The sequence below is a fragment of the Homalodisca vitripennis genome, chromosome 8 (assembly GCF_021130785.1).
Source record: "Homalodisca vitripennis isolate AUS2020 chromosome 8, UT_GWSS_2.1, whole genome shotgun sequence".
In the NCBI taxonomy this organism is placed as follows: Eukaryota; Metazoa; Arthropoda; class Insecta; order Hemiptera; family Cicadellidae; genus Homalodisca; species Homalodisca vitripennis.
The window spans coordinates 76,356,349-76,644,706 of record NC_060214.1 but is presented as its reverse complement, the minus strand read 5'-3'; positions in this window follow the sequence as shown (position 1 = coordinate 76,644,706).

The window sequence follows — 288,358 nt, the reverse complement described above, 5'->3', positions numbered from 1 at the left end:
TTAATAATGATATTATGTCTTATTTCAACCACAGAATCCTTTTTAACTTTTGATATCGTAGCTATCTACAGTCATATTGTCCATGGTAATGAATAGTATGGAACCATGATAATAGATGTATTCAATATTAATAATCAGATACTTCTTATATCATATACACATGCAAAGGTTCAATTAATATTAAAAAACTTCCTTGAAGGATTACAGTAGGAAACGTAGCCTCTTCCACATTTATATATCTTACACATATACGCAATGGTATATACGAGTATGTAATTAAAAGGACGAAGTGTATTATTTATTTCTTAATGAAACAAAACACCTGATTGACTGATTCATAGTAGAACTCTATTTCTGGTTGAACACAGTGAAAATAAACTTTTCTCTTTGGGAAACGAAGGACTTCACGTCCCACAAAACATGATGTTTACGGAGCTTGATTGTTCGTTCCAGTTCCACCAATATTTAAAATTAGATCTCTGTTCTACGAACCTCTGAACGTTTGCCGACACAAAATTATTGTTTCACATTACAAAAAGAGCGTTATTTATTACAAATATTTTACATAATTATGGCATTATATTAAAAATAATGAACATTAACACAATTAGTTTTATTGTCGTTTTAATTTTACATATAAAATAAAATTAACAAAAATTTGTATATTTATAAAAAACTAAATATTTAAAATATTAAATGTCCTCAAAACGGTTTCGTTTATAGTTATGTAGTATATTTTGGGATATTATATTATATAAAAATGAAATAAATAAAAAATATATAAAAATAAATAAATATATTAAGTAATATATATATATATATATATATATATATATATATAAAGTAATATATATATATATATATATATAAAGTAATATATATATATATATATATATATAATATATATTTATATATAATAATAAATAAATAAATGAACTATATACATATATTTTAATTTTTTTATTTATTAAAAAAAACTTTGCCATAAACATTTATTGGTGTAACTAGCAGAGCTTTTTCGAAGCTAATTACTCATAGGGTTGTAAAAATATTATTTCTCTCTGTTTCTCCGTCTGTCCGTCTGCCTGTATATCTGCGTGTCTATCCACAAGAAAACAATGCATGGTAAACAAACTGACGTACAGACTTGAAATTACGCGTGAAGCTTCATTTCTATATGAGGAAGACAGTCTTAAATGATGTTGGATATCACTCCACAGGTTTTTTTTTGTGTTTTAGTAAATATTTGTACGTGGGTGTTACGGGTGAGCAGATTAAATAAATGTCTAAACTTACAAAATACACCTACATCTGAAATATTAACAGAATTAGCATGAATATCCCAAAATATATTACATAATCATAAAAGAAACTGTTTTGTGGACATTTAATATTTAAAATTGATTTCAATATTTTATAAAATTTTAATATATACTTCAGGCAATTCAGGACGAAATAGCCTTGATGCAGACTTTAAATATTGCACGAAACCTAATTTCTACGAAAATTAATTCTACGTTGCGTGATTTTTTGACTTCATTTTGAACGACTTTCTACCTGTCTATAAGACGGCAAAATGAGACTTGAGAATTAAATGAGCTATGCATACTCAGCGTAAACTGTTACGACAAGTGTTGTGGCTTATTTATATATTAGGAGATTTAAGTTCATAATTTATTGTTACACAGTAAAACATTCAGTACCATATATTAAGTAAGCGGTTACTGAGATAATTGTGACAATAGGAAATAAATGTAAAGTTTTTGAAAAAATTGGATAAGTGTCCCAATCTCTTTTTTCCAGCACTATAATAACAGTTGGTTAAGTTCTAATGTTCAGTATACTAATATTCCAAACATATTTTATCTTTTTACTTTAAAGTATAGATTGTGTTGAGTTCGGCCACTGTTTTTCGACCTATTGTGTGTAAAAAGCTATTTATAATAAAAGCTTACATTACGGCAAAGATTTCATTTCGAGGAAATGACAATATTTAAGTATATTTGTGTCTCGTTAGGGTTTTTCATCTTTACTTTCAATAATACTGTATTCAAATTTTAGGACAATAGGGTGGGAAACCCTAAATATTAGTTAAGTCATAGTATACTGATTTCAGGAGGGAGAAAATATCTAGGCGTACAAGACCAGAAGAAAGAGATTTTGGTTTATCGTTGCTAGACTAAATATGGTAGGCTATTTTCCATGCAGCGTTCTGCTTAACTATTTAAAAAAATATTTGTAATAATGTCCATAATATTTTAAAACATAAACATAACTAGATATGCCATCAATCATATCATTAATATTTTTACTGAATAAAGCCAAACACATTTGTAACAAACATTTGTTATTACATTAATATCAAAGCAAAAAACTTTCAAATAAATACTGCTCTTTGTAATTGAGATGTTACTTTAAAGTGTGTTTTTTAATTGTAACTATAAAATAAAACGTAAATATGTAATACATTTAAATTACAAAAACATTACAGTGAGAGGACTGAATGAAAATAAAAATTTCTACGTTGGGTCTATATAATAGTACTATGTTAATCGTATTTATTTTTCATGTCAAAAATCTGAATGTAAAACAGGAGAGAGTAATGATAAAATAATATATAGAAATAAATGGGAAGATTTACCCGTGACGTATACAAAACATAACTTAAACGTTTTAGTAGTGTTAAATTAAATACCATATTTATAGTAACATGTATATAACTGTTATTTCAGGAACGATAAAAATTCAACTGTGTTGTTAAAATTTTAATTTAAATAATTAGTTACAACAGTTTTAACAAAACATTCATAGGATTTTAAATACATTTACAGATACATTTTTACAAAAAAGTTAAAAAAATGTAGTAAAAACGTTAAATTTACTTAAAGGGGAATTAATAACATTGAAAATTAAAAACCAAGTATACTACTGAAAGCATTTTTAGTTTTTAAATGCATGGTAATTAATTACATTTTTAAACTAAAAAAGTTAAATAAGGGTAACAGTACTCTGTGTATTGACTAAAATTTATGAAAATATAACAATATATTACGATTTTGGATATCTGCTATCAGTATGTTAAACAAAATTAGAACACTACGTTTCAAGGGTTTTATATTTACCATTTTCTTCAGGGGATTTTAAACATAATTACGTTACTAAGTACTAAAAAATAATATATGTGCACGGTACTAGCACTAAGAAACTCGACATAAATTGTAATTCAGATTTTTAAAGGCTTTTTATCTCTGTAGGTTTGGTTTTTGTGTATGAGTTTTTTTTACCCTAAGAAATATGATACTTAAAACCTCGAAACGTATTTAATATGGATTATTTCCAAATCAATTCTAATCATCCACATTAAGTAATACCACATTTTTTGTTGTTTAAGATAAAGCTACAGAAACAATAAGCTGTGATTATTACCTCCAAATAAATTGTAAAAATCCTCAGCACCTTAATATGATTTTTAATAGATAAGGTAGATTATCCTAGTTGATTTGTTAGCTCTATTACGTACTACTGAGGTATAGTAGTGTATATGCTCAAACTGCAAGCCTATACGACACTAACAAACGTAATTAATCTGAAATCCCTGCTAATTGACAGGAATACGCTACTAAACCAACATAAACAACGTATCTGAGTTATGTCTAAAGATTTATGGTTATACGGCAAAGCAATATTGTATTTTATGCTATATACATACCACAACGCTGGGCTTCTCACATGTATTGAGACTCTGCTAATAAACCAAATTTAGTTTAAAACGTATTGTATTTAGTTGTCTTATTGTATTAATTAGGGTAATAACTGACTATATTGGTTTTTAATATATTATACTTCTGTTGTATTAATTAACGAATTAACAACTGTGAAAAAATGTAATATTTATAGATATATTAAATAGTTTTAAATTTGTATCTCAAGGATATTCATGTCATTACGAAACTAACCGGTATTATGTAGGCATGGCCTTGAAGGGTCCAATATTCATATACTTTAAGGGGTCACTCTTAGCTACAAACCCGAAAATATTAAAATGTATCTGAAGTTCTAGCCTCAGATAGTTCATAATTGTTTCTAGCTATTACCGAATTCTGATTATTATTGTGAGTTATCAATTTATTATTCAATAATAAAGCGATATAATTGTAGTGTTTTATTATGTTTAAATATTTTTATGTTTGGGGTTCACACAATTTCTATTACTATGGTTTAAATAAAAGTTGAGCATAATTTTCTTTTGGATATCGTAATAAATAGTCATATTTTAATTTTCAAAATACTAATTATTAATACATTTTGTACTTATTCCAGAATGTTGTACTTACATGAACACTACCTGATAATTTATTCTAAATGGCTATATCAGAAATATTATAGACTTTTACTATAGATGGAAGTAGGGACGAAATGAAATCATTAAATTTTTTAGATATTCTGAATTAGTTATTTAAATTGAGAAATGGCATATTGCAGTGGCCGAAGGGCCAAACCCCAAGCGCATGAATGAACATGCACGAATAATACTCAACGAAACATTCATTCTTTAACTACGATTGAAAGTGAAATATTAAGAGCAAAATTAAATCATGAGCATTCCAAAAGCAATCACAACGCAATCTGCCAGGTTAGCAGTGCAATACTTTGTAAGAAAAAAACATAATTGGGGGGGGGGCATTGTGTCCGTTTCTAATGAAAGGGTACAAAATACTAATTAGGGCTATATCAATGTATCTGATCCCTACACTGAATCCAGAATATACGAACACATAGTTTGGAAACTAAAAGTGTCCAATAATACACTTTTCAGAATTACACATATTAACGTTTTTCAATTAGGATTACTTGTAAAGGTTTTAAGAATTAATTTTGTTATTTTAAAATTAATACTATATTTTATCCCATTTCATTAGACATCGTCAGTATCTTAATATGAATATTTAACCAAAATAATGCGGAATATTGATTTAAGTATAACCACTTAAAGTTGTGTCAATTGAAATTTTAGAACTGCTGCCAATGTTCGGTTGATACTATATTGTCTATCTAAGTTAATAATGGTTTTTTTTAAACGAAAATCACATATTTTCCTGTTGTAAACTTATTATTATATGTATTGTAGCCATTGAGAAAATAATCGGTTGAGAATAATTAATTACACAGAAATTATGAGGATGTATATAAATATTTAATAAACATTGAATCACTGAAAGTCATTGCTCCACAGGGATACGAACCAGGAACTCTCACATGCCGGGTAAGTGCGCTACCCACTATACCACAGAGCCTATATTGGATACAATTTAGTTAGTTGTTTTTGGCCATTTATGTTAAATGTGTGTTTAAATAACCAAAATGATTTATAATTGGAACACCAACTACCTGTCTAACAACTTTTATTTTCGATCATTACATTTTTATAAGTGGCAATAGCCTAATTTATTTTCAATCTACACAACAACATAGAGCCCGTTACTTTTCAATTTCATGTATAAGCTAATGGTTTTTACTGATCGTTCCATTTACTTTTTTTATAAGTAAATATAGAACGACATCCTTTTTCTGGTAAATCTTGCGTAAAACCTCGTTTTGGAACCACTAATTTCACGTTAGCGAGCAAAATTTCAACATAATTACGAGTATAACCAACTTTGTATATCTCATAAAAGAAAATGTAAACTGTGTTACTAAACCCTAATTTTTCACTTTCATTGTAATATCTGTGAAATATTTATTTTGACCAAACATCGTATCCTCACTCAGAGGAGTAACAAGCTAGAGAAATGACATTATCCTTAGCTTAGAAAAACCTGTATGGAATTACGCTACAAATGTGCAAAATAACAATGAGTTAGAAAATGATCTAAGGATATAATAAAATCTCTGTACGTTTAAATAAAAAATTATGAATTAAAACAAAAAATACGGAATCTACACACCAACCGCTTCTTCAAACAAGACATCCTAGAGGTCTTAAATAAGATAATTTAATGCTTTATACATCTATAATATATATTTTAAATTTACCTCCATGTAAATTCATGCACTAAGCTAAATCGCAATTACAAATTTGTGACTGAGGGACGAGGTGTATTATTTACTTTCACAAAAACCAACCGTGTGATCGACAGATTCACTCGACTCGATTTCCGGTTGAATGCGGAGGAATAACTTTTTCTCTTTGGTAAACAAAGGACATCACGTCTCCCACCGTACCGTTTGTTGGGATTGTTTTTTCCACACAAATTGAAAACTTTAATAATAAAAAACCTTCAAACTTTTGATTGTTCCTAACATAAGTGTTTCGTTTTAAAAATACAATTGTAAATTATGACTTAAATTTATGAAGCAACATTTTCTCTTAATTATATATTAACGTTGAAATATTTGGTTTTATCTGATTTATATTTTCTTGTGAGAATATATTTAAATAATAATTTAAATAAGATACATTAAGCAGTTACTGCGGTTATTTGGGGAGATACAATAAAGAAAAATATGTTATTAAAAATAATGGACTTGCTCTGATGGCCTCCACTAGTATAACGTGGGACTTCTAGGTCCACGTGATCGAGATACTTGCCTTAAATCACTGTTTTTAACAATTAGCCCATTTTAGCCTATTAGCAATCTGGCTAGTATATTTCTTATTACTTACGTAGTTATTTATTAATTATACATGTAATAAAATTATGGAATACTGCACGAAAGATTTTCAATTAGGTGTTAGAACAAAAAGTGCATTTCTATTCCTAAGTTAATATTTTCATACATTATTATGACAAGTGTATCACTATTCTTTTTATTTTACAATATCATTACACCCTAATTAAACCTATATTGCTATGGAAGTATTTTTAATTTTAAAAGTTTGTATTATTTTAATGGATATTAATAATAGGAAATGTTTTTACAGAATGTAAAAATAACACATTTGGAACAAGGTGACAATGCACACTTCTATAAAAAGGAATATTATTTAAAGTGTTTTTAAATTATTAATATAAATTTTCCAATTGATTATTTTATCGTGATGAATTCATACATATTCGTAACAGGATATCTACATTTCCCTGAAACTCCATGGTAAATAACACTGTCACTACAAACTATATTCAAGATTATTATAAAGAGCAATGCACTTCTTTAAATTAGAAATTATGTATTATACATAATATGTATGTATACAATACTTTTAATGTTGTAGAATGTTAAAAATAAAATGACTAAAAGATTTTAAGTTTATTAGTGAAATAATTTTCATAATACAGATTTTAATTTCATAAAATATAAGTGTGGGAAAGTTTGAAAGCATGTTAATTACCTAGGAATATTTCTTATTAGTAAACTCTCGTTGAAAAAACATTAAATATATACTTAATTATTGAAATCGTCAAATTATAATGTTTTATTATATAAAGAATAAAAATAACGCACACACACACACACACACACACACACTTCACTTGAAAAATGGCTAATAAACATTGAGGAAACTTATAAATTAACACATATAATGGAAAAATATATTTCTGAATTATGTAGGTGTGGAAGAGATTTACATGGAGTATAGGTAATTGTTAGGTTTCATAGTTTGCAATAAAAGAAATAAATAAACCACGAAACTAGCTGTATTTGATAAAAAGTGTCTATAATAATGTTGATGTTAACTATGCTTTTGTTTCTTAATGATATGTTAATAGCTAAGATTTAAGATTGTTCACAGTGGTTTGTAAATAAATAAAGTGATAATACCAGAGAGTCCCAACATCAATTCTCAATGTCATGTAACTAGTGCCTGATAATATTTTATTTTGTTTGACTGCCGGCCAACAAAACTGTGTAGGATGGACGAGTATTTGCGCACTACATTATATGGTGAATGAAGTGTATTGTTTTAGTAGGAATGAAGATATTTCCATTACATTTCGTCTTCTATTAAATAATGTCATGTATCTCCACTGAATTGAATCTTGAGTACTGATCTAAGGCAATACGCATATAAAACTGTTCACTTTCTCTCGAAGGTTTCCTGTTGTCAGCAGCCACCTCACTAATAATCCAGAGACACTTTTCAAGGTTAATAGTTTGAAATTTACCAGCTTTATTGCTTGTATCAAGTTTATAAATTAAAGCTTCATACTTTGTGTATACATTCTTTCCAGATTGCCTAAACACCAACTTAGAAAAATAAAGTTTCTATTACAGGTCAGATTAATTGGTTTGCTCCAAAACCTTGAGGAACTGACCAATTAAAACCCCTGTTAATCTAGTCTTAGGTATCGACGGGCTTGGTGATGTACTACAAGAGATGTTTTTTGTAATAATTTTGTAAAAGTAATAAAGCTATTGTAAACAGGTAAGAATTATATAATACTACAATTAAAGTACTGATAGCCTAGTTTATTACTTGAAAACCCCCTTTTTTATCATGGAAGTGGAAGAATATTACTGGTATATTGACATTGTGTATGAATAAGGTATAAAATCGTGTCACGATTTTCAAGAAGGGAAATTGTTACTGTGACAATATAATCCCGAAAAAGCACTGATTACGGTCTCGACAGTCCAGTCACGTCCTGAACAGATACAACCGATCGGTCTCCTGAGTATATTGTCTCGGTCCATGAATTCTTACTATCAGAGTGTAATTTACTTAAAAGGTACTTAACTCTCAATTGCTTGAATGTAGCTACCAACAGTTTAGTTTCTCACGTTTAAATTATTGTAGCTTTTTCAAAGGACTGTCTTGATTAGACCATTTTTAATACGTAAGATTAAATTAATTATAATATAGAATATTAAGAGGTAAAGTATTATAAATATTTGCGTTTATTACGCAAAATCAACATTATCTGACTATCAACATATGTCACTTATTCAATTTTCCACCCAACCATTTTTTTAGTCTTTGTGTTATTTAAATTTTTAGGTTTTTTTGTTAACATTTCGTTTTGTACACTTATTTTATATTATAAAGTCAGTTCTAATATTAAATGTAATGCTTAATTTTAAAATTTTCTACAATGGGTTCCTAATGAAAAAGATTTATATATATATTTTTTGTTTTACAGCCATGGGTTGTCAAAATCCACGTACCTAGATTATCTTGATCTCACGGTTAGCTCTTTTTCTATCTTACATCAACTGTTTGTGGGATAGATGATGGTATGATTGATACAGTATATAGAGATAACAATGTGTTTTTTCTGTTTCTCTCACCATGTAGTAATTTACATATATTTAAAAACGCAGATATCCTTAAAATAGATCGTTGGGACTTATAACTTATTGGTTGGGTAAATTGAGATAAAATACATAAATGTGTGTGGAATAAAACTGATTTGGTTAAATAAATTTATCTGGAAAAGTAACAATTTTACGTCTTAACCAATTACTAGTTTAATACTATCTTACACACCAAAACCACTTGATAGGATAAATTAAAAACCTAATATTGCGATACTAGTCTTCTTGTTGTCATTTCATTTTTTTCTTCCTTTCAGGCGATTCTCCCATATGTTTGTATAATATTAAATAGCAGGAAAGGAAAAAGTTATATAGTGTGCATTTATTAACATTTATGATGTATTAGAAATGGAACATAACATTTTAAATTATTATTTTATTAATAAATAACGCAATTTCCTACTCTAATTTAAATGTTTTAAGTCTAATTTCTTTTTCTCATGTGATATTTTACTTGTATATTAGGTTTTATATTCTTTTCTTGTTTCGTGACTATGCAGAACTCCATAATTTCAACACATTGGTAGAGCTTCACGATCGAAGAGGAGTACTTTCATGAATATACTCGGAAATCCTCAGAACATGTTGAAATCAAAACTAAATATAATATCAGTACACATTATAATATATATAGATAGATACAGACTTCGGACCAAGCACTGATATGAAAATCTTTGTCGTTAAGTAAGTTTTAGTACACATCACAAATTGGTTCCATAAGTTTCTAAACAACTCTGCTTATCTTGTTCAAATATACAGCTGGAATCCGTGGAAATTAAAAATCATGAAGAATGTATTGTATTAAAAAACTACGCCCTCACCGTATTAACACTTAATTAAATATTTTTCCACTTATATAACGTTTAACATATATTGGTATCTCTGAGACATATCCATAAATATAATCTTTTAATTCTACTGAACGGGACTTTAAATGTTACACTAGGCTGTAGTGTATAATATCCATTGAGAAACATTTTACGAGTATTAAATTTTTTGTTCTTTGTAGTCAGTTTCTGAAATCGTCATAGTTTTGTATAAAATTCATTTCAGTCCTTAATTTATTAAAACTCGATAAATATACTTTGAACCAGGCATTGCATTCAAAACATCATAAATAAACAATGATATAATTCTAATGCTACATATTGCCAAATTTGGTTATATAGCTTACTCTCCAAAAGCCACATAATGCATTTAAGTTGAAACTTAATATTTTTGATTCTAAGATACAATAATAGAATTTTATATGTACATATTTATATATTTATAAAACCGTTTCCAAAGTATTATTTATTCAACGCTATAATTGTATCTTATAAACAAACAAAAAATATGGCTACAAAAGGAAAGTGTTATTGTGGCAATACAGTACAGCAAAATCACTGATATAGCCTCAACATTCTTGACACGTTCTGATTAGATACCCTCAGACTCTACTGCTGAGTCTATCGTATCAGTCTGTAACGTAGTAGAAGATGTGAAACACCCTCCCCCACAACACACTGGTCATCGTCTGTTCTTCACTTTTAATTTTCTATAGATCCATACGTATTCATAATGTTACAAAAATATGCTCCAATATAACAGTTAAGTTTAATTTTTTACTCCTTTCTTTAAAAAAATATTTTGGAAACTTATGCATATCATGAGTTAAACATGAAAATGTAATTGAATAGGGGGGAATCAACTCTAGCACGATCTACTACGTCATATTATTCACCAACATCCTTATTTTCTCCAATTACGATACAGATGATAACCGTGGTGTGAATATCGTAATGAAATTTAAAATTCATAATTATACAGTTAAGTTGAGCTAATTTACATTATTTAGGATTTTTTACATTATACCTCTTTTGTGGTAACCGAACTAGGAATACATGTTAAAAAATTACTATTTTTAAGAAAAATAAATCTCTGAATAGTAATCAGACAACCTAGGTGGTCTTAAAGATTATACTTACATTGCATTCTACATATCTTATTAATTTATTAAAATTCATCTATGTTATTTACATTTTTTACTATAGATTAGGATTCACACTTCTCGGAATCATTACTATCATAATTATCTGAATCCTAATTATAATATAGTAAAGAGAAAGCACAAAATGAATATAATATTTTTGTATATAAATAATGGTGTTGTATTATGCAAGTTTTAATAGTAAAAAAATAAATTGTTTCTGAAAAAGCAAATTGCACACTTGTGTACTACCCGTTGGAGCTCAAGTTTAAAAGAATAATCTATTCTTAGCTCCTTTCCTCCTTTCTTGATTATTACTTTGTCTATTTCCTTGCTTACTATTTAATAAATATTTATGAACTTTGTAATTGAAAAACCCACACTCTCTTTCCTGGTTTCAAATGATTTCCTTAGCATGCTGCTTAAACCATTAAATTATTTCTTGAAAAGACACTGTAGTAATGCTGTTTTATTATATCCTCTTCTAAATAGAAAAATGTTTTTGTGGTAAAATTATCAATAAGTAAACCAAAATATTATATAAACATAATATATTTCCGCTATCATTGTAGTTCGTCTAATACCACAAATCGTTATAATTTTGTGGCAATAGATTTATGCCATTCAATCTAATTGTGGATTTAGTTTGATATTTTAAATTAATGTCACTATTACAGTTCAAGTCTAGTGACCTTCATTTTATTAAATTTAATTGCTTGTACAGTAAATATTGCTTCGCACGTATTAGTCTCTTGTGCATTCAGTGTCTACGGTGAATGATTTCTTGAAAGCACATTTAATGGTTATAAAATTATATCAATGATATAACGCATATCGCGTATATATCAGCAATAATGGATATCTTTTATAATAGTACTTACTGTCCGAAGTTAGTTATTGGAAGTTTAGTGATTATATAACTCAAAGGTATTTTGTGTATAATATAACAAACAACAATGCGGTAAATGCACAATCCTAAGAGAAAACTCATGCCATATACTTACGAGGACAGATTAAATAAAGACTAAGTTAGTGGTAGTTTAATTTGGCTCCATGACTCATCCAATATTTGTGTTCTTGACGCTGCTTGGCTTTCTTGTTCAGGTTGTTACTCCGTAAATTATAACAATAAGACTAACAAGATTTGTAATATTGACTCTTGCTGCGTTGCTCTACAGGTTATCTAGATACAAAGAAATTGAAAATGATACTTATACATTATTTATACTTATAATTTAAATAGTTTTAACTACATTTTTGTCTCAGAGGCTACAAGATTTAGAGAGCAATTCTTACTTTATTGAATCTGACAGACACTGAATCACTTGACTCACGAAAGTCTCTACAGTAAAATTATAATAACAACCCACTCACCTTTGACCTTACAGCCTCTAGCAGATCCCCGTTCTTAGGAGCCTCGATTCTCAAGCACCTCCTATATATATGAATTATTTTTTTAAATTTTGTTATTGGACATAGAATATTTGAAAGGATAACCTAATTTCATTTCATATATTAGCCATCGTTATATGTTACAAAAGGTATAACACAACGTTTTGAAAATTGAAACCCACCTCTACATCAGGTAGGTGATGTACATACATAAAAAATAAAGAGCAGAAAGATGAAAAGAAGGGAAAGAATAGGGTTTCAAACATCCAAAAGCTGCTTGGAGTCCAATTCAGGTGATGACACTGCACATTAATGTAAGACACCAACACAAGTCACGAGTACGAGAATCACAATCACACATCTCACCATCATAGGCAAAAGTGTCATACTAACAAGAATATCGATGTCGGCTCTTTCATAGGCTCCCCGTCATATCATCTGAAACGGTATGACAGTAAGTTGGAGGTTAAGAAGTAGAAGGAGTAAAGGCAAGCCGCTTCCGGCACTATGTCTTCGTCCTACAACTTATTGTCATGGTGTGAGTACGAATTTTCTTAGTTTAGGTTTGTTTCATTGCTATATTGTTTATTTTTCCCTATTAGTTTTTTTTATATTGGTACCCAAAGCGGGTTAACCTCAATCTAAGTTTGACTTAGCAGTTGGTCTGTTCATTTTATGTATAAAGACCCAATATCTTTGCGTTTAAAATTATCCCACTTGCGTTACATTATGTTGACTTCATCACATTTAATTTTTAGACTAGCAATGTTCCGATAAAATAAGCAGACCAATCGTAGAATTATTGGTATAATCGTTTCATTTTCCAAGTTCCATGTTTTAAGTAATAACAACACAGGTCTTACACAAATATTAGTAAAGAGTTTATTTAGTACTATATCCTAATTTTTACTTAAATTGTTAATTACTGTTAAAGTCATCGAGTTCTTATTGGTATTTATGTTATGCTAAATGATTTGTAATTTCTTATAAATAAAGAGTAGAATTACTTTTTTTACCTTGAGACTTATTTTTGACTATATGTAAGTTTAATTTGAAAAAGAAGTTTAAGATGAATGAGATGTTTACAGCAATTAAAGTATTTGCTTAGATTATATCTATTGATTATTAGGGTAAATACTTATAATTGGGATGTTATTACTTAATAGTTTTATATTAAAAATAAAAATTAATAAGCAGGGGAATAATTCACTCTCCTGCAGTGGAAATCATTTTGTGGTTTCCATATAGTTTTAAACATTTTAATAATTGAAATATAAATTTAAAAATACAGTACTTCTGTAGTTGTTAGGAATTAATATTTGTTATGTTTTTATTTGATTTTTCTTTTGATGTTTCTGGATTTTTAACATAAAATTTATAAACAATATTGTAAAATATAAATTGTATTGTAAACTTGGTACACTTAATACGTGATAGGTGTGATTTAAAACACTGAAAGAAATTATTTCATAAAATATCTTAATTGAGTTTTATTCCCTTAAAATTAACGAAACCTATACATTCACTATTGACTTTTATACCTTAAAATTAAATAATTATTTTAACTGAATCTCTTTACTTTGTGAATTTAACTCAGCCAAGCTAGTGCCACTGAATCTGAACTATTCCTTTGAGTAAATAAATTAAAATTCTTTAACACATAATTTATATTAGCAAAAAGTATTACTTACTTTATTTTGGCTTTCAAGTCTATAACTGTAATTTAATAAATAATGAAATTTAACTTCATTATTTTATATCTTACACATAATCTATACTAAATTTCTTAAGGCTTTTTTAATAATACACTGATAATTTTACATGTGTAATCATTTTGTAAAATAATATTAATAATACTAGTGTATTTACAAAATTTATAATAAGTTAAAAATTCCTAATGATGTTTATAAAATGTATAGTACTGCAGAATAATATAGTTTCATGATTTGGAAATGAATAAAAAAAGAATAATACATTTAACTGCAAACATTTATTAACAGTTAAAAGTTACGTAAATGCTACTAAAATAAATTTTACATTTGGAGATAAGCACCAATGGCTTCCTGTAATGACATCCCGACGACATAGAGATCGAGTGATAAGGTTTTATTACACAACAATTTCAATGCTTCGTCTGATTCAGTAATGGTAATAAAAAAAACTACTTTCTTACAGTAATTTTAAAATGAAATTTTAAATATCAATAGCGAAATACGCTAATGGTTTCTTGTTAATGGGTTTTTAGAGATGCGTTTCTCATTCAATTAGGCAACAATTAGGAGCACTATATTTTTTATCATTAATTATGTTACCTTATTTTCTAAATCTATTTTTTCTATTTTGTAAATACTTATTGAGTATTATGAAACAATTAAAGTTTAATATGATTAATAAACAAATGTTTGTACAATACAAAAATTAAATGAAAGTTTTGACAACAAACTAACATTATGTGTACAACACATAATTAAGAAGTGGAAATAATGCGATCATATGGTATCAACTGCTTTCAAAAATAAACCTTCTTATATACCCATAAAAATAAAAGATAATAGTAATTTGGACAATTTCCAATTTTTTATGTTACAAGGCGATACAAATATCTATTTTTACCAAAACAGATTTTGTTTTTTAGTTTTCCATCGTCAATAACAAATTTTAAAACTTGACCAACTGTACACATTCATATCATAGTGCCCAATGAAAGAGGGCATTTTATTTTAAACCTAAGAATCTGTGTGTTTCTATGCTGTAAATTGTGGCAGTAGATTCTTATATTACGTATATTTTGTAAATTAAACGAAAAAAATATTTACATATACTCTATGAACCATGTACAAAGAAGTCTTGTAACGATTAACTGTATAGTATAGGACTGTGTCCTTATAAACGACTCATGGATTTAATTTAGCTAGGACGAAGTTTACTTGGCTACGGGTTTAGCGGGAGTTCTCTCCCGTGAATTGGAGTTATAAAAAATTTCCAGTTGTTATCCATGATGTCTGTATAAGAAGTAAATTTCGAATGAGTTAGTTAGGATGGTTTATATTTAAAGTACTTATCATCGATTTATTAAGCGTCGGTTTCGTACCTATCATGTAGGCCTAAATGTACATCTAAATCCAAAATGGATCAGGTTATTTTAATATGTTTTGTTTTGTTTTTGCTTTTTTTGTGGACGAAAAACACTTAGGTCATCATCGCCCGCAATATGTTTTTTCAATAAAACGTAACTTAAGAGTGATGTAACGCTACTTAAAAGAAATATGTCCGAAAAATGAAAGGTTTTTATTCAGTTAAAGAGGAGTAACTCAATTATTTTAATGGTATACAATTTTAAACTAATTTTAAATAAATTAAAAACTAGTTATTTGGAAATGTGAATCTAGTTGTAACCAAATTGTAATCTAGTTATAATCTCATTTTTTGGAGGAAACGTTCGAAATTCGAAGAAAATTTTACATGTGATTAGTTTAGAAAAACCAACATTGGACAGTGTGAAGCCCCTCTTAAAAACCTCTGTAAAACCAACTTCGACTTTTCCCTAAAGAGGTACTAGGTGTTCATGTAAAGAAATATATTTGTAGATATGATATAAATTACGCTTTTGTTGTGATATAATTTATGGTTTCTATTTTCATAGTAAGTATTATTAAAATTTGTGATTAAATTTTAGTGGTATGTTTTGAAAACTTGTTTGGTTATCTTTTTAATCTTGCATAAAACCTATATTCTTGCTTAATTTTGTAATATTTATCAAACTATATCCAGTGTATATATTCTTGCTATATAAAAATTAAATAAAAAAAAGATAAATATTTTATGGATATGAATAGTTTGTAGAGGCTGGACAGTTAGTTAAATAACCAAACAGATAAAGTGGTTATCTGGTTATGCTTATTAAGGTAATATAACTTTTAAGAGATGAATCTTAAAGTTCAGTTTAAAGAATAAAGGGAAGAAAACCAAAATATTGTAATGCAACAACTAACATAAGGGATGATAATAAACAAGTATGAATCGACTGACATAACCTGTGAGTAAATTAGGGTGCTTTAACATAATATTTTCAACTTATTAAATTCAAAGGGATTCCAGGAAAACAGGTTCAGAGACACAAATTTCTTTCCAATAACAATGCCAGTGTTCTGTTTGATCACAAGCTAAGAATATAAAAGAACAACGTTTTTTGCTTTACCCGAGGCCATATATGCAATGAAATATAAAAGAATCTTTTTATTTTTTTTCGACCATGATATATTTACACTCAATTATCCTCAGAAAATGTCAAAGGATGAGCATGCATTTTTCATAGAAATAATTTTTTTTTCTATTTATAAAACTAAGTTTATAAAAGAAATTTCTACGTAAATTATACAGGGTTGGGCAGAAGTGTGGAATCCGCTGTATATCTCCGAGGAACGGCATTCTCTACAAATACCAAATTCAGCACACTATAACAATTATAAAATGTGTTTTTAATTTACCTTTAGGACTTTATCCCTTTTTCACCGCAAGACACATCTAGTATTCACAAAACTAGAGGTCCACAAAACTCCTCCGATACGTCGCAAAAAGTGCATTAATATAGAAATTCCATAAAAGTTATTTCGAAGATGTAAGAAGTAAAAAGGAAATTCAATAACATATGCAATTAATTTCAATATTAAATATCATACATGTATTAACATTCCGCAATAAATGACTACATAATATTTCTTATTTACTATTGACTAGGGCCTGGACAGATTACATCTCTGTGCATCTTTCTCTCTATCAATCAGTATTGTAAGGAGATCATTATGACGGGATCCTTATAAATAAGGAAAATAAAGCTTGATTATGGTAAATGTTACTTCATAGCTGACCACTAGTGAAAAATGTACATGATGTTAATAGGTCAACATATCAGGGAACAAATAAATAAGTAAAAACCCAGACGAACATATAACATTTTATCATGTTGTCAGCAATTCCACAAAATGCCTAAAATAATCTCAGTAAAGCCAGTAACATGACATGCCTTGTATAGATTGAATGATTTATAAACCTGCTAATTATTTAATAATAAACCCACACCTAAACCAACCATATAGATTTATTTAGTAAGCTCGTCAATACTTTATAATAAAGTCACCCATGGAGCCCTTACATTCATGACCAGTATGGAAGTATCAGTATTGAGCGTAGAGACGACTCGATGTCTAAAGAGCTTAAGATAACTTAAGTATTGCCCTCAAGCTCTATTTACCTCGTAAAGCGTAATTTCATGGCTACACTATATTTAAGATGTAAAACTCCCATTCCTTTTATCAATGAATGCTAAGTAAAAACATATCTCCGATTGTCTATTTGTTTTAGCCATTTTGAGGCCAAAGCTATTGTCAATATTGGATGGATATTCGACTTTCTTGACTTTCATCTCTTAATTTAAATTGCTATAATCTAACAATTATGACTCAGCGTCTTAACGAAGAATATGTATATCCCAAACTTGGATATACATAATTTTACAAAAGTTACGTAAGAGAATATTCTATATCAAGAACTGTATAAAAATATTTGCAAAATATACAACACTGGAATCTAGACAAAAAGAATTACTCTGTTTAGAAACTAATTAATTTACTAATAGTAACAAAGCTTTCTACAAAAGAAAGTTTATTAAAGAAGATATATACGCACCTCGACAAAGAAAAGCTTGAAATTGACATAAATATATAAAAAGTACAAAATACTGTAATTATGAAAGCTGTCAACTTTGACAACAACACATCAAATATTACCGTAATAAATCGGAAAGGAATAAGCCGCTGTCATCAAGATAAATCCTGTTTGCATTAGCCCAGGATTACTGAATCAATGTGCACGTATCGGCCACAACATGAGTCAGCACGGACGTTTACAACCTGCTATGGATTATGTCTGAGGCTTTGATTGCTGTACGGCTAGGAGGTTTAACCGCGTCCTAGTCAGCGCGTTATCACGTGGCTTGGAGATGGAACTGAGCGCTCAAAAACTTGGAGAAAGATGGGTTTTTTTCTTCGCTTAATTTAATATAGGAAGTCTAATTTTGAAATGTTGGAACTTCATAAAGGAATGTAATTTTTAATTACCAAGTAGGTTAAATTTTAAACGGGGTTTATGTATTTTATTAGGACAAATGTTGCACACGGTTATTAAAGATTGTTTAAATGTATGTTGCTCTTGTCACTTACAAATCTGTAGGGCTAGTGATTATTATAATTATTAGACTATTAAAGATAGCAAAATGATTTATACTTTTTTTATACTTGGATTAGGTTTCTACTTTTATATAACTATTGTAGTCCACTATTTTATTAGTAATCATAATTTCTTCTCCGATAAAAGAGTTATATAAATAAATAAATAATAAAAATGTCATTTTTGGTAGAGCGTTCAACAAATTACAAACTCTGCTTTTCATGACAACTCCTGTCAAAGTATACAAATTCCATTACACATAGATCACACTATAGAATATTGTTGGAACCTAGGACAGCAATATATATTATATTATTTGAATTAAAATATTATTTTCAAAATAGAAATATTATTAAGGGTTTCTTAAGAAATATAAACACTAATTTATTTAGGTATTGAGAGAAGATTGCTTTTGCAATGACTTGGATTAAGAATAACTACCAGTTATAAGCGACAATGAATAACTGAATAACAGTTTTATACATATAATGTAGCAATAGTGGGACAGGTTGAATTAATTCGAATGCCGACTTCAGGTCCTGCTCAACTTCTTCTAATTACAGTGTCTGACATATAAAACCGTCACAGACCCGAATCCTGGAATCTGGAGCCATATTCTTCTTACTAAATCCAAATAATGTCGTCGACGAGAAGACCAAAACGTACACAATAGTTACCTATAAGTATGTGAATTTGCTGTATCATTGCTCCGTTTAGTGATACAATAAAATCAGTAACACTACGTTCGAGATCTGTAATCTGCAGACACTATTTTTCAGATCTCGAAAAGTTGTGTTACTTGTTTTTGTATATCTGAACGATGGAAAATGTCCGGAAAAATCATGTTTCCTTCACAATCTTGACGTCGTAAAACAAACTTCAAACAAAGAATCATTGTCTCATAATGTAAAGTAGGGCTGCACCAGGCATTCGGTTTGAATAAACCTTTCCTAAGATAGCTAATTTATGTGTAGAAAACTCAGGTGGTCTTCTGCGCTTAGAGATCGTATCAAAACAACCTCAGTGCACTCTATTGTGCATCTGCCACTTCATAATAAATTACTTCGGTACTTTATAAATAGTAAAACCTTGGAATTTAAATAGATAAAATAGTATGTAACACAAATTTACTATCCTTAGACTGATGGAAAAAACTTTATTATTCCAGTGTGTGGAAACTTTGTTGTTTGACGTACTTTTCACCGGCCTCAGTCCCAACAGACAACTGTTTTCTTATTTTCTTTTCGAACCTGACTTTCACTTTAATTCCTTATCTAATGCACTATTTAGTTTTCTTCTGACAAGATTTAAAAAAAGGGATTCAAAATAAATGTATTATATCTGTTCTATAAAATTTGTTGTTAATTTAATCTAGGAAGACACTTTGTCTTTTAGTTGATTATAATTATAACCTTTATTTAATTAAATTATAATTTACCTTACATTCACCTCTAAAATAACTATATAAAAACGGATTTTAATAAAACATTTGTAGATAGAAACGTCAAAGCTGTTAATTTACATTTTAAATGAAATAAAATGTAACAGTCTCAAAAGATAAGAATATAATTACAACAAAATATAGAACAACATTAGATGAAGTGTCTACAAAATGTTTAACAAGGTTTTATTCTAGAATTTTTATTTCTTATATGACTTATAATAACATAATTTAATTTTCAGAACATAATCAGAATTATATTGAAATAATTATTTCGAAAATTTAATATTGAACCGAATATAAACTATAAATTAATGATTCATTGATTATTTTATTGTATGAAATGTAAAAAATAATAAAAACACGAAATATAAAACTATTTCATGTTATAGAACTGATTGATTTCTATTATTAAAAACTTATGAACTTTAGATAACTGAAAGTCATCTTCAGCTGTCAGAATATGGAAAGCAAACATTCTTTGAAAGATTTTCACACTCGCATGCACTTACATATTGCTATGCGCTCACGAGGTTAAGAAACAGATAAGTCGATATTGCGAGTTCAGCAGGAAATCATCTTGAAAATTTTATATCGTCATATTCATGGAAAAAGCTTTTATTTTTTCATAGAGTTTTTAGTAGACCATTCGGCCAATTATTAATCATCTACAGCTTCTTAATAAGATGGAATTCTATGACATAAGAGGATGTCCCCTACAGTAGTTCCAACCTTACATTTAAAATCGTTTACATAGTTTTCAGGTTACCAACTCTTTTGTCATGACAAATTAAGATTTTGTTGAGGTTCTATTTAAGGTCTCTTTTCATTACGTTACATGTGAAGGACTTCTGTATATGTGTCCCTGAGGATTACGTTACTCAATATGTTGATGTCTCTACAATACACGATTAGAAACAATTGCATTAAAATTTCAATAAAAGTCTACAATTACAATAGTTCTTGGTTCCTTTGTATCTTAGTATTCCTCAATGTTGATAAAACTTCATATTTTTACTTTCCATCTCTAAAAGTGTCTAAACTCGTTGTTACTCTGGGCGAGGTTGACATCACCGAGGTTAACTCACTCTAGTTCTTGGAATTGTGTTCATTCGGATGATAGTTTTTCTTGGTGTCAGCAAGTTGGAGCCCTTTGCTCTAACCTAAACTCCGTACTACGGAAAACACCAGTGAAGTTTTTCCTGTCTCCTGGATTGTTGTGCACTAAAGATGTTATACCATGGATACATTTACCTTTTAATTTCATATGGCTTAGTTTCATGGGAAACAGCTTCATATTCTATGCTACAAAATGTTTTCGAATTGCAAAAAGAGATATTCGTCTGGGGTTCGGGATAGAGAGCCGAGCGCTGTGGGAAGGTGTTTCTCTGAGAAACGTATATCAACCCAACCCTCCATCTTTCTACACTGTGTATCATTTGACACTTTTAAACACATTCAAGATTTTCGTACACATAACATCACAGGAATGTCTAGGACAAAGTTTATAATATTTGGCCAAATTATTAAAACCCAGCTATTTTCTATTATCCTAAATGAATATTAAATAAATCTTTATAAAAACCCGTTTTCTGATAGAAAACATATTCACAGTCACAGTACTGCCATTTTAATCTCTCACTTATTTTTCAATTAATCAGTTACATTTAATATTATACTTATATTATGCATACTTTTTATAGGTGACGTTATCTTTAATTTACCTGATGCATACCGTTACTGACTATTATTAATGCATGTAGAGGTATCCTATAATATTCCCTGAGATGCAATCCTTGAGATGCAATGAGAGTATAAATGATACGTGCATACACTTTGAATACTGATGTGTGGTATTCAGCTAGTAAATCGTTATCATTCCTGAAGCAATTAATTCAAGACTGTCAGTTGATGTGTGGTTTTCTTTACTCATAACTCATTCATTCCAACATAGGAACCGACATTACATAATATCTATAAGGCGTTGTTTCTAGGTAAACAATTCACTTCTGGGCTTAATGAAAGAGCAATTGAGATAACTTGGTAAACATTTACAGCTCTCAACCTTAATCTAGTTAAGTCCTTATATAACTTTATGTAACGATTAACATTTAAATATTTCTTTAGTTTTAGTATATAACTAACTGATTAGATATTGTAATACGTACTAATCGTATAGAATATCTTAGAAATCTTTTCCTACTACAAATTTACTTTTATGGATTTATTAGTTGCATTCAAAAAATTTATAGCTTTTATTAAGAATAATAAAGAATATTTAAAATAGTAATTGCTTCCACATCTTAGACACTTCATAAGAGTACTAAGCGGACGGATACTAAGAATATAGACTAAATTGAAAACATTATGATTAATTTTCTAAAGTACTTGTAAGGTTTACCTAATATGAATATTTTATACGTTGAAAAGGTTTTTAATTAAAAATAAGAAGAGAAAAGCTTTTATAGAAATGTTTAAATTATGTTTCAATACCAGAAATAATAATGATATAAATTTACGATAGTATATTTAGTTATCAATTATAATAAAACTTGATGCGAAGATACCAGTCAAAAATTCTAATTACAACAGTGATGAAAAATATATTTTACACTAGCAATATACAAAATTTGCAAAGTTATTGGTTATATTATCTCCAGGAAATATTAACTTTTTACATGAATACTAAATATATACTGTATGTAAAACTAAATCAATGTTATGATACTAAACTGGAGAAAATTATGAAATAATTCTAGATGTCTAAGTAAGAAAATATCAGATTGTAATATCTCGCGCTGACACCTAATTCATTAGCAATTCTAAAGCTGTAAGAAACGAAACTTGGAGACGGAAGTTTCAAAAAGGAAACATCATTAATATTCTAACAGCTGTGACCAACACTGGAACTGTAACAGGCCTTCTGAAAGTGACGTACTTTTCTCTTACTATGTCACTCATCTAAGGTGAAAAAATAACTTATCATATAGAAAGCTATTTCTCCAATCTCTCCATTAATGATAAGATTGGCTGAAAATACATTCATTAATACTTCTTAGTTAGTCAAATTTTAAGCATAAGAAGCAGAGAAAGTTATTTATTTTTATTAAATACTAAATATTCTCCTTACAAAACTTAATTGATAATGAGTTTTCAGCTATCTACAAGTACGTTTATATTATTTAATCTAAAATAAGGACATTTTAAATCGTTTAATAGTTTGTTTTTCTACAAAATATTGTTTTTAATTGATAAATACAGGATATGTTAGTAAGATGAACATAATTACGCAATTACGTTATATTCTGAAAAATATACGTGTTGTAAAAATATAATGGTATTATTGTATGTGTCATCATTGAATTGAATAAGTCGTTCTAAGGCTGGAATATATTATCTTTAAGACTTAAAAATATAAAACAAAATATTTTGTAATCAAAACACGGAACATAAATTGATTATTTTCGAACACTTGATTTTGATCTTATGCTTTTTTTATTTGTATAAACGTTTAGTGTTATTGGGGGGACTATAGGTTTGCAGGAGATGTTATGGATATCACCTTAATGAATATCTGAATAAATGTTATATTATATAGGGTGTTTAAAAAGTATGGGTACGGCTTAATTTTTTAAAAACCATAGGAGATAACATCCATAAACTTTGCACAGTGTCATATGGCTATGTAAACTATTTTTTCTTGGTGTTACCATGACATACCAACCATGGGGGGACGGCCCACAGAGGAAAACATGGAAATCTTAAATTGAAGCATGGGTCGAGTGTCGTAAATTTATAACACAATAAATAAAACACAATAAATACCGATGTTTTTTAGTTTTATTTATTGTGTTATAAATTTTAGACATAATTTTCTAATTAAAAAAAGTCAGTGAAAACACATTGGTTAGTAGAGTGAAACGCCGCCAACCGCATCAGAATACAAGGATCCAGTCAGAAATGGCAGCGCATAATGTACTTCACAATGTGTACCTAAAACAACCCGCCATTTCTGATTGGATAAACCTTTTGAGATGCGGTTTGCGGAATTCAACTCTACTAAGTGAGCTCTTTCAAATGAGGTATCACTCGACCCATGCTTCAATTTAAGATTTCCATGTTTTCCTCTGTGGGCCGTCACCCCATGGTTGGCATGTCATGGTAATAGCACGGAAAAATAATTTACATAGCCATATAACACTGTGCAAAGTTTATAGATGTTATCTCCTATGGTTTTTAAAATATTAAGCCGTACCCATACTTTTCAAACACCCTGTATAGCAAGTAATACACATAGAGGCAAATAGTCTATACAGATATACATTTATACAAACGCCTATATTTTCAGAGCAATACTTCAGTTCCTAATCGGTTGGATAAAATTAAATTCTATATTATTTTTCTATATATTAGGATCTTCCGTTGCTACAACTATCTGTACTCACTAAATACGAAAATTGTTTTGAAAAGTCAAACATTAAAAAAGATTTTCCGAAACTTTTGTTAACCTTTGATGTTATGTGCGTTTGTTTAAGTAAGGTAGCGAAAGTACACAAATAACGATTGCCAACTTAGTGAATTAATAAATATTCCACAGTATTCGCATTGCTACGTAAAAGTTAGTGATGCCACCCGCAAACCTACAAACAAAATCAATCTTTAAAAATAAATGTTTACCAACGCTGAATTTTAAAAGTAAAGATCAGTGATTTTGTACATATATATTTGTTTTCATTCTTATATTTCTCGGGACAGTCGAAAAAAAAAATAATATTTGATTTATACGTGATGTTGGCATATCGTCTAAAACTTTCCTTCATAAATTTTACATAACTTTATTTATAATTCTTACTGGAAATAAGCGTTACGATTGGGGCTTGAAATATAAATATACTCATAATGGATAATGCTTTGTTTGTAGTGAGCATAATTTTATACCATATATACTAAACATTGAATTGTTAAGGATCTGTACGTAAATACATAACTTCTATTTTTGACAGTGTAATATAGTCAAAGTATTGATTTATATAGGTTCTATTACACAAAAAATTAAACAAAAATATTATATCAGTAATTCGGTTTAATTTTGTAGTGAAATTCCATTCTATCAATGTATTTAAAACAAATGGAATCCTTACAAGGCCTAAGAAACTATATAAAACGTTTGTAACGTTGAAAATTATTATAAAAGCGTCAGAAGCTCAAAGAAATGTAAAGGAAGTGTGAGAAATTAAATCAAAGTAAAATAAATAGAACATTATGTTTGTGGAAAGCCATTTACTAACACGCAAAGAATAAAATATATAACTGAAGGGATTGCCCTGTGGAATACAAATACAATGTTTATGTAGACTTTCTTGTTGAAACGCTATTCATGTCGAAAAGTTAAGCCTCTTACATGGAACATTTACACTATTTGTCACCACATCTCTTTCAAGCACGCTTTGTTTATTTGTTCCGTCTCAAATAGAAATCACCTGAATAGTGTTTCAAAAAGCTTCTACATGTAGCAAAATAAATCTTATACTTATTTCATTTAATATTTTAAATATTACCTATATATTTTATGAAAAATGATCATACTTCAATTAAAAATTATTAAATACAAATATAAAGGTTATGTCGTAATGGAAGCAAGATTTGATGATTTTCCTTGTAAATCTACAGTTGGACAATAAACGGATAGCAATATAAACAAAATTTATTTCATGACTAATTTCATAGGGCTCCTTTATGATTACATTATATAAATTATTAAGGAAAGTAACGAAATTAGATGTTTACTATACATCCAAACTCTTTCAGCATAGTTAAAGTATTGATAAAACAATTAAAATTTACGCAATATAATATCAAGGAATGGTGTAAAAGTTATATTTTGTATTAAGGGGAGTTTTAGGTCGAAGGGTAAAAAATAACAAACAAATTTTTTTAGCTAAATTTGTTCTCTGTACCTTTTTGTACATTTTAATACCAAACATGGTCTATAAAAGTTGTTCTAAGTATTTTTTATTTAATTTTTATAAATAGTCTGCATAGCCAATTTGCGACCAGTTCAGCTTTCACCAACTTCTATTAAAGATAATTATTTCTGTATTTGTTTGCACTTTGCATAGTACTCAAAGTGAAGAGTAAAGGTTTGAAGAAAAGTCAATGTTGGCAACACTTACTGCATATTATTTGTTGTCTATTGCTGTTTTTCTTGTCTGCGTAGACTAACCTAGTATTGTTTACTGTTGTTTTCTGGTTTGTCAGTGAGAAAGGTAAACAAAGTGTTGTTGTTTCTGTTTATTATTTATAATAGTGAAATATTTTAGAGTTTAGTTGTAAAATTGTAAATATGCCGAGAGTGCAAACAAAAAAAACGTAAGTTTCACGGTAACAGGTTTACAAATGCTAATCCAACGCCGGAAGCAGAGACTGAGGTTAGTCCTAGGCCTTCAGTCATCAGTTCTGCTGAAAAGTAAATTAGGCAAATTGGATACTTATGATAGCTTTGATGCTTTAGATAGAAACTTAATTTAATTTCATACAACATTTTGTGTTCAGTGTTTTCTAACTTTGTAGCTTGTAAGGAGATGTGGATCTGACGTTTTTAATAAAAGACGATATATAGAAAAGCGTAATGGGCTGGCAAGTAATTTAGTTCTAAAGAGTACAAATGATGACTGCACATTTAGTCATGAATTTTACTCTTCTAATTTTATTGATAAAAATAATAATTTTGATATCAATCTAAGAATGTTTTATGGTTTGCGGTGCATTGTAAAGGGGCCAGAAGCTGGAAAACTTTTGTGTGGAATGTTGAACTTGCCTTCGCCTTGCACGTATGTAAGTAAATATACGAATACTCTCAGAAACTCTCTAGCTACTGTTTACTGATAGTTTGTATGAAAAATGCCACATTAGAAGCAATAAATGAGAATATAGATGATAAAGATGAAAAAAAAAAAAATAGTACAGACATTCCAATTGCTTTTGATGGAACGTGTCAAAAGAGAGGATTCGTATCTAAAAATGCGTGTTGTACTGTTACGAGTGTTGATACCGGAAAAGTGTTGGATGTGGAAGTGTTGACAAAGTACTGCAGTGGATGTGAAAAAACAAAAGGCAACGAAGGTAAAATAAAAAGTCATGAAACCTAATTGTTTAAAAAAATTATGAGGGGACAAGTGGCGGCATGGAGTGCGTGGGCTGCTGTTGCAGTTTGTCGACGATCGATAACTACGCGTGGGCGTACGGTATGTAAAATTTTTAGGTGACGGCGACTCTAAGGCTCATCTGGCTGTAGTGAAAGATAATCCTTATGGTGATGACACCCCTGTTGAGAAGCTTGAATGAATGTATAGGGCATATTTCCAAGAGAATGGGCACAAGGCTGCGAAAATTAAAAGCAAGGCTTGGCGGTAAACCTCTGTCAGATGGTAAATCTATAAAAGGAGTAGGTAGACTTATAGATAAAGTTATTGATAAATTTCAGTCATATATATGGCAATGCAATTAGAGGCTAATGTAAAATAGTTAGGATAAAATGAAACGTTCTGTATGGTCCATATATTTCCATTACATCTCTACGGATGAACACACCGAGCCATCAGCTATGTCCACCTGCACCGGAAACTTGGTGCAAGTGCAATAAAGCTGTTTATGAAAAAAAAGACTTCAAGCATAAAAATACAGTTCCTGTTGCAGTAATAGAAGTTTATAAAACCTATTTTTCAATCATTGGCTGATCCTAGTCTCCTTAAAAAATGCCTACATGGAAAAACCCAAAACTTTAACGAGGTTTTCAACAATATAGTCTGGAGTAGAATACCTAAGAATGTATTTGTTGGAAGAAAAACTTTAGAAATAGGGGTATTTTGATGCAATCTTGACATTCAATGATGGAAACTTAGGTAGATTAAATGTTTTGAAAAGAACTTGGGATTGTTAACTACGGTATAAACACTGTTGTGGCGCTGAAAAAAGCTGATGAGGTTCGACTTCAAAAGGCTCAACGGGCAGCACAGGATGCAACCAAAGAATCCAGAATTGCTAAAAGAAGAAAGAAACTTGAAGAAGAAGAAGGAGCATCCTCTTAATACTGCTCAGGTGGATTTTAAGGTAAAATATTCACAATAATAAGTCGTTACATTTATGTCGTTTTCCGAAAGTTGCATTTTTTAGTTTTAGGAACCATTATCTCAGGTACTAGTAGAGTTATTGCCTTGAAATATTTACTGGCTGTTGTATTTATGTAATGTACAAGATAAACTACAATGAATAAAATTCTTCAATTAGAAAAAAAAATATAATATTAAATATTTTTGATAAAAAAAAAAATTGCAATTAAAAAAAAATTATAAATTTCAAGTTATATTACCTATGAAGCTAATTGTAGTTTATTTTACTTGTTATGATGCAACAATCAAGCATAAAAAATTTCACGCTGTTAGTTGCTATGGTTACCCAGAAATGTGTTCCTAAAATTCTTACTTTTAACATGGGCGGGAATGGGGCCTTCAACTCCCCTTAACTTATTTTATTCGTACTGATAAAATACCAGTTTCAGAGAGAACATATTTTTACTCTCTAATTTTAGGGTCCCTGAACACAGCTAGTGATTAATAACTCTAAATTAGATCAGGAGAAACATCATCTTTCCATACTCAAAATGTGTTTCTTTATATCTTTATATATTTTCGTTAATTATAAATAATCAAATGTACAATAGTTTTATTGATCACATAACCGTTTTGGCTAATTACAGCAATGTCACTGAGGAACTATTCCCAGAACTTATAGGTCTCTCTAAACCATGAAACACAAGTTATTGCGCAAGAAAGTTTTTAGACTACATGTAGTCTTTACATATTTCTCTCCGCTAATAATAAATATTCCACCCATATTTATGTCCCAAACTGCTGTATGTATTTAACTTCCAGAAGAAATAAAAATGTATGCTAGTTTAATACTGTGTGAGTTTTCATATGTGAGAGGATTGGATCGGTTTGTTGAAGGAACACGATGGTCAAACCCTAGCTCTACGGATCTGTACGAATCTTTATTTTACTCTTATTATATCTTTTAGTAATAATAATAAACATTTTGCTATCATTTCATGTGGCTACATACACATTGTATAAGAAACAGATTAAATAAAATGTATATTTAAGAATTTTAACACACATATAATTATAATATAAATTAATCTGCATATCACATTAAACTTATCATTTATATTAAAACTACACATTATTTCATATACGATTGTGTTAAAGATACTCTAGTATTGTTTCTGCACGAGAAAATCACCTATTTTCAGTTGGACTACTTGAATTTAAACTCGTTAAAAATACATGTATAATGATGAGATGTATTTTTGTAATTTTAATATAATAGGTTTGCTTTGAATTTAAAATGCCATCTTAAATCAACTATCAAACTCAACCAATGTAAACATGTGGAGAAGGATTTGAGTACTACTCGTAGCTCTGAGTACATGTACCTGTCTGAGCAAACATACTGTCAAACAGGACCTGACACTTGCCTCCGCACTAATTGACAAAATTAGATTATCAAACCCTCACAGACCTTCTCACACCTAGTGACGTTTTGCCGCTCTTGGGCTCGCAGGACCTCTGACGTGTCAACTCAATTCTCAATGGATTATCGTAACGTTATTATACTGTTATAATATTTATTTATACTTTTAGGGAATACTCACATTCAATTACAACAATCTTTAGATTGAAGTATATTTTAAATGGATTAAAGTACTGACAATAAAACTTACTTAATTAAAATACAATCTAAGTAGTACAACCAAAATATTTATACTTGGATTGAACAAAACTAAATTTAACTTTAAGAAATATAAATGTTATATTTATTTATTAATAATAAAATATGTATATAATAGTTTAAAATCTCGTTTAACTACGTTATTATATATTTATTTGAATGAGCAAAATCAATAATATCTCGTTTAAATACGTTATTATATATTTATTTGAATGAGCAATATCAATAATATCTCGTTTAACTACGTTATTATATATTTATTTGAATGAACAATATCAATAATTTTTCTAAAAGCGAAACTCAATCAATACCAAATCTATCCTGATAACATGCTGTAATAATTCAATAGTTAATACTTCAATAAATTAACGTTACCAGTTGAATGATCCTTATACGATTGTTTTGAAAGAATTTGTTTATTAAAGGGCCCTTATTAAATCGGAAACAATACAGTGTGTGGTTGAGGAAAGCTTATTCAATCCCCTAGCTATTCATAAATTCAGCTTTATTCATTGTTAATTGTGTAAATCCCGACTCACCAGCATGCACTCTTTGTTAAAAAGAATTGTTAAGCATATCGTTTGTTATTACATGAAACTGTTTAAATGTTATTTTGGCACAACAATTTTTTATATAAATTCGAATATATTATATCTATGACTTTATAGGTATGAAACAATAAATTACATTTTGGATAATCACGTCATATTGAAAATAATATTTTTGTGATATGTTTTATGCATTACATAAACGTCATTGTTCCTTTTAGAGAAAGACCTCCTAATTCATATTATTAAATTGCACAACGAATATCAAATTCTCTAATTTATAAATTTCTTTAGTGCATTCAAAGATCCATTGTAACTAATGTAATTTGCTGTACAATAACATGGTTTATGATAAGCCTTTCAACCATAAATTTCAGAAAATAAATTTGGCATATATTTCTATCGGCCTACACCGGCCTTGGAAACCATTGCTATAGGTCATGCAGTATCCAGCATACCTTTTTCGAAATTCGTTAAAGGGCCAAATCGTTATCTCTTACATCACTCAAATGACAGTAGTATTCTGTTGATCTTTAAACATGATCATAAGCTAATTTAAGGATACGATTTAGGGGTATAAAATGACAGCTGTAATAATAGCTAAACAAAAGTTCTTAATTTGTCTTTTAGGTATGTTTGACTGTGAGTAGTAAAATGTCAATTCTATAATAGTAGTCAACAGTATAATCTACCTAACCATAGTAAATTCCACTCAGAAATATTATTGCAAATATTCCTTTTTTTCTCTACTTATATTTCATAATAAACATTAGTTTTAGTATATCAGACACACTCATTATAAATTCCTAATTTTTCTGAAAAATTTGTAAAAATGTAAATGAAGGACCGATAGAGGAAATAAAGTTTTAAAAGGACCCAACATGAAAATAAAAACACTATTCTGTATAATTTATATAAGAAGTTATTTCCATCCAAAGAAATATACTAAAATTTAACTTGTCGTACTTTATGATATCCGTTACGGAATATGGAATGTCTAACAGGACATGGAAGACAGTGTGATCAAATATAACGGGGAACAAATGAGTCATTACAAGACAAAAGGCTGAGAAGAGGACAAGAGACACCTATATTCTCTATATATTACATAATAAACATTAGTTTTAGTATATCAGACACACTCATTATAAATTCCTTATTTTTCTGAAAAATTTGTAAAAATGTAAATGAAGGACCGATAGAGGAAATAAAGTTTTAAAAGGACCCAACATGAAAATAAAAACACTATTCTGTATAATTTATATAAGAAGTTATTTCCATCCAAAGAAATACACTAAAATTTAACTTGTCGTACTTTATGATATCCGTTACGGAATATGGAATGTCTAACAGGACATGGAAGACAGTGTGATCAAATGTAACGGGAAACAAATGAGTCATTACAAGACAAAAGGCGGAGAAGTGGACAAGACACACCTATTGTGGGAAGTGTTCTTCCCTTACTACTGAGTCAGCATCCAAACTCATGCATTTGAAGTGATTTAAGTTATAAGTTGATATATTTCGTGTTGAGTGTTAGACAGGTGGATTTTAATTCTGGAAATTATACAATTATGTCGAAAGAATCCACATACTTGTTACAAATGTTAATTTAAATACAGATGTAATCAAAACACAATTAAAACCATACTAAACCATACCTGTAGTGGATTTGCTTGGAATAAGAAAATAACATTGCTTATTATGAACAAATATATTATAGATACTTTATACGAGTATATAGAACCATTAATACTTCATTCACATGATTTTTACAATGTTATATTTTATAGTTCACTTTTCACTTTTACTATGTTTTATAGTTTACCAACACCATAAACTTAACGTAACGAAGATGCTCACGATTTATTGCCATGGTCTGGTACCATTTTTTAGAATTAAATGTAATTGAACAAATGTTCACAATACTTTTTCCTCACCTATAATCGTGGGATATGATAAAATTTCGGAGGATTAGTATTTGGAATTGGTTCGTCAGTCTGAAAACCGTTCCCTTTCCACAGTGTTTTATTGTCCTATTATCCTGTAGTGATGAATGATCTTCTCTGATTTCTAGATTACTGCGATAAGAAATAGTAAACGTAATAGTTATTTCAGTCAAAGATTAGTTGGGCTCTGCGATTATTAGATAATACTTGATAATAGTTTTAATTATAACTCTTGTAGGTCCATTCATCTGTTGTAAACAAAGTGCGCTTTCAGTAACCCGTTTTTACTTCAATATTTATTGGCCTATTGGTTAATTATTGCCTATGGCTATTGCTTAAGTTTTCATGAAAACTTTGTTAAAAATTTGAATAAATGTCTTACTTCTAATCTTGAAATAACATTAGGTAAGGAAATAGTGTTCTTTCTTTGTTGTTTAGAAATGCTGTACTACATTTGCTGTACTACTGTTTAGAAATGTGGACAATTTAGTTTTCATGTGAAAAAGTAAAATATATTAAAAAATGGTACGAGCAAAATATAAACACGAATCTATAAGAAACGCAGCTTTAAAATCAGAACTAATAGCATAATTCAACATATAATAAATAATAAATTGCCTTTTAAGAAATCGGTTGTTTTAAGTTATTCTTACTTAATTAGAAAAAGTTATTATTAATGTTCAGAATGCTTGCTGAAGCCTGGTAATTGGCATTAATAAAGAAATCTTGTTTTATTATATTAAAATCAACTCCGTAAATTTGATAATTCAGCAAACTATTATTGAGTAATATAGTAATATAGTACGCTATATATAATATTCAAAATGTTGTCTATTTTCTCTATATATTATATGAAATTAAAAAAACAATGTTCGAGATATAATCCTAAAGGGGATAAAATTAACTAAACACAAAATTTATCTATTAAAAGCTCATTATATATTACAATAGTTTCGTAATATATTTGATGTATTTAAATTTAGGATATGAAACAAATGTTAGATTTCACATACCATTATACTATAGTAATATATATTTTACCAAAGTGACATTATCATTATTTTTCTAAAATCCATATTATCTTCAAAATATACACCATAATAAACAACGAACTTAATTATAAACTGATTGACTCCTTACTGCTTAATTAAGGGTAGTTCGTCATTGCTATTGAATCGCGTGACCGTTTCTGGGGTTTAGAGTGGGGCCTAACCTAATTGAGTTATTTATTGTTTCGTGCGTAGTAACAGATAACAATAATCATTGCATTTAATACGGAATAATATCTTGTATATGAATAAAGAAGTTCCAGTTCACATAAAAAATAACTTAGTAATTTGCAATAACGCTATTAGAACGGAACATGCCAAAATGCAAATTTATCAAGAACAGTAGTATCAAAATGTACATTGTTTAGCGTATTTATTTCATAAGTAAATTTTCAAAAGTATACATTTTAATTATATTAATTATAAATATGAATTGTTATTCGTTAATTTCGGCTCACATTGGATTATACCTGTATTTATATAGATTTAGTAATAGCGTCCGTCACATAATTAAACAACAGTTAGATTTAGTTCATCCTAATCTCTCCGTGTTCTTTTTATCAGATCAAAATATCGACATGTTGTACATATTATTAGACACACTCATTTGAGAAAATATCGTACGCATAGGTTCCCTTACTAATATTTGTCTTTAAATTTAGAACGCTAAAGAAGAAGGTCATGTTTTTGCTGGAGAAACTTGAAGCAATTAGAGAAACGTAAAGGAGTAAAACAAGTGCTGCGTTTACATACGGTCTTAAGACAAAAGTGTCATAAAAGCAAATGAAAAGTTAATTTATAGCAGTGGTGTTTAGCAATGCAGTACTTGACTTAACATGTTGCGTAAACTTTATCTTCAAAGGTTTCAGTTGCACAAAGTTAGATGAGAGCACAATACCGCAGGTAGTGTCTTATGCAGTAAATCACCAAATTACTATTTTATTGAAATAATCACACAACATCCATACGCTCACATAAACGCAGACAAATGTATTAAAAACCCTTGCATTCTAAAACTTTTTGAAAGTCCCATTTTATAATAAAATCACAAAGAAAATTTATTATAATGATATAGTTACAATACTTTCTTACACATTTAAACAAATTATAATACTAGCAAAACGTAATATTGCAGTTACAGTAAACAAATGAGTGCATTTAAACGGACAGCGAGTACGAAGCATAGTCGACTATGAAGTAAATGGGAATATTAACTATCAACACGTATGACGTAAACATTGTGATATTCTTTTCTAATTAGAATATTCATATATTATATACACATGACGTCTTGTGGCACATTATTAAACGTAAATATGGAGATATAGGTTCGCGATAGTATGTTATTAGCATAGAATATTTAGCCAACACATGTACATTGTTTCTGCTATAATAGAGCTGTAGAAGTTGTATATATATATACTACATACCATAATAAAATTTGCTACTTATACTCAATAAAACTATGAATATAATAAAATAACCAAAAGAAAATAAGAAATATCATCTTAGAAGTATATTTTTTATTCTATCTGCAAAATTAAAAGTTTATTACTATTTACAGTAAAAGTAAGTAGAGGTACCTAATTATCAAATTTTTAATTAAATTATCTACGTATTAATTTAAATGTTTAATTTTGATATTAATCGTCTAATACAATTTATAATATAATCAGTGAATTAACTCATTTGAAATTTAAATTCAACCCTTTCAGCAGCATTAGTTTGTTAAGGAAAGGGAATGTGGCAAAAACAGCTGACCTATGCAAACAGCGGGTAAACAACTTACCAGGTTTCGTGTCGCATTGCAAAGTGACCATTATTGGAACTTGGAATACCATTGCAACAGTAATGAAATTCAGCTTTCATTTCCCGCATGCAACCATTCATTCCAGGAACTGTTGTTACTTAAATGAGCTAAAAATTTGTTCCAATTTTTTATTGATATTTTAGAACGAATCAAGAATTACTGAGCAATTTTTATTAAAAATACATATTTAAGATGGCTAGAGAGAAACTGGGATATTTTCTTAGATGTTTAAATTGATATAGTATGCAGGTCATAAATTAATAATTATATTTGTTTTCAAGCTAAAAGCTATTAATAACACGTACTTCGATAACAACTAAATTTTGTATTGTTATTGTTGAAAAGTACATAATAATTAATAAATATTAAAATTGTTATTGTTATTAACGAATCTACTATATATTTTAACAAATATAGTAGAAATTTGTAATTATAAAAGGATATAAAATAAAATAAGAAAATAGCCAACGTAGGATAATTTTTAAACACATATTAGATTAACATTTTAGCTTCCTTTATTTATAATCAAATAAAAAACAATAATCATACTTATATATACTTAAGGGAAGTATGAAGCCGTGTCCGGAAATACAAGTGATAACTGTATGTGACTAGGAAATTATAGTGTAAAAATATAAGCAATAAATAAAATACTTAATTTATATTTTGTAAAAACGTTTAAAATACACATGCGTTCAGAAAAAACTTGCAGTGATATTTCAATGATTACTATAATATAATTAATTAAATGTAAATATGACATATTTCATTATCAATAGTGAAACCTTACGTAATGTGCTACTAAATCAGGAAGGAATATACCTCTGTCATCAGCACTAAATCGTGCATCCAACAAGGCTGAATCAATGTGCACATATCGGCCACAACATGAGTGACCAGGATCGCTTACAGCCATATATGGATTATGTCTCGGAGGTTTAATCACGTCAGTGAACGCGGTATATGTATATTGAGAATGATACTAAGCCGTATTAACCTGCATAATTAAAATCTTTACTTAATATTTTTAACCTGTATTGTACGAAAAACTCTAAATTAAAAAAATTATAATTTCAGTTTGATTTTAGTTACTAGGAGATATAAACGGTTTTAAAAATATTTTAATTATTGACCTGTAGGTATGTAATCATGAGAAACGTCCATAACATTCCAGCAATGCTCTTGTTATTCGTAAATGTTTTATATTTAAAAACAAACCTTACATACTATTTTTCCTTTAGTAAAATTTTTCTGCTCTAAAATTATTCCTATACTTTATAGTTGTTCATTGGTGTTAATTGAATTAACAGTAATACTGAAGATATATTTTACGTACTTTGAAAATTTTATCTTTTACGTATAAGAAGAAGCTAAAACCAAATATAAGTATATGTGTACGTTATAAAAGTTATGAATTTTGATTAATTCCTAATAAAATTTAGTGTCATAACATTTTAAAATTATTATAAATTAATATAAATTTAAATTTAATGTGAAAAACTTAATTTTATACTAATAATTTCTCCTGTTAAGATATTTAAAAAGGTATGATCGTCAATTTTAAGCCAATAATGAACCACTGCCCAAAGTTTCTTCATTGCTAAATTCCGTAGTCAATTAATGGCTTTGTCTTTACCATAGTAAACGAAATATAAATCGGAATATCAGTATCGGAATACGTTGATATAATAAGTTATTAATTTATAGTTCTCATGACCATCACGAATATGTTCGTACCGATTGTAGTAAATGCCTTCTTCTCACTGTAAAATGGATATTTATTCACGTAATGGTTACAAACTCTCTTACAAATCTATAATTTATAAAGATAGGTATACTAATGTTTAGGGAGACAGTTGATAATTGTTGTACCTACAGCATTTCTCTGCAGCAAAAGAACTTCATTAATCAACACTGCCAACAATATTTCGCAAGACCAACATTAATTTTATATACAATTTGTTATATCCTCCTACTACGTTTACTTCGGCGTAGGCTACGGAGAAGATTAAATTCCTAAGATATTTTATTTTAATACATACATGAAGGCTACGATGGTTCCACCTTACTCTACTATCAGGTTGAACTTCAAGAATCTTTGGAATTAGTTTTTTAGATTTTTGCCCATTAGGATTTACTCGGTTTTACAGTTAAACTCTTTTTGCTTGCTGTAACAGGTCATGTGGGTTCTCAAACACTCTATATGTGTCCATCGGTATTTAAGTATAGTCGTTTACAGCCATTACGCTGTATATACTCAAGAGTACTCTGATAACTATATAAATATAAAAAAGGTCTACTACGAGTTTTACCTTTAATCCGTTTCAAAAATGTGGATAAACTTTTTGGGACAAAAACGTGTAGAATCGTTTGCTTCAAATATTTGTCAATTGATATAAAGTGTGTAAGTTCCGTAACTTTGGCTAAGATCAGGACAGGTGTTTTGTCTTATTTTCATGGTTGTGGCATTGTGTTTCAATTGAATAGCCGTTTAATTTGACATGTCACAAGATAGGGGTTGAAATTTGAAATTTTGCAGTTGGGCCTTTCTTATACAGAGGGATAGAGGAAGAAAGGGAGGGGAGAGAGAGAGGGAGGGTGGGAGGAGAGAGGGAGAGAGGAGGGAGAGAGGAGGGGGAGAGAGCGAGAGAGAGAGAGAGAGAGAGAGAGAGAGAGAGAGAGAGAGAGAGAGAGAGAGAGAGAGTACTGCCTTATATTTACCTTATAATTCCAAATGAGTGTCAATTCAGAACTTTAAGGATGTCTTGGTTAAGTTGCGAAAAATTAAAAAGGTTTTTATTCTGTTGAAGAGGTGTACCTAAATGATTTTAATGGTAAACAATTTTCAACTAATTTTAAATTTATTAAAAAAAAGTTATTAGGAAACGTGAATCTAGTTATAATCAAATTGTAACCTAGGTAAAAGAAACTAATTATAAGGACATTTTAAACCAGTTATAAAGATATTTAGTTATAAGAAACTAGTTATACTGAAATATGACAAATGATGTAGTCTAATTCATGCCAATCCTGTGACATTGTTAATGCTTAATGTATGACAACAATAAACAAACTTGATTTTTTGACCTACTTTCCTACTTACCTAGGGAGGGGGGTAACCTTGATGAGGCGAGAAGAAGAAGACCTCAAGTATTGTTTCAGATCCGTTTATTTATTGTTTATTTCATTTCAGTTAACAATTTGTTATTATTTAATTTTGAAATTGAAAAATTGCTCATATCTCATGTTATAATGTATTGAGTAGTTCAAACGTAACAGAGAATGACGCTTGTATATCATTAAAACACACTATACATTTTACATTAGTTTTTTTACACAGTATGAGTTTTTTAATCGGTGAATTATTCTACAAGAGAAACCCTAACTTACAGTTGATAATATGAATACATTATTTATTTATAGCAAAAATAAACAGATTTTAGACTGACTGATCTACACAACGTTTCGATTTCCCATTAAAATCAATAGCATTATTTGGTTTTCTCTTACGCAAACAAAGGACATCACGTCTCACATCACACATTGTTTGCTAGGCTTGATTGTCCACTAGAGGAAATAAAAGAAATCTCCTATTTTTATGATTACACAGACATTTATAGTATCTTGTAATACAAACGTCTAACGCAATATTAAATCATAACATTACAACTATCTGACGGTACTAATATAACTTTGCTTTAGCTTCAAGTAAAAAATAGCAATACTTCGAAACGTTCCTAATTCGAAGAAAATTTTACATGTTATTAGTTTAGAAAAACCAACATTGGACAGTGTGAAGCTCCTATTAAACACTTGTAATTATCTTTTTTATAGTTTTTTTGTAAAAAAAAAACTTCGAGTTTTCCCTAAAGAGGTACTAGGTGTTCATGTAAATACATATATTTGTAGATATGATATAAATTACGCTTTCTTTGTGATAAAATAAATTCATGATTTCTATTTTCCTAGTAAGTATTATTAAAATTGGTGATTAAATTTTAGTGATTTGTTTTGAAAACTTGTTTGGTTATCTTTTTAATCTTGCATAAAACCTATATTCTTGCTTAAATTTGTAATATTTATTAAACTATATCCAGTGTATATCTTCTTGCTATATAAGAAATTAAATAAAAGAAAAATATAAGAGAAATATTTAATGGATATGAATAGTTTATAGAGGCTGACAGTTAGTTAAATAACCAATCAGATAAAGTGGTTATCGGGTCATGCTTATTAAGGTAATAGAATTTTTAAGCGATGAATCTTAAAGTTCAGTTAAAAGAATAAAGGGAAGAAACACAAAATATTTTAATGTAATAACTAACATAAGGGATGATAATAAACAAGTATGAATTGACTTACATAACCTGCGAGTAAATTAGGGTGCTTAAAGATTATATTTTCAACTTATTAAATTCCATGGGATTCCGGGAAAAAAGGTTCAGAGACACAAATTTCCTTCCAATAACAATGCCAGTGTTATGTTTGATCACAAGCTAAGAATATGCCAGACCAAAGTTCATGTAAACTTCTCAAAGATAGTGGCACAACTTTAAGTCCATATTTCGTTTCTTGATTTACCCGAGGCCATATATGCAATGAAATATAAAAGAATCTTTTAATTTTTTTTTCTCTAGCCGACCATGATATATTTACACTCAATTATCCTCAGAAAATTTCAAAGGATGAGCATGCATTTTCATAGTACTAATTTTTTTCTATTTATAAACTAAGTTTAGAAAAGAAAATTATACGTAAATTATACAGGGTTGGGCAGAAGTGTGGAATCCGTTGTATATCTCCGAGGAACGGCATTCTCTACAAATACCAAATTCAGCACACTATAACAATTATAAAATTTGCTTTTAATTTACCTTTAGGACTTTATCCCTTTTTACTGCAAGACACATCTAGTTTTCACAAAACTATAGGTCCACAAAAACTCCTGCGATACGTTGCAAAAAGTGCATTAATATATAAATTCCATAAAAGTTATTTCAAAGCTGTAAGAAGTAAAGAGGAAATTCAATAACATATGCAATTAATTTAAATATTAAATATCATACATGTGTTAGAATTCCGCAATAAACGACTACATAATATTTATTATTTACTATTGACTAGGGCCTGGACAGTTTTCATCTCCGTCCATCTTTCCCTCTATCAATCAGTATTGTAAGGAGATCATTATGACGGGATCCTTATAAACAATGAAAATTAAGCTTGTTGATGGAAAGTTTTACTTCATAGCTGATGAACAATGTACATGATTTTAATAGGCCAACATAGCAAAATAAACATATCGGGGAACAAATAAATAAGTAAAAACATAGACGAACATATAACATTTTATCATGTTTGTCAGCAATTCCACAAAATTCCTAAAATAATCTGAGTAAGGCCAGTAACATGACATGCCTTGTATAGATTAAATAATTTATAAACCTGCTAATTATTTAATAATAAACCCTCACCTAAACTAACCATATAGATTTATTTAGTAAGCTCGTCACTACTTTATAATAAAGTCAGCCTTGGAGCCTTTACATTCATGACCAGTATGGAAGTATCAGTATTGAGCGTAGAGACGACTCAATGTCTAAAGAGCTTAAGATAACTTAAGTATTGCCCTCAAGCTCTATTTACCTCGTAAAGCGTAATTTCATGGCTACACTATATTTAAGATGTAAACTCCCATGCCTTTTATCAATGTGTGCTAAGTAAAAACGTATCTCCGATTGTCTATTTGTTTTACCCATTTTGAGGCCAAAGCTATTGTCAATATTGGATGGATATTTGACTTTGTTGACGTTCATCTCTTAATTTAAATTGCTATAATCTAACAACTATAGCGTCTTAATGAAGAATATGTATATCCCAAACTTGGATATACATCATGTTACAAAACTAACGTAAGAGAATATTCTATTCTATATCAAGAACTGTATATATATATATATATATATATATATATAATATATATATATATATATATATTCCAAAAATATAAATCACTGGAATCTAAGCAAAAAAGAATTACTCTGTTTAGAAACTAATTCATTTACTAATAGTACCAATGCTTTCTACAAAAGAATGTTTATTAAAGAAGATATATACGTACCTCGACAAAGAAAAGCTTGAAATTGACATAAATATATAAAAATTACAAAATACTGTAATATATTTATTCACGAATAATTATGAAAGCTGTCAACGTTGACAACAACACATCAAATATTACCGTAATAAATCGGAAAGGAATAAGCCGCTGTGATCAAGATAAATCCTGTTTGCATTAGCCCACGTCAGGATTACTGAATCAAAGTGCACGTATCGGCCACAACATGACTCAGCACGGACGTTTACAACCTGCTATGGATTATGTCTGAGGATTTGATTGTTGTACGGCGCGGAGGTTTAATCACATCCTAGTCAGCGCGTTATCACGTGGCTTGGAGATGAAACTGAGCGCTAAAAAACTTGGGGAAAGATGGTTTTTTTTCGCTTAATTAATATAGGAAGTCTAATTTTGAAATTTTGGCACTTCATAAATTAATGTAACTTTTAATTACCTAGTAGACTAAATTTTAAACGGGGTTTATGTATTTTATTAGGATAAATGTTGCACACGGTTATTAAAGATTGTTTAAATGTATTTTGCTCTTGTCACTTTCAAATCTGTGGGGCTAGTGATTATTATAATTATTAGACTAATAAAGATAGCAAAATGATTTATACCTTTTTTTTTTTTACTTGGATTAGGTTTCTCCTTTTATATAATGATTGTAGTCCAATATTTTATTAGTAATCATAATTTCTTCTCCGATAAAAGAGTTATATAAATAAATAAATAATAAATATGTCATTTTTGGTAGAGCGTTCATCAAAGTCCAAACACTGCTTTTCTTGACAACTCCTGTCAAAGTGTACAAATTGCATTATCCATAGATCACACAATAATAAAATTACGAGTAACATTTCACACTTGCCTCTAAAATATGCCTCTAAAACTTTTCTTAATTTTAAGTTTTTTATTTCAGTGAGCAGAGCATTATATATTTTTTTGGTCCAAAGTGTCAAATTACCTTTTTCCCTGTCCCTAAAAGTGTCCTTGGTAGGTGTAATAGACCATCCTGTCAATTACAGCACTGACTCATCTCGCGCCTAAAAACCAGCTTTCTCCTAAGATATTCTGGCTTTCCCGTCTGAAGAACCTTATGAATCAGATTAACGGTTTGAAGATGAGAGCAACCCACCAGCAACATCACCCCAGCACTTAATCAGTATTGGTTTATGTGATCAAACTTACTTAAAACTTAAACAAATCTCAATGCCCTATTCTGTAAGCGGGGTGAGAACCATCACGTTTTCCCGTGTTAAACAAAAACTAAAGGTTGGAAGAGCTTAAGTTATTAATGGAAAAATTGTTGGTTGATCTTATAATTTCTAATGTAGAAGAGTGGGAGTATTGTGCTCAGCTTAAATATAAATTTCAACTTGGTGGTAACATGTTTACATATAGATTTCATGTGGTAATAAAAGTCGAGTTGGCAATCAAGATTGACGCCAAGAACCTTCAAAGTATTGCATGAAGTCAAAGGATTACCGTCTACGTGGATCCAACATTCAGCCTGGCTTAGCGGCATTCCTGGAAACCACAAAGGACTGGGTGTCGCGGGTTGGGTACGGCTGAATTCAGAGGCAGCTCTGGCCTATTGGTTATGTCTATATCTTTAACAATGTGTTCCGGTGCGATCCAATATTATTTTTCTTGGATTGTAAATTTTTTTTTTTTTTTTTTTTACGTAGGGGGAATGCATTTGCGCACGGAGTGTGGGACTCCCTTGCGGACTACCCACTAAACCCCCTACGGGCCACGGAGAGCCCAGGCCGGAACCCATTCGGATGACATCTTGCCTGGTCCGTGTGTCTTATGTCCCAACCAACCAGGACAAAACTACTTGTTTCGGAAGCTAGGGGTCAGCCAGACATCCGTCTTCACGCTTCTGATGAAGGATCGCATGTACATGAGTGGTGACTGCATTCCAGGCGTCCTCATTCTGCAGCATCATCTCCACAATGGTCTCTGCCGTAACATCACCAACTGTGGGTGGCGAGCGTTTGCCTGGCCTCGGTGAAGCGCCCGCAAGCGAAGAAGGTGTGATGGATTGTTAATGTTTCTTTAGGTTTTACGGATAGGTTAAATCTTCTTTATCATATATTATATTAGTAGTTATATATTTTTTATTATATACACTCCTTTAGAAAATTTAATTAAATTCACTAATAATGACTAAAATTTTAGTTTTGTGCTTCAATTGACATTTTGATGACATGTTCTTGCCAATCGTGGACAGGTTTCATTCTGGCAATTACTTATTTTTAATATATAATTTGTCCTATTTAATTGTCACATATAGTATTTTATGTCTGTGTTGTAACAGACATTTACGTCATATCTTGAAGAGAGTTTATTAACTCCTAATTTTAAATTTTAGGTTTTTTTTTACAGGTCACTGTGTATAATTCATAGTATAACTTATGATGTAATGCATTTTTAACGTTGCTAAATATCTTACCGTACGAAATTTCACATGAAAACTTATCTGTGCAATATTTTTATTTTTTTATATTTTTAATTCACTTTACATGCATAATCACAGTCTATAAGGTACAACACAGTGTTCTGTAAGGAAGTATTGCACCAGAAAAGTATAACAATTTCTAAAATAATTCTTCAGTTTTTATATTCATGTAATTTTCTTACGATGAGTGGTTGTAATCGTTAAAATTAAATTTCCATTCCAAATACTTCCATTTCCATGACGTCCAATCAAACTTTTTCAGTCTAAAACACAGTCATAAATTGTTCTATTTAAATATCATTGAATTATATTTCTGTATTGGTAGAAAAAATCTGGTAAGCTTAGGAAAACCTTATAACTCATTAAAATTCATATGTTCGCCCATGTATATACGTGGATGACAGTCCATATTTTGTCTGTAACTTTATAAATTTTCACATACTAAATCGATGCGTCACGTTACCTAATTTTATAAATAGATAGTGAGTTGTACACCTTTGTCAGTTCGAATTTAATTCCCGACTTTTAGTATATGTTTCTATAAATCATTTTAAAGCATTGGAAATTTTTACAGATTTGCCAATTTTTTACTGAAATAACTTTATAGCATAAACATGAGAGCATAATAATAAATGTCACATTATATACTATTTTAATAAAAAGTTGTATTTAAAATTTTAAATACAATGTCGCATTTCAATAAAAGTATAGGTTTATGATGATTAGGGTTTGAAATTAATATAAGATAAACTATTAACGGTTGTTTGTACCACTCCTGAATATAATGTTCAATTCGCACATTGATCAAAGTTAAAGGCGTTTTTATAGTTTATTGAACATTAAATGATGTATAAAAACCTAATTATAAAGATATGTCGATGTATTTTTATGTTTTATTTGTTATATGCCAACATTGTATCTTATAGGTACACACAAATGTAGTGAACAAGCAAGTGTTATTGTGAAAATACATGTCAGCAAGAGCTCTGATATGGTCTCAACAGTCTCGTCACGTTCTGATCAGATATCACAGATTCTTCTGCTAAGGCTGTTGTTCACAATATCCTTAACGTCAATGGATTAATGTGTATAGTTGCTGAAATTTAGTTTTACAAATATATGGATAAGAAGCCTTAAAGAATAACGCTGTTTTTAAATAGTATTGATTGAATTTTTTACTCATTTTCTAATAATATGTACGTGGAAAATGTATGAAAAACCGTGAAAATCATAAGCTAGACTCGTAAAAGAAAATTAAATCAGTAAAAAGTATAAAGCACGTTCTACCTAATGTTAATTACTAGAGATCTTAAATTTTCTAAGTATGTTTTAAGTATATGTGTTAACCAGCGAGCGATGAATACAGAAATTTCTACAAACTTTACAAGTTTGCTACTAGGTTATTTTAAAAAAAATTAATTCAGAAAGGGGCATGATTTAATAACAGTATGTTTCATTACATTTAAAAAATGAGCACAATATTAAAAAAAGCATTGGTGAAGAGAGACTTTATATAAAGAGAATCATTAGAACAGCTTGTTATTGCTTCATTATTGTACGGATATAAAAAGTGAAGTAAAGATGGATTATTTTACCAGGTGAAGTTAGGTTTAAGAAGCCTTGTCTAACTCTTAGTCTGGGTATATATATATATATATATATATATATATATATATATATATATATATATATATATATATATATATGTTCTTCTTCCAAAAATCAAAAAATATTAAAAATTTAAACTAAAAAACTAAATTGAACATGTTATTTAGAACGTGCTCTTCTTGTAACTAATGTAAAAATCTGAATCTTTTAGTAACTAAACTACGAATATGAACACTAAGTTACTTCTTAGAAGAATTCAATAATGCTCTTTTATCTCAAGTTAATATTTTTTTATTTAAAATGTCATACGTGTTGAAATTACCATATTTATAGGATTACATACGTTTATTTAAGTACTAGTCAATTATTTTTGTTTTTATTCCAAAATTCGAAAACTATTCATGTGTGTTTTATATAAAGGTTACTTAAAAATATAAGAGTACAGCGAATTAAACTACTGTAAATACATAAGCACACATACATGCGAGAAATATTAAATAAAGGGAAAGTCAAAGCGAGCTGTAATACGTCTCCTTGCCTCAGCCAATATTTGTATTCTCCACTTGATGCTGCTTGGCTTTCATGTTCACCTTGCCTTTCAGTACAGTAGAAACAAACTTTTACATATAAGTAGGAAATTTAACCCTATTTTTAGATCAATTACATATGATCGATCTAATATTTTCGTACACATGAACAATGTGACGACGTATATATGTAACAAATTATGTAAGAAATATTTATTACACAAATGAATATAAGAGAAGTTCTTTTCAACTGCTCCAAATGAGTCTCTGGAGTTAAACTCTCACCTTTGTATGTTTTACGGCATCTTATAAGATATGTTAGTAGTTACTTAATGGCTGAAATCTTAAACTGAAAAATGATGGTTTCTTTAGAAAATTTCTTACTACAAACGTACCCTGAGACGCCACAGAGTAATACTGAACGACCCTCCACAGGAGCTTTAATCGTCTAGATCTGCCATCCATCCTCAAACTCCGTCGATCACGTACATCTTCTTCATTATTATTGACTTGACTACATTAAATACGCTTCAGCACTTTAATATTCTCCCACTAAAGTTTATGCTGATTTACACTGATACTTTGCTCTCTAGCAGTCATTGGAACACTGATTTTCAGAAGTTGTTCTGAAAAACACCACTCGTCTTCCACTGTTCCATTTTGTTCACTCACGATAAATGTAAACATATTGAAAATAATATATGTTTACATTTAATATCTCATTACATTTGACAGACATTTTTAATAATATTATACAACTTTAGAGAATAAGATGGTATTTTTCGCTATTTTAAATTCAGTGTGTCCTAGCCCAAAGGGATTTACGAAATAAGAACATTCCTAAACACAACCAAGGAACGGAAAGTAATAATAATAATCTTTATTGCGTCAACAATTACAAGATTAGATGCATGCGTATGGTACGTTCATAATAATATACATTTGCATAAATTCTACCGCAGTTATTACTATTCAGTTGTAGAACAGAACTGTGGTTTTTATTTCATTGTTGTTTTCAATAGTTTTCAATAATTTTCATCTCACCACCTCAACATGAACTCTTCAAGGGAGTAAAAGGCCGTTGACACCAGTAGGGGTTGTAATCGAGATTTGAATCGTTTAAAAACTGAGATGTTTAGTCTTTCAGGCAGTTTGTTTATCAGTTTCACACCAACTTGAGACCGGCAAGTGTTCAAATACAGTCGTTCTACGTTGTACAGTCCGAAAGTTGTCCCTGCCTCTGGTCTCTTATTTATTATTGATTCGTGGACGTCAATTCCGTGGACCAACTCGAATTTGAGTCGACAGTATAGAACGACTTCGAGTATAGTCTTTACCCAGGATAGAGACAGGGTAAAGTTAACAATCGAAGCTCTCTGAAGGCACCTTTGTACGACGCTCTGAAATTCAATTTATAATGAATTATGACAGCTTTTATTTTGAGCTCTAAATACTCTTTTGAATTTGTATTTAGAACAGCCGCCCCATAGTCTCAAACCATAAGACAAATGTGGATGTATCCAAAGTAGGCCATTTTTTAATATATGAATAGAACAGAATTTTGCAAGGTTACGCAAAACATAGCCTAAATGCCAGAAACAACCCTGGAGCAGATGCTGTCAATTTGAAAGTCCCATCAGCCCTTGATCAAGGTAAATTTCCTGGAACTTAACGGATTCGGCCTCTTCCAAGAGAACATCGTCCATCATTACCGCGGGACGATAGTTTTGTTATTGTCAATGCCGAAAGCAAAAATTTATTGAGTCTGATTTTAGCTGTTTGTTTTGAAATTGAGTCTTGAGAAATATTCGATAAATGAATTAAATCAATAAATGACTTTTAGATTTCGATTTAATACAGAGAGTCGTTTAATCAACATATTGAATCAACTTTCCTTTCTGGATTGATGTATTCAACTTGCTGACATAAATATATAATCCATGTAAACCTTCAGAAAAATCGGTTAATTTTTTTACGCTAAAAACACACATATACAAAGGACCTTTAAAATTTGTAATATTATAGTGCCAAAATCATATATAGATCTCTGTTTAGGCTAAATATCGCAAAATAAAGTAATTTACGCGCCAGGCCGATTACGTATTAAACTTGTAAGAACATAATATATGGAGTGCACTTTACTTGGATATAATGCATGTTATTCCTTTTTATCCATTTCTTAACTTATTTTCATTTTTCATTATTTTGAAAATGTTTTCGTAATATTTTGGAAAATAGTAGTAAATTTAAAAGTATCTTTGTTTTTTTTCAAATTCTTCTTGAGATATTTTCAGGCTGTGTTCGCTGTGGTATATTTTTACCTTCTAAAATAATCTGTTCGTAACTCATGCATTATAAAACGTTTAGTAAATCCAATAAATACCAAACCATAACTAAAAATAATATTATAGTTTCTCGTCGTGTTCTGTGGAATCTTTTGCCGGTTTCAAACTTATTTCAATTTCACGCAGAGTTTGGTTCTTTTCCCACCAGCTCTGTTACTTTTCCTTATATATTTAGGCTGGTGTAAATTATTTTAAATTAAATATGAGGAAATTACTATCTGAAAGATGTATGTCATACGTCGTAAATGATTAGAAAGGAAAGAGTAAAAAAAATGCTAATATTACGAGATTGATTTATTTCCATTTTGTATATGTATCAATAGGAACAAAATTTGTGTTTTGGCTCCATAGGAGATCGTTGCATTTGATTAGTATGCATAAAATCTTAAATTTCTCATGTATTATTTTAAAAATAAAAACTACTAACGAGCTCTTCGAATTGTAGTCTAGGTTAGGTGTTATATGGTAACTTTATATTCGAAATATGAAATACAAATAAGTTATACAAATAAGGAATGATGTTATAAAACCTGTAATTATCTCTATAGAGTGTATAACACAAGTTAAACAATAATATTAGAAGTCTTTGTCACAGCAAAGTGCTTGTACTCAGATTATAATAATAACTTTGTTTTTATTAAAAGTCAATCAAAAAAGCTTAATGTTAAAGCCTAATTAAAAATGTAAACATGTGGAGAAGGATTTGCATACTACTTTTAGCTAGGACTACATGTACCTGTCTGAGCAAACATACTGTCAAACAGGACCTGACACTTGCCTCCGCACTAATTGACAAAATTAGATTATCAAAACCCTCACAGACCTTCTCACACCTAGTGACATATTGCCGCTCTTGGGCTCACATGACCTCTGATGTGTCAAATCAATTCTCAATGGATTATCGTAACTTTATTCTACTGTTATAATATTTATTTATACTTTTAGGGAATACTCACAATCATATTACAACAATCCTTAGATTGAAGTATATTGTAAATGTATTAAAGTACTGACGATAAAACTTACTTAATTAGAATATAATTTAAGTATTACAACTAAAATAATTATACTTAGATTGAACAAAACTAAATTTAACTTCAAGAAATATAAATGTTATATTTATTTATTAATAATAAAATATGTATATAATAGTTTAAAATCTCGTTTAACTACGTTATTATATATTTATTTGAATGAGCAATACCAATAATATTTTCTAAGAGCGAAACTCAATAAATACCAAATCTATCCTGATAACATGCAGTATAATTCAATAGTTAATACTTCAATAATATACCGATAGTAGTTGAATGATCCTTATACGATTGTTTTGAAAGAATTTGTTTATTAAAGGGCCCTTATTAATTCGGAAACAATACAGTGGGTGGTTGAAGAAAGCTTATTCATTCCCATAGCTATTCATAAATTCAGCTTTATTCATTGTTAATTGTGTAAATCCCGACTCACCTTCATGCACTCTTTGTTAAAAAGGATCGTTAAGCATATCGTTTGTTATTACATGAAACTGTTTAAATGTTATTTTGGCACAACAACTTTTCATAAAAAGTCGAATATATTATAACTATGACTTTATAGGTATGAAACAATAAATTACGTTTTGGATAATCACATAATATTGAAAATAATATTTTTGTGATATGTTTTTATGCATTACATAAACGTCATTGTTCCTTTTAGAGAAAAACCTGCTAATTCATGTTATTAAATTGTACAACGAATAACAAATTCTCTGATCTATATATTTCTTTAGTGCTTTCAAAGATCCATTGTAACTAATGTAATTTGCTGTACAATAACAGAGTTTATGATAAGCCTTTAAACCATAAATTTCAGGAAATACATTTGGCATATATTTCTATCGGTCTACACCGGCCTTGGAAACCATTGCTATAGGTCGTGCAGTATCCAGCATACTTTTTTGAAATTCGTTAAAAGGGCAAATCGTTATCTCTTACATCACTCAAATGACAGTAGTATTCTGTTGAACTTTAAACATGATCATAAGCTACTTTAAGGATATGATTGGGGGTATAAAATGACAGCTGTAATAATATCTAAACAAAAGTTCTTAATTTGTCTTTAAGGTATGTTTGACTGTGAGTAGTAAAATGTCAATTCTATAATAGTAGTCAACAGTATAATCTACATAACCATAGTAAATTCCACTAAGAAATATTATTGCAAATATTCCTTTTTTTCGCTACTTATATTACATAATAAACATTAGTTTTAGTATATCAGACACACTCATTATAAATTCCTAATTTTTCTGAAATAAATGAGCAAAAATGTAAATGAAGGACCGGCAGAGGAGATAACGTTTTAAAAGGACTGCACAAGAAAATAAAAACACTATTCTGTATAATTTATATAAGAAGTTATTTCCATCCAAAGAAATATACTAAAATATAACTTGTCGTACCTTATGATATCCGTTACGGAATATAGAATGTCTAACAGGACATGGAAGACAGTGTGATCAAATATAACGGGGAGCAAATGAGTCATTACAAGACAAAAGGCTGAGAAGTGGACAAGAGACACCTTATTGTGGGAAGTGGTCTTCCCTTACTACTGAGTCAGCATCCAAACTCATACATTTGAGGTGATTTAAGTTACAAGTTGATATATTTCGTTTGCGTGTTAGACAGGTGGATTTTAATTCTGGAAATTATACCATTATGTCGAAAGAATTCACATACTTGTTACAAATGTTAATTTAATACAGATGTAATCAAAACACAATTAAAACCATACTAAACCATACCTGTAGTGGATTTGCTTGGAATAAGAAAATAACATTGCTTATTATGAACAAATATATTATAGATACTTCATACGAGTATATAGAATAATTAATACTTTATTCACATGATTTTTACCGTGTAATACACTTTTACTGTGTTTTATAGTTCACCAAACACATAAACTTCACGTAACGAAGATGCTCACCATTTATTGCCATGGTCTGGTACCATTTTGTAGAATTAAATGTTATTGAACAAATGTTCATAATACTTTTTCTTCCCCTATAACCGTGGGATTTGATAAAATTTCAGAGGATTGGTATTTGGAATTGGTTCGTCAGTCTGAAAACCGTTCCCTTTCCCCAGTGTTTTATTGTCCTATTATCCTGTAGTGATGAATGATCTTCTCTGATTTCAAGATTACTGCGATAAGAAATAGTAAACGTAATAGTTATTTCAGACAAAGATTAGTTTGGCTCCAGTATTATTAGATAATACTTGTTAATAGTTTTAATTTGCAACCGTTGTAGGTCCACTCATCTGTTGTAAACAAAGTGCGCTTTCAGTAGCCTATTTTTACTTCAATATTTATTGGCCTATTGATTTATTATTGCCTATGGCTGTTGCTTAAGTTTTCATGAAAACGTTGTTAAAAATTGGAATAAATGTCTTATTTCTAATCTTCAAATAACATTAGGTAAGGAAATAGTGTTCTTTTTTGTTTTTTAGAAATGCTGTACTACATTTGCTGTACTACTGTATAGAAATGTGGACAATTTAGTTTTCATGTGAAAAAGTAAAATATATTAAAAAATGGTACGAGCAAAATATAAACACGAATCTGTAAGAAACGCAGCTTTAAAATCAGAACTAATAGCATAATTCAACATATAATAAATAATAAATTGCCTTTTAAGAAATCAGTTGTTTTAAGTTATTCTTACTTAATTAGAAAAAGTTATTCTTAATGTTCAGAATGCTTGCTGAAGCCTGGTATTGGCATTAATAAAGAAATCTTGTTTTATTATATTAAAATCAACTCCGTTAATTTTATAATTCAGCAAACTATTATTGAGTAATATAGTAATATAGTACGCTACATATAATATTCAAAGTGTTGTCTATTTTCTCTATATATTATATGATATTTAACAAACAATGTTCGAGATATAATCCTAAAGGGGATAAAATTAACTAAACACAAAATTTACCTATTAAAAGCTCATTATATATTACAATAGTTTCGTAATATATTTGATGTATTTAAATTTAGGATATGAACCAAATGTTAAATTTCACATACTGTTATACTACCGTAATAGATATTTTACCAAAGTGACATTATCATTATTTTTCTAAAATCCGTATTATCTTCAAAATATACACCACAATAAACAACAAACTTAATTATAAACTGATTGACTCCTTACTGCTTAATTAAGGGTAGTTCGTCATTGCTATTGAATCGCGTGAACCACTGCTGAGATTTAGGGTGGGGCCTAACCTAATTGAGTTATTTATTGTTTCGTGCGTAGTAACAGATAACAATAATCATTGCATTTAATACGGCATAATATCTTGTATTCGAATAAAGAAGTCCCAGTTCACATAAAAAATAACTTAGTAATTTGCAATAGCGCTATTAGAACGAACATGTCAAAATGCAAAATTATCAAGAACAGTAGTATCAAAAACAGTCCATCAAAATAAAACACATATTAGATTAACATCTTAACTTCCTTTATTTATAATCAAATTAAAAACAATAATCATACTTATATATATTATTTTAATGGTATACAATTTTAACTAATTTTAAATAAATTAAAATCTAGTTATTAGGAAATGTGAATCTAGATATAATAAAATTGTAATCTAGGCAAAAGAAAATAAGTATAAGGACATTTTAAACCAGTTATAAAGATATTTAGTTATAAGAAACTAGTTATACTAAAATATGACAAATGATGTAGCCTAATTCATGCCAATCCTGTGACATTGTAATGCTTAATGTATAACAACAATAAACAAACTTGATTTTTGACCTACTTATAAGGTAACCTTGTTGAGGAGAGAATAAAAAGACTTCAAGTATTGCTTCAGATCCGTTTATTTATTGTTTATTTCATTTCAGTTAAGAATTTGTTATTATTTAATTTTGAAATGGAAAATTGCTAATATCTCATGTTATAATGTATTGAGTAGTTCAAACGTAACAGAGAATGACGCTTGTATTTTAGTAAAACATACTATATATTTCATATTAGTTTTTTTATACAGTATAAGTATTTCAATCTGCACATTATTCTATAGGAGAAACACTAACTTACAGATAATAATATGAATACAATATTTATTTATAGCAAAAACTAAACAGATTTTAGACTGACTGATCCAAAAAACATTTCGATTTTCCGTTGAAATCAATGGAATCTGTTTTATCTTACGCTAACAAAGGACATAACGTCTCACAGAACACATTGTTTGCTAAGCTTGATTGTCCACTAGAGGAAAAAAAATCAAATCTCATATTTTCATGATCACACAGACGTTTATAGTATCTTGTAAAAAAATTGTAAACGCCATGTTAAATCATAACAGTACAACTATCTGACGGTACTAATATAAATTTGCTTTAGCTTCAAGTATAAAATGAAAATTGTTTTGATAAATCTAAGACAAGTTACTGCTTTTGTGGAGAGAATACGTCATTTTAATTCTGACGAATGTATGCAGGAAACGTTCCAAATTCTAAGAAAGTTTTCATGCGATTAGTTTCGAAAAACCAACATTAAACAGTGTGAAGCTCCTGTAAAATTATCTTTTTATTTGTCTTTTTGTAAAAACAGGTACTAGGTTTTCATGTAAATAAATATATTTGTAGATATGATATAAATTACGATTTGATTGTGATAAAGTAAATTCATGATTTCTATTTTCATAGTATGTATTATTAACATCGGTGATTCAATTTTAATGGGTTTAGTTATCCTTTTATTCCTGCATAACACCTATAGTCTTGCTTTATTTTTTAATATTTATCAAGCTATATCTTCTTGTGATATAAAAATTAAATAAAAGAAATATATAAGAGAAATATTTGATAGATATGAATGGTTTATAGAGGCTGACAGTTAGTTAAATAACTAATCGGATAAAGTGGTTATCTGGTTATGGTTATTAAGGTATAAAGGTATAGAAATTTTAAGCGATGAATCTTGAAGTTCAGTTATAAGAATGAAGGGAGGAACCCCAAAATATTTTAATGTACTAACTAACATAAGGGATGATAATAAACAGGTAGGAATTGATTTACATAACACACGAGTAAATTACGGTGCTTATAGATAATATTTTCAACGTATTAAATTCTATGGGATTCCGGGAAAACAGGTTCAGAGAGCAAACTTCCCTTCCATTGACAATGCCAGCGTTCTGTTTGATCTCAAGCTAAGAATATGCCAGACCAAAATCTAGTTTTTACTATTTTTCCTATTTTAACAACCCCTATCTAATAAGGTATCGCGTGATGGGGTGTGCCATATGATATTATGTGGTAAACCCATATACTCCATTTTTGAAAAAGGGACAAAGTCCTAAAGGTCTTTGAAAAGCATATTTATTAGTTGTTATATTGTGCTGAATTATTTGCTGAATGGATAATACTGTTCCAGAGATATACAGCCGTTTCCACAATTTTGCCAAACCCTGTATATTTCAGTCAGTCAAGCTAAATAAACGTTCATTAAACTAAATGATTCTTGTTTAGATATTACGTTACACACAAAATTTCAATATTCAATATTCAACACAGAATTTCATAGCTCAATTTGGTTTTGAGATATTCATTGGAAGATAAGTTTTAAAGATACTTATAAAGTTCATTGAAACCTTTACTGCTCAATTATATTTGATAGGTTCATTTACAAAATCCAACATTTACTGTAAGAAATAAATAAACGGTAGCCCGTTTATTACAGTTTTGATAATAAATAAAGTTATTATACACTCAGTTTATATATTATAAGTTGGGAATTTATTTTATTTGCTTGAATAAATATAGATTTTTACATAATTTTTACAGATTTGGTAGAACTAAAAGTCCAATTATTTTGGAAATATATTATAATTTAAATTATAAAACATTTTCCGTAGACGTGTTATCGCTTATTACGCTCAATCATACACGATTTAAACACATGTAATATACAAGATTAATTATTCATAATTATGTATTATCCAGCTCTTAAAAACTGAAATTTATAGAATCTTGGATGGTTGTTATATATAATGTAAATACATCAGAACATCTTAATACTAATAAATAAACGGGACACGTTAAATTTTATGATTTTTTATTTGAAATTGATAATAAACACCATAATATCACCCTCTTGCATTTAAACGTAAATATTATTCAACTAGTGCCTTGGCCTTGGCCGTGAGGAAAGTTCTTTCAGGCAACTTAAAAACGGCCTTCCACAGGGCTCAGTACTTGCTCCTTTGTTGTTCAACGTGTACTCTGCCGACATCCCAACAACGTTATCCAGAAAGTTTATTTATGCGGATGATATTGCCTTAGCCTACCAACATAATGACATAAAGAAAACAGAACAGGCACTCACTGATGATCTTTCAGTCCTCGCAGATTATTTTAGAGCCTGGAAGCTAAATCCAAATCCTAATAGAACTGAAGTATCATGTTTCCACCTAAATAAACAGACTAGCGAACTACAAGTTAAATATAACTCTTGATGGTGTCAAATTGAAACATAATGAACATCCGCAGTATCTGGGAGTTACCTTAGACCGATCTCTCACTTTTAAAAGTCACCTTCAAAAGACAGCAGCAAAGCTGAAAACAAGGGCTAATATAGTACAGCATCTTGCTGGATCAACTTGGGGAGCCAACGCTAAAGTACTGCGTACCACTTCTTTGTCCCTTGTGTACTCCGCTGCTGAATATTGTGCTCCTGTGTGGCTTAATAGTGCACATGTGCGAGAGGTCGATGTCGTTCTTAATAGGGCCATGAGGACAATTACTGGAACTCTCATGGCAACACGAACACCTTGGCTCCCAGTGCTGAGCAATATAGCACCACCTGAGATTAGACGCAAAGAGGCTCTTCTGAGAGAGTTCAATAAGATCGTGTCCAATCCCGAATTGCCCGTTACGCGCGACCTTCCTCAGCAAGATCACGCAAGCCATCACTACGAACAGCATCCCAGTTGGTAGAGGAGAACTTTACGCCTAATGCTAACTGGGCGTCATCCTGGGAATCATTCGATGGACGGAACAAGTTCTTGATATCCGATCCTACGAAGCAGCGGGTGGCTTGGAAATTCCTCGAAAGGAATGGGTTTTATTGAATCGTTTTCGAACTGGGGTTGGGAGAAGCAATCACTGGAAATTCAAGTGGGGTATTACTGACGACCAGACGTGTGATTGTGGCGCAAACTCTCAGACAATTGAGCACATTGTAAACGACTGCCCTTTGCGATTGTTTTCTGGTGGTCTGGCTGGTCTGAGTGGTTTAGAGGATGGGTCTCTAAACTGGCTCAGTAATTTGGATTTAGCTTTGTGACGGGAGATTTTAATATTATTTTTAATTTATGACTCAAGAACTTTGTTCTTACGTACTTTTTAATAATTGTAATTTTTTATTTATTTATTTATGGATAGCTGCCTTTGTCCCCCATACGATCTATATATATATTCAACTAGTATTCAATAGCAGTCTCGTTAAAATGAAACCTGTCGAGCAAAAGTGGATGCACTAGTGAGAACTATTGTATTTCTTCATACTTACAGTTCCAAACTCAAGCCCCACATGTTAACAAGAAGTTTAAGTTTAACTTTGTGTCGATGTCATTCCCAAACTGTTTCCAAGTATGACATAAGAGACGTAAGTTTTCTATTTTTCATTCCCATGACTCTATTGTCTGTTAAAAAGTAATTCTAATTGGTTTCCTTCCAAGGAGTCAAATTATGATCGTTTAGAAAATCTAGAAAATATCTTACTGCTAATATGTTAAGTTTATCAAAATAATTATATAGCAATGATTACTGTACTATATTATTAGTTTATTACTGGTTTAACTTACCACAGTTTGCATGTAATTGATTAGGTATTAAGTTCTATTTTACTTTTAAATGTACAAGTATTTGCTGAAATACCATAGCTACCTGTATAATAACATAATGATAATGACACACATTGAGTCCGAGAGGTCCACAAAACTCCAACGATACGGGGCAAAAAGTGAATTAATATAGACATTACAATAAAAGTTATTTCATTAATGTAAGAATTAAAAAGGAAATACAATAATACATGCAATTAATTTCTATACTAAATATCATACATGTATTAGAATTCCGCAATAAACGACTGCACAATATTTCTTATTTACTATGGACTAGGGCCCGGACAGATTTCATATCTGTCCATCTGTTTCTCTATCAATTAGTTTTGTAAGGAGATAATTATGACGGGATCCTTATAAACAAGGAAAATAAAGCTTAGTGATGGTAAATGTTACTTCATAGCTGACTAGTGAATAATTTTAATAGGTCAATATAGCAAAAGAAACATATTGGGGAAAAAATAAATAAGTAAAAACTCAGATGAACATATAACATTTTATCATGTTTGTCAGCAATTCCACAAAATGCCTAAAATAATCTAAGTGAAGCCAGTAGCATGACATGCCTTGTATAGATGAAATGATTTATAACTCTGCTAATTATTTAATACTAAACCCTGACCTAAATCAACCAAGTAGATTTATTTACTAACCTCGTCACTACTTTATAATAAAGTCACCTATGGAGCCCTTATATTCATGAACAGTTTAGAAGTATCAGTATTGAGCGTAGTGACTACTGGATATCTAAAGAGCTTAAGACAACTTAAGTATTGCCCTCAAGCTCTATTTACCTCGTAAAGCGTAATTTCATGGCTAAACTATATTTAATATGTAAACTGGCATGTCTTTTATCAATTAATGCTAATTAAAAAAATGTCTCCGATTGTCTATTGCTTTTAAACATTTTGAAACCAAAGCTATTGTCAATATTGAATAGTTATTTGTCTTTCTTGACTTTAATCACTTCATCTACCTTGCTATAATCTACTACTTATGTCTTATCTTCTGAATACAGAATATATATATATATATATATATATATCCCAAACTTGGACACTCATAATTTTACAAAAGTTACGTAAGAGAATATTATTTATCACGAACTGTATATATATATATATATATATATATATATATATATATATATATTATATATATATATATGTGTGTGTGTGTGTGTGTGTGTGTGTGTGTGTGTGTGTGTGTGTGTGTGTGTGTGTGTGTGTGTGTGTGTGTGTGTGTGTGTGTGTTCCAAAAATATACATCACTGGAATTTAGACAATAAATTATTACTCTTTTTAGAAACGAATAAATTTACTAATAGTATCAATGCTTTCTACTAAAGAAAGTTTATTAAAGAAGATATATACGCACCACGACAAAGAAAAGATTGACATTGACATAAATGTATAACACATCCAAAATACTATAATATTCAAGAATAATTATGAAAGCTGTCAATGTTGACAACAAAACACCAAGTATTACTGTACTAAATCGGAAAGGAATAAGCCGCTGTCATCAAGATAAATCCTGTCTGCATTAGTCCACGTCCGGAAGGTTGAATCGTATGTCCACGTATCGGCCACAACATGAGTCAGCACGAACGCTTACAACCTGATATGGATTAGTTCTGAGGCTTTGATAGCTGCACGGCTCGGAGGTTTAATCACGTCCTAGTCAGCGCGTTATTGGCGCGGAGATGGATCTGAGCGCTCAAAAACTTGGGGAAAAATGAGTTTTTTCTTCCTTTGATTTACATAGGAAGTCTAATTTTGAAATTTTGGCACTTCATAAAGTAATGTAATTTTTAATTACCAAAGAGACTAAATTTTAAACGGGGTTTATGTATTTTATTAGGACAAATGTTGTACACGATTATTAAAGATTGTTTAAATGTATGTTGCTCTTGTTACTTACAAGTTTGTGCGGCTAGTGATTATTATAATTATTAAAATATTAAAGATAACAAAATGGTTTAGGCTTTTGTTTTATATGAATATTGTAGTTCAATATTTTTTTAGTGATTATAATTTCTTCTACGATAAAATAAATAAATAAATAATAAAAATGTATTTATTGGTTGAGCGTTCATCAAAGTACAAAACTCTGCTTTTCATGACAACTCCTGTCAAAGTATACAAAATGCATTATACATAGATCACATAATAATAAAATTACGAGTAACATTTAACACTTAAATATACCTGTAACACTTTTCTTAAATTTTAAGAGACTAAGTTTTTTATTGCAGTGGGCAGAACATTATATTTTTTAGTCCGAAGGGTCTAAATGCCTTTTTCCCTGTCTCTAAAATTGTCCTAGGTAGGTGTAATAGACCATCCTGTCGAGTACAGCGCTGACTCACCTCGCGCTTAAAAACCAACTTTTTCCTAAGATATTCTGGCCTTCCCGTCTGAAGAACCTTATAAATCAGCTTAACGGTTTGAGGATGGCAGCAACCCTCCACCGACATCACCCCAGCACTTAAACAGTACTCGCTTATGTGATCAAACTTCCTCAAACCGTAAACAAATCAAAATGCCCTAGTCTGTAAGCTGGTGAGAACCAACACGTTTTTCCCTGTGTTAAACAATAAGTAAAGGTGGAAGAGCATATGGTATTTATTGGGAAATTTTTGATCTTGTAATCTCTAATTTAGAAGAGACTGGGAGTATTATACTTAGCTTAAATATAAATATAAACTAGGTTGTAAAATTTTAAATATGGATCTCACGTGGTAAGAAAAGTCGAGTTGGCAATCAAGAGTGACGCCAAGAACCTTCAAAGTATTACATGAAGTCAAAGGCTTAACGTGTACATGGATACAACCTTCAGCCATGCTTTTTACCGATTTGCCATTCAAATATCTTTCACATATCTTAAGTTACATGAAATTATTTGTTTATAAATCATTGTTTTGCATTTAAGTTAATTAAAGTTAAGTTACAAAAATATTATTGTTATATGAAAGGAGGGAGAATTATATTTCTCATGTTAGATTGTGTATACAAATATAGACAAATTCATTTAAGTTTTGATCAAAAAGAATATTTAAAAATACGTGAGGGGGTTATTATGGCTGAAGTGGTAAATGTTTCCTTCCGGTAAGAGGTTTAAGTCTGCGACATGAATTGGCTTTTAACAAGAAAGTGGACATATATCTTTCACTGTGGACGTCATTCCAATGAAGAAGGAGTTTACTGCTTTTTAAATACTACCTAAAAGCTGCTTCCGTGAAAATTAAGTTATTGTTTATAGAGTTTGAATAACAGATTTAACCGTTAAATTTGATTAATTATTGCCAAAATATACAATTTCTTTTAATTTGAAATTATTATACAGTTTCAATAAAACTCTGAAACTTGCATGAGATTGAAATGATCTTTAATACTCCCTTTAAAATTGAGGTGTGCCGAAGATATTGGAACGTTTTCTAATAACATTCACACGCTACTTAAGTTTAAATAGACATTGATGTAGAATTGGTATACTTTTATATAACATTAAACGTAGAAAACAAAAATGGAAAATTTTTTAGACAAACATCTATAACTTCATTAGATGCCTCATAATATTCCATAGCTTAAAGTAACTTTTAGCTTAACTTAAAGTACAACTCTATACCGTAACTATGTGTTTTTGATAAGTTATTATTTTATCACATGAACTATTAGAATCTATTAGCATTATATCAGGTATCATTGCATTAGTAAACAATATTCATTTTTGTTTAATACATCTGCAATTTGAATGGTAAGCAAAATATTTTTCATGTTTTTAAACCGTGTAATAAGGTTGATGGTTATGATAGTTATGACCCATGATCAACATTCTAAAAATTAAAAAGTGTAGTATAATACTTGTTAAACAATATGTCTTTTTTATTTACTGTTACATCTTATATTTGACGTTATATGAAACCTAGTATGTCGATATTATGGAGACTTCCATTTCCAATTAAAACCTGTAGCTTTAGATGAACAATGAAACCTATTTGAAGATCCGGTTTCCACAGAATTGGATTCAGTACGTGAAAACAGATTTTCCTAAAACAGGATTTACGAGTGGTACCACTATGATAAACTAGTTCAGGCTCCATGGGCTGACAACATTAAGTTCCTATTCGATTTTCACGGATCCAATTTCACAAAATAGTCAGTCGTTGCAAACGAACAACTGCGAAATAATGGAATTGCACGAGTAGAGTTGTTGTTATAATTCACTGTTGCTTCACAGCGGGTATTATTGACTTTGATCTTATAACAGAAATACCTTTATTTAGTCATTTATCAAATAATAATTAAAACTGAGCCGCATAAAAATTTATATTGTAATTACCTATTTCTCTTCCCATTAAAACTTCCTTGTTTTATGAGAGGATAGTAATACAAACAAATAACATAAGATATAATAGAGACAAACTATTTATAACTCGTTTTAAAATCTCAAACTACTTTTCTATATTAAGTTATTTATTAAATGTCATTGAAGGGAAATATTCTAGTACTTTGGTTTGTGTGTCGAATTTTTTTTTGGAAGACACATTATACCCACAGCTCAAATACTTGTAATAAAAAAATAAAACCGTTAATTCAAATCTTAATATGCTTTATGGGGTGCAAAGTTGTAAAGCAGACTTTGAGCGTAATACACATTATAAATAATCTAATTAGATGGAAAGCTTACGGTTAATTTAATTTTATCTACAATAATACAGGGTCATAAGTATGATGAAAAATAACAATACAATTTTTTAAGCCATAAAAGTGTATTTAAATTTTTTCATTATATCAAGTACTTCAACAGATCTTCAAGTAACTTTTTGATACTTTCATTTGTATATAAATAACTCGCCTTCGGCTCGCTGGGCCCCTTATTAATTGGGGAGTTGGATAAATGCGGGGATAAGCGGAATTCGGAGTCTGATTAAGTCCGAGCATTAGATTAGGGATCTGAAAGTTTAAAGTAGACCTATTTTATTGATTCATTCCGGATTCAGCCAACCTTTAGACTTTGAGGGCGTTTTGTAGCTTAACCATTAGATATACGAGAAAAAGTTACTGGACCTTTTATTGTCGGAAATTTTATTTTATCTTTCGATTCTGACATCGGATTTTATCTTCCGAGTTTCGGTTTAGCAAATACACAGCATGGAAGAAAAGTTTGCACTGGTCAGATATTGTGAATGGTTTAGTGTAATGATAATAAAAACCGATTTTAAGTTAGAATTTTAAAATGTTAAGGGAGTATAATTTGCTTAGGAGTTTAACTATTCATCCCAGGAAATTCCCTGTGGGGGGTGGGTAATGTTACAGGGGGTTAAGATATCAGGGGGTTTAATTTACTCAGTAGATTTTTTGGTCATACCAGGAAATGTCGGGGTGGGGGTAAAGGTTACCGGGGATTAATGACACACGTGGGCCTCTTGTAGAGGGTGTTGTGTCTGTGAACATAATTAAAATTCACTCTGTCCCTATCTACTTTTGACTCTTCGCTTACGCTCAGCCAATACGCGATAAGGGCTAGTAAACGTATACTAGTCATTCGTTTACATAGTAATAAAACTCAATCTGGAACCGGGATGAATAGCACATATGTTTGGTCTTTATCTGATTATTAAATTGATCAGGGGGTTTCATTTACGGGAGTAATTCCCGGGAGGGGTTTAGTATCGGCGGTTATCAGAATACGTGGTTTTTTCTGGGGGAAATTTATCGACCAGATAATACCAAACTGGAGCAATTTCTACAAATTGTGGTCGCATAGATCTTAAAATCACATAAAATAGCCAATTCACGACAAACATTTTACCATTGAGAGCGTTTATCGGGCTTATGCAAGTATATACGAAAATATTGCTCGACCTTTTTGTAGATCTAATCATTGTCTAGTTATAAAAATTTTAATTTTTAAGTTACAACCAATGGTTCGACCGCTACCGCCTCCAGAGACAGAAATCTCATGAAAAAATTACAAAATATTTGAATATAAACGAGTTTTGCAGCCAAACCATTTACGATAGGGCAAAAGGTAACTGAAGTGTTTTTGTAGATCACGTGATTTTCTACCTCCAGTACCACATCTATTTTGGGCTACGATCAACGGTTTGGCCGCTATGGAGCCCGGAGTCTAACATTTGATGTGAAAATTACGCCACCAGGCCCCCTAAGTGAGTGCTTAAAAATTCGGAGATTAGATAGATTTGGTGATTGGTTAAATTCGGATATGAGGTTTCATGTTCCCTGCTGCATCCGATTCTGAGAATCGTACGGGTGATAATGCCTCGCTAACGCTCAGTCAAATTTCGTGTGGTATATAAAAATAAACAATGGATTTCGGAGAAAAATTAAGTGACGTGTTAGCAAATTTAGGAAACAAGAGACTTGTGGAGATAAGTCCGAGATTAGGTTCGCCAGAAAGTGGTAATTTGAGTGTTTAATTTTAACCAGAGTTTTTAGTTTGAGGGCGTTTTGTGGCTTAACCGTAGGAGTTACGACATACGAAATTTACTGAACCTTTTTTGTCGAAATTTAATTTTGTGTACCCATTCTGCCATTGGATTTGATGTAGGACCTTTGGTTTAGCCGGCACAGAGCTTGCAAGAAAGGTCTGCACTGGTCAGCTTTTGTGAGTTGTTTATTCTAAATATTATAAAAACCCACACTGTCAGTATTTTCAAGTTGTTTAGGGGTTTAATCTGCTCAGGAGTTTATTTAGTCATGCATGGAAATTACGGGGGGGGGGTGTTTAATGTTACCGGGGTTAAGACATCAGGGGGTTAAATTTACTCAAGATATTATCTGGTCATACCAGGAAATTCCAAGGGGGGTAATGTTACCGGGGGTTAAGACACACGTGGGCCTCTTTTGGAGGGTGTTGTGTTTGTGAGCATAAAAAATTTCACTCTGTCCCTAATAACTATTGACCTTCGCTAAGCCTCAGCCAATTCGCTGGGATTGAACAGCTGGGATTGTTTTGAATGCAACGGATCTTCTTGTTCGCTCATTAAATTGTGCTTATTACTCACTTGATTGACGTTGTCCACTCGTTGCCGCTCTGATCCTTTTCTGTTACGCTCGGTCTTCTTATGTCTAATCGTTGAAAAGTCTTACCATATTTGTCAAATAATAACACTAAACTGTCGGCCCTAACCTACTAAATATTGACGTTTAACAGTTCCATTCCACCTTTCCTCAAGTCTACTCTGCACAACGCTACATAGAGAAACCTTGTCTTTTAAATCCACAGCCTTCTAAATCTTCGTCTCCGTTGATACACAGCACTATATAAAAGTACTTCCCACATTGTTTGCAGATCCGAAATGGCTGAGACAACTTGCCCAATATGTGTAAAAAAAGTATTAGATACTTAATCTCGTTTTGCGGCCAAACCAATGGAGATAGAGTAAAAAGTCACTACACCTTTTATGTAGATCACTTAATTTCCTAAATCCAACTTTTGTTTTTATGTTAACTTCCGACCAATGGTTTCCCCGCTATTAACCCCAAAACCTAAATTTCCAGGTAAAAATTACAAAAAAATTTCACATAATCACGTTTTTACATAGAGAAACCTTGTCTTTTAAATCCACAGCCTTCTAAATCTTCGTCTCCGTTGATACACAGCACTATATAAAACTACTTCCCACATTGTTTGCAGATCCGAAATGGCTGAGACAACTTGCCCAATATGTGTAAAAAAGTATTAGATACGGAAAAAGGCATTGGTTGTGAAAGTAAATGTGAAAGAAAGTTTCATGTGGTCTGTCTTGAAATGCCATTAACCGATTACAATAAATACGCTAATGACAAAAGGCTGAAATGGAAATGCCTGCGTGAGGACTGTGTCCCACCTCCTCAGCAGCCCCTGAATGCTGTCAACCTGGCGCTCAACAACCTACTTGATAAAATCAGTAATCTTGATAAGAAGATGGAGTCTCTTCTTGAAGTTCCCAGTAAGTTGGACTCTTTGCAAAGTTGCATTGCACAAATTAATGATAAATTGGAATCCATTGATTCTCGTCTCACTTGCTCCGAAATTCGTATCGGCACGCTTGAGGAAAAGGTTTCAGCCCTGGAGACCCTGAAGGACAAGCTATCTCATTCACTAGAAGAGTTCTTCGCTGAAATCAATGATCGTGCTAAGCGCACCTGTAATGTTATTATTTACAACCTTCCAGAGAGCTCTAACCCGTCAACTGAGTCCAGAATCAATTCTGATACCTCTGCTGTTGTCAAAATCATTAAGGCAGTTTCTCCTGATGCACCCAATCTTGAAGTCTTCAAAAGTGCCCGCATTGGAAAACCCAGAAAGGACAGCCCTCGCCCTCTCAAGCTCTTCTACACTTCTCCGGAATCCGCTAGATTACTGTTCACTCGCTTCTCCAAAGTTGAACTAGCAAAATCTTATCCTGAACTCTTATCTGTCACCTTAGCAAGAGACAAAACTGATAAGGAGCGCAAATATCTACAATGTCTACGTGCTGAATTTAAAGAAAGAAGTAATAAAGGAGAAAAAAATATTACTATAAGGTACTTGAATGGGGTCCCTGTAATCGCTAAAACCAATCCAAAAAACTAGTTAATTTCCACGGCAATCACAACATCCATTTCTACTTTCAAAATGTAAATGGCCTCCGAACTAAACTCGACTGCCTTAAAAACCGCATTAACACATGTATTTATGATATTATTTCCTTTTGTGAGAAAAACGTATCTAGTGACATACTGGACTCTGAACTTGAACTCTACAACTTTAATTTACATAGACAGGACAGGACCCCTGAAAACAGTTGTAAAAAATCTAAAGGTGGTGTGTTGGTGGCTGTCAACAGGATTTATCCCTCGTGGAAACTGCAATCCTCCTTCACAAACCTGGAGTGTGTATTTGTATGTATCAAAATTGCTTCTTCTCTAATCCTGTTATGTTCTGCATATTTGCCACCAGCTTCATTAGCATCTACATATAATGATTTTGGTTTAGCTGTCGAAGAAATTGTTACCACTGGACCACGGTTTTACGAAATAAATCACGGGTGACTTTAATCAACCCAGTGTAAATTGGACAGACTGTTTAAGCTCAGCCCTCAACACATCTTCTCAACACCTGGTTGACCTGGCCTGTTTCTTTAACCTTAAGCAACATAACACCGTGCTCAATAAGAGAGGAGTCATCCTGGACCTGATTTTTTCATCTGACCTCCATACTATTGTGGAACCAGCAGTGGATATCCTAATTGACCTTGAGGATGATCACCCCGCCCTAATCTGGGATATGGTCTTGAACTCATCTCCGCCCCCTTCACGAGTCACTTTCATTCCAGACCTAAAACGCTGTGATCTCATTGCAGTATTCAACTGGCTATCAAACCAATCCTACCCTGTAGTAACTTCAAACAACTTAGAACACTGTTTCTCTACCTTCTGCGCTGACCTTAGCTCTATAGTGAGAGCAAATTGCCCTTTGAAAAAAATTGGTGCCTCTGTTTTCCCGTCATGGTATTCTTCTGAGTTAAAGGACTTCATCATCCGTAAAAAAACTGTTCACAAGCTCTACAAGTCAACCCTTAAGTATGAACATCTGTTAAACTTCAAGCAGCTCAGGTACCATTGCAGACTGTTGGTCTCTCACTGTCGTCAACGTTTTATGAACCGCATTAACCAGTCAGTTATAAGCAACCCTAAGCTCCTCTGGGGCTTTGTAAACCAACTGAGAAATGTATCATCTTTCCCCACCAAGATTACCTTCGAAGGTAGGACGGCTGAAGACTCCGATTCTATTTCTAACCTATTTGCTGACTACTTCTCCACAATCTTCAAGGAACCAGCAAGTGAGCCCCCAACTTACAACTACACCAAGTCAAAGAACATATCAATCTGGCAAACATCTGCTGTGACTGTCGAGAGGAAACTAAAAAATCTCAACCCTGACAAAGGAGCTGGTCCTGACAACATACCTCCTTCTGTACTGAAGTTCTGCAGCTCAATTCTCGCTCCTCATATCTCCATCTTTTGGAATTGCTTCTTCTCTTCTGGCATATTTCCCTCCTGCTTAAAGCCCGGTTTTATTGCACCTATATTTAAATCCGGTGACCGCACAGAAGCCAAGAACTATAGGCCCATAGTTATCCTCTCTTCTCTCTCAAAAAGATTTGAATCTCTCATAATGGATGGCCTGGAGTTTGAGCTGAAACACACAATTATTCCTGAACAACACGGTTTTATGAGTGGTAAATCTACAACCACTAATCTTGCCTTATTCCACCACTACATAACATCTGCATTCTCAAACGGAAATCAGGTTGACTGCATATTCTTAGACTTCTCTAAGGCATTTGACAGAGTGAGCCACAAGCACCTTATGGCTAAACTTGATGCCATGGGATTCTCAAACTCTCTTTTGACGTTCCTTCATTCCTATCTCAGAGATCGTACACTCAAGGTTAGATGTGGAGGCGCTATTTCTCGGTCATTAAGTGCTTTATCAGGGGTTCCCCAGGGATCTCTCCTCGGGCCTCATCTGTTTAACCTCTTTATAAATGATATCGACCACTGCCTTGGAGTTGAGCTGCTACTATTTGCTGATGATGCAAAGATTTTCATAGAAATAAACTCTTTTACTGATCACCAACTGCTTCAATCAGCACTTTTCCATATCGAAAAATGGTGCCTTATGAACGCTATGGACCTTAATATATCTAAATGCGCTGTGATGACCTTTTCAAGATCTTTTACACCCTGTCTCTTCAACTACTCTCTTTACAACACCGTTCTTCATCGAGTAGATAAAATAAAGGACCTTGGCGTCATCACAACACCAACTCTTCACCCTGCTGAGCACATCCAATCCATCTGTAATAGAGGAAACTCAACTCTTGGATTTATCTTCCGCTCTACTCTTAATCTTTCAGTAGACGCCCTGCTGATCCTCTACAAAGCACTTGTTCGTCCTCTCCTGGAATACAACTCTTCCATCTGGTCACCTTCCCAAGAAGGACTCAAAAGACAACTTGAAAGAGTTCAGCATCGTCTTATCAGAACAGCTGGGTTCAGAGATGGCCACTACTACATGAATGTTCCAATTGCTGGTTATCAACTACAGCATGGCCTTGCTCCTCTTGAGGCTCGTAGAAAGATACATGATCTTATCTTTCTCCACAAGATCATCATTGGAAGCATTGATTGCCCGCAACTACTCAACAAAATCTACTTCCATGTTCCTGGGCATACGAGACTGCGAGACACCTTTGCAAGACTGTACTATTCAACGACCTACCAACAACAGAGTACGATACCTTGACTTCTACGCAGCGGAAATGAGATGGGACATCTTGTTGACTTCTTCGCCACCAGCCCTGCTAGATTTCGAGAAGAAATCATCAAATTAGTATATGGCACTCTATAATTCTGTTTCAACTATACCTTTTTTTCTGTTTTTACTTGCCTTTTTTAGTAGTACTTTGTTATATATTATAGTCTTTGCATTTAAATTGTTCGATATTGTTTTTGTATTTTATAGTTTATTGATTATTTCATTTACCTGTTCTTGTTGATCTTGTTTAATCAACCCTGTTTTGCTTGACTCTCTGTGCATCTTAAATCTGCAAACTTTTCTTGTTATATTGTCAAATGGTTACCTGTTGTTGTTATTGAATTATTGTTATCTATTGATTTAGTCGTTATCAAGTTATTGTTATCTAATTGTATCAGTTGTTGTATTCGCTTGTTGCACTCTTATTCTATATTGTTATGTTATTTTAATATGTAATGGTATTGTAAAAGTGGCGATTGCCGTGGAAATAAATAAATGAAATGAAATGAAATTCGCGATGTGCTCTATTAAACGTATACTAGTAAGTCGTTTACTTATTAATACAAACTAAATCTAGAACTGTTATGAATTGCACAATATTTAGTCGGAAAAAAATCAAAAATCCCTAAAATTGCCAATTCACAAAAAAGATTTTGCCATTGAGAGCGTATAGCTTACGGAAAGATATACACCAAAAAGCTACTGAAACTTTTTTGTAGATCCTATCAATTTATAATTGTTTTGAGATTCAAGCTAGCACGATCGGGTCACCCGCTATCGACTCCAATAAAAAAATTTACAATACAAAATATTAACATTTATTAGCCAAACCGATGGAGATAGGGCAAAAAGTCACTAGACCTTTTTTGTAGATCACATTATTTTGTAATAATAGATTATTTAAGTTGACCAGAGGGTGTAACTTAATCAGGAGGTCATCTACCAGGAAATTCCCGAGAGGGGGGTTATGTTATCTAGGGGATATAAGTATTATAAGTACGTGAAGTTCTTTTCTGGGAAATGTGTGTATGTGCTACGAGAATATGAGTACAGTAATTTTTATCAAAATAAAACGTTGTTCTGGGGGAATATATTAATTAGGAAATTATCATTCAGTACCATAGTGTTGACAATGAATCACTATTTCGTTAAATTACTTAAAAAGTACTCTGTCCCTATCTATTATTGACGCTTCGCTAACGCTCAGCCAATTTCGATGCGGGGTTGTAGTCACTCGTTAACGTAGTGACACAAGTTAAATCCGGAACTAGAACGGATTGCACAAATTATGGTCGCGTCCTATTTACAACTCCTAAAATTTTCATATTTACGACCAAGATTTTCCATTAAGAGAGATTTAAGGGCTTACGTAAGGAAATACGACAAAAAGCTACCTAACCTTTGTTTTAGATCTCTAGACTGTCTAGTTATTTAAAATTTAGGATTTAAGTTATTACCAATAGTTCAGCCGCTACCGCCTCCAGAAACAAAATTTTCACTTAAGAATTATAAAATATTTCCATTTCAATAGGTTTTACGGCCAGAGTATTTAGGATAGGCCGTCATTTAATAAAACTTATTAAAATACGTGTTTTGGGCTACGACCAACCGTTTAGCCGCTATCAAGCATGGAATGTAAAGTTTTAGGCTAACATTTTCAAATATTTTCACTTAATCTCGTTTTGCGGCCAAACCAATGGAGATAGAGTAAAAAGTCAGATCACTTTATGTAGATCACTTAATTTCCTAAATCAAACTTTTGTTTTATGTTAACTTCCGACCAATGGTTTCCCCGCTATTAACCCCAAAACCTAAATTTCCAGGTAAAAATTACAAACAAATTTCACATAATCACGTTTTTGGGCCAAACCACTGGAGGGGTAGAGAGCAAAAAGTCACCGGACGTTTTCTGTAGATCGCGCAATTTTCTAATTTGATGGGTCAATCAGATTTGAGCTACGACCAACTGTTCGGCCACTATCGGGCTCAAAACATTATTTTTAGCGAAAAAATCTCTGGAATGTCAAATATTCGAGCATTTTGTTGCTTAACCATGGAAGATAGAGTAAAAAGTCACTGGAACTTTTTTTGTAGTTCACGTAATTCCTTAACAATGATTTTTTGTCAGATCTGAGCTAGCTCCAACGGTTCGCCCGCTATCAGGCTTAAAAAAAATCCTGCAAGGGTAAAGGAATGCGCGTTTTTTTTGCGAATTTTTTTTAGAAATAAAATGAAAATGAATTAAATAATTTTCTTTGTATAATAAACGAAATCAATAACTAAATTAGACCAAAATAAATTTCATTAAATATATATATATATATATATATATATATATATTTAAGATAACAACGTGTCTTTAAAATTAAAAATATCTCTTTGAATTAAAATCAGCCGTATATTATTTTCATGTTACCTTATCCTTTTACGAGTAAATATTATTCGATATAATTTAATTTGTTTAGTTAATGAAAAACCAACGGTTGCAAAAAAATTTCAAATATACTATAGTATATGTTATGTATATTTATTAAACCCTAAGCCTTCCGTATATACATAAAATAATTTAATCACGATTTTTATAAAAGGAAGGTGTTACTTTCACGACATATAACTAGAAAACCAATATTTCTTGGTTGTAATGATCCACAATTAATTTAATTTGTGATATAAAATAATTTGTTTTTTAACAGTCTTGCTGAGGATTATTTCATTATTTCATTTCAAGTTTTATTTTAATGCTAGACAATTTCTAGGAATGAATGAGTCCCAAATTTTCTGTAAATATATAAATACAACAGTTTTGTGGACTTGCAGGTGAGTTATGTGGTATTCTTCAGAGATCGCACATGAAGTTTCCACAGTACATCAAAATTTTAATTTATTACTACTTACATACGCGTATACATTAACCCAAGGACATGTCTGGATAAGAGCATTGGAAAATCACCAAGCTCTGCAGATAAGCTTTGAAAATGTATTGTGTGTATCACCGCAGGCACAACAGCAGTAAGTGTGCAGTGGAACAGGAACGCAACCCTCGTCAACGTGATGTCCTGGCTTAGCGGCATTCCTGGAAACCACAAAGGACATGGTGTCGCGGGTTGGGTACGGTTGAATTCAGACGCAGCTCTGGCCTATTAGTTATGTCTATATCTTTAACAATGTGTTCCGGTGCGATCCATTATTAGTTTTCTTGGATTGTTAATGTTTCTTTAGGTTTTATGGATAGGTTAACTCTTATTTCTCATATATTATATTAATAGTTATATATCTAATATATATACAACCGCATGTGTAACTGACTGACTGACTCACGTATACTAATTCTAACCTACTTCCAGATGAGTTAGAGACTTGAAATTTGGTACACAGATAGCTTTCCACGTGTAACCACCAGGAAAATCCCGAAAAGTGAGAATTTTTCATTTTCAACCCCTCAAAAAAATTCCCAAAAAATCGCGCATTCTTCACCCCTGCAGGCATTTTTTGTAAGCCCGATAGCGGGCGAACCGTTGGAGCTAGCTCGGATCTGACGAAAAATTCATAATCAGGAATGAGGTGAACTACAAAAAAGGTCCAGTGACTTTTTGCTCTATCTTCCATGGTTAAGCGACAAAACGCTCGAACATTTGAAATTCCAGAGATTTTTTCGATAAAAATAATGTTTCAAGCCCGATAGCGGCCGAACCGTTGGTCGTAGCTCAAATCTGCTTGAGCCATCAAATTAGCAAATTGCGCGATCTACAGAAAAGGTCCAGTAACGTTTTGCCCTATCTCGATTGGTTTGGCCGAAAAACGTGATTATGTACAATTTTGTTGTAACTTTTACGCGAAACTTTTGTTTTTGGGGTCGATAGCGGCGAAACCATTGGTCGGAGGTCAAAATAAGACTAACGTTTTATTTAGGAAATAAGATGACCTACAAAAAAAGGTCCAGTGACTTTTTACTATATTTCCCTTAGTTTGACCGCAAAAACGCGATTAAGTGAAAATATTGGACATTTTCGCCTAAAAATTTACATTCCGGGCTTGATAGCGGCCTAAACGGTTGGTCGTAACTCAAAACAAATTTTAAACGGGATTTAGGAAATCACGTGATCTACAGAAAAGGTTCAGTGACTTCGGGAGTTGGCTGAGCGTTAGCTAAGCGTCAATAGTAGATAGGGACAGAGGAATATTTATTATGTTCACAGACACAATACCCTCTAAAAAAGGCCCAAGTGTGTCATTAACCCCCGGTAATATTAACCCCCCCCCGGGGATTTCCTGGTATGACCTGATAACCTCCTGTACATTCAACCCCCTGATGTGTTAACCCCCCTGGTAACATTAAACCCCCCCAGGGAATTTCCTGCCATGACCTCATGTCCGAATTTTACCAGTCACCAAATCTCTTAACCCCCCCCCCCTGGGAAGATCCTGGTATGACCAGATAACCCCCTGGAGACTTATCCCCCGGTAACGTTAACCCCCCCTGGGAATTTGTTCATATGACCAGACAATATCCTGACGAAATTAAACCCCCTCTTGTCTTAACCTCCTTAACATTAATCACCCACCCAGGGAATTTTCTCGCCTTGACTAGATAGTCTCCTGGTGATATTAAACCCCCTGTTCGACTTAAAATACTGCCTTGAGGTCGGTTTTTATTATGTTTATACTAAACAATTCAAGATAGCTGACCCGTGCAGACTTTTCTCCCGAGCTCATTTCTGGCTAAACCATAGGTCGTAGATCAGATCTGAGGGCACAATCGAATGACAAAATTAAATTTCCAACAAGAAAGGTCCAGTCACTTTTTGTCGTATCTCTAACGGTTTTAACCGCAAAATGCCCTCAAAGTCAAAAGTTTTTACGAATCCGGAAAAAAATCTATGAAAAAGGTCAATTTTTAAATCCCTTGTCATTTACTTAATGTCCGGACTTAACCAGTCACCGAATTCCGCTTATCCCCGAATTTGCAAGCGTTTACTTTGGGGGCCTGGGGGCGTAGCCCCCAGCGAGCCGAAGGCGAGTTATATTATATACATTCCTATACAAAATTTACTTAAATTCACTAATGATCATTAAAATATTAGTTTTGTGCTACAATTAACATTTTGATGACATGTTCTTGCCAATCGTGGACAGGTTTCAATCTGGCAATTACTTATTTTTAATATATAATTTGTCCTATTTACCTGTTACATATAGTATTTTATGTCTGTGTTGTAACAGACCTTTACGTCATATTTTGAAGAGAGTTCATTAACTCCAATTTTAAATTTTAGGTTTAGTTTTACAAGTCACTGTGTATAATTCATAGTATAACTTATGATGTAATACATTTTTAACGTTGCTAAATATCTTACCGTACTAAATTTCACATAAAAACGTATCTGTGCAATTTTGTTATTTTTTTTATTTTTCATTCACTTTACATGCATAATCACAGTCTATAAGGTACAACACAGTGTTCTGTAAGGAAGTATTGCACCAGAAAAGTATAACAATTTCTAAAATAATTCTTTAGTTTTTATATTCATGTAACTTTCTTACGATGAGTGGTTCTAATCGTTAAAATTAACTTTCCATTCCAAATACTTCCATTTCCATGACGTCAAATCAAACTTCTTCAGTCTAAAACACAGTCATAAATTGTTCTATTTAAATACCATTGAATTATATTTCTGTTTTGGTAGAAAAACCTGGTAAGATTAGGAAAACCTTATAACACATTAAAATTCATATGTTGCCCATGTATATAGGTGGATGACAGTCCATATTTTGTCTGTAACTTTATAAATTTTCACATACTAAATCGATATCTTGCGTCACGTTACCTAATTTTATAAATAGATAGTGAGTTTTACTCCTTTGTCAGTTCGAATTTAATTCTCGACTTTTAGTAAAATATGTTTCTATAAATCGTTTGAAAGCATTGAAAATTTTTACATATTTGCCAATTTTTTACTGAAATAACTTTATAGCATAAACATGAGAGCATAATAATAAATGTCACATTATATAATATTTTAATAAAAAGTTGTATTTAAAATTTCAAATACAATGTTGCATTTCAAGTAAAAGTATAGGTTTATAATGATTAGGGTTTGAAATTAATATAAAAGAAACGATTAACGGTTGTTTGTATAATTCCTGAATATAATGTTCAATTCTCAAATTGATAAAAATTACAGGGGTTGTTATAGTTTATTAAACATTAAATGATGTATAAAAACCTAATTATAAGGATATGTCGATGTATTTTTATGCATTATTTTTTATATGCCAACATTGTATCTTATAGGTACAAACAAATGTAGTGAACAAGCAAGTGTTATTGTGAACATACATGTCAGCAAGAGCTCTGATATGGTCTCAACAGTCTCGTCACGTTCTGATCAGATATCACAGATTCTTCTGCTAAGGCTGTTTTTCACAATATCCTTACCGTCAATGGATTAATGTGTATAGTTTCTGAACTTTAGTTTTACAAATATATGGATACAAATCCTTAAAGAATAACGCTGTTTTGAATAGTATTGATTGAATTTGTTACTTATTTTCTAAAAATTTGTACGTGGAAAATGTATGAAAACCATGAAAATCAAAAGCTAGACACGTAAAAGACGATTAAATCAGTAAAAATTATAAAACACGTTTCTACCTAATGTTAATTACCAGAGATCTTAAATTTTCTAAGTATTTTCACCGTCTTAACCAGCGAGCGATGAATACAGAAATTTCTACAAACTTTACAAGTTTGCTACTAGGTTATTTAAAAAGAATTTAACTTGAGATAAAGGGGCATGATTTGGTAACAGTATGTTTCATTACATTTTACAAATGAGCACAACATTTAAAAAAAACATTGGTGAAGACAGACTTTATATAAAGAGAATCATTAGAACAGCTTTTTATTGCTTCATTATTGTATGGATATAAAAAAGTGAAGTAAAAATGGATTATTTTACCAGATGAAGTTAGGTTTAAGAAGCCTTGTCTAACTCTTAGTCTGTGTATATATGCTTCTTCCAAAAATCAAAAAATATTAAAAACTAAAACTAAAAACTAAATTGAACATGTTATTTAGAACGTGCTCTTCTTGTAACTAATGTAAAAATCAGAATCTGTTAGTAACTAAACTACGAAAATGAACACTAAGTTACTTATTAGAAGAATTCACTGACGCCCTTTTATTTCAAGCTAATATTTTTTTTATTTAAAATGTCATACCTGTTGAAATTACCATATTAATAGGATTACATACGTTTATTTAAGTACTAGTCGATGATCTTTTTTGCTAAATTAAAAAACTATTAAAGTGTGTTTTATAGAAAGGTTACTTAAAATATAAGAGTACAGCGAATTAAACTACTGTAAATACATAACCACACATACATGCGAGAAAGATTAAATAAAGGGAAAGTCAAAGCGAGCTGTAATACGACTCCTTGTCTCAGCCAATATTTGTATTCTCCACTTGATGCTGCTTGGTTTTCTTGTTCACTTTGTCTTTCAGTACAGTATAAACAAACTTTTACATAGAAGTAGGCAATTTAACCCTATTTTCAGATCAATTACATATGATCGATCTAATATTTTCGTACACATGAACAATGTGACGACGTATATATGTAACAAATTATGTAAGAAATATTTATTACGCAAATAAATATAAGAGTAGTTCTTGTCAACTGCTCCAAGTGAGTCTTTGGAGTTAAATTCTCACCTTTGTATATTTTACGGCATCTTATAAGATATGTTAGTAGTTACCCAATGGCTGAAATCTTAAACTGAAAAATGATGGTTTCTTTAGAAAATTTTTACTAAAAACGTACCCTGAGACGCCACAGAGTATTGGTGAACGACCCTCCCCAGGAGCTTTAGTCGTCTAGATCTGCCATCCATCCTCAAACTCCACCGATCACGTACATCTTCTTCATTATTATTGACTTGACTACATTAAATACGCTTCAGCACTTTAATATTCTCCCACTAAATTTTATGCTGAAATACACTGATACTTTGCTCTCTAGCAGTCATTGGAACATTGTTTTTTCAGAAGCTGTTCTGAGAAAAACCACCCGTCTTCCACCGTTCCAGTCTGACCACTCACGATAAATGTAAACATATTGAAAATAATATGTTTCCATTTAATATCTAATTACATTTGACAGACTTTTTAAATAATATAAGACAACTTTAGAGAATAAGATGGCATTTTTAGCTATTTTAAATTCAGTGGGTCGTAGCCCAAAGGGATTTACGAAATAGGAACATTCCTAAACACAACCAAGAAACGGAAAGTAATAACAATAATAATTATTGCGTCAACAATTACAAGATTGCATGCATGTGTCTGGTACGTTCATAATAATATACATTTGCATTAATTCTACCGCAGTTATTACTAATCAGTTGTAGAACAGAACTGTGGTTTTTATTTCATTGTTGTTTTCAACAGTTTTCAATAATTTTCTTCTCACCACCTCAACATGAACTCCTCAAGGGAGTAAAATGCCTTTGACACCAGTAGGGGTTGTAATCGAGATTTGAATCGTTTAAAACTGAGATGTTTAGTCTTTCAGGCAGCTTGTTTATCAGTTTCACACCAACTTGAGACGGCAAGTGTTCAAATACAGTCATTCTACGTTGTACAGTCCGAAAGTTGTCCCTGCCTCGAGTCTCGTGTTGGTGGACGTCAATGCCGTGGACCAACTCGAATTTGAGTCGACAGTATAGAACGACTTCGAGTATGGTCTTTACCCAGTATAGAGACAGGGTAAAGTTAACAATCGAAGCTCTCTGAAGGCGCCTTTGTACGATTCTCTGAAATTCAATTTATAAAGAATTATGACAGCTTTCTTTTGAGCTCTAAATACTCTTTTGAATTTGTATTTAGAACAGCCGCCCCATAGTCTCAAACCATAAGACAAATATGGATGTATCCAAAGTAGGCCATTTTTTAATATATGAATAGAACTGAATTTTGCAAGGTTACACAAAACATAGCCTAAATGCCAGAAACAACCCTGGAGCAGATGCTGTCAATTTGAAAGTCCCATCAGCCCTTGATCAAGGTAAATTTCCTGGAACTTAACGCATTCGGCCTCTTCCAAGAGAACATCGTCCATCATTACCGCGGGACGATAGTTTTGTTATTGTCGATGCCGAAGGCAAAAATTTATTGAGTCTGATTTTAGCTGTTTGTTTTTAAATTGAGTCTTGAGAAATATTCGATAAATGAATTAAATCAATAAATGACTTTTAGATTTGATTTAATGCAGAGAGTCGTTTCATCAACATATTGAATCAACTTTCCATTCTGGATTGATGTATTCAACTTGCTGACATAAATATATATCTATGTAAACCTTCAGAAAAATCGGTTGATTTTTTTTACGCGAAAAAACACACATATACAAATGCCCTGTAAAATTTGTTATATTATAGTGCCAAAACCATACATAGATCTCTGTTTAGGCTAAATATCGCAAAATAAAGTAATTTACGCGCCAGGCCGATTACGTATGAAACTTGTAAGAACATATATGGATTGCACATTACTTGGATATAATGCATGTTATTCCTTTTTATCCATTTCATAACTTATTTTCATTTTTCATTATTTTGAAAATGTTTCGTATTATTTTGGAAAAGAGTCGTAAATTTTAAAATTACCTTTGTTTTTTTCAAATCCTTCATTGAGATATTTTCAGGCTGTATTCGCTGTGGTATACTTTTTTACCTTCTAAAATAATCTGTTTGTAGCTCATGCATTACAAAACGTTTAGTATATCCAATAAAGACTAAACCATAACTAAAAATAATCTTATAGTTTCTCGTCGCGTTCAGTGGAATCTTTTGCCGGTTTCAAACTTATTTCAATTTCACGCAGAGTTTAGATCTTTTCAAACCAGCTCTGTTACTTTTCCTTATATATTTAGGCTGGTGTAAATTATTGGAAATTAAATATGAGGAAATTACTATCTGAAAGATGTATGTCATACATCGAAAATGATTAGAAAGGAAAGAGTTCAAAATGCTAATATTTTTTATATGTATCAATAAGAACAAAATTTGTATTTTGGCTCCATAGGAGATCGTTGCATTTGGTTAGTATGCATAAAATCTTAAATTTCTCATGTATTATTTTAAAAATATAAACTACTAACGAGCTTCGAATTGTAGTCTAGGTTAGGTGTTATATGGTAACTTTATATTCGTAATATGAAATAAAAATAAGTTAAGGAATGATGTTATAAAACCTTTAATCATCTCTATAGAGTGTATAACAAAAGTTAAACAATAATATTAGAAGTCGTTGTCACAGCAAAGTGCTTGTACTCCGATTATAATAATAACGTTGTTTTTATTAAAAGTCATTAAAAAAAGCTTAATGTTAAAGACTAATTAAAAATGATATTTTAATTTTCAATTTAAGTATATTTTTATTAATGAAATATGTCGGTAATATCCATAACGTTTTTGACAATCCTTGTTTTTTCTTTCACAAATCACATTACTGACACTATTAATAGAAGTACGCAGGTTATGGTTTGGGGTGTTTAAAAATAAAGAAAATAAATAATAAAAATATTGCTACCAAAGTATCGTTAAGATCGTTTTTCGACTATATAACAAAGTTATAGCTGTTTTCCATTCAAAGATAAGCACCAGTGGTTTCCTGTGATGCCATTTAGACTGCATGTATATTGTAAGGGATAAAGTTTTATTACGGCGGCCAGCTCAATGTTTGGGATGTAATGGCTGTTGACTATTGGAAAATCCTTTTTGTACTCTAATGTCATATTGAAGCTTTAGTTTGTACAAAATAACATACTCTAATGATAAGTTATTTGATTTTGTGAATGAATTTCTAAACGGCTAAAAACATATTTTTGACTTAATATTTTTAAAATATTCACTTGTAGCCTATATCTTGAATTTAAATTAGCTGAAGATTTTAGATTTAAATTAATTCTTTTGTTATTTTACTATACGTTTTCCACATATTTGCAAAAAAATATACAAAAAATTTTTAAATGAAAAATTTTATATTAGCAATGTAATGAGATGTAGCAGTTCATACTCATTTAATGTCATTATTTAACATTCGTGCATAGCAATGAGAAGATTTTTTAGCAATTTTCATTCTGATACCAATACGTACATGTTATGCAGAAGTCCAAGTGAAACTATTGCCGAGTTAAATTAGGAAATTTAATTCACTTTTTCACTGGAGTTTTCATTTATTACTTACACAGTTTTATGTTTAAATTTGTTATCGTTGTCCTTCCCTGTAAATAGGATTCACCTGTGGTAACTAAAGTGATAATAAGAACCACATGTTTAGATTAGGTTTCGATCTGCAAAGCTCATACTGCACGTTGTTAAAGCTGACAAGCCTTGAGTAGAAGTTATCTTGTAACCACATTCGTGGACAGCCACATGATTTACGTGCGAAAGTGTAAAGTCAATAATAAAATTTATCTATTGAGGAATGAAATCGTTTTTTTACAAGAGGCAGACGTCTTGGAGTATTGGATTGAGGTACGAATGGACTGCTTGCTACATCAGCATGGCTAGTCCTGGGTAAGTGGATAGGTCTGTTTTATGTAGCCTACTTTTATCGAACACAAACTAAAGGATTAACTATATTAGACGTGTTGATGTTACTCAATAGTACTTTTCAAAATAAAATGAATTTACCAATAAATAAGATAGGTAATCTAATAAAACATAATTGATATCTGATCGAATACATTCTAATGTATTATCATCAAATATGTCCCGTAGACAACAATTAAATTCCCGGTCAACCCGGCATATTAATACATTTAAAACACATTATCCTAAATTGCACACACTAGCAAAAATAAAATACAGACTGCCAGTTTCCAAGAAATGTGTCTACAGTTTGAAGTGTAGTTGGAATGGAGTATATTTAGGTAAGAAAGTAATACCATTTAATGCCCTCTTTTGTAAAAAAGAACTAATTATCGCGCATTTTTATTGCTTTATTAATTAGGGAACCAGACAATCATTATTGGCAATTTTACCACTTTGGTTGTCAATAAAAGAAAATAGTGTTTAAATACAGAGTTCAAATATACAGTTGGTAAATGACACTCAAAAAATTACATAAAAATTAATGAAATACAAAATATTAAATTTATATTGACTAACTTTAACAACATATCAGGTGAAAATTACTTCCTACAGCGGCGAATGACACTTTGCTATTGATCCCTGGCGGTTTTTTTTAGGTTGGCTATAGCGTCCAGGCTTATTGTGCATTGTATCTTCTAATTCTCATTACAAATTAATATTAGTATTATTAAGGAAATGTATGAGAAATAATATGAATTGAGTTACAACTGTTGCAGTGTGTTTTATTCCTGAAGTTTTACTTATATTTCCATTAGAGTTTAGAACTTTTTCTCTCTTAAAAATGTTTATGATAAGAAAGGGTATATAGTGAACACTTAAGCTCAAAACTAATCTTAATCTTAACACCTTAATCTCATCACGTGTTTTTATCAGTGTTTATCACATTTAAAAGCTTTTCCAGTTGTATTCCTTTCTATAAATTGTAGTTTGAATAAGAAGGTTTGGTGGAGAGAGTACATTACAGATTCATGTAATACCAGAACTTAATAATATAAGTATTTATTTCAAATATTCAATAATATACCATTTTTATAAGTTTTAACATAGTGTAAAGTTTTTCCCAGTAATAAAGCAGAATGTGCGCTGACAGGATACACTGGTTATATAAGTATAATTATACTTTTTTGAAATTCTTCTGAACTGTCAAAAAAACAGTTTATAAATATTCATTATTCATTCAGAGACGAGTTTTCTTTGTAATTGGGTATAAAGAATTTTCTATAAACGAAAAAACTTAAAACGTTTACACAATTTTGTGCTATTTTAAATTATAATTTACTAATGTACATCTTAATTGCTTCATAGGATTTTCAATAAACAAGACCGATCTTCAAAATGAATACAGTTCTCTATAAAATGAATAAACTTTTTTATATAATATTAAACGTTTATATCATACGTTGTACATGTGAACTGCTTAAAGTTGGGATTAAGCCCTCCACTTCCTATAGATTGTTAACCGTAAGTGATTTATATTTAGTTTGAAACAGAAGTTTTTTTTGACCAAAGTAAGTAATTGAGCCGGGGCTCAGTTCGGACAATTTTGTCTTTTACCTTTCCCACCTCGGCCACTCTTGTCAGTCGGTGGGGGAGTCACTCCGTCAGAGTATTGATTTTCTGCCTGGTTGGACTGATTGGTCGAGGTCAGGTGGTTGACCTTGACTAGACTACTGACCAGCTGTTCACCGGCACCGGCTACTGTTCGGAGACTCGTTCGGCAGAAGCTTACTACGTTTCTGGCTGTTCTCTGCTCGTTCCGTTTCCCCATGGCTGGCTAACTCCACTACTTTCGGCAGGTAATTGTCTCTCTCACCCTCTTAACTTTATTTTGTTGGCGGTTTTTCTCTCCTACGCAGACATATATTATCGTAGTTTAGTTATAAGTAGTTTATTTATTATTTTGTAACTTGTGTTCTTTGTGTACGTTTTTCCGTGTCGCTAAGTGTTCTTTCCTGTCTTTCGTACGTTCTAAATTTGTTAATTAATTATCTATGCCGGTTAATTTTATTACATTTTTGCGCCGTGCTTTCTAATTGATCCGTACGGCGAACGGAAATTTTTTTATTTTGTAATCACCTTGTATTTATTTAGTGTAAGCGAGACGGTACAGACTTTGCAAATTTTGTGACCTCGTGTTTTGTGTTGCGTGCACAATTGGGTGGCAACATTAATGATTTGCATTTTATTGCTTAATTAATTATTTGCCTTATAGTAGCGTGAACGGATTATAATTTAATTATTGTTATTTGGGAAATAATGTACTGTTATTATTTGTAAATTATATAATTATTATTAGGCCTACCTTAAAATTAATATTTAATAATAAAATGTAAATTATTATAATATTATAATAGAATGATTAAAATCCAGCGAATTATAGTTACAAGTAAATGTTATCACGCTTAATCATTTAGTATGGCTGTTCTAGCCTATAAGTAAATGTTTATATATTTGAAAATTTGTTTTGTACATGAAATTTAAATATTGTATATATACTGTGTGGCAAACATAATTAAGTTTTTATTATTTCTCGGGTTATATTAATATTTTTTCTGAATATCTACTGGTTATGTTGGGAATCAATAGGGTCCCCGTGAGTGCCGTCAGCGGGACTGGTGCGGCGAGTCTGCCCGAACAACTGAAACAAAAATTGAATGCCCTCGCCCTGCCAGCGCTACCGTACCGGCATCCAACCGGAGCGTCCGTATTCATCTTGAACAAGGTTGGATCCAAAATGTTTTTTCCTTCTTCTTATACCACCTGAGAGGATTGGGTTGTATGGAGCGCTGCCAGATGTTAGATCTGGAGGAGGGCCAGTACCTAGCCAGTATTTATTTATTTTAGTTACATGACCTGAAGGGGAGGATTTCATCTTTAATTCGGATTCGTGGAGGCAACTAAGCCCCCGCCTCCTTCGAAAATTGGCTTTAAATATTTTTTTTTAATTTTCGGCTACAAACTTGAAACAAAATTACTTTTTAAAAATAGTGGGCCTAGAAATTCTACAAAATTTTCCCTCCCCTCAGTTCATAAAAAATTTACATGTTAAAAATTTTATATTTACTACTGCCGTACATGATATTATGTTATTTAGTATATTATATTATTTATTTATTATGTTATTGTTTCTATTTATTATGTTATTGTCATTATTGGAATTCTATTTATTGTTGTTATTTAGTTTTTAAGTTACGCGGTGCACCGTGGTGCTGCAGTAATTGTATTTGGTGTAAAAATGTTTGCCACCTCATTAATTATAATTCATGTACTCGAAATCTTGTCTCTCTTTGTCTCTCTTCCCACTAGTGGCATGTGATGTTTTTTTTTTAATTTGCTCCGAGTTTGGGAGGGGCGCGCTTCCGATACCTCCGGTCTGTTTTCGCTACTCGGGACATAATAGAGATATGAGCATTTATATATTTATTTGATTTGGGAAAAGGGCTGAATACATTCACTGAACGATGGAAAATGTCCGGAAAAATCCTGTTTTCTTCACAATCCTTCCATCGTCAAAAATAACCTTCAAACAAAGAACTTAATACATTGTTCTTGCATTAATATTGAACCACATTTGGTCATAATGAATCAAGAACCAAGTAATAAGTGCCTCCTTTATGATCACTTGGTTCCTCAAAGCCTGTTACTAGTACTACAACGTGTTATAAATTTACAAAGATTTAAAAAAAAATTAACTAAAATTTGAAATTCCAAAATAAAATTAGAAACTTTATATGAGTTTACACAAAATGATTTGGCTACACTGAGTCAAAAACCATTTTCAGAGAGATTTTACATCATTGTATGGCTCACACTCTACGGTAAATCGTAGGTTTTGGGTTAGTCAATATTTCTCAACTTTCCGCCATTAATACGTTTGTAAACCTGTAAACACATTTTATGTACGGTAGAGCGTGGGGTTACTATGTATGTATATACTTTGATTAGTTTTTACTATCAATGAAGATAGAGGGATGGAACTTGGGACACCTTTCTATGAAATAAAAGAAGTCAAATTTTTAATCACATTTAGAAATTTGCCCATTTCTCCAAAATCGATTTTTAGGGTGACATCTAAAAACTTTTAAATTTAAAGACCCTTTTATAAGGTCCTGATAAAGGAATAACAACAGTGGAAACTAGAACTATCCATCTTAATCTGGTAAAAAATGGCAACTCACTAAAATTAATTAAGTTAAAGGCATGGATGGATCATGCTCAGCCTTCAATGGAAAAAGATAGAAGAGTGAACTTCAGGACACCCCTCTAGGAATCGGATGTTTGAACTGATGTCCCAGGACAGTTTCGCAGCATGTAAACGTGTTTTACCAACTTGAAACTGCACGCTGTATGGATTTGCGTGGGATTTTTTGAGTTTCCGCTAGTATTCTGCCCCTAAGGAGATACAGTAGGATTTGGTTTTATAGACGTTGATTTTAATGTGACCCCACAAAAATTAGTCAGGAGGAGATAGATGTGGTGGACACTCTGTTCCTCTACTACCTATCAAGCGATTGTTTAATTCCCGCGGACATGAAGGCCATAGGGTGGAGGTGTTCCATCCTGCAGAAGCAAATTTTCATTGCAGTTGTTAGTTGCTACTTGAATATTTGGCTAGACTTAATTTTGTAACATGTTCTGTTATTCGTCCAAGATTTAGCTTTCCATCAATAAAAAAGGCCCTTACAAACTAATCCCTCTCAATGCCAAGCCAAACGTTAAAATTTTCAATGTGCTGGGTATGTTGCACTCTCACCCAATTAGGGTTAAATCAGGCCAATAACGATCGTTGTCTCTGTTGACGTTACCGTGAGATGAAAGTTGCTTCGTCACGTTTTACCTAAATTAACTTTTAATTAATCAGCTGCTGTTTTGTAATGGATTTAGACAGAAAGATCTAGTTTCCACGGTTCTTCTTCTTTTGTCATAACGCTTCAAATGGCGTTTACATTTATGACCTTTCAAACAGTTCCCCAAAATATCCCATTTTGGGGAAATGGGCAAAGTTGTAACACTGACTGAAAAGTTCACTTTTATTTCTTATAAAAGGTGTGATAGCTATTGAAAAAGGTTATATTTCTGGAAAAACACTATTAGGTAATCGGTTATGTATCGTAAATATTAAAACGTGCGGTATATTCCTTATTTAGACATACAGGGTGAGTGGCTCTTGGTGTGACATGGGGGAACTGTCGCATGGCCTGCCCGATCTCCCGACCTTACACCTATTGACTTTTTTTGTATTGGGTTTTTTTAAGCAGGAAGTTTATTCCACCCCAGTAAACTCAGAAAAAAATTACGAGGGAGAATTGGTCTGGCTGCTCAAAGGCTTCGGGAATAACTGTCTTTTGAAATGACCGCAGGAGCAATGAGAAAGCGAGCAAGAGCTTGTGTGAGAAAAGAAGGTCGCCATTTTGAGAATGAACTGCAATGATTGGACTTTTAATGTTTAAACTGCTTTACTTTTTTTTAAATATTCAATTTCCTGTTTTATGAGGCAGTTTTATAAACATAAAAATTAAGTACAGTTGTTATTAAATTGTGTTAATCTTTTTGTAGCTTGCATGTTTTGTAATATTTAAACCGATAAAAGTAGGTAACCGAATACTTAACTATGGTCATATGGCATACCATTTTAAAGCATTTAAATGGCAAAGTTTTTAATATCACTTGACACATTCTTGTGTACAGGTTGTGGTAAAAAGATGGGGTTCAATGATATTTCAGTTTTTCTGAAACTTAGCAACTTTGCCATTTAAATCAACCTGAAGCTTAATTTTCTTTTCTTACCGTTTAAACCAATAACTTTTTCAAATCGAAAATTTAACGGAGAATCTAAAAATTGTGTAGTTTGCTCACATATGTCTATACGTTGCTGAGAAATATCAGATTTACGTACAAAAACACGGGTTTTTTTTAGAAAAACTGAAAATAATTCATTTCAGACCTAATTTTTGGAGTTAGACTTTTTTATAACCGCCATTGTATCACATTTACATTGCATTATAACCCAAAAAATTTTGTCACACCAAGAGCCACTCATCCTGTATATCCGTGATGAACAGATCAGGCTCTTCCGCACAAAAATACGTTACAACCGAAAACGTATGACTCAATAAGGCTTTAAAGGTAAAAGAGATTAAATAGTATTATTCCTTCACTATCTGCGATTTTTATTGAAATGGGTTACAATATTTTGTATATTTAATATATATATATAAAATACAAATAGAGTAGAGTATGTAAACATACAGCATGCAGAATATAATTACCGAAGGGAATCCGTCCATAATAATTATTTAAATCCTTTCACCACTAACTTCCTTTGCCACTATAGCATGACAAGGAAATTACTGTCTTTCTAACTAAGAGACAGAAAAGAAAATGAAAGTTGACAATCTTAGTAGCTACTCCAGAACTCTTTAGAGTAAGTTTGCAGTTTCGGAGTTACGGAACAAGGTAGACCAATTACCGTTGGCCGGAAGACTAATCAATACATAATGGTTTAACACAATATAGCTAGGTTACTGAATTGTAGAACTTCTTACACAGGACGATGTCGTAGGAAATGTTAAAGTTTAATATTACTTCATTACTTATAATTATTTTGCTTTCGAGTAATTTATCAGCTAGTTAATAATTTCCAACGCATATAAATATATTTTACTAACCGAAATGTCATTTAATTAATTTTTTTTTTTCGAAAAAAATTAACACAAACATATTGTCCATTAATGTTTTAGAACATAACTATATTACAACATTATAGAACATTAAAATATTTTAACATGAAGTAAGTTAAAATTCACTGATAATAACGAAATAAAGAAATGCAATAAATTTTCAGAAAATCTCAAAATATACAAACATGTTTACAATGCAAAACGTTTTTACTAAGAAAATCACAAACAATGAAAATTTTTTTGAACGATATGTTATGTACTGTATATTTTAAATATTTTTATGAGCAAGACTTATGAAAATCAAAATTTCTTCGTAAGGATTCATTCAATCCTCTAGGACATTAAAATACTAAAGGAGTATTTTTTTTAAAAAAGGAAACTGTTTTACAAAAGATTTTGTTTTGGGGTGTTGATTTTAACAAACTGTAGTAGGTTTTCACGATTGGTACTAATATGAAACCTAGTTTTGGTTTGTAATTTAGTAAATAGTTATAGAATAAATTTCGTCTTTTTCTCTTACTTTATAAGTAACTTTTATAACAGTGGACTGATCAATGGACAAGATACGGTTAAATAGTTAACAGATTAACTAAGATAAAATATTACTTTATTTTAATTTTAAGAAGATTATAGTTTTGTTTGTCATGTGCAACGAGAAATAATAAAGACAGCCGCATTTTGTCGTATCCATGGCCCTATTAACCAATCAGGTTAGAGGGAATCACTCAGTGTTAAAGGTATTTTTAACTAAACTTGAGGGAGTATGGTTTCTCTACCAGCTCTCATTAAAGTTATATAAATAGTTATATACTTAATATCTTCTCAAGCTGAAAGCTCAATAAAAATGTGAAGGATTGTTTGGGACCAACTGCAATATTAAATTTCCTTGTCTTTTTTCTTAAATGTAAAAGTTTTATACATTACTGATTTCGTTATTGCTTCACTGAAGTCAACCATATTAAGCATCAGGGATAATATAGTATTTATTTTATTTAACTCATAACCTAGTAGACCATTACTAATATTAAATCGCTCGAGTTGATAGTTATCAACCACTACATGCGTTTAAGCAGAATAGTGTATAAAATAATTGTATCGTTAAATTATTAATACCCTAAATGTTTTTGCACATGTATATCTTTTACGAAATTAAATTTTTTTTTATAAATCTAAAAAATTACTATTAATATTATAACATAATTTTTACTACAATTTATCAATAGATTTTTGTGTTTATTATTGTAAGAAATTTGTAAAATCCCTACACAGATAACCAATATCACGTTTGTAACATTTTGTCGAAATGCTTCATTAATTACAGGTCTGTTAAATTAATACGCTAACGGTGTACGTATTGATTGCAATGATGGGGATGGACAAGTTGAAAAGTAAAGATAATTCCAGGTAATAGCCGATTTTAAATTTTTAGTGGCAGACGGGAGTCCTGAAGAGGACCCACACATTATTTAAGTCAAGGCAAATCCACAGCTGTCAAGAGAATGACATTACCTTCACTCAGCCTACCAGATTTCAATTAGCTTTGTTTGGTTTTATTCAGATTACTTTTTTAGACATTATTGTTAATTAATAAGCCTGGCATTTTTTAATTTCTGAATTGGTACACACATTACCTTTTGAAAGACATCATTAGGGTAAATAAAAAATTTTAAGTTTGCTTTGAATAGCACGTTCCTAGGATATTTCGAATCTTAAACGTATCCTCACATACCACAGGTGACACAGAATCGAATCCAAACCTAAAATTACAATGTTTAATTAATGTAATGCTGACTTTAAAACAAACGCCGTAAATTACGGAGGCTAAAACCTGTATTAAATATGTACTTTATTTCTCAGCATTAACACTTCAAAACCTTTATAAGACATATTAGTTTATTTCAAAATAAAATTATATTGTTTTAGCCAAAAGAGATACTGGGTAATTTCATACTCACCTACGATTGCGTAGTAGTATCATTAAAGTTACTTATATTTTCTGTATTTTATAGAGAAAATAACACAGGATACGATCAAATGTTATTTTTTGTAAATTTAATATCATTTTTATTTATTGATGGAAGTAGTAAACATATACAAATGTTTTACCGTAGTGGATTGAAAGAACAAAGTAAATATTTGTAGTTTTTTTTACAATAAAGAATCATTATAGAAGAGTTTACATATTTAAACTGATATGTATATCAATCATTTATAATGCAGTACCGTGTTTTAGTGACAGTTTATTAATGCCTTAGGATTTTCATGAAATTTCAAGATTATTAGCATAAATTTAAAGTATTAAAAAGAAAGAAAAGTATCTAGTATCAGTCACAGCAGTGCCGCCTGGAGTGACAAATTGAACAAAACTGTCTGCCCCAATCCGTCCCGAGTGTTCCCCACTTTAGGTAAAACAAGCTTCATCTACTTTAAGACGTCTTGAGACTACTGGAAAACCTGGCGTTGGCTGATTTAGATTTGACCTTTTCTTACAAAGTAAAAGACTATTTTATTAAATACCAAGTTTCAGTAGGTTAATATTCTAAATATTATTTATCATTACAAGCAATATACAGATGTATATTAAGAAATGTATTACAGTAACAGATGACATTGATTAATATATTTGTGTCACACATGACAGCACAGCACTTGTCCTTTCCTATTCACAAGAATCCCATTGCTGGTCGGTATAAAATGTTTATCTGAATACGCTGAGGAGATATTCCTATTGCAGGGTAAACAATTCTTATAATTGTCTATAAAAAGGCTTATAATGACCACTTTAATGTAGTACAATTAGATTTTATTTGCAATGATTTTTTTATGTATAAAGCTAATACGGCATTTTAAGTACCCTTTTCTGAAGATCTAACGTAGTGAGAAATTGGTTGGTTTGCCAATTTTACGAAGAGTATTCAGTATTCAAGGCAAAGTATAGACTTATCTCTTCAAAATATCTCATTTAAAAATCTCTTTTAGTTCTTAATTTTTTCTAAGTCAAATTGCTTCTACCTATTCGGAACTGTCACCTTAGTCGGTGAAGCAGTCAACATTCTGCAATTAAATTTTACAAGAACTTTTTAAGATACGGTAATTAATTTTTACACATTGTCATGCAAAATGCCCAGGAGAACTAGATGTTTAATTAAAGTATGTTGTATAATAAACTAAACGTATGTATCTGCCAGAAGATACGAGGTGGACCATGCCACACCACGTGCTATGTAGCCGGCTTCGCCGAGATTGCATGCAATGTGTCATATGCATAGATAATTTAATTCTCGAAATATCTTACTGACCAAAATATGGATAATATTTATTCATATCGTTGTTTATATCTACACGACAGACAAAAGAGAAATTGCGTTAGTCAACAGAGTAAAAGGTTTCGACGACGATTACCCAGTTCAATGATTGGATGTACATGATCCTTAACTCGTTTATGTCAAAGAAATTTCGTGCAAAACATAAAGTATACAGGTGAAGCAATTTAAATGTTTGAAAGTTATAGCTAAAAGCTAACTTTAAAAAGTTTCTGAAAAGATATGTTACTCTATGTACAGCAGTTACAACTTTCATGTAATAAAACTAGGAATTTCTAAACTCAGGAAGAGGACGCCTAGTCGATTTTCCACAGTTACGATATTGAGATAGTCACAACCAGTCTAAAGAACCTCAGCACAAGTTAAAAAATAATGTGCTTAGTTAGATCTTGCGCTATTGTAAAAATAAATTTATTTTTAACATAAATTTACGGAGATGCATTGCTTAATAGGAATATATTTACATATGTTTAACTTTAAACAAAATTATAATGGTGACAACCAAGTTAAAACTATTCAAATATTAACTAATCATAACATTTGAAATAAACATTATCCTTCGAGACAGACTGGGATTCACACTTAAGAACATTACTTAAAAATCAAATAAAGTTTTTGATACCAAATCTTCTATTGTTAAACTATACAAGTACGTTCTAGATGAAGTTTTTAATGTTAATTTCGCATTTTTTAAACGAATATAATAATGAAAACATACTATAACTGAGGAGATAGTTTTACTAAGAATTCCGACCTTTATATAACCATCTCATATTGCTCTATTGTAATAACTATTGTTAAAAGCTTAATTATAGTTATCCATATTTAAAAAATAAAAACCACAAATAAAAAGAGCTGTTATACCGAAATTTTGATAGAATACAAAGCCAGATATTTAATTTGTATGTTTTCCAAACGTACTGATATCTTTGGGGTGAACCTGTTATTTATTGAGTCCATCGTCCTTTGTAAGTGTTCAACCTTGTTTATCACTAAAGAATAATGGTTTGGATACCATTTTATACATGCGCAAGTTTTAGACATTAATAAAGTTACTACATTTTATAAAGGACATTTCACAATAATTATAATATATTTCAGTTATAATGTTTTTGTAATCTGTAAATAAAGACATAAAGGCACAGTTATATCTACAAAAATGCTGTATGTAAGCTTTTCAAACAGAGGCTATGAAAAGCTGTAGACTTTATTGGAATATTTTTTCTGTAAGATCTTTGTTTTCTTCTAGATTTTAAATGTACAGAATCTTCTAGACATTTGGAAATCGCACTTCATAAATTAATTTTAATCTGGTAAATTCTGTGTCTGTTTAAGCATGCTTATTGAAAATGTCAAAATATATATTCACTTGCAGCCTGTAGGAGATACGAAAATTTTTCTTTGAGTATCTGAAAAATTTTAGATTTATAATCGTATGTGTAATCGAAGTGAGAATGTCTCAATAAAATGTGTTTTATAAATATTTTCTATCAGTATAACGCTTTGAGGTTTAAATAAATGTTTTTATTTCAAAACTATTACTATAACTGTGACTCCTAGGAAACAATACAACTGCAATAATCAAAGAGTACTGATACTGTAAGTATTAAAATAACGAAATTTGAGTTAAATGACTAACTAATAATGATGATAGAGACCGAGATAAAGCACGAATGAAATGCAAACTTCCTTTAGGAACTTTTAAATACAGCAAAGAACTTTATTTCATTACAAAGACTTTTCAACAGTTTGCGCTCTTTGTAACATTACGCATCTTGCATAACTAATTATTAAAGCGTCACTTGGAATATAAATTAGCTCGTTACTTGCTCAGATAGCTCAGTTTATTTGAATTTAACATACCCATTCCAATACTAAGTGTAAAAAATAAGATAAATATTTAAGGATGCTTTACTCAAACCATGTTGTCTATTTCACCTCTTTTAGCGTTTGTCGGTCTAATTTAGTTTTACTTTGAAAATGACAACATAAAAACGGATTAACTTACTGCGTAGTAGTTTTGCACGATTTTATGTATTATCAAGATGTTACATTATGTTAGTGTATGAGGAAATAACACGTGTTCTGATTGTTTACGAATCAGAAAACCCTAGTTTAATGAAAAACATTCTTATGTGTATTCGATTTAATCCTTTTGGAATTTTTACCATGGAGTTTATGTAGAGATTTGGTGAAAAGGCTATACCCACTGATCACGCCTTTCCCTTCGCATCAAAAGTTTTTTGAGTAAGTATAAAGTGGTGGAGGGGAGTAATATTGGTTGAGAAGAGGAATGCAAGGAGTACGAGAGTAAAATTGGTGGGGAGGTAGAGGGGGTCGAAAGTATAATTTATAACAACAGAAAAGCCGTGCTTTTATGAGGAAATCTAGTATAATCAACCACATGTGATTATTAAAATAGGAGTGATAGATAAATATCTGTTGGTGGCTCTGTAACTCAGGAAAATTATCTGAGAATGCTGAAAGAGTGGTAGTTCCCACAACTGAGAGCCAGAGGATAAGTTGCATTTACATTTCGAGGTCGACTTAACAAAGTTTTTCATAACTGCTGGATTAATCGAGGATCATATAATGACCGTGCCCCGTTGCCCTGGCTTCCAAGGCCGATGTCACTACAACGGACAATGTACTCTGGAGCATTATTAAAAAAAAAAAAACATATATGCACCACAAATGATCAGCTGAAGGAAGTGGTTCGTGCGTTGAATATTACCCATCATATTATCCAATCTTTGAACTTGAAATAATAACGTTATTTTAGTGCCAAACTTATTTTTCAGCTTATCCCCACCAGTTTTCTTTCATATAACAAGCAATGGGTATCGCCCAACCTGTATATACAAATATTTGTGTAATGGCCAACATAGTACTTATACTAACTTAATTAAATATATTCCAATGGCCATTTAGGGTTTTAGTATGTGTTCGGTATAGTAAGTATTTTGTTTTACTTATCTTAAGTTAATGGTTAGTAATACTGCGTGATATAGAGCCATTACTGCTCAGTGCTTAATCAATTAAGGGCGGGGCAAAGACTAATTTAGTTACTTACGGTTACGTGTCTTGGCCGATTGAAACGTTTAGACACGTTTCCGTTGTAATGTTGTCCTTAATCATATAATATTAATTTCATGGTAATTGACGCAACTAAGACCAAAATATTACAAATTATTATTCACGTTTAACTTATTATGATGATACGTTGGATTATTTACATAACAGTTTAGTGTCATAACTTATAACATCATAAGCTGTCTGTATCTGTAAAGATTTCAAGCACGTAAGAATATTTGGCTCAATACTTAGAAGCTATGAATGTTTATGAAAAGATATACAATCTATTACACAGTCCTTTTAAAATATTAAGAGGCCTTTCAAATATTGTTGGCCCTGCATTATTGTAGACTGAGCGTTTATCGACGGCCTTTCATTATTTGCTGATGAACTTAATCAAATTCTGTATTTCTTTTGATTTGTACTGAACACACGATAACTGTGGAAGGAGTTTGCTAGAGTATTGTAATGTGTTGTGGAACTGTTGTTAATTCTGCTACTTCTTCATCGCTATTGAAAATAATAAACCTCGATCTATCGGGGTATTGATTTCTGTATGTTAAATAGTAACTCCGGTTACATTGGTTTTATAGTAATATAGTCTACCAGAAAACACAAAATTAACAGTCAATTAGTTTAGTTAATCATAGCAAATCTTATCACTTGAATGCTTGGTTAAATTTAATATTTAACAGTCAATTTGTCTCATGTAAGAGAAAGAGAATTAAAACCTCGTTACAAACATAATGTATCCATATATGTTTGTGGTTTGCAAAACTCTCGCTTTGATTCAACCCGATGTTAATTAATAAGCGTCAACATTTACATTTACATCACTCCGGCATGTCACTAACAAGAGTTTACTCTGAGAGAATATTTACCAAATCCATTACTAAAAGTCTTTAGCAAATATTAAAAGTTGTTTTGATTGGGTTTCGTCATAAAAGTCAAGTAATTTGTTTACTATATAAACAGTTAATGTACGAAAATACCTATAAAAATTATTACATTTAAATTAAACTATAACTCATTTTTCTGCGAATTTTATGAGAAGGTAACCAAAGTGCTTACCAAAGCAAAAAAAAAAACTATTGTTATTTAGGAATAAGATACAACGTGATACCATTTTTGAATGATCTTTTAAAAAACATATATTTGCTGCAACGCCAATGCAGTAAAACGTACTTGGACTGAATTATAATTATTTATTTTTCTATGTAGGTTTTCATAATTTATTTAGTTCTTTACCAAAGTAATGACTGTGGTACGGGAGGGATTTATGCATATGACTATCTATTTATGTTTTCGGAGCGGGTAGCCTCACATTCCCATGTTGTACTTTAGTTATACAACTGTAGTTTTCAAATCCTGTATTTCCTTTATAATTTTTATAATTAACCACGCTCTTTTACAGTTAATCATTTCTCTCATAATCTGTAATCTAGGATGCTCAGAAAAAGCTTACACAGTAAATTACGCTTTTATGTTTCCTAAATTGTTTTTGAATTTGTGTGCTACTTGGAATACAGCTTTAATATAATTTGTAACATTAATACCCCACGAAATTCTTAAAGCTTTGAAAAATAGTGATTTTAATAGTTTTTACTGATTTTACAGACTGTAAAAAGTCATGTGGCAAAGCTAAATACGATTTTGGTCGATAATGTTTGGGACGGTCTTTACCGTTGCCTGTTCCTGGAAACGTTGGATGTTTTTAAACTTCTAATTTAGATACAAAGTTTCTATTGGGATAAGTGTCATTAAATAAATCTTTACTTTATCATAAGATCTCACTCAGTCTCTTTAGCCTCGCGTCATCAGGATCACAATATGCTCTTGTTTACTTAAAAGCTACATTTCAACGCAAAGTATAACAAAAAATTACTTAATTCCTTAATTCTTTCTTAATTCCAACCAGAAACTGATCATTATACTGGATAAACCATCAGATATAGCCCCAAAACTGATAAGGGAGGCCTGCCCTAACCATCCTGACGCCTCAATTATTACTCAATTAATTTAAATAAGCTGCCATTAAATATTGGGGTCTATTGAAAGATCTAGTTTTGACTAGTTTTCTTCTTTTATGAAGACGTTTAAAATTAGGTGTCATATAATGGGTCTTTACATTTTATAACTTTACACCACCCCCTACCCAATCCTATTTCTGGGAAATTGGAGAAATGTAAGAGTGAAAAAAAAAATTAATTTATATTGCCTAGAAAAGTGTCACGTGTTCCATCCCTCCATCTTTATCTATAAAAAACTAAGCAGATCGTATCCATACATTTATCACACACAGTATGTGTACATTAGGTACTAGGTATTGTTCTAACAAGACAACTTATTTTATTGCATCATTATAGCTATTGTGTACTTTATGGATGTTATTGATGAAATTAAGCAAATATTTATTGAAATATATTATTAATTACTTGGTTTATAACATTAAGATGCTTAAGATTTTGCATAAATAAATATGTATTCTTCTGGACAAATCTGTCATAATTTACTAACTTCAAGTTTAGTAAGCAAATTTGATTAAAACAGAAGCCATATATTCCAAAGTCAGACCATCCTCGTGAGGTTACTTAGTTAGATTTTAGCTCATTAACTCGAACTTTGCTTCCACTGCGTCTATGTGGTATAATTAACACAAAATTAAGAAGAAAGTATTACCCAAACTTTTGAAAGGTTGCTAATTAATAAATATATGCCTTTATTATGAGATGTATAGGAAGGTTAATAAATGGGTTTAATGTTAGTGCATGAAATCGTCAGACCGGGTACTTTTTGAACCTGCACGGATGCTATTGGAGGAGAGCAAAAATATTTTAGTTTTGTCAATGTTAAACAAAAATAGTAATAATATATAATATTCTGCCAAAATACTGTACATGAAGTCAACGGTTCTCGATCGGGAAAATATTTTTTCGACATTTTTCATTATTTCTCGTAGGAAATATACAAAGCAGGTCAAACCAAATTGTTGACGAATTTTTACAGCATGAAATTTGCATATATTATCATCATAACATTTTTAGTAATATATTAGAAAAGTAACAAATATTACGTGGCATTTATACTAAATTTCGTAACAGATTTGATAGTTTCTAGTGTTATCTCGTAGCCAAAATTTATTCCTATTAACCATTACATTTTAAGGCCTAACTAAATACGTCTATAAGGACAAGCCTTAAGTTCGTAAAAAATTTAAATAGCTTTATGGGATATTAAAACAATGAAAATAAATTATGTTAATATAATTTTACTTTCAAGTATCAAATATTCGATTCAACGACGTTTTAATACAGTATTACCACGTATAAATTTTCCTCGCCACTTCCAGTACATTTAGACCATACAAAACACATATCGTTTATTCAGATTTATTAGTTAAAAATGTGGTTCCCGGCCTACTTGCACAAGTGAAAATATGAAAAATAATAGAAAATTGGAGATAAATTCAAGATAGTTAACATATTAAACTGATTTTTACTCTATGACTTCTCAATCCAAAAACGGTTCCTTAAATCTTAAATACACATGCTGGTTAGAATATGTTTTAGTGACAAAAACTTATCACAGAAAATTTAATAAAATAATTTAATAGAAATATATCCACAATTTTCCTTACTTTTCAGTACAAAAATTGCGAGAGAAGTCACATGTAGCTACTAATAAATAATAAATTTTAAACACCGAATGAGGAAATATTGCAATTTGACTAAACAAGTTATGAACAATAATAACTCGTAACCAATTTATCATTCATAAATAAAATTTTAATTTTATAAATGAAATTTCAGTTTTTAAATATTGTTTTCTTTTTCTAAAGCTAATATCCCATCATATTAATTCCAAACAATATGATATTTATTACCAGTCTCACAGAATGAATGACCTAGTTTTCCACTGAATTTGCTAGATGCAATTATTGTTTTAGTGCTGCGCTGGAAGGCATGCATCGTTAAAGGAGTTAACGTTAAGATCCTTTCTTAGTTTAAGCTACAACCGGCACGAATTATTTGAACTAAAATTTATAATATGGAATATTAAATTCATTTTATATATGGATAACACATTATATTCTATCAGATTTATTAGTAGGTATAATCTCTGTAGTTCGGTTGAATAAACACATTGATTTATTTCTCTCAATGTGTACTTGAGAGATTTCCATATGTAAATTTAGTAAAAACCCTAAAATCGGAGGCCTTTAAAATGTGAACACCTTCAAAAATCAATACGTATAATACTCTTAAATACTGCAACCATAATTACAACCATACAATTTGAATGTGTTTTGTTTTGCGCAAACTAAATGTACATCTAGAATATTAATGGGTTTTAAATGCATACGAGTAGGTACGAAGATTTAAATTGTACCCTAAATAAAACTTAGCCTTTTCATAAACTACTACCATTTTACTATTCAGCTTTAATTAAAAAGAAGTTTTTACACGTCTACGAGCTACGCTACAAGTAGCTGTTTGTCTCTATTACTTTTCGGCTAAAGTGCACTCACTGTTACGATGATGGGTCTCGTATAACCAAACTCATCAAGGCTCTCAGACCCAAGTGCACAGTTGAGACTATGAGTCTGTAGTCGCTTTTCAGTAGATAAAAACTTGTTGAACTACGTTTTCATAATAATTTAGAGAGTTCAAAATTTAAATTTTCTGGAGCACCGATATCAATAAGATATGTCGTAATACTTTTATATAAATAATATTTAATTAACATGTTTTCACTACTTCTAGTTTATTTTTATACTCTAACAGACAAAAAATATTAAAGTTTAACTAAAAATGTAATGGTAATTTTTATGACGAAAATTATAAAGGATACCCTAAAAAAATTACCCCTAAAAAGGATACCCCTAAGCCTATTAACAACTATATCAGTGCTGCTTCCATTCTAGGGACCAGGAACCTTATTGTCCGTCACGATAGCAGCATTCTAATATTAATGAAACAAACAGGTAAAACTTTGGTAGCTATAGAGTGTTTATTAACGTTTATTTACAAACAAATTAATTTACGGTTCATCTAGTTTTACCGGACAGTTACATTATAACGTTAGCCATGATTCATTCAGACAGTGTACGAGTTGGGCAGCTCGGGACATTTTTGATTAAAACAGAATATGGTTTAGGTTTTCCGTCTTGACTAGTATAACGACTTGGATTGTTGATATTAATATTCCAGAGTATTAATATTTAAATTATCAATGAGACATCCAAGACGATATAAAATATTTTTTTTGATTGGTAAGCTCCAAGTGAATATTCATTACAATTTATTACTAAATTGGTTAACTATTAAATATGATCTGGTTTGGTCTAAAATAAAAATCACAGTTCTAAATAAAAATAATGGATTTATTTCAAACTGGAAAATTAATAATTTCAACGTTTCAGAATTTTCATTACTCTATTTTCCACAAAATATTGACAAACCGTTTAGTAAATTTAAAAGTTCCTTTGGCAAGAAATAAAAATATTAATGAAATATGTCAAACTAAAAATCACAGCTCTCTTCAAAGATAAAATAATACAGTTTTAAAATCAAAATAAAATTAAAAAGTTTAAAAAATTAAACTTCTCTTTTTAAAATTCTCTTTACACTAGTTAAACCTTAACTTTCAAGTCTCTACAATCCAGATTACAACTCTCTCAAACAATTATTAATGTTCAATTAATTTCCAATTAATAATTCACAATAAAACAATTCCAGTTAAATATTAATAAATTACTACTTTTCAAAATCTCATTTAAAGTTATTAACAAAGTTCAAAAATTCAGTTTTATTTCAAGCATGAACCAAATATAACTTGTATGATTCTATTATGCTCTATTGTTCCTCGAGAATAAGTTATTCAAATGGCTCTATAGTTTCTATGAATTTAATTTTTTCCTATAAAAAAGACAACAAAATTAGTTTAATATCAAATCTGGAAGACTATTTCAATAAAACGTACAATAAATTTGGTACTTACCTCAAAATCCCTCGCGGAAAAAAAATTTAAGAAACACGGCGCACTGTAATCAACTTAATCACGAAAATAGCCCAAAGAAGGGCGAAAATTATGAGCGGGCGCTTAAATACTTCCCTTTCCAACCAACTTTTCAGGACATCCGCGGTGTTCTCTCATTGGTCCAGCTGTATCAATCAAGGAGAACAGTACTCGCAACAAGACAAGTTCTAATCAATTCAAGGCAGTCAACCTGCCTTCCTAACAGTTTTAAAACTACCAGTACTAACTTGCCAAAGGATTACATGTTCGTTTTTACCCTGGCTTTTCACAATCTAATCTAAAATTAAATCCCAATATTTCGATAAAAAATGTTTATTTAATTTAAGTTTTAATAAAAAGTAAATCAATGTAGCTTTAAAAACGCTACAATAGCCTTGCTCTAAATTAATGCATGTCATTACTCTAAATTATTGTGTTTAATGTACTAAACAACCGTTACATTGGTCGTGTCATTTTATTTGTAAAATAGCCTAACAAACAGGTTTATGCACAAATGATATTACTGAAATTTAGTAAACTCTGTGGTAAATATGTAGCATATACATACAGTTATATTTTCACATTCTTTACCAAATACGTAACAATGATATGCACTTTTCCTACTTTAGAACTTTTAAAATACAAATCCAAAGGAGTAATAATTCTTTCATATATAATCATATGTTACGCGGGCAATTTTTTATGAAACGTGACCAGTATTTTTAGATTTATTCAAAGAAATATTATAGATTTTTCTAAATTTCCAACGTGCTTATGGATTTGCTTCAACGTAGAAAATATTGCTTAATTCTGTTTAGTCTCATTCTGTTGTCCCATTATAATTGCTACTTAATTATATCAATTCTAATCAATAAGAGTTATATTCAGGATTAAATAATTTTAATTGAAAATTATACTAATACGAGTATTACTAATTTTAATTAAAAAAATATAGTTGGAAAACATTTTATGAGTTTAAATCCAATTTATAATTAACAACACTACACATACTTATCGTTTACATCCTCTGAACGCAACTAGCACACAACCTTATATTTTAACGGGACAATCCTGTAATTAAATCACTAATGTAATATGAAAATTATACAAATTTATGTTATTGAATTGCGATTTAGGTCATAAACAAATAAAGCTCCGTATTGGTATTAATTTATAATATTTACATTTAAACAAATATAAGAAAGTATCAACATCTGTTTGTGTAATTTAAATTTTGTTCCGAAAAAAGAATCATTATTTCTTAAAATTAAAATTATTACAGAGATTATGTCCACACCAGTAAGCGATTTGAAAGATTATAATACCAATGTACTGAGGATAGTTATTGATAGCTACATATGAGGAATACTCATAGTTAAAATACTATATATTTCCTCTCTTTTGTTTAAATTGTAGGATTGACGGCGAATTTGTGAAAGGATAACGGGATTTTGGACATTATTTTACTTTGTGTGAAGGTTCAACACGACGTCCTACGATTCTAAATCTATTCTTTTCATTTAGGAATCGAAAAACTTACCAAAGCTTTGGGTTTACCATGCTTTGTTTAATCGATACACCTAATTTTTAATAATAGATAGATAGATTACAATCCATAAATCTTAGTTTACGACTTATACAAGAAAAATATGCTGGAAAAAATATATATATAAGAAGAACACTACACCGATATATTCTGGTTATAGTACTAATAATAATCTACGAGAGGTCCAATTTGGAAAATGTGATGGTTGTAATAACCTATTCCTTAACACCAGTAATTTAATATAAAGCTTGCAAGTAAATGGAATTTATATGTGGATTTTTTCTTAATGGACCAGAAATCGTAGGAAAACCTACATACTGATTCAGAATATTTGCAGAACTATTCAGTGAAATTGATTGTTTTTGCAATCCCAATGATATTTCAAGCATTATGATTTTGATCATAACGAATAATGTAATGATACCCTGGAGTATTTTAGCTTTAAGAAGGAATTTCGTTCATATTAGTATAATATTGATTGGGATATTCGGGCAATAAATCAGATATTTCAAATACTCGGAAGTTGTTAGACACACTTTAATATATAACATTCAAAATGTTCCTCAGTAACCTTTTGTTATATAATTATAAAACGTAAAATATTACATAAATCTAAATTCTCTAACACATTTTTTATATACAAATATAACTAAATAATGTTATCAGAAGTATCACATACAGTCTGTAAAATTAGTTGAACTAGAACATGACACTTATAATATTGACTATGTTAAATGTTTATAAATACACTGTAACGACCCTTTTTCGTCCCCGTCCTTAATCCTCACCCTTTCTAATAGAAACCTGTTTATCACCCAGTTTCCCTTATTGCCCTAATAGAACCGACGTCCTGTTGTTCCTAACTTATCCATGCGTCTCCTCTCACGGTCAACGTCTAGCTCTACACTTCTTTTTCTTTCCACCAATAAATCCTTATTTCCGCTACACCTAAAATCTCCCTCTACTCCCCTATCTATCCTGTAAACAACCAGCGTCGTCCTAATTTCCCCTGTGGTCGTGCCCTAGTTCCACGTACCTCTTTTACCCTGAGCTTTGCCGCACCCTAGCGGTTATCCAGGTTTTCCGCTTACATTATACGTTCTATCCTCGAGTCCTACTAATCCGCTTTGGGGCGTCGCTTTCAGGTAGTCGGCATCGTCTTATAACACTTCCTCTTACGATTCCTATGTTCTTCGCTTTCCGACGTTACAATAAGCCCTGTCCTATCCCACGATCAGTCCGGCCCCTCCGTCTAGCGTCTTCCCGTTACCTTATCGCCTTCCGCGTCTTTCCCCATAAACCTTACCCTCTAAAAACACTCCTACATGCACACCTTATTCCTCCTCCCATACGTCCTGCAGCGTCGCTTTATACAAGTCGGAACTTTTTTTTGCCGACGGACCCCTACCATCCCACAATAAAGAAAACGGTCGAGTATTCAGAAACTCGCCATTTCAAATAGGTTTGGAAACAATCAGACCATATAACCCTACGGAGGATGTTGCCGGCACCGCAGCTCGGAGCAGACTGACAATATTGGGGTTTCTGCGCATGCGCCAACCCTGGCTGCTAATAAGGGAGCCGATTCACCTGCACAGCTCTCATTCGTAAAACAACCCCCAGGTGGAGCAGCTCATTCGTTCCTAGGAGTTCACCACGGATACAACGCTCAGTAGATCCTGGGAGACCCGCACAGAAACCTCAGCCGACAACGCTTCGCCACTCTCAGGTAAGATAATCGCCCTGCGATATAGCCATTCCAAGCGTCTTCGTCTTTCCTCGCTAAAGCAATCCAAGCGGATCCTTAATCGCCCTGCACTGGCGAGCGCTTTCGAGTCCTCTCGCCCGCTAGCAATCCAAGCGGAACCTTTCGCCTTGCGCTAGAGAAAATCCAAGCGCCTTACTTCGTCTTTCCCCGCTAGACAATCCAAGCCTGTCCTATTTTCCCACGATCAGTCCGGCGCCTCGATCACTCCCTCACCCGCTTGAGCAATGAAAGCGGAACCTTTCGTCCTGTGCTAGAGAAATCCGAGCGCCTCGATCCTCTCGCCGCTGGAGTAATCCAAGCGGAACCTTTCGTTCTGCGCTAGAGAAATCCGAGCCTCTTCGTCTTTCCTCCGCTAGAGCGATCCAAGCGGAACCTTTCGTCCTGCGCTATAATCCGAGCGCCTCTATCCTCTCGCCCGCTAGAGTAATCCAAGTGCACCCTTTCGTTCTGCGCTAGAGAAATCCGAGCGCTCGTCCTCTTCCCGCTAGAGTAATCCAAGTGGAACTTTCGTTCTGCGCTAGAGAAATATCCGAGCGCTCGATCCTCTCGCCCGCTAGAGCTATCAAGGGGGAACCTTTCCCACTGCACTAGAGAAATCAAAGCGGGGCATTCGTCTTTCCCCGCTAGAGCGACACCAAGCGGATCCTTTCGTCCTGCGCTAGAGAAATCCGAGCGCCCCTATCCTCTTGCCCGCTATAGGTAAGCCAAGAGGAACATTTTGTTCGCGCTAGAGAAATCACGCCTCGATCCTCTTGCCCGCTAGAGCAATTCCACAGGAACCTTTCGTCCTGCGCTAGACCGACCGAGCGCCTCTTCGTCTTTCCCCGCTAGGTAATCCAAGCGGAACCCTTTCGTTCGCGCCAGAGAAATCCGAGCGCCTCTTCGATCCTCTTGCCCGCTAGAGCATTTCCAAGCGGAACCTTTCGCCCTTGCGCTTGAGAAATCCGAGCGCTCTTCGTCTTTCCCCGCGCTAGACAATCCAAGCGGATCCTTTCGCCCTGCGCTAGAGAAATCCAAGCGCCTCTTCGTATTTCCCCATTTGGGCGATCCAAGCGGAACCTTTCGTCCTGCGATAGAGAAATCCGAGCGCCTCTATCCTCTCGCCCGCTAGAGTAATCCAAGCGGAACCTTTCGTTCTGCGCTAGAGAAATCCAAGCGCCTCTTCGATTTCCCCGCTAGAGCGATCCAAGCGGAACCTTTAGTCCTGCGCTAGAGAAATCCGAGCGCCTCGATCCCCTTGCCCGCTAGAGCAATGCAAGCGGAACCTTTCGACCTGCGCTAGAGTAATTCCAGCGCCTTCTTTATCTGTCCCCGCTAGAGAAATCCGAGCAGAACTTTAGTTCTTTTGTTAGACTCATTCCCAACGCTTTTTGTTTCCAAATTACTATTGTCCATACTCCTCCTCATATCCTACTTGGAGCCTGGGCTGTGATGATAACCGAGCGTTTGTATTGAGTCCACTTAGGTTGACTCTGCTCTCAATGTTCATCTTTGGTTTCCAACTAGCTTTTCCCGACCCCTGGAATACTTTACCCCATTTCACGACTGAGACTTTCTGGGTCAGTTACGTTACGATACGAGAAGTCACGTTACAACACAATATAGAGATAAAATTTGTAAGAAAGAATATAGGAAATATTCTAAAAAATTTGATGTAACTTCATGTATTAAATGTCCCTTATATATGTTCAACGTTCTCAAGATTGCTTTAATGTTTTACAATGTGTAAGTTAAGATTACAGTACCTTAAAGAGTTTGTAATATTTAATAACTAAAATTAGTATAGTGCATCAATATATAAGTTAGCTAGTGAAATAGAATTTGGATAGAAAATAACAAAACAAATTGTTCAAACATTTAAATATTGTCATTTGAAAATTATATAAATATAAATTTTCGTTTGTTAAAACAAATTTTTTATGCTTAGTATACTAATGCCTACTGTTATAACGTTATACTGTTTTCTGTATCTGTAGTATTTTCTTTAAGAGGTTTAGCATTTATATAATGAGAGTTTAATACTGATAATTTTAATATATTTTAAATCTTAAGTACGAATAATGTATATCAAATAATGTATGTATGACAAATATTGCAATTACAATTATTAACTATTGTGATGATCATGTTAAATAAATCTATTGTTTTTAAGAATCTGGAAAACATTTTAAAAAACTAACACAAATCTCTGTACTATTTGAAAGTGTTAAAACCATTACACTTATCCATAAACCGTAAAATGTGCATTACAATTATTGTTGAGTGAAATACGATGTAACTGAAAAGATATCTAAGCACGGTGGAGCAACTGAGTTTTCCACACAGAATTGTGCACCTGATGAGACAATGAGAGTTTCAATTCACCAGAAAGATACATTATTATATATTTTGCAATAGGTTACTCTGATTTCAATACCCTTTTGTGTTTTTAGTTTCTGGGTCGTCGACTTTTTCCGATCTGTCCGCACATGGCTCCAGATTCCAAAAGTCAAGTCTTTAACAGAATAATATTATGAACGCTGCATTAAGAGGAAGGTGAACTGGTGTCAAACTCAACATTCATGTTAAATAAAACCGTCACACAATGGCAACGTAGGTTTAAATATTTATATTAAATTACTTTAAAGTAGTTTAAAGTTTATTTTGTGGTTCCAGCAAACTATTAGTCGTTCTTCTTATATAAAGAGTGGAGTGGTTTTGGACACTCTGTAAATCGCAAAACCTATGACGATTTTGCAATAAGCAATAATACAAGTAGGAACTTCCCTTTTATACAAGAAGAATATTCCCTTTTACCGTAGTTTTATCGCTTTTCAGTCCAACGAATGGATCTACATTAAGCTAAATGAATAAAATAAATAAGAACTAGTAGTTACTAATACATGCAGCCCACGGAAAGATGGCAGTTATTGCTTCCTTTGCACAGTAGTAATTACTACATTTTTGAGGCATTTTCGTTGTTTTCTTGAGCCACGTGATATGGTAATGTGCATAAGCATAAAATGGTAAATCAGACAAGGCACTAAAACATCTTTATAGGATTATGTCTAGTAATGAACCTAGAAATTTTTATGATGAATATAATGCTGTTTGCTTTTATTTTTCCGAAAAACCAAATCATTACAAAATTCCAAGTGTGATAACTTCTAAAACAATTTAAATTTAAACATCATCAACCGCTAGAACTTAAAACTATAAATTAATTACCATGCATAGAATTATTTCAATTTTTGTCACAAGGCTTTTTTTGCTTCTGACTTGTGATTTTCATAAAGACATCTGGCCGTTAGAAATTTACTCATTATTTATCAATCCGTTAACGTTGTCCAATAACATGTCATAGCTCATGATTTGATGTATTATTATAAATTTACATGGCCAACAACCTGATGGCGAATGAACTGAAAGGAATAATGACCTACACCAGTCTCCTAAAGTACGAGGCAGTTTTTACAGAAAAGTAGTACTTGTTATTCATATGAATATATAAAAAAATGCTGTAGGCTTGAATAAATAGGAATCTTCCATAGTACTAGCCTAATGAATCCCCTAAATTGTTTCACTGAACACTAAGTAGTTTATTCCATATCAGCGTAACGATGAAATTATTACTTTATGTTAATATCACCTATTTTCCTCTTTGAAAAAATGCAAATTCAACTACAAGACATCAAATTAGCTAGATTGCAGGAGGCAGATTCAAAACTTTTTACCTAAAGTAAGTTTTCAATTTTTGTCACAAGGCTTTTTTTGCTTCTGACTTGTGATTTTCATAAAGACATCTGGCCGTTAGAAATTTACTCATTTATCAATCCGTAACGTTGTCCAATAACATGTCATAGCTCATGATTTGATGTATTATTATAAATTTACATGGCCAACAACCTGATGGCGAATGAACTGAAAGGAATAATGACCTACACCAGTCTCCTAAAGTACGAGGCAGTTTTTACAGAAAAGTAGTACTTGTTAAGTTTTATTCATATGAATATATAAAAAAATGCTGTAGGCTTGAATAAATAGGAATCTTCCATAGTACTAGCCTAATGAATCCCCTAAATTGTTTCACTGAACACTAAGTAGTTTCTTCCATATCAGCGTAACGATGAAATTATTACTTTATGTTAATATCACCTATTTTCCTCTTTGAAAAAATGCAAATTCAACTACAAGACTAACAACAAATTAGATGGAAAGTAGATTGCAGGAGGCAGATTTAAAACTTTTTACCTAAAGTAAGTTTTCAATATCCAGAGATAGAAAAATCTCCAATTATATGAGCAAAATGCTCTTTGAAGATTACCCAGATACATCCATATATTTCTATACAGTTAACAGGATTAGGAAAAAGTTACATCGATATTAAATTCGAAGCATCACATCGATTCTAAAAGGTATAGGATAAAATTTTGGAAAGGCAATATGTAAATTTCAACCGCAGTAGTAAAAGATCGTCAGACAATGTAGCTGCATATACAAAAATTCCTGGAATTTAATTTAAAGCTTGCACGATGTGAAATGATGAGTTCACCTGGAACAGAATAATATCCCTTTAAAGTTAACTATGTTAAGACCATTCTGGTCGTTAAAATTTCCACTTAATGCTACATAGACTCGATTAAAATGTTTAACTCTTACTGTTCATGGTGCAAAATAATTGTTTGGTAATATGAAAAAATATATTAAAACTATAATTTTTTAATGGTACTAAGATACCTACTATGCAGTTTTTAATGTACTTATTGCAAAAACCTGATGAATGACTACCATCATCTTCATGAGTAGAGTAAAACCCGAAAAGAACCCAACGATGTTAAAATAAAATGGGGAAAAGGGAAAATTTTTTTAATGTAATAACTTAAGTTTAAAAGGCCAACTTATTTTACTTAAAACAATTAATCCAACATTGTCTAACACATATGAATCTATCTATGTCTTTGTTCACTCAGCAAACGGCACTCCCTACTTTACCCAAACCACACCCACTACACAGTTAACTACTTCAAAATACCAACACTGAAATATTTATCCATAGATGCAATTTTGGAGACGTATGAACATTTTTGATCAAACAAGAGGTAAAAATATAATACAAAGGAACAACTAATAAACGTCCATTCTGATTTTACTTCCTGAAAAAAAGAGAATCGATAAAATGTACCATGCAACCGATAGTTACTTATGAAGTATAAAACTCATATAAACATCAAGATTAGCACTGTGGTGAAATTATAATTTGTCTCAGAAAAAAAATTATTACAAAAGTTTTTTGATTAGTTAAAGATTTTTCTATGTTATATAGTAAGAATCGTTGTACAATATTCATTAGACAAACAAATTTTCTTTAGTTTCTATAAATGTTTAGCTAATATAAGTCAACCAGTAGAGTGAGAATTGCTGCCGGAGAAACACTAGTGTTTCAGTAATTTATACTGTTGGAGTATATTGAAATTGTTTTTATCTTTAATTGTAATATACATTGATTATTGGCAAGAGTATAAAATGCCCATTGTTCATAAGCTGAAATTTACAAAGCAGAAATATAATTTGTTCACTAGAAAAAGTTCTTTATAGCCACTATTGGACTAATTAAAACAGTAAGGTTTAATGACGACAAAATAAATATTAGGTTTCAGTAAGAACTAGCAGAACGTAATATAAACCTCCTTTGTAAGAACTATTCAAGTTAAATTGTAATTTACTGAAAATAAATCCACTTTTGAAGCTCTATATTCTTTTTCTTTTTATATAATATTTACACATGGATATAGCTATGTAAATATTCTATTATCATGTATAATTATTATATACTTAGTCTTTAAAAATTTTATTTATTAAAAGAATAACTAAGGCATGAATAACATGTTCATTTTTAATTAAATTATTATATTTACAATTCACGTTTATTGTAAATTTTTATAATTCAGATATATTCAATACTATAAGTTTCAAGATATGTTTTTATATTGAGAATTGAAATGAACTGTTATTTTGTTACTCTATATATAACGGCAAAACACAATATTGTGAACATGTTTTATTTCTTATTATGCTATGTGTACGTGGCCCTTAAAACATATTTAGTAGTCTATGGGTTACTAATATTAAAGTAAAAATCTTACTATAAAGGATTTGTAGGGATTGTAAATATAAGGTTACATTAATTTAACTCCATCCCGTATTATACACGAGTATGATCATAATCGTGTTATTCAAATAAAAAATTAAATTGGTTGTAATACAGCAAAACAGTTTTCATTTAATAAGTTACGTAAGTTTAGTTTAAATTTCACATATAAACATGTACACACAACACATGTTTACGTGTGTGTGTGTGTTTTGTGTTTCACATGTTTGACACAATGTATACAAACGTATATATGACGATTTATAGGACTATACGTAAAACCATGACTATATATTCAAAATATTCTTTTTACTTGTTCGATAATAGATATATAATCGCTGTACGGAATTTCCATTACTTACAATAATGCAATCCTTTAAATGGTAATCGTTTCAAATCATTTTATCGCTGGGCTATCCTCCTTCATCATTTAATCATGAAATAATGATATATAAATAAACATTTAAGTTGATTTAAAAACACGCTTACGCAAATGTTTAAAAATTAGTTCAGCAATGAAGATGTTTAGAAGAGATCCTCTTTAAGTTAAAGAACACCGAAACAAGGGGTTTCCTCTTGCTCTCATTCTTTTAAGAGTGCAAAGCTTTATAGGAACTTATGCAAGAGTGTTTAAAACTCGGCATTTAAGCTTCAAGAGAATAATAAGAGACCTGTTCAAAATGAAATTCTTTCAAGATTATCAATATACAAAACAAACATTATCAATATCACAATAGATACATTTTTTATCAGAAAAGATGCCATATTTTGTTCAATTTTGGACTAGCCCCTTAGTATTTCAAACATTTTTGTGTTTATTACTTAATAAAAACATACGGTGGTAGACAATTTAGATAATAAATAATGTAATGACGTATGGAAATTATATTTACGTATGGAAGAATATATATCCTGTAAGACTGGACCTGACAATTGCTTTCAACTAATTGACAAAATAAGATTATCAAACTTTTACGGACCTTCTCACGCGTGGTGACGTATTGACGCACCTGGGCTGAAAAAATATAATAATAATAATAAATTTATTTCTCAAAACAACAAAATGTTACAAATCATGCTGAACATTGTACACTGGCACAATACAATACATAACATACATAACAATAAAATTAAAACAATGCCAAGCAGATCCTATAAAATTAATATATTTCAAGTACAATGCATAATATAATATAATTATGAGAAATAGACTCCTCCAAGGCACAGCCTGATTGGAGGTCTTACTGAATTTATTTTACAAATGGCTGATCTAATTTTCAAATTACATATAGAATGAAAAATAATTTCTCCAAAACCAACAAAGTCTACTCATAAAAAAATACACTTTCAATTAATAATTTGTCTTTCTTTAAAGCCCATACAAATATTATAAACCATTAAACAAAAATATCTAGTTTCATGAATAAACAAAACTGTTCTATGTTTTACCCTACAACAAAACAAAAATCAACCTTAAAACTCGATTTTATGTACATAAAATATTAATATGCAAACCTTTATATTTTATAAGTTTAAATAATATATAAACAAAAAATAACGTATATCCATATCAGAAGATTTTACATTTTTTTATCTGCTATAATCTTTAAAAAACAAAAACTTTTACTGTATTATCTCAAATAATATTTCGTCTATATTTTCAATTTCCAACAACCACTGTCTTAATTTAGAGCTGAATTTAGTTAAAGAATTGACGTAGCGAATGCGATTAGGTAATTTATTAAATATTCTTGGTGGCAAAAAATTATATCCGATAATTGTCTTATTTATATTTTGTATTATATTTATATTGTATATGGTTTATATTTTATTTACTTTTAGTAAATACGACCTTAAATCAAATTAAATATTACATCTTTATAACTAACTTATCTTACAATGTCTCTTTTAAAAGTGTTATTCTGTAGTATCATAGAAGAAATAAATCGATATTAAAATAAATTTAATGTAATTAATAATGACCTGAATTTTAAGTAATTAAATTTATATTATATATATATATATATTATATATATATATATATATATATATATACACACATATAAATAAATAAATATATATATATAATGTGTGTGTGTGTGTGTGTGTGTGTGTGTGTGTGTGTGTGTGTGTGTGTGTGTGTGTGTGTGTGTGTGTGTGTGTGTATTACGTGCTTTTATTATTATTTAAATGTCACCAATTTTATAAAGGCATTTTTACATGAAGGCATTAGTTGCATTAAAAGGAGGATACTTGTTATAGAATATTTTATAAAAAGGACCTTATTAAGTAGGAAACAACACAGCGTGTCATTAGCGAATGATTATTCAAACCTTCCGGTTATTCATATCTGAAGCTTTAGTCGGAAGTTATTGTGACCAAACCGAGCGTCCTGCATGCACACTTTGTTAAATAAATTTCTCAGGATTGTCTGTATTTATCACGTGAACCTTTTTGCATCATGTTGTTATGATATTGTATATGTTTTTAAACGCAATAACCATAAGTTGTTTTATAATATTAACATTAAAAACAACCATTTTGCTTAATAAGTATATTTTATATAATATTAGATAGTATCTCAGCCTTAGGTCCATAATATTTCATGGAATACCTTTGAATACCTCGAATGACTTCAGTAACACTGGAACGATTCTCAGTCAAACATTGCCCTTATAATTTTTGTAATCTATTTGTGGTATAAATTATTTTTGGTTAATTAGTACCGTTTATGCTGTTTCTCCAATCAGGAAATTGCTTATATAAACAGATATGAAAGTTGTTTTTTTATAGAGTCTACTTTTGGCATTTAAATTTACTTTCCGTTTGAGTTATTTCCAGTACTGCAGTAGCGTTTGCCTAACTGCAATAATGAAAAAATATATACAAACGTTTTGTCTGAAAAAGGGTCTACTTCCATCTAAGCTGAAATTAACTTACGTTGTAAATTATCCTGTTAAAGTAACCATTACCAAACAGAGTAATGAAGAAAAAGTAATGTTTTTTGTACAAAAATTATTGACCCATTTTTAAAACTTGATTAGGATATTAGTGCAAGTCAGGGGATCAGAAAATTAACTATCCGAGTTGATAAAAAATTTAAGGCTTTTTTTAAAGAAAGTGTTTACAGTTTTAGGACCAATTGTCTGTACTCCTTTCCACAACTTACTGTAATGTGGTTTATTTTACTCAGAAAAATTATCCCTTTTATTAATAGAAGGTCTGAGAAAGTTGTAAAAATTATTTAGTAGTACAATAAAAATCTGTATAAATAAAGGATTTAAATGCTTTCTTTGTCTTAAAATTTATTTTGGTCCAACTGCAATTAGTTAATGTTCAGACATTAATATGTAATTTACTTTAAAACAATATTAGCTAAATCAGAAAAAGTTGAGTATTATTTGAAAGTAAACGAAATTTGACTGCGTGAAAGTCTAAAATATACGTACAAACGTGTAAAAGTAGCATAATGACTGGAGAAAATTTTTTTACAGAACAAAATACTAGTATTTATTCCTTTGTAATACATAGGTTAATAATACCATATGGATTGAACACTGCAATGTTTCACAAGTGGATTTTGTGCTGGAAGATTTATAAAACCTTTTATGCTCTCGTTTAACATTAAATGACCTTATTATGACGGAAATTAGATAGTTTAAAATATAAAAACTGTGGATAATTACATAGCCTTTAAAACAATAAGCTTGTTTAGTTGCATTTAATAATATTATATGGAAATTATTTGACCTTTAAATAATAAATGTTATACTTTCACCTAACTAGGGAACAATATATTAGTCTACCTATGATTCATCAAATGACTTCCTGAATAAATAGTATACTTGTTTGAAGCCTTCATGTATTTTTGAATGGATGTATGATTTTATAACAATACAAATTCAGTTATTTAGCCCAGACTCCTTTACCTCTAATTTATAAAAGGTACGAAACCCTTAAATTTGTTGGAAGGGGACTTTATAACACAAAGGCGAAGCCATGTCATGTGTTTTAAGTAGTCTTAATAAATTAATATGTTAGCTGGAACAAAGAAAATATTATTATATTTGTATGTATGATAATTATGTATAATGTTTCTTTATATTATAAGACATTACTTTGTTCATAAGGGAATGTTTGTTCAATTTAGAGATTCCTATTTACTCAGATTTAATAAAACTTTGCTATTATATAAATTGTGTAATACAAAATTCTAAATTATTCTTAGAATTCAAAGCAAAATAAAAGGAAGCTAAACCAAACCGTGTGTCAAATAAAACTCTCACAGCAGAAAAGAAAATATTTGAATTAAATGAAAAGTACATAAGGTAACACGTTTGATGTTATATACCATTTGAAGTTTGAAGTTGATCTGGCTATGTACTCGTATTTGCATAACATCTGCATACCGAAATTGGCGTTAGGGTATCCCTTAGCGACATCTACTGAAACGTCCCAGTGACATGAAAGCCAACAAAACTCTCTTAATCCAAAATTCCTATTGCGATCCGTGATATTGTTTTGGGTTTGTTACAAAACAATATATAACTTAGAATCCCCTTAATTTGCGACTTTAAGATCAATCGAAACAAGGAGATATATGTATATGCATAGGTGGCATTGGTTGTCTGGTGATTGTCTGGATCTGTGCTCCCGCATTTTGTGTAAACTTAATGAGTTTTTTGTGCGGTATATAGTTTTTAATTACTTGTTTCGTTCATAATTAACATATTTACAATGGCCTAACGATGAGGCTAACCCAAATTGCGGTAAATGCAAAAATAGCCTTCCAAATGATGGTGACTATGCCATTTGTAGGTTATGTCACCTAGGTTATCATTTTGAAGAGTGTAGCATGAAATCTCAGTCTTGGAAGGGTTTGGGGTAAGGTCGGTCAAGGAAAATGGGTATGCTCTTCTTGCAGAAGGAAGGAGAAGACTAGCCAATCTCAGGAAGATGAGTTAGTGACACAAGATATTGCTAGTAACTTGATAGTTTTATGGACATCATTCCATCCGTTGAGCAGATCAAGAACTCCTTGGAGTTTATGTCAAGTAAGTACGATACCTTGCTGGAAGAAATCAGGCAGTTAAGAAAAGAAAATAAGGAACTAAGGGATGAAGTAGTTGAGGTTAAGAAAAGGCTAAATATAAGTGAAGGCTCTATTACAGCTCTCACTGATAGGGTTAATGATCTCGAACAATACGGTCGCCGTGTTAACCTCGAAATACAGGGTGTGCCCGTAAGAGGGGGAGTATTAGAAAAAGAAGATACTACTCAAGTGGTAAAAGACTTGGCGAGTGAAATTGGTGTCCTTTTGTTTCACAACAAATTACATAAGCTAACATAGACTTCAGAAAAGGTTAGATGGTAAAACCACCCACTATCATTGTGCAATTTGTGTCAAATGGTTGATCGCGAAAATATGGCTGAAGAAAGGGAAAAGGGCTCGTCTTTCGGAAAATAATACCGGCAATAAGATCTTCTTTAACGAGAATTTGAGTTATTTCTACAAGGGCCTGTTGAGAGAGACTAAAGCTCGAGCTAAAGTTCCCAACTTTAAATTCGTTGTGGTTTCAGAACGGAAAAATCCTAGTTAAAAGACATGAAAACGACAAAAACATAGTGGTTATTAAAAGCCTAGATGATCTTAATAAGATAGGAGTGTAAAAAGGTACGAATAAATTCTCCAATAAATATGTTTAGCCTATCTTGTACAAGTGGCACAATGTTTAGAAATAGATTTAGATAGTAATATAAGCTTTGCAAACTATAATAGTTTTGGTGAGTGGTTTTCTGGTTGCAATAGTAGCAATAGTGATTCTACGGGTATTTCCATTGTACACATTAACATAAGGGTCCATAAAGAAAAACTGGGATTTACTCATGTTTAGAATTAAACATCTTTTATCTGATACATTCGATGTGCTGATTCTATCAGAGATATTTTGTGACGAAAATTGAGATAGACAAAATTAACATTGATAACTTCTGCAGAATTAGTTGCATGTAGGGTGGGTAAAAGAGGAGGAGGTTTAGCCTTATTTTATAATACCTTAAAACTTAAATTTACGAATTTAACATTCATAAAGAATCATTTGAAAACATTGCTGGTCATTACATACTTACGGAAATAATTTTAGTTGCAATTTGCAGATTCTAGCTCTTTATAGGCCTCAACTCAGAGCACAGGTTTTAGCGTAGGTTATTTTGTGAACGAATTATCAATTAAGTTGGATAAAAACTTATCATAATGGGAATATAATTATGATTGGGGACACAAACATTAATATTAATGGTAACCTGGAGAATTCTGCTTTAGATTATTTAACGATGTTATTGTCGAAGGGGACTGGATAGAGTAATTTACGACAATACTAGGGAAGAATTTAGAGGTGAAATATTATGTTCATCTTGCATTGACCATATATTTATTAGAGAAGTTTCTACTTTCGAGAAAATTGTTGGAGGCGTTATTAGGTCTAAAATTTCGGATCACTATCCTGTTGGTTGTAAAACTCAAATTTGTGCAATCCATCACAAACTGTAGTGCATCTTTGCCCAAAATAGATAATATAAATGAAACTAGGTTGAAATTAGAATTAGGTAACATTGATTTATTAAATATGCCTATAGAGAATCAGATATGGCCTATAACTATATAATCAACAATCTGAAAAGCATTATACGATAAATGTAAGGTTATAAATAAAACCCCAAAACAATAAAAAAAATTAAAAATAGGACAAGAAAAAGTAAAGAGTGGATGACTAATGACCTGAGAGACCTGACAAAGGAAAGAGATAGGCTATTTAGAAAATCGAAGGCGAATCCTACAAATATAGTTTATAGGAGGAACTACAATTGCTTTCGAAATACAGTAAATAGTGAAATTTCAAAAAGAAAAAATGGAGTACTATAAACATTTATTTTCAGAACACTAAAAGTGACCCTAGGAAACTATGGAATGGAGTAAATAAACTATTGGGCAGATTGAAAGATAAAAATTCCGATAACCAAATAATGGGTTCCATATCAGACTCTGTACAAAATATAAACTAACGGATTTGCCAACCAGTTTGATACAGGGGGTGATGAAAAATTAAACATCACTGTGCTAATAAAGAATTTACTGGTACGTGTAACAATGCAAAAACATAGTTTCTATATACCTAAGGCAACTGCAACAGAGATTAAACGTATTATTGATAACTGTAATGAGCACAAAGCTCCAGGAATAGACGGGATTAGGTATAAAGATCTGAAAAGTATATCTGCGTCCTTGGCTCCTGTTCTGGCCAAAGCTATAAATATATCGATTTCGACGGGGGTATTTCCAGAAAATTTTAAAAACTTCCATAGTTAGACCAATATACAAAAGGGGCCCAGAGAGGCCTATATTAATTACCGTCCGATTGCCTTGCTTTCAAGCATAGAAAAAAATAATTGAGATGTTCATTGTCGGAAAATTAAATAAATATCTTAATGAATGTAGTTTAATTAATGAAAACAATTTGCATTTCAAAAGGCAAAGGAGCGGAAGATCTCTTACATGTATTTGGTACATATATTAATAAACAATTATATAAAGGATGTCACGTACTGTGCCTATTTATTGACTTGTCAAAGGCATTTGACACAATTGATTATTGCAAAATGGCTGAGACACTGAAAAGCATTGGGGTGGTTGGTTTGCAGCTGCAATGGTTCCAGTCCTATATGAAAAATCGGATGTTTACAGTTAAAATTTCCAACATATTTAGCACTTACAAAAAACAAATACTTGTGGGGTGCCCCAAGGTAGCAATCTTGGGCCAGTACTTTTTAATATTTACCTTAATAAAGTGTTTGAAACTGTAAAACATGTAAAATTATGGGCCTATGCTGATGATTTGCTACTAGTAGCAAGTCATCATTGGCTTGCGACAGCTCAATCCATGTTGCAGGGCCGACTTTGGCGGGTTTGTGATTGGTTTCATGACATGGAACTGATCGTGAACTCGGAGAAGACGGTTATGATGCACCATTCACTTGAGAAATAAAAATGTAGCAATAAATCCAGTATCACAAGTGTTTCCTGTCCAAATTTTAGAATTCAAACAAATGGAATAGTAACAGTATGCAGTTGCAAAGAAATAGAACTGGTAGAAGATTGCAGTTATTTAGGAATAATAATTGACAGTGGTCTTACTTGGAAAAAAACATACTGAAAAATTCAAAAGAAAATGTTGTCATGTATGACTGCGTTTTATAGATTGAAAAAACACCATTAATTTAGAATGTAAATATCCATATATAAAGCATTAATTGAGTCTATTATTAGATATGCAATACAACTGTATGGGTCAGCAGCGAATTTGCCATTTGAATAAGATTTGCCAACTTCAAAACAGGAGTCTACAGCTGATGTTTTACACGCAGCCCAGATGATATAAATATTAGCAATCTACGTAGGGCGAATACATTAACCCCTCAGATTTTATAAATATACGATATACCGTGAGACACTTTGGTAATGACGAATACATGATGGTTAAACTCTAATACTACATCTGCAAATTTAAGAAAAACACAAAAAAACTAATTGTTCCTTTCATAAATAAACGGATTTTGGGAAGAGACTGGGGTGGAAATTTATTGTGCCTACTCTTTACAATAACTTGCCTAACCACATTTACAATGAAAATAATTTTACAAAATTTAAAAAAATCTGTATATAATTGGTTAGTTCACACATATTAATGGTAAGGCTGAACATTTCCTGATAATTTATGGACCTTGTTGTTGTTTTTGTTTCACTATAATATTGTTTTATTTCATTATTTTTAAGAACTGTTAATGCCAAAGATGTATTCTGTAGTTGTATTGATGTTTTTCTATGTTCATTAGTTTAGATCACTGTTGTTATTTATTATTGTCATGTTTACTAAGTATTATTTATATATAATTTTACTCATTACAAATAATATCTATAAAAGACAAGACCTATCTACAAGTGTTTGATTATATATCTGTCAGAGAAATGTTTTGCTTTCTTTTATTGTTATGTGTACAGTTTAATAAGATATCTTTATTTGTTTACTAATTAATTCAAGTATATCTCTCTAGACTTCTGTTTATCCTCAGGGATGGATTTTCATTATTGTTTTTTTTCTGTTTAAAACTTAAATAATATATTTTTTGCTTATTTCACACTTTAATGAACATATTGAATAATCGACTAGGTATAGGTAATCTAAACTTTACGTAAAACTGATGATTGCAATTTGCTACTGGTGTTCATTAATACTGCACAGCATAGCACTTTGATAATACATCAAAGTAAATCAACCGGTAAAGTACTCAACCGGTGCTTACCAATTTAATAAGGAATGCATATTTTAATGGTTCTAGAGGTAATCTCCATTGTGCTGTATGTAGTGTTTCTGGTACACTATGTTCTACTAAAGGATATAACAATTACTAGTTGTGTTTAATTATTTGAGCTTATATTAGAAATGAATTTATGTACTCGGTTACTATCTGTTGTTATAAACGACTAATATAGAAAGTTTGCTAAGACCTGCAAGATTGAGAGTTGCTTGAATTTTTATTTATTCTATGCACTGAATGTAAATATAACTAAGAGTGTAGCTTTAATATTTAACAAAATAATTTACATTATATTCTACTATTAAATGTAAGTTATTAGGGGCAATATCATTGTTATCAAGATAATGTTATTTACCTGGAAAATAGAATATCCAAATTTCCACTTACACAGTTGAATAATTTCAATCACACTTTACACAACATTTAACAAAGACATAAACGACACACAGTACGCCAGCATATGTTTCAAATACTTGTATGCGAAGAAAAGTTATTAAGTAAGAATGAATAAATTTGATATACATAATTTCTATAAAATAAATAAATTAGAATAGCTGTAACAGTTGTAAGAAACCACATTTATATCATATTAATTCACCTCGATCCGTCTGTATGTAGGCTACACGACATGACTGTTGGTTCTTGCCCAATGCACGGAAATTAATCGTTTTTGAAAAACATGTTTGAATTGTACGTAATATTTGTCTACCTCTTCCGATAACCCAATATCTTTAATGGTTATTACACAAATGGATAGGAATGGGTAATAACTGATAAGGGACTAATGAGTTACTTAGTTGACCGAGTCTTTTGACTATTCGCCACGGTCAATACCATCGACCTATTCACCCAATTTATTTACTTTTCTTCAACTTTTCAGTTTATCTAAAAGCTTATTCAACAGAATGTTCTAAATATTTAATAGTGTTATGGGAATGATGTATTGTATTAACTTATAGTAATAATCAGGACAATATTTTTTAATCACTCCAAATTAATAATTTCACTGTTGTATGTATATTATATACCAATGTTCACACAATTAAATTAAAAATACTACGTTAAGGGACCTGAAAGATAATTAAATGTAATTATGTATCTCAACTGTAGTTAAATATAGTTATATAGTTTCCCGCTGACAAGTATTGTACTTAGCGGGGCCTCAGAAATGTGTATAAATTTCTTGAATAAACGCAATTCAATTCAATTCAATTCAATTCAATATATATATGCAACAACTAAACTTACATGTCCGGAAAAATATTGTTACCTTTATGTATATTTCCAGGAAAAAACATATAAAAAAAGAATTTTTATAGGTTAATAGCAATAGGGCCATGTTGTGTGAAAATCCATTGTCACGATCACTTATTTTATTGCACTTATAATGTTTTATTTTGTGAATAATGATAAGGCGAAATGAAATGGTTGTGAACATTTTATGCTGTGTAATTTTATTCGGTTCCAAGGAAGGAATGTGATTTGGATATCAAAGAAAACTGTTATTGAAGCAATAATATCCTACCAATACTGTGATGTCATGTTAGCATTCAACACACGTTTGTATTTGATAGCACTGATCCTTTCTCTGAGTTTTGTATCAGCTCCTGATGTCCTTATTGTTACTGAGAATTCCTAACTTATATACAATATTGACTATTTCTTATCATAACAAAAATTTGCTGTGGTAATAAAAAAAACTGTCACACTGCTGGTTATTTATTAACATATACAATTAAACATAATAATATTGATATTACGATCCATCCAAATAAAATATAACAAGAAATAATAGTTATATTTAGTTATGCAAAAAGATTTGTGATGACTTTACAAATTGTAAATAGTACAGAATGTTTTCATTCGATAAGTCATGAAAAAGTGTAAGTAAATTTTAGAATACATTTTCTTTAAATTAGAAGCTTTTATAAATATTATAATGCTTTAATGTTATGCAATGAAAGTGATTCTACCCAACAACATTTTGAAGTAACTTTTATCGATTATCTGTTTTAAAATGTTTCATAACCATACCTTGTTTGTTCGCAGTCAATGATTTATAGTTCTGGAAATATTTGTTGTAAAATTACATTTTAAGTATTCTTGTTTAAGCAATTAGTGCAACAGTCAATAACTAAAAACGACACCTCTACATTTATGAGCGTTTAAAACAAATAACATTGTATTCGAAGTGCTTATTGCAATTTTAGTATATCCTTTGTTGATAAAGGTATATTTATTAATTATTTTTTTGCGTGAAATTTATTTTGTTATTAAAAATAAACTTGTCTTAGAAATGGTGAAAAATGAGAACGTAAACTTTCGAATACTAATAAAAACAGTAATATTCTACAATTAAATCATTTACTCAAGGACCTCACCTTTTACAATAAATCAAGGACCTGAGAATATAACTAGTAAGGGGACTGTAAGTAGTTATGCGTAAAGCGGCTCCAAGCTCTCCCTGACATCGTAAGATATCCCGACATTGGGTTGTTATACAATTGTTACGTCAATTTGTGCGAAACATTTCCTGCCCTGTAAAAGATAAGTACAATAGGCTGCCATCGTTCTTGAAGAAAGCACAGATTTGACTGATATGAATATTCCAGTTTAAAAGCTTTGATGTCTTAGTCAATATTCATTTTAGAATATTTACAAGCACTACAACTGATGAGAATATTTTAATAGTATTTAATTTAAAAAATAAACCATCGTAGCTTTAACAACGCTACATATCCACATATGTATTACATATACATTATATGTAATTATATACATACATAAATGTTGATATACTACATACATAAATGATGGAAAATACTTTACAGTTCTAACTTTACAGTACAAATTTCATTTTCAAATCAGTTTATTTGATAAACTGTATCACCATAACCACCAATAATGAGGCCACCTCTGCACAGGTATTGTTATTTAAGTCCACAAATTGAGCAGTATACGTTATTAATAGGGCAATATTCTAAATTAATTATTTTAATGTGTAATTCAGTAACCCCTTTTCTGGAATGAATCGAAATATGTAAACAAAAAACGCGTATAATTCAATCACCACCAGGGGGGTAAACCAGCTGAGTTAAAATTGAGTCTTGACAAATTTAATATTTTTATCCAGTTTTTAAATATAATCGTCTATAAACGGAACTCTGAACGGTCGTTATCGTATCGTGCGTGAAATAGTGCAATCGCTTAAACTATCCTTCACCGTAAGTACATAATATCATCGTACAATATTAATGAGATAACCTCTAAAGGTCGTTTTAATAATTGGAAATCGTACACGAGGTCCTGTTGCCACTCATTGAGATTGGCGCACGCGCTCTGATATCATCGTATCTGGAGTGAACGGCTCCGCTATCTATGATCGCCGCGGCGGAACTAACTATTAAGTAAAGATAATTGGAACCCACGCACAGTCAGATTGATTCGCCTGTAATCTAGAAGATACTATCCCTGCACTACATAACTATGTTGAGAAAGTCTTCAGATAAGTTGAAGGTTCACCATATTGTAAACTTTTGGAACGTGTGTAGATAATCCCTATTATTAATCGATTACAGTGAGCATAGTACGTAACATGGACTTTACTCTTGAACAAACAAAAAGTGGTAAAGATTGTATTGTTTTATTTAAGAATCATAAATATAGGGAAAGGAGAGAATATGCTAATGGTGATATAAACTGGAGTTGTCTTTGGCCGTACCTGTGGGAGCATCGTTGAGAACGTATTCAACAAAAACAACACTAATAGCTATCTGCAACGAGAAACATTCTGGGCGATCACCCGGTTTACGATGAGGACTTTGTCACCTAGCCCGTTAATAACATCTCCTGGTAATATATTAACGACAGATGCCAGTCAATATAGTGCCCTGCCATCCTCCCCACTAATATCGCAATTAATATGTGCTAAAAAGAAGTACAGCGTCGAGTGCCAGACTGAAGACATGCATCTGAAAACTAAGGATGAGTTAGTGGGTCGGATTAGTGAACTAACTAGTAGACAAGCTGGTTTGGTGGATAAAATACAGGAGTTGACTAGACAGCTTGAAGAAGCGAAAGTTGAGTTAAACAGGCACAGAGTTGTGAATGTTCAAGTATTGGCGAAGACTAATGTCTTTACATATGACTCGTCCATCCAAACAGAAATTAAATCCTCAGATAAATCACTACAGACAGAAAACGAAGAGAATTGTGTTCAATGCAAAATACTACAAGAGGAAGCAGAAAAAATGATTTCCACTATCCGAACAATGGAGGAAGGAGTTTCTAGCAGCTAAGGAAAATTCTCAATATCCTGAGTTTTTGGAAATATAATAACAGATTTACAGTTTTGTCCGAGGAACAAGAGAGTGAGCTATTCCTATCAAACTTACAGAGGGGAACAAGAAAAGGAAAGAACTATTCTCGTAAAAACACAATACAAAGATCAGTCGGTCTCGGTAGTGGTCCAATAAGACACGAGTCCAGGTTCATACAGTTCAACGGAGAAAAATCCTATTGAACTTGTAGATGTATATGGAGATAGCCATGCAAAAAATTTGACAGACAAATTTGTGTAAACATCTGAACAGACATTCGGGAGTGTTTTGTTTGTGCAAACGCTGGCGCTCCTCTTCATTACGTACTAAAAAACTGTGAAGAGTTGGCATCAACGCGTGGAGATAAGGATGCCTGTTTTCATAATGGCGGGTTCTAATGATGTCAGCACCATTAACGAGGATAGCAGGTCGCCAGGGAACTCCGTGGTGGAACAACTCACTCAGTTTGTTAAGACGAATAGACATACAAATTTTGTAGTGGTAAATTTATTTCACCGACATGATCTCCCTCCTAACGGACTAATTAATAGAGAAATTAAAAGAATTAACGAAAATTTAAACATATTAAAACAAGAAAGAGTACCTATTGTGGACGTTAGTACTTTCAGTAGAAAATTATTCACCCGGCATGGCCAACACCTGAATGGCCTTGGCAAAAACATACTACTATGCGGAGAAATGCTGAAGTCCTTGAAAAATTTGTGAATCGTCAAGACTGCGTTCCTACCCATGAGATCGCTTCATCTTCGACAGAGAACACATTGCAGCTGGCTCCAGAAACACAGCAAATCTCTGCAACTGAGCTGAACGGTGAGAGGGTGCCAGAACGTAGACGTGACGGCAACACATCCTGCGGCAACTGGAGACTGCGGCCGTGCACCGGTGGAGGGCAGACCGACAGCATCATCGACCGGGTGATCCAGCAGCGCTTTTCCGACATTAATGATCAAGGATGGACTTAAGTTATCGGACTTGAATAGTTTTCCGCATTTGCCTTTATCCGTAAATGATGATTCAGATTTTTTAGTGAAAACTGGCCAGAGGGGAATTCATCGAAATTAGAGGAGTTTGATAATTTTTCTACCTTAGTAGAAACAGCTGGTAGCAGAAATGGGATGAATTCAGCATATACCATCAAAATATAAGGAGCGTTTAGACACAAGGTTTCGGAGCTCTGCTTGTCGTGGGCTCGGGCCCCTGATATAATCTGCCTCACAGAACACTGGTTGGGCGATGGGGAGTTGGTGGTAATCCCACAGTATTCATGTGTAACATCTTTCTGTCGGAAAAATTCCGCTGGCGGTGGGGGTGGCCATCTTTAGACACAATGAGTCAATATTTGATTTCTCTGTAACACGGCTAGCCGAGCTGGAAATTGAATTTTCAAATGAAGATTGCTTTGAATGCGCAATTGTAAAATTAGAGTTTAAAGTTGGTGGATCAGTCTTTCTTGGGACACTTTCAGTAATTAATTTGGTTTGTGTCTATCGTCCACCTTGTAAAAACAAAAACGATTTTTTGCTAAAAATGGAGCAGCTGTTGACTGGCCTATTAAGGCGAAATCAACGAACTATAATATGTGGGGACTTTAACTTGAACTTTTTAGCAAGTAACGATTCTCATGTTACATTATTACGACAAGTATTTTTCTCCTTTAACCATGAGGGAAATTTTAAATCAACCAACAAGATTAACTGCAACCGGTGCATCTCTCTGGATAATGTTTTTACAGATGTTCAAAGTAACATCCGATGTGAGGTGACATTTAATGGATTGTCCGATTATCATTCTCAAATTATTTATCTCATCAAGTGTCTGAGGGTAGAAAGGGTCTCTATTTTAAAACGAGTGTTCTCCAAGAACCAGATTCAAAATTTCAAGTCCATACTGGCTTCAAACGGATTGGTCCATTTTATCAACATTAAAGGATGTGAATTCAAAGTTTGAAGCATTCATGAATTTAATTAATAAAGCTTTTTCAGTCTCCTTCCCCGTTTAAAGAGTCGAGGCCTAAACAAAAATACAATGCAACTTTGAGTTTGATTACAAAATTAAGGAGATGGCGTCCAAAAACAGAGATCTATCAATTTTGGTTAGGGATTTTGGTGATCCGGATTTGAAACGCCCTGCTCAATCGGCGTCGTACTATTCTGAGGAATCTTGTAAACTGCCGTAAACGTTACTAACATCTAGAGCAATTTCCGATAGCGACAACAAACAAAAGACAGTTTGGGAAATTATCAAACGTGAAACTAGAGACACGAAACCGCATGAAAATATTGCTTTGTTGAATGGAGGAGTTGTGGTTGATTCACCTGTGGAAGTTGCTAGCATGTTTTAATTCAGTCTTCTGTGGTGTGCAACCAATTTGATGGCTTGCGTTTGGATGGTGGAGCCCTGGTCACGTGGAAGAGTAATCCCTCAATCTTTCTTTATTATGCCAATCACAACCGGATGAGATAGAAAAAAGCATCATATCAATGAAAACCAAAAAGTCTTCGGGGTTTGATGAAATGTCGGCTTGGATGTTGAAGCAATGTTACGGTTGTTTTCTAAATCAAATGTGTATTCTGTTCAATGAATCAATTGCAGGTGGTGTTTTCCCCAAATTGTTTCAAAATAGCTAAAGTTGTACCAGTTTTTTAAGAAAGGTGATCGGGAATGTGCGGACAACTACAGACCGGTGTCTCTCTTGCCTACTTTATCTAAGGTGCTGGAGAGACTCGTTTTGTTCTCGTTTGACTGCCTTTTTTACAGCGCCACAATGTACTGGTCCCAAATCAGTTTTTGGATTTAGACAGAATCATTCAACAGCTGACGCAGTGATTTCTCTTGTTGACCAAATTATTGACCACCTAGAAAAACGCCAGGCAGCCTTAGGAATCTTTTGCGACCTTTCAAAGGCGTTCGATCGTGTAGACCATAGCATATTTGTGTTCTAAGCTGGAAGGTTATGGAGTTAGAGGCGTAGCTCTTTCATGGCTACAATCGTATTTGACTCACAGGCAGCAGTTTCGTTCAGGTTGGGTTTTTCGAAATCAGGTTTGATTGAGAACAAGTATGGGGTGCCGCAGGGTTCCATTCTAGGCCCATTACTTTTTATCCTCTACATTAACGATATTCATGTGTGCAGGGGGGACGCAAATTTGGTACTCTACGCGGATGATGCTACGGTTCTTCTCCGTGGCTCGGATAGTGATGTGGACCTACGAGCATCTTCTTCCCTCGTAAATATTGACAGTTGGCTCTCGAAAAATAACCTAATGTTGAATGCTAAGAAAACCACATTTATTCAATTTCTAACAAAAAATAAGCAACACTCTGATTTATTGATTAACATAAATGAAAATTCATTAGAAACCATCTAAATCTACGTGTTTCCTGGGTGTAACCATCGATAGTAGATTGCAGTGGTCTTCTCATGTATCTGGGTTTGTGTGGTAAACTGAGTCAAGTGTGTTTTGCATTACGAACTCTGAGTACTTTTATGGACAGAGATGGGTTGGTGACTGCTTACCACGGGTGTTTCGCTTCGTTGTTGGCGTATGGGATTGAGGTCTGGGGTGGAGCCCTCACCTGCAGAACATGCATTTTTTGGTCCAAAAAGAGAGCTGTACGGATCATATGCAGGGTCACAAATCTTCATTCATGCCGTGGTTTATTTAGGAATCTCAACATTCTAACAATGACATCCCTTTACATTTTTAGAGTTGTCATGTATGTGAGGAAGCATCTGAGTTGTCAGATTCCGTCAGTGGGAAGCACTCATGCCTACCCGACGAGGCACGGCACTTTGCTTCGTACTCCGTACTCCCTCACATCGATTGTCCTGCACGAGACTAGAGTGATGCACGCGGGTGTAATTTTTTATAATGCTCTCTCTCAAACTTTGAAGGAGGTTTGTGAACTGACAATTTTTAAAAGAAACCTGAGGAGATACTTAATAGTAAAGGATATTTTATAGTGTAAATGAATTCCTCTCTGACAGTGGCTTTTAGATTTTAATTTAAATAATTGTTTTTGTGTACTTATTTCTTTCTTTTGACTACTATTCAATGTGATTTTGTTGATAGCACTTTTATATTTAAGTTTAGATTTATACTATATTGACGATTGCGATGTACTTCTGTGTACCTTATGCAATAAAAAGAATTTGAATTGAATTGAAAAACAGATAAACAATGTTGGTCAACTAAGCGTATTAGCAACATCAGATAGATGTATAAATAGCTGAGCATTGTTGGACATCTGAGAGCATTTTCTCACGATTGCAATCTTCTGTAATGTTGCGTTGTGTTCCGGAGCTGATATGAATAAATGCAGTTACTATTAAATAGTATATCAAATTTTGATATTCTGATTATTCGTGTATTTTAATTAACAACTACGATAGTATATAATGCTTTATTTGAGTATTTTCATGAAGGTGAAATTTTCAACCCTGAAAATTATAAATTTATGGTCTGATAGTTATTAAGATAAACACAAGTAATGTTATAATTAGGTAAAAATTTAAAAATTATATGTTCCATTGTTATTTGCTTATATTTGAAGACAAATGTTATATAAAATATAAAAAAATGTACATAATGCATTTATTAGTAAAAGTGTTTTATAAATGGGAATGGGAACACGTCGGACGTTTTAGTGTTACAAAAGAATATTGAATTTTCAAGAATGTACTCCTTAGCGACGTTATTTAATACAAAAAAGAATCCGTATTAAAATTATTTTTTGTAAGATTTAAGACGATATACAAATTTCACATTCGTAAGCATAATTAGTCTTATAGAGTTTAAAAAATTAAAATATACTACTCGTCTCGATAAATTTTTATTCTGTGGTATAGTATTAAATTTCATACACAAAAGCTCTCGCTGTTATGCTCGATACAGCTCTGTCCCTCTACCTAATCATATTGACAGTATATAAGGCCAGACAAGGTGAGGCTTTATTTGAGGAAATTTCATATATGTATGATCGAAGATATAATTTGTGTTTTAAAAATTTACATTCTAAGATGGGGTTTTTATTAAGGCTAAAGAATACCTATTATATATAGTTGGTATAAAATCAGCGAATCGTGTAATACGCTGAACGAGGAACAAAAGGTTGCGTAAGTTTAGTTACGTAAGATTAATACTTTACAACATACTAGATATACTTAACACATGCACTCACCATATCTCAACTCATGTACCACTATGTACTGTACACATGCCTGTATGTTATAAACACTTAGTTTTAGTATAAATTAAAGGAAGTAATAAATTTACTACTCTAATTCCAGTAGAACTATTCTATGTAGGAATCGAATAGTTGCACAGATTTCCTTAATATTAGAGATTTTAGTAATACTAAATATGAGGGAAAAATCACCTTTGTTCCATTGTGTGCTTGAAACTAGAAATAAGACTAACCTTCTTCTATGGTAACATAGATAAAATAGTACCGACTATCACTTCTTGCTATCTCTGCAATATAACTCCGGAGTATTCTGATCCTAATCTCAAACACATACTTATGTTGTAAATTCAGTATTTCCTGATGTCGTGCAGAAAACAATCTTGTTTTAAGTAAATAAATACTTTTATCGATCTTTTCACAGTGTTTGTTCATCTGATTGAAATATATTCTGTAGACTCAACTAAACTCATAAATATATTAATGATGGTATTGAGATTCAGTTAACAACAACCTCAACTGCTGTTGTTCTGTGAGGCAGAAAATAGTGCAGCTTTCTCTTTAATATTTCTTTGATTGTTAGATTTCACTCAAAGGGAACACTATTGACTTGTATGATGATTTTTTATATTTCTCCCTCAGTTCATTTTCAAATTTATGTGCGATTGTTCAAAATAATTAAACAATTTTAAGAAAAATATGCCTAATATGTTTCATATTTGATTAGCCTAATGTTATTCATAAAGGCAATTATTAAAATCAAATGCCTCAATATATTTGAAGACTATATGTTGCACTATATTTTCTAAAACATGTAAAATTTATAATATTTTACTAGGGGATCACAAAATGTCTATGTTTCATAAACAACAAATAACTATATCGTTATAAGTAATAGTTGAGAGAACACCGCGGATGTCCAGCAGAGTTGATTACATGGGGAGTATAAAAGCGGCCAACTCATTATGCTCTGTAGTTTCTATGAATTTTATTTTTTCCTATAAAAATAACAACAAAATTAATTTAATATCAGATGTGGAAGACTATTTTAATAAAACGAACAATACATTTGGTGCTTACCTCAATTAAGAAACACGGCGCACTGTAATCAACTTAACTCCCGTAAATAACAAAAAGAAGGGCGAAAACTATGAGTTGGCGCTTTTATACTCCCCCCTCTAATCAACTCTGCTGGACATCCGCGGTGTTCTCAAATTGGTCCAGCTGTATCAAACAAGGAGAACAATAGTCGTAACAAGACAAGTTCTAATCAATCCAAGGCAGTCAACCGCCTCCCTAACAATTTAAAACTACCAGTAATAACTTGCCAAACGATTACATGTTCTTTTTTACCCTGACTTTTCACAATATAATTTAAAATTAAATCCCAATATTTCGTTCCCAAAATTTTCATTTAATTTAAGTTTTAATTTAAAAAATAAACCAATGTAGCTTTAAAAACGCTTCAGTATAGTAAGTAGGTATAAACTAACTTACAGTTGTAAATTAACAGTTAATGTCCATACACTTACTTTATTTTATAATATTTAACTGACTGAATATACGTGTCACTAATGGGTCCCTTACTTGCACTACAAGGTAGGACAATGTTGGGCAGAGTAACAACATCGTTAGTGAAGCAAATACAACAGGTGACTGACAAGACAGGGACCGATGTTTGTTTCAACCACTTCATTACCATATTAACGTGTCCATGTTAACTTTGCAAAAAGGATCAGGTAGAATCACTAGGAAAAGAAGCAAATACATGTTGTCTATGTAAAAGGTTTCTATTAATTTAATATATTTTCCTGCCTTACACTAATGGATGCCTCTTTATCACAGCAAGGGAGAACATCATTGTGAGGAGGGCTATCGTTATACATACTTACATACTTATCGTTACCAATAAATCATGTCTATTATTATGCATAAGTTACGGTAGAAGAGTTAGGAGAATTGTTAAGGCTATAGTACGGGGGTCGTTTTAAAATAGTAAGTGATTCCGTTGATAAATGCAAAAAAGCTTCACAGGTAGTTTGTTGAAGTTTATAGTGAGGGTGTAATGAACAACAGAAATGGCGAGCGACCTGAACGACGGCCCACTGTTATGAATAAAAAATGCGATTTACTGTTAACAAACTTCATTATAAAACTTCCAAAACTTTAAAGGTCTATAGTTTGTAATAGTGTTACTGGAACTTAGGGCGCACTATTCGAAACAAGCCAGCTAGGCCTGTTCTCTCTCTCTCTCTCTCTCTCTCTCTCTCTCTCTCTCTCTCTCTCTCTCTCTCTCTCTCTCTCTCTCTCTCCTCTCTCTCTCTCTCTCTCTCTCTCTCTCTCGCTCTCTCTCTCTCGCTCTCTCTCTCTCGCTCTCTCTCTCGCTCTCTCTCTCTCTCTCTCTCTCTCTCTCTCTCAAAATTTATTTGATTTAAATTTTATTAACTATGAACGATTAGACCGAGTGCATGAACACTCATGAACGTATATCGCGGTTAGTATATAAAGGATTATGGACATAGGTTTACAAAATATAATGAGCACTTGTTTGTCTATTGTCAATATAAATTTCAGTGGATATTGATATATTGCTCCAAAAATAAAATAATAAATTAAGCCGCAGATATTTGTATTGCTTAGGGAGTCATTTTAACAGCGCTATGGCCCTAAAGAGGAAAATTAAATTTACGTGAGGTATTAGGATCCAAGTGTGCACCCTTATTACTCCAAGGCTCTATTTAGTAACATTCCTCTTGTTTTCACCTTACTCTCAGGTACAACATTGAAATTGTAAAATATACATAATACTTTATGGGAATACATTCCATATTTTTACTGAAGAATATAAAGAAATGTCATAATTTCAAGAAACACTATAATGTGACTTGTGACGCGGTAGTATACAAGTCTTTTAGGGGATCAATATTAAACGTTAGTTCAAATAACTGGACTGCATTTGAGTAAAGCCTGATTACTAAAATGTTGTACTGTACATATTAGTTTGCTAATACATATTAGATAGTAAGGTCTACCCTTTTTCTAGATTTTTCTTAGTAAATATTTTTATAGTAATTGTGACAACAAATATTTTTCTTTCAGGTATGACTTAGGAAGGCATAACGCTAATCAAAAACACAAAGTAACATGGTATATAGAAGGTCATAATTATATTTTCTTAGTAGGAACAGAGCTCACCAAACGATCTCCCATGCATCTATAGTAAAATGTGTAAGTCACACTACGAATAAAATATTGTCTAAAATTTATTAAATTAGATATAGCTTTATTTTTTATTCTCAAAATGTGTCATTTATGCATTATTTAAATTTTAACATAAACAAATATTACAAATTTGCTTTAATTTCATTTTTTTCACGTCATTGAGAGTACTTATGAAATCCTAATAAAATACGTTTTTTTCTGATTTATCCTAACTTCAAACATACGTAGAGATAATTTTTAAACACTGTGTCATTTATATTTCACAGTAACTGTTTCTTTACGATTAAATTTACATTCTCGTCTATATTACATAAAAAAGAACAAATAAACAACCTAAGTGTAAATTATTATTTAATTTTATTTAAATAACATTGTTATTCTATAATAAAATTTCCTCCTAACTTATACTTAAAATCAACTTGCAGTAAATGCAAAACACTCCAAAAAACTGAAAAAAACTAAAAGTATTTGTTGAAAATTGAGTATTAACTTTGAAAAATAATATTGCTTTACAACAATTACGCGATTTTATGTTAAAACATAATACTTTTTTTCTTGCTCAATGGCAACTACCAGGACTAGGAAACCTGGCCCTCTGTTACAAATAAGAAATAAAAAAGCTGTATGCTTAAGGGAGCACAGAAATACATCGAAGTCGGTGAAGACACCTTTGGAGATTTACTGGAATTTGGTTTAATATGTTTAGATCAAGGTTTTTCGGGTAATTTTACTTTGTATTGTTATGAATACAAGTTCATTAAATTAAAAATATATTCACATTCTGTATCTTTGTTCGTCATATAATTTATTTGTTAAATAATAAATACATTGCTACCCAAAGATGAAAATATGTGCTTTGTCATGCCATTTTTGAATCTGTCACTGGTTTTCATGAAAAGTACTTAACTTACATAATTTGTACCTATTTTATTGAATTAGGTCTTAAACCATAAGACAAGATTGAATTCGCCCCTTAATCCAACTTACCAGAATTTCAGGAAGATCTCGTTTTAAATGGTGAGCTAAAATCCTCATTAAATCTTTCGCTAGCCGTAACTTACCAACAAAACATTACCAAAACAGTGTTTATAAACACTTTTTTCTTATTTTTACATATAAATTAAGTTCCTATAATTTTTGAATACCTTCGTGAGTCACCCTGTGTTATCATATATGTAAATATTTTATTTAGTTAACTGTAAATGAATAGATACGTTTAATTCTTAAGAATTAATTGGTTTTGTAAGGTATTAAATTACGTCAAAGTTATGGCAAAAGCTAAATTATTAGTAGTTAATGACATTATTTTTAAACCCAATCGTATAGATATAGATCTGGGTCCCATCTAAGTTGTGTATTTTGCTAAAAGCGTTTCAAATTCATTTCAGCAAATTAAGCACTGAAAATAGTTTAGAAATAAGTCGTGAATAAGTATACACATCTCCTTGATAGAAGAAAACTACTACCCTACCCCTAATTAATCTTCCTTTTAGTAATGCTGCGTCTGAAATGTTATACTGTTAAATACTTGACTCCTGGAATCTGGAGCACCTGATGAGGTAATGAGAATACCTCTTCACCTATACTACAATAAACTTTGTAGTTACTGTGCATGTGATTTCGAAACGAAGTAAAGAAATAATTTTCTCTGTTCGTATTTTTGCATCTCTTCATGTAAACATAGCTCAATATATCAACGTGTCAAGTCTGTCAGTGTCAGATTTTAGATTCTGCACTAACAGGAAGGAAAAATGGAGGTAAACTCATCATTCACATCCTATACATTAAAATCTTATAGGCCTAATTGGTTTCACGGGTTGGTTTCTATCTGGATTTTAATTAACTGCAGTATATTTCCATTATTTATAACATCATAGATGTGTTAACTAAAAAACATCTTAACTAACAGATTTTTTTTTATCACCAATGTGGGGGACACAACCTTTTTTCCACAATGGTCCACAATCTAAAAATTTGCTTTCTTAAAAATATACTTAAATTCTTATTCTATTAGGTATCTAAGGATTTTCTGGAATACCATAAAGAATATGCACATTGTATCAACGTTTTTCAAAGCAAAATTTCTTGCAAGGCTGCGGGTATTTCCTAGTACTTATTATAAATATACTATGGAAATGCAAAATAAATAAAAAAAAAACAAAAAAAGAATTATTTAATATTAATATTACAGTTGAATAAAATTTTAATACATGAAAATAAGACCAAAAGTCCCTAAAAATGTATTTTATATTGTACTTATATTGTGTGAAGGTACTAATAAGGACTTACCTGTTTACGTTCATGAATAACTTACATAAATATAAACTGTATTGATTTGTTCTGCAGTGACGTTTCCTCGGCTTAAAGTAATAGTTTAATCCATCCCAGTGACACAATGCAGATCAGCAACGCAACTGTTTGGGGAAGCCCTAGAGAAACGAAGACCTACTCTAAATCCCCTTTATATAGTTGGATTACAGTTATTTAGCTAACAGTACCTTTTATCCCAGCTCACATTGTTGTTGTTCTCTCCCAACAGTGTGCTTCCAGAAGTTTAATAAATATATGTTTAAAATTTATTACAAAATGTCTACGTATAAGATAATTCCTAAACAGAAACCATTGCAGTTTCATACATATTCAAAATTGTCCGGCAGTTCTGTTTCAAATTTTAGGCCTAAAATAGACAAACAATCAGAATACAAGTAGGGAGGTTTGTAATAACAATTTTGAAGATATAACACAGCATAACTACAGTGAAGACGATGATCATGATAAGAAAGTGGACTTAGTGTTTAGTGCTAAAGACTTACAGTGCGACAAAGACATTGCTGATTATCTAGACTATCTAATTCGACCGATTAATATAAATGATAACTACGTAGAATTGTGTCAACGCCATTATGAGCTCGATTACAACGTTGAGAATCAAGTCCCAGGGGCAAAACAGTCTACATCATCGATACTAAGGAGGGATGACATTGATGACAAAAAATTAGCTGGTGAAGGTTTAAGGGCTATAAAGAGTTCGCCTCACAGTGAGTATAATACACTAGAAGAGTTTGGCTCTACTCCTAACAAAAGTGAAGCACCCGTGTCTGTACTGGAAGCAATGAATGAGTTTGATGTTCATAGACCTCTAACACAAAGCCAAATCAAGATTGACCATAACCTAAATCAAGAGGATTCCAAGGATGTAAAACAAAAAATAAAGAGAAACCTAAATTTCTTGGTGGAACTTCGTAAAAAAGAAGGCAGGCCTTTACTGAAACATTTCTTTGCATTCAGACCACCCAAAAAGAACCAGAGCGGAAGAAGACGGAACCGGTTAGTGCCGGGAGAGGAACTCATGGAAGGTCCGACGAGGCCAACATTTCGCAAGTTTGAAAAGTCTAATACTTCAGGATATATTGTCTCTTATGTTTGAAGTGCGTGAGATGAGTGTGAAGTGCTACAGTAAGTAATGGAGCATAATAACTTTTAGTATATGAAACTTCTAAATTAATAATCCTAGCAACTTTCAATTCAAGCACGTCTGTCAAACGTGGTTCTGTGTCTCCCTAATAGTTTTTGGTTGGCATAATAAATTACATAATTATATACGTATTTTTTTCGAATTCGTAGTTTAACTTACAGATTCATAAAATATAGCTTGGAATAAATAATATTCATTTATTGAGGTTTTCATTCATGAAACATCAGAATTGTATGGAATTGTTCGTCATCACTTCGTAATTCGGTGATCCAAATTACGAGTAATATATTGTGAATGCGTAGAAATTGCTGTAAAAGGGCTGCAGAATATTTATTTATAAGATAATATTTTTTGGTAATAAAAATACTTTATGATTTCTAAGATATCTACTTCTTTTCAATGGTGTTCCAAATAATAATTTTATAAAGGTTTTAATCAAAACGAATATTTATCTATTGCAAATTATACGCTGTGGTCACAATTTATGTATACTGGCGAAAAATATTTCCTATTCCAAGATACAATTTTATGGTACTATTCTCATGCAAGTATCATATTCATTTAGCGCTGTAAATTACTGAATATAAGTAATTTGACTATTTAACTAGTTTGCAATACAAACCAATTTATCTTACGGATTTTAACTCTTTTTAAATTGTTCTGTAACTAAGAATATTAATTCTAGAAGGTCTTATCATAGAAATGTAAAATTTCAAATAAGTTTCGACTGATTTCAATTGCTCCTAAAATACAGAAACATTAGTGATAAATAAATCGCTAAATGTAAGAACTATTCCTGGTTTCTAAGAGAGAGGAGCTACTGCAGTAAAATTAAAATCACGCTATGAAATCAAAGCTAACATGTGTAGAATATGTTAATGAGCAACCCAATAGAATTAAAAATTCTCAATCTGCAAAGACTTTTTTATTTCATTGTAAGTATAACTTCACAAACCTGTATATTCTATTATTTTTCTACAGAATTTTAAATTTTTAGAGCTAACTACATATGTTGTTGAATATCATTATTAATACACTATACACTATATTTGTTTATTATATTTAACTTTTATACTTCTACTTAAAATATTATAAAGCTAACCTCATCAATTATTAATTATCATAAATAATACAAGATAAATTTTACTTTTTATAACTTTTTAGCTTTCAAACTTCACAATTTTTACAACATCACCTACTAAATTTCATACAGAATACACGGTACATTATACTTGTTTCAGATCTTTAGTTGTTATACTTACACAAACAATTTTACCATTATTATAGGAGGAATTTGTAATTAAAGTACGTGAAAACACAATAACTTTGTTTCCAATCGAAATTAACAAATAAACGACGGTACTCAGTAATATCTTGATTTTTCATTTATTAATATACGGTACTATAAGCTTTGAGTAAGATACAATGATGCTTAACATATTATCACTTGAAGCATTCGATAAATTTAGTTTAGGATAAGTGCACTAAATATAACGCTGTTTGGTATCATATAACCAAACTCATAAAAGCTCTCAGACCCAAGTGCACAGTTGAGACAAATTAATTTACCGAGTGTCTGTAGTCGCTTCTTAGTGTCCAATAACTTGTTCTCCTAACATTTCCATTATAAAGTTTAAAGCTTTTAGGGGTTTTGCAAGCATGGAAGTCATAGAACTATAACGTCTAGAATTTAAAACGGTGATTTTTTTGTCGTTTGTGGTCTATCAGTTTGTAACAGAGTTTATCAGCTTATGGAAATTTCAATTATTATATTAATTAAAATACTCTTGTGCTGATAAATATGTAATATTGGTTCAATTTTATTCCATAATTATATTCCATAAAATTGTGTAATTGACCTTTTCGGTTAGTCATATGCCATATTAAGTTCCTGTTTCAGCAAATGTGCCCATGTTATAATCTGTGGAACTCTCACTTATAATTAAAACATTTAAAGGAGGCTCATCCCAATTGAAATAAACTTTGTGTAGATGGCAAACATTTCAAATTTTAATGTAGTTATTTACGATAAACAGAAGAAAAAATTTAATATTTTACATTAACAATATAATGTGGTAAGGCACGGTCGTGTAAGTAATGCTTTAAACAATGATATGAAACCCATTTAATTGGAAACAAATATGAATGTATCATGTGGCTCACCATGTTGAGATATATTTTACAGTTCACAGTTCAAATAGTATAAATTTATAACTTTAAAATTTATTACAATACATTACACCAATTTCCAAACTTTTTATATATGTTTACACATTATACCAACAAGAAATAAACAAATTTGTTCAATGCAGTATGTTATATTATTTGGTAGCATTTTTAATTATTTTATTAACTGATATAGGTAATAGAAGAAATAGTGATGAGTGTGTTATAGTCATAAAAAAAATATAAGAGGGAACTGTTTGTTTGTATCACACTTTTATAGTAAAACTAACGAATGGAATTTTGTTAGTTCATTATAAGGTTTGGCACATATGTATCGTGCTAATGTAAATTAAATTTTTGGATACATTCTAAATGCATAACCGTTACTTTTTATACAATTGATATAAAACAACTAAGCCGTAAAAAGATTATGCAGTATCATTTTATGTAAAGCAATTATTTATCAGTTTACCAAGAAATTGTGATGTCTACTAATTCATTTGCAATTCTAAAATCTTAAGAAAGCGAGACTCGGAACTTGAAAGTTTTAATGAGAGACCATAAGTAATTTCGCAACATCTGTGAACAGCACTGGAAACTGGAACAGTTTTTCTGTAAATAATGTCTTTCTCTCATAATTATATGCATAAGCAGCAGGTGAAAAATTAAATCACAATTTCACAACTTTTGATATTTGCTATAGCAAAAAATATTTGTCATATAAATAAAAAAATAACTTGAGTTATTGATTTTGGAAAAGGCAGGATACACGCGCATCTCCCGATCTCTAGCGAGAATTCCTATTGATCTGGAATTGACGTTTGGACCGATACAGAGCACCGTTATTGTAGTTAAGGGGTGCGTCTTTGGTACCCCTCTGGAACTACCCTCTAATACTTATGGCGTGATTTTGATGTAAAACGCAGAGTCTGGGTATTTAAAGGTACTATAATCACTTTGTTTACACATTTGTTTACTCTACGATGATTGTCTCGTAGTCATCTTTTTGGAAACGGCGCAGCGAAATCACATGAAGTGAAATTCACCATTACCAAACACGATGTTGTTTATATATATATATATATATATATATATATATATATATATATATATATTTGTTTACATAAACAAACACACACACACGTACACAGTTGGACAGATATACAAAAAAAGAGTCATAAGGTTTTTTTTATTTTACACTTTTTTAACACATATTAGTCTGTTAATCGGTGCTGCTAACTCTCTCACCCAGATTATCAGGTAATATTTTTTTATATAATGGATTACAATGATTTTGATTGAAGTGGAGCTCTTCTTATTGGAAAGAAAACTTTTTCTATTATTTTATAAAAAAGAAAACTCACAATTTTCCAATAATTGCAATGGTACACAGGTAGTGATCTGTTTTTTTAATGCAACTACCAATTTTAGAATTATATAAATTTACTTTTACTTACATACTAAGAACTAGTTGATATAATTCGTTTGATGTACTACACGTTATTTGACATCTAGTGTCTAGGCATTATCAAATTTGTATTGATATAGAATGTATATTTAATTAGATTGGTGGAATACAAATAGACTTAGCCACAGTACGTGTCTTTGATGAAGTTCTCAACGACCAAACGTAAATTTCGTATTCTTTAAAAATATGAATTTGAAATAGCATGTCACTTTTCATAGTAATTTAACTTAAGTAAAGTTAAGTAGTAAGTAAACTCTGTGAATAAAAAGGTTTTTTTTTAAATCTGGATCGTCGTTTAATTTAAATTGTTATTCGTGAACTATTATTCGCCAAGCTATTGTTATTGCTTGCAGCTTTACATGGCTGGATTTTTGGAAAATCTTAACACATATTACTAAATACTGTAAATATTCACTGAGAAACATTTAACATTACACGTAAGAGCCTTGATAGATACTACCTCAGAAAAAGAAAATGATAAAGATCAACCGTCCCCTCGTTAGCAGCCCGTTACCACTGGAACCGCAGAGTCATTAGCAGCATTACCCAGCATCGCCCAGTTCTCCCTGTCCTCATTGTGTTTCCTCCAGCCTTAATTGTTGGCTGTTTTATGATTTATTTGACCTAAGTGCCTGTTCGCCTTGAGGCATTCAATGTAAAACCAACACATGTTACATAACAATTATACCTTATAATTGTCATTTAATAGGTATATTCATAGTCGGTGTTTAGACCAAAAATACCCCAACCTTAAAGTTTCACCCCAAATTCTTTCCTAAATACAGTTTTGTAACGTTTGTAATTACTCACAAAAAGCATATAAAAATACGTATTAAAATGGTTCTAGTAGCACTCTCATTGACCTGAAGAACTGTGTGATGAGAGTTCGTTTTTTATGATTTTTCAGTGATATATTATATTAAAAATTTTTCAGATGTATGCTGCTGCTGATAAGTACCAACTAAGAAACAAGTACTCCTGGGTTTAATTACTCTTTACACTTAAGTAATTGTTTAAGTACTGGAACAACCTGAACTATTTCTTGCCACAATCTCTGAGCTTTATTTTTTTTCAGATGTTTTCTGTTTCCTATGAACGCTCAATCACATCTATTTATATGTATATTTGTCCAGCAGTTTTATTCAAAATTTTTTTGAATGTGGAAAAGTACAGTATGACACGAGTAAAATGAAATATGTTTTTAATTCATTGCAAATAAATGAGAAATAGTGATTGAGTAGAATTTTCCTTCCAATCTTTGTTATTCGCAATACCCTATTAATTATGTTCCCAATAAAGAAAATATAAATGTCGGTCTTTGAACACTACTTTAGTCAGAAAGCGCCTAATTGCAGTAATTGTAATTTACTTGTAGTATAAGGTGATTTAAGGTTGTGAAATGTGGCTCTGATAAAAAAAGTATACATACATGATAGGCAAAAGGTTTCTTCTGTCAAAATAGGAATCCTTTAAGTAAAATAATTTTTTTTCAGGCCTCTGGTATTTGTAACGCTATAGAATCGTTTACTGAGTAATAATATAGGTTTAAAAATGTTGCTTTGATAAAAAAAGACTACTTTTTGTTGTTGGAATCTAGTTTCATTATCGTGATCGCATTAGCATGTTTTACAAAATAAACAATAAGTAGAGAACAACTTCTTTGTTTAAGAAGCAACTACTTCCTTTTACTATTATCGACTTCCTGTTTCAGATGTTTCGTGTGTAGTTCATCTGTCGAGGTCCTAAGACAAATCTATTTAATACTAACCTAACATATATAGGTTATTTCCCTATTCGAATTGTTAATTAAAACTATTTTTAAGTATAAATCTTAAGATAGTATTTGATATGCTATAAAGAATTGAGTGCCTGAGCAAGAGAAGGGGCTATGCCACACATTTTGGGATTTTCGTTTTTCTGTGGTTTTGGTTAGTGCTACTACCTGTTAGCAACAATAAGAACTACTTGCAAGTGTGGCATATTTCCTTGTCTGTCTAAAAAGCTACCGAAAATCTGGCTGTTCGAGCGTCAGCTGTTTGTTGAGAAAGAGAAGGGGCTATGCCACAAGTGCATTGGTGGGAGAATTTGTTATGCTGCGTACTGTCACCTGTTGTATTTGTAAATAGTGCTCTTTCATAACCTCAAAATGTCTAATTCTGGTGAAAATAAAGTTAATGAAATAAGACCTAAAAAACGTTCAATCAATCATGGAAGAGAAGTGTTGCAAAATCCAGCAAAAACAGTGATGAATGTTATGTAAGTGATAAAACTAAGAAATTTGTACCAGCGAAAAGAAGACGTGATGGTTGTGATTGCCAAATGAAGAGAGAAATTGCGAAACAAGGTTGGTGTAAATACCATACTCTTTCTTATTCAGACAAGGACAATCTATTTACTGGATTCTATAAATTGGCGAACTACAACTTGCAAAATGCTTTTTTGGTGGGACTAATAAAACGTGGTAATTGTAAGAGAGAGTAAAAAAACAAAAGAAATGATGCTGATTCAAGCAGGAGGAAACTATCTTACACATACATATTGAAAAATGGGGAAGTTGACAATGTCAGGGTGTGTCTAAAATATTTTATGAACACTTTTGCCATCAGTAGAAAACGTGTCACAGTAGTCTATTTTGGCAATAGGCCTACTGACACTAATAGTGCCGGTAAGAGGCCTGAAGGCGTATGTATTGAAAATTCAGAGGAAAGTGACCAGGAACTCAACCAAACTTATGAACGAAGTTTTATTATACCACATTTAGACAAACGAGGCAGACATGGTAAGCATATAGGAAAACTTGACAACTCTCAAATTGAGTTTGTAGTGAAACATATAGAAATGTTTCCTCGCTATACAAGCCACTATAGTAGGAAAGAAATCCTAACAAAAGTTATATCAGAACTGTTTCTTCTGTGCGTGAAATGTATAGAACTTACTTGATTGAACATTCAACGCAGTCATATTTAGGCCCACTGGTAAAATATGGGAAATACAGGAATATTTTCAATACCCGCTTTAACATTGGTTTCAAGCAACCCCTGCCGGTTTGTGAAGAGTTGAAATTTAGAGATGAAGAAGAAGTTCCATATGCTATTCGCTTACACAAAATCAAAGCAGAACAGGGGTATAAACTACTGTCTGATACTAAAATAAACTCAAAGGACCCTTCGTTTGAATATTGTGTAATGACTTATGATTTGCAACAAGCGATGCCATTGCCCAAAATTCCTACAGAAAGAGTGTTTTATTTGAGAAAGCTATGGGTTTACAATCTTGGTTTTCATATTTTTAATAATAACACAGGGATAATGTGCATGTGGCCAGAGAATTTTGCTTCTCGTGGATCTTGTGAAATAGGCTTTTGTGTATATAAGATTCTATCTGACTCTAGTTCTGTGCTTGGTAAGAAGAAGTTATGGGTTTTTTCAGACTCATGTTGTGGTCAAAATAAGAACATGGTAATTTTCACTTTGTACTGTTTTCGTCCATCTTGGACATTTTTATGAAATTACACATTCTTTTCTCGTGCCAGGTCATACATGTATGCCTAGTGACAATGATTTTGGAGCAATTTAAAAGAAAGCAAGGAAAGTGGACTACTTGTTTACTGTAGACGACTGGAAGAAAGTTGTTAAAGAAGCTCCTAAAAGATCCTTTTCAAGTTGTCAGTATTGAAAGTTCAGATGTTTAAACCTAAAAAACTTTTAGATACAATAGCAAAAGACAATGTAAGTGAAGATAGGAAAAAAGTTGGCATTAGGAATGTTACATCAGTCAAAGTGTGTAAAAGCAGCCCTGGTTATTTATTTCTGAAGTATTCATATTCAGATATTGAAACATGGACTAAGGTATGTATGTTTAAAAAACAGGCAGGACGTCGTAGAAAGAATTAGCTGAAAGAATCTCTCAGCATGTATGATGAGAGAAGCTTTAAAAGAAGTGCCAAATCTTTATTCTACTGGAAGAGAAATAAACTCCCTTAAACATCGTGATTTACTTTCACTCCTTCCTTACATACCTGCTGTGCACCAGAATGTGTATACCAGTCTCAAACCTGCAAAGTCAATGAGAGGAGAAGAAGAAAGAAGTTAGAAAAGTGAAATATCAAAATCGTTTATTGGATCGTTTATTAAAGCTTTTGTTGGAAAACTTTTCTTTTTTCCTTTTTATGCATCTAGAAAGATTGCTATTTAAACTCTCAATGTGTGTTGCAAAAAATGTATGGAGTTACTTTATTATCAGTTTTCTTATTGTGAAAAGTAAAAAATTTTAATTTAAACAATTTTTCAATATTCTAACATATTATCCAGTTGTAACCATATGTTTTTTAATAAATAAAAATATGTTTCAAATCCATTTAGACTTAACCTAATAAAACCTTTTATATCTAAAAATTTTGTTTTTGTGGCTTAGCCCCGTCTCATTCTCAGGCACTCAATTATAAGAAAACTTGATGCGAAGATACCAGTCACAAATTCTAATTACAACAGTGATCAAAAATATATTTTACACTAGCAATATAAAAATTTTAAAAATTATTGGTTATATTATCTCCAGGAAATATTAAATTTTTACATGAATACTAAATATAAATGTAAAACTAAATCAATGTTATGATACTAAGCTGGAGAAAATTATGAAATAAATCTAGATGTCTAAGTAAGAAAATATCATTTTGTAATATCTCGCGCTGTCACCTAATTCATTAGCAATTCTAAAGCTGTAAGAAACGAAACTTGGAGACGGAAGTTTCAAAAAGGAAACATCATTAATATTCTAACAGCTGTGACCAACACTGGAACTGTAACAGGCCTTCTGAAAGTGACGTACTTTTCTCTTACTATGTCACTCATCTAAGGGTGAAAAATAAACTAATCATGTAGAAAGCTATTTCGTCAATCTCTCCATTAATCATAAGATTGGCTGAAAATGCATTCATTAATACTTCTCAGTTAGTCACATTTTAAGCATAAGAAGCAGAGAAAATTATTTATTTTTATTAAATACTAAATATTTTCCTTACAAAACTTAATTGATAATGAGTTTTTCAGCTATCTACAAGTACGTTTACATTATTTAATCTAAAATAAGGACATTTTAAATCGTTTAATAGTTTGTTTTTCTACAAAATGTAGTTTTTAATTGATAAATACAGGATAAGTTAGTAAGATGAACATAATTTCGCAATAGCGTTATATTCTGAAAATATACGTGATGTAAAAATATAAAGGTATTAATATATGTGTCATCATTAAATTTAAAAAAGGCTGGAATATATTATTTTTAAGACTTAAAAAATATAAAACAAAATATTTTGTAATCAAAACACGGAACATAAATTGATTATTTTCTAACACTTGGTTTTGATATTATGCTTTTTTTATTTGTATAAACGTTTAGTGTTATTGGGGGGACTGTAGGTTTGCAGGGGATGTTATGGATATCACTTAAAAGAATATCTGAATAAATGTTATACTATATAGCAAGTACTACATATAGAGGCAAATAGTCTATACAGATATACATTTATATAAACGCCTATATTTTCAGAGCAATACATCAGTTCCTAATCAGTTGGATAAAATTAAATTCTATATTATTTTTATATATATTAGGATCTTCCGTTGCTACAACAATCTGTACTCACTAAATACGAAAGTCGTTTTAAAAAGTCAAACATTAAAAAATATTTTCCGAAACTTTTGTTAACCTTTGATGTTATGTGCCTTTGTTTAATTAAGGTGGCGAAAGTACACAAATAACGATTGCCAACTTAGTGAATTAATAAATATTCCCAAGTATTCGCGTTACTACGTAAAAGTTAGTGATGCCACCCGTAAACCTACAAACAAAATCAATCTTTAAAAATAAATGTTTACCAACTCTGAATTTTAAAAGTTTAGATCAGTGATTTTGTACATATATGTGTTCATTCTTATATTTCTCGGGACAGTCGAAAAAAAATAAATATTTGATTTATACGTGATGTTGGCATATCGTCTAAACTTTTTCCTTCCAAAATTTTACATAACTTTATTTATAATTCTTACTGGAAATAAGCGTTACGATTGGGGCTTGAAATATAAATATACTCATAATGGATAATGCTTTGTTTGTAGTGAGCATAATTTATATCATATATATTACTAAACATTGAATTGTTAAGGATCTGTACGTAAATACATCACTTCTATTTTTGACAGTGTAATATAGTCAAAGTATTGGTTTATATAGGTTCTATTACACAAAATATTTAACAAAAATATTATAACAGTAATTCGGATTAATTTTGTAGTAAAATTCCATTCTATCAATGTATTTACAACAAATGGAATCCTTACAAGGCCTAAGAAACTATATAAAACGTTTGTAACGTTGAAAATTATTATAAAAGCGTCAGAAGCTCAAAGAAATGTAAATGAAGTGTGAGAAATTAAATCAAAGTAAAATAAATAAAACGTTATGTTGGTGGAAAGCCATTTACTAACACGCAAAGAAGAAAATATCTAACTGAAGGGATTGCCCTGTGGAATACAAATACAATGTTTATTTAGACTTTCTTGTTGAAAACGCTATTCATGTCGAAAAGTTAAGCCTCTTACATGGAACATTTACACCATTTGTCACCACATCTCTTTCAAGCACGCTTTGTTTATTTGTTGCGTCTCAAATAGAAATCACCTGAATAGTGTTCCAAAAAGCTTCTACATGTAGCAAAATAAATCTTATACTTATTCCATTTAATATTTTAAATATTACCTATATATTTTATGAAAATGATCATACTTCAATTAAAAATTATAAAATACAAATATAAAGGTTATGTCGTAATGAAAGCAAGATTTGATGATTTTCCTTGTAAATCTACAGTTGGACATTAAACGGATAGTAATTTAAATAAAATTTATTTCAAGACTAATTTTATAGGGCTCCTTTATATTACATTATACAAATTACTAAGGAAATTAACGAACTTAGATGTTACTATACATCCAAACTCTTTCAGCATAGTTGAAGTATTGATAAAACAATTAAAATTTACGCAATATAATATCAAGGAATGGTGCAGAAAAATTAAATTTTGTATTAACGTATTTTATTGGTACTGATAAAATACCAGTTTCAGAGAGAACATATTTTTAATCTCTAATTTTAGGGTCCCTGAACACTGCTAGTGTTTATTAACTCTAAATTAGAACAGGAGAAACATCATCTTTCCATACCCAAAATGTGTTTCATTGTATCTTTATATATTTTCGTTATTTATAAATAATCAAATTTACATTAGTTTTATTGAACACATAACCGTTTTGGCTACTTACAGCAATGTCACTGAGGAACTATACCCAGAACATTTAGGTGTCTCTAAACCATGATATACAAGTCACCGCGCGAGAAAGTTTTAGACTACATGTAGTCTTTAAATATTTCTTTCCGCTAATAATAAATATTCCACCCATATTTATGTCCCAAACTGCTGTTTATATTTAACTGCCAGAAGAAAAAAAAGTTATGCTAGTTTAATACTGTGTGAGTTTTCATATGTGAGAGGATTGGATCGGTTTGTTGAAGGAACGCGCTGGCCAAACCCTAACTCTACGGATCTGGACGAATCAATTTTACTCTTATTATATTTTTAGTAATAATAATAAACATATTGCTATCATTTCATGTGGCTACATACACATTGTATAATGTTCTACAGAAACAGATTAAATAAAATGTATATTAGGGAATTTTAACACATATATAATTATAATATAAATTAATCTGTATATCACATTAAACTTATCATTTATATTAAAACTACACATTATTTCATATACGATTGTGTTAAAGATACTCTAGTATTATTTCTGCACGAGAAAATCACCTATTTTCAGTTGGGCTACTTGAATTTAAACTCGTTAAAAATAAATGTATAATGATGAGATGTATTTTTGTAATTTTAATATAATAGGTTTGCTTTGAATTTAAAATGTCATCTTAAATAAACTATCAAACTCAACCAGTGTAAAAATGTGGAGAAGGATTTGCATACTACTCTAAGCTAGGAGTAGCCTACATGTACCTGTCTGAGCAAACATACTTTCAAACAGGACCTGACACTTGCCTCCGCACCAATTGACAAAATTAGATTATCAAACCCTCACAGACCTTCTCACACCTAGTGACATATTGCCGCTCTTAGGCTCACAGGACCTCTGATGTGTCAACTCAATTCTCAATGGATTATCGTAACGTTATTGTACTGTTATAATATTTATTTATACTTTTAGGGAATACTCACATTCAATTACAAAAATTTTTAGATTGAAGTATATTTTAAATGGATTAAAGTACTGACGATAAAACTTACATAATTAGAATATAATGTAAGTAGTACAACCAAAATAATTGAATTTAAAGAAACATTAATGAACTTCAAGAAACATTAATGTTATATTTATTTATTAATACTAAAATATGTATATAATTGTTTAAAATCTCGTTTAACTATGTTATTATATATTTATTTGAATGAGCAATACTAATAATATTTTCTAAGGGCGAAACTCAACAAATACCAAATCTATCCTGATAACATGCTGTAATAATTCAATAGTTAATACTTCAATAAAATACCGATACTATTTGAATGATCCTTATACGATTGTTTTGAAAGAATTGTTTATTAAAGGGCCCTTATTAATTCGGAAACAATACAGTGAGTGGTTGAGGAAAGCTTATTCAATCCCCTAGCTATTCATAAATTCAGCTTTATTCATTGTTAATTGTGTAAATTCCGACTCACCTGTATGCACACTTTGTTAAAAAGTATCGTTAAGCATATCGTTTGTTATTACATGAAACTGTTTAAATGTTATTTTGGCACAACAACTTTTCATATAAATTTGAATATATTATATCTATGACTTAATATTAATGAAACAATAAATTACATTTTGGATAATCACATATTGAAAATAATATTTTTGTGATATGTTTTTATGCATTACATAAACGTCATTGTTCCTTTTAGAGAAAGACCTGCTAATTCATTGCACAACGAATATCAAATTCTCTAATTTATAAATTTTTTTAGTGCTTTCAAAGATCCATTGTAACTAATGTAGTTTGCTGTACAATAACAGGGTTTATGATAAGACTTTCAACCATAAATTTCAGCAAATAAATTTGGCATATATTTCTATCGGCCTACACCGGCCATGGAAACCATTGCTATAGGTCATGCAGTATCCAGCATACCTTTTTTGAAATTCGTTAAAGGGCCAAATCGTTATCTATTACATCACTCAAATGACAGTAGTATTCTGTTGATATTTAAACATGATCATAAGCTACTTTAAGGATACGATTAGGGGTATAAAATGACAGCTGTAATAATAGCTAAACAAAAGTTCTTAATTTGTCTTTTAGGTATGTTTGACTGTGAGTAGTAAAATGTCAATTCTATAATAGTAGTCAACAGTATAATCTACCTAACCATAGTAAATTCCACTCAGAAATATTATTGCAAATATTCCTTTTTTTCTGTACTTATATTACATAATAAACATTAGTTTTAGTATATCAGACACACTCATTATAATTTCCTAATTTTTCTGAAAAAAATTAGCGAAAATGTAAATGAAGGACCGACAGAGGAAATAACGTTTTAAAAGGACCCTACAAGAAAATAAAAACACTATTCTGTATAATTTATATATGAAGTTATTTCCATCCAAAGAAATATACTAAAATATAACTTGTCGTACTTTATGATATCCGTTACGGAATATGGAATGTCTAACAGGACATGGAAGACAGTGTGATCAAATGTAACGGGGAACAAATGAGTCATTACAAGACAAAAGGCGGAGAAGTGGACAAGACACACCTATTGTGGGAAGTGTTCTTCCCTTACTACTGAGTCAGCATCCAAACTCATGCATTTGAGGTGATTTAAGTTAGAAGTTGATATATTTCGTGTTGAGTGTTAGACAGGTGGATTTCAATTCTGGAAATTATACAATTATGTCGAAAGAATCCACATACTTGTTACAAATGTTATTTTAATACAGATGTAATCAAAACACAATTAAAACCATACTAAACCATACCTGTAGTGGATTTGCTTGGAATAAGAAAATAACATTGCTTATTGTGAACAAATATATTATAGATACTTTCTACGAGTATATAGAACCATTAATACTTCATTCACATGATTTTTACACTGTAATACACTTTTACTATGTTTTATAGTTTACCAACCCCATAAACTTAACGTAACGAAGATGCTCACGATTTATTGCCATGGTCTGTTACCATTTTTTAGAATTAAATGTAATTGAACAAATGTTCTTAATACTTTTTCCTCACCTATAATCGTGGGATATGATAAAATTTCGGAGGATTGGTATTTGGAATTGGTTCGTCAGTCTGAAAACCGTTCCCTTTCCCCAGTGTTTTATTGTTCCTATTATCCTGTAGTGATGAATGATCTTCTCTGATTTCTAGATTACTGCGATAAGAAATAATAAACGTAATAGTTATTTCAGTCAAAGATTAGTTGGGCTCTGCGATTATTAGATAATACTTGATAATAGTTTAATTTATAACCCTTGTAGGTCCACTCATCTGTTGTAAACAAAGTGCGCTTTCAGTAACCTATTTTTACTTCAATATTTATTGGCCTATTGGTTAATTATTGCCTATAGCTGTTGCTTAAGTTTTCATGAAAACTTTGTTAAAAATTTAAATAAAGGTCTTATTTCTAATCTTTAAATAACATTAGGTAAGGAAATAGTGTTCTTTTTTGTTGTTTAGAAATTTTACATTTGCTGTATTACTGTTTAGATAATGTGGACAATTTAGTTTTCATGTGAAAAAGTAAAATATATTAAAAAATGGTACGAGCAAAATATAAACACGAATCTATAACAAACGCAGCTTTAAAATCAGAACTAATAGCATAATTCAACTTATAATAAATAATAAATTGCCTTTTAAGAAATCGGTTGTTTTAAGTTATTCTTACTTAATTAGAAAAAGTTGTTATTTATGTTCAGAATGCTTGCTGAAGCCTGGTATTGGCATTAATAAAGAAATCTTGTTTTATTATTGTAAAATCAACTCCGTAAATTTTATAATTCAGCAAACTATTATTGAGTAATATAGTACGCTATATATAATATTCAAAATTTTGTCTATTTTCTCTATATATGATATTTAACAAACAATGTTCGAGATATAATATGGATAATCCTAAAGGGGATAAAATTAACTAAACACAAAATTTACCTATTAAAAGCTCATTATATATTACAATAGTTTCGTGATATATTTGATGTATTTAAATTTAGGATATGAACCAAATGTTAAATTTCACATACCATTATACTATAGTAATAGATATTTTACCAAAGTAACATTATCATTATTATTATAAAATCCACGTTATCTTCAAAATATACACCATAATAAACAACAAACTTAATTATAAACTGATTGACTCCTTACTGCTTAATTAAGGGTAGTTCGTCATTGCTATTGAATCGCGTGACCGTTTCTGGGGTTTAGGGTGGGCCTAACCTAATTGAGTTATTTATTGTTTCGTGCGTAGTAACAGATAACAATAATCAGTGCATTTAATACGGCATGATATCTTGTATATGAATAAAGAACTACGAGTTCACATAAAAAATAACTTAGTAATTTGCAATAACGCTATTAGAACGAACATGTCAAAATGCAAAATTATCAAAAACAGTAGTATCAAAATGTACATTGTTAAGCGTATTTATTTCATAAGTAAATTTTCAAAACTATACATTCTAATTATATTAATAATAAATATGAATTGTTATTCGTTAATTTCGGCTCACATTGGATTATACCTGTATTGATATAGATTTAGTAATAGCGTCTGTCGCATAATTGAACAACAGTTAGATTTAGTTCAACCTAATCTCTCCGTGTTCTTTTTATCAGATCCAAAGATTGACATGTTGTACATATTATTAGACACACTCATTTGAGAAAATATCGTACGCATAGGTTCCCTTACTAATATTTGTCTTTAAATTTAGAACCCTAAAGAAGAAGGTCATGTTTTTGCTGGATCTTCTTGTTTGTAAGAGAAACTTGAAGCAATTAGAGAAACGTGAAGGAGTAAAACAAGTACTGCGTTTTCATACGGTCTTAAGACAAAAGTGTCATAAAAACAAATAAAAAGTTAATTTATAGCAGTGGTGTTTAGCAATGCAGTACTTGACTTAACATGTTGCGTAAACTTTATCTTCAAAGGTTTCAGTTGCACAAAGTTAGAAGAGAGCACAATACCGCAGGTAGTGTCTTATGCAGTAAATCACCAAATTAATATTTTATTGAAATAATCACACAACATCCATACGCTCAAACAAACGCAGACAAATGTATTAAAACACTTACATTCTAAAACCTTTTGAATGTCCTATTTTATAATAAAATCATAAAGAAAATTTATTATAATGATATAATTAATTACAATCATTTCTTACACATTTAAAAAATGATAAGACTAGCAAAACGTAATATTGCAGTTACAGTAAACAAATGAGTGCATTTAAACGGACAGCGAGTACGAAGCATAGTCGACTATGAAGTAAATGGGAATATTAACTATCAACACGTATGACGTAAATATTGCGATATTCTTTTCTAATTACAATATTCATATATTATATACACATGACGTCTTTTGGCACATTATTAAACGTAAATATGGAGATATAGGTTCACGATAGTATGTTATTAGCATAATATATTTAGCCAACACATGTACATTATTTCTGCTATAATAGAGCTGTAGAAGTTGTATATATATATATATATATATATATATATATATATATATATATACATACCATAATAAAATTTGCTACTTATACTCAATAAAAATATGAATATAATAAAATAACCTAAAGAAAATAATATCATCTTAGAAGTATATTTTTTATTGTATCTGCAAAGTTAAAAGTATATTACTATTTACAGTAAAAGTAAGTAGAGGTACCTAATTATCAAGTTTTTAATTAATTAAATTATCTACATATTAATTTAAATGTCTAATTTTGATATTAATCGTTTAATACAATTTATTATATATCCAGTGAATTAATTCATTTGAAAGTTAAGTTGAATCTTTCAGCAGCATTAGCTTGTGGAGAAAACGGAATCTGGCAAAAACAGCTGACCTATGCAAACAGCGGGTAAACAACTTACCAGGTTTCGTGTCGCATTGCAAAGTGTCCATTATTGGAACTTAGATTACTATTGCAACCGTAATGAAATTCAGCTTTCATTTCCCGCATGCAACCATTCATTCCAGGAACTGTTGTTACTTACATGAGTTATAACTTTGTTCCAATTTTTAATTGATATTTTAGAACGAATCAAGAATTACTGAGCAATTTTTATTAAAAATACATATTTAAGATGGCTAGAGAGAAACTGGGATATTTTCTAAGATATATATGCACGTTGATATAGTATGCAGGTCATAAATAAATAATTATATTTGTTGTGAAGCTAAACGCTATTAATAACACGTACTTCGATAACAACTAAATTTTGTATTGTTATTGCTAAAAAGAACACAATAATAAGTAAACATTAAAATTGTTACTGTTTTTAACGAATATACTATATATTTTAACAAATATATTAGAAATTTATAATTATAAAAGTATATGAAATAGTATAAAAAAATAGCCAAAGTAGGATAGTTTAAAAAACATATTAGATTAACATCTTAGCTTCCTTTATTTATCTTCAAGTTAAAAAAAATAATCATAATTATATATACTTAAAGGAAGTATGAAGCCGTGTCTGGAAATACAAGTGATAACTGTATGTGACTAGGAAAGTATAGTGTAAAAATATAAGCAATAAATAAAATACTCAATGTATATGTTGTAAAAACATTCAAAATACACATGAGTGCAGAAGAAACTTGCAGTGATATTTAAATAACTCGCCTTCGGCTCGCTGGGGGCTACGCCCCCAGGCCCCCAAAGTAAACGCTTGCAAATTCGGGGATAAGCGGAATTCGGTGACTGGTTAAGTCCGGACATTAAGTAAATGACAAGGGATTTAAAAATTGACCTTTTTCATAGATTTTTTTCCGGATTCGTAAAAACTTTTGACTTTGAGGGCATTTTGCGGTTAAACCGTTAGAGATACGAGAAAAAGTGACAGGACCTTTCTTGTTGGAAATTTAATTTTGTCTTGCGATTGTGCCCTCAGATCTGATCTACGACCTATGGTTTAGCCAGAAATGAGCTCGGGAGAAAAGTCTGCACGGGTCAGCTATCTTGAATTGTTTAGTATAAACATAATAAAAACCGACCTCAAGGCAGTATTTTAAGTCGAACAGGGGGTTTAATATCACCAGGAGACTATCTAGTCAAGGCGAGAAATTCCCTGGGTGGGTGATTAATGTTAAGGAGGTTAAGACAAGAGGGGGTTTAATTTCGTCAGGATATTGTCTGGTCATATGAACAAATTCCCAGGGGGGGGGTTAACGTTACCGGGGGACAAGTCTCCAGGGGGTTATCAGGTCATACCAGGATCTTCCCAGGGGGGGGGGGGTTAAGAGATTTGGTGACTGGTAAAATTCGGACATGAGGTCATGGCAGGAAATTCCCTGGGGGGGTTTAATGTTACCAGGGGGGTTAACACATCAGGGGGTTGAATGTACAGGAGGTTATCAGGTCATACCAGGAAATCCCCGGGGGGGGGTTAATATTACCGGGGGTTAATGACACACTTGGGCCTTTTTTAGAGGGTATTGTGTCTGTGAACATAATAAATATTCCTCTGTCCCTATCTACTATTGACGCTTAGCTAACGCTCAGCCAACTCCCGAAGTCACTGAACCTTTTCTGTAGATCACGTGATTTCCTAAATCCCGTTTAAAATTTGTTTTGAGTTACGACCAACCGTTTAGCCGCTATCAAGCCCGGAATGTAAATTTTTAGGCGAAAATGTCCAATATTTTCACTTAATCGCGTTTTGCGGTCAAACTAAGGGAAATATAGTAAAAAGTCACTGGACCTTTTTTGTAGGTCATCTTATTTCCTAAATAAAACGTTAGTCTTATTTTGACCTCCGACCAATGGTTTCGCGCCGCTATCGACCCCAAAAACAAAAGTTTCGCGTAAAAGTTACAACAAAAATTGTACATAATCACGTTTTTTCGGCCAAACCAATCGAGATAGGGCAAAAGATTACTGGACCTTTTCTGTAGATCGCGCAATTTGCTAATTTGTTGGGTCAATCAGATTTGAGCTACGACCAACGGTTCGGCCGCTATCGGGCTTGAAACATTATTTTTATCGAAAAAATCTCTGGAATTTCAAATGTTCGAGCGTTTTGTCGCTTAACCATGGAAGATAGAGCAAAAACTCATTAGACCTTTTTTGTAGTTCACTTCATTCCTGACCATGAATTTTCCGTCAGATCCGAGCTAGCTCCAACGGTTCGCCCGCTATCGGGCTTAAAAAAAATGCCTGCAGGGGTGAAGAATGCGCGATTTTTTGGGAATTTTTTTGAGGGGTTGAAAATGAAAAATTCTCACTTTTCGGGATTTTCCTGGTGGTTACACGTGGAAAGCTATCTGTGTACCAAATTTCAAGTCTCTAACTCATCTGGAAGTAGGTTAGAATTAGTATACGTGAGTCAGTCAGTCAGTCAGTTACACATGCGGTTGTATATATATTAGATTACTGTAATATAATTAATTAAACGTAAATATAGCATATGTCATTATCAATAGTGAAACCTTACGTAATGTGCTACTTAATCAGGAAGTTACAAACCTCTGTCATCAGCACAGAATCGTGCCTCCAACAAGGCTGAATCAATGTGCATATATTGGCCACAATATGGGTGATCACGATCGATTATAGTCAGATGTGGATTATGGCTCGGAGGTTTAATCACGTCAGTGAACGCGGTATATGCATATTGAGAATGATACGAGGGGGATGCATAGTTAATTTTTGTTTTTATACCAGCAATTATTCATTTCATGCTTAGAATTCTATTTAAGTTGTGGTATGCACCATATATTACATCTGAGTTATTTTGGTAAATCAACCAAATTTTGTTTTTTGTAATATTAAAATATTTAAGTACAAAATTCTCCGTTATTCGGACCGATCTTATTATAAAATTAAGAAAACCTACATTTGATATTTCAACGGAATGCATGGAGTAACTGCACATAAAAACGTTGTTAATGTTAAACATATTTCTATTATGTCCAACCCGATATTGCGTTGGAAATTATTTGGACATTGCAATTTAAAGCATATTTTGTTCCAGGTTGATTTCCACCTTGATGTGAGATAAATAAAAAGATTATGGCTGATTCTATATTATATATATTTTATCACAAATATTCGTATACCTTATCTTATCAATGCTTATTTTTAAATTTTTCACTGTAACCTTTTTGTTTGACACCATATTTTGGGGCTATTCACCTGTTGCAAAGGAAGTTTTTAACACTTTCACTGCCGACAACGTAATTTGACGTCGCGCAAGGAGTTCTATAGACTGCCCGACAACGTCATTTGACGGCGCCGACTTTTACAGTAATAAAAACTCATTTAAACGACTATGAAATTCGGCATTGATAGTCATTCGCTAATTCGATGTTTTTGTTTCTTACTCTATGTATTATAATCTATGAAATGTTGTTGGCAGTCATCTGTAACATCGGAAAAAAAGTGGTTTGTTTACCCGCTTCGCGTCGGGCGTCGGCTATTTGTTGTCGTTCTGCTACCGTAGTTCGTCGTCTGCGTCGTTATTGTTTTGCTTGCTATTACGTTTGTTTATGATTGTTTTGTGAGTAAATACAATGAATCGTAACAGTATTGAAGACAATCAAGTTCTAGAAGAGTTACTCAGATGTTCAAGTGACAGTGAAAGTGATGATTTATTCCAAGATGACACAGATAATGATCCCGATTTTACTACTGATGGACTTCTTGGAGATGCAAGTAAGTTTGTTTGACATTGTATTTTTACTCAAATAACAAATATAAGCAAATTAGTAATAAAAACATTTATTCTTGTGTTTTGTAAATAATTGGTTTATTACAGAATTTTACAGTTTATTGTTTATTTTATTTTATTTATTTTTTATTTTTTATTTTTTATTATTCAAGACTTTCCACACTAAAAAAAATATTTCAGCATAAGTAAATTTTAATTGTAAACATGTGTAGCTATAGTGTTAGTAATGACAATTCTAAATACAGAAAAAAATAATAAAAAATATATTATGCTACAGACTAGTACATGGTGATGTTTTTTGGTCAACTTTTTATTTTTTACAAAAAACGTTATGTTTTTAAGTTTTCAACCAAGACTTTCTGTTTGAAAAATATTTATGCATGAGCATCTGTGTAGAAAGAGGAAGAACTTAGCTTTAAAAAAATGTAAGTCCTATGGTTTTCTTATAATTAGTTAAAAAATTATATATATTTAAAAATCGTTTAAAAAATGGGCGGCAGTGTAAGAAAGTTGTCAAAATTAGGAGGCGGCAGTGAAAGTGTTAAATGTAAAAAAAGCTATTCACTGCCTCATGAACATTAATGAGAGAGATTCTAGCAAACCTTCCTATGTAAAACCAAGCATACTAACATTATCTAGTATCTACATTATACAGAGCCTAGTTTATATCAAAGAAAATCTGACCTTGTTTAATTTAGGAAATTATGTAGACTCTCATAACACCAGATCTGGAAATCTAATTGATGTGAGATAGATCAGGTTAAACAAGCCCCAACATAGCGTTGTCTACATTGGTACAAATCTTTTCAATAAGTTACCTTGTAATTCCAAATCAGTGTGAATTAAGAACTTTAAGGATGTCTTGGTTAAGTAGCGAAAAATTAAAGGTTTATATTCAGTTCAAGAGGTGTAACTAAATTATTTTAATGGTATACAATTTTAACTAATTTTAAATAAATTAAAAACTAGTTATTAGGAAACGTGAATCTAGTTATAATCAAATTGTAACCTAGGTAAAAGAAACTAATTATAAGGATATTTTAAACCAGTTATAAAGATATTTAGTTATAAGAAACTAGTTATACTGAAATATGACAAATGATGTAGCCTAATTCATGCCAATCCTGTGACATTGTTAATGCACAACAATAAACAAACTTGATTTTTGACCTACTTATAAGGTAACCTTAATGAGTCGAGAAGAAGAAGACCTCAAGTATTGTTTCAGATCCGTTTATTTATTGTTTATTTCATTTCAGTTAAGAATTTGTTATTATTTAATTTTGAAATGGAAAATTGCTAATATCTCATGTTATAATGTATTGAGTAGTTCAAGCGTAACAGAGAATTACGCTTGTATGTTAGTAAAACATACTATATATTTCACATTAGTTTTTTTATACAGTATAAGTTTTTTAATCGGTGCATTATTCTACAAGAGAAACCCTAACTTACAGTTGATAATATGAATACATTATTTATTTATAGCAAAAAAAACAGATTGTATACTGACTGATCCACACAACGTTTCGATTTCCCATTGAAATCAATGGCATCTGTTTCTCTTACGCAAACAAAGGACATCACGTCTCACATCACACATTGTTTGCTAGGCTTGATTGTCCACTAGAGGAAATAAATGAAATCTCATATTTTTATGATTGCACAGACATTTATAGTATCTTGTAATACAAACGTCAAACGCCATATTAAATCATAACAGTACAACTATCTGATGGTACTAATATAACTTTGATTTAGCTTCAAGTAAAAATTAGCAATATTTTTGGATTCGTTTTAATTCTGAACATTTTTTGGAGGAAACTTCCCTAATTCGAAGAAAATTTTACATGTGATTAGTTTAGAAAAACCAACATTGGACAGTGTGAAGCTCCTGTTAAACAATTGTAATTGTCTTTTTAATATTTTTTTTGTAAAAAACTTCGAATTTTCACTAAGAGGTACTAGGTGTTCATGTAAAGAAATATATTTGTAGATATGATATAAATTACGCTTTTGTTGTGATAAAATAAATTCATGATTTTTATTTTCATAGTAAGTATTATTAAAATTGGTGATTAAATTTTAGTGGTATGTTTTTAAAACTTGTTTGGTTATCTTTTTAATCTGGCTTAAAACCTATAATCTTGCTTAACTTTGTAATATTTATCAAACTATATCCAGTGTATATCTTCTTGCTATATAAAAATTAAATAAAAGAAAAATATAAGAGAAATATTTTATGGATATGAATAGTTTATAGAGGCTGACAGTTAGTTAAATAACCAATCAGATAAAGTGGTTATCTTGTTATGCTTATTAATGTAGAATTTTTAAGCGATAAATCTTAAAGTTCAGATAAAAAGAATAAAGGAAAGAAACACAAAATATTTTAATGTAATATCTAACATAAGGGATGATAATAAACAAGTATGAATTGACTTACATAACCTGCGGGTAAATTAGGGCGCTTAAAGATAATATTTTCAACTTATTAAATTCAATGGGATTCCGGGAAAACAGGTTCAGAGACACAAATTTCTTTCCAATAACAATGCCAGTGTTCTGTTTCATCACAAGCTAAGAATATACCAGACCAAAGTTCATGTAAACAGCTTCTCAAAGATAGTGGCACAACTTTAACTCCATATTTCGTTTTTTGCTTTACCCGAGGCCATATATGCAATGAAATATAAAAGAATCTTTAAATTTTTTTCTCTAGCCAACCATGATATATTTACACTGAATTATTCTCAGAACATGTCAAAAGATGAGCATGCATTTTCATAGAACTAATTTTTTTCTATTTATAAACTAAGTTTAAAAAAGAAATTTCTACGTAAATTATACAGGGATGGGCAGAAGTGTGGAATCCGCTGTATATCTCCGAGGAACGGCATTCTCTACAAATACGAAATTCAGCACACTATAACAATTATATAATGTGTTTTTAATTTACCTTTAGGACTTTATCCCTTTTTCACCGCAAGACACATCTAGTTTTCACAAAACTAGAGGTTCACAAAACTCCTACGATACGTTGCAAAAAGTGCATTAATATAGAAATTCCATAAATGTTATTTCAAAGATGTAAGAAGTAAAATGGAAATTCAATAACATATGCAATTAATTTCAATATTAAATATCATACATGTATTAACATTTCGCAATAAATGACTACATAATATTTCTTATTTACTATTGACTAGGGCCTGGACAGATTTCATCTCTGTTCATCTTTCTCTCTATCAATCAGTATTGTAAGGAGATCATTATGACGGGATCCTTATAAATAATAATGACCACTAGTGAAAAATGTACACGATGTTAATAGGTCAACATATCGGGGAACAAATAAATAAGTAAAAACCCAGACGAACATATAACATTTTATCATGTTTGTCAGCAATTCCACAAAATGCCTAAAATAATCTCAGTAAAGCCAGTTACATGACATGCCTTGTATAGATTAAATGATTTATAAACCTGCTAATTATTTAATAATAAACCCTCACCTAAACCAACTATATAGATTTATTTAGTAAGCTCGTCAATACTTTATAATAAAGTCACCCATGGAGCCCTTACATTCATGACCAGTATGGAAGTATCAGTATTGGGCGTAGAGACGACTCGATGTCTAAAGAGCTTAAGATAACTTAAGTATTGCCCTCAAGCTCTATTTACCTCGTAAAGCGTAATTTCATGGCTACACTATATTTAAGATGTAAACTCCCATGCCTTTTTCAATGAATGATAAGTATAAATATATCTCCGATTGTCAATTTGTTTTAGCCATTTTGAGGCCGAAGCTATTGTCAATATTGGATGGATATTTGACTTTCTTGACTTTCATCTCTTAATTTAAATTGCTATAATCTAATAATTATGACTTAGCGTCTTAACGAAGAATATGTTTATCCCAAACTTGGATATACATCATTTTGCTAAAGTTACGTAAGAGAATATTCTATATCAAAAACTGTATAAAAAAATATTTGAAAAATATACAACACTGGAATCTAGACAAAAAGAATTACTCTGTTTAGAAACTAATTAATTTACTAATAGTAACAAAGCTTTCTACAAAAGAAAGTTTAATAAAGAAGATATATACGCACCTCGACAAAGAAAAGCTTGAAATTGACATAAATATATAAAAAGTACAAAATACTGTAATATATTTATTCACGAATAATTATTAAAGCTGTCAACGTTGACAACAACAGATCAAATATTACCGTAATTAATCGGAAAGGAATAAGCCGCTGTCATCAAGATAAATGGGCTGTTTGCATTAGCCCACGTCAGGATTACTGAATCAATGTGCACGTATCGGCCACAACATGACTCAGCACGGACGTTTACAACCTGTTATGGATTATGTCTGAGGCTTTGATTGCTGTACGGCTCGGAGTTTTAACCACGTCCTAGTCAGCGCGTTATCACGTGGCTTGGAGATGGAACTGAGCGCTCAAAAACTTGGAGAAAGATGGTTTTTTTCTTCGCTTAATTAATATAGTAAGTCAAATTTTGAAATTTTGGCATTTCATAAAGTAATGTAATTTTTAATTACCAAGTAGATTAAATTTTAATCGGGGTTTATGTATTTTATTACTACAAATGTAGCACAAGGTTATTAAAGATTGTTTAAATGTATGTTGCTCTTGTTACTTACAAGTTTGTGCGGCTAGTGATTATTATAATTATTAGAATATTAAAGATAACAAAATGATTTATACATTTTTTACTTGGATTAGGTTTCTCCTTTTATATAACTTTTGTAGTCGAATATTTTATTAGTAATCATAATATCTTCTCCGATAAATGAATTATATAAATAAATAAATAATAAAAATGTCATTTTTGGTCAAATTACATACTCTGCTTTTCATAACAACTCCTGTCAAAGTATACAAATTGCATTATACATAGATCACACAATATTAAAATTACGAGTAACATTTCACACTTAAATATGCCTGTAACACTTTTCTTAATTTTAAGTTTTTTATTTCAGTGAGCAGAGCATATTTGTTTGGTCCAAAGTGTCTAATTGCCATTTTCCCCGTCCCTAAAATTGTCCTAGGTAGGTGTAATAGACCATCCTGTCAATTACAGCACTGACTCAACTCGCGCCTAAAAACCAGCTTCCTTTTAAGAGATTCTGGCTTTCCCGTCTGAAGAACCTTATAAATCAGATTAACGGTTTGAAGATGAGAGCAACCCACGACCGACATCACCCCAGCACTTAATCAGTATTGGCTTATGTGATCAAACTTCCTTAAAACTTAAACAAATCTCAATGCCCTATTCAGTAATCGGGTGAGAACCATCACGTTTTCCCGTGTTAAACAATAAGTAAAGGTGGAAGAGCATATTATGTTATTAATGGGGAAATTGTTGATCTTGTAATCTATAATTTAGAAGAGACTGGGAGTGTTATACTTAGCTTAAATATAAATATAAACTAGTTTGTAAAATTTTAAAAATGGATCTCACGTGGTAAGAAAAGTCGAGTTGGCAATCAAGAGTGACGCCAAGAACCTTCAAAGTATTACATGAAGTCAAAGACTTAAACGTGTACATGGATTGCATGATGTGTACTTCGGCCATGCTTTTTACCGATTTGCCATTAAAATATCTTTCACATATCTTAAGTTACATGAAATTATTTGTTTATAAATAATTGTTTTGCATTTAAGATAAGTTACAAAAATATTATTGTTATATGAAAGAAGGGAGCATTATATTTCTCATATTAGGTTGTGTATACAAATATGGACAAATTCATTTAAGTTTTGATCAAAAAGAATATTTAAAAATACGTGTAGGGGTTATTATGGCTGAAGTGGTAAATGTTTCCTTACGGTAAGAGGTTTAAGTCTGCGACATGAATTGGGTTTTAACAAGAAAGTGGACATATATCTTTCACTGTGACCGTCATTCCAGTGAACAAGGGGTTTACTGCTTTTTAAATACTACGTAAAAGCTGTTTCCCGTGAAAATTAAGTTATTGTTTATAGAGTTTGAATAACAGATTTAACCGTTAAATTTGATAAATTATTGCCAAAATATAAAATTTCTTTTAATTTGAAATTAATATACAGTTTCAATAAAACTCTGAAACTTCATGAGATTGAAATGATCTTTAATAGTCCCTTTAAAATTGAGGTGTGCCGAAGATATTAGAACATTTTCTAATAACATTCTCACGGTACTTAAGTTTAAATAGACATTGATGTAGAATTGGTATACTTTTATATAACATTAAACGTACAAACAAAAATGGCAAAATTTTTTAGATAACCATCTGTAACTTCATTAGATGCCTCATAATATTCCATAGCTTAAAGTAACTTTTAGCTTAACTTAAAGTACAACTCTATACCGTAACTATGTGTTTTTGATAAGTTATTATTTTATCACATAAACTATTAGAATCTATTAGCATTATATCAGGTATCATTGCATTAGTAAACAATATTCATTTTTGTTTAATACAACTGAAATTTGAATGGTAAGCAAAATATTTTTCATGTTCTTAAACCGTGTAAAACGGATGATGGTTATGATAGTTATGACCCTTGATCAACATTCTAAAAACTAAAAAGTGTAGTATAATACTTGTTAAACAATATGTCTTTTTTATTTACTGTTACATCTTATATTTGACTTTATATGAACCTAGTATGTCAATATTATGGAGACTTCCATTTACAATGAAAACCTGTAGCTTTATATGAACAATGAAACCTATTTGAGGATCCGGTTTCCACAGAATTTAGATTCAGTACATGAAAACAGATTTTCCTAAAACAGGATTTACGAGTGGTACCACTATGATAAACTAGTTCAGGCTCCATGGGCTGACAACATTAAGATCCTATTCGATTTTCACGGATCCAATTTCACAAAATAGTCAGTCGTTGCAAACGAACAACTGCGAAATAATGGAATTGCACGAGTAGAGATGTTATAATTCACTGTTGCTTCACAGCGGGTATTATTGACTTTTATCTTATATCAGAAATACCTTTATTTAGTCATTTATTAAATAATAATTAAAACTGAGCAGCTTAAAAAATTTATCTAGTAATTACCTATTTCTCTTCCCATTAAAACTTCTTTGTTTTATGAGAGTATATTCATACAAACAAATAATATAAGATATAATAGAGGCAAACTATGCATAACTCGTTTTAAAATCTCAAACTACTTTTCTATATTAAGTTATTTATTAAATGTCATTGAACGGAAATATTCTAGGACTTTGGTTTGTGTGTCTAACTTTTGTTTGGAAGGCACATTATACCCACAGCTCAAATACTTATAATATTTTTTTATGTAATACTTGATTTAAAATTTTTATATTTTATTATTCTTTATAGTTTTTAACCCGAATTTTAACGTACTTTATTAGAGAGCCTTCAATTTCTTGGCCGCAACCTATCTACCCAAGCGGTGTGCGGATTGCAGCTCGTCATATATCGGCGTCTAATAGACATTCTGGCCGCTGCGAGTGATTTTGATTACGCCTTCAACTTCTTTGCTGTAATACTAATACCTGCTTGTTTGGCGGCTTGCTGTCCCTCACTCAGAGGAGAATTGTTGTTACGATACGTTAAAGTGTTTGTGTCAATACAATAAAATGGTGTTAACGCGGGGCATGTCTAATTATGCATCCAATCAAATTGAGGAGGCGTTTGCCAACACAGACAATCTGGACGTTCACACTGAAACTCTTCTCACAAATATCTGCCTCGTTTTGAAAAAGTTAGAGGCTAATCACCCTCACATCACTTTGTCAGACCTTCAGCTGAATATCTCCAGCTTACTTCAACGTTTGGGCAACGCTTTAGCTTCTGAAAAGAATTCTGGGGCAGTTATTAAGGACCTTCAGTGCAACATCTTGACTCTCGAATCCCGACTGGAACGAGAAAAACAACAGCGGCAATCTGATCTCAACGCTTCATTTAAAGAACTGGATATCATCCGTCCAGAAAAAGACGTTGTTTTAAAAAATAACAGTGGAATGCTGTCTAGGCTTACTGATGTAAAAACTAAGTTAAAAAATAAGTCTGATGAATGTCTATCATTGCAGTCTTTAGTTGGCGAGAATGATTCAATTATTGCTAAACTTAAGTCAGACCATGCGGTTAGTAATAATCAAAAACTAGAATTGACTAGATTTGTAACTGATCTAAAATCCTCAGTTAAAAAAGCCGTGGAAAAATCCTGGCTTAAAAGTAGATGGGTGGATGACACAATTCTCGATACTTTCTTTCAGTCTTTTAGTAGTAATAACAAAGACGGCTTATCCAGGGTAATTTTTATGGGTCCCTCTGTAACTCAGGTTGTAAACCATGGTACTTGTAATGATGTAAAAGCTCTTTTAGGTGAGCTTATGTTTAACAGCTTTGATTATGCGTTTTTGTGTGTTAGTAATAACACAGCTACTTTACAGCAAGATACTGGTTCGCACTTGAGCTTGCTGTTTGTTGACATTTCTAGTCACTTGGTTTACCATCTGGATTCATTGCTTGGCATAAACTCAGTAGTTGCAAAAGCAGTAACAATTAAACTGGGCTTCAAGGCAAACAGTTTCCATGAGTTGAGTTGCACTCAACAAAAAAATAGTTATGAATGTGGCCTAAGTGTACTGGTCAATGCAAAGTTCATAAACGAGGGCTTTTGCCAAAAAACTATGCCAAGTGCTGGGAGTTCGTTCAGTAACTGGTATGCACTATTTGTCGACGGTCCTAGTGGCCTTTTGATAAGAAATAAGTCTGAGGTAGCTCCATCTGAGCCAACCACTACAAGGCCCAATCATGTACCAAACTGTTCACCATCCGCTGTCAATGTTCGTAATATAGACCAAGTTTTAAGTTCTATCAATATCAATTGTGATGGTGCTCCTCCAACTAAAAAATCAGGGAAATGGGTAAAAGTAAAACCTAAGGGTATACGTACCAAAAATACAAATGTTAATTCCCTCCCAAGTAACCACATTGTAAAATCTACAAACCGTTTTCAAGCCCTTGAGTTGGAGAGTACCTGTATTAATGATACAATAATTTTCAATTCATCTGGTAAATGGCAACAAAATTCGTTCATGCGACAAACAAACAAACCTAGGGTTTCTGTAAATGTACCAAATAAAAGTAGTTCTAAAGTGGGTAAAGAAATCTTTACTCATCGCAATGTCCTGCACTCAGATGTAAGAGTAAAGGTTTCTAGTGACATAAGCGGTCCAAAGTATACAATACAAGCAAATGAGAAGATTCAGGAAACTCCTATGTCTAATGTTTTGTTGATTGGGGACTCACTTCTGCGTTACTCAGGGAAGAGGTGTGCAGATGGTGGGGCTATCGTGGATATTAATCCGGGAGCTAAAATTTCTCATATTAAAACATAAGCTTGGGAAATATAAATCTGCACAACCTAAAATAATATATCTACTTGTTGGTACAAACAACCTTGTTCATGGTTATAATGGGGGGCCTGGGTATAATGGTGGTTGGGGTAAGCGCACGGTGCTTCACTCTATGGCTGACCTGTTGAGTACAGCAAAACAAGAATTCCCAAACTCTATCATAATTGTAAATAGTGTTATGACAAGGAAGGATATCAATCAGAAAGCCCTTTTTTATTTTAATGAACAGCTAATGCTGATGTGCAATAATTTTCAACGTCGAGTTCCTTGACACTAGCGCTGTGGTTAAGTATCATCATCTAGCGCGTGATGGGACACACTTGAATCGGAAGGGAAATGACTGTTTTGGTGATCTTATTTTTCACTCATTGAAAATAATTTATGAGGCTGTGTCTGCTGAGCCAAAAGGTGTGTGTCCCAGCCCTCAGATATCCCATACTGATGATTAAGTTTCTCCTTCTTTAATTAGTAACCTGTCAGGAAACGGCAGCGAGACTTTATCAGCAGTTGTAGAGTAGCGCAAGTTAATATTAGATCACTGAATACAGGCTTTGAGGAGCTGTGTTCGGTGATTGACGACTTCCAGTTTTACCTGTTGGGAATCACAGAGTCATGGTTATCTTCGGAGACCCCCTCTCATGTTTTTGATGTCCCTTGCTATTCACTCCATCGTTGTGATAGAACCACTGGTTTGGGAGATGGTGGTGGAGGTATAGTTCTCTATGTAAAACAAGAAATTAAGTTTGTTCGTCTTTATCTTCAAAATGTTGACAACCGTATTGAATACATCAGCAGTGTGGTTAATCTTAAAGGTTTGAAGCTACTTATCTGCATTGCATACAGGCCCTCAGACGTTCCTTATTCGACCTTGAGCTCCTTAATCCACACTCTGTATATCGACGAGTCACCAGGTGTTGATTCAGTGATTTTGTTGGGTGATTTGAATATGAATCTTCTGAACCAAAAGAGGGCGGATGTAAAATATCTCGAAAGAATTTTTCAATTAATGGGCCTTTCTTAGATTATTAAGGAGCCCACACGTGTCACAGAAAGTTCATTTTCTCTTATTGATTTGATAATTGTAGACAAGACCCATTACCTTGACGTAGGAATGGTTGATACCTCCAACATTTTTACTCACAATGGTAGACGGATCACCGACCACAAGTTGACTTACTGTGACGTGCCTTGCAAAATATCCAAAGAAAAGTTTTATTACATATAGGAATTTTAGATATTTTGACGGTGATACGTTTATTGATGTTGCTTCTAATATACACTGGGATAACATAATGACTCATCGAAACGTGGATGATATCGCTAATGTGTTTACATCAAAAATAGTCCAAGTGTTTGATGAATGTGCACCCTTGGTGAGAAAAAGAATAACAAGAAAGAAAGCTCCTTGGAGAGATTCAAACATAGCATACCTCACAAAAAAAGAAGAATAATTGTAAACATACTGTCTCTGAAAACACAGATTTCTAGGAATGCATACTGCAGGGCTCGTAATGCACTCAATGTGGCCATACGATCAGCGAAAAGGAAGTATTTTACCGATACTTTGAATACAAAAAACTCTAAAACTTTCTGGGCTACTTTAAGAGATGGTGGTTTGATGAGGTCAGTTGAAGAAAAGCACCATTCTGTTGAACTAGAAGATTTAAATCATTACTTTTCAACTAGGGGTTGTCATCTCCAAAATACTGGAAAAAGTTGTGGCAGAACAACTAGTCTTATATTTGGAATCTGAAGGATTACTTCTTGAAACACAGTCAGGATTTAGGCAGGGTTTTAGCACTTGCTCAGCACTTCTCAATGTCATTGATGAAATTATTTCAGCTAAAGATAAGGGCCTAGAGATTATGATTACTTCCCTTGACTTCTCCCAAGCCTTTGACTCGGCGAATTTTGATTTGTTGCTAGCAAAGCTAAGATTTTACCAGTTTGATGATATCTCAGTTAGATGGTTTTCATCTTATTTGTCTGGGCGTACGCAACGTACAAAAGGTAAACGGGAAGTTATCGACAGCACTTCCTTGGTTCGTCGGTGTTCCTCAAGGCAGTTGCTTATGACCGATTCTCTTTCTTATATACACAGCAGATTTGAAAGATCACTTAAGTCACTGTTCTTTGCATTCCTACGCGGATGATTCACAGCTACTGATTTCTTTTAAAACCCTCAGAAACGGCTGAGGCTGTCCGTCATGTCAATACTGATTTAGTGAGTGTAAAGAAATGGTCAGACGATCATGGTTTGCTACTGAATTCTAATAAATGTTCTGTGATGCTTGTAGACCGGATATCTTCGAGTAGTCAGTCAGTGAATAGCTGCGCTGAACGGTGTATATATGTGGACGGTAAGCCTTTGATGGCAAGTAATAGTCTAAAGATTCTTGGTGTTACTATTGACCCCCAACTCGATTTTTCCAATCATGTCAAAGCTATATGTAAAACCGTGACAATGAGATTAAAGGCCCTTTACAGATTAGGCACAATTTTGCCGGAATCTTCCAAGCTGGAAATTGTTCGGTCAACAATATTTCCTGCTATACATTATGCTCTTCCAGCTTTTGCTTGTTGTCTGACTCAGGAAAATTTGATGATACTTACTCGTCTGCAGAACAGAGCACTAAAATTCGTTTACAATCTGAAAAAAATTCGACCACATCAGCGAGTACAGATTAAATGCTAAGGTGTTGTCTATCATGGGTGTCTCCGACTTGCAAACCGTCGATCTGGTCCACAAAATTCTTCAGACGGGAAAACCTGAATACCTCAGGAATAAGCTGGTATTCAGGCAAGAAATTAATGTGCGTAGTACCCGTCAGAACAGCCTATTGCACCTACCAAAGACAAAGCTGGAAACGGGGAAAAAGGGTTTTAGTTACTTTGGACCAAAGAAATACAATGCTTTGCCACCCACTTTAAAAAGTTATAGCTGTAAGAAATTTAAGGGGAGTGTGAAGGTGGTGTTTGCCTAACCCATGCATATGCATCAGGTTAATTTAGTTTTTATGGTTTAGTGTTTTACGTTTAATTTATGGTTTACGTTATTGTTCTCCATGTGTTCTATATGTCTGACAAGAGTTTTCATGAAAAACAGTTTTTGTACTGATGGACGCTTGTTAAATGAAGACCTTATTTATTTATTTAATTAATAAAAAAATAAAACCATTAATTCAATTCTTAATATGAAATGAAATGAAATGAAATATGCCTTTATTCAAGAGGCGGAGTTAGGGCTATTTATAACTTCTGTCGATTATACAGGTTTATATGTAAAATAATATGCTTTATGGGGTGAAAATTATTAAAGCAGACTTTGAGCGTAATACACATTAAAAATAATCTAATAAGATAAAAGGTTACTGGTAATTTAATTTTAATTACAATCATACAATGTCATAATTATGATGAAAAATAACAGTACAATTTTTAAGCAATAAAAGTTTATTTTTGTTCATTACATCAAGTACATCAAATGATCTTCAAGTAACTTTTTTATACTTTCATTTGTATATAAATGATAAATGTACCACCCAAAGAAACAGGTTTTATGTCAGTGCGAAAGCAGTAAACGTCATGTCGAATGGATTGCCTCTAAAATGAAATGTAAATGTTTAATTTGTTGTAGGGTGTAATTCGTACCGCAGATTTACTCTTTTAGAAAACAATTTCTCTACTTGCCAACTCTTTCCCTTCAATAGATTTTTATGTATGTATTGTAAATAACATGAAAATGAATTAAATAATTTTCTTCGTATAAAAAAAGGAATCAATAATTAAATTAGACCACAATAAATTTTATTAAATATATATATTTAAGATAACAACGTGTCTTTAAAACTAAAAATATCTCTTTGAAATTAAATCAGCCGTATATTATTTTCATGTTACCTTATCCTTTTACGAGTAAATATTTATTTGATATAATTTAATTTCTTTAGTTAATGAAAAACCAACGGTTGCAAGAAAATTTCAAATATAATATAGTATATGTTATGTATATTTATTAAACCCTAAGCCTTTTCGCATATACATAAAATAATTTAATCACGATTTTTATAAAAGGAAGGTGTTACTTTCACGATATAAAACTAGAAAACCAGTATTTCTTGGTTGTAATGATCCACAATTAATTTAATTTTTGATATAAAATAATTAGTTTTTTAACAGTCTTGCTGAGGATTATTTCATTATTTCATTTCAAGTTTTATTTTAATGCTAGATAATTTCTAGGAATGAATGAGTCCCAAATTTTCTGTACATTTATAAATACAACAGTTTTGTGGACGTGCAGGTGAGATATGTGGTATTCTTCAGAGATCGCACATGAAGTTTCCACAGTACATCAAAATTTTAATTTATTACTACTTACATACGCGTATACATTAACCCAAGGACATGTCTGGATAAGGGCATTGGAAAATCACCACGCACTGCAGATAAGCTTTGAAAATGTATTGTGTGTATTACCGCAGGCACCACAGCAGTAAGTGTGCAGTGGAACAGGAACACAACCCTCGTCAACGTGATGTCCTGGCTTAGCGGCATTCCTGGAAACCACAAAGGACATGGTGTCGCGGGTTGGGTACGGTTGAATTCAGAGGCAGCTCTGGCCTATTAGTTATGTCTATATCTTTAACAATGTGTTCCGGTGCGATACATTTTTAGTTTTCTTGGATTGTTAATGTTTCTTTAGGTTTTATGGATAGGTTAACTCTTATTTCTCATATATTATATTAATATTTATATATTATATTATATACACTTCTATAGAAAATTTACTTAAATCACTAATAATCATTAAAATTTTAGTTTTGTGCTACAATTAACATTTTGATGACATGTTCTTGCCCATCGTGGACAGGTTTCCATCTGGCAATTATTTATTTTTAATATATAATTTGTCCTATTTACCTGTCACATATAGTATTTTATGTCTGTGTTGTAACAGACATTTACGTCATATTTTGAAGAGAGTTCATTAACTCCTAATTTTAAATTTTAGGTTTAGTTTTACAAGTCACTGTGTATAATTCATAGTATATTTTATGATGTAATACATTTTTAACGTTGCTAAATATCTAACTAAATTTTACATGAAAACGTATCTGTGCAATTTTGTTATTTTTTATATTTTTAATTCACTTTCCATGCATAATCACAGTCTATAAGGTACAACACAGTGTTCTGTAAGGAAGTATTGCACCAGAAAAGTATAAAAATTTCTAAAATACTTCTTTAGTTTTTATATTCATGTAATTTTCTTACAATGAGTGGTTGTAATCGTTAAAATTAACTTTCCATTCCAAATACTTCCATTTCCATGACGTCCAATCAAACTTTTTCAGTCTAAAACACAGTCATAAATTGTTCTATTTAAATACCATTGAATTATATTTCTTTTTTGGTAGAAAAATCTGGTAAGCTTAGGAAAACCTTATAACTCATTAAAATTCATATATTCGCCCATGTATATAGGTGGATGCCAGTCCATATTTTGTCTGTAACTTTATAAATTTTCACATACTAAATCGATGCGTCACGTTACCTAATTTTATAAATAGATAGTGAGTTGTACACCTTTGTCAGTTCGAATTTAATTCTCGACTTTTAGTAAAATATGTTTCTATAAATCGTTTTAAAGCATTGGAAATTTTTACAGATTTGCCAATTTTTAACTGAAATAACTTTATAGGATAAACATAAGAGCATAATAATAAATGTCACATTGTATAATATTTTAATAAAAAGTTGTATTTAAAATTTTAAATACAATGTCTCATTTCAAGTAAAAGTATAGGTTTATGATGATTAGGGTTTGAAATTAATATAAGAGCAACTATTAACGGTTGTTTGTATAATTCCTGAATATAATGTTCAATTCACACGTTGATAAAAGTTACAGGCGTTTTTATAGTTTATTGAACATTAAATTATGTATAAAAACCTTATTATAAAGATATGTCGATGTATTTTTATGTTTTATTTTTTATATGCCAACATTGTATTTTATAGGTACAAACAAATGTAGTGAACAAGCAAGTGTTATTGTGAAAATACAAGTCAGCAAGAGCTCTGATATGGTCTCAACAGTCTCGTCACGTTCTGATCAGATATAACAGATTCTTCTGCTAAGGCTGTTGTTCACAATATCCTTACCGTCAATGGATTAATGAGTATAGTTGCTGAAATTTAGTTTTACAAATATATGGATAGAAAGCCTTAAAGAATAACGCTGTTTTGAATAGTATTGATTGAATTTGTTACTTATTTTCTAATAATATGTACGTGGAAAATGTATGAAAACCGTGAAAATCATAAGCTAGACTCGTAAAAGAAAATTAAATCAGTAAAAAGTATAAAGCACGTTCTACCTAATGTTAATTACTAGAGATCTTAAATTTTCTAAGTATGTTTTAAGTATATGTGTTAACCAGCGAGCGATGAATACAGAAATTTCTACAAATTTTACAAGTTTGCTACTAGGTTATTTAAAAAAAATTACTTGAGATAAAGGGGCATGATTTGGTAACGGTATGTTTCATTACATTTTACAAATGTGCACAATATTTAAAAAAAAGCATTGGTGAAGAGAGAATTTATATAAAGAGAACCATTAGAACAGCTTGTTATTGCTTCATTATTGTACGGATATAAAAAAGTGAAGTAAAGATGGATTATTTTACCAGGTGACGTTAGGTTTAAGAAGCCTCGTCTAACTCTTAGTCTGGGTATATATGTGCTTCTTCCAAAAATAAAAAAATATTAAAAATTTAAACTAAAAACTAAATTGAACATGTTATTTAGAACGTGCTCTTCTTGTAACTAATGTAAAAATCAGAATCTTTTAGTAACTAAACTACGAATATGAACACTAAGTTACTTCTTAGAAGAATTCAATGATGCTCTTTTATCTCAAGTTAATATTTTTTTATTTAAAATCTCATACGTGTTGAAATTACCATATTTATAGGATTACATACGTTTATTTTTAGTACTAGTCGATGATCTATTTTGCAAAATTAAAAAAACTATTAAAGTGTGTTTTATAGAAAGGTTACTTAAAATATAAGAGTACAGCGAATTAAACTACTGTAAATACATAAGCACACATACATGCGAGAAAGATTAAATAAAGGGAAAGTCAAAGCGAGCTGTAATACGACTCCTTGTCTCAGCCAATATTTGTATTCTCCACTTGATGCTGCTTGGCTTTCTTGTTCACTTGGCTTTCATTACAGTAGAAACAAACTTTTACATAGAAGTAGGAAATTTAACCCTATTTTCAGATCAATTACATATGATCGTTCTAATATTTTCGTACACATGAACAATGTGACGACGTATATATGTAACAAATTATGTAATAAATATTTATTACGCAAATGAATATAAGAGTAGTTCTTGTCAACTGCTCCAAGTGAGTCTTTGGAGTTAAATTCTCACCTTTGTATGTTTTACGGCATCTTATAAGATATGTTAGTAGTTACCCAATGGCTGAAATCTTAAACTGAAAAATGATGGTTTCTTTAGAAACTTTCTTACTAAATACGTACCCTGAGACGCCACAGAGTATTGCTGAACGATCCTCCCCAGGAGCTTTAATCGTCTAGATCTGCCATCCATCCTCAAACTCCGTCGATCACGTACATTTTCTTCATTATTATTGACTTGACTACATTAAATACGCTTCAGCACTTTAATATTCTCCCACTAAAGTTTATGCTGAAATACACTGATACTTTGCGGTCTAGCAGTCATTGGAACACTGTTTTTCAGAAGCTGTTCTGAGAAAAACCACCCGTCTTCCACCGTTCCAGTCTGATCACTCACGATAAATGTAAACATGTTGAAAATAATATCTTTCCATTTAATATCTAATTACATTTGACAGACTTTTTAAATAACATTAGACAACTTTAGAGAATAAGATGGCATTTTTAGCTATTTTAAATTCAGTGGGTCGTAGCCCAAAGGGATTTACGAAAATAAGAACATTCCTAAACACATCCAAGGAACGGAAAGTAATAATAATAATCTTTATTGCGTCAACAATTACAAGATTGCATGCATGCGTCTGGTACGATCATAATAATATACATTTGCATTAATTCTACCACAGTTATTACTAATCAGTTGTAGAACAGAACTGTGGTTTTTATTTCATTGTTGTTTTCAATAGTTTTCAATAATTTTCATCTCACCACCTCAACATGAACTGTTCAAGGGAGTAAAATGCCTTTGACACCAGTAGGGGTTGTAATCGAGATTTGAATCGTTTAAAACTGAGATGTTTAGTCTTTCAGGCAGCTTTTTTATCAGTTTCACACCAACTTGAGACGGCAAGTGTTCCAATACAGTCATTCTACGTTGTACAGTCCGAAAGTTGTCCCTGCCTCTAGTCTCGTGTTGGTGGACGTCAATGCCGTGGACCAACTCGAATTTGAGTCGACAGTATAGAACGACTTCGAGTATGGTCTTTTACCCAGTATAGAGACAGGGTAAAGTTAACAATCGAAGCTCTCTGAAGGCGCCTTTGTACGATTCTCTGAAATTCAACTTATAAAGAATTATGACAGCTTTCTTTTGAGCTCTAAATACTCTTTTGAATTTGTATTTAGAACAGCCGCCCCATAGTCTCAAACCATAAGACAAATATCGATGTATCCAAAGTAGGCCATTTTTTTAATATATGAATAGAACTGAATTTTGCAAGGTTACACAAAACATAGCCTAAATGCCAGAAACAACCCTGGAGCAGATGCTGTCAATTTGAAAGTCCCATCAGCCCTTGATCAAGGTAAATTTCCTGGAACTTAACGCATTCGGCCTCTTCCAAGAGAACATCGTCCATCATTACCGCGGGACGATAGTTTTGTTATTGTCGATGCCGAAGGCAAAAATTTATTGAGTCTGATTTTAGCTGTTTGTTTTTAAATTGAGTCTTGAGAAATATTCGATAAATGAATTAAATCAATAAATGACTTTTAGATTTAATGCAGAGAGTCGTTTCATCAACATATTGAATCAACTTTCCATTCTGGATTGATGTATTCAACTTGCTGACATAAATATATATCCATGTAAACCTTCAGAAAAATCGGTTGATTTTTTTTTACGCGAAAAAACACACATATACAAATGCCCTGTAAAATTTGTAATATTATAGTGCCAAAACCATACATAGATCTCTGTTTAGGCTAAATATCGCAAAATAAAGTAATTTACGCGCCAGGCCGATTACGTATGAAACTTGTAAGAACATATATGGATTGCACATTACTTGGATATAATGCATGTTATTCCTTTTTATCCATTTCATAACATATTTTCATTTTTCATTATTTTGAAAATGTTTCGTATTATTTTGGAAAAGAGTCGTAAATTTTAAAATTACCTTTGTTTTTTTCAAATCCTTCATTGAGATATTTTCAGGCTGTATTCGCTGTGGTATACTTTTTTACCTTCTAAAATAATCTGTTTGTAGCTCATGCATTACAAAACGTTTAGTATATCCAATAAAGACTAAACCATAACTAAAAATAATCTTATAGTTTCTCGTCGCGTTCAGTGGAATCTTTTGCCGGTTTCAAACTTATTTCAATTTCACGCAGAGTTTGGATCTTTTCCAACCAGCTCTGTTACTTTTCCTTATATATTTAGGCTGGTGTAAATTATTGGAAATTAAATATGAGGAAATTACTATCTGAAAGATGTATGTCATACATCGAAAATGATTAGAAAGGAAAGAGTTAAAAATGCTAATATTTTTTATATGTATCAATAAGAACAAAATTTGTATTTTGGCTCCATAGGAGATCGTTGCATTTGGTTAGTATGCATAAAATCTTAAATTTCTCATGTATTATTTTAAAAATAAAAACTACTAACGAGCTTCGAATTGTAGTCTAGGTTAGGTGTTATATGGTAACTTTATATTCGTAATATGAAATAAAAATAAGTTAAGGAATGATGTTATAAAACCTTTAATCATCTCTATAGAGTGTATAACAAAAGTTAAACAATAATATTAGAAGTCGTTGTCACAGCAAAGTGCTTGTACTCCGATTATAATAATAACGTTGTTTTTATTAAAAGTCATTAAAAAAAAGCTTAATGTTAAAGACTAATTAAAAATGATATTTTAATTTTCAATTTAAGTATATTTTTATTAATGAAATATGTCGGTAATATCCATAACGTTTTTGACAATCCTTGTTTTTCTTTCACAAATCACATTACTGACACTATTAATAGAAGTACGCAGGTTATGGTTTGGGGTGTTTAAAAATAAAGAAAATAAATAATAAAAATATTGCTACCAAAGTATCGTTAAGATCGTTTTTCGACTATATAACAAAGTTATAGCTGTTTTCCATTCAAAGATAAGCACCAGTGGTTTCCTGTGATGCCATTTAGACTGCATGTATATTGTAAGGGATAAAGTTTTATTACGGCGGCCAGCTCAATGTTTGGGATGTAATGGCTGTTGACTATTGGAAAATCCTTTTTGTACTCTAATGTCATATTGAAGCTTTAGTTTGTACAAAATAACATACTCTAATGATAAGTTATTTGATTTTGTGAATGAATTTCTAAACGGCTAAAAACATATTTTTGACTTAATATTTTTAAAATATTCACTTGTATATCTTGAATTTAAATTAGCTGAAGATTTTAGATTTAAATTAATTCTTTTGTTATTTTACTATACGTTTTCCACATATTTGCAAAAAAATATACAACAAATTTTTAAATGAAAAATTTTATATTAGCAATGTAATGAGATGTAGCAGTTCATACTCATTTAATGTCATTATTTAACATTCGTGCATAGCAATGAGAAGATTTTTTAGCAATTTTCATTCTGATACCAATACGTACATGTTATGCAGAAGTCCAAGTGAAACTATTGCCGAGTTAAATTAGGAAATTTAATTCACTTTTTCACTGGAGTTTTCATTTATTACTTACACAGTTTTATGTTTAAATTTGTTATCGTTGTCCTTCCCTGTAAATAGGATTCACCTGTGGTAACTAAAGTGATAATAAGAACCACATGTTTAGATTAGGTTTCGATCTGCAAAGCTCATACTGCACGTTGTTAAAGCTGACAAGCCTTGAGTAGAAGTTATCTTGTAACCACATTCGTGGACAGCCACATGATTTACGTGCGAAAGTGTAAAGTCAATAATAAAATTATCTATTGAGGAATGAAATCGTTTTTTTTACAAGAGGCAGACGTCTTGGAGTATTGGATTGAGGTACGAATGGACTGCTTGCTACATCAGCATGGCTAGTCCTGGGTAAGTGGATAGGTCTGTTTTATGTAGCCTACTTTTATCGAACACAAACTAAAGGATTAACTATATTAGACGTGTTGATGTTTCTCAATAGTACTTTTCAAAATAAAAGGAATTTACCAATAAATAAGATAGGTAATCTAATAAAACATAATTGATATCTGATCGAATACATTCTAATGTATTATCATCAAATATGTCCCGTAGACAACAATTAAATTCCCGGTCAACCCGGCATATTAATACATTTAAAACACATTATCCTAAATTGCACACACTAGCAAAAATAAAATACAGACTGCCAGTTTCCAAGAAATGTGTCTACAGTTTCAAGTGTAGTTGGAATGGAGTATATTTCGGTAAGAAAGTAATACCATTTAATGCCCTCTTTTGTAAAAAAGAACTAATTATCGCGCATTTTTATTGCCTTATTAATTAGGGAACCAGACAATCATTATTGGCAATTTTACCACTTTGGTTGTCAATAAAAGAAAATAGTGTTTAAATACAGAGTTCAAATATACAGTTGGTAAATGACACTCAAAAAATTACATAAAAATTAATGAAATACAAAATATTAAATTTATATTGACTAACTTTAACAACATATCAGGTGAAAATTACTTCGTACAGCGGCGAATGACACTTTGCTATTGATCCCTGGTGGTTTTTTTTTTAGGTTGGCTATAACGTCCAGGCTTATTGTACATTGTATCTTCTAATTCTCATTACAAATTAATATTAGTATTATTAAGGAAATGTATGAGAAATAATATGAATTGAGTTACAAACTGTTGCAGTGTGTTTTATTCCAAAGTTTTTACTTATATTTCCATTACAGTTTAGAACTTTTTCTCTCTTAAAAAAGTTTATGATAAGAAAGGGTATATAGTTAACACTTAAGCTCAAAACTAATCTTAATCTTAACACCTTAATCTCATCACGTGTTTTTATCAGTGTTTATCACATTTAAAAGCTTTTCCAGTTGTATTCCTTTCTATAAATTGTAGTTTGAATAAGAAGGTTTGGTGGAGAGAGTACATTACAGATTCATGTAATACCAGAACTTAATAATATAAGTATTTATTTCAAATATTCAATAATATACCATTTTTTATAAGTTTTAACATAGTGTAAAGTTTTTCCCAGTAATAAAGCAGAATGTGCGCTGACAGGATACACTGGTTATATAAGTATAATTATACTTTTTTGAAATTCTTCTGAACTGTCAAAAAAACAGTTTATAAATATTCATTATTCATTCAGAGACGAGTTTTCTTTGTAATTGGAGTAGACATCCCGCGGATCTGGCGCTAACATGGGCTCTTATGGGAGGGAGAAATTCCCTCATTTGCTGGAGAAATCCCTTCATGTGCGGGAGAAATTCCCTGCTCACACTCTTATCCTATGAAAATGTTCCAAATTCTGTCGAAATTATCGTGTTTTTCGGTAAAATCGGTGATTTGGGGTGTGAAAATCGTTGTTTTTCGGTAAAATCGGTGATTTGTTGGGTCCGGTGAGGGAGAAACGAGGGACGGAGGGAATTCCAATATGGCGGCGAGGGCGGGAAAAATTGGCGGGAACAGGGGAACCTAACCTCACTTTCTTGGTTTCCCGCGTATTCAATATGGCTGCGCCCATGATGAATTGGCGGGAACAGTAGAACATAACCTCAATTGTGAAATTGGCGGGAACAGTAGAACATAACCTCAATTGTGAAATTGGCGGGAACAGGGGAACATAACCTCAAATGTAAAAAGGGCGGGAAAGTAAACTAAACAAGAGAAATAAAGACGAATCGTACCTTATTGTGTGATGCGGTGAGTCGATGTGGGCCTGGATGTGGTTTCGGAACATCCGTACTACGTATAGTACCCAGGTTAAACATTATCCAGTATAAGAATCGGTCCAGAGAGCTGGTAGACATCCTACGACTGGATAATGTCCCGTCCCTTTGGAATTTGGAATATAAATTTTGAATGTGAAGCCAATTGAATAATTAAGATAGAGGTAGAGAGAGATCTACCTGGGGAGATATATTGTGAATCTTCCCACAATCAGCTCACGGCACGTGGGGCATCTATCCCCCACTCTGTTGGAGCATGGACGGCAGAGTGTATGCCCACACAGTCGAAGAGCGATTGTTGGTAGATTCGCAAAGCAAACGGGGCAGGACACTTCGCGGGGTTGAGTGGCAGGGGTTGATCCGTTGGACGGCACAGCGGTGTTTCTACGTCGGGAGTCCTCCTCCATGCGGGTAGCTGTCTCGTATAGGAAATCCGCGAGGATGCTGCGGATTTCCTCCCAAGCGGCTGGAGCGGCGGCACGGAACTCCTCCTCGGGTCTCCGCACCATCCACCGTTCGCGGGTTTCCTCCCAAGCGGCTGGAGCGGCGGCACGGAACTCCTCCTCCTCGGGTCTCCGCACCATCCACCGTTCGGTGTCGTAGACGGCCCCCTCACTGATGCCCTGCACCTGAGCGACTATACTCAGGGACCTTGACACCGCCCTCATTGCCTCCCATTGGGGATCTATGTCCTGTAACATAGGTAACGAATTAAACAGATGAAACACTACGTAGTGGCATGGATAATGTAGGGAATGAAACTTACTGCAGATGGTGAGAGGAGGGGTGGCGAGCCGGCAGCCACTTCCATGGATATGAGGGACTCCTGTGAGGTGGGGTCGGGGGAGAAACCAGAGTGGAAGGAGCCACTACTGATGGGCGAGACTGTTGGTGGAGTAGACTGATTCAACCTCCGATAGAACTGAGAGAGATCCTCAGAGGACTGTCTCCGGGTCGAGGGGTTGCGTCGGAAGTCCCAAGAAGTACTCAACTGTCAACAAGAAATATCCATTTTTTGATTCTGTAAACAGAGCGAAACCTGCAATATAATATGAATGCCCTATATACTAACCGAAATCGCCTCATCTGAGCTGGAATTAGATTCCTCCATCACCACCCTTTGAGTCGCCTCGTCGGGAAAAGTCGACGCCTCGGCTATAGCCCTATCGGCAGCAGCGATTAGACTCTCCTCAGAGATGTCAGAGGGGAGAGTGATGTTTGGGTTAGCATCACCGGTCCACCCGAGAGTCGATGGTTGAGACTCATCCTAAAGCACAAGTGAATTAATACATGGCGGGTCCCGCCACCGGTTGCGGGACTTAGCAGACACGAATACTGCACGAATGGAAAATAGGATAACGGTAATCACCTCTTCAATACCGGCGCTTATGACATGCAGTCGGCCGCGTCGAGTGGTCACCCATTGCCCAGACCTGAACATCCTCTGGATCTGAGCCTCGTACTCGTTCTGAAATAGAGTTCGATTATAGGGACTGCAGTAATGCGTAATTAGTACAATACAACGGTAACAATAGTGTACTGACCCTGGTCACCTCACGCTGAAGGACAGGAAGTGTAGCCCGATCATCACCATTATTCTGAAAAAGAGAAAAATAAAGTTAGAAAAGCTGCCACACACCTAAGGAGTAAAAATTAGAGTATTGAAATGTGAGCTAACCATATTCAGATGGACTATAGACCCGCTATCCGTAGTAAAGTATCGATCCCGGATAGCCCCGGGCACAGGGATCGGTTGACTCCTACGCAAACCGTTTGAAGTGGATGGTTGTTCCTAAAAAACACTTTACAAGTTAGAAACAGTGTTGAGGGACAACTCGATAGAACAATAAATAATCAAAACAATAATTACCTCGAGATCGTTGCCAGCCACCACCAACAGCAACATGGCGAAAACGGTAAAACTAGTTGCCACAGACATAGCAAAGCTATCACAGCAAGTGCAGCTGCAGCCGATGCACCGCGCTTTTATACGCGGACGCCTCTCCCCCACCGAGACTCGCACTTGCACCGCATTAACTGCAATTTGTGACCCACGTTTCCACACCACGGTAAGCCAGAATGGCTAGGCCGTAGGGGTCCCAGTGCGTTTTTGATTATAGTGAGTTTCCCCAGTAGGCCTATTCTCACTCTTTCACTTTACTAATCACTTTACTCGGTGAAGCCTTTCAATGTGACCAGTATTTGTGTACAGCCCCAACCACCGCTGTACACGATAGCGATTCACTCCATTACAATGTATCGCTCCTCAACATATTTTTGTCTCCTGTAAGTTTCAATAGCCACTTTACTCGGTGAAGCCTTTCAATGTGACTCAAAAACTTACCGGAGAATTTTACATTTTTTAAATTTTTTTATTTTTTACAGCATCTAGAGCGAGGTACATACCCCTGGACTTACGGAGTTTAGGCCTGCCATAGAGGTATCTGTCACACACACACACACACACAACTGCTCCCGGTCTTACGGAGTTTAGGCCTGCCGTAAGAGCAGTAAAGAGCCCCAGGACTTACAGGTTTTACGCCAGCCTTAGGAGCTTACCAATCATTCACCCCGCTCTAGAATTTTTCGTATCTAACCTACAGTCAAAAGTCACTTTACTCGGTGAAGCCTTTCAATGTGACCCGTCGGCGAGTCCTTTCAAGCCAACACGTCGGGATTCTCAACTAAATGCCGAACCCCTCCGCCCCTTTACTAATCACTCGCCGATACTAATAAGCGTTGGTATTGTGCAGCTGTTTGTTAAGGATCTCGAAACGGCACTTTGCTGCAATCATTGCGCATTTCACATTGGGATCCTCGGTTGACGTATGTTGTGGCAACGAGCAAGCAAACCTGTGTGTTGTTTTACAGCTACACGGATTGCCGGCCTCCTCGCACACTATATCGTCCAGTTCACGGACATCACCGTGAAACTTTCTCAAGAACTCTGCCTTCTCCAACCCGCGCGTGTAAATCACGGCAAAGGGTTTGCATAGAGTGCGAAGTACATTAGCTCTGTAGGGATAATCACCCTCCTCCCAAGAAATCTTATGGTAGTTATCTTCAAGCCAGCGAGCTGTTGTACGATTTTTGGCGCTCAACCGTTCTCTAGGAAAAGGTGGTTTAAATATAATTTGACATTGAAAAGAGTTTCCCACGATCGCGAGCTCTTTAAGAATAAAGGGTCTTTTATTGCCTTGAAATGCGTGAAATTCAACTACTGCCACATCCATTGGGCCAACGTTTGTACAAGGCCACTTCAAGAGCTAATTTATGAGCTGTGGAGCAGAGGAGTCCCTGACTATCTGCTTTTGCAAATACGTCCTCCTCTACCAACCCTGATGCTAGTGCGTGAATGGTAAACCGTACAGACTCTTCGATAATAAAATTGTCTCTGAGAGCAATGTACATCAGAGGAAGGCTGTTTGTAAACTGAGTCCATTCGGCCTCGTTAAGCGTTAAAGTATGCTCCCCGTCAAAGAGAAACACGTGCATACGACCGAAAACATTTGTGACCTTGATATCCTCCTCCGTGTCCGATTTAATATAAAATTTGGTTTTATTCTCCAGAGCCAGGGTTATGGAATTGAAATGAGGAGTGATTTGATTGAACACATCGTGTGACCAATAAACGCATCCCTTTTTACCCTTAAAGAGAACCCCGAGAGAGTCACCCCGATTCTTAACAAACCCTACAATTACGCATTTTGAAAGATCACTATCCAAAAAGTAGACAGATCTAAGAAAAACCCCGGTTAACGCATTGATACGCTCTTTACGTTTTGGAATCCGCGTGGGTTCCACGTCCATAGTCTGCGACTCCATCTCAACGTCTGACGTAAATTCTCAAATTTTACTTTTAGACAGGAGAATTTCGACCAATCAGAGACGCGCTTATTCTGACCAATGAGATTTTTTAGCAGGTGGTTCTTCCCCCTCCACCTCCTCCTCCCATTCGTATGTGAAAGGATCTATCGAAAAAGAGACATAAATTTTGTCACAGTCCCTCACATCCCAGGCGTCGCCATGGGATGTTAAATTAGCACAGTTGATGGTTTTAATTGTTTTCAATTTTCCGTCCTTCCACAAGGAAGCGTATACTCCGGCTTTGATACCCTTTTTATACCCTTTCAGCTTCACATCATCCTCTCTGCAAAATCTAACCCTAATTCTGTCAAAACCCGTCACATCATAAAACGCACTATTAGGTGTGAAATTAGCACAGTCGAGGTATTTACATGTCTTCATCTCTCCGTCCTTCCACAAGGAAGTGTACACTCCGGCTTTTATACCCTGTCTATACCTATTTAGAGCCTGTTTAACAGGATTATCCTCATCATCCGTGTCGTATTCCTCGGGCTCATCGACTACCTCAAAACAAACCTCAATTTTGTTAAAGTCCTTAACATCATAAAAGTCGGTATAGGATGTACAATTAGTACAGTCGAGGTATCCCAATAATTTCCTCTCTTCTCCTTCCTTATAACTGAAAATGTATAGCGCCATCGTTGCGAGAGTGTTCAACACTGGGTAGGTAATGTACGTCGGCGTAGGAGTCGCTCAATTTATACAATTACCCCACCCTAACAATTACCCCCACCCTAACAATTACCCCCACCCTAACAATACAGCCCCTGTGTTGCGGTATCACGGAAGGGTTCAAGTAGAAACTGTAATCTCGAAAGAAACGGATCGTTCATTTCAGCTAACTGATCCAAAATCGTAATCGAACCCCTAATGTATGAATCCATATAGTGACACTGACAAGTGTCAGGACCTGACGTAGCGTCGGGCCGTGCCCACGCGCATTCCTTGAAATGGCCGTATCTATAAGAGTCACTGGGCACTCTAACTGTAGGTCTAAAGCGAGCAAAGAGTCTTCGCATGCCCTCGACCTTGTAGAGTAGTTCGTTCTTTAATGTTAAGTATCGAGTCGCCTCGACCGAGTCAGGCTCGTTTAGAAAACTGTTTAGCTTCTCCATGACACAGAATGAGACACACGTACAAAATTCAGCTATTTATAAGGGTTTACCCCACCACCGCTCCTACACCACCCGCTTAACGTTACCCGTGAGCAGAGTGTATGCCAGGTGTGAGTCATATAGTACTAAGCAGTAAGCCGCAGTGTTTGCAGCAATAGCGTTTTTAGTCTCAAACTCCAGACGCACGTCTACGGGGCCAGTTTTTATTGAATCATTCTGCTTGGAGCAGTCAATAACATAGAGAGGTACGTTACTTTTAAACGTGTTGAAATCAACTGTAGGGGCACCTTGTATCTGGTAGTATGAGCTCTGGAATCTGGTAAACATGTCGTAGAAAATGCGTAGATCACCATGGATGTTATCGTACGGGAAGTACTGTGAATTCAGAAACAGTTTGATATTGAGTAGATCGCAGTGATCAAAGCTGGAAGCGTCTTTTTTCAAATTGTTCTTCCTTCCAGTCTGGAAACCTAAAATCACGTAACGAGGTTTTTCAATTTGGGTACTCGTTTTTATTGTCCAACTATGACGTGTTGTCAACGGCAAACTGGGGTACTCGTGAATTTCCCATGATCGAAACGGAAGGTGAATCAGTGTATCTTTCTCGACCATACGCAACAGCTTTAACCTGTGGCTGTCTGATATTGTAATGTAAGGAACCCTCCAGTACAAGTCAGTTATATCAAGATCAACAGTAGCAGCGTCAGCTGAAATTACAGCATTGTTATCAGAGGCGGCTCTCAGAAGAACCAACTCTTGTTTACTGTTAACCACTACCTTTTTGTAATCTTCGAAAAATCCCATCAATGTCCTAACGGGAACGGCGTAATTGAACTCTTTAACAGCGTCTGCGGAATTATTCGCCCCGAGCCACCCTCCGTTAGCCAGACTCATTTTTTCATTTTCCTTAAAAGATACCAGTCCTTTGATCGTCGTAGTTATGCCGACACTGCGTGTTTTATCGATTACTTGACCGTTCAACTCGTAACGAATCTCATCAAATAAATGTGCCATCGAGTTGTTCACTAGATTTACATTGCAAGCACTGCCGTCAGCTTTTTTAGCCTGCAGCGTCCCTTTAACATGTATGAAGCTTTCGAACGGTGCTGTGATTATGTCTTGCTGACTAATCGGTATTCTGATTTCATCGTTATTCTTAAACGTAGACGAGGCGTACGGTTTATGGGTATGAAATTCCCACCCCGTTACGTCTTCATCGTACATTGCTCCGGACTCTATCGATAGAAGCGCCATACTTAAAGCCTAGAGACTTTAGAAACTTTATGTTCTTTGATGTTAACGCTGCCACCTTTCGGTGATTACTGACCAGTGTGTGGCTCGGCAACTCTCTAAATACTAGACCCATTATTGTTTTCTTATATGCAAGCGTAGTGAGACTATCTCGTTACGGAAATTAATCAATCTGCCGTCCTGGTCCTTGAGTGTTACGGAAATGTTGTTCACTCTACGAACGTTCACCGGTAAATAGATTACATTGGCGGGTTTCTCAACTATTTTATAGCCTGGGGCCACTTCAGGGTAGAACTCATGCAGCACGTGTCCCTCTACACCGTTTTGAAAGGATCCTCGTGCGATATTGCATTCAACGCGTATAGTATTTACATTCATTATGTTTATGGGGACATCGGATGTGTGTACCCTGCCTGGCTCAAGTGGTTTTTTACTGAACCCTAGTAGGGGAGCGATTGTCTGTTCTCTGTCAAAGTGTATGATTTTATTACAAGTGATTTCGGATTTTAGCGTATTATTGTTTCCTTTCAGACTAAATGTCACATCCGCGCCTAAATGGGATTTGATGTATTCTTCGATATTTTCAATTTCGTACGACCCCTCTGCTATCTTGATTTGTTTATTGTCACCGTAATAAAACATATCGTTTATTCCCGTTTCAATATTTGGAATCGTATAGTATGTGGAGAGGTCAACTAGACCAATTTCGTAATCACCATCGCTCACGTCCATTGGAGGAAATACCTCGCATGATACCTGTGGAGCAGGACCGCTAAGTGAAAACATTACTGCTGAGAAACTTTAAACACAAGTGTCCGCAGACTACTGAGCCCTCACTCTGTCTTCTCTCGTAATTATACCGTACGTTAACGTCTGGTCCTAGGTATGATATAAGCTCTATTGGTGGTCTTAGGTTACCAAAACTGTCAAAGTAGTATACCCTGTTACCTAACTTCCTGTAACACACCCAATGTGTACCTTCACCGGCCGAGTTATCCAGATTAATTATGGCCGATTCATACGATCGTGGGCGTTTGGGTAGAGCGTCTCTCATATAAACTCCACGGAAATTCGGAATATTAAGTAGTTTCGCGTAGTGTACTAGCTCGTAATTTGATAACGGTTTTACTGGTATCGACGTTTTTTTTTATTGCAACACCTCCTCTTCTTTCTTACCCCACCGCCTCTCTTTGGATACGGCTTGAGGTACATACCCTGACCTTTACGTTTGGGCTTCCCTCGCTTGCTCTTCCGCCTCTTCCCTCCACCGAGGGCTGTTTTGGTCTTCATGGCTCCTGTTACAGCTAAGGCTGCGGCTCTTTCCCCAATACTTGCGTCTGCCGATTTGACTCTTTCCCAGGCTCTTTTGGCCAATTCTTTGTCGGCTTCGCTTCGGTGTTCGGAATCCCTGTATTTTGAGTACGCTATATCGTGAATTTTACAATATTCGTCCAAGGGATTTATACCCTTATCACCCCTTGCCAATCTCACCCCTAATTTCGTACCTGGACCACAGTATCGGTACCCACCAGGTAAATGGAGTTCGACAGGTAGAGCGTCAATTGCACGGTTCAAAAGATTTCCAGCGACCGATCCGGCGTTTTGCAAAGCGCTCGAAACCAGACCTCTTCCTCGCTTGACGGTTCGTTTCAATCTGTTTCGCTTTACTTTGTGCTTTCCCATTTTATTCCCTTATATACCGTAATACGTTATAGAGTTGCCTGAGCAGGGTCTCCCTAACACATGTGATCTGCAGTACGTCAAAGATATCCGCCTCGGATCTTGTAACCACTCCTGTAAACTCGTCGTACTCCAGAACGTGACTGTCTGTTATAAAGTACAGACGGCCATTTATATATCTGAAACCTCCTCTAATTCCATCAGGGACTCCTGGCAACACGCTACTGGTCATACCCAACATAGTGCCTCTGAGAGTGCATTCGTTAAGTTCTACAACAAATTTGTCATCGGTAAAAATGTCAGCAACTCACATATAAATAAAACCATCACGGATTCGATCTCACCCTGCTCACTGGGTCTTTAAAGTATGGGTCGACAATGTTGAACCTAATCCACTCGTCTTTATCGGTTAGGTGTATAGCGTCTAGCGTCGGAGCCAGTAGTTTGTACATACCGTAAAAGACTTCGCTCACCACTCTCACCAGATAATTAACAGACACAGCGTCACTCATGTCGACAGGGTCGCCCACAAGTTTCAATCTTTTATTCCTACAATTCCACGTGTCACCGTCGAGTATCGGAGTGTTCACTTTAAGGTATCCTCTATTAACAGCATCTCCGTCATACAGCGGAGAAGCTACTTGACTTAATCGTTTACGTCCAAATAACCATTTATCCTTATCCGTATCCGGTGTTCTTTCCTTCACATAATTTACAGTGCATGCGTCGGTACCTTCTTTAGGTTCGGCAACATTAGAAACTCTGTAATTATTAAAGATAACTGTTCCGTCCGCAATACTTTTAGTAGCAGGCAATAGATTTTGACACTGAGAGAGTGTAACGGCATCGTTTGGTCCTTGACCATCGGCTACATTCACTAGTCTCCTCTTTTTAGCGTCGATCGTGTCCTTGTCTATCGCCAGCGTTTTTTCATTCAGTTTCCTGTTCAAAGTCTGTAGGTTTACACCGTCGCCAGCGAGAAGAGGATCAGCCATCTGTCCGAGTCTTTTGTTATCACATTCCCAGACTTTACCATCACTACTTCTTTTTAGAGTGTTCGTTTTAAGATATTTTAGCGTCACTGCATCTGTATCCCCCGCGGGATCACCTATCATGCGCAACCTGTAGTTGTCAAACCTGTAATATTTGCTGTTCGTGTCCTTATAGGGTACCTCCCTAGCAAGACGACGAAGAGTCAGAGCATCGGTCCAGAGTAGAGCATCACCTATGTTGCTAATTCTGTTACCTTTAGCGTCCATCACATTTTTCTTGGATACAAGCGAAACGTCAGACACAGTCTTGAGGACTGCGCTATCCACATTATTTTTCAAGGTCTGCAAGTTTATAGCGTCTAGACTCTGCTGGGCGTCGGCCACGTTACATAACCGCTTGCCCTTGATATCGTAGTTGCCATCGACTGTGAGACTGAATCCTTGTCCAGGCGGACCTCTCTTACTTCCTTCACGGACCGTATGACCAAACTTGTCAACACTCATTGTGCAAGTGATGAAGACTCCTCCTGTACATTGCTCTTTATAAATATCTTATCCCAGTCAATATATGTGTTTTCATCAACATCTAAGACGCCGTGGAAGCGAGCTGGAGGTACGGTAGTGTGTATCTTATTGATCCAGTGAAATAGTTGAACTGCTAGACGCCTTATAACTTCTTCATTTGTATTTTGTAAGCTGTTTATTTGATTCTGCTGAATAAGCGCTTGATTCTGAAGGATTGCAATTTGAGAGTACAGTCTTCTTACATCTTTCTTTAGCTTTTTGTTTACAGTATTCGTAACTCTCTGAATGTCTTGCTTCTTCAGAGATTGCGGCCTCTGACCAAACTTATTGATGGTCATCTCATCAATGATCTGAATCTCGCGTTACCATCACCTGATATAGTCTTTGATTCTTTGAGTTCTTCGATAATGTTTATTATTTCGTTCCTATGTCCCGTGTTACCGATCTCTGCTGAGGACACGAGGAGTCTGAGTCTGTCACACAGTTCGTTTGGGTCATCATAGTAGATAGGGTCTGGTGCTCCTACATCCTTATACCCGCTACCGGTCTTTGGGAAGAGTTGAGAAATAATGACTTTGTATTTCGTTGAAGCGTTACGGTTCACGTGATTTTTATAATTGTAACTTCTCTTGTGAGCAGACGACAGTGTCAATATATCCTTGTAAGCTCTCATATCGTTTACGTTGTAACGTTTGTCATCAGGCAGACGATTAAAAAGCAATTCATAAAGTCCCTGTGTAGGTCTGTAGGACCGTTCACCTACGAGTATGCTACCGTCATCTCCAAATGATAACTTCTTATCTCCTACCATTAGCGTATTGTTGTCGTAGCGTGGTCCGTACGTATGGTCGATCTTACTATGTTTACCTGACATATCCTTCATCATACTTGTCATGTACCTTATGGTTAGTGGATGGGAGAACGTGTTCTGTATCCATGCAGATGCTGAGAGTTGTCCTTCTTTCGTGCTGAGTATATCACTGACGTCTGGTGACGACGGTCCTGCTTCAAGCACATCATCGTCCTGCAGGAACGCAGGTGTTTTGGGGGTTGACATAACGTCCGGAGTGAACTGTACGGCTGCCTCATCTTCATTTTCCTCTTCTTCTTCTTGCTTTGGTTCGGTTTTCGGTTCAGTTTTTACAGATCCTGTTGTTTTTCGTAACTCTGACAGGATAGGTTTGTACTGTTTTTCTAGAAATACGTCTGTGGCCAGAGTTCCTTCTCTGAACTGTTTATACTTTTGCTTTATAGCTTTCCTCAAACGAGTTATACTGAGAGTAAGGTCCTTCTCCTTTGAAGCCATTGTTTAAACTGACAATGTGACTCGGTTTTAGTACTTTAATACTAACTACTTTATGGCAGTTCAACCTGTCTAAAGAAGAGGGCTCGTTTTTTATGCTTTCTTAGAAAGCGTACGACCTGCTTTAGTGACACCACGGTACCTAGCCCTCTTAGGTAAACTGTTCTCGGTATCTGTACAGGTCTATCAGGGTCCCTGAACACAAAGGTCCTTTTCCATCCGTCTCTCCACTGGGGTATCTCAGCTACAGTATACTTGTCACTCTCCACGTGCTTTTCCATATATTGTTTCAGATGCTCTATAGGTCTGTTCACCCTACTGTGTATGTGAATCATGTAAGAGTTGAGTAACCAGAATTCACTTGGATTAGCTCCTGTAAAACTCCTCCAAGCCTCAAACTGTTTGGTATTTGTAATTGAGTAAGTCCCGTCACGCAGTGTTATTCCGAACTTATCGCAGTACATTGGTACGGTCGGTAAAGCCAATTTGAGAAATTCTGTCGTAAACAGACTTTGACAAAGATTGTTTACACCAGCAAAATCTTTCTTCCTTTGACCTCGCGGTAAACCGTCTGGGACGGGGCCGTAACCTACGTTGTAGCTAATGTCAATGTAGCACTTTGAAGCTAGAGCACGATTGTAGATCTTGACAGGGTTCCTGATTGGTATTGTTCTCTCTGTAATTAGAATACAGCGAGCTGCATGCGGTATGTTACACCCGTACTGGAGCATCCTTATACAGGTCTGCGCAAAGTTTACACTACCATGAGCGTTTCTCAACGGTACGATTTGACCGAATTGATCGGGAAACGGTCTGAATCTGGATAACATGTTCTGTGGATTTCTTACCGTACTATTTAGCATGTCCTCGTGGTACACCACGAGTTCGAGCGGTACCCCTTTGTTTTGACTTCTTTTCACAAACTCTATCCATATATCGCGATTGTAGAACCGTTCGCTTGCTGAAATCATTAACAAGATTACGGGTGGTAGACTAGCACTGTACATCCCTACACGCTTATGTCTCCAGCACCTCCTATTGAAGAGAAAACCATGTGGTCCGCGTCTGCTACAGTAATTACCGCAAAACTTTTTCTTATCGGCATAGTACCAGGTGCACAGGTTTGAATGGACTTTGTTGGATCTCTGGATTGAGAAACCTCTGAGGTCATTGTAGTGGTATATCCTTACCATCATAGATCTTGAATGAAACTATCGATTCCGATACGATACCTGCCTTTATCAATGTCACAGTCCTTGCATATGACCAGGAAGCCGTGTCTGTCTTTCCACGCCAGAGCACACATTTGTTTAAACTTTTCAAAGTCTATATCGGTATTGACGTGGTCACTGTATGCATGGTGAAGGTTTGTTTCGTCTTGTTTGAATAGTACGATAAAGTTGGCATTGTCTCTAACGAGCTGTTTGGGTATATGGCTGTAGGTCTGACCTAGGTAGAATGTGTCAATATTCTTGTGTCTACCCATGGTGAAGTAGTTTCGTATATTGTTATGTTTTTCACAGGCTATGTCGTCGAATATCATTACTGAATTCTGTTTAGCCTCACTCGGGTGTATGACAGATGCATTGTCATCATACGCGTGGTATCCGATCTCTTTCGGCATAATCTTGGATAGTAGCTGGTACTTTGGTTGGTAGAGTGATTTTGAAAACACGTAAACATTTTCAAATCTCAAACCGTTAGGATCTACCAATAGGTTAAACAGTACGTTCGTTTTACCGCAATTGGACGGTCCAACAATTAATCCGCGAATCGTGTCAGGTAGCAGAGGACCGTTTTTATTTGTACGATTCATACCACCACCTACAAACTCGTCAAAGTTTCTCACTGGTAATTTCACAGATTGACTAATCAGTCTCATTGTCGAAGATAAACTAAGTTGCACATTATTATGACATAGTATATAAAGTAACAGAGCTGAACTGGTAGCCCTCCTGGACGTTGGAGCGCACAGCTGCATCCGCTCCCACGCAGCGGCTGGTGCAGCTGCATCCGGTCCCACGACTGCAGTTGCAGTCACACTCAGTGTGTGGTGATGTCATGCTTGCTCACCCATGTGTCACTGTTTTTATCGAACCCTTGCCATCTAACAAGTACTTTGTCTCCTTTCCGCCTCAACACTTTCTCAACTAGATATACATTACCAGTTTTGGACCTGAGGAGTTCTTGTTCATAAAACCCACCTTTCAATACTTCACCTTTAGAGTCTTGTAGAATGTACGTTACGGGTTTTGTAGGTTTTATTGCATATACTGTAAATACTTCATTTGTCCAGTTAGGCAGATAACCTTTTTTAAAAACTCCTTTGTATTTGCTAATCCTTACCTTATCGTTTAGCTTGAATTTAGTGATTTTAATTTTTTGTTTTCTTTTTGTGGTTTTGTTTAAACGGACAAGGATTTGTTTTACGTGTTTCTGTTTAACGTCTTTTGGTTTCATACCGATTGTTCTGTGGACATTATTATTGTACTCCTTGACTATATCAGATAGAATACTGAACCATTCGTAACTTCCACGTGTCGTGAATTTTCTATACATTTTCTCTTTTAATGTTCTGTTTAGACGCTCTACAATAGAGCTTTTCAGATGTGAGTAGGTCGAGTAAAGGTTTATTTTATATTTGTCCATTAGCTTTTTGACGTGAGTGTTGTACCACTCCTTACCCTGATCAGTCTGAAGGTTTTTCATCTTGTGTTTAGACAGTATAGGTTCTAGTGCATGCGCGACTTCTGCACCGGTCTTGTTTTTTAAAGGAATGGCAAACGCAAGTTTACTAAAGCAGTTTATCATTGTCAATATATACTTGTAACCTTTGTTCACCCTTGAATACGGGATCATCTCTACTAGGTCAGCCTGGTATAGATCATTGAGTCCCTTCAGCGTAACCCTGCGTCTGGGATAGTTTTTCCTAGCCGGTTTGTGCAGTTCTTTCGCTATAGCGTCCATTTTGTAAATGAAGAAAGAAATCTGTATACCGGTATTTATAGCCGTCTAAGTGGTGTGGTTTGGAACACCCACATCGAACACTCGCATGCTCGATGCCCAGGTTAAACAGTATTTGATTTTTAGGGCCAGTCCAGAAGTAACTGGTTGTCGCCCGGTGATCAAATACTGTCCCATCCCTTGTTGCTTAGACAATGGAATAATCGCACATGCAACGCCCGGTCCTATAGTAAAAGAGCCGATTGTTACACGATGTGCACTCCCATAAACTACGCATTGTGTAAAATGTATCTTCCGTGAAGTAATACGCGGTCGACGATTCTTTTTGCCAAACAGCTGAACGGTCTCGAGCACACATATGACAAAGTCTGCGTAGTCCGCGTCCGTCGTAAACTTCTTTGTATCTGACTACCAATTCAAAGCAGTATTCAAGATGTTTAGATTTAATTTCCCGACGGATGGATTCGGGGATCTGGTTATATCGTAAGAAGTCAATACGGTGTTGGGCAATTTGCCGCAGACAAAGGTCATAGAGGCTCTTTGGGTTCCACGCCATGATTGAGAATGAAGTGCTCTCCCACCACCACCACTGCCTCCACGGTTACTCTCCCACCACCACCGACTCCCCCACTGAGACCTCACACTTTGCACAAAGATAAGTGTTTACAACAGTATTTACAATTTTACAGTAATATCAACACTATATACATTTGTAATTTGTCATGGCTGAACCGGTCCATCGCTATCTCCCACACATTCACACTCGATCCCAAGGAATTATGGGGTTTAGTCCACCTGAAGGATCACATTCATACCCCAAGGCCACGAACCTCTCGGCACATTCACGGCAAGAGTACATCTATGGGGTTTAGCCCGCCTCGTTGCCACACACATTCATACATGATCCCAAGGAATTATGGAGTTTAGGCCACCTGAAGGATCGCAACCACTCTGTCCGGGACCTCAGAGCCCATACACACACACACTCAGGCTTTTGGGTCTGCGAGGGCCGGTAGCAAGCACAGCGACAGGAAAGTCAGTGGACGCTGTGTGGTAGTGGGGGTACGCGGTTGCGAGGAGAGCGTTCAGTCTCGGTCAGTGATGGAGGAGAAGCAGCATCTACTCGAGCAATCGCGGGAGAAGTTAAAGAGGATGAGGGGGAAAAGCATTGACCTACGAAGGTTATTGTTTGTGGTGTCTGTGTTTAGAAGAGTGAAGGAGGCTGTATTTACACCTACTGTAAGTATACTATAATATACTAATATTTAGAAACTTTACTATAGCCATACGGTAGTGTCTCATACTCTCCTTCCCGCTTACGCTTAGGACCAGTAATTTTAAATAGTTTAGTCTCTTCTACGGTAACTATGTTTTTGTCTTTTGTCCGTCTAATACGGTTTTCTGTTATTTCTAGAGTTGGATCCGTTTCACTAAGCACCATTTCTTTTAATTTTTCAAAATTTAGACGTTTACTAGTTTTTAAATTTAGAGTGAGACCTTTTATTTTACAGACTTCAACTAACGAATTTTTATTTGTGGACCACACTAAGTAGGCATAGGTTTTAGGACCACCAGAAACGAATTCTACAATGTATGACCCGGGACCGTAGTCGACCAACTCATCGGTCATCTCCCCGAGGTAGTCACCGGTAGGAACTTTATACATGCCGTTTTTATGTATGTACAGTACACTGTCTGTGTCATAGTAAAGGACTTGAGATTGTAGCTGTTCCAAGTGTTCATACAGTTTTAACCTCGCGTGAGATGTGGTAAAAGCGGCCAAGACGACGTTGACGGTTCTGAGGGACTCGCTAACCTCTTCTATGTTTTGCCAATTTACGAGGAGAACCTCTTCGTTAATTTCTTGAACCGTATTTACTTGTGTCCCGGGACTGGTTAGTAGTTTGAAAAATGTGTCGGGTGATCGTATTATCGATGTCTTTGTCTGGTTCTCTCTCTGTCCGAATTTTCCCCAAAACGAATTTAGCATTAATTTCGCGAGGGAGCGAAGACCCGCGTTCTTTTCAATTTTTGTTTGGTCAAGTCTGATACCTTCATGTTCAAAATATTTTTTAATGTACGTTTCTTTGTCCTGATCAGTGAGACACCAGGAAGGGTAGCCCGATGCCTCCTGTTTAATTTTTAGAAATTTATTTACAAAGTCTGTGAAGAGTCCGCCATCCTCATATGTCACTACCTCGTATTCCCATAATTCGTACATTTCTAAAATGGTATAGCCTTTTTCTACAGCTTTTCTAATTTCCTGCATCGTCCATGTCCCTGTCAATGCTCTCTCTTCCGTGGTGTGGGCACAGTCACCCGAGTACATGTCCTCCCCACACGTCCTACATAAAACAAACATTAATTTATCGTTCATGCGTGTAGGGAGAACCGGGTGGTACAACTTTAGCGGGGGCAGGACTTTACATTTAAGAAGACCTTCAGCCTGCATGCCTCGCCCCCTACATTCTCTGTCACCCACATAGATTTTAGGATGAGATTTTACATACATTTTAAATTTATTAACAAAAGGATAGAGAGAGCATACGTCCACATACTGTATAGACTCCCCCTCTGCACACTTGTGGTATGTTCTTGCGTTGCCTGTTCTACCACCAAAGAAGGCGTCTCTTGGATTAAGTGGGAGCGTGTTTAGAATTGGTAATGAATTTAGGTATGCCAATCTAGGATCTTTTTTCATTTTCTTAAATTCACACTCCCACATCTCGATAACTTCGTATCCGGAATTTTGGAGTTTAGCTATTTTGGATTTGGTCCTTTCGTACCTCAGATGCAAAGAGTCTGAGGGATCGTCGGGTAAGGGCACTTCCCTCTCGTACTTGTAACATTTAGGGCACCCGTGGAAATAACAACCCTGAAATTCATACACGCGTTCACCGTCAAAACCGTCTACTTTCATACCGGCAATTTTGACTTCTCTTTCCCGCCCTGCATGCTGAATGCGGACACTACGCTGATCCTCCTCCCAAGTCAGCCACTGCAAAGCGATGGGGGATTGCATGTCAACAAGTCTGTATCCATTGTTAGGGACCAGGCCAATAGTATTGGGTTTTAAGAACTTACGTCTAAACACCAAGTTACAGGCGCTGGCTATGGTGACGGCTTCCATGAACGGGTCTACGTTACATTCTTCGAGAAACATTGCTCTGAATTTTATACACGCCTGCGCCAATATGTCTACATCTGAAATACAATACTCAATAAGTTCTTTTTGGAAATCAAACACTACGTTTTTGTTGACCTGGTCATTATGCCAATTTTCAAAATCTGTATAACTTTTTTCGAACATCGATTCAGGGCAGTAGTATTCCTTGGGTGGGATGGGGCCTACATAGTTTTGGTTTGCCAGAGTGTTAAACAAGTGAGGGAAGTAACCCTTCTTCTTCTCTGGGGGTAGATCAAAGGCTTTGTTGAGTGCTGAGAGGGCCATGGGGAAATAGTTCAGTGAGTCGATAAATCTCACGTTGTCCAATTCCATGAGAATTACTTTGGTGCCACGCATAATTAGCTCTGGAGTGAATTTTGTCTGTTCCAGTACGTACTTTAAGATGAACTGAAAATCAAAGCCCTGGCCGTTATGAGCCATTACACAAACGTTTTTGAAATTTTTTCTAACATCCATCACATAATCCATGAATTTAACTACAGGATCTTGTCTAAAGACTCGAGTACGGGTATTACAATGTTCACAATTTCCACCACCGATACATTTGAAACAGAATTGTTGCGAGACACATAGATTTACTTTATGAACCCTTTTATCGTCAATGTACTCGTCCTGTCTTGTTTCCAGATCGAAAAAGATGAACAGAAAGTCTTCGGTTTTGGGCTTGCCTGTGTCGACTCGCATGTAGCACTGGTGGTTTGGGGCCTTGAAATCATTACAGATTTTACAAAACACTTCCCCGCACACATGTTTTGACTTACGCTGTTTCAGAAATACGAGTCTTTGACATTGTTTGCATTTATTAACAGATTTACACCGTTCACCCTGGTGAGCCGCGAAACATATTTGATTTTTTAGAGTGATGTTACAATTTGGGCAAACTATTCCTCCATGCTCCTCTTTACAGGGCGGAGAGACTGTCTGACACGCAGGACAGACATTTGAACATCTGTGTTCAGCTTTGTGGTCGTAAGGGACATGGCATGCTTCGCAGAAAAAATGGCACGCAAAAGCTGCAGTGAGGGATGTGATCACATTATAATGACCGTTATGATACAGTAGGTTAATTTTGTACAAAGCACTTTCATTATTACCGTTAAAATACACGTCCCTACCCTTACTGTTATAGTTGTAAACTGTAATATTATATTTTTTGAGGTGCTCTTGAAATTTTGAAAGTTCGTGGACCCCCGCTCCCTGTTCAGAAATTTGGACCCCGACTTTAGTCATCAGTTTTTGGGCTCTAAGAGTTTGTCGCTTACCCTTGTCTTCACGTATAGCCTTAAGTTGAGGATCTTTTTTGGCGTAGGCTTTTGCTACCACTATAGCTCGGGGCAGACACAGACTATCGCTATTCTTAATAACTACGATACCTTTACGTGCTTTACATTCTTCTTGGAAATTATTGTACAAACCTGGTCTTCTGAGGCCACCACTACCAACAGGGAGATTGACACGCGTACATTCGACTTTGAACGTATCGGTAGATTTTACAGAGTCCGCGTTACTTTGAATTATCCCCCCGAAAATTTCAAAAAGGACATCGTCTTTGACCTGATCAGCTGGTCGAAATGCCACGTAGCCCGGATCTTTACTTTTTAAATTTAGACTATGAAGTGTAAATCCGAGGTAGTCCGAATCAGTGCAATTTGCTTTCATTTCATTTACAATTTTAGAAAATCCCGTCCTTAGCCAATCGATTTCATTAATGTTTTCAGGGACGGGATTGAATTTAAAGGTGGTCTTAGTACCGTATACCCTATATTTTTTTATGTAAGTCTCGTTCCTTCCTAGAATTTTTACAGGATCCAACTCCATATCCATATATACAGGTTCAGAATCTACTTCAATATTTTCGTAAGACATGTTTACAATATGGTATTATAGAAACGATATTACGTTAGAAAAGCAACTAAATGATTAAAAAGCTTAACTGCTACTAGTAACGATAATTTCTATTTAGATTAAGAAAAATAATTACAAGAATAGTATTAACGGTAATTAAAATGAATATTAGTAAAAATATTTTAACGTATTAGATTGAATTATTTTACTCCAGTAATATCAAAAGATCGTAATTGTTTAAATAATTGTGTAAAACTCAGAGCGACACACGTCCTATCTCCCTGACCTCCCGCACGGATCTGACGGGAGAGAGAGAGGAAGGAGTGCCGGCCTCTCAGGTTCCACCAATCAGAGCGCTTAGATACTATTTACATCCAATCAAGGACGCGCTTATTCCAGCCAGTGGGGAAGCGCGGAATTTTCTTGTTCATAGCTGGCTAACTCAGGTCTATTTATGTTACAGACTTCCTCTGATGACGTCACCACCACATATTGCTATCTGTGTGGCGGGAGTGAAGAGTGCCAATGTGAATAGTTGTTTAGAAATAGTATAATAAATTAGTTTTTACCCAAAAATGTTTTATTTTAAACTCCTGGAACCCCTATGCTCAGCTCTATATCATCACACAATAAGGTACGATTCGTCTTTATTTCTCTTGTTTAGTTTACTTTCCCGCCCTTTTTACATTTGAGGTTATGTTCCCCTGTTCCCGCCAATTTCACAATTGAGGTTATGTTCTACTGTTCCCGCCAATTTCACAATTGAGGTTATGTTCTACTGTTCCCGCCAATTCATCATGGGCGCAGCCATATTGAATACGCGGGAAACCAAGAAAGTGAGGTTAGGTTACCCCTGTTCCCGCCAATTTTTCCCGCCCTCGCCGCCATATTGGAATTCCCTCCGTCCCTCGTTTCTCCCTCACCGGACCCAACAAATCACCGATTTTACCGAAAAACAACGATTTTCACACCCCAAATCACCGATTTTACCGAAAAACACGATAATTTCGACAGAATTTGGAACATTTTCATAGGATAAGAGTGTGAGCAGGGAATTTCTCCCGCACATGAAGGGATTTCTCCAGCAAATGAGGGAATTTCTCCCTCCCATAAGAGCCCATGTTAGCGCCAGATCCGCGGGATGTCTACTCCCACCGTTCTATATAATTGTATAATAAGCTTAAGTTTTATATTTACAGGTTAAAATAGTCACACTAAGTCTGAAGAAAACAACATAAAATACGGCCACTAATATATTAGGATGAGATATAATTATTACCCTGGAAATTTTTAGCTACTTATCGAGTGTTAGTCTTCACTATGCTCAGCCAGAAATGAAAGTATGGTTTACACCCGCAGGTTAAGGGTGTTAAATTTCTAACCTGAAACCATTCATACTTTATATTCCTAGATGAGCAAAGTAAAAATGTTAATCACCAATCTTTGCTAAGTAATATAAAAGCTTTATCGAACCACAACGGGTGAGGATTTTTACGGTAGAATACTATAATAATTCCATTTCTATTTGTAAGACTTTTTTGTATATAATTTCAAAATTACATTATAAAACTTGGACATATATGAAGTACAATTAATTAATGTCCCTTTTTCATGACATTTGATGGTTATATTCCTATAAACAAATATTCCTTTCGTGATCTAAATATTTCTTTTCTTTTTTGGCATGTTTTAATTGTAATTGAAGAACGGCATAAATCTAGATTAAACTTTAGGCAATTATTGAATATTTGGAACTGCTGTTCTACTGTTTGGCTTAAATTTACATTTGGCTTAAGTTCGAACTATTCCCTCAGAAAAATTGCGACAACCTTGAAGAGTTGTCTACAAAAATGCCTTGGCCAAAGTGATATTTGGAATTTTGCTGAGGGAATTTTTCCTGTTGTTGAAAACGTTTTCGGTCACAACGAGGATGTCTATTTTTCTCTCTTCACAAATGAGTTGCAGTTCTTCCAGGTTGTTTCTCGCTGATTGGGCGTTTTGGTGAAGCAGTCGGAGTGAATTTTGTTAATTAAGAAATTTTGATTGAGGGGTGCCTGTCAATTTAGTCTGTTGTTGGCAAGTGCAGTCCCTAAAATTCAGTTGAACTACTATTAATTTTGGCATCAGTCAGCTGTGTTTGTGAAGGCGCAGGTTGGCCCGGATTTCCCGGTGTAGAAGGTACTCTCACCACCTCCGCGTACTAGCTGGTGACCAGATAACCGCCTAGGGGTAAAAAGAGAGGTCCCCATAGGTAGTATCAGGCATCAGCAAAATAGTGGGCCATTTTAGGTCTGTTCAATATAAACAATAAAAATTATCATTAGGGATTGTGTTTGAAATTTTAAACTTATATATATTTAGCCTAATAGCAAATAGTAGATAAGGAGTAAATAGTAATAAAGGTATCGTATAGTGAAACTTTTATTGTATTATTATATTAGTTTATCAGTGTAAACTTTATATTGTCGTGAGTTTGTAAATATTTCGTTAACTGTGTGTAAACAGACTCACACATACAGATTTAGTCGGATTTCTTGCAATTTCAGTTTAAAAAATAAAGAAAAGTGTCTTCCCTTGTAAAGATCTAACTAGCAGCCTCACACACACACCACACACACACACACACACACACACACACACACGCACGCGCGCGCGCGCACGCACGCACGCGCACTCACGCTTACACAAAGGTGTGTCTTAAAATGCTCTCTTTTTAAACGGAGGGTAGTTTATGCACTCGGTTTAACTGTACGAGGAACGCCTATGTAATTGTTCTGTAAATAGTAATGTTGAACAAAATAATTCAAAAATATTTGTAGGATATATTTTAACTTTCTTCTTTACCTGCGAGTAAATAGGTTTTCTATTTTAATTTGGAACCTCTCTCTTGTTGAAATCTAGCTATCCTTCGAACTTAGGAGAGAGATAGGGAATTCATACCTTCAGATGTAACAGAAATATTAAAATCATTTTTTATTCTAAACAAAATACAAATTAATGTAAGGTTACACCGCAAATAGTAAAAAAATAATGAATAATTATATTGACGAAATTTTTTTCGCATTATTCATGATAAAGTTTGTTCAAAGTAGGAAATTTCAAATCAATATAAAGTACATAAAAACATTCTTACATTATCATCAAGAGGGTAAGGTGTGGCAGATTAGCTATAAAAATATAGCACAATATATCTTTCAGCCTTTCCCCATTCAAATTAGCAAATAAAGTCCAAAATAAAAAAAAAATTCATTCCTAATAACACCTGAACTCTAGCCCAATACAAAGTAAATTGAAAAAAAGTATTAATCTTAGGCATTTTATAGTTTAAAGACATTGGATTTCATATTAAATTAATTAGCATTTAGTGTTCTATTTTTTAATGTACCAGTTCTTAAGTAAAAAATACAATAATACTTGTATTTTTATATTAATTAATTTTGATTAAGTCTATAAGCCATTAGCACGGAATATTTAGTGAGTTTCTTAAGAACAAAATAATATATCGGTCTGTTTGTACGCATGACACCTATGAGATTCACCTAAACAGTTTCAATTTACAGTGACACTCTAGCTCTATTACTTATCTCACAAATAATATAAGCCATTATTTTGTTTTATGGAAAAGTAAAAACGCTATAATAACTTATTTTTTAAAATTATTAAACTACAATAAAAATGTACTATTATTGAAGAAAACAATGTAATTTTACAATGAATTAACATAAATTTTCTAACATATTTTCTAGTAACCTAGGGTAGTTCAAGCGTAACAGCTGACCCCGTTAGGACTGAGCCCGGGGGATGCCTTCTGGCGTTAACAGTCCTTTATGTTAAAACTAGCACTGATTGAGCCAATCATTTCAATTTAAAAAATACCTATGTCAAACTATACCGTATGTTATGAAAAAAAGAAAATAACAAGTTTTTTACTGGAATTAAAAAGTAGGAAACTGCTGAGTTATTTGTTTCTTATAATCCTTTTAAAATGGTTGTGTTGTTGTGTGTGTAACAAATATTATAGATACAATGTATACGTTAAAAATGATTAAAAATAATATGATACGTCGTGTAACAAAGTCTTTATAAGTTCATTTAAGAACGTAAGGTGACTTAAATTAAACTTATTTCGCAAACAAAAGTGAAGTTACTGTGATGGGTAATTTTAGAATGTTAGATTGAAGATTTCTTACATATAGATTACTTGTGTGAACCTATACTAATTTCTTAAATACCTCAAAGGAGGCCGCATCACATTGACAAGTAGTATATTTAAGTAAACAATGAAAAATTTTGAATGAATTACATAATTTGTTTTAAAAAATAATGGTATAAACTTCTAGTGAATGTATTTTTTGTTCATTTACGGAACTGAGAAAAGCCTTCTTTGTTCAAAAAGCTATATTTAGTTCAAAACATAACATTGAAATAAATATAGCATCATGTATATATTTTTAGAATAGTGTTAACCTAATAGTTAAACTTACTTGAAGAAATACAACATTAGAAGTAAAAATAAAATTAATTTACTATGGAATTTATCCAAAAAAATAATATATCTTGCACTTATGTGTTAATATTACCCCTAGTTTACAAGGTACTCAGCAGGGGCTGGAGCCAAAAGTCTATATATAACAGAGTGGCGGATATTGCTTGTCCGGACAGCTCACATTTACATAAGTGTCCTCCCCTTCGCTCTCTCAGCAATAAGATGCAGAACCGTAGTGACCAATTAAGAAAGTTTGGGGCATGAAAATAAATAAATACTCAACTTTGGTAATGCTGCAAACCATTGGTTAAATAGCTACAATTTTAATTCACTTCTAATTTGAAATTTTTAAGTACCATTATTTTTAATGATCCCGGTCATGATTTCTCCACCTGGGATACCATATGATCAAGGGTTATGAAATACTGTTTTCTCTGCATCAAGTCAATGAGCTATGTAATACCAAAATTTTACCTTCAAGAACATGTTACCGCATTCCACGGTTTTATACGTTTTTATGAAATATATAAATCTCAAAAAAACTGGTTTATTTTCTCAATTCATAAATTTACATGAAAAATAGTTTTTGGAGGTTTAAAAACATTTAAACTCTATGGGCTCCTAGTCCCTGGGGAGTACAACTTATAAAACCTACCATAATATCCAAATTTGAGGCGTCTGTAAGTTTAGGGCCTATCATACCCCCCTCCGGCTCTTTTTAAGTATATTATGTTAAGGAAATTCAGGAATTTAACACTTGGTATATTGCAGCATCATGACTCTGCAGTCACTTATACTATAGAAGACTTCCTATTAGAATTATTCAAATAAGTTCCTACACAATAAAAAAACTTTAAAGTAGTTTATATACTCTATACAGTAAATTTGGGATTAATGAAAATTGTTTGATTATATTAAAAATTTTGTTTAAGGACCTATACCTTGCAATTTTAATACATGTATTGTTTTGGAGACAAATTTTAAAATTTAGGTTTGAACTAACCAAAATGCCAAACAATGCTTTTTGATGGAAGAGATGAAAGCATCTATACATGTTTTATGAGTATAGTCAGAAGGTTTTTCTTTCAATTATTGGCTTAAATAGCTATTTTTCAATACTTATGCGCTCTTTTTGGTTTGAGAATTACAAATCTCCATAATGCCTAAGGGTCTTCTCAACTGTATAATATTCCAGAGTTTCCCTTGCAAGAAGTTAGCTTACTCCAAAACGCTCCACGCATTTAAATCTCAATGAAAGTGAGCTATTGATAAACTTAATATTTATGTTTATACTTCCCATAAAGGGGGAGCTCCAAGACAATAGAAACTTCCATAAACCAAAATGTCCCGATAGTCGGAAGGCCCAAAGCTCTTGGAAGTTAAAAGTTTATGAGGTCTGCAGCATTTAAAGCCGAGAACAATAGAATGATGGGGGGCCTGTCTTTACAATCTTACTGCTAATTTAAAAATAATTCCCTTTAAATCCATAATAACTATGAAATTTTCGTTATTCTTCACGGATTTAATGCCTCAAGTATAAAAAATAAATAACATTTCACTTTTCTGAAATATTATTTCAATTTAATTCCTCGGCTTTCTTAACTATGATTTATTGGAACGGAGATGTCGTCTCTAAATAGAAAAACAACTTTTAATTAGTTACTAGTATTTATTTGAAGAAGTCCTCATCTGGAAATATCTAGTCCGTCTGGTAAAATTATTTCACATTCAAGTAGTGGACGTGTTTATTGACACCAGTAAGTAAACAATAACGTTTTCTAATTAATAGGGAAGAGACTTGTAACGGAATATGCTAAAAATCCGTACAAAGCTGACTTAAATCAAGCGGGTAAATTAAAAACTCTTATGCAACACCTAAAAATCATAAAAAACGATTCATGCAACAAATGTTTAGAAAAAAGGAAACATTATACAATAAGTGAAGTTACAGATGTAAGAAATTCGTAGATCCAAAGTGATCTCAATTCATTATTTAATACTATATATTAAAGTGTCTTATTCTATTAATTAATTTATCAACGAATTTTCTTTTATATTAAGGATTTAATATTTTTATTCGTTAATTTTATTAATAAGTTAATAACTAAGAGGTAGATTTATCTTGGGATTATTTATGGGATTGTTTATACTTTATAATTAATTAATTGTGATACTACTGTATGCTGCTTGTAAGGACTGCCATTATTGTTACTCTTTCTACTGCTTTTGTTTAGTTAAGTTATTAGCTTCAGGTACTTGTACGTAATCACTTTATAATCGGGTTTTTATAATCGCTATTATTCTTCTTTCTTAATCTGCACACTGCATTTAACACCATTTATTCTTCTTGCCATCTATTGTGTATAAATTTTCTACTGCCGTTGATAAAACAAAATAAATATTTTAATTTAATAAATACATAAATGAACATAAATAACTACTTTTAATACTACATTATATCGCTATGAAACAATGTTGTCACTGTTAAAATTACTTTTAAAGTTACGTAAAATAGTTAACAATAGTATAGTGAACCATAGAATTTATAATTATTTATACAATGTATAACGAAATAGGTGATTTGACATGGTTGGGACAACATTGATAAAATTACTCGCTGTGATAGCGAGATAATGTAGTCATCAGGTAATTAATCACCTAGCTTGGCGAATTTAGTTTTAAAGGTAAACAATGACTCCAGTTTAGACTTTCTATGACTTTATAACTGTTGATGAAAATAATCAGAAGACATAAACTCCTAGTAAGTAGGTTTTTTAAATGTATTAAATCGTTAATAATATTACTATTTGTAGTCTTGTCACGAAAATAAATTCATTGGTTTTATCAATTTTAAGAGTAGTATAAAAATACTGATGTGTAAAATGCACATAAAGATCCCCACAATTTATTTAGTTGTAATATCTTGACACTATAATTACTCATACTGAAACATGACTTTGAAAATATTATTAACAATGGCGACTTGAATTATTGTTATCTTGGAATATTTTTTTAAACTGTGTATATAAACATTCTAGTATATTTTTACTCCAAACATATTGCAGTAAAGAGAATGTAGAGAGTATATTGTTACATTAAACTTCTTTCACAACACTAACCAATTGAAGAAAGAACCACAGGTAATGATAAAGTACTTATCGGAAACCGATACTGCGGTGATCATGACGACAAAAGATACGAGATTTATTTTCTGTGCTGATATCTAATGGTGATCACTGATTGCTACAATCATGCATCATCACTTCAACAGGCGTAACAATCAGTCATGCAATAAAATTATGACAGTCAAGGATATTTATAATTTGTTTCCCATTCATAGAGATATATACTATAAATATTTAACAGTAATTATACCTTGTAAAAACTTTAAATAACGTTAAAGTTGCACAATGAATGCTCGGATTTTAGCAGTGCTGTTATTTTACGGATAAATACAACCGTCTAATTCATTGATAACAATTTTTCATGTATTGATGAGTGAACCGCACAAGGAATACAAATGGAACCCAAGCATGAGTTTTCTTCTTTTAATTAATTCATATTGTCAGACTTGTTTTTGTGAAGGTATTTTATTTCCATAAACTCCTATATCGAATTTCAGCGATATCCATCCTCTAGTCTTAGATAGACAGGCCATGTCTCACGGTTTCTAAAGAAGCACACACGTATATGCCGCAGTCGTACGTGTTATACTGTCAGGACATTCCACAACTTCCTTTTATCAGGGGCTGCCCCTCTCATTCACACACCTTAATCAAGAACGTTATTCCAGAAGAATTTATGGCCTCCAGCTTATTTCGGTGGTCCTGACTTTATATCGAATCGTATGCGCTGGTTTCCGTAGATTTGGGGTCACTATGAGGAACCCGTCCCCTCTAGGCCAGAAATTGGGTTCAAGGACATGAATGAGGATAGCGTCCATCAGTATCAGCTGCACCCCTTAAAACTCTAGTCTTACCCCAATATAAACTTTGCTTTCGATTGAAGGTTACAAGAAAGTGTTCACCGCGAATAGCTCCGCGTGTCTGGACGCCATATCGGCTCTCCTCTCTACTAGTCGGAGTTACGAGGACATTACAACTACATCTAGAAACGTCTTTTCAGTGGATATTAGCCGAAGACTTGCCTACTTCTACCAAAGGCCTACTTCTAACGAGTTTGGCGTCCGTATCTCACGATCATAATTCAATAAGGCTAGTATGAAGACGGTTGTATCATATACAGCGGTGTTGTGGTTAAAACAAAATTAAGTCAGTTACTGATTACAAAATTTGTGATAATTTTTTATAAACTATGCTATTGTTGTCTTTATAATATGGTTCGACCATTTTTATGAAGGTTCCTGTAGGCTGAATGGGGAGTTCATGTTCAGTATTCAAGAACGTTTGGAAAATAATGGTTACGTATATAAGAGAGTACTCGTATATATTATATCTCAAGATGAACAAGTGTTGTAAAATTCGTTCAATTAATTTTACAACACTGTTTGTTTGAACAAATTTATTAATATCTTATGTTTTCAAAATTGCTGGTTTACAATATTTTAATGAATGTACGTTCAAGCGAGAATTATTTTTACCATGATAACTATCTTAGTTATAAGTAGATTCAGATCAAACTTTGTATATAGTCAGTGTTTGTACATAGCTTGGATGACTCCATTAAGAAGTGTAACTTATAAAAAAAAAGTCAAGATGGCGATGATTTATATATTTCACGTTTCCAATTTAATTAATCTACTTCTGTTCTAAGGTATTTCTGGTCTGATTGAAGTATTTTTCGGTCAAGGGGGGGGGTGTGTGAAAAGCCAAAAAGGGACTACTTCTACTTATTTGAATCTACGTCAAGTACCGTAGTAGTGTATTTATAATTGTTCACATTAATTAAATATATATTAAGTTGGTCTGGAAAATCTAGTTCGGTCACAAAGTGCCTAATTTCGACCATTAAATACACTTCCAGTTTAAGATATTTCCCTTACGTGTAATCTGATGAGAGCTGTAAGAGTTTCTGTAATACAAATATAAGTAAAATATACAAACAATAAAGACATACAGTAGATGAAACGAGACTTTTAGTTACACTTTGTATATAGAAAAATGACTTGAAATTTATGTAGACTGTTTAGCTACTTCCTGTTTTAAGAGGACTATTATTTATAAAAATTGTTATAATTTTTATGTGTAACTATCTTATTGAAAACCGGATATAAGAAATTGTTGTTGATTATTTTTATTATGCTTAGGATTATTTTATTATAAAGAATTATATTTTATCAATGAAGTCGTCTTGCTTTTCAGGTGAAATATATTACTACTCGAATTATACGATTCACTATGACTCAGCCAATGACAAAGTCTTCACCTTCATTAAGCTGAAACAATCACAACACTTAGAGGACTAAGTTTGGTCATTACGGGCATCTGTTACACCAGAATACCGTCTGTCTGTTTAATTCTAAAGTTTGTTTAGAAGAAATTGGAGGGTTTTTCTATTGTGGTAATAGATGTATGACAATTTGCCTGATTCGAGTAAAAATACTTGTAGTTGATAAATCTAAATACCTGATAAGGTGTTCATTTTCTATTCTCTATAGAATAGAGAATATTAACTCTAAAGTTAATACCTTCGAAATTAATATCTCTGAGTATTTTCGAAGCTAAATAACGTGTTTCTTTATCCGAAACGTTATTAAATAAATGTTAAAATAACAAAAAGTACTGTATAATAGTTGGCAAAAGTTCTTAAGTTAACCTGTCATTTTACTAAAATATTTAAAATAATTCGATAACTACATAAATTTAACTTTTCCTTCTATATTATCACACTAGGATAAAAACCCCAAATAAAATGAGAAATTTTTAACTTAATACACTAACAATATACTATAAATATTATTACCATTTTAAGCGATTTAATGGATTATTACTATATAGCAAAAAAACCGCCAGAAAATGTTAACCGCTATAATAAACTCCTTAACACATACTAGTAACCTTTACAGCAATATAGTAAAAGGCCACGACTATTAAATAATCAGTAAAGCAACTATCAATCTGAAATACAGAAACTATCGAATGTAAAAACATTTCTCTTACAGATATTAATAATTAATCAATGCCAGCTGTTTTAATTTATCAAAATAACAATATTTTGGAAATATAATTTATGTTGATTAAAGTAAAAGCATTTACCTATGAGTAATAAGATTGGTTATAAAAATGGCAGTTAAGGTACGCTTTTTGTGTCGAAATTTATTTGTTAACATCGAGCAATGTTCAATATTGCGATAAGATCACAGCAATTTTTCAAGCAACAGAAGTACAAAAAACACATTTTAGAAGAATTTTTTAACATTCCGAATTGGTTTTACAGAATATACGCAGTATTCCTACTACAGTGCTCTGCCTCGTCTTCATCGACTGGGAAGCAACATACCAAACACATCAACCTGTTTCAATGTTCTCAGACTCGCCTTAAGAAATAGCTTGCTAACTTCTACTCATTACAGGAGCGTATGCATGGTTAAATGTTCTTTTTCAGACTTTTCTTTTTTTAGTTCATCTTCTATCCCTAATATTGTTCCTTATCCATTAGTTTGTATTTAAATGTTGAGAGAGTTGTGATGCAGTGTTGGGGCCGTCGAATCCCCTCACTTCTGAGCCAGTGCATGTCTCGTTAGGAGTGTTGTGATATGAGTTTAGATGTTGCTTTATATTCAATATTCACACGTACAACTTTATTGTTCTTTTTAGGCTGTATTGCTCTTATTTGCTATCAGCTTTTGCACAAATTAATGTAAAATGGTGTTTACCTTGTGCGAAATAAATAAATTGACTATAATGTACTCTTTTAGTGGGAATAAGACAAAATATGAATATTAAAGTAACGAATACAGTGTTGAACTCATCGGTAGTGCAGAAATACCGTTTTAGATTGGCTATCGATTTTTGGAGGAGTTTTTTTTGCATGGTTAGATGAAATTTTGAAATTAAATTATTTTTTAGGTGGCGAAGGAGCTGTAGTTGATGAAGCAAAAATCGGAAAGAGAAACAATAACCACAGAAGACTGGTAGAGAATAAGTGGGTAATAGGGTTTATAGAAATAAACTTAAATATAGACATTTCGACAAGAAAAAGAATCTCCTAGTAGGTAACGTTTGAAAAACTTCTCTGAAAATAAACGGAATGCCAATTCACTTATTCAATACAAAAATCGTCGATCCAATAAATTCTGCAAACATCCAAACAATAAATTCTGATTAGGAAGCTACAACAAAATCGTTAAAAATTAAGGAATGTAGGTATCATTGAGAAGTAATGGTTATTGGTGAGATCTATTCGAGAATTTTTAAAGGCTGTCAGACATGTCTACCCGGTAAAGTAATAGTAAGTGTAAGCTGCTACCCACATAGTATAAATAAAGTAATATTATTTTCTTTATTTTTTTAAATACATATATTTCTTGTACAAAAAAACATAGCTTAGCTTTAATACAATCTTGAATGGTTATAAATTAATGCAGTTAAATATTAATAATCCATAATAATTCCATCATATTAAAATCATGTCTGCCTTAGTAAATTGCAGATAATTTCAACTACTATTAAGGACGTATAGTTAAAAAGAATTTAAACACTACTGCTTTTTTATTGTCCAGTTTATAAAATCTCAATCTCTTAAAAGTAGTTAAAGGAATAAATGCAGCAAATTCTGAGAGTAGTTAAAACACTCAGTTTATAATATCTCAATCTCTTAAAAGTAGTTGAAGGAATAAATGCAGCAAATGCTGAGAGTAGTTAAACACTCATCAAAACGAAAACTTTGGCTATTAAAGCTGCCAATTTGAGACTCCAATCTACATTAGATTGATTAGGAATAAGTCACTATAAGAGGATAAAGTACATGGAGTGTTGTGAACTAGCATAAAAACTTAGAAACTAATGACGGAAGTTGAGACTCAACAGTTGAGGCAAGTTGGTTTACCACAAAACTAACTCCTAAACATCAGCACAGCCTGCCGCAGCATTCAGTTGGTCTTTGTTAAAATGTCTACTACTTCTTTTTATGAGCTTATTTACACTAATAACTTTACCTACTTCCACTAAGTCTTTCCTCTTGATATAAGCGGCAAGTATTTTGAATCAACAGAACATTCAGTGCGGGAGAGTACTAAAGGGACTACCAAGTTGTAAATACTAAGGTTAAGAGACTAGAGCTCACATGCATAAAATACACATAGAAGATAAATTTCGTAAACCGTTGTTTCATATTGGCTGCATTTCTCATTTTACTCTAGTGACCCAGAAAGTTTAGCCCGCAGGTAAGTCTTTATGTAGGATAAGGAAGTCTTTGTTTAGAGCGGGAGGGAAGATTCATGCAGATTTTGGTCGGACAAACAGTGACTGTATACAGAAGTTTTGAGTGCGGTTGATGAGGAGATTTTCTTTGTTAAAATAATAGTTAAAAATTAAAAATCTTGAAACACTTTTTTTAGTTCATTTTTCATATTATATTGAAAAAAGAACTAAAACAAGTGTTTCTTTGGTGAAACACTGATTAGTGCCATATTAAGATGTTGGTAAATAGGAACATTGCAGGAAATTCTGAATTACAATATTAACATACATAAGCCCAAGATCTTTATATTTGTTTCTACTAGTTATACGAAAATTGGGGAACTCCCAGATCTTTTTTCGAAAATTTCGTACTGTGATTTAGATTCCAAGAACATCAAGGCAACTCAAAATTAAAACCAATTCCCAAATACCATGATTTTATTAATTAAGGAAGACGAACTCGGTGAAGGGTTGCTAAATTCCCACCATTGAAAAAACAATGAAACAAAGACATATTCTTAGGCAGTTCCTTAAAGGAGAATACCTTTTTTTTTATCTAAACACTACGGATCAAATTAATGTATATATATATGCTTATATCAACATTGCTTGAGACGTTGTAATTGAAAATATTAATAATAATGATATTAAACTAGAGTTGCCGGACAAAGGACATAAAAAATAGATAATTAGGAGAAGTAGACGGTAGAAAAATCATTTTTACGAGTCTTAACATTTTAATAGCAATTTCTATGACGATAATTCATGTATCAGTCTATGATTTGTAAAAAAACTTAATTTATTGGATAATAGTATTAAATTGGACCCATATTTTGTATATATCTTTTATAAATTATATATTCACAATTTACTCATGGAGCTGATGGAACCAAGAGTACTCTAGACGTCTGGTACAGAAGGAAATGATGACGTCAAATGTAAATGGCCCACAGATTTGTCATTGTCAGGATATACACTGGAGAATACCAAAGGATGAACAAAGACGTCGGTCGCATTGCTCAGCCTGTCATTGATGATCTAAAGCAGAGCTATCATTGTCAGACGACCTCCTGAGAGAGTTGCAGATGATCAAAGATACAGTTCTACCGAATTGTTCTCCTTAACGGGTTAAAGTGTTACATTGTAAGAGTCTCTGTTGCAATAGTTTTTTATATTGAGTAGTTATTCAATGACAAACTAATAAAATTGAAAGCTTTTTAGAGAATTTACAAAATAATGATATTATTTAAGAAAAATGATCTGAATTTTGTTGACAACATACAGGTTTTTCGCTTTCCGCTGTTGTACAAAAGAGGGAGAAACATTTTTTATATTCAAATGTAAAAATTATTAAGTATCTTATGGGTTATCATTTAGTGAATACAGATTGGATTAAACAACGTCACTATCTCATTTCAACTATTGATTGAATCATTTTATACAGGTAAATTATTTAAGATATTATTGCGTCTCCATTATAAAACCAGCTCCAGGAACAAAGTTATGAGTGTTTCCATATTAGGGACTTGAAACTGGAGAGCTCTCTTCAAGTTAAAATAATGATAATATTTATGTTTCACGATACAATTTTAACTAATATTAAACGGATATTATTACATCAGATAGTATTGACTACTATTAGTACAAACTCTTCATGTATATCTTTATGTAAGTTTGTGCAAAGCCCAGACTTTTCACAACATCACATTAGAGGTCTCTCTAAATTCTTAATATGTTTCCTAGAATTAATCAGGTAATTTTTGGTTAATGGGTGTTTCAGTTACCAACATGTTTTTGGGACATAGGTAGCTGCTATATACCGCTATACAAAATTAAATTAATTTTCTTTTGTAGTATTTGAAATTTATGGTAAACTATAATATCATTTATCTTTGTCTTATATTGTTTCTCCAATATTGGTTATTTAAGTACTTGTAACTTGTAATTTTTTGATCATTACTGAAAGCTTTCTCTCCAGGGTTTAGTACATTTCATTTCTGTCTGGCTGTCTGCTTATCTTTCTATCTGTGTTATATTTTAAACGTCTAGAACATAATACAACCGTTACTTTAATATAATATGTATTTCGTTACTAATACGAAAGTAAAAATATATAAAAAATTGCACTAATTTCACTAAGTTTATTGTACTATTTTACAAAATCTAGCTTTCCAAATTTACTCATTGTAACAAAATAATATACTAAGTCATATAGGACCAAGTTAATTCTACTTAGCCTGTGATACATGACGAGTATATTTATCAAAGTAAATGAATGTTTAGATCGGAGAGTGCACTGAATAAAACATGAATCGGCCGATCCTGTGAGACATCTCGGCTGCACACCCATGTAAGCAGTAATGTTCTATCTGGAATAACAAACTGTATCATATGGTATTTGAAAATAGCCACAGTATATAAGTAATGTTTTACGGACGAAAACTGAATTACGTATTATTAAAATATTTCTTGTAACGGATACACTTTTTTATTGGATTTGTATATCTAACGAAATTATTTCAAGTAGTTCATAACTACAATAAAAAAACGTATTATTCACGAAAATATTTTTTTTTCTTATTGCATTCAGCAGTTTTTGTGTAACAAGACATTAAAAAAGTGTTTTCTGGTGTTATAAAATCAATATTAAATTATAACTATACGCACAAGCATTAATTAATTCTAACTGTCAGTGTATGCAGAGTTCTAAAATCGAACACTGAGAATATTGTATTGATAACGACTTCTCATTTTCTCTTACAATCGCATATGCATAATTTGCTCCCTAGAAGATACAGTTCTCTATAAAAACAAAATAATACTTGTAACTTGATATTCTTTCATTCAATTATATTCATTTGTTAAAAAATTAAACTATATTATTTTTTCACCTTTTATATAGTTGAGAACTCGATAGTTTGGAAATTCATTCTCTTTAAGATGAAGCTGCAAACGTTTGCGGTTGTAGATACGTTTTGGTTAGAACAGCCTCACTCCGACCGTCAATTGAATTTATTCTTTTCTTCTCATTATAAATCCTAAAAATAAAATCTGACTTTAATGTTTATCATAAATATTCTCTCTCAAAAGCCATTAGACTCTACATTTTCATTAAACTCCAGGCGATGTCTTGTTTTTAAACTTACTTTTGGGCACCAAAGATCCTGTAAATGTCAAGTTTTGAATAGATAAATGTATAATTATGGTACAGTCACTACAAAAATTAGAGGTTGGTGATTTCATTTATAGTTTTCATCTCAATAATAAGTTCTGGCACTCATTGTGAAAGATAAATATCGTGCACAATTTTCTACCCTGTAAAATAGCCTAGGTAATTTTATACTTTCAAAGTTTATCGTTGGTGATATATAGCCTAATGCCGTTAGTTATATTTATATTAATATTTTCACAATTCAACGCAAATGAGAATAATAAATAAAAAATTCATAAACCTTAGTAATATAGTTGAAAAGAACCAAAACTCTCCCTATCATATGATATTGACTAATGTATATTATGTATCGCATATTCTGCATTTAAAACGATGAGTAAGTTATAACAAAAAAAAAATCGTTGTAACTTCTTATTTGACATGTAACCTATACTTAGAGATGTAAGAAATTCATCACTACACATAGCCCATGAGTCAAGCCAATTTAAATTGCATAAGTACATCCCCTGATTTATTTATCGACAGAGGAAATGTCCCTAAGGAATTAATCAATCGCAATTATGCTAGTTTTGATGGAGATTAAAATATTAAATAATAACTTATTTTACAGATATAATTTTTCTTAGCTTGATACAAAAACCATCATGCATGTAGTGCTTAATGGACCTTATTATAAATGTTTCCGTATTTGGAATTGATAATAGGACTTCATATCCGTCATTCGCTTAGTATTAATAGTTTTTAATATCTTACAGCACGTATAAAACATATTATATAACTCTATTTTTTATATGGTTCAGGAAGTCTGTTTTTACTTTTATAATGCGATATCATAAAATGATGACGAGGGACAAAATAGGGTCGGTAATTTCTAAATTTAATATTTTGAATGCAATCCCTTAATTGGTGAGCTTAAAACCCACTGTACCATTGTTAATGTTACCTACGGTATAAAGAAAGAATTCTCGATATTTTAGGAGTTCTTGTATTGCTATCAGACTTCCCCGTATCTAGTAATGGTCGTTTTCGTTTCAGATAATACTTATATAAAAATCCATTGTACCGCATGCTTTATTATTTTCCTTTAACGTACGTACTATAAGTACCAGGTGTCTTTGTTTAGCTCTTAATCTGAACGAGCAAAACAATTTGGAGGAGCTTTTATTATTTTACAGAGACTGATTAGATTAGTCGAGTTTTGTTCACATTTTATTACGTTTCATTATTCATCAATTATCTAGACAAGTTATTATTATTTATATGATATGTATATAATATTAAAACATACAGTAAATAATGGTAATGTTTTACCCGAAGGAACAATTGTAACAATGATTGTTTTCAGCATGTTGTTGCTATGGAAATACAGGAGCTCATTATGAACCACTTTAACAGAACTCAAGAGCTGAGTTTATTTCTCGTCTCTGGAAATTCTCTTTAATTATCTCTGAACAATTTAGAATGTTTCTTGATATTAATGTAACTAAAACTTATTCCCAGTTAATATGCACAATGTATGTAATTCTCTAGTGTTTCTTAACTTCATGCTCAAGATAACTTAATTTAATCATTATTAATTTTGTTATTTATCTATGACCTTATTGATCACCCACCTTAAACAAATTTCTAATGACATATCAATTTTTAGCAACGAAATAATTTCTATATATATATATATATGTATTTATGATTTTGTTAATAGTCTTTATTAGTTACACTTTTACTTACGTTGATACACTATAAATATTATAAAATATTATTCAATATTAATATAAAACCACTTTAATTAAATACTTGTAGTAATTCACATTGTAATTGTAATGATAAAGTCTAAATTGCAGGACAGTAAAGACTAAAAACAAAATAGCTTAATAGAGAACTTTGCTTCCAAAGTATATATGAACGTACTCCTATTTTTAAAATAAATTGTGGTTTATCCATTAGAGAAACCTTAAAAGGCAAAAGGAGGTTTTAATTAAAGGGCTCATAACGTTAACTAGACCACATAGACAATAAAAGACATGGAATAGAATCTGAAAGGTGTTAATCCGATTCCTTTGTCGACAAGCTCGTCCTTTAAACGAGTCAGATACTCTACTTTGTTGTGGGTTTGAGTAAATGTCAGTGTGTGTTTTTTATTCTGTTTTAAGCTCGTATCTATTCTTTAAAATACAAATATAACTCAAAGAAATGAAAAGAAGGAGTAAAATTTGAACATTTTAATATTTCTAACTAATAAAATAACTATAATAATGTATTGTAAATTTATTATTTTTTACACTGTGGGATATGTTTTTATCCAACTCAAAGGTAAATTAGAATTAACCTATATGAATTTCAATTGAATTCTTCGTTGTCACCACAATAGTTTGAACAGAATAATAACTCTAAGTACTTTCTTTAGCTTGTTTTTTTCTCGTAATAATACCTTTTTCTGGTATAGGGATTTGTTGAATTTCAAATTATAAGTTATTTGGACGATAGCTGAGATATAGTATTTAACTGGGTGGAAATGGATTGCTTTAGGTAGCCTATAATAGCGTTATTCGAGACATCGTATTAAAATTTAATCATAAACAAATAGAAGTCATTTGTATTATAATTGAATGGATTTTCAGATAACTACACTTAACCCTAAAAAATATCGATATCTGGGTGACAATTTCAAATACTCGCATTTCTCGAAAACAAGCGCAAGAGAGACAAGAATTGTCTCATAATTGCTTCTTATTCCACGCCACCAAACCTCAACTTACAATAAATAATGTAACGTCACTGCTTACTAAGTCTATAATTCTGTTCCTAACCACATGAAGTCAGTTGCAAGTCAAAACCGGTTCGCAGCCTTACTGAATGCAAGAAAATATGTCAACGATGGATTAGTTTGAGTAGGCCTTGGAAGAGGGATGCAGTGGTAATGAATGTGTGTATGACTGAGTCATTCCTAAAAATGTTTTAGAGATACCTTTACCGCATAATTTTGAATTTTTTTTTTTAATTTCGTAGTAGTTCTACTTAGCTTCAGATTATTATTATTACATTAAAGTTACCTGTAAAGCAAGAACTTAACGCCTTAAATTCGCCATTTTATACAACAGATTACATATATTGTTATTTATCAAAACACGTGTTATCGACACACGGTTGAAACGATACTATATAGTTCAAAAACTTTATTGCTATTCATGATTGAGAAACTCAAAATTTCATTAGGCAAAATTTTTTAATACTATGACAAAATTATACCAATTTTTAGAACATTTCTGATACTTTAAATCATAACTTTAAATCAAACTATGATGCGTAAAAGAATTTAAAGCTTCATGAAACCAAATTTGTAAAAGTATCTTACTTCTATTTTACAGTGAACGTGCTGAACTATTGGATCATTAATAAAACAAAGTATTCTTTTAAATATATTAGAATCGTGAGAAATAAAACTAAATTTATATTGAGTAGAATATTTACTAACTTACTTTTCGTAAATAAATACGCAGGAACTGTATATTAATCGACGAATAGTTATCAAAGGATCAAGTTTTATAGAACTACCTATAGAAGAATGCCCAGGTTTATGATAACAATCTGTGGGAAGAAAGCAAACTCAATAAATATGAATTAAATATGGAAACCACGTTATTATTAATATTTTTCTTAGTCAATAACCTTACTACTCGTATTTGTGCAAGACATACAGTAGGACCATTACCGACGTGTCCTATCACTATAACTACAAGACACTATATAATCCAGATGCGATTGTACCTCTGATGCTTGTGTTGGTGCTGCCCCTAGCCTTACTATACGAGTTGGAATCGCTGTCAATAACCAAATTCAAACCTCCCAGCATGATCCAACAAAAGAGCCATCTCTCTGGAGTGTATGCAATATCATCATATAGAAATTGTGATGATTAAATGATCAGGGTTCATCCAGTGCCAGTGCCAATCAGCCTGACGTAGGAGAGATCCCTGGAACAGGGATGCTGTTCACCTTTTTTTAAGCAACAAAACAATCCCTGGCATCATTATCAAAGGGCGCTAACAATCGCAATACCTGTTATGGAAATTCATGACACATTATCTTTCAACCAAGGGTTCCTGTATCAGGAACATGTGAAATTCTTGTACAATAATTTGTCTGGAAAACACAGCTGACGCCGCTTTAATGAACTGCAGATTGGCCATCCCCATAATCAGTTACAATATACTAAATAAACGGAGGTTTTTAGGAATACAAATGTGAATATGTTTGTTTCTTTATACACAATTTAGGCTACATATGTCCACTACGTTTTGAGTAATTGGGTATAAAACATCCAAACGTAATCAACTAATTTTTAATTGAATACATAAATACGCTTAAGTTAGAAAAAGGTTCAAAGTCAATAAGTAAAAACAACAAAATACGTTACCCTCAGAGGAGAGCTCTTGACGTTTATATTGGAAGTGACGCTGGAGTTCTGACTAAACATTCACGCTTTCCATCTCCATTTATACAACAATTAGCACAATAATTGAGTCCATCTTTTCAATATAAATAATATTTACTCTTACTTATAATGATCGTCAATGCGTTTAATGTTTTAAAAGCGATAATACATTAATTTTAAATAGTAAATACACTTTTCTGGGCATAGCAATGTGTCTAGATTTATGATATTAACGCTATTTAAATGTTTACAGCATTACAAGTCCTCCAGTTTTAAACAATCCATATTGATAAGTGTAAAAAATCTAGGTGTAAAAATTTATAAGAATTGTTAATATAGCTATATTTGCTTCATTTTACGTGTATATGCCTTGTTAGTGTATTTAGGAAACAAAGTATATATATGTATATTGGGATTGAATAAGTCAAACTTAAATATAAATAAAAATTTTGATTCTTCCGTTTTAAGTCTTCATTCGGGGGTAGTCTCGCCCTTACTATAAGGGTACAATTCAAGCATTTCCTATTAAAATTGACGTGATAGTCGGAGACAGTTTTGTACAAGGTTATTTATTAAAAGGTTAAACTTAGTTATGACAGAACTAAACTCTTTAATAATAATAATAAAGAATAAAGAGAGCTTAACAGGGCTTACTAGTCAAAATTGATGATTCTTACAAAGCATTTCACAACCATAAACCCATCTACTGAAAGTAAATTAATACGGCTTAAGAAACATGCTTCGTTGGCCTGTATAGGATGTTGACAGGTCACTGTACATTCATACATCACTGGCCTAATAACAATGAAATCAGAAAAACCATAGTAAAGTGGTTAGCTAACAAATTTCTCAAATCTAACCATTAATACAAATTCTTTACACGTAGCTGCTATATTTTAAAGTTACTAAATTCACCAACCAGCAATGTAAATGGAATTCGTGATGAGAGAAGATGTATTTATTATTTTCACATCATTAAAATTGGTAGATAGTCAATAAGTTGAATTTATATTTATTGTTTTCAATGTGTTTGAGTGATCTTATTGAGCCATTTACAAAGATTGTAAGTATATAATTCTAATAACGGAAACTAGAAGGAAATATTTATGTATTATTAAAAATGTAGGAAATGAAATGAAATGAAATGAAATATGCCTTTATTTAAGAGGCGGAGTTAGGGCTATTTAGCCCTCTCTACCACTCAACCTCACATAATATACAGATATATGTACAGTGAAAGATCTTAACTAATAACAAATTTTAAATTAAAATAAATGCTTAAAAATTAACCAAAATATATACATACTATTTTAATAATTAAAAATAAAATTTATCAGCTTAATATGTAGAACAATTCAAACAAAGTTAAATTAAAACTTAAATTAACAGATTACTTTTTAAAGAATTTCTCGTTATTACTACATTCATTCTCTCAAACACACAGCCCGACCACAAGCACGCCACGAGCACCGCCACCCGTCACCCCCACAGACCGGCCAGCAACAAGTCCTTGACCTTTGCCCCAAAACGAGCTCGGCCCTCTATAATACGTATATCATCAGGAAGAGAGTTCCAGAGGCGACATGCCTGAACAGTGAACGACTTATTGAAGAAGTTCGATCGATGAACAGGAATTGACAGTAAGGTGGATCCCCTTCTCGTAGGTCGCTCACTTATATCGGAAATAAATTTGAAATGTTCGGACAGGTAAACAGGTGACTTGTTTTTGATAACTGAATGTAGAGTTGAAAGAATGTGAAGTTGGCGAAGTTGTTGAAGTTTCAGAAGCGATAGCTGTTTGAAAAATGGAGTCACATGCTCATAACGTCTGAGATTGAAAATAAATCTGATACAATAGTTTTGAGCACGTTGAAGCCTGTCCGAAAGCTCAACAGTCATGTCACTGATCACAGCGTCACAGTAGTTGAAGTGTGGCAGTATGAGAGTTTTAACCAGCATAACCTTGACACTGAACGGTAGATATAAAGCAAAACGCTTTAAACTGTGAATGCCAGCAAATATTCTATTACACGTTACCGTAACCTGGTCACTCCACTTAAGACTTGAGCTCATAGTAAGACCAAGGTTTTTCAGTTTGTTTTGAAAATTTAGTACGTGGTTATTGAGTTTCAGTTTTTGGTGCAACGTTGAAGTCCAAACGGTCGATCAGTCTTGGGTTTCCCAATACCATTGCCTGCGTTTTGTCTTCATTTAATTTCAGCCCATGTTTATTTGCCCAACAAGCAATTGATTCAATGTCGTGATTGAGCAGAACCATAAACGTGTTCAGTTCATCAGGCGAACAGTGTACGTAAATTTGTAAATCATCGGCATAAAGATGAAACTTAGAGTGCCTTATAATAGATGTGACGTCATTAATGTAAAGTGAGAACAATAGGGGCCCAAGAACAGAGCCCTGTGGAACACCCCGTGTTACGGTTTTCCATTCCGATATTGTTTCCCCTTCTTTGACACATTGCTGTCGCCCAGTAAGATACGATTTGACCCAGTTAACACACCCATCGGAGAAAAAACCATTACTTCTTCAATTTGATGAGGAGAAGGGGGTAATAAACACAGTCAAAGGCTTTGGAAAAGTCAAAAAGCAGTAAAATGGTGATTAGTCTCTTGTCCATTGCCAATCTGATATCATCAGTAATTTTAATTAGGGTTGTGGTGGTGCTGTGATTAGGCCTGAATCCAGACTGCCATTTAGACAAGATGGTATAGGTATTCAGATAAGATGAAATTTGTTGATGTACCACTCTTTCAAGGCATTTGGAGAGACAAGGGAGAATACTGATTGGGACGTAGGTCAGAAGGGGATTGCGGATTAGACACTTTTCTCAACGGACGAACTAAAGCATGCTTCCAGGTTAAGGGAAAGACAGATGAATTTAAAGAATAATTGAAAATGACTACTAAAAACAGGAAGGGTGATTGGCAATGTATCTTTTAGAAAGCGCAAAGGTATGTTGTCAGCCCCAACTGCGTTGCTGGTCATCCTCGTAAAAGCAGCAAGCACATCAGCCTCACTCACATGTGTGAAAGAAAACTGGCAGCCAGCAGCTTCCTGAGGAGCAGCCTCCAGCTCAGCAAAATAATCGCTAGCTGCAGATATATTAACAGGGATATTAATAAAGTAATCATTTATAATATTGAGGTCAAATGGAAACAGGTGGACTGATATTGGATTTTCCCACACCAAGGTCTTTAATTTTACTCCACAATGATTTAGTGGAGTGAGGTTCTGAAAGTGTTGTGTGGTAAAATCTAACTTTGGCGTTACGGATTTGCTGCTGCGTGTGATTCCTAAGACGCTTATAGGCCTCCCAATCTTGAGTGGATTTAGAACGTTTAGCTTTCCTGAAGGCGGAATCCCTTTGCTTTTGCAAATTTCTTATTAAATCATTCATCCATGGAGAGGGGGCTTTGGTTACTCTTTTTGGTTATGATTGGGGCATGTTTATCAAATAAATTAGTAAGAAAAGCATTAAATTTGGTAACCATTTCGTCCACATTATTGGCAGTGGTTACTTCATGCCAGGGTAAAGCAGCAGCATCTGGAAGAAGTGAAGCATGATCTATGTCCCTGTATTTGCGATATTTGATTATATTGGGCTTATTTTTGGGGATATGGAGTTTATAGGCACAAAAATGAGATCATGCTTTGAAAGTCCAGGGGCAGGAAATTGTCCCGTGGTGTGCAACGTGGGTCGGGTTAGAAACAGCCATGATGTCAAGCCACGTGTCGGTTGTAGCAGTGTGATGAGTGGCCTGAAGTGGTAGCAGAGACATGTTACATGACTGAAACATTGTGGTCAAAAAGGTTTTTTTATACGTAGTAGGCCCTAACAAATCGGAGTTAAGATCGCCCATGACAATGACATGACTGTAACGAGCCATAAGATCGATGAGTGTGTGTTCAAATTCGGCAAGATGGCCGGTATTGGGGGCCCTGTAACATGCACCGACTAAAACATGCGTCCCATTAACACTGACGTCCAAAAACATAAATTCAGGCCGTCCCTCTCTAGATGTATCAGATAAGAATAAGATGGAAGTAGGAAACTGAGACTTGACATAAACTGCGACTCCACCACCACGTTTGTGTAGACGGTCGTTCCTGAAGATGTTGTAGCATGCTAAATTAACACTCTTGTCGCTTGTGGTTGGTTTTAGCCAAGTCTCAGAGAGCAAGATAATGTCGGTATGTAATGGCTCAAAAATGGAACGAAATTCATCAATATGACTAAACAGTGATTGTGCGTTAACGTGGGCTGCCTTGAGGAAGTTGTTGTAGGTCGCGAGAGAGAGCGGCAGAGAAGCGCGGGCAGGGAGAGCGAAGAGGCGCGCTCGCTCGGGGCAGGGCTGTCAGAGCCGCGCGCGGCTGCGCGCAGAGGCGCGATACTGCAGGCAGCGAGCGGCCGGCGGTACAACGCGACAGTGACATTGCGGTCAGAAACATTCACACACACACGCATACCATAACAAAGAAAAAATAATACCTTATCATAGAATATAAACTTAAAATTAATTGGAATTATTACTACACCACCAATTAATCATAATACATTTAAACATACATGCAAGCTTGCAGGCTCTCATTATAATAATTATTAGTATTATAAATATTATAAATACAACATAAATGTAAGTGGAGAAAAAGAGAGAAAAAACAAAACAAAAAATCAACGAAAATTTAGTTAATGAACATTAATAACTCTATATTCAGTACAGAAAAAATCAAATAAAATGGTAGTGAATTAAAAACGGGAAAAAATTGTTAGCAAAATTGAAGAATTTAAAATGGTACAATAAATGCTGTACTTAATCAGTTAGCGGGTCGGAGGTCGGAGAGCTGGGTCGCCACTCCCTTGCTGCCGTCGCTGCCCAGCCACAGCACCCTGCCGTCCTGGGTCCAGGTGTTGCGGACCCCGTGCTGCGCCGTCACCCTCTTCAGCACCTCCAGTCGCCGCGCCGTCAGGTCCTCCCGCACCGTGATGCCCGTGCCCTTCAGCTTCTTCTTCATGTTGTAGATCGTCCGCCGGTCTCGGTAACTGATGAAGCGGACGATAATAGGCCGATGCCTCTTCCCGCCGTCGGGCCCGGGCTTGGGCTGGCTGCCGACTCGGTGCGACCTACAGATGGCGGAGACAGGCAGGTCCACACCGAGCTTGTCCCTGCAGAGCTCCACCACGATGCGGTCGGTGTTTCTCCCCCGTCGTCTCCTCCACCCCGAAGATGCGGAGGTTCTGGCGTCGCTGGAACTGCTCCAGCTCGTCACAGCGCCCCTGCAGCTGGCCGTCCATCTCCTCTAGCCGCTGGGTTAAGGTTCCCACCTGCTCCCGGAGCCTCGCCACCTCATCGCTGACGGACGCCAGCGCCGCCCGCACAGCCTCCTCGACAACACCCTTCAGCTCGTGGGTGATGCGGGTCACGAGCCGGCCGAAGACGTCGCCAGAAAAAAGGTGCTTGCCGACGAGGTCGGCGATGACAGTCGCGTCAACTCTGGTGGCCTTGTCGGTCCCGGTGGCAGGCATTGTTGGTGTTGTAGAGCGGCCGGGGTCGGACGTCACAGATAAGGAGCGCTCGGACCTTTGCTTATCAGCTCCGCCAGATAATGGAACAGGCTCACCTTTAGACCCGGACCTGAGCTGCGGCGGCGATCGGTACATGAAATACTGTACTGATAAGAGAATTACTCACTACACACGTTATAAAAAGTTTTAGTGACTCGATAAAAAAATACCTACTGTTTTTACGCGTGTAATGACACCACTTTTCCATAAAAACTGTCAGAAAAATACCAGTTAAAACTATAAAAAACTTTAGAGCCGACTTGCACACGTGTTTGCTAGCAATCAGTCATCCCCTCCAATCCGAAATGTCGAAAGTTGAAGTATCAGTCGCGACTGGAAATAAGTCACGTGGAAAACTGGAATCGAGTCGATTTCCCATCTACACTGGGAGACAGCAGTAAACCGAATAGGATTTTCTTCATTCTTTTTAGCGTGTTGTGTGATTAAGTAGATTTTTTAAAAGATATTTGATAGGTAATAAATAATATATATTCTCAAATTATTATTAATAATCATAATAAGCCAATGCTGTGATAAGAGTTCTGAGAAGATTCATATAACACATGTTATAATTAAAACATTTCAATTTAATTCAAAAAAATAATGAAACATGGTACCTTAGTGTCAAATTTTATATGTTTAGAAAGGTACGTTATAACGTTTAATAATTTATTATTTCATTAGTTTTATATTAAATTTTACAGTAATAAATTATTCCAGCGATACCACCTACACACTCAGCACCAAAATTCCCCTTAAAAACCCTTATAATGAGATTATACATGTTTTCCTCTACAATATATAAACTCTTGGATAGCAGACTTATCAGTTCGTTTGAACGATATTTTCACTGATGTTTTATGGGTTGTGCTTCTTAGAAGCCGAATCCCAGAATCCTAGAATCAACCATACCAGTGTCGGATTCTAGACGCTGCACTAAACGGTAGTTTGAAATGGAGCTTTAGAATTTTAGAATTGAATGAATCAAGCCTACAATAACTACTCTAAGCAGTTTATTACATTTGAAATATTATATGAATAGTAATAAGTGCAGCTTATTATGTTACTAATATACATAAAAATTCGGTTTATATTATTAATGTTATATGTATTGTGAAACTTTTCGTGAATGTTTGTATCTTTAAATATTAGATATTCAATGACAAAACTCCAGCAGAGAAATTTAAACAAATTATAGCTTAAACTATTACTTGAATATAAAAAAAACAATTTAGATATACTTTTATCCGAAAAAATACCACCATTAGAAAAAATTTATAATTTAAGATCATTAAGATTTAAGAGGTAGTTTTTTCATTCTCCAGCTGATTAGTTTTTCAGACATTTGCAGTGTCATATAATTGTTTTTGCGCACAACAATGAGAGTAATACTGGCTACATTTTACCTGATGTAATTAGCGAGTTAATAACATTTAGTTACTATAGATATTATTTTCATTACTCAAAGTTATAATATTTTACTCATTGAACTAATTTGTAAAATTTTGCATGAAATTTTGTTAACGATGACTTCTATTCATATCATAGGACACCAACACATTAGATAAAAGTATAAAAACAGTAGAACGAGGAATCCGCACCACTAAACAAACCATTAGCTCTGAGATTGAGGTAACAAGCGAGTGAGGTAGGAAAGAAAGCACATATTAGTCATTATAATATATCTTTTTTTTCGCTGTATATACTATGTAAGAGGGTACTTTAATTCAAAGGGTGAACATTTCTAGTCACATTATCATTGTATATCAATTTTCAATACCTTCTGTGTAATTTTCCTAACAATCTACATTTATTATACAAATAAATCTTTCATAGTACATGATACGTGATTCATAACAGGTTTCCCTGACATTATAGCAATCATCCATAACAGCGCCCCGGCCATTAACAAAGGTATATACACACTCTGTGTGTTGATGTATTATTTCATACCGAGAGAGCGAATGGAAGCTGGGTTCAGGTAAACAAAACTGCCCCACTTTACTCTTTCCGGTTTTTAGTATTCGTTTATAAAAAGGATGACATTTTCATTACTTACTTACTATTCTTTTAATTTCAAAAACCATCATTCCGATTGTATTGTTTTTATTTACTCAAAATTTTAAAGTTTTTCAGGACTGGAAAGATATTAACTAACAATTTGATGAGCTCTTTCAAAGCACATTTGAACCAAAACTGTAAAACTATAAGCAGTTTGTGACTAGTATTTATTAAAGTCAATAGTCCAATTATAGCTAGGGTATATGAGAAAAGTTTTAAGAATCAATAATAAAGCTTCCTCTGAAAGCACTGTATAATGTAGTTTATTTTATAAAAATCCTTAAACGGTAGAGTTTAGAACCCTAAATGAGTCCGTATAAGAACATTTATTTAGAATGTCATCTATCCATTAGTTATCTTCTCACACATTGAAATATGAGTCTATGAAGCCAAACTGTTCCTGTTGCCAAAAGCCTGATGAAAGTGTTTAATAATATTGCTGCCTTTTTTAAATAAATAAAATAATTGAAACTATAGAGTTAAAATCATATTAAATCTTAACACAGTTACAAAATACATCTAGAGAGAAGAAAGCAACTGTAAAAAAGGAGAAACAAGGAAAAGTATGAAGAAAAGGAGGTCCCTAATAAATCTTAATTGTAGCATGCTACAAAAAAGGCATTTATTACCTCACATACTAATTTAATGGTTTATGGTTTTATTAGGTTTTTAGTAATAGTTTTTTAAAGAAAGGTTATAATTTTATCATTATTCAAGTAAAATATATTTCTCAAGTATTTAAATTATATTTTTCAGAACATGTGCAAACATTAGACGAATGCGCGCTTACACACGCATACATACATGCATAAATTAAGGTACTTTTTAAGATTAAACCTTACTTTTTATAAAAGATTTTGTTATCAAGTAATTTAATAGATATGTTTGCGTTTCTGCATTCTTTTTATAAAACTCCCTTCCTCCGCTGTAATTTGGGATTTTAAAAAAAAAATTCTAGTTCTCTCAAACGTCCACATGTTGAGGTAATGCTAGTAGCTATTTATCTAGATTGCACTAAATTTTAAATTCAATATTATAGGTTTATTTAATGTCGAAACGATGGAAAATTTGGTTTAAGCTGTATCGTTAACGACATTTCCTCGTTCTCTTCAGACGGGACGTAAAAATTCCGGTTCCAAGAGTGAAATCGATGGCATCTTTATTCTTATAAGAAACCTGAAAGGAGTCTGTTTAAACTTAACGGTCTTGTTGCAATATGAAAAATTATGTTTCTGTATTTCTCCGTTTAGTATACATATAAGTACTTCTTTTTGAGTACCGTACCGTTAAATACCTTTTTCTGATGACTAGGTTAGACACTTATAATATGCCTTCTACTAAAGTGAAAATATAGCTAAATTACAAGGAAATCATGGATGTTTTTTATTAAAACCAACAACGTTCATTTACGAAAATTTATATAGGAATGCTTAAACTTAGGGATCTCGCTTTCTTGTAGTTTTGGGTTATCCAAAGCTGATGTACATAAGTAGAATAATGATAAATTCCGGTAAAATTACTAGCAGAAAATATTTAAATACACGGAAGATTAGATTTCTACTTTTCAGCGTTATTCTGTTAACTACAATACAATAGTAAAATTAGAATGGTGTTTATATAACTTGTTAAGGAAGACTGTAATGGATTTGTAACGTACCAATATATGCTGAGCTCTAATAAAACGTCTCTATAGCATATTGTTGATGTGCCCTTTCGTTTATAATTTATCATTAGTAATAATATAAAAATACTGATTACTTATATATTAAGTTTCTAACCATTTTTAGTATTCAAACTCAGATTTATAGTTGTCTAAATCGTGTTATTGAATTTATATTAAGTTCTATATCAAATGCTGGGTTTTACAACTTTTTCTGTTACTAAAAGCTTTTAAAGCTTATAACTGTCACGCTGAAACACTGTGTTTAAAATATACAAGAGTTATAAAGATATTGGGTGTTTAATTTTTAATTAAAATGTAAAGACATGTAATAATACAAAAGGACTATTTACATATTAATATATTGTCAGTGTAAATAGAAAAAAACATAAAAATAATCTCAAAAGAGAAGAGACAATTGCTTTATTTTCCTCATTGAAATCTTGTGAAGATCTTTTAAGTTATCTTCATTGCATAAAGTTGCTATTTAACAACCAACTTTGTCTCTCGACTTTGGTAATTACTACCATCAATTTTCCCCCAACAATACTTGAGACATTTTGTACTTTCTTTGATGAAGCGTCTTACTTATAGCAGTTTTGTTACATTTTCATTCAATCAATTATGCAGTGCAAGGAAACCTGAAATTTAGATATGCAATTAAAGATATATATGCCGGGATATATCTTTGATGCCGGATTTATTAAGGTTGTTGGCCTTACGTGCTGTATATTGAAAGTGTCACAAACAATTACGTATGATTTGGACAAGACAAGATGTTACATATAACAACGTCATACAAAGCATGTCTCTTGCATGAGACAGGTAACAAAACAAGTCAGTTGATAAACAGTACCGTAATACATTTCAGGTTTGAGTTTCAAGATAAATCCTTATAACTTTTTTCTTAGTAGAACTAAATGAAATTGAAGAATTAAACTGCATAATTTTCATCACATCCGTAAAAGGAACATATTATAAATGGTTATGTCACTAATTTACCTTTTAGAGATTATAGGTTTTTATTTCACGTCACACATATTTATAGATTATAATTTTCCGCAAAATCAATGTTAAATTTATCAAGTAGAACATAATGCCTCCAAACAGCAGCAGCAGCTGGGATTGTAATGATGCTAACACTTAACGAAACTCACATGTTTCTGTGATTGAAACAATTATTGTTTATATCAATACTAGAAATATTTCTTGTTCCCTTTCACGTTTTATACTTAATAGAAATATAACTATTAACCATTGTAAATACATCAGAGTTTATCTAATTCTCATTTCTTCCCGTATATTCTATAAAGTAATTACTCAAGTCTAGGCTTAGACGCTACGAATCTCTGCATGTATGTTCTTATTTCTGAGGTAATAAAGAGAACACTTTAGTTGCAATCTAAAAACGTATAATAATACAAATGTAATAGCTTTGTAATAACTGGAAACTTAATGTGGTATATTAAGACGAATAGAATTATAATACTTGTATATTTTTGCTATCACGAAAGTTCTGTCATAAGTCCTTTAGTTTCTGCTCCTCTATCTATCTGCTAATGTGATTGTTTTTTAAGAATGAATTGAGCTGTTTAAAAAAGTGTAGTAACGTCAAGAAAGCGTATTTCGCTACAAAATTTGCAGAGTACTCCTACCTGCATACCGCAGAAACAAATTTTGTTAGTGTCTAATAAGAAGCTGTATTCAATCATGAAACATTGGTGGCATTTACTTATTTATAAAGAAATAATAAAGCAATTAAAATGACTAGAATCTAGAATAATATAGATTTCTTTCTATACAGTCGAGTATAACATTAATTATAAAGTTCTGTACCCAACACAGAACAAGTGAATTTTATGGTAGATCGTGCTGGTGTTTAGGAGTTCGGGCTTCAACTGTTGGGTCTCTAACTTCCGTCATTAGTCTTTGTGCTTTTCCTCATTTCATTTCTGTGGCTATCATAGCACCGCGAGAGAGGCTGTCATGCTGGGTTCAGTTTTGGGAATGGCCAGCAATGCAGTCGTGACCGACAAAACGTCTTTCCGTCTTTCCGGTATATATATATATACCTTTCCAGATATATATATATATATATATATATATATATATATATATATATATATATATATATATATATATATCCGGTATTATTTGCTATATTTAATCAGTCTATATATTATCCTTCGTTCACTGATGTATAGAAGTATGCCGTACCTAATCCCTAGATACTGTATTATCTTCGTCCAATAAGTATTGTTCCCCGTCTATAAAAATGCCTTGAGAGAGTGGTCTATCTGCACTTCACATATTAATTTAAAAGCAGTAATATCCTAACTCAATTTCAGTCAGTATTTCAATCAAACCATAGTACTACCACTTATTGAGAATTACAGACAATATTCGCTCAGCAATAGACAAAAACTGTAAACAAATGTAACTCCAAGGGCTTCAACCGATTACCATGACTTAACTCTTTATTAAAATAAGGAATATGGTTGATATGGTGCTTGTGGTTTACTGGTACAAACTCATACTCAACTGGAGAGAAAAACAGTGTGAAGGAGGCTAAGAGAACGACTGATTGAAAGGCAGTTACGAGGGCTCTGTTCATTGTCCACTATATTGTTCGCTTTACATTGACAACGTGTCATAAATAATCAGACATTAAAGTTTCATTTTTAACGCCGATGAACTACAAATATACAGACAATTTCGGCCTGATCATAGAGACAATATGGTTGGCAGATATGTATACAGGTTGATTTAAAATAACGGAAAATAGTCCATTTTTATTGATATAAAGGTTTTTTTCAGGCAAAACTTCTATTCAGTTCTAAATTACAAAACTGCAATTTAAAATATATTTTAAATTACAATTTAAATATTAAAATAAAATATATAAAATATATTTTGCAATTCTTTATTATTAAAAATATTTGAATGTTATATTTGATATGTTTAAAGTTTTTAAATGAACATAAGAAACCGTATCTACGCATAGATCAAAGTTAAATGTGCTTACCATACCAAATTACAATATAACAAATTACATTTGAAATTGTATATAAACTACCCATCTACAGTTATTAACCATGCACATTGAAAAGATTCCCAAAAGAAACGTGCAGGGAATTATCTAAATTTTGTAACATAAAATGAGTTAAAATTGCATGACTTAAAAGCCAATAACTTTATTTATTTCTGAAAATAACTAACCTTTGCCTTAGTATATGTATATGACTATTAGTGAATTATTTTTACAATTATTTACACAAGAGGAGATAAATTTCTATCCTTATCTAAAATCAAAGATATCTAAACTTCAAGTAAGGGATGGTTTTTTATATTTCCGGATGAGCAAAGCCCCTTTTAATTACCAAAGTTTGCTAAGTAATAATATAGAAACGCCAACTTTATCGACACTAATCAAGGAGAGAACTGTTACTTTGGACTTCTCTTAGGACTTAATTTCTTTTTGAGAGACTTATTTATGGTGCATAATGTGATGATCAATACAATTATGTCATATTCCCCATAAATTGGAATATTTTGTATCGATAGGTTGGTAACAATGTTAAGTTGGCAGCAACACGGAGTAAGTTCATTGTTGTCTGTTCCAGTGACTAGTTTAAAGTGACGCTCTTTGCATCTGTTATTTGTTTGTCTGTGTTTTTAAAAATGTTTATAACTAAACGAGTTTACATCATTCAGTTGTGTAGGAAGTATAAAAATATACTGATTAATTAATTGAAGAAATTATTGGTAAATATCAAGGTGTCGTGATACCCACTTGACAGTACATTCGGACAACAAATAACAAATTGAAAACACAGAAAGCGTTTAAACTTTCAATTTGCAAACAAAGACAACTAGGAGACAGTTGCTTAAGGTTTTGTAGCCAGTCCCGGTAAATTGACTTGCGAAGAATCTGCTGAATTTAGAATTATCAAGAAGAAGCGTTTCAAAGATTGTTTAAATTAAATAAAATTCAAGCCATACCGTTTACCTTCAACTCCAAGTGCTTCATGAGTATGATTCCGATAGGCGATTGGAATTCTGAGAGAATATTTATTCGCTCAGAGGCTGATCCAAATTTGTTCCGATCAATTTCGTTCAATTTCAAGAGAGAGAGAGAGAGAGAGAGAGAGAGAGAGAAGAGAGAGAGAGAGAGAGAGAGAGAGAGAGAGAGAGAGAGAGAGAGAGAGAGAGAGAGAGAGAGAGAGAGAGAGAGAGAGAGAGAGAGAGAGAGAGAGAGAGAGAGAGAGAGAGAGAGAGAGAGAGAGAGAGAGAGAGAGAGAGAGGAGAGAGAGAGAGAGAGAGAGAGAGAGAGAGAGAGAGAGAGAGAGAGAGAGAGAGAGAGAGAGAGAGAGAGAGAGAGGAGAGAGAGAGAGAGAGATACTTGATACTTTCTTTATTGATCCTGCCATGCTTTAGACCAATGGTCCACTCCACCACCATGACAGGCAACACATATTCATATGTAATACAATGTTTGAGCAGTAGCCTGATTTTGCAAATTACATTTTTTTATATCTATTATCTTATTCTATTTTATTATGTGTTATAAAACTCTTTTTCTACAACTATATTCTTATTTAAATCATATATATATATATATATATATATATATATATATATATATATATATATATATATATATTTAATTTTATCACTTAAATATACCCTACTTACAGTTAAGTTCTATATTTTACTATTTGCTTTTTATGTTTATTCAATACAAACATAATTTCTTTTTTTTTTTTTTGTATGGTCTCAATTCTAAATTCCTATACATATAGGAAAAATTAATCTTACACAAGAAAGAATAATTTACACAGTATTGATGTACTATGAACTTATAATTCATATCTTTCTAAAAGTTTCATTTTGTATTTTCTTAACAAAGCTGCATTGCTTTCCCTATCACTTTCCCGCAGTTCTCTTTCTAGTACATTCAAAAATCTAATAGATGTCACTAAGAAGGACTTACTGTACATAACAGTTCTATGAATCGGAATTTGTAAAGTTATTCCTGAAAAACGAGTATTTCTAACATGTACATCAGTCATTCTTTTGTATATTTCAAACAAATACACTGGTTGTTTCATTTTTAAGTACTTTAACTGCCAATTTCATTATATTCAATTCCATCCACTCCTTAATTTTCAATAAACCAAGGTCTTTATAATATGGTGTTACATGTTGATCCCACCTTAAATTTATAGATATATCTTATTCATGCATTTTGCGCTTTCTGTAACTTATCAGTTAACTCATTATTTATGTCACAATAAGCTATATTTGCATAATTAAAAATAGGTAATACTAGTGTTGTTACTAGAAGCTTCTTAATATAAATTGGAGGATTAAAGCTCAATTTTCCAAATTTATAGAAACACTGGAATACCCTCTGAACAATATAATTTACTTGTACACGCCATGAAGTGAATGTATCTCGTCCGAAAAGTAAAGTATTGGCATAGTAAGGAGTATGTCGGGCTTAGGCGTGTACGGTAAAGGATGCAAAGCTCACTTGAATAGGTGCCCGCTGTATTAAGTGTGAATAAAAGATTTTGAGGTTCCGTAATGGGCTCAGTGTGTACGAAAATACATGGACGTACATACACAAAAATATATGGACCTTTCTCTAGACTGTTTTGAAACTGTTTTAGAATAGGTAAGGGTAATGAGACAAGTGTATGGGCAAATATTAGGGTTGTTGCTTCAGAGTAGGGCCTTGGAAAACACGCGGCTAATATTTAGTTTCAGGTACTATAAAACATGTATAGATGTTTTTTTCTGAAGTCATCCCTTAAAGGTTCCGTGAAACTGAGCGAGGAGCGAAGATGAATTTTTCGGTCGTACCCTAAAACTTTAGTAAGTTAAGTGAACTACAAAATATGTATAGACTATGTATGGTTAACCAATACATGAGTTTAAAGACAATCAGAGTCTGGAAGAAACCGGGCAATTAGAAAATGTGTTTCAGTATAAAAATACATGGGAATATATGGGCAGTCATGTGGATACCGGTCGTAAGTGATAAATCGGGGTATGCACTACGAGTGCTGAAGGCATTCGAAAAGTAACCTCGGCAGAGTGAGCCTTGAGACGCTCGGAGTACTCAGGCTGTAGACGTAGGCACAGGTACGCGTAAAGTTTGGGTTGTTAAGACCCGAATTATGGGAAGGCGTTAGGAAGGTGTGAGGCCTGGTTAAAAATGCATGTCCAAGAGACGAGCAGTTTACAGGCCGATGTATGTGGAGATTGATTGGTGATAACATCCGTGTATGAGCATTACGTTCAAGTACGGAAGACAGACGGAAAGTGTGGGATCCCTGCAGGGTGCCGACACACGAAACATGTGAACGGTTGAAGTATGTGAATATTCATCGGTAAAAAGTAAGCGGTAGGAGTAGGGGATGCATATTGAATGTGTGGGGATCCGGCAAACGAAAAGGTGTAGGGCAGTGATCGGTACAGTGTAGACGGTAAACTCCGATATGCTCAAGTATGAGAAACCTTGGCAGCGTGACGTTTAGACGCTCCTTAATACGCTTGGGGATACGCCAGACTGAGGCGTAGGTAAACGTAATGGTTAGGGTGTTTCAGGAGACAGGCAAAGTGTGTAGTCCTAGCAGTGTGAGCCATAATAGTCCCCGGTACTCGAAAGGGTGGATAGTCCTATGCACAAATCAGGGTATGAGCGATATTCCTGGGTGAGACAGCTAGATAATATTGGAGCCTTGGTAGTATGCGATTGAGGGCTCCAGGCGCTCGTTACTCGAAAAGGTGGAAATCTGTAGGCACACGTACAGTTGTTAGAAATCAGGAGTTAACAGCGTAAGACAGTTGGAGGGAGCCGTTAGAAATATAGGTGAAAGCGTGTAACGAAAGGTCTATGCCCACGTAAAGGTGATAGGTAAGAGCGATACGCTCGGCTAAGAGCATTAGAGAAGTATCGGATCCCGGCAGTGTGAGCCTTAAGACTATCCGGTACTCGAAAGGGTGGGTAGTCCTATGCACAAATCAGGGTATGAGCGATATTCCGGGGTGAGACAGCTAGATAGTATTGGAGCCTTGGTAGTATGCAATTGAGGGCTCCAGGCGCTCGTTACTCGAAAAAGGTGGAAATCTGTAGGCACACGTACAGTTGGTTAGAAATCAGGAGTTAACAGCGTAAGACAGTTGGAGGGGAGCCGTTAGAAATATAGGTGAAAGCGTGTAAACGAAAGGTCTATGCACACGTAAAGGTGATAGGTAAGAGCGATACGCTCGGCTAAAGAGCATTAGAGAAGTAATCGGATCCCGGCAGTGCGAGCCCTTAAGACTATCCGGTACTCGAAAGGGTGGGTAGTCCTATGCAAAAATCAGGGTATGAGCGATATTCCGGGGTGAGACAGCTAGATAGTAATTAGAGCCTTGGTAGTATGCTGTTGAAGGCTGCAGGCGCTCCGCTAACCCGAAAAGGGGGAAGTCTGTAGGCGTAGGCATACGTAAAGTTTGGGTTGTTATATGCTCTGGTAAGAACCCGAAGTACAGGTGATGACAACAGAAAAGTGTTTCGTGTGAATTTTTATCAGTATAAAACCGAGTGTAGGCGATACGTCAAAGTACGGTAGGTGATGGTGGTGGGAAATGGCGGAGCAGGGTGCCGAACACACGAAAAAATGTAGGCGGTTGAAGTATGTGGGCATTCAATCGGTTAAAAGTAGAGAGTAGGAGTACGGGAGGTATTGGAAAAATTTAGGGTCCCGGCAGACTAATGATTTAGGAAAGTGATCGGTAAAGTGTAAGTCATAAAACCATAAGACAGACCATTGTGAGCCTTAAGACGCTTAGGCTGTAGGCGCAGGCTAAGGGTTTGTTAGAAATCAGAGAGGCTAACAGCGTTAAGACAGTCGGAGGGGCAGTTAGAAATACGGACGAAAGCGGGTACCGATAGGTGTATGCAGACGTAAAGGTTATGCAATAGGTAAGATCGATACGCACGGATTCGTATCGGTTCTGGGTAGTGTGCGGGTGTCCATCACGGCCAAGGTTTGGTTCAGTAGGCGTCGGCTACAGCCGTGGTACAGAAAGTCAGAGGTGTGTGATAAACAGGAAGTCTGGGTTAAGATAGGTGACAAGAGGATGTCTGGGGTTAAGATAAGTTGCCGGAAACCAGGAAGTCTGTGGTTAGGGAATACCAAAATGTATATCTTCCATAAGAGACAATGCTAAAATAGCGCCATAAGAACCCATGTTTAAAATAACTCCATAAGAGCCCATGTTAGCGCTCATCGCGAGGGTAGTCTACTGGTATCCTTCGTCTGTTAGAATCGTCATGTGTTTGTTTCTTTAACAATAATTGATATTTATAATAACATGTTTTTTTGTACGAAGTCAATTAGTACGAACAATCAATCGTATTAGATTGGTAGGCGCTTTGGGCAATGAAAGGCATTTGTAACTGAAACCACATTGTACTCGTAATAATAGGAACTTTTACTAGCGACCGACACGATGTTTCTAAAGTTACCTGATATCGGAGTGTATTCTCTTCCTTACCCTATTTTATAAAATATATAGATTTTTTATGGAAACAATGAAACTAATAGCCAATTTAAATGAAAAATTAAATTAATGTCTTCAAACTTTTATTTAGATTTTTGAAGTCTCTAATCCAGCTGCAACCCCCTCGTGGACTCGAGGAAGTACTCAGAAGCTTTGATTGCTCTAGAAGGCAGCTATTGGATGAGTTTTACTTCATTCATTGTGGAAGTTCTCCCCTGGCACTTGGTCAACTGGAATGATCCACTCTTTAACAAACAATCAATTTTATGATTCTATTTGTGTAAAACTTTAAAATTAAGAGAAATTCACTTAATCCTCGAGAGTAAATTTCAATTACACTTATGATGTCACTATAAATTTAGAGGTTACAATTTGGGTTTTTTGAACCCACTTCAATTCCTGTTTTCTTATCACTCAGATTGTAGAATTGGTGTTATAATAAAATAAATAATTGGTTAATGTTATCATTTTTTTGTTACAGAGAAAAATGTTAATTTCACTTAGGTTAGTTCTAAAATTTCTTACTTGTCTTTACATGTCTCCCAATTTAGCTAAACTTTTTCAATCTAAAATTATTTGTGTCATAAAGTCGTATGGTCTTTTTACTCGAGTTATTTCCGTGTATATTAGTTTAGTTAAAGCTAAAAAAATTTAAATTTTTTTATATTTTTTAAGTTTTTTATAAAATCAATTAAATTTATTGTTTAGTTTCGTATCTTTTTTATATTTAATTTGCGTTTGAGTTAAAAAATGTATTAATTTAAATTTTTTTCGTGCAACATCTAGATCTAATATTATACCTATTCTCTAATATTTATGAAGCGTTTTTACTAATAGTATTTAAATCGTTTTTCGGGGTTTAATAAGTTGAGACAAAGTGTTTAGTATTAAGAGTTATAATAGTATACTAAGTTTTAATCAAAGAATATTGTATATACTGTATTTATATATATATATATTTTTTTTTTTCAATATTATAGTCCAGTAAGAATATATTCAATTAAAATAGACATAAAATGTCCGGAATTGGTAAATATAAAGTTTTATAAATCAACGAACCATATTGATTGATTCCATTATTTATTAAATGTGTATAACTAATACAAGTGTTTGAATCTTATTAAACAAATAAATTTATCAAATCCTTTTTACGTTGGAAATGGTTGAAAATTCTATACTATGCTGGCTTAATTTGAAGCTGTATCAATAGTCAATACTAGAGTCTTAGTGATGATAAATTAAATGTATGTAACACTGTTTTGCAGTTTGCCAGGAATTTAGAAACTTTCACGTTTTTTAATCTGCAACCTTTAGCTTTAGAGGAATGATATTTAACTCATGATTAAAACAACCATATATTTAAACAAATTAATGGTGATGGAAAATTGAATGTTCTTATCCAAATCTTTATACTTTAAGATAAACTGTATGGACAAATATAATATAATAGATTTGGTTTTTTATACATAAAATATAAAATTACAATTTTTATTTTTTGAAATAAATGAAAAAAAAAATTTTATATCTAAAATTATTTCAACACATAAATCCAATAAACTCACTTTGCCTATGCTCATTTTCTTGGTCTGCTCTGCCATCCATTAGTTTGACACATTGTCTGATGTCATGGTGGCCATCCGCACTGAAAAATTATTCACATCTTAAAGACTTTGTTTTGTAAAGAGTTAAATAAAAACGAGACCATGCATAAACATAAATCTTTATAAGTTATATTTAAACACAAAATAAAGTAAAACTTTAGAAGCTTTCTTGTATCATACTGTAAGAATCTGATGGATGAATGTAGATACTTTCTTTAGGTTTGATGGCTCAGCGTTAATGAAAACACTGTCATGGATGGCTAAAATTTTAATTCTGTTTGTCTGTTAGACTCCCTCACTTCATGCGATGTCCCAAGAATACAATGACAAATAGAGTAGAAATTTGGCATCACGCTTCATAGCTGTGTTGACTAGCATTTGATAATAGGGTGTTTTACATACAGGGTGGAAAAAAAGTATGGAAACGCTTTCACTAATTTTGTATGGCTTCACTTATACAAATTAAATTTTGTACATCACCACTTGTATTAAGAACCTAGTTTTTGAGACCAGTGGGGACATTTTATCTTTTCAGGGGGACGGCCCGTGAGGAGTCGGACGAAAATCTTAAATGTAAGCATAGGCCGAGTTTGGTATCAAATTAAAGGACTAGTAAAGAGAAACTCATTACCGCAAACCGCACTTAAAAAGGTTGACCCTATCCAGAGTACGGGCCATTTGAATTTCATAAGTTACGTTTGATTAATTATTATTTCTCCGCAATTTCACAGTCTCAAGTAAACTGTTCTGACTGAAAATGACACTTTATGGAACACAATTATCCAAAAGAATTAAATTAAAAATTATCTATGTATTACATAAAATATATACCTTTTAAATAAAATATATTACCATACCTTTTAAATGAGTGTGCTCAAACTGCTCTCCGAACACTTGTTGGCAATGAGCTAGTCTATTATAAAAACCTACTGCAGTCACGTTTTGAAGCATCTCGGGTGTAATTTCTTCTTGCTTTCTTCTAATAAACGATTTGTCAGCTCCTCAATGTTGGCTGGTTTAGTTTTATACACATTATCTTTTGAAGAAGCCCCACAAAAAGAAATCTAGTGGATTAAGATCCGTGACCTAGCCGGCCACTCAACGGTACCCCTGCGACCAATCCCACGGTTAGGAAACACTTCATCTAACAGATTGCGCACCCGCAAATAGTAATGGGGCGGTGCTCCATCTTGCTGAAACCATACTGCATTAAAATTTGCCCCAAGAAGAGCACGCACTGCTGGCAAAAAATGTTATTTGTCAACATATTGAAATAAATTTCGCCTGTTAGATTTCCATCTATCACAAACGGTCCTACAATGTTATTGTTTATTATTCCAGCCCCACATATTCACTTTCTGAGGCCTTTGTGTGTGGCCTTCTATCATCCAGTGTGGATTATGGTCGGCCCAGTAACGGCAATTAGCTTCATCTGAAAACAATATCGAACTTAAAAAATTTTGAATTTCGTCACACTTTCTCATCATTATTTCCGCAAAATTCAGTCCTTCGATCAAAATCATCCTCTGCAAGTTCTTGGGTTAGGGTTACTTTAAAAGGGTGATACTTGTTTTTGTGTAAAACATTCAACACTGAGGTATGGCTCATATCAAGATCTTCTGCAGCCACTCTGGCCGAGGTGCTGGGATTTTCAACAAATGTTTTGGAGTACATCCAAAGATTTTTGTTCATTTGTTGGCCGATTTAGGCCTGTCACTTCTTTCGCGATCTTTGACTGTTCTAGTTTTCTTCAAATCTTTTTTACTGTCTTAAACACTGTTGACTTACTAATTGGGGGTCTATCAAGAAAAGGTGTCATTAAAACAAATGCGCTGCTTCTTCATAGGGACGAAACTAGATATCCATACCCACGCATCATAAGCAGCGTGATTCTCTCAATACTCACTAAGTGACATTGCTTTTAAAAACTAGTAGAATAAAATGTATACACTTAAGTACAAAAATTTATAACTATCGCAGTACCTTCTTAGTGAAGACTTTCAAACTTTAATACTTACGTGTGACGAAATTTATAACGTACGACTAAAAAACCAAGCTGATATTAAAAATACAAAACTGTGGAGTTTTTTGCTGTGACAGTACTGTTTGTATTGCCTAAACCAGTTTATGTTTGCCCTGAGATAAAAGGGCTGGAGGGACTGGACCTTGACCTCATCTTGATAAGGAGTTATGGTGGTATTATTGAATACTCTCAGTTTCTTGAAGACAAGACAGGAAAACCCCTATTTACTGTTATCCAACAAATGTAGAGGTAAAAAAAATAATTTTTGTTGGAAATTGTTTTTCAAATTTACATAACCGACATAAAACATACTACTGAAAGTAAATTAGTTACTTCACAAGACAAAATTACTAAATTTCTTTGTCATAAAATTCATACGGCCCGTACTCTGGATAGGGTCAACCTTTTTTAAGTGCGGTTTGCGGTAATGAGTTTCTCTTTACTAGACCTTTAATTTGATACCAAACTCGGGCCTATGCGTTACTTTTAAGATTTTCGTCCGACTCCTCACGGGTCGTCCCCCTGAAAAGATAAAAACGTCCCCACTGGTCTCAAAAACTAGGTTCTTAATACAAGTGGTGATGTACAAAATTTAATTTGTATAAGTGAAGCCATACAAAATTAGTGAAAGCGTTTCCATACTTTTTTTCCACCCTGTATAAGTTACAAGGTTTTAAAGGATAACTAAGTTTTTAACGAGAAAACCAAAAGCAAACAACACAATAAAACAAGCTTATGCTATCAATTGACATCATTAATGTGATAAAGTAAAACATCTAGCCAAACACAACAATAAGATTTGTCTCATAAATTTTTCTGGTATCTGTCTTTATTGTACACCTCAAGAAAGAAAGGAACAGAAGTATTAAAAGGTTTTTAATGCAATATCATTAAAGCCTATGCGTAACGCTTAGGTGTGACGCATGATTACCTTGTACAATGTTACATAAGTATATTTCAATTCTATAATACTAGACAGCCTTTATAGAACGTTACTTATAAACCTTATGTATTTAGAATTAAATAGTATTTTTTCAATTTCCCCACGGAATGAGTTTGCTGGCCTGTCCAGTAACAGTGCGGAGATGTGGACAGATAACACTTACATTACTTCGTTTAAAACGTTGGAATCCATACTCTTCTTTATGTATGAAGATCTATAAAGCCTAATGCTAAACATACATGATAAATGCAAAGGAATCAATATTAAAACTGTTAAAACTAACGGAGTGCAGTGCATTGCAATTCAATTGAGTGTAACATTAAACTGAATTATCAGCTAAAGTATTCTAGGTTTGAAACGCTGACATAAACATAAACTTGATTTAAGTGCAGATTTCTAGATTACTAATAAGGAAATGTTGTTGTGGAAAAGACCGTAAACATTAAATATACTTGTTCCTGTAAGCAATGTTTAAAGATTTAATGTAATTAGTCTACACATCATATATACTTCATCAAGGGTATACCTTCTAACGAGCGAATGTTTTAACAGGAAATTTTTATTTTAACATAGACTTTTAATGATAAAAACTACTTTCCATAGTGATGTAAGTAAAGATTATAAGAAAATTGTTTGTGAATTCGGTTGCAATCTTAATTTTATACTAGTATTAAAGGGCTTTTTCAGTTACATTGGGAAGCATAACATTTTAATAATCTTTTAAACCTCAATATAAAATCTGGATGACTTTGCTTTTGAAAAAACATCTATTACAAAAATTTGCAATATACTGTGTGAATTTGATATAACAACGCTGGGAATGGTTACTTACTTATTTGTTGATATCACCGATGATACTAAAAATATTATTGTTCTTACGTTGGTAGCAACCTCATTCAAAAAGTATTGCGTTAGATCCTCTTGATTTACTTAGGCACGACCTAAACATAAAATGCGTATTATCTCCACACGTAAAGAAAGATCAATAATCAGTTGTGATTTGTTAGTCTGCAAACAAAACACAAAAACCTGCTCTTTTTTTGCGCTTTTAGTTCCAAAATACTTAAAAATGTGTATTTAAATTGAACGTAAAGAAGTTGGATTTGCTTATGCTATATTTAATTAAAAATAAGTATGTACAGACAAAGTACGCCTACTTCAATCAAAAGACAACAAAGATAAATGATATAACAGTCTTTAAGTTCATAGTAAATATTAGAATATAATTTGACGTATGACTGTCTGAGTACTTAACATTTTCAAATATTTACAGCTACAAATATAATTTTACGAATTGAGATTTTCTTATCTGGATATGTTCTTGGTAATAGCGGATGCAGAAAAGTTTCAAATAAGAAGTTTTGGTAATACTGCTACATGGTTAGATGCCTTGCAATAAACCAAATGTTATTGATAATTATTATTAAGACAGCTGTTTGTTTACATTGGTAATATTTTGGAAGACTGGATTATTGTATTCAATATAAACACACGTTTTAATAACCTGTGTATGCAAGTTTGATTTATTTTACTAGAAATGAAAACTACCTTTTCCTATATTGGTGAGAACGACGTATCCCAAGTGATGTATGCAAAGCATTTTTTTATTGTATTACGCATTTGAAGATTTATAAACGCACCTGAAGATTATTTGCGTACCGGAGAAGTGTATTTCAACCTACGATGACCAATATTAACCTCTGACCAATATGCTGAGTAAGGGTGAGCAGATCAGCGTCCTTCGCAAAGAGAATGAACAACTCCGACGGCACATTGAACCAGTAGAATCGAGGTACGAATGGAAAGCAGCAGCAGCCGTTGCAGGTTCAACGTTGTCAACGCTAGTGATCATCGGCCTGTACTACATAGTGTTGATGTTAAACTTCCGCCTCTTTGGTCAGACAAACCGAGCCTGTGGTTTGCCCAGACCTACTGTCCATAATTTTACGAAGTCAAGAACGGTTAAATTCGTCTGAAGAACAATGTGTGAACCAATTAATCAGTGAAGAGATCGGAGACCGCAAACCGTCGCAATTTCTTCGTCATCTCTATTCTCCTGTTGGAGCGATCGTCATGCAGGATAACCTCCTACGGAAGATCCGGCTCTGGTCCAACGTTAGCGCGATCTTCACAACACAGTTGGAATTGACAATTGAAAATGGAAACGCGAAACTAGCTGATCTTAGAAGTCGTTCCAAACACAGAATCGACTTCTGTAAATGCCATGCAATGTGATAAATTTAACGAAAAACATTATGATGGACGAAACTGCTAATTTTGAAAATCCAACTAATAAGCTCAACTTCTCGCTCTCGCCTTCGTTTTTCGATCTCGTAACTCGGAGTGTAATTACAGCCAAGAGACTCCAGTTCCTACACGAAGAGCTGAATCGTGTTGGATTGGGTTTACTGGTATCAATACAAAATTCGACATAACGAAAAAAGTGTGTTTCAACTTTTCATATTTGGAGAAAAGTTAAAATATCCGTAAGGCATCTGGCTGTTTCTAATCTAAAAGCTGTCTCATTGTAGATTATAAAGCATCAAACGACTATTTTCTTTTTGTGGTTTTTGTTCATAATTTTGTCTTCGTGAATGTTCCTGTGAACTAAATTATCTGAGTGCCGCAAATGCAAGGATAATCAAGATAACCTTAAATATTAACTTGGGGACTGAGACGTAACTTCTGATGTGATTTATTATAGCTGATGTTGATGTGCCTATAATATGTTCCGATTTTCTTGCTCATTATCATCTTTTATCCGATTTTCCTACAAAATCCATTCATAAATTTTGTATAACTCTGTTAATATTGGTCTACTATTATTTTTCTTATATATTACACGACCATCTGATTTACCACGAAAAATCAATCAAAGAACTATTAATCACACGTGTACGACTCCTGAACAACCGGTAACAATTAAACGAATCATGAATCCTGAAAAGTGCAAAGTTTATAGAAAATAATTCGATGATATGTTGCGAGCTGGAACAACGCATCCCTTCATAAGTCAATTGAAGTCTTCTTTTTCACTGAAAAGTGATTCAAGCTGGTGTCCAGGTGCTATCCAGTTCACCATATTCACAGTTATATTTATTTTATTGATGATTGTAAAATATGTTTTAAAATCAATTTTGTGAAAGTTTATAAAATACCTGTTGCTGATGAAGATCTTTGCAACACTGCTATATTTAAATTTAGCCTTTATAATTCCAGTTGCTGACGATCGATCTTCAAAATGCCGGTAATTAAAAAAAAAAATTATTGATGAAGTTCTACATAGGTTAGACTTTTGCTTCATTTATATGGACGTTATATTAGGATAACTTTTTAACATTTCTCAAAGTACGGGATGGTATTCAACGTGAAAAAATGAGCCTTTAGAGTACCAGAGTCTACCTATTTCGGTTACACAGTTTCTGCTGAATGTATACAATCCCCATTTGGACGTTTCAGGGTAATTAAAGATTTACATGAACAAAAACAGCTCAAAAAGTTTGCAATTTTTATTGGAATTGTAACGACCCGAACCCAATATTAACAATAATTCAAGAAATTATGCTTTATTTGGTTTTATAAAAATTTCATTCATTTAGTAAAATTTAACTAAAGACATAATAATTGTAAAGTGTACAGCACTGTTGAGGAGGTCAGCAGTAAGACTGCTGACAATGCAGAGTCAGCACCTGCGTGTGCTGGGAAGCTAGTCTAGTTCAGGCCTCATACTCGTAGACATGTAACCCTCTGTTGCCCTATTTTAAAACTTTTCTAAATTCTTTCAATAATGTAATTCAATACTTTATATCATTCAGAAGTGCTCTCCCCTTTTTTAAACCAATGTAAATTGTGTGATTTCTATAAATTAATCTTTAATAAACAGTGTTTTTAAAATTCAAACGTTGTTGCACAAACTTTATTTCTTTTTTCCGGAATCATCCGGTGGTGGCAGCGGATACCAATTAATCCCCAAATCGGTCGCGTTACAGATTTTGGTGGCAGCGCGGTGGGATTATCGCGTAACTTTGGGACAATTTAACTGTACAGTTGATTGATTTCCCGACGCCGAAGTGACCACGTGAACATCAAAATTATTTAAACAGTTGTAATCCAGTGTCAAGTACAGTTTTAACGGTTATGAAAAGTGTTTTGAAGTTGGATTTTGCAAAATTTTGGAGTAAAAAGTGCAACAGGAAGACGATGGAATTGGATAAAGGAATCTACACGTGAAGACGCCAAGCCGAGAAAGGACGCCGAGAAAGGACGCCGAGAAAGGACGCCATCTTGCCATCTTCATCACGTCACCAGCCTAGGAGACGGAAGCGGAGCAACCAACCAACATCGTGGGTGACGCTGTCAACAACCAACATCATCTGTCCACAGCCTTAGCAACCATGGCAGTCACAATGGCGGCGATATTTGGTGAGCCTTTGTTCACGTTCAGAAAATTAAATAAATATAATAAAGAAAACATTGGCTATACTTTTAAACTAATTTTACCAAATATTCTACGTTAATTATATAATAAAATAAGACATAGAAATAAGAGAGAATAAAGGTGCTGTGGTGTAATAGTGAATGCAGCATTGAATGATAGCACAATTTCTTATTAATTTTGTGATCAATTATTAAGTAACAAGTAAATTAAATTAAATTGCTCTAACATGGAGTAACAATGTGCACTTCAATGTCAGGTCGTCACTTCCAGGGCACCTATTTCTCATTTTAAAATTAAGATAAGAATAATTATTAAATAATATTTAGTAGGAATTGCCAATGTTTCTAGATAAAAAAAAAAAATTAGTTATTAAATATTTGTAATGTAGAAGCACTCTTTAAAACAAGTGTCATAGTTTTGATAAAATTAATATTTTGAGTTTAGATAATTGTTATTGAGAAATATTGATGTTTTAAAATTAATTTTAATTTGAAGTTAGACGCTATTCCAGTGCGTTATTCAAAATCTATACGTCACATTAGTATACTTGTACTTTGTAAATCGATATTGTTAATTGGTTAGGCATTGCTAATCTACTAATTAGTTTTATATTATGTATATGGATTATTATCACTAACATCAATTGATGATGATTGATTGATAGGATTGGGTATAGATAGGCTATCAATCATTGATTGGTTATTGGAAAATTTATTTTTATAGAACTTTTGGGATTTTTGAAGAAAAAAATAGTATTATTAGTCATAAATTCAGTCGTATATTTTAAATCGAACTTCGTAAAATTTTGTAGAGTTTCCTAAATTAAATGTTAGATTATTAAGATCATTATAACAAATGAACAATCATGAGTTCTACAGTAACGTTTGAAGGAAAAACCATTGAATTTCAAGAGGCTTTTGATGCAATTTCAACCAAAGTCAGGTCTCTTCAAGACTGCATAGACGAAACCATCGCGGGAAATTCCTGTGCTGAACAGAACAGAAATGTCACCATCCGCTATGGATATGACAATCGGAGCAGCAAGCAGACCATCATTTGAGCTAGTGTCTAGCATTACTCCCTACGACGGAGAGAGAGCCGATCTACTCATGCCATTCTTCGACAGCATTCAAGGCATAGGAGAACTGAGCAATTGGAACGAAACACAAACATTACAAGTATTGAAATTAAAGTTAATTGGTAGTGCTCTACAGTTTTCAAAATCAGATGAAAAATGCAAAAAACGCCACAACACTTAAAGAAATTAAGTCTGCTCTAACAGAAAGGTTTGGAGATAGCCTACCAGATCACTATTATTTTGAACAATTAGCTAACATCAGACAAAATAAAGGAGAAACCATCGAACAATTTTCTGACAGAGTCAAGAGGGTCAGTGACAAAACACTGAGAACCACCAACAACGAAGAAGTAAATAGAGTATTAAGAGAAGAAGCTGACCGAAGAACAATGGAAGCCTTTGTCAGAGGACTCTACGGAGAAATTGGCAGACAAACAAGGATTAAGTTTCCAAAGAATTTTAGAGAAGCAGTGACTACCGCAATAGCAATAAATAACTTAGAAAAAAGGCCAAATCCATTTGAAGAAAAACCAAGGAAAGTTTTTGGAAACAATTTAACAAGTAAATGCTACAATTGTGGAAAGATAGGGCACGTAGCAAAAGACTGTAGATGTAGGAACTCTACAGACAGGCAGATGAAGGAATGTGGATATTGCCGTAGAAAAGGGCACAGAGAATCAGAATGTAAATCAAAGGCAAACTCCACACGTCCTCACTGCAGCTTCTGCAAGAAGCAAGGTCATACAGCTGATAATTGCTGGGCCAGAACAAAGAACACGGGTAACGAAAGAGGTCAACCTTCAGGAAGCGGTTATAGTTCAAGAAACGCTCTACTACCGTTAAACTACAGCGGGGAACCCAGAAGCGCCGCTGGCAACCCCGTGAGGAAGTAAATCTGAACCTACACAAGATAAGGTTTGGACAGGCGAAGAAAAAAAACCTAAAATTGCATACATCACTGAGCAGGAAAACAACTATGAACTACTAGCTCATGGAACCATTGGGAGTGTCAATGGGCCAGTCATAATTGATACTGGGGCACAAATCTCGATGATAGAGAAAACGGTCACCCAAGGACCTATCTCACCGACTGATGTTCGTGTACATGGCATCACAGGAGCCATAATGCACACCTACGGTCAAGTAAAAACAGACTATAAAGCTAGGAGACACAGAAATGACGTGTACGTTCATAGTAGCAGACTTGCCTGACGATTATATTGCAGTTATAGGGTATGATGTGCTTAGGTGGAAAAGAGCTGTCATTGATTTAGAACGATATGTCTTAAGTATTGAAGGTTGTGAAGCAGTCGACCTATACGAACGAGACAAAGAAAACTACAAATGATTGTGTGAGTGGACTTGGTATAGCCACCAAGCGAACTCAAACCTTCCAAGTAGAACCCGATCGCTCAATCAACGCGCAAGTGAAGCCTAACGAAAACGAAAACTTGCCTGAAAATCTTCCAGCATACTGCAGAACTAACCTCAACATACCTGCCCGTTCAGAAATGTTAGTACAACTAAAATTGGGGAAAAATGTGAAACAACGAAAGCAAGAAATTGAGAGCAAAGTTGTAATTACAGAACCAGCACTTGTAAAAATTCATGGAATTTATGTAGCCAGAAGTCTAACTAAAGTAAGAAATGGAACTTGTTGGACGAAAGTAGTTATTACAAGCCCAGAAGATTTAACAATGTACAAGAACACTTTGATCTGTAAATTAGAAGAACCTCATTTAAAACCAAAGAATTCGACAGAACCAAAAAGGGTCAACACAGTATCTAAAAAAAGCGACGAATTCAGAAGAAAAGTAGAAGAAAAGATAGAGCATTTGAGACCAGAAGAAAAAGCAAAGATTAGAAACGTACTTTCATCGATTTGGAAATTTGTTTAGCCTTGGAGGAATTGAAAATTTAGGATGTACAGCAAAAGTAAGCCACAAAATTAACACAGGAGACCACCCTCCCATTTAACAAAAGGCCATACAGAGTGCCTCATGCACAGAAACAAGTGATACAAGATCTGATAGAGGAACAACTGGATAAGGGAATCATAATACCGAGTGTATCACCATGGTCAGCACCAGTGGTCATAGTGCCAAAGAAACCTGGTCCAGATGGTGTTGTAACTCACAGAATGTGCATCGACTACAGAGATCTGAACTCATGCACAGTACCAGAAGTTTATCCTTTACCAGATATCCACGAAACACTTGACATGCTTGGTGGAAGTAAATTCTTTACTGCATTAGACATGAATTCGAGATTTTTCCAAATTAAAATGCATCCTGACAGCCAAGAGAAAACAGCTTTCAGTACTCCAACAGGACATTATGAATATACCAGAATGCCCATGGGTCTTATAAACTCCCCTGCAGTTTTCCAGAGGTTGATTGATACCACTTTATCAGGACTGAAAGGAAAGTCTTGTTTACCATACATGGATGACATCTTAGTCTACAGCCCGACAATAGAACAGCATGCACAAGATTTGAGTGACGTGCTAGAGAGGTTTAAGGAGGTAAACTTAAGTGTACAGCTAAAGAAATGCCAAATTGCAAAACCCGAAATTAATTTCTTAGGACATATAATCACGGAATCAAGGAGTAAAGCCTTGTCCGAAAAAGATTGAAGCTGTAAAGGAGTTCCCTCAGCCAAAGAATGAGAAAGAAAATCAGAGGATTCATTGGATTATGCAGTTACTACAGAAGGCATGTTCCAAATTTTGCGGACATAGCCAAACCATTAACTAAATTGATCAAAAAGAATGAAAAATTTAATTGGACACCAGATTGTGAGACAGCTTTCAAAAAACTAAAAGAAAAACTAACCACTGAACCCTTGTTGATCTACCCAGACTTTTCAAAATCTTTCATTCTTAGCACAGATGCCAGCAACGTAGCGATTGGTGCAGTGCTAGGACAGGAAATAAACGGTGTAGAACATCCTATAGCGTATGCATCAAGACAGTTGAATTCCGCAGAACAGAACTACAGTGTAACCGGAAGAGAGTTATTAGCTGTAGTTTGGGCAGTTAAGTACTTCAGATGTTATCTTTATGGAAGATCTTTTTCTCTTTACACGGATCACAGTGCAATCAAATGGTTACTATCATTAAAAGATCCTTCAAGTAGATTAACCAGATGGGCTTTGAAATTAGCTGAGTATGATTACAAAGTTTACCACAAACCCGGTGTGAAAAACAAAAATGCAGATTGTCTAAGTAGAGTAGTATATAAAAATGAGTGTGAAAAGTTACCTTTATTAGATATAGACGTGAATTAAAGCAGCTCAAAAGAAAGATAAATAATGTCAAAAACTGAAAATGCATGAACATTTCAAAAACAAGTCCCCAAGGAGTAGTGTACTTCAAGAAAGAAGATGAGAAATTAATTGTAATACCAAGAGAATTGAGAGAGAAAGTAATACGACTACATCATGAATTTACCAACGAGTGGACATGGAGGAATAAAGAAGACCATATTAAGAATTCAAGACAAATTCTACTGGCCAAAAATGAGAGCAGATGTAACAGCATTCGTACGATCATGTGACTCATGCAACAGACGAACAGACTATGGAAAATCAAAAGCACCATTAGGGAAGTTTCAAGAAGTGAGTGAATTTGGTTATAGATTAGCATGCGACATAGTAGGTCCCTTACCGTTAACTAGATCAAATAACAAGTACATATTAACTGTTATCGACCATTTCACAAGATTCGGAATATTTATAGCATTACCAGATCAAACAGCTGAAACCATAGCACGAGCATTTGTTCAGAAAGTTATAACGTCAATCGGAGTACCAAAAAGAATTAATTACAGACCAAGGGAAGAATTTCACATCAGAACTGATTCAGAATGTTTGCAAACTACTGAAAATAAAAAAATTACAGACAACAGCTTACCATCCTATGAGTAACGGACGGACAGAGAGAGTACACCGAACCATCCCTAAAATGCTGAGCCACTTTGTCAACAAAAACCAGTCAGACTGGGACGAACTGTTACCTATGATCAACATGGCATACAACAGCCAAGAACACGAGTGTACAGGGTACACCCCTTTTGAAATGGTGTACGGAAAGAAGATGGAAACACCCTTAGAAGCAGATCTCACAATAACTGAGGACACAGATGTCTACTCAGATTACGTGGAAGATCTACGAACCAGATTAAAAGAGATTCAAGAAATATCGAAACACTGCCAGGAAAAGGCAAGGAAAGCTCAAAAGAAGCATTACGACAAGAAGTCGAAAGAAAGTGAGTATTATGTCGGACAGTTAGTGTACCTGCATGTACCACACATAAAAAAAGGGTAGAGTTAAAAAACTCTCACAGTTATGGAAAGGTCCATACAAAATAGTAGAAATCGTATCTGAGTTAAATGTTGTTTTAAGAATAAGAGGAAAAAACGTCAAAGTGCACGTGAATAGAATCAAGCCAGTAGTTGAATCGAAAAACAAAGAAGAAGTAAGTGAAGACAACGTAGAAGAATTCCAGGAAAGTGAAGATGAAGAAGCACTACGAGTTCCTAGCACGGAAGCAAGAAGAGGAATAAGCCTCGAAGAAGAAGCAAGTGATGCCGAAGAGGAGGTTGAAGATCCAACAGTACCGAGCCAAGCAGCAGAGCAAGCTGGACCGAGTGGATTACAATCTGCCCAAGAAAGAAACAATGAAAGACCAGTTAGGGAGAGGAGGAAGCCATCCAGACTGGAAGACTATGAAGTTGAGTTGTAAATAGAAGCATACAAGTTGTACTATAATGATGTAGAAGTAAAATGTTTATATCATGAGGGAAATAAGAAAAAAAGCCGAAGTTGTTGTGTATTCTTGAAATTTCATCTTGTAGGATAACAACTCAGTAGCGAATGAAGTGAAAATGATCAGTTTGACAGAAGTGAAAATGTGAAACGAATGTTGCTGAATGAGTTTGAATGTTGTGTGAGAGAAAACAAAAAAGGGTACCCTGAAGATTAAAAATTGTCTGAGTATATCCACACAAGCACATGAGATTAATGAGAGTACTAATACAGAAGGCCAGAAGAAAAAAAGTTGTAAGAAGTGAAAGGATAAATCGATGTTACTTTAAGAAGATCAATTGTGTTATATTACAATAAGGAGAAGTTAGTTAAACAACATTGAATATGCATAGGTAACATAAATGATAGGTTAGATTATAGATGTCAAGTATAACCTTTGTTACAGGACTAATGATTATTACGATGGTCAAAGCAGCTGAAATGAGCCAAGGAGTTGTGTTTAGGAAGCTAGAAGACTCTGTGATATCCGGAGACGAATGGAGAATTGTTTTAGACTTTGATCTAGTGGGAAATCCTTGATGAACTGATACCATTAAAAGAAAGATGTGTAGAATTAGAACAGTTTTAAAAATATCAGTGTGAACGTCTGGGGATGAAGACTTCGAGTTTGAATATATAAGAGTGAAGGAAGGAATTGAACAATATGAGAGTGATATAACTGACTTATTAAAACTTTTGCCACCTGTAGGACATTCTAGAAATAAGCGTGGACTTATAAATGCAGGAGGTTATGCATTAAAGTGGTTATTTGGTGTACCGACTAGTGAAGATTTAGAACATGTAAATACCAAAGTAGACGAACTAAAGTTAATAAGTGGTACAGTTGTTAGTTCGAGTCATACACAAATAACTTTGATGAAAGATATTAATTCTAGAATTGTAAGTAACACTAAAGCTATTCATGAAATAATGATTAAGTTATCTACAGCCAACGACAGGTTAATAACATCATTAACGAACTTTAATGAACAGAATATAATGATGCATCAGTCCTTAGCAAAACATATAGCAATTACAACAATGTTAAGACATTTAGGTCAAACTGTTGATGAAGCTAAGCTAAGAGTAGTAGAGTTTAGGCAAGCATTAGAACTTATATACTCTGGTAAGATAAGCAGTAAATTACTAAATCCACATGATTTTACAAAAGTTTTGAATAAAATTGATAAGAGTATACCATCTCATTTGAAACTAATTGTTCCTGTAAATAATGAAGATATATTTTTGTATTATGATCTTTGTACAGCACAAGCATTAGCTAATCCAGCTAGCATAAGATTGATTGTTTACAGTACCATTAAGCTCAATTGATAGACAATTTGAAACCTATAAAATAGAAGTGATACCACTTTATCAACCTAGGTTAAGACATTGGTTAGTTTGGAAAATTGAACACGATTACTTGTTGATATCTAAAGATAGGCAGTACTATGTAACCTCTCGCCTCAGATGAATATGTTCAATGTAGGCACAGTTATGTTTAAAATTTGTCCAAATTCAATAAGTGTGTTACACCATACAGTCGATGGTTGCATCTATTCACTGTTTATGGGATTAAGTTCTGTAACTCAAAAATGTAACAGAGTTCTAACTGAGAATGTAAATTCACCGTTTTGGTTACAAAATGGTAATGATTGGATTTATAGTGTTGCAGAACCCTACAAAAGTAATATTAAATTGTTTTAGAAATATTGAAGATGATACATCTGTAATTAAAACAGACATTGTAAAAGATTATTTAGAAGTTGTTGTTAACACCTCAGGTATCATAAAACAAATATCAAGGTGTGATATTTTTGGAAAAAGTGGTAAGATATTTTCGAGGATTAGAGGCAATATAGTTTATAAAAGAAATATTACGCACCTTCATATACCGGAAATAAACATATTGCAGCCCAATGAAACCGCTCTTATATTATTAAACAATAACTTAACTTTTGAAACGCTAAAAGATATAAAAAGGAATCTAATTGATGATCATATAGAAATAGGACTAAATTCATTATTGCAAGGATCTAATGTAAACCAACCTGTCATCATTAATGTAAATAAGAATTATAATTTTATTGTCATATATGTAGTTTTAAGTTTAAATTGTGTACTGCTCGTAGTTTTTTATATGTCATAGGAGAATAAGACGCCTTTGCACGACCAGTCGGCAGCAAAGACAAACTCAGAGCACAAGCGGCCCAGACCAGAGCCAACTGACGGTGAGGGTGGAGGAAGGAACTCCATTAGCAGAGATCATCCACGAAGCCTCCTTTGTTCGGATGACCCCCCCTCATGACTAAGTAGTGAAAAAATGTGAAAATTTTTAAAATCTTTAAAGTGACAAATCAAAAGACTCTGACCGGCTTGTGACTCTGAAAGGAAATATTGTATATTAGTAATAATCCTAAATCTTAATAATATCATGATTATGTAAACTTAGATTAGAAATATGTATTAATAATTTGGGGATCACTTCAAAGAAAAAAAAAAACATTTTTAAAGTTACAAATAAGTCATTAATATACGAATGTAATAGATTCAAGATGTGCCATCACTTTAATCCTATGACACATCTTTTCCAGAGGAGAGGGTGATGTAACGACCCGAACCCAATATTAACAATAATTCAAGAAATTATGCTTTATTTGGTTTTATAAAAAATTTCATTCATTTTAGTAAAATTTAACTAAAGACATAATAATTGTAAAGTGTACAGCACTGTTGAGGAGGTCAGCAGTAAGACTGCTGACAATGCAGAGTCAGCACCTGCGTGTGCTGGGAAGCTAGTCTAATTCAGGCCTCATACTCGTAGACATGTAACCCTCTGTTGCCCTATTTTAAAACTTTTCTAAATTCTTTCAATAATGTAATTCAATACTTTATATCATTCAGAAGTGCTCTCCCCTTTTTAACCAATGTAAATTGTGTGATTTCTATAAATTAATCTTTAATAAACAGTGTTTTTTAAAATTCAAACGTTTGTTGCACAAACTTTATTTCTTTTTCCGGAATCATCCGGTGGTGGCAGCGGATACCAATTAATCCCCAAATCGGTCGCGTTACAGAATGTTAATTTTTCATCACAAATTCATCCCCCAAGCCTCCGATTTTGAACGAAGTATTCAGGATTGCTATCCAGTTTGACATATTCAAGTTGTTTTTTTATTTGATTTATGGCTATAAAATATTTCCAGAAATCTATTTAGTTGAAGCCTCTTAATAAATTCCTGTTGCCAATGAAGATATTTATAAAACTGCTATAGTTAAACACGTCGGCCTTTACGCATTGCCGATCATGACGTTCGGTATTTGAAATCCATATAAAACTTTTCAAAGATATATAAAAACATTTCTACATGGGTTAGATTTTGTTTTTTTACGTGGAAAACATTCTCGTTTTTATAGAATCCTAAAAAGAGCATAAGCATATTCTCAGAATCGTTTACAAATGTCTTTCAAAGAACGGAATGATTATCAACGTGCATCAAATTGCACGTACCAGAGGTTACTTTTTTAGTTACAAACTTTCAGCAGCCATGAAATTCGCCTGTTTTCTTGGAATGTTCAAATTTTATCGCAAATTCACCCCTCGTGCCTCCAAATTTGAATCCCCATAGCGTGATGCTATTATTAAGCCTATGCTCAAAGAGTCACAGCCGATCACATGGACACCTGAATTAAGAGAAGCTTTTCAAGCACGCAAACACTTCCATTCATTTCGTCTACTTCACTTTTAGATAATACAACCCTCATGAAAACGCAAATCTGCGGTTATTCACAGATGATTCAAATCACTCTGTTGGAGCATGTTATACAACAGCTTGTTAATTGTGTATGGAAAACTCTTGCTTTCTAATTCAAAAATAAAACTTGGAAAGAAAGCTCGTGGTCTGCTTATTGTCGGGAACTTCTGGCTATCAACACAGCCATTCAACCCTTACGTCATTTCATATAAGGATATCCCTTCGCGAATTCCACTGACTTTAAAACCTTTAGACTATGCTTTTAAACAGAACCGAGAAACATTTCCACTAATTCATATAAAATAATTCTCTGTCATCTTTGAATATTCTCTAGATATTCGACATGTAAAAGTTGTTGATAATGTGGTAGCTGTTACTCTTTCTCGAAAATAAGTTATTTTTACGCCTTTTCATTACACTTAGCTCGTTGGATATTAAGGAAAAGACGACGAACTCAAGATAATCAGTCAAGATGGTACTTTGCTCAAAATTGATCTAGTTTCGGTTCCACGTACTTCCTTTTTCTAAGCTTTGTGATACATCAATGGGTGAACTCGACTATTCATCACAAATTAATTTCTTTGTTCTGATTTTGAAAGTCTCCATAATTTAAATATCCACGTGCTAATATTCCTCTTAAGCTAGTCAGCGACCGTTTTAGTTAGCTTTCTTTTAGAAGAATTGTTGAAAGTGGTCTCGTACTTGAAACAAATGCCAACGATTTAAAAACTCGCGTAGCACCCACCCTCCTTTGGATTTGTCAAAAATTACGAATCAGAGGTTTTCTTACATTCTTCATATTGATTTGATCTTCCACCTGTACTTCCATTTCTGCATAGATTAACTGTCACAGACCACTTCACATGGTGGTCCAAAGGTTATGCAATACAATTCATCACTGCGGAATCTGTCATTTAGGAACTTTTTGATTGTTGGATTTCTCGTTTCGGCCTTCCTATCTAATCGAGAAGCTCAAACTAACCTCTCAATGTTTTTATAATATTAAGAAGAACTTTAGATTTTTAGACAACTTTACTACATCTTGGCATCCTGTTTATAATGGTTTGATTGACTATTTACATCACCGAATAACGCTGCAGATATTGTCCACTCTGAGACCGATTGGGTTCATGCTTTGCTTCTTGTTCTTCTCGGCATTATAACTACTTTCAAAGATGACATCAAGAGGCTACCTGAGGCTGAACAAGTTCATGGAGGAACTTCTCAGCTTGACTGATGAACTCTTCTCCTAGAATGTTAATAACACAATTTTAATGATTAAGCCATCTTACATTCAAGTTTACGAGGTTTCCTGTTTTGTTCACGACCTTCTCCAGGATTAAGGATGTGCCAACCGGCCTGTTTTATCTTAAAATAACTGGCAAGTTGCAGTTATTGAAAGAAGACCTAGCATACTTACTATGTTCTTTCAAGAATATAAATATAATCAATTTATAGAAAGCAGTAAATTAATAACAGAGGTGACATAAATCTTTCAAATGCAATAATATATGTGCAAATTTTTTTTCAATCCCTGTACAATCCCTGTGGCAATTTTTTCAATTAATTTGTACAAATCCCTGATACTAAAAGAATTTTTCCAAGTTTTGGAAACAATTTGCTTTATATTGTGAAAAAATTAATGCATATTGAGGGATTTTGAGGTAGGCACCAAATTTATTGTACGTTATATTGAAATAGTCTTCCAGATCTAAAAATAAATTAATTTTGTTGAAAAATTACTTTTTTTATATGAAAAATGAAATTTATAGAAAACTACAGAGAAATCTGCATAACTGATTCTTGATGAACAATAGAGCACAGTAGAATCAAACAAGTTACATTTGGTTCAAACTTGCAAGAAACATGAATTAATATTGAGCTTTGTTAATAACTTTGATTAAATTTGGGAAATTTAGTAATTTATTAATATTTAATTGTTGTATTGTAGATTATTAATTGGAAATTAATTGAACTATAATAATAGTTTGAGAGAGTTGTACCTGAAATGCAAAGACTTGAAATTTAAAGTACAACTCCTGGAAGTTTTATTTTTTATTTTTGAATTTTGAGTAAACGTAGAAGTGAAAATTGTTATTTTAGTTATTTCCATGTGGTATTTGATTTTTATTGAAACATTTTTTTTTATTTCAGGAGAGAGCTCTGATTCTTAGTTTATATTTATTGCCAAAGGACCATTTAAAGTTACTAAACGGTTGGTCAATTCTTTGTGTAAAATAGAGTGTTGAAAATTCTGAAGCATTGAACTTTTTAATTGGCCAGTTAAAAAAAAATTATTTTTATTTAGAACTGCGGTTTTTTATTTTATATATGTTGTAAGACATATGTAATTATTAGTCAAATAAAATTCATAGAATCGATGTACAGATAGTTGCTGGAAAGGAAGTCTTGCATTACAATTCGAGACAAACATCCTCCGGATGTAAGAGGATACGCACATTAGCCCAGACGCCGATGGTGAACAAACAGGAAATGCTTGCTTAAGCAGCGGAAATGGTTATTTGTAAAAACCGTGCGACAATGTAAGGGACAGCCATGCTGATATGAAAAATTGTTACTCACCAATTATGATGGAGAGATTTGGCAGAGGCGTGGTCAATGAGCTGGCGGGAGAAGAACATCAAAACTGAAGAAAAAGGAGGAGAGGTGGAAGTCGAGGCCGGGAATTCGAAAAGTGAAGTTCGGGAGTGTTTGTGTTCGTGCACGGAAAAATATCTCCAAGGCGTAATAAGTGTGAAGTGGAATAAAATGTAAGTAATTTTAAGAACTTAGTATATTTTAGGGTTCATTAAATCATTTTCAATTCCATATCCATTTAGTTGTTTACAATTTCGAAAATGTAAATTCATATAAATGTTTTAGCTATTTAAAAGAAAGTTCCTCACGTTATTCCATGAACTCATAATTATTGCAACACTACAAAATTACTAGTAAATGTTATAATGAAATAATTTAAAATAAATCGTAATGAATAATTTAATATTAAATATGTCTTCAAAGTATTAAGACATTAAAATTTTTGCTTAATATATCGGTTGTCCCAATCAATTGTTAATTAAAATTTTTAATCAATTTAAAGAGATGTTGTCAAAATAAAATATGTGTTGGCTCATTTGAGGGTATTTGTACTGCCAATCTAACCTATTATTAAATCCTCTCACAGCAACCCTTGCTCATAGTATTTCACAAGCTTAATCTTAAACTAAACCAAACTTAAAAACCTTACATGGTGGAGGCGCTAAAACTCGGTTGGCATTCAAATTCCTCACATGGGCAAGCACATAGTTACATAGGCTAGGTATTAAATTAGAACTAAATAATATTCATAAGAAAGTATTTAACTAAAATAGCCTACTTCAGTGACAAACCACTCATTTATCTAAAAGACAAATTAAATTTCCAATAACTCAAAAATATTTTCAAACCCGTAATTATAGTAACGACAAGTAAACTAACGAGGTACGTCAATGGACATGTATAATTAAATGGAAACCATACTACATGAAGATTTAATACCATTAGACACATATAGGACTTCCAAAAGTGACATAATAAAAATATTAAATGAAAATGGAATACTATCTAGAGACACAGACAATGTAGCAGACCTCAGACCTATCCTAGCGGCACTTAAGAACTTAACACGTATAAGCGCAAGTCACCCTAATATTAAAAACCATATTTAATAATTTAACTACACGAAAAACTCACCTAAGTGAAGAGGACAAGGAAAACTATAAGGATCTAGCTACAATCGAGGATTTTCTAGTGCAGAGAACAAATTTATACGACATAGTACATAACCCTGAGGCGGACATCAAGACACAAGCACCCCCAACCTTAGCACAACATTACGAGCCACTCACACTACCTGACAGAACGAACACAGTAACCATGGGTGAAAACATACCGTTAATATCAGCTGGGACTTACACAGGTCTCCAGAGCGAAAATCCACAAGATTTTTTAGACAAATTCCTAGTGGCAGCAACTTCAAACAGATGGACAGACAACACTAAAGTTAATTTATTCCCAGCGCATTTATCAGGCACAGCACTAACTTGGTTCAAACACTACAAGCAAAAACAACGAGGGGTAGCCATACAATGGGATCAACTTGCTAAAAGTTTCATAGAGGCTTTCACTCCATTAGCACAAACCCAGAGTCCTACAAATTATTTTAGAACACAAAATACAGGGAGAGAACGAGCCAACACTAACCTAATTTTTAGATATATTAACAACATGCCGAAGATATGACCTCACAATACAGGACAAGCAAATTATACATTTTATCATACAGGGACTAAAACCAGAAATCTGTGAACGAGTTATAGGCCTGAAAAACGACACCTTAAGTGATCTAGAGAATAATTTAAAAATTACAGAACAGCTAGTTCTAACACAAATGAAAAACAAAGAAAGGTACAATAGGGTTGCAGCAAACAGACCCTATAGTACACCCTTATATGAACAAAACATCATCCATAAACTACAAACAGAAGTTAACACCCTAACCAATTTAGTAGCTACCCTAACTACAAACCAAATTTCAAATCATAACCACAGGTACGAAAGGTCTCCATCCCCGTATGAAAACTCAAAATATAAGCCAAGATATGATAGAACACCTAGTCCTCACCAGAATAGATATATGGAAAGCTCAAACTACCCCAAACAAACCCAAAGGCCACCTATGATTAAACACGTTACTTTCAGTGATAGGAGAAGACAAAACCATTCCCAAATACAACCTGCTAGACAAAATAGGTATTGCAATATTTGCCGTAAAGACAACCATAATACTGAACAATGCTGGTTCAAGCAACGTTTATTAACTTCTCAAACCCAAAGTAACTGCTTGGCACCTAAAACCAACAATACAAGAGCTGTTCTGCAGGTACTGCAAGCGAACAAACCACAATATCGAATCATGTTACAAGTCTAATTATTATAAACAAAATCATCAAAAAAACGGGAAATAGGGGGAGGTCACACTAACCCTTACCGAACTTCCCCCTTATCAAAAGCGAAAACAAATAACACCATAGATCTTAACCAAAGGAATCGACAAACTTACAAATGTATAAAGTCTATGACATTTACTCCAACTAACCGCAAAGTACTACCACTATCAACCCCTGGAAAGACCAGTTCAGAAGTGATATTTAAAGCCATAGATTATAATCAAGAATTCCCACCCTTAAAGAAAGATGCAAGAAATTGAACAACCTATTATGCAGAAAGCCTATACACACCATGAAACTTCAATCTGCGTTCAATCCAACCCCAACCCTAAGTGAACCAAACCCCTCGGGGACAACTAATATAAATAAACCCAGTTTTTACAAGAAACCTTGAAGTCTCAGAAAATTTCACAGGACAGATAAAACCTAGCGTATTAAAGGTAGTAGCGCACGTAAAACAGGGCCCAGATTGTAGTATGGGGGAGGTAAACACACATACTGGATTGGAAGAAAACCATTGAGATAGACACTATACAGATTTTAAATCACATAGAGCAACAGAAGAAACAGAATATGATAGATTGTACTAACTTGCAAGAAATAACGCAAGACAGGATACACAGACCGAGAAAAAATAAAACATTATTATTAGAGGATATTTATGAACTCATATTTAATTGCGAAAATAAAACTACGAAGAAGATACCTGTCCTAACAATAGACGTAGCCTTGACCACAAACCCTCGACATCCAGTACCCTGCATTATAGATACAGGATGTAACATAAACATTATTAGAGCAGACCTAGTTTGTGCAACAAAATTAAATACTAGCAACATACCCTCGTTGATATCGGCTAACGGTTATACCATTAACAGTTTTGGGTTCGACAAAAATCGCCATAAAAATTGGCAAAGTAATACTTGAAGACACGTTTTTATGTGACACCTGATCTAAACAGCCCAATATTGGTAGGAAACACATTCCTATTTCAGAACTGCGTGGAGTTAAACTATAAAAATAAAACAATAAAAATTACCAAATATCAGATTGAACATATAATACCTATGAATGAACAGTGGCAGTTAGACATCATGAATTTTAAAAACACACAGGAGTTAGAAGTACAGCAAATAACAGATGTAACAGCCCCACGAGACATAATTATAGCACCACATCAGCATATTAGGATTAGCTCCTTAAAAGGCATAGAGTCTCGAACAGCCATTGAAACAGATAGAAATCTAAGAATAAAAAAAGAAATGTCATGCATATCTTTCAGAAGGGGAAGATGGTACAGATACAATTGTAAATATTTATAATGCATCAAATTTCCCAAAAAGGATACCCGCATATACTACGATAGGACATATACATTACCCAACTCTTGAAGCACAGCCTACCCTGGAACACCATCCCACTACAAGTGACACAGGAAAAACAATATTGACAGATAAGGACGGCATAGTATTTGATATCTCACCACATTTAACCCTCTAAGAACACAAAAAAGACCATGACGTTTTACAAAAATACAGACACATATTTACAACAAAGGTAATCGATTTAACTCCTGCAAACATACCTCCTGTTAAACTTGAATTAAAACCGAATACGAAACCTGTAAACTCACCACCGTATAGGCAGAGTAAAACAGAAAGAGAAAAATTAAACAAATTATTGGACGATTTAGTACAAGCAAAAATATTAGAGGAATGTCAGGATTACACAGAATATGCAAGCCCAGTATTTTTAGTGAAAAATAAAGATGGAAGCGACAGAATGGTAGCTGATCTCAGGAAGGTTAATCCACAGTTGAAAACAGATGCCCACCCCATTCCTTCAGTAAACCTGGTTTTAAGCTCTTTGAACAAAGCGCACACATTTCCAAAATTAGACCTTAAAAATGCATTTTATTCCATGGAGGTTAGGAAAGAAGATAGGCATATCCTAGCCATAAAAACTCCTGATAGACTTCTACAGTTTTGCCGACTGCCGATGGGACTTTCAACTTCAACCACATTATTTAGTAAAGCCTTGAATGCGATATTAAACCGTCACCTTTATAATAAAGTCATATGTTACGTAGATGACCTAATTTGTTATGGTGACTCATTTGAAAATGACTTACATAATCTAGAAACTATATTAGAAGAACTAGAAAAAGCTAATTTGAAACTAAATACAAAAAAGTGTAAATTTCTCTACAAAAGTGTAAACATTTTAGGACAACGAGGTATCAGGAGAAGGCATTTTACCCCAAAAACAGTCAGTAGAAGCTATCACCGAATTTTAAAAGACCAACTTGTGTAAGGCAAGTGAGACAATTTTTAGGATGCTCAGGATTCTTCCGCAGATTCATCCAAAATTATGCCAAAATAGCACAACCCCTTACTGATATAATAAAAGATTCAAATAAAAACATGGCATTTAAATGGACGGATCTATGTGAACAGGCTTTTATAAACATCAAACAAATTTTGACAAACCCACCATTACTATCACATTGGAAGGACAACAGGGAAGCACACATTTATGTAGATAGCAGTTTGATTGGATGCGGAGCAGCGTTAGTACAGTTAGATGAAGAAAATAATAGAATGTACCCAATTTATTACATGTCAAAAAAATATTCAAATACCCAAATGCGTTACAGCAATGCTGAACGTGAAATGCTAGCGCCTAACCTATGCTGTGAACTACTTCAGAGAATTCACGCTTGGTAGACAAACAACAGTTTTATACGGACTGTGCCGCATTACAGTTTTATAAAAAATTTTAAGCACACTTCCACTAGATTAAACAGATTAGCACTGTCATTAACAGACTACGACATTGTAGTAAAACATAAACGTGGTGCTACAAACGTGTTAGCAGACGCCTTAAGCAGAAATCCTTTAGAACAACCTTTGGATGAAGAATTTACGGACGTGTGCTTAACTGTAAATACTTTAATACAGACAAATCTACCCCTACTACAAGCTCAAGGCAGTTATTTGAAACAAATATGCCTTGCGATAACCTCACCTGAGGCGGTAAATAAAAAATCAGACGGGCTTCAAGACATTACGAAGAAATAGATGGATTGTTATATTTCAAAACTTTCAACAGACGAGAAACTAGAAACTTATTGGCTATACCCCAAAAACAAACACAAGAAATATTAAAAATATTCCATGACAACCCCTACACGGGTGGACACTTATCACATTACAAAACAGCTTCAAAAATAAAATTAGGATATCACTGGCCGAATATGTACCGTGATATCCTCCAATATACAAAAAACTTGTGAAGAATGTCAACTACGTAGGCCAAAAACGAACAAAAATTACGGCCTACTACAACCTATTGCACCCTCCATAAAACCCTTTGACAGAATTACAATAGACTTTGTAGGTAATATTACACAAAGTAATGGTTACAAATATATCCTAGTTGCAACCGATTCCTGCACTAGAATGGCATTTGCAACCCCTTGCAGAAATGCAGATGCGAACACGGTAGCGCAAAAATTATTAAATCTATTCTGCACATTTGGATTTCCTAGAATTATTAATCATGACAGAGGAACACACTTGAATGAATTCTGTAATTTCACAGTTACTAAATGCACTCGGGATTGAACAAAGGCCAGGCGCTGCTTATATGTCACAAGTACAAGGTGCGGTTGAAAAATACAACCACACGCTAATAAAGGCAATATCTCATTACGTTGTGGAAAAACCCCAAACTTGGTCAAAATATGTACAAATAGTTACATTTGCCTACAACACGTCTGTAAACATTTCAACAGGCTACACACCGCACTACCTCATGTTTGGTTACGAAGCTAACTTACCGTCTGATTGTATATATTTACAGGTTAATCCCGAAAAAATGGTGTTGGAAAATATAGAAATTTTAGAGCAAATACGCAAAGATATGCCGAAAATCCTGAAAAAAGCCCAGGAAGCGCAAAAGAAATACTTTGACCGTGACAAAACTCATTTGGATTTAAAACCCGGCGATGAAATCTTGGTCCATTTCCCGAAAGACCACACAAAAAAATATAGTAAATTTCAAACACCATTTAGAGGTCCTTTCGTTGTCAAGAAAAAAATTAACGAAGTGACATATGCAGTAGAAATTTACCACAGGGGAAGGTTAACAGAACAACCAATACATGTTGCTATAAATGAAATTATTCTATAAGAGAATATAAAACATTAATATGAAGGGACTTGAGCAATAATAAAATATTCAAGAATAATATATACAATATTTCTCATGAACATCACTATGCACTCACTGCCTTGTAGTAAAATTTGAAGAGAGTGAAAAGTATATTCGCAATAATTTCATAATATATGAGGGTAAAAAGCTACTACATAGTCACGCAAGAATCGCTTTAAAAAATAGGTATTATACTCCAGGAGTTTGAGAGACCGGTTAACTTGATTACGGTTTGAATGATTCATTATAACGTTATATAACCTTGAGAGTCACTGAAGTAAGTCTAACAGAAATAAAAATGTATATTAAAATCTCGATGTTGTGTCGGAAAACGATAGAGAATAAAGACATAAAAGTTTTAGAAAATTAAAACGCCTAACTTTGTATTTTAATGTGAGGTTTAGTGTAATTTAGTGATTAAGTGATAGGTTACACGTACCAAAGATATTGGTATAGATAATCCCAATACACAGGACACTAACACAGCACACACGACACGAGCAGAGCCTGTAAACTCACGGTAACCGTACTTAGACTGGCTAGTAAGACTTTACCGTGACTCTGGTATGTCTCCCAGGCAGATAAGTTTTCTGCTAACTCAACTAACTTCCCACGCTATACTACACCGACTGTGTTGTGACTATGACTAAGGGGCATTGCCTTGTACCGGCGGTCTGGGTCGCCAAGGGCCCTGGTGGTTCAGACAGCTTAGTATGCAAGTAATGTTTCCCACGTACTCGTTTACTACAGTAACAAAGCCTACTCTAACTTGACACAACGTACATATTATACTTACCTGAGGGATACTTGTATACATAGCCTAGTAATAAAGAATATAAAATATGATAAAGTGTACTACATATATCATATTTATTTAAGTTAGTAGATAGCAGTGTTAACATAATATACCCTACAAGGACTCAATTTTCCTGAGATGCATCTCAAAGAAAGAGACATACATGTTCTATATTATATAATCCTAGGATAAACAAATACTTCAATATATGACATGTAAATGACTTATATAACATGTTTAATTATTACATAGCTAATCTAACATTGAAGAAAAGTAACATATATTTAACATAGTATGTATTAGCACAGCAATATTGCTCATTAACAAACTATACAGCCTTGATTAGGCAACATATATTATGATCATAATAATGACTATGGACAATTAGCACAAAGAAGGGATATTACATATTCCTCAGAAACAAAGGTGCGTAGTAATCGTTTTGTAATATGATAAAATAACATAATTTCGAACCTTATTTAAGAACACTAGAGATTAAGATGCTTAGTAAAAACATTATTACATAGAGCTAGGGAAAATACGAACACACCATCGAGAGGTCATTAAAAGATGTCTGTAAATAAAAACCTTAGACATAAAATGTGTATTAATTATAAAATATTAACCTGAAATGTATATGTAACCTGTAGATATTTAGTTTTTAGAATTTCGACACCAAAACGCCAACTACAACCTGAGACACCAGTCTACAAGACACCAATCTACAAGACACCAGCCTACAGCACTCTAACCGTTCCCGACCACCCACGAGACAAATTAAGTATTCACAGCGCTTCCTACTACTACTCACAGCACTTGCCATGCCTCTTTCGACCACCTTTGCCAGCATATCAACCCACAACATAGGAGAACCCAATAAGCCTCTAGTACAAATCTTCACAGGAGCGTACTTTACTCCAATGCCTCAGACACTACCTTATATCAGTTCCATACCTATCATATACAAAATTCCTTTCAACACACAGCAAATTTTACCTAAAAACGAACCCTCTTTAAATTTCTCTGCCCTAAAAACCTCAACAACTCACAAACCTATTGTAAGATACAGAACAACCTTTCCACATTACAAACCCTCATACATCAAACAAATGGTAGCAGAACACCTCCCATTCATCCAAAGACAACAAACTGATAGAAACAGAAGATCGCTTCACGTTCGTCGGAGATTTCTTCGTTGTGACATTGCGACAGAACACCAAATACATGACTTGGTAGACAACGAGAAAGAGATTACACAACACACGAATGCACTTATAGATACTGTGGACACCGACCATCAAGACCTCCTACTTACTACAAACAATATAAAGAATCTCAGTGACGGAGTATCAATCCTAGCAGACAAGGTTCATAGCAGTTTAAAAATCATGGAAGAAACAGATAGAGCTAATATCAAAAAAATTCCACACCAAACAATCTCAAACAAACCAACGCCTTAGCACAGCAAACATGGAGTTATATATATTACAACTATTATCACGACAATATGAGGAAATTCGCAGAAGTTGCCTTGCTAACACAGTACCAGAATTCCTAATACCCAAAAGTAACCTCACTAGTGACCTAAAAAACTTAACCATCCTCACACAACCACGAAACCTAACCCTAGCTATTCCAATTACAAAGTTATCCTTATACTACACATTAAAAATCACTACCTTGCACTATCACGCAACAATACATCCTTATAAAAATCAAATTTCCCTTAAAACAATCCACCCTCACATATAAGGTATTTCAGAACATACCCATCCCTCTCCATTGGCAAGACAAACTATTTTACATTACACATGAAAAATCCATCGTAATACGCACACAAGAATTCACCACAGCCATCCATCCAGAAGACAAGGGTTGTAACCAAAATACACTCCCACTTTGCTTGATTCCCAGAGCAACAGTCAACAGTGATCAGTCCTTAAGATGTCTACACAGCATTCTCAACAAATCAACACTACCTAATCTCCGAGCTACCTGCGCATTCACCTGCTTCAACGTAACCCCGATGCCTTTAGTAACACAAGTCTCACCGAACAAATTTCTTGTAACAAACATCCAAACAAACCTGAAAGTAGTATGCTCACATCAGAAGACCCATCACTACATCCAAAAACCGAACAACACAGGAACTCTAGAAATCATCCTACCTACCCTGTGAATGTTCTCTACACCAAGAAGAATTAACACTTATAAACACAGTAATACCATGTGGTTCAAAAAACCCTGACAACTATCAAATAACACATCTTCTGCCCATTTCTTGGTCAAAATTTCAATCTATAACTATATTACCCCTCGAATCAGAAACAAGACAAGAATTCCAACACCTGCATGAAATCTTAGATGAAAACTGGACCTTATCGACACCAACCTACTTCGTTCACAATCTACAAAGACAACACCACTTCCAACTAAAGCACGACGACAAAAACATAGTAAACAACACGGAACTCATTTTGTACATTTTATTAGCCTGGACTTCTATAATAACACTACTTCTTTTTATAGACCTCTACTTCATCCACATTAACAACATCAAAATAAAATTGCTGAAGCCTACAGTAGATGAACGTGACTACCCAATGGATAACCCTAATTAGACAATAAGAAGTACGATTCGTAGGTAGAATCGTCATTAAGCCAGGGGGAATGTAAAGACATATGTAATTATTAGTAAAATAAAATTACGAACAATCATCGTTTTAGATGGTAGGGCGCTTTGGGCAATGAAAGGCAACTTGTAACTGAAACCACATTGTACTCGTAATAATAGGAACTTTTACTAGTGGCCGACACGATGTTCTAAAGTTACCTGATATCGTAGTGTATTCTCTTCTCACCCTATTTTATAAAATATATAGATTTGTATGGAAACAATGAAACTAATAGCCAATTTAAATGAAAATTAAATTAATGTCTATCAAACTTTTATTTAGATTTTTGAAGTCTCTAATCCAGCTGCAACCCCTCGTGGACTCGAGGAAATACTCAGAAGCTTTGATTGCTCTGGAAGGCAGCTATTGGATGAGTTTTACTTCATTCATTGTGGAAGTTCTCCCCTGGCACTTGGTCAACCGGAATGATCCACTCTTTAACAAACAATCAATTTTATATGATTCTATTTGTGTAAAACTTTAAAATTAAGAGAAATCCACTTAATCCTCGAGAGTAAATTTCAATTACACTTATGATGTCACTAAATTTAGAGGTACAATTTGGTTTTTTGAACCCACTTCAATTCCTGTTTCTTATCACTCAGATTGTAGAATTTTGTTATAATAAAATAAATAATTGGTTAATGTTATCATTTTTTTGTTACAGAGAAAGTTAATTTCATTTAGGTTAGTTCTAAAATTTCTAACTTGTCTTTACATGTCTCCAATTTAGCTAAACTTTTTCAATCTAAATTATTTGTGTCATAAAGTCGTATGGTCTTTTTTACTCGAGTTATTTCCGTGTATATTAGTTTAGTTAAAGCTACAAAATTTTAAATTTTTTATATTTTTAATGTTTTTATAAAATCAATTAAATTTATTGTTTAGTTTCGTATCTTTTTATATTTAATTTGCGTTTGAGTTGAAAAATGTATTAATTTAAATTTTTTCGTGCAACATCTAGATCTAATATTATAACTATTCTCTAATATTTATGAAGCGTTTTAACTAATAGTATTTAAATCGAATTAAACGTTTTTCTGGGTTTAATAAGTTGACACAAAGTGTTTAGTATTAATAGTTATAATAGTATACTAAGTTTTAATCAAATAATATTGTATTATATATATATATATATATTATTTTATATATATATATATTATATATGTATATATATATATATATATATATTTTTTTTTTTCAATATTATAGTCAGTAAGAATATATTTAATTCAAATAAACAGAAAATGTCCGGAATTGGTAAATATAAAGTTTTATAAATCAACGAACCATATTGGTTGATTCCATTATTTATTAAATGTGTATAACTAATACAAGTGTTTTGAATCTTATTAAACAAATGAATTTATCAAATCCTTTTTACGTTGGAAATGGTTGAAATTCTACTATGCTGGCTTAATTTTAAGCTGTATCAATAATCAATACTAGAGTCTTAGTGATGATAAAGTAAATGTATGTAACACTGTTTTGCAGTTTGCCAGGAATTAGAAACTTTCACGTTTTTTAATCTGCAACCTTTAGCTTTAGAGGAATGATATTTAACTCATGATTAAAAACAACCATATATTTAAACAAATTAATGGTGATGGAAAATTGAATGTTTTTATCCAAATCTTTATACTTTAATATAAACTGTATGGACAAATATAATATAATAGATTTAGTTTTTTATACATAAAAATATAAATTACAATTTTTATTTTTGAAATAAATGAAAAAAAAATTTTATCTAAAATTATTTTCAACACATAAATCCAATAAACTCACTTTGCCTATGCTCATTTTCTTGGTCTGCTCTGCCATCCATTAGTTTGACACATTGTCTGATGTCATGGTGGCATCCGCACTGAAAAATTATTCACATCTTAAAGACTTTGTTTTGTAAAGAGTTAAATAAAAACGAGACCATGCATAAACATTAATCTTTATAAGTTATATTTAAACACACAAAATAAAGTAAAACTTTCAACATTGATTTATTATAGTAGTATTAAATTACAATGTAAGGAAAAAAATATAGTTGAACTTTTATATTTTTTTTTAAATACGAATTAATGTCGTCTCTAAAAAGCTAGGTTAACTGAAGTTAGAAAGAAATGAATATAAGAAATGACTATAATTCAATTTGTTATATTTTTCAAAGCAAAAAGATTGTAAGGTGCTTGATATCGAAAGGTGTTTTGTCGTATCGGTTTAATGTATGTTATCACTGGCCAGTATATACCACCATCCAGTGTATTCGTGAAATAGAAATAACAATTTTACCCAGGACGGAATTCCTATCCATAACCTGTTAAATAAATTTGTGGAAAAGTTGGTAAAGAACCAATTACGTTTTCAAATTTAAAATATGATGCATAATTTAAATTTCACCTCCTAGAACTTAAAACTAACATAAATATAATACGCCTCACTTTGGCTTTGTTTTCATTTTCTTTGGTCTGCTCTGCCATCCATTAGTTTGACACATTGTCTGATGTCATGGTGGCATCCGCACTGAAAAAATTATTTACATATAAGACTTTTTGTTTTGAAAAAAGTTGAATAAAGAACGAGATTACGCATAAATATAATTCATTATAAGTTATATTCAAACACATAAATCCAATAACACTCACTTTGTCTTTGGTCCTTTTCTTGGTCTACTCTGCCATCCATTAGTTTTGACACATTGTCTGATGTCATGGTGGCATCCGCACTGAAAACATTATGCACGTCTAAAAAATTTTTTTAATAAGTTTAAAAAAGAACGAGATTTGTGCATAAACCTAATTCATAATAAATGGTATAAAGAAACAAAATGAAGTAAAACTTTCAGCGTCGATTTATTATAGTAGAGTTTGTGTTACAAATGTCAGGAAAAAAAATATAGCTACAACTTTTATTTTTTTAATGCGAAATAATTTCGTTCCTAAAAAGCTAGGTTAACTAAAGTTAGAAAGAAATGAATATAGGAGATGAAAATCATTCGTTTTTGTTGTATTACCCTTTAGCAATCACGATTTTCTGGTGCTTGATATTAATATTTTTGTCATAGCGGTTTTTATGTATGTTACCACTACCCACTGGCCAGTATATACCACTAAACGGTGTATTCGAGAAATAATCATCTCTACTTGATCTGCAAACCTTTAGCTTTATACGTAGTGATTGAACTCCATGAATCTAACAAAACCGTATTTAAACAAAATATTGGTGATGGAAAAGTGCATGTCCTTGACAAAATCTGTATACGTAAAATAGAAACTATATTGGCAAATGTAATATAATGAAATTTGATTTGATTACCACAAAATGAAATTTATGGTTTCCTTTGTTTATATGAGTCCACATATTTTAAAATGTATTAAATAACAAACTACTTATATATCGAAAATAAATTTTACACGTTAATGGAATAAAACTTACTATTGACTTTGTATCATTTTGTTGTCTGCTCTGCCATCCGTTAGTTTGACACATTGCCTGTTGTCATGGTGGCAACCCGCACTAAAAAAGTATTAAAATCTGAGCACCTTTTTATTTTGAAGTGTCATGCAAAAATAAATAAATTATCACTAGTTATGATGAATATAAGTTGTATATAAAACGCAAAATGGATTTAACACGTTCAGCAATAAATATATTCATGGGGCAGTTTTATTAAAATATGAAGAATAATAAAACAAAGGTAATAATTTTATGTTTTAAATACAAAACATTTTGCTTCTAAACAATATAGGCTAACTGAAGTTAGACAGGAAGAACATAGAAAATGACTATCATATACTATTCAAAGTAATCAGGATTTTCAGCTGCTTGATAAATATTTGGCAGTAGGCCTAATGGTAATGAGTATTTTACCGCTGGCCAGTATTATCCACCAAATAGTATATTTGTGAAATAGATGTAATAATTTTCCCTAAAAGAGAAATCGATCCGTGAGCTGTTAAAGATATAGGAAAAGATATGGTGAAGTACCAATTCGGTTCAGAATTTAAAAATATGCGTCATATCTTAACTTCACCTTCTAGGACCTAAATACTGAACTTATATTTTCAAAGTTACAAAACACAAATCTACTTTATACCCAAAATAGGTTAACACATAAATCCAATACAGCTTACGTCAACTATTTTTCTTTTTAGGTCTCACCTGCCAATCATTTGTGTGGTACTTTGTGATGTTATTGTGGAAACCCGCACTGAAAATGTTATTTCTGAGAGATTTATAAAATGATGATTGATGATGATGATAAAATTATGGTTTTTATATAAATTATAACACACAAAAAATGAAAACGTTCTGCATCAATATACTCTAGTGGTGTTAATAAAGATATGTGACTGATGCCCTTTGATAAATATAACGTTTTGATACAATGTCAACATAAAAAAATATCGTTAAACCTTTTATTTTTTAAATACGGATAATTTTTTTTTCTTTAACTAAGGCTAACTGAAGTAGAAAGGATGAAAATTGCAGATTAAAAGTGATAGAAAGTGAGCTTGCATTATTGTACCGAGTTCTATACATTCGTTATGCCTTACCATGAGAATTTTTCCGCTCTAGTGGAACGTCGTGTCTTCTAGAGAATTTTATATGGTCTCAGAGGGCATCAGCTGCGATATACTTTTTAACCAGAGAATGCATAAGAAATATTTGAATTGTCCTGTGTTAATAACCAATCCGTGAGCTGTTATACATTTCCAATATAGTTTTTTATATTTACGTATACAGATTTGTGTCAAGGCCATGCACTTGTCCATCACCAATATTCTGGTTTAAATACGGTTTTGTTTTACATTCCATGGTTCAATCACTTTCTATAAAGCTAAAGTTCAGATCAAGTAAGATGATTATTTCTCGAATACACCGTGTAGTGGATATACTGTGCCAGTGGTAACAGACAGTAAAACCGCTATGACAAAATATTAATTTTAAGCACAGAAAATCGTGATTGCTAAGTAATAACAACACAACAATGATTTTGCATCTCTATATTTATTCTTCTAACTTTTAGTAACCTAGCTTTTTTAGGAACGAAATTATTTCGTATTAAAACATTAAAAAAAAGTTGTAGCTATATTTTTTTTCCTGACATTGTAGACACAACTCTACTATAATAAATTGACGCTGAAAGTTGTTACTAATTATTGCTTCATCTATACCATTTATTATGAATTAGTTTATCAAAAATCATCGGTCTTTTTTAACTTTTTAAACAATTTTTTTAGCCGTCCATAATTTTTTCGTGCGTGCCACCATGACATCAGAACAATGTGTCACGAAGGATGGCAGAGTAACCAAGAAAAGGGACCAAAGACAAAAGTGAGTGTTATTGGATTTATGTGTTTTGAATATAACTTATAAAGGAATTAATATTTATCGTAATCTCGTTTTCTTTATACAACGTATTTCATAACAAAAAGTCTTATAAGGTAAATAATTTTTTCATCGCGGATGCCACCATGACATCAATAAAACAATTGTCAAACTAATGGATGGCAGAGCAGACCAAGAAAATGAAACAATTCAAAGTGAAAAGTAAGGATATTTTAGTTAGTTATTAAGTTCTCTAGGAGGTGAAATTTAAAGTAGCATCATATTTTTAAATTTGAAAAACGTAATTTGTTCTTTACCAACTTTTTCCCCAAATTTATCACAGGATTATGGATAGAAATTCCGTCTGGGTATAATTGTTATTTCTATTTCACGAATACACCTAGGATGGTGGTAATACAGGCCAGTGATAACATACATTAAACCGATTCCACAAAACACCTTTCGAGATATCAGCACCTACATTCTTTTTTGGCGTTGGAAAATATAACCAATTGAATTATAGTCATTTCTTATATTCCATTTCCTTTCGAACTTCAGTTAACCTGCTTTTTAGAAATCGACATTATTTCGTATTAAAAAAAAAATAAAAGTTCAACTATATTTTTTTCCTTACATTGTAATTTAATACTAACTATAATAAATCAATGTGTAAAGTTTACTTATTTGTGTGTTATAAATATAACTTTATAAAGAGCTTAATGTTTATGCATGGTCGCGTTTTATTCACTCTTTACAAAACAAAGTCTTTAAGATGTGAATAATTTTCAGTGCGGATGCCCCCATGACACAGACAATGTGTCAAACTAAATTGGATGGCAGGCAGACCAAGAAATGAGCAGAGCAAAGTGGTTTATAGGATTTATGTCTGGTTGAAATAATTTAGATATAAAATGTTTTTTTTCATTTATTTCAAAAATAAAAATTGTCATTTTATATTTTATTAGAAAAAAACCAAACCATTATTATTATAATTGTCCCATACAGTTTTATATTAAAGTATAAAAATATTGGATAAAACATTCAATTTTCCATCACCATTAATTTGTTAAATATATGGTTGTTTTTAACATAGTTAAATATCATTCCCTCTAAACTAAAGGTTGCAGATTAAAAACATAAAGGGGTTTCCTATTCTGGCAAACTGACAAAACAGTGTTACATACATTTTACTTTATCATCACTAAACACTAGTATTGATTATTGATACAGAGCTTAAAATTAAGCCAGCATAGTAAATTTCAACCATTCCAACCGGAAAAAGGATTTGATAAAACATTGTTTAGTAAATTAATCAAACTCTTGTATTAGTGATAAACACATTTAATAAATACTGAATCACCAATAAGGTTCGTTGATTTATAAAACTGTTATTTACAATTCCGGACATTTTCTGTTTTTTGAATTAAATAGATTCATACTGACCTATAATATTGGAAAAAAAAAATTATATATATATATATATATACATATATATATAGACATAAGAAAATATATATATATATATAAAATACAATAATATTTGATTAAAACTTAGTATACTATTATAACTATTAATAATAAACACTTTGTGGAAACTTTATTACACCCAAAAACGTTTAATTCGAGTTAAATACTATTAGTAAAACGCATCATAAATATAGAGAATAGTTATAATATTAGATCTAGAGTTGCAACGAATAAAATTTAAATAAATACATTTTTCAACTACAAACGCAAAATTAAATATAAAAAGATACGACAACTAAACAATAAATTTAATGTATGATTTTATAAAAACATTAAAATATAAAAAATTTAAAATGTGGTAGCTTTAACTAAACTAATATACACCGGCGGGGAAAAGACGGGGCCCGGAAAAAAAAAAAAAAGGGGGAGGAAAAAAAAATAACTCGAGGTAAAAAACATACGACTTTATGACACAAATAAGTTAGCATTGAAAAAGTGTTAGCTTAAAGTGAGACATGTAAAGACAAGTTAAAATTTTAGAACTAACCTAAAATGAAATTAACTTTCCTCTTTAACAAAAATGATAACTTTAACCAATATTATTTTATATAACAAATCTACAATCTGAGGATAAGAAACAGGAATATGAAAGGGGTCAAAAAACAAATTGTTACCTCTAAATTTAGTGACATCATAAGTTATTTGAAATTTACTCCTCGAGATTAAGTGATTTCTCTAATTTTAAAGTTTTACACAAATAAATCATAAAATAGATTGTTTGTAAAAAGAGTGATCATGCGGTTGACCAAGTGCCAGGAGAACTTCCACAATGAATAAGTAAAACGCATCCAATAGCTTGCCTTCCAGAGCAATCAAAGCGTCCCCCCCTTTACTCTGGCATCACGTTATATAATTTATAACTTTCTGGTGTGTTGTTCCTTTTTTTTCCTTGGTGGTTTGCTCCTCTAGAACTTCACTCATTGTGAAAAAACCCGATAGTTAATAAACAAAACTGTGATAAACTATTCACTAACTCAGATTTCTGAAATTTAGGTTTAGGTTAGTTAAATAAGCAGTATTAACAAAAAAAACAACAGTACCAGAACTGAATGAGTGGGAAATGTTTACGGGCTCATGTTACCAACTGTCATTTCTCTAAATTTAAATTATCCCTATTTGTTTTCAGAAACCCCTCAAGTGTTGTCACTGAGGGTTTCTGCACTAAAAGAATATTCACTTGCATTTTAGTGGTTGGTTATAGGGGTTACAAGAAAAGGGGGTTTTTTCTACACCAAATTGTGTTATACTAATACTATAGTTTTCTAACAAAAAGTCAAATTAAAAAAAAATGTCGGTTAGGGGTTTTGAATAAACTTCAATTATTAAATATGGTTTTAATATTAGGGTGACTTGCGCTTATACGTGTTATAGTTCTTAAGTGCCGCTAGGATAGGTCTGAGGTCTGCTACAGTGTCTGTGTCTCTAGATAGTAGTCCATTTTCATTTAATATTTTTATTATGTCACTTTTGGAAGTCCTATATGTGTCTAATGGTATTAAATCTTCATGTAGTATGGTTTCCATTTAATTATACATGTCCATTGACGTACCTCGTTAGTTTACTTGGCGTTACTATAATTACGGGTTTTGAAAATATTTTTGAGTATTGGAAATTTAATTTGTCTTTTAGATAAATGAGTGGTTTTGTCACTGAAATAGGCTATTTTAGTTAAATACTTTCTTATGAATATTATTTAGTTCTAATTTATACCTAGCCTATGTAACTATGTGCTTGCCCATGTGAGGAATTTGAATGCCAACCGAGTTTTAGCGCCTCCACCATGTAAGGTTTTTAAGTTTGGTTTAGTTTAAGATTAAGCTTGTAACATACTATGAGCAAGGGTTGCTGTGAGAGGATTTAATAATAGGTTAGATTGGCAGTACAAATACCCTCAAATGAGCCAACACATATTTTATTTTGACAACATCTCTTTAAATTGATTAAAATTTTAATTAACAATTGATTGGGTCAACCGATATATTAAGCAAAATTTTAATGTCTTAATACTTTGAAGACATATTTAATATTAAATTATTCATTACAATTATTTTAAATTATTTCATTATAACATTTACTTAATTTTTTAGTGTTGCAAAAATTAGATTTTTCATGGAATAACGTGAAAATTTTTCTTTTTTAAATACTAAACATTTACAAAATTTACTTTTTCGAAATTGTAAAAACAAATGGATATGAATTGAAAATGATTAATGAACCCAAAATATACTAAGTTTTTAAAAATTTACTTACATTTTATTCCACTTCACACTTAATTTACCCCTGGGAAATATTTTTCCGTACACGCACAAACACTCCCGAACTTATTTTTCAAATTTCCCCGGGCCCTCGACTTCCACCCTCCCTCCTTTTTCTTCAGTTTTGATGTTTCTCCCGCCAGCTCTTTGCCCACGCCTCTGCCAAATCTCCCATCATAATTGGGATAACAATTTTTCATACACAGGGTGCCCCTTACATTGTCGCATTTTTTTTCAAAAAAGCATTTCCGTGTTTAAGCAAGCATTTTGTTTGTTCACCATGGCGCGGGGGAAGTGCGTATCCACTTACATCCGGAGGTGTTTGTCTAAAAATTTAATCAAGACTTCATTTCCAGCAACTTCGTAATCGTTTCTATGAATTTTATTTGACAAAATAATTAAAATATGTCTTACAACATATTATAAAATAAAAACCGCAGTTCAAAATAAAAATAATTTTTTTTTAACGGGCCAAATTTAAAAAATTCAATGCTTCAGAATTTTCAACACTTTTTTCAAAAGAATTGACCAACCGTTTAGAAAATTTAAATGGCCCTTTGGCAATAAAATAAACTAAATCAAGCCTCCCTGAAATAAAAAAAAATGTTTCAATAAAAACAAATACCCAGAAAATAACAAAAATAACAATTTTCACTTCTACTTCAAAATTCAAAAATAAAACTCCACTAGTTGTACTTTAAATTTCAAGTTTTTTGCATTTCGGTACAACTCCTAAAACATTATTAGAGTTCAATTAATTTAAAATTTTATAATCTAAAATTACAACAATTAAATATTAATAAATTACAAAATTCCCAAATTCAATCAAAGTTATTAACAAATTCAATTTAATTCACTTTTTTTGCAAGTTTGAACCAAAGTAACTTTTTTGATTCTACTTTGCTCTATTGTTCAAAAGAATCCTTATGCAGTTTTCTCTTAGTTTCAAAATTTTAATTTTTCATTAAAAAAGAAATTTTTTAAACAAAATTAATTTATTTCTAATCTGGAAGACTATTTTAATATAACATACAATACATTTGGTGCCTACCTAAAAACCCCCTCAATATCTTAATTTTTTCAAAATAAAAGAAATTATTTCCAAAACTTGGAAAAATTTTTTTTAGTATCGGGGATTTGTACAAATTAACCACATTAAAAAATTAATGGCATTTATTTATTGCTTTTAAAAGATTTATGTCACCTTTGTTTTTAATTTTCTGCTTTCAAAAATTGATTATATTTATATTCTTAAAAAAAAGAACATATAAGTATGCTGGGTCTTTTTTCAATAACTGCAACTTGGGCCAGTTTTTTTTGAAGAAAAAACAGGCCGTTGGCACATCCTTAATCCGGAGAAGGTCTTTAAAAAACCCGGGAAACCCCCTCGTAAACTTGAATGTAAGAGGGGTTTTTAATCTTTAAAATTTTTTTATTAACATTCTAGGAGAAGATTCTCATCAAGCTGAAATTTTCCCCATGAACTTTTTTCAGCTCAGGAGCCCCTTAAAGTCTCTTTGAAATAGTTATAATCGAGAAGAAAAAGAACAAAGCATAAACCCAATGGGTCTCAGGTGGACAATATCGCAGCTTTATTCGGTGATGAAAATAGTCAATCAAACCATTAAAACGATCCAAGTTTAAAGTTGTCTAAAAACTAAAGTTTTCTTAATATTATAAAAACATTGAGGGGTTTTATTGAACTTCTCGATTAAAAGGAAGGGCCGAAACGAAAAAATCCAACAATCAAAAAGTTCCTAAATGACAGTTTCCGCAGTGATGAATTAATTTTGCAAAACCCTTTGGGCCCCCATGTGAAGTGGTCGTGACAGTTAACCTATGCAGAAATGGAAGGACAGTGGAAGATCAAATAAATATGAAGAATGTAAAAAAACTTCTGATTGGGAATTTTTGAAAAACCCCAAAAAGGAGAGTGGGGCTAGCGAGTTTTAAATTTTTTGCCTTTCGTTAAAAATACAACCAATTTAAACAATTCTTCTAAAAAAGCAACTAAAACGGTCGCGACTGCTTAAGAGAGTATTACACGTGGATATTTAAATTATGAAGACTTTCAAATCAGAAAAAAGAAATTAATTTGTGATGAATGGTCGGATCCCCCATTGATGTATCCCAAAGCTTAGAAAAGGAAGTATGTGGAACCGAAACTAGATAAATTTTTGCCCAAAAAGTACCATCTTGACTGATTTTTTTGAGTTCGCGTTTTTTTCCTTAATATCCAACGACAATTAATAAAAAGGCGTAAAAATAATTTATTTCAGAAAGAGTAACAACTCCCACATTACAACACTTTTACATGTCAATATCTTTAGAAATTCAAAGAGACAGAGAATTATTTTTATAAATTTGGGGTGGAAATTTTTCCGGTTCTGTTTAAAAGCAAGTTAAAAGTTTAAATCAGTGGAATTCGCAAAGGGATACCCCTTAATAAATGACGAAAGGGGTTTTAATGGCTGGTTATACCCAGAAGTTCCCGAAAATTTTAAGCAGCCACCAGTTTTCTTTCCAATTTTATTTTTGAATTAAAAGAAAGAGTTTTCCAGACCAAATTTAACAAGTGTTGTAAACAGCTCCAAAAATTTGTTTGAATTCTGTGAATAACCGCAATTTGCGTTTTCATAGGGGTATTTTTAAAAAGTAAGTAGCGAAATGAAGTTTTGCGTGCTAAAAAGCTTCTCTTTTTTCGGTGTCCATTGAGGGCTGTACTCTTTGAGCATAGGCTTAAATAATAGCATCACGCTATTGGGGATTCAAATTTGGAGGCACGGGGGGGTGAATTTCGAAAAAATTTTTGAACACCCAAAAAACAGCAAAATTTCATTGCGCTGAAAGTTTGTAACTAAAAAAGTAACCTCTAAACGTGCAATTTGATGCACGTTATGATCATTCGTTTTTTAAAACGTTTGTAAACATTCTGAGATTCTTATGCTTTTTTTTAGGATTCTATGAAACGAGAATTTTTTCCACTAAAAAAAAAAAAAAATTAAAACCCTTTGAAATGTTTTTTATTTTCTTTGAAAAATTTGATTTGGTTTTCAAAAAACCAAAACGTCATGGTCGGAAATGCGAAAGGCCGACGTGTTTAAATAGCAGTTTTATAAATATTTCATTGGCAACAGGAATTTTTTAAAGGGCTTCCACTAAAAAGTTTGGGGAATTTTTTACAGCCATAAATAACATAAAAAAAAAACTTGAAAATGTCAAATGGATAGCAACCCGAATACTTCGTTCAAAATCGGGGGTTGGGGGGATGAATTAGTGATAAAAATTTAACCTTTCCAAATAAAAGGGAAAATTTTTTTGAGCTTTTTTGGTCATGTAAATTTTTAAATTACCCTGACACGTCCAACGGGGGATTGAAATTTCACAGAAAAATTTTGTGTAACCGAAATAGGTAGACTCGGTACTCTAAAGGGCTCATTTTTTCACGTTAAATACCATCCCTACTTGAGAAATGTTTAAAAGTTATCCTAATATACATAAACCTTGTAAACTTCATCAATAATTTTTTTTTTATTACCGGCTTTTAAAAGATCGATCGTCAAAAACTGGAATTAAAAAGGGCTAAATTTAAAATACCCCTGTTGCAAAGATTTTCATCAGCAACAGGATTTTATAACTTTCAAAAAATTTGATTTTAAAAAAATATTTTACAATCATAAATAAAATAAATATAACTTAATATGGTGAACGGGAATAACGGACACCCTTGAATCACTTTCAGTAAAAAAGAAGATTCAATTCACTTATAAGGTATTTTTTCCAGCCGCAACATATCATCGAATTTTTTTTCTATAAATTTTGCATTTTTTCAGGATTCTGAATTCTTTTTTAATTGTTACCGGTTTGTTCAGGATCGTACACGTGTGATTAATATTTTCTTTGATTGTTTTTTCGTAGTAAAATCGATGGTCTTTAATAAAAGAAAAAAATAGGACCAATATTAACAGAGTTATACAAAAATTTAGGAAGGTTTTGTGGGAAAAATGGGGTAAAAGTGAAAATTAGCAAAAAATCGGAAATATTATTGGCACATCAACATCACTTAATAATCACATCAAAAGTTATGTCTTGTCCCAATTTAAAAATTTAAGGTTATTAAATTACCCTTGCATTTGCGGCACTCAGATAATTTAGTTTCACAGGAACATTCACGAAGAAAAAAATTTGAAAAAACAAAAACAGAAAAAGTCGTTTGATCTTTATAATCTACAAGAGACGGCTTTTAGTTAAAACAGCCAGACCCTGGGGATTTTTGAACTTTTCTCCAAAAATGGAAAGTTGAAACCACTTTTTTTCGTTATGTCGTTTTTTGATACCAGTAAACCCAATCCAACAGATTTGCCTTTTGAGGAACTGGGTCTCTTGGCTGAATTTCACTCCCGGTTACGAGTCGAAAACGAAGGGGGAGAGCGAGAAGTACTTATTGTTGGATTTTTTAAAAATTTGCAGTTCGTCCATCATAATGTTTTCAAAAAATTTTTAAAATTGCATGGCATTTTCAAGGCGATTCTTGTTTGGAGCGACTTCTAAATCAGCTAGTTTCGCGTTTTTTCCCTTTCAATTGTCAAATTCCCCAAATGTTTTGTGAAAATCGCGCAAGTTGGACCCAAACCGGGTCTCCGAGGAGGTTTTCCAGATGACGATCGCTCCAACAGGAGAAAAAAGATGACGAAAAATTGCGACGGTTTGCGGTCTCCGATTCTTCACTGATAATTGGGTTTACACAGTTCTTCAGACGAAATTAACCGTTCTTGCTTTGAAAATATGGACAGTAAGGTCTGGGCAAACCAAGGGCCCGGTTTTTTCTGACCAAAAAGGCGGAATTTAACCAAAAATTAGTACAGGCCCCATGATCACTAGCGGGTTTACAAAGTGAACTGCAACGGGTGCTGCTCTTTCTATTCGTACCCCCGATTCTATAGTTCAATCTGCCGTCGAGTTGTTCATTCCTTTGCGAAGGACGGATTGTCACCCTTACTCACATATTGGGGCAGGGTTTAAAATTGGTCATCGAGGGTTGAAATACACTTTCCGGGACGCAAATAATCTTCAGGTGCGTTTAAAATCTTAAAAGCGTAATACAATAAAAAAATGCTTTTCACATCACTTGGGATTACTTTGTTTCACCCAAAATTGGAAAAAGGTAGTTTTCATTTCTAGTAAAATAAATCAAAAAAGCATACACAGGTTATTAAAACGTGTGTTTTTTATGAATACAAAAATCCAGTCTTTCCCAAAAAAATTTTTCCAGTAAACAAACAGCTGCTTAATAATAATTTATCGATAACATAGGGTTTTTGCAAGGCACTAACCCTGAGCAGTATTACCAAAACTTCTTATTTGAAACTTTTCTGCACCCTATTACCCAAAAAAATCCAGTAAGAAAATCTAAAATCGAAAATTTATTTTTAGCTGTAAAATTTAAAAAAATTTAAATACCAACAGTTTTTGCAGTAAAAACGTCAAATTATATTCTAATATTTACTATGAAAAAAAAGACTGTTATTTCATTTTAAAATTTTTTTTTTTGATTGAAGTAGGCGTACTTTGTCTGTACAAATTATTTTTAATTAAATATACATAAGCATAATCCAAAAAATCTTTTCGTTCAATTTTAAAAACACACTTTTAAGTATTTTGGGAAATAAAAGCGCAAAAAAGGACAGGTTTTTTTTTTTTTTTTTACAGACTAACTAATACAACGATTATTTTTCTTTTCTTTACGGTTTGGAATAAAACGCATTTTATGTTTTGGTCTGCTAAGTAAATCAAGAGGACTAACGCATATTTTTTTATGAGTTGCTATCAACGAAGAAAAATAATATTTTTAGAGCACGGGGATATCAACAATGAGTAGTAACCCATTCTCAGCGTTTTTTTTGTCAAATTCTCACAGTATATTGCCAATTTTTTTGTAATAATTTTTCTCAAAAACAAAGACCTCCAGTTTAAAAATTGAGGTTTAAAAATATTTAAAAAGTTATGCTTCCCAAAGTAAAAGGGAAAAAACGCTTTAAAAAAATTTCCCCGCTGTTGACAAATATAACCGCCAATATTTACTTTGCTCAAAACGCTGTTGACAAATATATTCGCTTTTAAACATTGAGGTTATTAATTGGGGGGTAAGATTCCCAGTTTTTCGGTGGGTGCAGCAAGCTGGAGCATATTCCCCAAAAAAAAAGCACAGTTATAGTTTTCCCGCTCCCGGTTTTTTTTCCAAGCTGCAAAATGGCGGCCACTACCCATCCCCCTGCCGTTTTGCCAGACATAACCTACTGACGAAATAACCGCCGGTTTTGTTCGTTCGCGGACTGCGATGGAACTGTTGTGTTTACGTTGTCAAATTGGTTTTTTTTACATATTGGGGAAAAAGTGTTGTGTTACAGCAACGTTTTTTCGCAAGGAGACCATTTTTGTTGCGAGAAAGAACCGCCCCCGACCCACCCGGATACGTTTTCAAGACGACCAAACCCTTAAGTTTTCTTTAACACGTGTGGCTAATTTTAGATCTTTTTTTTTACCCATTAAAGTTTTATTTTAATTGTATAATATACATATATACAATAATATACTATAATAAATATTTACACGATAGTAAAAATTTTGTTCAACATTTCGTTTAAATTTTGGGGTATTTTTATTGTTTTTTTTAAATTTAAAAAAAACATATTAAAAAAAAACAGTAGCATGTGGGACTGCGATAGAAGTGAAAACGGAACTATAAGTTGAGAGTAATTTTAAAAATACGTTATGTAGCTACTCTGTAAAAGTAAAAGTGACGCGTTTTTAATTTTCCAATTTAAAATCCCCGAAAAAATATTATCAAATAACTAGAAACTATTTTCCACGTAATAAAAATAAATCTTTTACCGTAAAAATACCATTTCATGATGAAGAGGTTAAATATTAAAAAACCCTAATTAAAATGAAAATGCTAAATTTTAAATAAAAAAATTCGTACAAATATTAAAAAATTTTAAAAAAATATTATTTTTTTTTTTCATTATTCATTTTATCTGTATAAAAATATGTTGTAATTTCCAATTAAAAAGTTAGTTAAACATAGAATACAAGTGAGTAAACACCGATGAACAACGTAGTTGAACACCGTTTTAAATAATACAGTTATTGCTACGGATAAATAATAATTGCAAAATCAATTAACCACAATTTTTTAAAAAATAAATTATTAAATTAAATTGGGTTTTTTCGTAAAGGGGATTTTTTATTGCACAATAAACAAAATTTTTTGAGTTTAAAACGGTATCAGTGGGCCAAAGCCCAATCAGTTCCGGGGGAAACGTTCCTCATCACTTCATACCTACTACAGGCTAAAATAAAATTCTAAAAAAAAAATGATAAAAACAAAAAAAATATTCATCTATTTTCACAAACTTTTTCGTGACCCAAAATTTTTTTGACCAAAAAGTAAAAAAAATCCCCGCTTACTACTTTTTTTTTTTATTGTAAACGCTATGTAAAATGTAAACAATAATCAAAAATTTTTTCGAAATTTTTTAATATTTAAAAATGAACCAATAGATTGCCCAAAATTTAAAACTTTAATTTTACGCATTTACAGATTGTACACATTTTCTTCACTTTTTAAAACGCGAGAGAAGCCGTAAAGGTCATGATTTTCGCAGTCTGTTTTCATCTCCGCCGGGGGCAGTTTTTAAAACGCGAGACTGACTTTTTATGAGGGTTTTGTGTCCGCACCCAAACACGGTTTAAAAAAAACAGCGAGACTGACTTTTTCATGCAGGTTATACATTAGCATTCGGTGACGGAAACCAAGATTTTACCCCCAAACCAAAACGCTCAACGCGCCTAAAGAAGTTTTCACTTCAAAAATTATACTTTTTTCGTTCTCAAAAGTCTTAGTTTTATATGTAACAATCTCAAATACAACATTTGCGTTGACTTTATGGAAAAATTTTTTTAGGTATTGTAGCGTTTTTGGCATGGGGCGTCCCAAATTGCCGTAGCCGGAAGGTTAATATAGTAAAAATTAAAAATTGCACCGAATTTTCAAAAATTTTCTTTAATCTTTACTTACATCACATGGAAAGTAGTTTTTTATCATTAAAATCTATTTTTAAAAAAAAAATTTCCCCGTTAAAAAATGGTTCGTTAGAAGGTATACCCTTGAGAAGTAATTATGTTAGACAAATTTCATTAAATTTTAAACATTGTTACAGGATAAGTATATTTAAAATTTACGGCCTTTTCCACAACAACATTTGTTTTTAGTAATCTGGAAACTGCACTTAAACACGTTTTTTGTTTATTCACGTTTCAAACCCAGAAACTTTAGCGAAAATTCATTTAATTACACTCAATTGAATTGCAATGCACTCCGAGTTTTAACAGTTAAAATTTATTCCCTTTGCATTTTTCATGTATTTTTAAATTAGGCTTTATAGATGTTATACCTAAGAAGAGTATGGATTCCAAATTTTAAACGAAGTAATTAAGGTTTTCTTCCACTCTGCACTTTTACTGGACGGCCAGCAACCCTTCCGTGGTGAAATTTAAAAAATCTATTAATTCTAAATTCAAAGTTATAATAATGTTCTATTAAGGGTGTCCAGTTTATAGAAATTGAAATTACTTTGTAAAAATTGTTTAAAAAAAAGGGAAACATGGTCACTCCAAGCGTTGCATATGCTTTAAGAATTGCATAAAAACCTTTAAACTTCGTTCCTTTTTCTTTCTTAGATGTACAAAAGACGATACCAAAAAATGTATAGAAAAACCTTATTTTAAATATCTTTTTGTTTTTTGGCGTTTTTACTTTATAATATGATTCAATTTGATAGCAAAGCTTGTTTATTGTTTTTTTTTTTTTTGGGTTTTTTCTCGTTAAAAACTTATTTATCCTTTAAAACCTTGAAAATTATTTTAAAAAACACCCTATTACAAATGCTAGGCACACAGCTATGAACGTGTGCCAAACTTCTACTTATTTTTCTTTGATTCTTGGGGAAACGCAAGAATTTAGGGAGTCAAACAACAAACAGAATTAAAAAATTTTAGCCATCCATGCAGTTTTTTCATTAACCCTCAGCCATAAAACTAAAGAAAGTTCTCATTCATCCATCGATTCAACGTAGATACAAGAAAGCTTCTAAAGGAAAAAAATTTTAGCAACCAAATTTTAATCTTTCTTTTTATACCCACCTTTAAAAAAAATATAATATTGAGTCCAACATTGCCAAAATGTCATTTTTTCTGGTCGGGGTGCTAGGTTTCCCCCACATAAATACATTTTTTAGTTTAAATGGCTTTATTTAAAGCATCGCTAATTTACTCGTTTATTTTTTAAGGACAATCTTATTTGTTGAATAACTACGGATGTAAAATAAACAAGCTTTTTATCTGTTGTTAAAATAAAATTTTTTACATGACTGGCAATACAAAAGCGAGCCAAAACCCCAGAAAACTGAACCCGTAATTAAAGAATTTTGGTTTTCACTATGATTCAGATTATGGGTTCTAAAAAAACTTTCAGGAAAAGATAATAGGATTTAAAGATCTTTTTATGCGCGCTTGCCAGTTTTTCACCGGTAAGACTACAGAAATTTTATGTGTCGAATAATTTAAACCTTTGCTACACAACAAACGTCGTGAAGTCGCGAAGTTTATTAGCTCAGTACCAGGGCACTGTTGTGGCGACGTTTTTTGGTCCTTAATGTCACCGAATTTTTAGAAAATAAAGGGGAAAAATCACAATAAAGTATGAAGAATTATTTTTAATTCAAATTCTTTAGTTAATTTTTTTAACATCACTGATGCTTTTTTTAAATTATATAAAAAATAGTTATAAAATTTTTATTTTCCAAGGAATGATTCCCAAAAAAAACCCCAAAACCCAGCATATAAAATAACCCAAAATTACAACCTATTGACTATTTTTTCTAAAATGAACTTATTTAAAATGAGATTTTAAACCCTTTTATAAGCAACAGGAAATGTAAAGGTACTCAAACGCTGAGATCTGTTTTATTTAAAAAGGGTACTTTTGAAATAAACATCATCAATTCGAAACCCAAATAACTTTTTTGAGGAATAAAAACTTTTACAGCGAATTTAAAACGGGAGAAAAATCCAAAGTGGGGGGGGGGGGGGGTGGGGGGGGGGGGGGGTGGGGGGGGGGGGGGGTGGGGGGGGGGGGGGGTGGGGGGGGGGGGGGGTGGGGGGGGGGGGGGGTGGGGTTAGTAATTGCCAAATGTTTCAATTTAATCAATGGTAAAAATTATCTAAAGGGTGTTTGCAAATAGCCATTATATTTTTCAAAACCATGAAAAACGGGTAAGTTATACTGGATTCTTCTACATATGTTATTTTTGACTATCGTAAAGTTTGTTTTTCAATTATTGCATCACAGTCACATTTGAGGTGCCGATCATGAGTTGTGAGTTGGAAATCTTAAATAGCAATTATTAATAGAAGATTATGTACACCTCATCATGAAGTAACTTTATTTATGTAATAATTACAAATGGCTGTTTGAAGTAAGAATATTATAAACTATATATTGAGAAACATAGTTTAGAAATCACTTAATAAGTAAATATCACCACTGATTTATTATTAAAGAATTGAAATTTATGTTTTCTCCTAATTGAGTTCTTGTCTAACTGTATAAGTAAATTAAATTATTGCGATGAAGATAATATTTCGTCCCCACCGTAACGAGTGGCCATAATTATTAAATAAAAAATAGGATGAGTAAGATATTGGTATGAGCGTCTTAACAATGTTGTATATTATAATTAGCCTATTTTCAAAAATATAATTATCAATGTATTTCGAAGACAATGTTAACCAACCATATTCTGCAATATCATAATCTGCTATAATAATTAAATGTAAGAAATCATAATAATTATGTTTTTAACAGTTACCATTCTATACAATTATGTAAAAATATTGTATTACTGTGGGAAAGTTTTTGAGACCTATTATTAATTTGTCGAAATTGCCCCTATTGCAAGATGTATCACAGCTAATATGACGTAATATAGAATTGTAAGCAGATAACTGAATGAAACAAATATACTACTGTTACCTGTTAAAAAATGTCTAATAAGTTGAATTTATTCGATGAAGGCATCGTTTATGTATTGTTTGTTAAAAGGGAAATTCACTAACCCTCTTCATCCAATGAATAATCAATAATACCACATCTATAACATAAAATATAGTTCTAATATCAGGATGAAGATTATTATTTACACATTTATAAACCATTGGATATAAAAGGTTTTTTGGCAGTGCGTACCTATCACTCGTGGGGCTATAATGTCCAATTCCAATATATTTACACGTCCGCATACATTCTATAAAAACCATAATGGCAGGTCTAAAAGTACGCAATACACAATTTTTGTATGTAAAACACAGAGGTTAATGAAGTGGCATGTCACTTAAAAATATTTGGTTGAGCATTTTTTATTGAAATGACAGGTAAATGTGATGTCAACTAGAAATTACCAGAATATGTATATTTTAAATATTAATGTAAATATTATGTTATTTTAAATAGAGTACATCCATGTTAAGTTTCAACAAATGACATTAACAGATGTAGCTGATTTATATACCTAACGTAAAGTGGAATGGAGTAGAAATTCAATAATAAAAGCGAGTCAGTGACAAGAGTTTATTCAAGTTCTCTCATTCCTTTTGAGAACTTGAATAAACTCTTGTCACTGACTCACTTTTATTATTGAGTTTCTACTCCATTCCACTTTACGTTTAGGTATATAAATCAGCTACATCTGTTAATGTCATATGTTGAAACTTAACATGGATGTACTCTATTTAAAATAACATAATATTTACATTAATATTTAAAACATATATATTCTGGTAATTTGTAATTAGGTAATTTGTGATATATATATATATATATATATATATATATATATATATATATATATATATAATCACAAATCATTAATATTTTGTAAAGATGTATATGTTTTTAATCTGTTAGACTTATAACTTTGCATGTAATTTTATTTTTACATATAAAATATTAGTTTCGTAACGGTTCATATCAGCGCTCTTTAAACCTACCACCTAGTATACTGACACGATTATATTTTGTCCTGTGGGTGCTGTATAACATCCTTTTCTTTTAATGTTAGTCTTTCTGTTTTTACATCTTTAGACTTAAATAAATTAAACTTAACTTAAAAAAACTTAAAATTTTGTACGTAACCTTAGTAAATCCCTGTTACACGACACTTGGTATGGTGTACTCGTAGCTTGGTAATTTGTAAGTAAAGATTAGTTGCAATAAACTGCATATTATAATAAAGCAAGTAGTTATTAAGAAATTGGAATTACAGTGAACGCCTACGGAGGTTTATAAAATGCAATGAAAATAAAAAAACGTCCTATTGTATGGAATAAAACGTTTCAAATAAGTCATATACTTCTTTTTCCACCGGTAATAAGTAATCTTGGTGTTTGAAGTTGCCCGAAACAGCGTTAAGTTGGAGTTTCATTCAAAAGCTGTGTACAATTTGCAGTCAGTCCTTACAGTTCTATACGTATTCGGTTTTACGATTAAGTTGCTTTTATCTAGACGGAAGAACTTTTTATTAATATAAAAATCTAATTCTTTCTGTGATTTTGTGTTTTACTTAATCACTAAAAAAACAAATGTACTGATTTTACTAAAATTGTACATGGTGATGTTTATGATCATTGCTTAACACGTAGGCCTATACCTATTTCAAAACACCACCAAGCACCCACTGATATTTTCTTTCTATTCTTTCTTTCTATATTTAAAACCTCCATAACATTCCATTACATATTATATTTATGGACTTACCCTATCCAGAAGATAATAACATTTGTTTTAGTCGGCAGTAAAAGTAAAGAATAATAAATATAAAAAAGTATACATAGTTTATCCATGTCATAATAAGCGTTTCTTTTTATTTCTTTTCTAAAATTCAGTTTCAATTCTCCATAATAAGTGCAACATTTTTCTTCCGGTTTTGTTTTTATTGGGATTTAATTCAACTACAGTACCATTACGGAAACGAAAAGAAGAT